Genomic DNA, 281,261 nt, shown 5'->3' with positions numbered 1-281,261 from the left:
TCCACTAGGGCGTATGAGTTGCGCCAATAGGTATTCGATCGGGAGTGCACTAAAATCTCAATATTTGTTTATATGCAGGTATTTTGTATCGACATAATGTTGTAACGCAATGTGACTAATTAAATGTTCTTATACATTTGTTATCTTCTTTCTTCTTTATTTGCAAATCCGTATTCGGATATTAGCGATCATACAATGTTAATTATTACAGAGTTATTTAATTACATATTATAAAGTTAAAACATTTCATTCAATTATAGCTAGTTCTCTGTTTCTTGCGGCGCTTAAAAAGCTTATTTCATCTTGGTGTCCTGTCCATTCCTGAATGTTTTTCATCCATGTTATTTCTCGTCTTCCTCTTGGTCTGCGACCTTCAATTTTGGTTCTTATAATAGCTTGGAGGGTATTATATTTTCTATTTTGCATGATGTGTCCCAAATAAGCAGTTTTTCTCGTCTTTATAGTTCTGATAATTTGATTTTCGGTATTCATTCGCCTCAGTACTTCATTATTTGAGATGTGATTTGTCCAGGATATCTTTAAGATCCGTCGGTATATCCAAATCTCAAACGAGTGCAGTCTTCTCTCGTCTGCTGCTTGTAGTGTCCATGTTTCTGCCGAGTATAATAGTACTGATCATATGTAGCATTTTACGAATAGTTTTTTTGTTTCCAGAGTTAAGTCATGGCTCGTTAATATTTTTCTAAATTTATGAAAAGAGTTTCTTGCCATTTCAATTCGACATTTTATTTCTTTTGATGGATCCCAGTTTTCATTAATTTGAACTCCGAGATATTTGAATGTTGAGACTCTATCTATTTGAGTACCATTGATGCTTAAAGGAGTGTTAGATTCGATGCCCCTTCTACTTATAATCATGAACTTTGTCTTTTTTATATTAATTTTTAAGGCATATGACGTACTGGCATGTTCAAGAGCATCTATTAGTTTTTGTAGTCCTGCGAGGCTGCTTGCAATTAGGCTGGTGTCGTCGGCATAACGTATATTGTTTATAATTGTGTTGTTTATTCTTATTCCGATGTTTTTCTCACATATTGAATCCTCAAATATTTTTTGGGAGTATAAATTAAACAGAAGAGGCGATAGTACGCAACCCTGCCTCACACCTTTCGAAATTGGAACATTTCCAGTAAGTTCACCATCTACTAGAATGTTCTGTCTGTTGCCAGTATAGGTTTTTGATGCATTTTATATCGCTATCCTCTAACCCAATTGAAATCAAAATTTCCATCAATTTGTCATGGTTGACCGTATCGAATGCTTTCACGTAGTCGACAAAACATATATATACATCCTTTTGTACATCGCGGCAATTTTGTATAAATACATTCAAGCTAAGTAGGGCCTCTCGAGTTCCCATGCTTTCCTTGAAGCCAAATTGCGATTTTCCCATGTGTGCTTCGCATAATGGGTATATGCGCCTATGTATTATCTTTAAAAATTTTTTAAGGGCATGTTTCGTAAGACTTATTAATCTATAATCTCCGCACGTCTTCGCATTATTTTTCTTGGGAATCATAATAAAAGTAGATTTCAGCCAATCTTGAGGGTATTGTCCTGTTTCATAAATTTGGTTGAATAATTTCAACAATAGTTGTTTATTTCTTCCATCTAGTAATTTAAATAATTCAGATGGGACTTCATCCGGCCCGGTAGCTGTGTTGTTTTTCATTGAATTTATGGCCACATCTAATTCGCTCCCTGTAATGCGTCTTCCTCTAAAATTGGCTCCTCTATCTGTGTTATGCATTTCTGTTCTTGTGGTATCTGTGAACAGACTTCTAATATATTTTTCCCAGTGTTTCTTCTTCTCTGAAGTTTCGTATATGGCTGTATTATTCTCGTCGAAAATAAATGCAGATGATCTTTTTGAATATATACCAGATGCCTCTTTTAACTTTTTGTGGAGATTGAAGTCGTCATGTAGGATTTGGAGTCTTTCAATTTCCTGGCACTGTTTATTTAATTGCTCATTTTTTGCGGCCCGAATTGCAACTTTTATTTCTTGGTTAATTTCCCAATATTTTTCATAATTTGAGTTCTTATATTGGCTCCTTTCTATGCGAAGTGCGCGTATCTCGTCCGTCATCCACGTGTCTTCTCTTTTAGCTGTTGTGGTTCCAATGATATTGTTGGTTATGATATTCACGGAGTTTTTTACATTGTTCCATAGATTTTCGACATCTTCTTCATCAATATTGCATAGTTCTGCATTAAGGTGATATTTCATGGATTGTTTAGTGGAAGAATCATTTAATTTTTGAATATTAATTCTTCGCTTTGGTGTTTTCTTTCGGATGGTAGTTAGCTTTATCTGTAGTTTGCACAACAGAAGATTATGGTCCGAGGGAACATCTGCTCCTGGGTACGTAGAGCATTTATTTAAGCAGGAGGAATATCGCGTATTTATTAAAATGTAGTCGATTTGGTTTCTAACAATATTTCTGTTATTGTCTTGCTGCGATTTCCAGGTGTAACGGTGTTCTTGACAAAATTGTATCAGTCGTTCTCCTCTTTCATTCCGATGTCCTAGGCCAAATTTTCCTGTGATTCCTGTTGTTTCTTCTTGCCCAACTTTAGCATTAAAATCTCCTTGGATTATGGTAATGTCGTGTGGTTTTGTCATCTTTAATAAATTTTCAACGTCGCAATAAAACTGTTCCAATTCGTCGTTATCGCTATCGCATGTTGGCGCATATACTTGAATTATGTTCATGTTTATAGGTTTTGCTGATATTTTTACCATCATCGCCCTATCACAAATTGGAACATATCCAGCAACACAGGCCGCTATGTTGCTTTTTACTATTATAGCGACACCCTTTCTGTGAATTCCTTCTCTGTTTCCGGAATGGTAAATTTTTGCGTTCTGGGAAACAAATTCCGCATCCTCCGTCCACCACGTTTCACTGATACCCAGGATGTCAATTTGTAGTCTTTCGATTTCGCTTATGGTGTTGTCTAGTTTCCCAAGCTCATAAAGGCTTCTCACATTCCAGGTTCCTATCTTAAGTTTGGTTTTACCTCCGGGGATTCTTAGCACCCTCTGATTGCCGGAGACTGAGGGCCGTAGGTTATTTTGTGTGTTCATTGTAATTGTATGATTTTCTAGGACTTATATACTTCAGTGGTTTGCCGGGGCCTTCTGAAGGGTTTAGAGTATTCCGTCTCCATATTCAGCCGCTCCTACTGGAGTTCAGACGCTGTTCGCTGCCGCCAATCCTTTGGTTAGACGCTGCCGTTTTCCATTTTTTTCTGTTGGTTCGCCCCGCATATTTTATTTCTGCGGCACCCGCCATATCTGATGAGCATTCACCTATCCACCACCTGGGGAGGCGTCCGATGGGAGAGGAAAAAAGGGAAAAATAATTCCGCACATTTGTTATAATAATATATAAATGTTCCAAAAACATCCCAGACGGGACAAGGGAGACTTCTCTCATAACAATGAGTGCACCCCGATTCATATTAGCTTATTTATATGGGACCTACTGTTTAAGTGACTCCAAACATTTTTCAAAACAGCTCATATTTGAAAACTTTAAAACATTTTTTTACGTGAGCTGTTTTTATCGAAACACTTTATAATTAAGATTTTATCTAATCTTAGTTAAAGGCTCATCAAAAATGATACAGGGATACGAGGTTGTAAAAAGTCAAAACCCTATTGCACATCTGCCTTGCACACTGAATTCGCTTCGATTCCCAGGCCAGACAGCATCGCATTTTCAACGGTGGGGTCAGCCATCTAAATCTTCTCTACAAATGGTGTCTTAAGACACACCGTTCGGACTAGGCGATACAATGAGCTAACATGAAGAAACTGGGTGCGCTCATATGAGAGAAGTCTCCTTGTCTCTTCTGGGATGTTTGTGGGAACTATTAAATTTAAAAGGGTATAACAAGGTCGCTGTTTGTCAACCACTTTTTAATATTTCGTGCGTTAGTTCTTTGCGAATAGATATGAAACAATGTATCTTGCTTTTTGTTTATTAGGCTTCTTTTATTTGAACTTTTTTGCTGAAGAAGATAAACATGGTCGTAAGTATAAACAAATATGTGCTCTGTACTATAAATGAACACACAAATGTGTATGTATGTGTGTGTGCTGCAGTAAGTTAAATGATACATCTCAGTATAAGAGTATCATAAAAAGCCTCAATGTGTATAAAGTACCCTGTTGCCAATAATAACTAAATGCTGGAAGGTATAAGGCAGTACTGAGAATGCCTGTATGATGGCACACAAGCAAGCTGAAGGGATTTTCTCTTTGTTAATTGAAACAATGAAAACCTCAACAATTATTAATTTATTTATTCATATTTTTTATTAATTTCTATTTTGGACAACATTTATGTTTGAAGAAACTGAAACAAGTAAAAAGAAGAAAAATGTAAATATAATTCTCACTTAAAAACTCTCTTTTATTATTTTGCTCAGCATTGGTATAAGGCGACTGGTTTTCTCACATCATCGACTGACTTGAAACGTAAAAGAGTGAGGAGAGGCAGGATATGCTTTCTATAATTGTATCTAGTGATGCCACAACCAAACAATAGGTTGCGGCCGTTTCGCTGGTGGTAATTTATCTCATTAAATAGGAGTGGCTAGATAAGCAATGAGTCTATCTTTAGACTGGTTCTCACAACCACAACAGATTTACAAAAAACATGGTTCCTGTTTTCGCTTTTTCCCGGCAAATTATTGGAAAGCAGTACCTCCTGTTAACTTGTTCTACCCTATTTTATTGTACCATGATTTACTCCGTTATTTTTTTTTTTTTGCTTAGTAACTTTACCAAATGGAACTTACATTGTTTTAACATTAAACAGGTGATTGGTTGTGTGATAGAAAAGTGTATATCCTTAACCTGTAGTTTATGTGTCGCATCTTCTTGACGATAGGTAGTATTTGTGATTTCTTCTTTTCTCAGAATTCAACATGCCTCGAGTGAGGCATACAAAGCACAACAACACACGCTCACATGTCGGAATAGCTATGTAAATATTTACGTCTGTGAGGCCATGTTGTGTCTGTTTATGTATTTAGTGTGAATAGCAGCAGCAGCTCTCCCTCAGCATAACCTTTGCAAATGACATTTGTAAGGTGATATGTTGACTTTGAAAATGGAGAATTTAAGGCATGATTTATATGCTCAAATATATGTAGCCCTCCTGTCTTCGTGTATGTGTGCATGTATGAAATTCACTAAGTTACTGTTAAAACAACAATGATTCCAAAGACTTAGTCATTGTATTAATAAAGCAAAAGAAATTCTAGTTATGTAACAGTAAAATATAAGGATAACAGTGAATAATTTGATAATAGGATGAAATAATTTTCATAATTTGTAAAATGTATTTCACATTTTTGGGATTACAATGGCAATGTTCAATAACCTCTACCAAAATTTTTCCAAATCCTGATTATTTAATTATCAAATTTTATTTGGTTTCTGATCAACGGAAAAATGGACCAACGTTTCATTATGAACCAGAAATGCCTTAATGAACCTTAACCATATGGTCGGTTGTGTTGGTCGTTTACAAATGCAGTTTGGATAAATAATTAAATGAAATAGTCATTATTTCATTTTAAAACCACAACAGCCATGACTTTCTACAAATGAAAATGTACGTCAATGATGATGATGATGCCTTCCTTTGCAGCAAGTGTTAATGTATTAGTGTTGACAGTTAGCTCGTATGAAATCCAAAATGAAATCAACCTTTTTGATCTGTTTTTGTTTTGTCTGTCCGCTTGTGCACAAAAAGTTAACTATTAGGTACTTATTCAAAGTCATTCGAACACAACGATACAAACAAACACTAAGCCAGTCAGCACACAATATATCTGCCCAAACAAACAACAAGAAACATTATTGTACAGAAAATGTATCATTCAGAAGTGCTATTAACTAATCATCATTCTCATTTTTATCATTTCGTTTCAGATGAATTTACCAACAGTGACCGGTGTACCGAGTTATTAAAGTGGGGTTCACAGAATCTGCGATTAAAGTCGGTGTGTGGAAGACTGTAGGATGAATGAAATGCTTTAATATAAATGTCAACTCCACAGGCTATGGAAAAATAATTCAGCGATAAGTTATAGAAGCTGAGACTAGAATTACCACAATTGAGCAGGGAATGTATAACGTCCTTATCGTAGAATGAGAAATTGCGGCCACAATCAAGCAAATCTGTTTTTTTTTTTTAAGAATTCAGCCAAATAAGGCGTAGATTTTTAATGAATTTTCCAAACAACTTCAGCCAAATAAAACGTGTATTTTTAAAGCCAACCGCAGCCAAATAATACGTAGATTTATAAAGAATTTTTCAAACAAACCTCAGCCCAATAAAACGTGGATTTTTTAAAGAATTTTTCAAACAAACCTCAGCCCAATAAAACGTGGATTTTTTAAAGAATTTTTCAAACAAACCTCGGCCCAATAAAACGCGGATTTTTTAAAGAATTTTTCAAACAAACCTCGGCCAAATAAAACGTGGAGTTTTTAAAGAATTTTTCAAACAAACCTCGGCCCAATAAAACGTGGATTTTTTAAAGAATTTTTCAAACAAACCTCAGCCCAATAAAACGTGGATTTTTTAAAGAATTTTTCAAACAAACATCGGCCCAATAAAACGTGGATTTTTTAAAGAATTTTTCAAACAAACCTCGGCCCAATAAAACGTTGATTTTTTAAAGAATTTTTCAAACAAACCTCGGCTCAATAAAACGTGGATTTTTTAAAGAATTTTTCGAACAAACCTCGGCCCAATAAAACGTGGATTTTTTAAAGAATTTTTCAAACAAACCTCGGCCCAATAAAACGAGGATTTTTTAAAGAATTTTTCAAACAAACCTCGGCCCAATAAAACGTGGATTTTTTAAAGAATTTTTCAAACAAACCTCGGCTCAATAAAACGTGGATTTTTTAAAGAATTTTTCAAACAAACCTCGGCCCAATAAAACGTGGATTTTTTAAAGAATTTTTCAAACAAACCTCGGCCCAATAAAACGAGGATTTTTTAAAGAATTTTTCAAACAAACCTCGGCCCAATAAAACGTGGATTTTTTAAAGAATTTTTCAAACAAACCTCGGCCCAATAAAACGTGGATTTTTCAAGGAATTTTTCAAACAAACCTCAGCCCAATAAAACGAGGATTTTTTAAAGAATTTTTCAAACAAACCTCGGCCCAATAAAACGTGGATTTTTTAAAGAATTTTTCAAACAAACCTCGGCCCAATAAAACGTGGATTTTTTAAAGAATTTTTCAAACAAACCTCGGCCCAATAAAACGTGGATTTTTTAAAGAATTTTTCAAACAAACCTCGGCCCAATAAAACGAGGATTTTTTAAAGAATTTTTCAAACAAACCTCGGCCCAATAAAACGTGGATTTTTTAAAGAATTTCTCAAACAAACCTCGGCCCAATAAAACGTGGATTTTTTAAAGAATTTTTTAAACAAACCTCGGCCCAATAAAACGTGGATTTTTTAAAGAATTTTTTAAACAAACCTCGGCCCAATAAAACGTGGATTTTTTAAAGAATTTTTCAAACAAACCTCGGCCCAATAAAACGTGGATTTTTTAAATAATTTTTTAAACAAACCTCGGCCCAATAAAACGTGGATTTTTTAAAGAATTTTTTAAACAAACCTCGGCCCAATAAAACGTGGATTTTTTAAAGAATTTTTTAAACAAACCTCGGCCCAATAAAACGTGGATTTTTTAAAGAATTTTTTAAACAAACCTCGGCCCAATAAAACGTGGATTTTTTAAAGAATTTTTTAAACAAACCTCGGCCCAATAAAACGTGGATTTTTTAAAGAATTTTTTAAACAAACCTCGGCCCAATAAAACGTGGATTTTTTAAAGAATTTTTTAAACAAACCTCGGCCCAATAAAACGTGGATTTTTTAAAGAATTTTTTAAACAAACCTCGGCCCAATAAAACGTAGATTTTTTAAAGAATTTTTTAAACAAACCTCGGCCCAATAAAATTTCTTCAACCAACCTCAGCCAAATAAAACGTGGACTTTTTTAAAGAATTTTTAAAGCCAACCGCAGCCAAAAAAGGCATAGATTTTTAAAGAATTTTCCAACCAACCTCAGCCAAATAAATCGTAGTTTTTTAAGAATTTTCCAACCAACGAATTTTTCACTTTTAAATCGGTTATTCCATTCGAGAGTTTTCGTGGCTTTCAGCCAAGACTTAAAATTTTCTGGAACAGTTTTCGTCCAGAAATATGTATTTGGGATCTAAAACCAATATTTCAATGAGAAAAAGGTTCATCCAAGTCCTTTATTCAAACAATAATTTTAAACATAACGACGACCCACATTAATACCCAAGAAGTTTGTGTTGAAGAATTGAATTTATTATACCCATTCTCTTTCAATCTCCTTTTCTCTTTCTTACACACACATACTGCTTTGTATATCCACATTACACACACACATTATTTGCCATTTGACCAAGGATAACACAATGGTCACTGAATATGCTGAGGAATATATCTTCATTTAGAGCTATAACCGGTAGTTTATTTTGTATGGTGGCTGTTGTGTTGTGTTGTGTGCGTGTGTCTGTGTGTATATGTATGAAATGGTAAGTGTCCATTTGAGCTTGTGTATTTACGTGTTAACTATATTTTCTGTTTGTTTTTGTCCATCACACTTTTGTCCCAGTTGATGGGTATGTCCTTTTCGTCAAGAATAGGTAGTTGTTTTTGTCATTGACTGATGTTTGCCATTTAAACATCAACAACAATATTCTTGTCATTGTCGACGTTTGTCGTCATCATCATCAACAGCAACGAGCTGCAGCAGAAGACGTAGCAGCAGTGGCAGTGTTGTTGATATCATCGTCCCCATCACCAGTAAATGATGACAAAACACGGTAGCATATTCTCAGCTACTTCACCAACACAATCATCATCACATGAACCCATCTCTTGTGTCGTCTCTATTCTCTTTGTTGCTGTCTAACTGGGATTTTTCAAATGAGTGTTTGTTTGTTCCATGACGTCCCAGTGACGTTACTCTGTATGAGAATGGTGATGAGAATGACTTTATCCCTTTTGCCATTCGATTTAAATCATATGTGTTTATTTGGCAAGTGTTGACATATTTTTATTACCAAATAATAAACGGATCACAGCATATTTTTCAAATCAAGTTATTGTTTGTCATTGCACACACAGTCTTATTGCATTTTGAAATTTGTTGCTAACATAATTTCTAATTTTATTCGTAGCGAACGAAATTGGTGGCGTTCATCGCCACAACGTGTAACAGAAAATAAATTGGAAATTTATCGTTGAATGTTTTGTAAGAATGAATTCTGATTTAACGGGGGGATGGAGAGAGTTATGAGCAGATTTATATTGTGTTAAATGTGATTTAAAGGAAATTGATATTTACAAATCTTGGACAATTTAACATATAGATAAGCATTCATATGGGACACGGGGATATTCGAAATATGTGTAAAATTGTGTAATGGAAATGCTTACTAAAATCCTCTTAAAGTTTTTCTATATGAACTCAAATGAAGGTTTCGAATTTAAATGTGTTCGAATTACGAAACTACTGTTATTGTGGAAATTTTGTTTTTGATTGAAAACACAAATAAAGCAATTATTTTTCAAATATTAGTAGTTCGAATGAATTTGAATTCGAATCGTTTTGTGAAACAGGCCCTTTGTATTTTCAGTGTCCTTCAAAAGGAAGCAGCTGGCTAAACATTAAGAAGCGCATAGATAATTGGTTCAATATTGTTATGTTTTTCTAAAGAAAATAATATTTTTTATATTTAATTTGTTATTTAAAAATTTTCTAATCTAAGAAACTGATGACCTGTTTCACTAAGACGATTCGAATAGAAATTCGTTCGAACTACTACCAAACATCTGGTTTTTGAAAAATGTTTGATTCATTTTCGTTTTCCATCGATCAAATATTTTCTTCAACAACAGGAGTTTGGTAGTAATTCGAACGAATTTGAATTCGAATCGTCTTAGAGAAACAGGCAATGAGTGTGGTATGAATTTAATGAAATTATGAATAAAACAAATAATAATACTAATAAAATATTGTAAAAACAAAGCTGTTGTGGTTTTATTTAAAACTAGCAGACCCGGGTCCGCATTGCTGGCTCATCGTATCAGTTTTTAATGACAACTTTTTATGGACTTTATTTAAAAATTTGTATTTTCCACTATTTTTCTTCGGGTCCATTGTCAATCGAGTTATTCATTGAGGATTTTAAATGTATCAACAGCTTTTGTCCGTAACCTTTCTTTTCTCTAAAGGGCCTTGTCGGATTTTTCGCCCAATGATGATGTTTAGGACTTATTAGGGTCCCTGTCCCCTATCTTTATCCTAACGCGATCTAAATATAAAAAAAATGGTAAAGTAGAATTATCCCGCGTGTAGGTTTTAATTTTTTCATGGCTGATATACCGTTGAATTCCGCCATTTAAGGCAATTTGTAAATATATCGTCTTTCTTAATAGGGCAAATACCGTACCACCTCCGAAATGTATGCCTACTTGTACCACGGCACATTCATGAAAATCGGTTAGTTAGTTTTGGAGATAAAACATACATAAAAAGTGGCCCATGGTCTAGACTTCGGCCCGAGGTAAGAACATTTGATTGCAACCACCGTTGTCTCGAAAATTAATTTGCAAGCCGATCCATTCATAAATTTAGTAAATATAGCGACTATAAAACAATAGGCCCCCGAAATCCACGAACAAATATATAGCATTTTGCACCAAGGGATATTCCTAAACATTTTCTGAAAATTTCATGAAATTAGGTTCAATAGTTTTGGAAAAATAACGAATTGAAATGAATGGGAGTGGTCATCAGTTTTCGAGATATAACATATTTAAAAAAGTTGGCTCCAAATATGTACCTAGGGTCGGAGACACAACCCCATTGTCTCCCAAAATGAATGTTGAAACGGATATGGTCATAAGTTTGGCATATACATAGAGCGTTTAAAAGAAGGGCGTGGAGGAAGTACCCCACCTCCTCCGAATTTCATAAAATATACATTACGACGGCAATAATATATCGTTTTTTTTTTAAAGGTACCCCTCCTCCTCCCAAAATAAACAAAATATGTAGCCTATGTTCACCCCGTATATTCCCCGAAATTTTCAGGAATATCGATTTTTTAGATATAACATATTTGAAAAATTGGGCGTGGTCAAGTCTTTGGGTCCAAATAAGTACGTAAGGCCGGAGAAACAATCACCATTGTTTCGCAAATCAATTTTCAAACTGATACATTTGTTATTATTACAAATATAGGTATAGGGGAGGTACCACGCTCCCTCTGAAATTAAACAAAGTATACAGCCTATTTTTGAAAATTTCAGGAAAATCAGTTTAGTAGGTTTGTAGATATAACATATTTAAAACAAGTAAAAAGTATCAGTCGGCTTTACCGACAGAGATATACCCTCAGCCTGTGTATATTGAAACAATTTTTTCCCAAAATACGTACATATGTATTTAGGGGGTTTTAAAAATTTTTGGGGCGTTTGAACCGACAAAGATGTTGTTTAGGATTAAAGATCAAAAGTTTTGCGGAGGAGATACTAAAAGGAATGCATCGACATTGACCGTTATGGAAGTGGATCTCCAGCCACAACATATCGTCGGTGTCATGCTTAAGTGTTCCATACGCCATTTGCTCGTTTTGAGAAAATCGCATTTTAATGTTTTGCATCACAACTGTTTGGAGCTGGCTAAAGCAAATATTTATATTTTTGACTTGAAATATTAATAGTAGCATAGAGAACATATTTGCAAAAATGTAGAGGAATATGTATTAGAATATAAAAGTTATAGAGATTTTTTTAAAAAAAGAATTTTTGTCGATTTGTTCCATATCCGCAATTATAACACAAGTGAGAAATATTGTAAATCACATGAAACAAAGTGACAAAAAATTTTCCATCTTTGCCTCAATAAATTAAATACTTCTAAATCGAAAATTAAAATTCTGATTTTTGAAATGTGTTTTTAAACTTGTAACTTTTTAAAATATTAATTTCATAACTGAAAAAAGTTTATGCTTTCCCGTCGAGGTATGGATATCTCGGAAACTAGAGCAGATAGGAGAAAGCCGACTAGAAATTCAGAGAGAGCATACCGGAAAACCCTAGAAACCACATGTATCTCAAAAAGTCAAAAATGGCGTATGGAACACTTAAGCATGACACCGACGATATGGTGCCATAAGGGGTTTTTACAATCTTCGGGCTGTTTGCTCAAGAAGTATGTACTTGCCCCTAAAAACACTTTTACCATTGTAGGTCCCAATTTACATTAGGCGAGTTTACTTGCGGCAATTGTCAGTTTGATGGAGAGAGAGGTGAGGCATATGGTAACCCTTTGCCTCTCAGCCCCCTCTCTCACCTACAAACTGACAATTGCCGCAAGTAAACTCGCCTAATGTAAATTGGGACTAATTGAGGCAGCGAATGCAAGTTGCTTCAACAAAAATCAAAGTGATTCGATTGCAGGTCTTAAAGTGAACTTATCCGAATTTTGGTGTGGGAGGTACCGGATGGAGTGGACAAGTATAGGCCATATTTGAACCTGATCTATATCTGGTAGAAATATTACGATGTGCAAAGTATACACCAATTCGGCCACTCCCTTCAAGAGTTACCGTACGAACAATTTTTCCGAACATTTTTGAACTTTTGTGGGGGAGGTACCTGAAGGAGTTGACCGCTATGGCTTATCTTCGAACTTAAACTATGTTTGGACAAAATATTACTAATGACAAATTTTGGACCGAATCGGCAGATCCGTTCTAGGGTTATCTTGAGCTCCAACCACCTCACACGGTGTCATAGAGGTTTTTTGCAACTTTCAGGCTATTTTCTCAGGGAGTATGGACTTGCCCCTAATGAAACTTGTACCGTCGTATGGAGAGCAGTGAATACAAGTTCCTAAATAAAATCAGAGCGATTCGAGAGCCCTAAACTGAACTTTTCCGAAATTTTTTGTGGGAGCTACCCGAAGGAGTGGACCGATTGAGTCCATATCGAAACTTTATCTAAGTCTGGTACACATTCCACGATGGGCAAAGTATGGACCAAATCGGTTACTCCCTTTAAGAGTTATCGTGCGCACAAATTTTCCGGACATTTTCGAACTTTTGTGGGGGAGGTACCGGAAGGAGTGGACCATCTTCGAACTTAAACTAAGTTTGGGTAAAATATTACGAAAGCCAAAATTTGAACCGAATCGGTTAATCCGTTCGAGAGTTATCGTGCGCTCCAGCCAGACAGACAGACAGACGGACGGACATTGCTCAATCGACTCCAAATTGTCTGAAACACATTTCGTCCAAACATACTTGGGGTCTAAAACCATTATTTCGATGAGGCACATTTTTCCCGTATGAAAGTGTATATACCCTTCATAGCATAAATGCTGAGGGTATAAAAAGTGGGCGTTGTCCATTTTTCTTTCCATATCCAAATCGGTCCAGGCGTTCTCAACTGATGCCATTACCAACGAAAGACATTTGGTTTTTATTTAAAAATATTTGGCAACATTTCTTTCGAACATATTATAGTTTAGTTTTAGTTTATTTTTTTTTTTATTTTATTAGTTTTTTGTTCAAATGGAGTTAAAAATAAATAACACGGTACAACAAAATCGAACTTTTTTTAAAATTACAAGAAACCCCGCACAGATTATGAAAGAGGGCCGAAAACAAGAAGACACGTGTATCGGCGTTTTGAAAGTTTACTTCGGGAAGTAACCTAAATAGGCGTGGCAAATTCCGCCCATTTCTACAGGTTTTGAAATATTCGACATCAGATTCCTTGGAATCCTTGCATTTTTGGTATAGAGTGTCTTTGGCAATATTACTGACAACAATTCGGGGTATCTTTTTATGAAAAAATTAACCCTCAAGCGAGTCACTAAAGGGGTCTTTTTGGTCCCTTTTTTCAAAAACGTTTAGAAACTACTGTAAAATATGATCGTATCAGATCAAAATATTCTACAAAATTATTTGTCATAAAATGTTATAGGTCCCTGAATACACCAAAACTCTAAATCGTACCTAAACGCCAGGAATCTAACATCCATGGTTTTGGCATGGTCCTAAATACTCTAATTATGGCAGCTATTTTATCAGAGCAGGAGTAGCTGCCATAATTAGAGTATTTAGGACCATGACAAAACCATGGATGTTAGGACTCGTGTGTCAGATATATATTCACTGGACAGTAGCCTTAGACTATCCCCGCATTTTAACATACAATATCAGGAACGTATGACATATCCTGATGACGTAATTTTAGTTTATATTACTAAAATACGTAATTTTTGAACGTCCGATCTGGGTTATCGATATTTTCCCTATATATATTCACCATAGATATTTCAAAAACAGTTTGGATCGAGCACACATAATCTTCTGAAATAATTTATTATCAAAAACTTCAATAAAGTATATTTTGTGACCGCAGATAACAAAAATGTGAATAAAAACGGTAGAATATGATCCTGAATCATATATAAAAATTATTATGTATGTTATATTATTATTATTATATTAATTAAAATAAATCTCCTTAATCCAAACCAACCATGTTTGTCGCTTAAGTCTGAACAACCAACCAAAATGTCATTTTCTGCAAAATCTAAAAAAAACCAGACGGCCAGAATTGACTAGACAGTGACCAGCATTTTGTTGCGCCGTAAAGTATGTTGTGGATTTTATCAAATAAATTTGTACATCTATGAAACACCCAGTAGTAAGGAAATAAATGTTATGAGACATGCTGTTGGTAAGTCACGACAACAACCACCCACATGAGTTAAACACATTCACTCTAAACAATGAGAGGAGTTTATTTTACTGTCTCTGATCATTTGTATAGAAATTAAAGAAAAACAGTTATTATGTTTTATAAAAAGTATAATTTAATATTTTAAATTATTCTTATTTCTAAATTAATTCGTAAATAAATACAAAAATATTCGATTAAAAATATAACACTAACATTTGTGTAGAGATGAAGCATTTCAATTGGTGACAAAGCAGCTATACCAATTGAGGCAGGCAGGGAGCTAAAAAAACCATTAGAATTTTATTAAATTAAGTTTCCTTAACAACATAAATCTTTCTCCACGCAATATGTACAAATGACATTGCTCCTTTAAAACCATTTTAAAATACATTCCCAAAAAAAAAACATGTTTCAAAGTTCAAACTGTGAACACACACTCTTGACCAAAATGTCCACATTTCTTTTCTATTGCCAAATCAACGACAAAATTTGACCAAAATAGAGACCATGAAATACCCAAGCGATGATAACGGCACTGGACATAGCACAAAATAAACTAAAAACCCAATATGAACACTCATAATCTGGACATGAGTAGAATGTGGCAAATTACGCTTAGTTTTGCCATACAAAACAACAACAACAAAAACAAGTTCACAAAAACCATACCAGACAAGACAAAAAGAACAGAACATGCAAATATTCTGTAATGGACATTTTGTACATAACAATGACATTTTGTGTGTTTGTGTGTGTGCGTATAGTTAGTATCCCATTTCTGAATGTCCTTCGGGCCAATGTTGTTGTGTGAATACTTTGACACAAAAACAAAAAGAGAAACACAGACAATAACGCTATGAATTGGCACGATAGGAAATGTTATTAAAATAGTGATTTTGGTATTTTTATACCCTCAGCCTTTACGCTATGAAGGGTATATACACTTTCATACGGGCAAAATGTGCCTCATCGAAATAATGGTTTTAGACCCCAAGTATGTTTGGACGAAATGTGTTTCAGACAATTTGGAGTCGATTGAGCAATGTCCGTCCGTCTGTCTGTCTGTCTGGCTGGAGCGCACGATAACACTCGAACGGATGAACCGATTCGGTTCAAATTTTGGCTTTCGTAATATTTTGCCCAAACTTAGTTTAAGTTCGAAGATGAGCTATATCGGTCCACTCCTTCCGGTACCTCCCCCACAAAAGTTCGGAAATGTTCGGAAAATTTGTGCGCACGATAACTCTTGAAGGGAGTAACCGATTTGGTCCATACTTTGCCTATCGTGGAGCGTGTACCAGGCTTAGATCAGGTTTTAATATGGACTCAATCGGTCCACTCCGTCGGGTACCTCCCACACAAAAATTTGGAAAAGTTCAGTTTAAGAACATCTCTCGAATCGCTTTGATTTTTGCTTTAGCTACTTGTATTCACTGCCCTCCATACGACGGTATAAGTTTCATCAGGGGCAAGTCCATACTTCCTGAGAAAATTGCCTGAAAGTTGCAAAAAACCCCTATGACACCGTGTGAGGAGGTTGGAGGGCAAAATAACTCTGGAACAGGTCTGCCGATTCGGTCCAAAGTTTGGCCTTAGTAATATTTTGTCCAAACATAGTTTAAGTTCGAAGATAAGCCATATCGGTCCACTCCTTCAGGTACCTCCCCCACAAAAGTTCAAAAATATTCGGAAAAATTGTGCGCACGATAACTCTTGAAGAGAGTGGCCGAATTGGACCATACTTTACACATCCTAATATATCTACCAGATATAGATCAGGTTCAAATATGGACTATATTTGTCCACTCCATCCGGTACCTCCCACACAAAATTTCGGATACATGTTCACTTTAAGACCTGCTTTCGAATCACTTTGATTTTTGTTGAAGCAACTTGCATTGGCTGCCTCAATTGCGATGGTAAAAGTTGTTTCAGGGGCAAGTCCATACTTCTTGAGCAAACAGCCCGAAGGGTGTAAAAACCCCCTATGGCACCATATGTAGTGGCTGGAGATCCACTTCCATAATGGTCAATGTCGATCCATTCCTTTTTGTATCTCCTCCGCAAAACGTTTGATCTTTAATCATAATCAACATTTTTGTCGGTTCAAACGCCCAAAATTTTTAAAACCCCCTTAATACATACGTTTTTTGGGAAAAAAAAGTTTCAATATATTCAGGGTGAGGGTATATCTCTGTCGACAAAGCCGACTGATACTTTTTTACTTGTTTTGCTTATAGGAATATTTAGATAAGAGATTACATTTGCGTATTAAGAGAGAATAAAAACTTCCATAACATTGTAATCGATGCAAAAATTGCAAAAAAAAAAATGCGCTAAAAATTGCAATAATATACGCCAAAAGCTCTTAAACTTCGTTCCCACCAACCATTTTAAATAAGCTTTCGCGTAAATGAAAGCTTTCGTGCAAAAAAATAGTTATATTCCGGTCCACAAGTACTACTTGCTACAATCTAAAAAAAGTCCTTAAACCGCTGTTAAAGGCACATTCTTGAACTATCATAGAGGATTTGCAAAAGGACAGAAACGAACTTTCTGTAGGGTACGAATTATTCTCTTTTAAGGAATTACCGTGGTCACCAGTTGTTGTTGTAACAGCATATGATATGTTTGTAAATTAATTTTTTTTGCTTAATCTGCACGGTGTGCCTTAACCAAATTTAAATCGAAGGTGCTTACACCTGGGAAGTTTTTGCACATTCTGAAACTACAAAGCTCATAGATGAGAAATATCAAGAAACAAAAAAAAAAAAAATCGCCGGAGGGATTTTCAAATAAATCGCGATTTAAGTTCACATTTTTAGGGGTTCTTTAGATTTTCAGGATTTTGCTTGGAAACCGCGAGTCCTATGTAAATGGGCCCCTAAAAATGTGAACTTAAATCGCGATTTATTTGAAAATCCCTCCGGCGATTTTTTTTTGCTTCGTGATATTTCTCATCTATTAGCATTGTAGTTTCAGAATCTGCAAAAACTTCCCAGGTGTAAGCACCTTCCATTTAAAATTAGTTAAGGCGCACCGTGCTGGCTTTAAATCAATCTCCAGTTCTAGGTATGTGGATGCTTCATAGCTTGTAGCCACAAAACTACTGAAGTTAGTTGAGTAGGTTTGGAAAGGTGATGTGTGTCGTGTGGGAATGTGTCACATACTGAGCAGATATTTTGCACGGTGTTATCAATCCTTAGCCTATAGGAATTTATACGGCTGGACCATCCCGAGAATAATTAAACCAAAACTACTCTGTTTTGCCGTGACAGCTGATGCTCCTAAGTTTCGATAGATACTCCAAGGACCGCATTCACCTCTCTCTTTCTAAGTCATGAAGATCCCATCTGATATGTCTTTGTCTTATCCACCATATGGTGATTAGGATGGCTCTAACTGAAACATCCGAACAAGTACTGCGACAAGAGTATGCCATTGCATTGCTGTACTGAAAAAATCTTGGTTTCCTCATGCAGATGGTCCATTGCAGAAAGGAGGAGGTATTTTGCTTCAGTTCTTACGGCGGTATTCTGACAAGTTTGTATATTTTTCTATCGCGTTTTTGTGTGTGGCGATTGTGTGGCGAAATATGGCGGTAAGATCAATCAAATAGGAGTTCAGCCTTCCACAAATGACCTTTGCTACGGGCGATAAAAACGAAATCAGTTGTAGTTGTTGTAGCAACATAGAAACCTACTTAGAAACATAGGTTTGATACTTGGTTGGCAGCCGCTGGCCGAAACACTATGGTTTCGGGTGAATCCGGTACTAAATAACCCGCTGCCGTAGGATTGCGAAATAGGTTTGTGTGCTTTGCTGGCATCCTTTTTCTAGGCTTCGGGCACGTTAAGGATGGCTAGCGACATGCTAAGAACTTTGGTGAGATACTCAACTAGCGGCTCATCCTGCACACAATTGATTTAGCGTTCCTATATGGTGGTTTCTCTTCGTCAGGAAGTGGTTTTGCTCATAAAATTGATTTGGGAGTTATGTCTCAGCACCCTTATTTTCGAATCCAAAAATATTTTTATATACAGCTGCATTTTAAACTTCAACTTAATACAAAACAAAATTTCCATAAATATAAAATTTTTAGCACATCTTTGTTAGTCACTTTTCTAATTCAGCAACAACTTTGAATTGTGTTCTCCCCCCCTAAAACACTTGGCTCGTCGAATGCATGTTAACTAAAGTTCAAAAATGTAAAAATCATGTCAAACTGCTGTCAGTTTTGTGTGCAGCATGTAATGGTAACTCCTGGCAAAACTTATACAGAGATGCAACAAAAACCAAAGGAAGTCATCATCAGCATTATTGTCGTGGTGTAGTCGTAGTGCCGGTGACATTTTATACGTAGGTAAGACAAAAATGTTTGGTCCCAGTCTGACATGTTTCAAGTTTGTTTTTTGTTTTGTTTTTGTTTTATTTACAGTTTCCGATTCATATTTTCCGACATTTTCGTTGAGGGACACGGAGGAGGCCACTAGGAACCATCAAGGCCGCTTATTTCTTTGTTTTCGGTTTTTTTGTTCGCACAGATGTTCTGTGCTGTTCCGTGTTGCCTCACTCACTCTTTTGGTTTTAGGAAAATAACACAATTTCCATTTACACACCAATGTGACCGTTCACTTGTTTGACTGCTTTGTAATTTGATGTTGTTGCAGAGCACACACACGCACACATCTAAACAAATCTTTATGAACACATTTGTTGTTGTTGTTGCTATTCTAACATGTTAGACATCAGGACATTGTGTTGTTTTTATTTTTCCTTTGTGGCACTTTTGGTAGACCACACAACGAACCGCATACAATTGTGGTTGTCAGCTTTGTCGTACTCCTGCTTCTCTTTCCCCCCGACATTCTTCATCAGTGATGCTGCTGCTGTTGCTCTTCTTGCATAAAAACAATTTTTGCATAAATCTCCCCACAGACATTATGTCGCATTGAATGAAGCGCAGAAAAAAAACTTAGAGCAGCCGTATTTTTTGTTTCTATTGATGCATTTACGCGAGATATTTTACGTGAGTTCCTGGTTTACAACAGGGCTTTTTATGATGTCGTGGTAAGAAAAAGAAGAAGAAGTTTACAACTGTCGTATTGAGAACAAATGATACAAATGAAAGGACGGTGTGTGCCTTAATCTCATTCATCTAGAGAATTAAAGTTTTGAAGATTACATAGGGGTGTTGGTAATTGTTCCTGTATTTGTCCCGCAAGGACTCGATAAACATGCAATTACCTACAACACAACTTCTAAAAGTGAAAGAACCTCTTGCAGTCTTTCAATATCAAAAGAGGTTTGGGACAATGTGAACTTCTAAACATCCTGTCCAAAATTAATCCAACACATTTTTCCTTGTCTCCACAAATTACATTCACTTAAGGGATGGAATGCTGGTCAGGCGGCTAATATATAAGCTTTATTCCACTACTTTTTATACCCTCAGCCTTTAGGCTATGAAGGGTATATACACTTTCATACGGGCAAAATGTGCCTCATCGAAATAATGGTTTTAGACCCCAAGTATGTTTGGACGAAATGTGTTTCAGACAATTTGGAGTCGATTGAGCAATGTCCGTCCGTCTGTCTGTCTGTCTGGCTGGCTGGAGCGCACGATAACTCTCGAAGGGATGAACCGATTCGGTTCAAATTTTGGCTTTCGTAATATTTTGTCCAAACTTAGTTTAAGTTCGAAGATGAGCTATATCGGTCCACTCCTTCCGGTACCTCCCCCACAAAAGTTCGAAAATGTTCGGAAAATTTGTACGCACGATAACTCTTGAAGGGTGTAACCGATTTGGTCCGTACTTTGCCCATCGCGGAGCGTGTACCAGACTTAGATCAGGTTTTAATATGGACTCAATCGGTCCACTCCGTCGGTTACCTCCCACACAAAATTTTGGAAAAGTTCAGTTTAGGAACATCTCTCGAATCGCTTTGATTTTTGCTTTAGCAACTTGTATTCACTGCCCTCCATACGACGGTATAAGTTTCATCAGGGGCAAGTCCATACTTCCTGAGAAAATAGCCTGAAAGTTGCAAAAAACCCCTATGACACCGTGTGAGGAGGTTGGAGGGCAAAATAACTCTCGAACAGGTCTGCCGATTCGGTCCAAAGTTTGGCCTTAGTAATATTTTGTCCAAACATAGTTTAAGTTCGAAGATAAGCCATATCGGTCCACTCCTTCAGGTACCTCCCCCACAAGAGTTCAAAAATGTTCGGAAAAATTGTGCCTACGATAACCCTTGAAGAGAGTGGCCGAATTGGTCCATACATTACACATCCTAATATATCTACCAGATATAGATCAGGTTCAAATATGGACTATATTTGTCCACTCCATCCGGTACCTCCCACTCAAAATTTCGAATACATGTTCACTTTAAGACCTGCTTTCGAATCACTTTGATTTTTGTTGAAGCAACTTGCATTGCTGCCTCAATTGCGATGGTAAAAGTTGTTTCAGGGGCAAGTTCATACTTCTTGAGCAAACATCCCTGAAGGTCTAAAAAACCCCTATGGTACCATATGTAGTGGATGGAGATCCATTCTTTTTAGTATCTCCTCCGCAAAACTTTTGATATTAAATCCTAATCAAAATTTTTGTCAGTTCAAACGCACAAAATTTTTAAAACTCCCTAAATACATGCGTTTTTTGGAAAAAAAATTGTTTCAATATACACAGGCTGAGGGTATATCTCTGTCGGCAAAGCCGACTGATACTTTTTTACTTGTTTAATGGTAAAAGTGGTAAAAGAGAAAAGCGTCAATATTTCTCAAAATTGCTACATATTTCATGAAAATTTTTACCAGAAAAGTAAAGGAACGGAAAGATCAATTTTCGTCTTTTATTTCACAGTTTTTAATTTAGTTTTGTCAGCGTTGGACTTTTTCTTCTGTTTTTCGTCCATTTTTGTTCTTCATTGTGAAATAATGGTCAAACAAAAGTCGAAAAATCAGTTCTACCATTATTTACCAGCAGAAATTTTGCTGGTAGCCTGTGGTAGAAGAGAAAGGTATATGTACTCTCTCTCTCACTCTCTTAAAAATTGCTGCCAGTTTTACCACTTTTTGGGGCTAAGGAACGCTTTGCAGGTTAAAAATGGTAACAAATGGTAAAAATGGTAACTTCAGGTAAGTAAAGGAACACAGCTATATAAAACCAAGTAGCTTAACACGATGTCTTAATACGCGATCCGCAGTTAAAATGGGAAAGAGACGTACTGAATCTTAATAGATTTCCGAAGAGGAGACATGTGATCTCGAAAGAGAAATTTAAGGGCAAAAGAGCATAAAGGAAAACGGAGTCATATACAGCTGTATATGCCGGAAATGACATAATCAAACATATACAATTGGAACTAGGTCAAGGTGTGAAAATAGATGAGGGTGCTCATTTCAATTCAAACGCGTTAATGGTTCACGCCGAAGGGGTGCATTCCCTTCGATGGAATGGGCAGCCGGAGAAACTCTCCTGTGTATACTGGTTTAATCCAGAATTCTATAGGACAAGGATTTTTTTGGGTAGGAAAATTAAACAAATGAGATGTACGTGATGTTTTGGGAACTTATTTAGGTTACTAGGACCGAATTAATGCAGAATTTCACGTTCAATGTCCGAAATTGAGGTAAGATGTTGATTTCGGACTTTATTACATCTTTAGCCGGTTTTTGATGCACAATTTTCGCAATTGACATTATGTTGAATGTTTTACGCGAAACTTGTTATCTGTTGTAGTAGCGTATTTGACTGAGGCCAATTTTGAGTCCAACTATAAGAGTAAAAGTTGTGTTAGCGTAAAATGGTAGTAAAAAAGTATCAAGGTATCTGCGGCTTTGTCGACAAAGATATTCCATAAGCCTGTGTAAATTTAAACTTTCATCTATGGACAGAATGCGAGCTACACAACCTAAATAATTTTCCACAAAAATTATGTATTTCGGAGGTTTTCAGAATTTATTGGCCTTTGGACTTATAGCTCAAAAGTGTTGTGGAGGAGGTACCTGAAAGAAAGGACAGATACGTAGTCCATATTGGAAGTGGATCTTATTTTGAGAGTCACTACTATCGACAGATATCGTGCTCATCAGTAATTTCAGTGGGTCACCATTAGAGTTTGGGAATCCCCGACTTTTTTCAATCCCGGGAATTCGGGAATGAAAAATCCTCATTACTGGGAACCCGGGAATTCTTGGGACTATGAGAAAACGAATTAGTGGTACATACACGTGACAGAGAGCAAACAAAAATTAAATACCTACTCCTTACATTTAAAGCTGTATCATTTGTTATCTCTCTGGAACAATATTAAAGTTTACATCGCAATAGGGTCAAATAACAATAGCAAACTACGTTGCTCCAAAGTACAAATAAATCATATATGCCAGCTGTTCTTGAATATCTATATAGTAGCAAAGTGCCCGCTACTTCGTATGCAAAAAGATATAAAAAAACAAATAAACAATATATAATATGGAAATTGCGAACACTGAAAATGTTGTTGCACTAACACCAATTTTAATCAATATTTATTTTTATTTTAATACTATTTAGTTCGATTTTCAAAAAGATCGGCAAATTCCCGTTAAACCAAATCCAAATTGTACCAAATTTTGAACAGTTTAGAACTATCGTACCTGTAAGTCCGAATTTTCAAAACATCCTCAATCCAACAGGCATACAATAATCATAATTTCAAATTACAGGATATCTGTTCACTTAAATCCAAATTGTACCAAATTTAGTCCATTTAGTACTTTTCGTACTTCAACAATAACCTTAATTCCAAATAACAGGAATTCATTGCTATCCATGCACTCAAATCCAAAGTACCATTTGGTACATTTCGAGCCCATAAGTACGAATTTCCAAAACTACCTCCATGTCTCAATCCTACACTACAACAGTAGTGTAGGATTCCAACTCTATCCATTCCCCCAAAATCCAAATTGTACCAAATGTTCTCCCACATAGTACTTTTCGTACCGATAACTATGAATTGCCAAAAAAAAAACTTAGCCCTACACTCCAACAGTAACATCAATTCCAAATTTCAGGATTCCAGCTATATCCGTTCACCCAAATCCAAATTGTACTAAATTTAGTACAATTTAGTACTTTTGGTACACTTATAGTTTCCAAAAACCCTTTGGTACATCTTTGTTACTCTTCGTCAGTGACCATCAGTCCAAATTGGAGGAATCAATCTTTATCCGTTTACCCAAATCCCCATCGTACCAAATTTTGTACCATTTAGTACCTCTCGTATCCATAAGTTCGAATTTTAAAAAAACATCCCCAATCTTACACTCCAACAGTAATATCAATTCCAAATTTCAAGATTCCAGCTCTATCCGTTCACCCAAATCACTATTGCACCAAATTTACTACCATTTAGTCCTTTTTGTACACATAATTACAAATTTCCCAGCCTTATCTGACACCTTCTGACCAAGACTGACCCTCACCCAAAATTTCAAGATTCTACCTTTAGCCGTTTATCCTGGGCGTTAATTATCAGTCAGTCAGTGAGTCAGTCAGTCATCTTTACTGAACTCTTTTATAATATTAGATATGCGGCCTGACTAAATTGCGGAGGTTATATAAAATGTCTGTTTCCCATCTTTGAAAAGGCTTCGTTCATATCAAAGATTGCTGTCCGATTTTTTTTTTGGTGAACGATATGGGCTTTCTTCTTATGGTTCGAAGGGCTCGTCGATCATAGAACAAATCCGTTGATAAAGAATTTTTACACGGTTGACCTTTTGTGTACAAGGCTTCACAATTGCACCACGGTGCACAGTGGAAAAAAATACCGATCTAGCGCTCCAAAAGTCAAAAAAATCACATACGCCAATTTAAAAATTATTATTGCAGTATTAATCTAAGGTGTCCACAGAATGCAACGGCTATTAAAATAATTTATTTTGCATCAGTCTAAGCGGAATAACGGTCCATTTTTGGTTGACATTTTTTGAACTAGCTTTCATAATATAGTTTAGTAGTAAATTTATGATCGTCGCATGCACTCTTCCTACAAAGTAATTTTAAAGCTTTACTGAATTTAACATTTCGTAAAGCAGGTGATTTAAAAAATGTTGAATATAAGATGTTATTTATTGCAGCAACTCGGATTTTACACTTAAAACATGTGACATCCCATTTTTTTCCAAATTGTGCACTTTGTTGAAGCTATTACTAAGGAGTGTCGAGGGATGGCGCGTAGATTTTTTATTTTATTTTTAGTACACATAGTTCTTAACCAATTTGTAAAATTATAGCTGCAACAAACTGCAACATTTTATTTTATTACTATTTGTATTAATAGTATTTTTTATGTAAAAATGCTAAAATTAAGGCGGCACCTTTCTATGGGGGCCATATCAATGCGTGTACCTGTGCCGAAAATTCTCGGTCGGAATATTTTATGCCACCAACGAAGACTAAATGTCAACTTTCAGCTATTTCAGTTGGATAATGTGGCTAAAACTTCAAAAATTACCGAAATCTGTGGTACCGGCCTATGGAGGCTATATGAAAAGGTGGACCTATACCGAAAATGTTTATAGGAGTGTATGCATAACCCCCACGGAGACTAAATACCAAATCCTAGCCGTTTCGGTTGGATAATGTGGTAGAAATCTTTAAAATACCGAAAATCGATAGGTACCATTCTACGGTAAAAATACAAATTTACCAAATAAATTAATAAATGAATAAATAAAATTGTCAATTTATAGCTGTTCATATCGAATTTATGGACAAACATGCAATAAAACATAGATTTTTACTTTTGGCGCGCTAAATCGGAACTTTTTTACACTGTGCGGTGGTACCAAGGATATAGAGGCGTACTTATGTGAACATAGGTATTACTGAATTCCAATCCTATTGTACCCGATTTGCCACTTGCACATTAAACAGTTTTTAAATATTGCATACAATAATTTTGAAGAAAACAACAGTTCGAATCGATCATAGCTTTTATATCTTAGGAAATTAATATCCTTCAAGAATTCCAACAATAAAAATTAAGACTAGAACAACAAGGAAATGGTTATAAAAAGTTCAGAATGTACTTATTCTTATTAAACAGACTTCGAATTCCAGAAAAACTTATTATAAAGAGGGCCAAAATGTGTGTACTTTATACAAATTATCAATTGACCTGCAGTATGTTACAATTACAAATCACGAATTATCGCTATTCCCCTATATATTCAACATTAAATAACTATAAGGCAAATAATATATGACTTATATATGAAAATACAAAAACCCGTATTACCGGGAATTTCAAAAAAATTTCCCGGGAAATCCCGTCCAAAAGATTTCGGGAATTCCCGTGAATTTTCGACCGCAAACTCTAGTCACCATACACTTTAGAGCTTATGAACCATTATGTCAGGAAGCATGAATCTGTCCATGAAAAACATAATATCGCTGGAAACAGAATGACAAGGAGTAGCTTCAATAAAAGTTTAAAAAGGATACCCAAACAGACCTTCAACTGCACTTAAGTGGCTATGGCCACTTATTGAGTACCAAAAAAGTAATTTTTCATAAATATTTTCAAGAAATCTACCAACCGTTTTATACGATTTTTTTTATTTGAAAGATCATACCTTGAGTTACCTTCGGAAATTTTCTGCTGGAAAATTTTGCATAGTTTTCTGACAAATGCCATCCTACAAAACACTGTTTTTAAAAAAGTTGTTTGCGGTATCCACTGTAGCCCGAAAACAAATAAACCGATCGGCATATATTTTTGTGAGATCATTAAGAACCTAATAATCTTGTCCTTAAGCGAATCGGAATTAAAAATATCCATTTAAAAAAATGCTGAATCGTCAAAGTCAACGCTCATATCTCAGCCAATTTTTGTCCGATCGAATTTTTGCAACATATTCTACACCATTTTCACATGTAATTCGAATAATTTCAGTTGTAACTTGATTATTTCATTTGAAATTCGAAACATTTCACTTGTAATTTGAGAATTCCAATTGAATTTCGAATTATTTCATTTGTAATTTGAATTTTTTCATTTGTAATTCGAACTTTTCCATTTGTAATTTGAATTTTTCTATTTGTAAATCGAATTTTTTCATTTGGAATTTCAAATGAAGAAAATTCAAATTACAAATGGAACAATTCGAATTACAAATGCAATAATTCGAATTACAAATGAAAAAATTCAAATTACTAATGAAATAATTCGAATTCCTAATGAAATTTTCAAATTACAAATAAAATAATTCGAAATTCACTTGGTATTCTCAAATTACAAGTGAAATGCTTCGAATTAAAACTGAAATTATTCGAATTACATGTGAAAATGGTGTATTCTACCTGTACATTAAAATGAACAGATAAAATAAATTTCAATTTTTTTAAAATTTGCAAGTGGCTATAACCCCTTAAACAAAAATCGGTTGCTGCGTTCATCATTTTAGTCGCGCGCATCATTTTAGTGAAAGTTTTGGAAGTTTTGTGGGGGAGGTACCGGAAGGACCGACATAGTCCATATTCGAACCTGATTTATCTTTTGTAAAAATATTGCGATGTGGAAAGTATAGAGCAAACCAGATACTCACTTCGAGTGTTATCTTTCGCATCATTTTTACGAAAAACTTTTGTGAGGGAGAAAACCCCAGGCAGTGGACGGATATGGCCATCTTTAAAGTTGATCTAAGTTTAGACAATATATTACGAGGGACAAATTTTGGACTAATCTGGTTGACAGACGGACGGACGGACATGGTTAAATTGACACTAAAATGTCTTAAACGGTATCAAGGCGCAAGACATTATTGAAAAGACCTTCGCATTAGATTAACTTTCTAAAAATAAAATAACTCTAGTTGTTTTCTATGTCTATATCTTGTCAACGGTCCTCATGCAATTCGAAAATCCGACTATATGTTTCTAAATCGTGCCAAACCAACCTGTATGTTTTTCATTTTTTGATATTTCGTGCATGACAGTTTTCATTCGTAACTAGAGGCAATTTGATGCGACTTAGTGAATGGATAAAATATATAAGATGTCCCTAATGCTTACCACCCAATCCTGTATTCTTTCCGAACTTCTGTCAATTTTTTACCTATTTTACCATTTCGTAAACTATAGAAAAGAAACGTTTTTCTCAAGAATTTGTTAAATGTTCTACCGCTCCTTTCCTCATTTTGAAAATCTTATTGCAAATGTGATAATTTATGTATTACCTTCCAGCAGCCACAAGGCTTGAAGTGATAATACCAAAAATATTTTCCGTTTTGATTTACATTTAAAAGTAATTTGCATCTATATTCGCATATTTTCTTAAAACTGCCTGCAGATCATATTTTATTTAATTCAAATTTTTTGAGGGTAAACCATAATTTCGTTATGAGAACAAAAAAAGGAATTTCTTATTTTGTATAATTTCACTTAATATAGTTTGCCACTGGTGGGGGGTGCAAACAATATTTTCGTCATGATATGATATGCTCCATGGTGTGTTTTGGTTGTCTTCTTTAAATGGACTTATACATGTATACGACGAGCATACGACTACTAGGGGGGAGGAGTAAAGATTTGTAGAAATGTATATTTTCTAGGAGAATGTAGACAGCTTGCCTTTGGCCATATTTTATATTTTGTAATTTTCTTATTTTTTCTGTTTCCTTGATGTTATTTTATTTTTTGGGGATATGCACACAGAGACAAATGTATGCAAATGTGTGAACACATGTGTTTGGTTTCATTTTTTGTTGTTCTTGTTTGTTAACATACTTCCCTCTTCATGGGGCATTCTTCCATTAGTAGTGCTTTGTGCATTTAAAGTAGCTTGTTTTATGCCCAAGGACTTTGCCATAAAGAAATGTGCTTTTTGTTTATGTGGATTTTTATACCGATTCCTGTTATTGTCTCAACTACACCCAGACACACACACACTCTCACACTAGTGGCAAGTGTGAAAAACAATTGTTGTGGGGAGTAGTTGCTCATAACGTCCCTAGGTTGGTATCAACTATTTATATTTAAAGAAAGAACTATGTTTGCATATCCATGTACAGGACGAGGTTTCCTGGTTGAGATGTTATTTGCCCAAAAATGCACTTGTTTTGTTTTTACTAATAATTCAAATAAATAAACTAAATACTAATATTTTCTACTTTAGAAGCCTGGAATAATTGAATACTGGGAAGAAGGTAAGTTTACACTTCCTTTATAGAAATGAAGGTAGGCTAACAATAAATAAAGACATGAATGATTCATTTCTGAGAATATGAATGCGAAAATTCAAAAATAAAGGGTCATTGCTTAAACACGATATTTAGGACAATTGCAGAAAATTTCATCTTACTAGTTTGGATCACGGAAATACTTATTACTACATACACATAACTACCTATTGAACACCACAAAGTTAACATAAATTGTGGACAGTAAAATATTATTTTGTTTAAATTATCTAAACACTCTTACAAAAGATGCCAAAGTCTATTAGTCTGCTTAAAATGAGCTGGGAATGTGGTTTTCCTAATTGTGGTAGGCATAACAACAACAATAAAATTCAAAGCGTATGAATGATACAATGATCGTCGGAGAACGTATACGCCCCAGTGGCCTCAAAAATAATTTGCAATTACATACAATTGGAATATTGTTTTAATAAAACTACAATTTGGATTCGACAAAAAGTCCCAATTTACATTGGGCGAGTTTACTTGCGGCAATTGTCATTTTGTAGGAGAGAGAGGTGAGGGATATGGTAACCCTTTGCCTCTCAGCACCCTCTCTCACCTACAAACTGACAATTGCCGCAAGTAAACTCGCCTAATGTAAATTGGGACAAAGTAAATTCACAAATGTATATAAGAATGGGCTTAGAAATAAATATTTAAATAAATAAAAAATAATTTTAATAAATTAAGTTTCAGTGTTTTATTTAGAAGTGCACTTAAAACTAAAAAATAATTTGTCGCTTAGCCTCAATATATACATTCTTTCTCATGATAGAATCTCTCAAATAAAACGCTTGCATTTAAATTATGAATGATGGCAAAATTAAACGGCAAGCGTTTTATTTGAGAGATTCTATCATGAGAAAGAATGTATATATTGAGGCTAAGCGACAAATTATTTTTTAGTTTTAAGTGCATTTCTAAATAAACAAGTAAAAAAGTATCAGTCGGCTTTGCCGACAGAGATATACCCTCAGCCTGTGTATATTGAAACAATTTTTTTTCCAAAAAACGCATGTATTTAGGGAGTTTTAAAAATGTTGTGCGTTTGAACTGACAAAAATGTTGATTAGGATTTAATATCAAAAGTTTTGCGGAGGAGATACTAAAAAGAATGGATCTCCATCCACTACATATGGTACTATAGGGGTTTTTTAGACCTTCAGGGATGTTTGCTCAAGAAGTATGAACTTGCCCCTGAAACAACTTTTACCATCGCAATTGAGGCAGCAATGCAAGTTGCTTCAACAAAAATCAAAGTGATTCGAAAGCAGGTCTTAAAGTGAACATGTATCCGAAATTTTGAGTGGGAGGTACCGGATGGAGCGGACAAATATAGTCCATATTTGAACCTGATCTATATCTGGTAGATATATTAGGATGCGTAAAGTATGGACCAATTCGGCCACTCTCTTCAAGGGTTATCGTACGCACAATTTTTCCGAACATTTTTGAACTTTTGTGGGGGAGGTACCTGAAGGAGTGGACCGATATGGCTTATCTTCGAACTTAAGCTATGTTTGGACAAAATATTACTAAGGCCAAACTTTGGACCGAATCGGCAGACCTGTTCGAGAGTTAGTTTGCCCTCCAACCTCCTCACACGGTGTCATAGGGTTTTTTTTGCAACTTTCAGGCTATTTTCTCAGGAAGTATGGACTTGCCCCTGATGAAACCTATACCGTCGTATGGAGGGCAGTGAATACAAGTTGCTAAAGCAAAAATCAAAGCGATTCGAGAGATGTTCCTAAACTGAACTTTTCCAAAATTTTGTGTGGGAGGTACCCGACGGAGTGGACCGATTGAGTCCATATTAAAACCTGATCTATGTCTGGTACACGCTCCACGATGGGCAAAGTATGGACCAAATCATTTACACCCTTCAAGAGTTATCGTGCGTACAAATTTTCCGAACATTTTCGAACTTTTGTGGAGGAGGTACCGGAAGGAGTGGACCGATATAGCTCATCTTCGAACTTAAACTAAGTTTGGACAAAATATTACGAAAGCCAAAATTTGAACCGAATCGGTTCATCCCTTCGAGAGTTATCGTGCGCTCCAGCCAGCCAGACAGACAGACAGACGGACGGACATTGCTGAATCGACTCCAAATTGTCTGAAACACATTTCGTCCAAACATACTTGGGGTCTAAAACCATTATTTCGATGAGGCACATTTTGCCCGTATGAAAGTGTATATACCCTTCATAGCCTAAAGGCTGAGGGTATAAACACTGAAACTTAATTGATTAAAATTATTTTTTATGGTGGACAATGGACTTTTTAGTAAATACATTTTTTTTGACCACTGAGAACCCTAAATGCCGAATTACAGTCCATTTTAGCAGAAAATGTAGATTAAAATGCTTGAAATTGGGTGGTACAGTTATATGGATGTTACATTAAACCTTGACCTACGTCCACAATTTTTAGTGGGAAAGTTCCTGGACTATTGAGAACTCCAAATGTCAAGTTACAGCAAATTCGGGCTAAAAATGAAGACAAAATCCACAAAATACCAAAAGTCGGGTGGTAACGTTATATGGAGGCTATAGGAAAAATGGACCCATATTGGTTTGGTTTCATATTCATGTATTGTCATCTAAATCTGAAAAATGTGCAAAGTGTTAGTTCGATTGGTCAGCTGCAACCGTGCTAAAAATCAGTTACCAGATTTTAAAAGGGGGTCATGTTAGACACCGTAAAAACACTGTAAGAATGGACGAATATTAGTTTTGTTTTCATATTCATGTATTGTCATAGTGTGCAAAGTTTAAGTACGATAGGTCACCTGCAACTGCGTGAAAAACGAGTTACCAGATTTGAAAAGCAAAATACCGGAAATCGGGTGGTACCGTTATATGGGGGCTATAGGAAACAATGGACCTATTTTTGTTTTGGTTTCATATTCATGTATTGTCACCTAAATCTGAAAAGTGTGCAAAGTTTTAGTTCGATTGGTCAACTGCAACCGTGTTAAAAATCAGTTACCAGATTTGAAAAGGGGGTCAAGTTAAACACCGTAAAAACACTGTAAGAATGGACCAATATTAGTTTTGATTTCATATTCATGTATTGTCATCCAAGTCTAAAAAGTGTGCAAATTTTAAGTTCGATTGGTAAACTGCAACTATGTGAAAAATGAGTTACCAGATTTGAAAAGCAAATTAGATAAAACACTGTAAAACAGTGCAAAAATGGACCAATATTTGTTTTGATTTCATATTCGTGTATTGTCATCCAAATCTGAGAAGTGTGCAAAGTTTTAGTTCGATTGGTCACCTGCAACCGTGTTAAAAATGAGTTACCAGATTTGAACTAAACACACATTAAGGCAAGTTAAATAAAACACTGTAAACACTGTAAAAATAAACAATTGTTCTTTACGTTTTCCTTATTAGGACGAAGGACATATTTTTATACCCTCAGCATTTATGCTAACGAGAGTATATGGGGATTTCTGAGTGAAATCAGACACTTTTTCAAGATGAGGTTTTTGATTTCATTTATTTTTTGCTGCGGTGATGCTGCTCATTAGCAAAACATTTTAGTATATTTTCAGATTTTTTTGGACTAACCGTTCCAGAGATATCGCGCCTTGAAAAAGTCAAATTCTGTAAAAACTACATGCAAAGAAATGCTCATAACTTCTTTAATATTGGTCCAATTTGAAAAAATCTTTTTTTGTATGTTTTGTTGTTTTATCAGCTGTTAAATAAAAAAATAGCAAGAAAATTTGCACAGTGGGCTTGGATGATATTTCCACGATTTATCTTTTAAAATCAATTTTTTAAGATGTTCGACCCCTTCGATTTTCTTAAAATTTTTTTGTATTAATGTAATGGGATTCGGACCATTACTATTTTTTCTGAATTTTTTAAGATTTGTCAGTACAAATTTTCCTTTATACCTTTGTCCAAAATTTGTATTTCCTGTATTTTTGAAGCTAAGAGTACATATTTATCATTATATATTATATATTTATCATAAAAAATAGAAAAAATGCACAGTGGGCTTTAATGGAATTTTCGCTGATGCATTTTCAAAATCGAAAAATGACGCTGTTTTTAAGATGTTTGAGATAAATTCATAAATATAAAATCAAAACAAATGTTTAAAAATGAACCTTTTAATTTTTTTAATAAATTAATAAATTTTGCACAAAGTTATAAAGGCAAAATTGAATTGACAAATTTTAAAAAATTCAGAAAAAATCCCATTACCACCACATATTACATAAAATTTTTCTAATTGAACGTAGTTTAATACAAAAAAAATTAAAGAAAATCGAAGGGGTCGAACATCTTTAAAAATTGATTTTAAATATTAAATCGCGGAAATAGCATCCAAGCCCACAGTGCAAATTTTTTTGCTATTATTATTTTATTTAACAGCTGATAAAACAACAAAACATACAAAAAAAGATTTTTTTCAAATTGGACCAATATTAAAGAAGTTATGAGTATTTCTTTGCATGTAGTTTTTATAGAATTTGACTTTTTCAAGGCGCGATATCTCTGGAACGGTTAGTCCAAAAAAATCTGAAAACATACTAAAATGTTTTGCTAATGAGCAGCATCACCGCAGCAAAAAAATAAAGGAAATCAAAAACCTCATCTTGAAAAAGTGTCCGATTTCACTCTGAAATCCCCATATACACTTTCATACGGGCAAAATGTGCCTCATCGAAATAATGGTTTTAGACCCCAAGTATGTTTGGACCAAATGTGTTTCAGACAATTTAGAGTCGATTGAGCAATGTCCGTCCGTCTGTCTGTCTGGCTGGCTGGAGCGCACGTTAACTCTCGAACGGATCTGCCGATTCGGTCCAAAATTTGGCATTCGTAATATTTTATCAAAACATATTTTAAATTCGAAGGTGGGCTATATCGGTCTACTCCTTCAGGTAGCTCCCCCACAAAAGTTCAAAAATGTTCGGAAAAATTGGGCGCACGATAACTCTTGATGGGAGTGACAGATTTGGTCCATACTTTACACATCCTAATATATCTACCAGATATAGATCACGTTCCAATATGGACTAAATTTGTCTACTCCTTCTGGTACCTCTCACACAAAATTTCGGGTAAGTTCACTTTAAGACCTGCTCTCGAATTACTTTGATTTTTGTTGAAGCGATTTGCATTCGCTACCTCCATTACGACGGTAAAAGTTTTTTCTGGGGTAAGTCCATATTTCTTGGGAAAACGGCCCGAAAGGTGTAAAAACCCCTATGGCACCATATGTGGCGGTAGGAGAGCACGATAGCTCCCGAACTGTTCAACCGATTTGGTCCAACGTTTGGTCTTCGTCATATTATATCCAAACATAGTCTCATGGGCAATACCGGTCCACAACTTTCGTTACATCTCCCCAATATTTAAAAAATGTCACTAAAATGCTAGGACGATATCACTTAAATGGGGCAACCAATTTGGTCCAAACTTTGAATCTCCTAATATTTTAGCAAAATTTAGTTTAACTTCTAAAATGGCCCATATCGGTCCTCCCTAAGGGTACCTGCCCTACAAAAGTTCAACATTTGTGTCTTAGTGAAGTTTATTCCTAATCCACATTTTTGTCGGCAAGTTCAAATGTCCAAAAGGGGCCACAAAATTCTGAAGAGACCTTAAATACATTTGATCTCTCCGGAGGTGAAAGTTTCGCTTCACACTGGCTGAGGCTATATATCTGTCGACAAAGCCGACTGACACTTTTTTTTACTTGTTTTTTACATATTTTTTCAATGATTGATTGGCCGCCGATGAATACAATGTCGATCTTGAGTTTTAGCATTCTGTCCTAGTCAATGAGCAGAGGGGTAAATTGATAAATCCACATTTTACATCGTGAACGAAGACGTTCCTACGATGATAAAAGCAGAAGGAGCACATGAAGGAGCACAGCAGACATCAAGATTGTGGCACCCGGTCTAATAAATGTTTTGACCGTCTTCCTATCATCGTCACCGTTAACAGACCATCCGACTTCATAACTTTGGATCGCCATACTTTTCTGAACCATGGAAAAGCTGACTGACAAGAGTTCACAAAATTTACCAAACACTGTTTCAGAAATCTGTCCGTTTCCTATGATCCTCTGGGATGATAATCACTGCAGCAGCCGCTCGCTGGTCGAATGTCCGAAATCGGATCAATTTTTTACCAAACGCGACGAGACTAACAAATGAGCGTGATGAACTTTGTCGCCGACCCTTTGAAACGTTACTCTTGAAGTCAACAGGCTAGTAGGCACAAATGAGCGGCAAAATTGGATAGACCACCTGAAGCAATGCAACATTGGTTCAGTGTTAAGTTAAATCACTATTCAATCCGGGAAAGAAGGATAATAGAACGGCTGTTACTTTCAACGGCGTGACAGTAAAAGATCTGAAGAGGGGAGCGTGTTATTTTAACCAGCAGTTTAGGGCGAAGAGGAGTGTGCAACGCCATATAAGAGCCCTCTCATCCGAGGAGTTACTACCACAATTTAAGATGAGCGATGTTGCAGATGTCATTCGAAACGCGAAGTCACCCAAAATAAACAAGACCCGTAGAGCGAAACAGAGAGTTCCCAACAGCCGGGGTGATATGTCCGGAACTGTTTAACCTCTACTAGGGATACGCAGTGAAATGCAATAATCGGTTTTTCGATTATACGGTTTTCGTGAAAAACTTAAAACTCGATTTTCGGTTAGTCGATTATTTGAGAGTGTACTAACGGTCGACTTTCGATTATTCGTTAACCGCCGAAAACCGATTATAATCGAATATAAACGACCATGATGTATATATGCATAAACAGTACGGTCCATTACGCGGTTTTAGAACACCCAATAGTCAACTACGACTAATAGTCGTCCACGATTAATAGTCGACAACGAATAATAATGGAATATGACTAATGCTCGACTACGAATAATAGTTGACTCCGTCTTTCGAAAGTCGATTAAGAATAATCGATTATCCGGTTTTCGCAGAGTCAATAGTCGACTACGACTTTTAGAAATTTTACGGCTAATAATCGATTAACCGAAATCGATTTTACGTATCCCTGACCTCTACCTTTTTAAAATTCATTTCCTTTTTGCAATAAGACCAGAAGTAGGAACAAAATTCTCAAGTCGCTGGCCCGCAGCAAAGCAATAGGCCGGTCTGTGGTAAGCTATGCGGCGCCCATGTAGTACGCAGATGTTAGCGCTACGCATATTCAATCCTGCCAGAATGCGGCCTTGAGGACTTCAAGACATCAGCAGACCATATTCATGAGGATAACGATTTTATCGGTGAAAGAGTCGGCGGCAAAAGGGAACTGATGAAGTTGTTTGGTGACAACTGAAACTATAGCCTTCCCAACCTCCGCCCGCAACTAATCAATTTCATATCCACTGTAAAACATTTTGTTGTTATTCAAATATTTGAATACAACAAAATATGGACTCGAGCTGAAATAAACACAAAGAGGTGAAACAGAACAATAAGAAGCAGTACCTTATTGGTTGTTACCGACGTGAGCATCCCCGCCACAATCTAATGGAAAGGCTTCCCCTCAGGAGAGATCTTCATGATCTAGACATCTCTCTGTCCAAGGTACCCAAGGTACATAAGAGAACCTTTATATCAACGAGCCAATCAGACAGGCTTGAATAGCATTCACACCGATGCAGTTGCAATGTGTTAATGTTACAGTGTTAATGTTAGAGTTGTGCCAATCGTACTAGATGGAGCGATCTAATCACTATGTACGTATTTCCAATCATCCACATCGTGTGCATGAAAAACAAAACATACGTTTTGGAACTAGGACAGTGAACTAGGAACTAGATTACCCAACTCTAGTGAATGCCGTACTGGGATTACACCCCCATTAATTGCAGTTGAAAACCAGCTGCCAATGCAAAGACCCAAAGAGAGAAGAGAATAAAACACCATGGTCTACAGCAGTGCAGGGCACCGATATAGGCAAAAACACTATTGTGTATACCCACGAACAGTTGAATATTATATCGATTGTGTATGTGAGGTGGGCATTATGTACGAGCAGGGGTGCCAAGTTGGCGGTCTCCCGCTACTTGTGGTGATTTTTGACGTACAAAAACAACTGTTTAAACAGGAATGTCAACTGTTTTAAGGTAAAAATCGCTACAGACCTATGGTGCGTATATGGCTGTAGCGATTTTTACCTCGGAACAGTTGACATCCCTGTGTACGAGTATGCACCTGTGTTGGTGACAGACACTGTTTCACACGCATAACCACCACACAGAGCAATTTCTAGACAACGGTATTGAATGTATATCTTATGGGTAGATTGATTAACATTTCTTCCTACTGTGGTTGAGGTAATGCGTTTTGACGGGTTGTTTATGTTTGGAACGATAGAGATTAATCTATTTCTCTCCACACACAACTAAACTAATTAAAAAAATCATGCGCTTACATAGTGGGAGCTGAAGCTTACTCGGATGCTTCAACACAATTAAACTACAAGGTCTCCAACCCATTTAAATCAAAACTGTTGCATGTCAGGTATTATTATCTTTAGCTGGTCAATAGTTAAAATAACAAAGAACCTTTCTCAGTCACTTAATAAAAACAAAAACAAATGTGACTGCTGAAGAGGTTCATCGAGATGCAAATATGAAAGAAATGATGGTCATCGATCTGCTGAAAGGAAAATGTCACATGTAAATAAAATTGTACCCGGCTAAAGAGGAATATAAAGATGTCGTAATGACCCTTGTTCAGCCATAATGGGAAGATCAGTAGAAGGTGTCGTCTTATCGTTATGATGATTTAAATTGCAGGAGCAGTGTCATAGATTGACGCGCTGGAAATAAAGCTTTATGATCAATAATGCATCTGAAAGAGGAAAGCCGACGACTCGAACCCACACACCACCCACCCACACAGTAAAAGTTAGAAGATAGCAACATTTTCAAAATAATAACTTTAATTAATCTTCCTACCCGATACGAAATGTTTTTGTAACACAACCCAATTGAATGTTCTTCAAAAAACAACAAAAACATGTATCCTTTTGATTAAATTTGGTCATGTGTTTAATTTGCCCACTTAAAATTCATATCCTCAAAACATGGTCGAACGCTCCGGAAAGAGTCAAATGGATTAAAATGCATTTAGTGTTTAATTGCGATAAATAAAAACGGCTCAACAACGGGATATGAAAGTAACAACAACAGAAACAACTTCAACAACAATCAAGCAACCCACCTACAAGGGTTTCAAACAAAAGCGAAACAAAACAATTTTGCCATTTTTGTTAACAAATTTGACGTTTTGTTTTTTTTTCGTTTACACCAGTTGGGAATTTTTTGTGGCATTTTTTTCGTACAGATGGGCAGGCAGAGGGGGAATACTTTTTTCTAGTCACTGCTGTTGTGGTAGCATCCTTTGTTTTACCACAAAATTTGCCTTAATTGCAAAAGTGCCCCAAGTTATGGCATCTGCCACAGTCGCCTGATTCTACTTGCCTGCCATGGGATGCCACCATGTAAATGTTGCTGTTGAAAAAAGAGGCGTTGAAAGAAACCACTCAAGCAGAGTTTGAGTCGCCAACAGCAGCAAAAACAACACATCTGTTGCAAGCGTAATTTCGGCCTGGGATTAAAGAGTATTTGCAGAGAACAAATGCCGGAAACTGATGAACTTAAGAGTTAAGTGATGTACGATAGTCAAGGCTGCCAAAGTAGTGGCTGGCTGACTAGTGTTTCTTATGGCAGCACATTAATGCACTTTTGGCTGAAGGGTTCTTTGCTTTTTTTTTTTGGAACTTCGTGGGTAGTTCATTTGCATGCATAAGATCAGAAAATTAATAAAATGGTATCTGAATAGATCGTTGTATGTTTTTGTGGGATATTATGGGATGGATATATACAAATGTAAAGTTGGATGTATTTGGGGGGCATATTTGATGCTATTGGTTAATAAGAAAAATTAAGGTTTTGTCGAACTAAAAAGTCTTGCTAAAAACAAAGAAAGGATTATAGTATTGAATTATTGCTATATTTATATTATAAATTTATTGTATGCGGTTAGGTCCCATAAGGCATACAGATGTTTTTCTTTGAAGCTATTTGTTTCTGATATATATTTCTATAAATTAATGAATATTAATTCATACTGACTTATTATTCCTTCATATACGAACTACCAAAGAGCAGCGAATATTAATCACTGACCACTAGAGTTTGGCAAATCTAGTTCCAAATTGTTCCAAATAGTCCCTATACCGGTACAAATTAACGTTCTTTTGTGTTTTTACGCGTTTGCAGTTCATACATTAAAAATCTAATTTTTTGGTAGAGGAACTAGGTAGTTATGGTACTACTCAACTTTACTGACCACTATAAAATATTAGACATTGTCATTTTAAAGCCTAATATCTGTTTGCTATCTACTTACCAATAATATCTGAAATAAGAGATAAATTCTTAAGCATTTGATTTAATACCGTGAAGTTTCTAGCGGAGAGTTACTGTTGTCTATATCTATACTTATAAAAGAGTTCAGTAATGATGACTCACTGACTGACTCATAATCAACGCCCAGACTAAACGGCTAAAGCTAGAATCTTGAAATTTTGGGTGAGAGCCACTCTTGGTCCGAACGTGTCAGATAAGGCTAGATTTTAGGAAATTCGAACTATAACTGTACTAAAAGTACTAGAAGGTACTAAATATGGTACCCTTTGTATTAGGCAAACGCGAAGAGCTAGAATTCTGAAATTTGGAATGAGGTTCACGGATGGAGAGTTAGAAAGGTGTACCAAATGGTTTTTGGAAATTCGAACTATAAGTGTACGAAAAGTTACTAAATTTAGTACTATTTGGTATTACGTGAACGGATAGAGCTAAAATCTTGAAATTTGGAATGAAAATCAAGGTTTAGAAGATGAGTTGATATAAGGAGGTGGTTTTGAAAATGTGTACTCATGTGTATGAATAGTACTAAATGGTACTAAATTTGGTACAATTTGAACTTGGGCGAACCGATAAAGTTGGAATTCTGAAATTTGGAATTACTGTTGGAGCGTAGGTTTGAGATATGGAGGTAGTTTTCGAAATTCGTACGTATGGGTACGAAAGGTACTAAATAGTACCAAATAAGGTACAATTTGGATTTGGGGGAACGGATGGAGCTGGAATCCTGAAATTTAGAATTAGGATTACAGTCGGGGTGTAGGATAGAGGTATTTTGGAAATTCGTACTTTTGGGTACGAAAAGTACTAAATGGTACCAAATTTGGTACAATATGAATTTAAGTGATCGGATAGAGCTGGAATAGTGAAATTTGGAATTAAGATTACTATTGGAGTGTGGGATTGGGATACTTTTGGAAATTCGTACTTATGGCAACGAAAAGTACTAAATGGTACCAAATTTGGTACAATTTGGATTTGGGTGATCAGATACATTTGGAATCCTGAAATTCGAAATTAAAATTACTTTTGGAGTGTTGGATAGAGGTAGGTTTGGAAATTCGGACCTATGAGAACAAACAGCACTAAATTGTACTAAATTTAGTACAATTTGGATTACGGTGGTCTGATGCAGCTGTAATTCTGAAATTTGGAATTAAGATTACTGTTGGCGTGTAGTATTGAGGTAGTTGTGGATATTCGTACTCTTGGGTACGAATAGTACTAAATAGTACCAAATTTGGTACATTTAGGATTTGTGTGAACGGATATAGCTGAAATTCCGAGATGTGGAATAAGGAGTACTATTGGAGTGTAGGATTGATAAAGTTTTGGAAATTTTTAGTTATGGGTAGGAAAAGTACTTTGGATACGAATAGTACAAAATGGTACCAAATTTGGATTTGAGTTATCGGATGTATCTGGAATTCTGAAATTCGGAATTAAGCTTATTGTTTGAACATAGCACTGAGGTAGTTTTGAAAATTTGTACTTATGTGTACGAAAAGTACTAAATGGTACTAAATTTGGTACAATTTGGATTTCGGTGATCTGATGTAGCTGCCATCCTCAAGTTTGGAATTAAAATACCTGTTGAATTGTAGGATTGATAAAATGTTGGAAATTTTTAGTTATGGGTAGGAAAAGTACTAAATAGTACTAAATTTGGTACAATTTGGATTTGAGCGAACGGATAGAGTTGGAATCAAGAAATGTGTAATTAAGACTGTTGGAGTGTAGGATTGAGATATGGAAGTAGTTTTTGAAATTCTTACTTATGAGTACGAAAAGTACTAAATTTGGTACAATTTGGATTTGAGCGAACGGCTAGAGCTGGAATCTTGAAGTTTGGAATTAAGATTACTGTTGGGGTGTAGGATTAAGGAAGTTTTGGAAATTCGTACGTATATGTACGAAAAGTACTAAACGGTACTAAATTTGGTACAACTTGGATTTGAGCGAACGGTTAGAGCTGGAATCTTGAATTTTCGAGTTAATATTACTGTTGGGGTTAGTTTTAGAAATGCGTACTTAGTTTTGAAAATGTGTACTTATGCTTACAAAAAGGACTACATTTTGTACAATTAGGATTTGGGCGAAATTATAGCGCTCGAATCGTAAAATGTGGAATTAGGTACACTTAGGGGTACGAAATGGTTCCATGTATGGTACAATTTTGTATTGGATGAACGGATAGATCAGGATTCGTGAGATTTGGAATTAAGATTACTGTTATCATTTGCTTATAACGTCCGATTTAAGAACTATGTGCCATAAATATACAAAAAGTAGTAAATGGCACAGGATTTGGTACAATTTGTTACTGTGTAAAGGGAATTTTGAAATAATGTTGGCGACTTTTCCTGAGTATTTCAGCCTTGAAAAACTTCTCCACAAGTGGTGTCTTATGACACGCCGTTCGGACTCGGCGATAAACAGTAGGTCCCATATCATTGAGCTAAATATGAATCCTGGTGCACTCATTGATATGCAGAGATAGTGTGTATGACGATTTTTTAGGTTTTCGACTGTAAGAAAGTTGTAAACGTCGAAAACGTCATATACCCGTAGAAAACGTATAAAAAGTAGTAAATGTCATAAACCTCAAAAAATTTATGTTACCATCATATTTTTCACTTAATAATAATTCTGCAAGCCTGTCTTTGTTATTGAAGAGGGTCCGTACCTTTTTTGAAAATAACAGCATATTTGTATTAATATTTTAATTTTTAAAATAAATGAAATAATTGAACAATAAATTGGATTACGCACTTAGTACGCCATCTACAATATATTCCGAACACTACCACTACTTTACGTAGATTCAAAGAATTTGCGGGTGAAGTAATAAACAAACATATGTATAATGCCCATATAATATAAAAATATATATAAAATGTACATTTTAGAGTGAAATCTTTTTATGCCTGTTTTGTAATAAAATAGGATCTCAAAAAAGTAATAATAAAATGAGTTTTATGATTATGGAAAACATCGATTTTTAGGATATAAAATTCGTTTGTTTATTCTGTCAAAAACCTTGTTTGTTTGGCTAGGTTTACGACGTTTCCGACGTATGTAATATACGTCAGAAATGTATGTAATATACGTCATCATTGTAGACAGACCATCTCTGTTGATATGAGAGAAGTCTCCCTTGTCCCGTATGGGATGTTGTGGAACAATGTTTTTTTTTTTTTTTTGTAAAGGGAATTTTGAAATTATAGGAAGAGGTTCGTATTTATGTATTTACATATAAAGTACTAAATAGTTCTATAATTGGTTTTGGGGGAACAGATAGAGCTGGAAATGAGGATGGCGGTTGATGGGTTAGGCCGTATTTGCGCTGAGAACCTCAATTAAAATACATATCTCAAAAAATGTGGATTGCTCTTGATGTGTAGGCGTGACGAAAATCGAACTAAAGTGGTACGTATTAGTACACAAAATGCTTCCACCATTCTATATTATATATTGTTCATTTGTTTTGTATATTTAACGCATACGAAGTAGCAGGCACTTTGCTAGTATTGTATATATTGTAGACACATTGTTCTGTATACCTACTAGTAGTTGTTGTAACTCATATGCTCTTACAAAATCCATTCATCATTTTCCTATAAATTTGATTAAATTTTATATTTTTATACCCTCAGCCTTTAGGCTAAAGAGGGTATTTACACTTTGATACGACCAAAAATGTGCCTCATCGAAATAATGGTTTTAGACCCCAAGTATGTTTGTACGATATCCGTTTCAGACAATTTTGAGTAGATCTAGCAATGTCCGTCCGTCTGTCTGTCTGTCTGTCTGTCTGTCTGTCTGTCGGTCTGTCTGGCTGGCTGGTGCGCACGATAGCTCTCGAACGGATCAATCGATTCGGTTCAAATTTTGGGTATCGAAATATTTTGTCCAGATTCGATTTAAGTTCGAAGATGGGCCATATAGGTCCACTCCTTCAGGTACCTCCCCCACAAATGTTCAAAAACTGTCGCAAAACTTGTGCACACGATAACTCTTGTAGGGAATAACCGATTTGGTCCATACTTTGCACATCGTGTAATTTCCACCAAACTTAGATTAGGTTCCAATATGGACACAATCGGTCCACTCCTTCGGGTACCTCCCACACAAAATTTCGGAAAAGTTCAGTTTAGGACCTGGCCTCGAATCGCTTTGATTTTTGTTTACGCAAGTTGTATTCGCTGTCCTCTATACGACGCTGTAAGTTTCATTAGGGGCAAGTCCATACTTCCTGAGAAAATAGCCTGAGAGTTACAAAAAACCCTATGACACCGTGTGTAGTGGTTAGAGCGCAAGATAACTCTCGAACGGATCTGCCGATTCGGTCCAAAATTTGGCTTTCGTAATATTTTGTCCAAACTTAGTTCAAGTTCAAAGATGGATTATATCGGTCCACTCCTTCCGGTACCTCCCCCACAGAAGTTCGAAAATGTTCGGGAAATTTGTGCGTACGATAACTCTTGAAGGGAGTAACCGATTTGGTCCATATTTTGCACATTATGAGATTTCTACCAGACTTAGATGAGGTTCCAACATGGACTCAATCGGTAAACTCCTTCGAGTACCTCCCACACAAAATTTCGGAAAAGTTCAGTTTAGGACCTGCTCTCGAATCGCCTTGGTTTTTGTTGTACCATCTTGTATTTACAGTCCCCTATACGAAAGTACAAGTTTCCTCAGGGGCAAGTCCATACTTCCTGAAAAAATAGCCTGAAAGTTGAAAAACAAACCCTATGACACCATGTTTATGGGTGGAAGCGCAAGATAATTCTCGAACGGAAATGTCGGTTCCAGCCAAAATTTGGCCTTCGTAATATTGTTTTCAAACTTAGTTTAAGTTCGTAGATAAGCCATATCGGTCCACTCCTTCAGGTACCTACCCCACAAAAGTTCAAAAATATTCGGAAAAATTGTGGGCACGATAACTCTTGATGGGAGTGACCGATTTGGTCCATACTTTACACATTCTCATAATATCTACCAGATATAGATCAGGTTCGAATATGGACTATATTTGTCCACTCCATCCCGTACCTCCCACACAAAATTTTGGATAAGTTCACTTTAAGACCTGCTATTGAATCACTTTGATTTTTGTTGAAGCAACTTACATTCGCTGCCTCAATTGCGATGGTAAAAGTTGTTTCAAGGGCAAGTCCATACTTCTTGAGAAAACAGCCCGAAGGGTGTAAAAACCCCCTATGGAACCCCCATGGTCTATGTCGGTCCATTCCTTTAAGTACCTTTTCAGCAAAATTTTTGAACTTTAATCCTAATTAACATTTTTGTCGGTTCATACGAGACCAAAATTTTGAAACCCCCTAAATACATAAGCTTTTTGTGAAAAAAGTGTTTCAATTTGCACAGGCTGAGGGTATATCTCTGTTGGCAAAGCCGACTGATACTTTTTTACTTGTTATTTAACAGTTTTCGATAACAACAAATTTGACCAAATTTAAAACCACAATTTCTTATTGGGAAATATAATTAATTGGTGAAATGTGTATTTGAGTATTTATTCTGCTTCAACGCCTATAACAAATGTACAATTTAATGTTAACATGCTGCCTGTCTGTCTGTATACATATGTATGTATGTATATCCTTTGATGGTTAATTTACTTGCACAATATTGAATTTGCCAACACTCAACCAAACAATAGGTCTAGGGACAACAACAAGTGTCTTTCTTCTTCTTGTTCCGAAATGAGAAATTTCAAAGAGTAATGTCATGTGGTTGACATATTAGATGTACTTGTGAATATGAATGAGACCTATTTAACATTCAATCATTAACAGAAATGCTCTGAAGTCCTTAGGATGTATAATAATACAATGGTAAGTAAATTGACACTAGTTAACAAAAATGTATAGGTGTTCTACGAAATCTAACGCAAATATATGTTAATTTCTAAACAGAATAAAAAATGTTGGATTGTTGATTTTAAAAATAATGGATTTCTTTCTAGGGCTTGTGGCGTATGATTGTTGTCATATTTTATACGCTATGTGGTACCAAAGATGAAATATCTGATACTCAAGCACAATTATACCTGTTTATATATTAAGACTATTTGCTCCAAATATACCAGTTATGATTAAAGGTCTACCTTTGTTTATATTCTTTAAATTTCTTAGTAAAATGGTGTAATTTACTATTAAGGGCCATTCAATTGTGGGTATAATAAATGTACTATATTCCATTTGAAGATCCTGTGAAACTACAAAATATATTTAGGAATATCAACTCCAATTAACCGCACATTTCATTTATAGGTTTTGGCTTCATCATACAAATTGACACGACAGCATAGTTTTGATGTTTAACATTTGCAATAAATGTCAATTTGCATGGCATGTCAAAAACATTCACCTGGTCATATCAACATTCGTTCATTCATGCATGTTTGTGTACATTTATTCGCATACAAACAGATGAGAGTTCATAACATAGCACCATCACATGGCTACCTCATACAATATGGGCCTAATTAAGAATGGCTGGGACATACAACATCGTTAGGTTATGTCAAAATATTGTTGACACATCAAAGCACCTCACAAAATGGAAATCATTAATCAAAAGTCAATGTCAGTTAGTGCTAGAGCTGAGGATGATATGGAAAATAGGATTTCATTTTGACTTAGAAACGTACGAACAATGTATAAGGATGGAGTGGGAAGTTGGTATTTGTATCAAAATTGTGCAAAAAGAAAGAAATTATAAAAGGTGGCATAAAATATTTATTCCAGAAGGGACAAGAAGAGAAGTACCCTCAGCAGGTGAATATAAATGCGCTAACAACGGATCCCTAGTTTTAAAAATTAAAAGCATTTTTGTAGGTGACAAAATAAGTTGGAAGTTTTCAGCGTAAATTTTTAGGCTTTTATGAGGTAGTCTAGCCTAATGCTCCCGATTTAATACTATCTACACAGAATACAATTTTAACTTTTAAGTTGGTCACCGTGGGATTTTCTTAGAACTTTTGGACTATTATGTCAGGTCATTATATCACTGCGAACAGGACTGCAAGAAGTACCTTCGTTACAAATTTTAAAAACTATCCTTGAACATCCCCAAAACCGCACTTGAGCTTGATATACTTTTAAGTTCCTTCTCACGGTGCTCTTGAAACAATTTTAAATGGAAGGTGCTTACACCTCGGAAGTTTTTGCGGATTCTGAAACTACAATGTTTATAGATGAAAAAAAACAAAAAAAATCGCCGGAGCGCTTTTTAAATAAATCGCGATTTAAGTTGACATTTTTAGGTGTTGTTTAGGTTTTCACGATTTTGCTTAGAAACCGCAAGTCCTATCAAAATGGGACTAAAGAAAATGTTGTAGCTTTGAAAATTCTCTACAAGATTGACCTTTATGGTATTCTCGTCGGTTTTACCGTTTTTGAGATATAGAAGTTCAAAATGTGACAATTCAAATTCAATTCAATTCTGTATCGCCCCCTTATAAAACAATGTGATGACTGCAAATTCCCAACTTAAAGTCATATATCTAAAAAACTGGTACAACTTAGGATAAGTTACTAAAGCCAGTCTTGTAGAGAATTTTCACAGCTTTAAGATTTTCTCAGGTCCCATATCGATAAGACTTACCGTATTCAAGCAAAATCGCGAAACCCTAACAAAAAAATCTAAAAATTTAAACTGAGCTTTTTTATCTCAAAAATGGTAAAGGCTGGAAACAAATAATAAACGTCAGTCCTCTAGAGAATTTTCACAGCTACAACATTTTCTTTAGATCCATTTCGATTGGACTTACGGTTTCCAAGCATGACATATGTATGTCATGGACGATAGGACGCGACGATCATACAATCATCCGCAGGCATTACCATGTCTATGTCGTCTGGAGGATGGAGGTTCAACAGTTCCGGAAATATTACTCCGCCTTGGGGACCTAGTTGTTTTATGTTACGGCTCTTCGACGTCTAATTACTGAACAGCATACTGATGTTGGGAAAAATTGCTTCTAATTGTAGGGATGAGTAGTGCCACTAGAATCTTTGCTACTGGCGACAAAAGGGAGATAGGACTGTACGATTCACTTCTGCTGGCATCCTTGCCTGACTTTAGTAGCGCGACCACCCTGCCATTTTTCCAGGCTTCTGGTACAATATAGTTGGCTAACATAGATTGAGAGCACTTGTTAAATACTCAACCCCGGGTTCATCCATTGAGACTCCGCGTGGGTCCAAGACTTGGGATGATTTCGCATTTCGGATGACATCTGCAACATTATCATCGTAAATTGTGGTGGCAACTCTCGGCTGGTATGGTTCTTATACGGTGTAGCACACTCCCCTTCACCCTATCATTGTCGGAGTGTTTAATAAGCTGCCGGTTAAAATAACAAGCGCACCTCTTCGGATCTGTCACTGCTGCGCCGTTGAAAGTAACTGCCGTTCTGCCATCCTTCTTGCCCGGATTCAAGAGTGACTTAACCGTTGTCCACAAATACTAACCTGTTGATTTCAAGAGTAAGTTCCCAACTTTTAAGGCCTGGGTACATAAGCTGCCTCGCCTGCTTGCTTTGCTTTCCTGCTTCATTTCTGACATAACAAAAATAAAAGAATAAAGAAGGCAGGGCAAATTTCGAACTATGTTTTTTATTCTTTTATCAGAAGCAAGCAAGGCAAGCAGGCAGCTTACGTACCCAGGCCTTTAGGTCTTCCGGGTTCGTACGACAAAGCTTATCACGCTCATTTCCTAGTACCGCCGCCTCTACTGGGAAATTTGGTCTGATTTCTGGTATTCGACCAGCAGGTATGTAGCGAGTGATAATGTCCCGAAAAATTCTCTCAGCTACAGTGTGTGATTGGTTAATTTTCTGATGCCTTGCCAATTAGCTTTTCCATGGTTCATAAAAGTTCGGCGGTAAGAGTTCATGAAATCAGAATGTCTGTTTAAGAAGACGATGATCGAAAGATTTTCTGAACCACGGAAAATAACGGGTTGCCATTTATCAAACCGGGTGCCGCAATGGTGATGTCTTCCGAGCTGTGACAATCTCCATTTATCCTCGAAGGAGCGTCTTCCCCGTACAAAAGGTGGAGCTATCAATTTGATCGGCCAGCACTGTACCCCTCTGGTCATTGCCTAGGACGGAATGCCAATGCTCATGGTGAGATTTGAAGTCCCCTAGCATTAGACGGTTATTGACCTCAACAGCGAACTATGGTCGGGCATATAACGCAGGACACAACTATTCACTAAATCGACGGCCACTCTGTTCACCACATGGACGGCGCAGTATAGAAGAGAGTTGAATATCAGGGTCGATGGTAACAGAATTCCGACCACAAACTTCCCCAAAACTCTAGGGGTCACATTCGACACCACTTTCACGTCGTCCGCGCATGCAACAGCTATCTGCGATAAACTGAAATGAAGGAACAAGGTCCTCAAGTCCCTAGCCGGCAGCACTTGGGGTGCAGATAAAGAAACCTTGTTGACCACGTATAAAGCGATAGGTCGGTCGGTGGTAAGCTATGCGGCGCCAGTTTGGTCCACGAATTTATGTGACACGCAGTGGGATAAGATTCAAATTTGTCAGAACGCCCCCCTGAGAACAGCAACAGGGTGCCTCCTCAAATCTACAGTGGACCATCTACATGAGGAGGCAAAGATTCTTCCAGTACGACAACATAATGAGATGCTATCGTTGCAGTACTTGCTCGGGTGTTACCGTGAGAGCCATCCCAATCACCATCTGCTGGCCACCGATACACCCAGGCATATCAAGAAGGATATTCATGCTCTAGAGACGACGGTCCAACAATATAGGAGAGAACCTCTAGATCAACAGGCATATCAGGCAGGTTTGAACAGCATTCACACGGACACAGTTGCTAAGACCATAAGCAATTATTGTGTGAATGCAGTCATCGGAGCACATCCCTCATCTATCGCAGCTGAAGAGCGTCAGCTGCCACGACAAATCAGAGTAGTTTTGGCTCAATTACGCTCAGGATATTGCAGTCGCCTAAATTCCTATTGGGCGGGAATCGATCGCGCCGTGCAAGACATTTGCCCAGTATGCGGCATGGGTCCGCACGATACTAAGCACCTATTCAACTGCCCCGCCAAGCCTACTCATCTGACTCCAGGAAGTAGCCAACTTCCTGGAACTGGAGATATACCCAGAGCCAGATTGAACAGGAGAACGAACATACAAACATAATAATAAAACACTGTTACAAAAACAACAACTATTCATCGGCGGTATGTACACAGTCATTGTAGTTGTAGCCGGCAGACTTTTTTGAGCTTTTGGGCATTGATTTCAGGAAGTATGGAATTTCCCCCAAAAAATTGTACTATTCAAATGGCCGCGAGGACAACCTGATGCAAAAAATTCCAAACAATCCAAGACATGTCCTGAAACTGCATTTGTTTGAAATGTTGTGAGAGAGGTAGCCGAAAGAGCAAACCAAACCAAATCGGTCCATTCTTTCTGGAAGGAGTAGATACCATGGAAGAGAATTCGAAAATCGCAGAACAACAATTGACTTAAGGCGACAAATAAATCTGACCCAAGGCGATTTCAAGCATATTCTCATTATCTGGCTTTTTTATGGCTTAATTCTCTATCTAGTTTCTGCAATAGTTGCTAAATGTTACTATTCAATACTATATGCATACAAACCGATTAATATTTTTTTTTTTTTTTTTTCAAATCATATACACAAAAATGTCACCATATTGACATCAACCGAATTCGACATCCCATTATGTTTCATCAATGTGAATAGACCAGAATAAATGAATGGGTTGGACAGATGAATGCCAAATTTGCTTGGTTGGTATGACAGTTATGCATGAATCATCATTGTGTTACCCTTTTAACCAAAACAAGCGTGACCAAAAAAAATCCTCTGGTAGCGCCAGCTACGGATATAAATTTGACCTGTCTTTAATTTGGCCAGTTTATCCGGTGGCCTGTTAGCAATGTCATTTGTTACTGTCGGCGGTATGTTAACTAACGACAGGCGCCGATGTTAATATTGTTTTGTTTTTGGTTTTTTGTCTCGCGCGAATTCAGTCGTAGTTCAAAGAAATAATAAGAAGTGTTAAAAAAGTGTTCTAAGCTCCTAACCATACCGTCCACCAAAACCGTGTATTTAAGACTCACATTGTATCAATCATTATAACTTGAATTTCTAATAAAAGACTTTAATAATCAAGAAATAATCAAGTTCGTGTGCGAGTGATTTCTTTTTCTTTTGGAATTCTTGGGCAAGCAGTAATAGCCAAGTGTGAAGATAACCGGCATTTTACTACCACCAATCCGACATTCTGGGAAGAGAGATACACAGTTGGTACAGAACATCCTCTTAAAAGCATATCTTTGACCATTGGGAAATCAGAGGAAAAAATAGAAGATGAAGAAGAATAGTGAAGCTGATACAAAATGTAAATCCCACTTATTGGTATTCAAATGCAAGTCGAACAAGTACAAATACGCTTAAAAATGGCAAAAATACTTTTTCGGCAACTTTGAGAGAACTTCCGTTTTTTTTTGCCAGTCAGGCAGTCACTGATTGTTTTGTTAGTTCATAGATCTCTTGTGTTTCGGGTTTAAGTCATAGTAGGATAAAATCAACAAAAAAGGACTTTATACCAAAACACATGAAAAATTGTGGAGATTCACAAAATTGAAAAGAAACAAAAATCCGCTCTTTATTGGCAGTGTTAATTTTATGTCTTGCAGTGTTTATTTGTTGTTTTGGGGTAAAAGTAAGTTTCAATTTTGTTTACAATTTGTTTGCAAAAAATGGAAAACATAATAAATTGGATTGATATGATTTTGACTATTTTAATATAGGGTATCTATAATAAGTATGACCACCTGTAAATGAAGATATTACTAATAATCTTCCCAATAACTACATTGTAGTGTTATATTTCAAATCACTCCTCCGGGAGGTGAGCCTTTTCCCCTGCCGTAAATACACAAGCCAACCATTACTTGCACTGCATTTGTATTTGAATTTGTATCGTTCATTCGTTCGTTCGTTTCTCGATTCTTTTGGCTTAGTAAGCAGCCTTCAAGGAGTTAGGTTATTTCTATCCGAATGTCATCTTATGCAAAGTCCATAGTTTGTTAGTTTTAAATGTGACTTTGTTTGCGTGCAACTTTGTGGCATTATGGAGGATTTTCAAAGGCTTGGTGGTGGCAAAGTGGCACGATACTCTTGTGTGTGTTAAACAAAATAATTGAATTGTAATAATTTGCATTGTCAGCAATATTTAAAATTTAAATATTTAATATAAAACGAACAGGGACTTCATGGAATGCATGAATGAATATCTCACAGGATGAGTCTAGATGAGCTTTAGATATGAAAATGAAAGGAAAACGGAATAATTTGAAACTGATTTTAATAAAGCTCAATTTTACCTAATAATGGATTGAAAAGGTCATTTGCGGTTTATAAATAATATCTGTGAGTTTGCTCTTTTTTCAAAATATTGTACTAAGGAATCACTTCAGCTGATCTGTATAGGGAATTTTGTGTTTCAAGTGAAATGATTGAACTGCTTCTCAACACAGGAATAAAAATTAAAACTTAAATTATTCTATACGCCTAACCATTTCTGTTCATGCGTTTACTATGCAATCATCTATCGTAGATTAAATGCTCTGTACATGCAACAGCATCAATATTTGATGTGACTTGGCCAACACACTAATAACCAGGCTATAAGAAATTGATTGCATTAAAACTCTGAATTCGTGTCGGAATCAATTGATCAATTGCACCACCATTGGATATAATTAGCAAGACATCGAATAGCGAATACACATACATTCGCAATGGACATTATTAGATTACAGTTATAAAGTTCATTAAGCGACTTACGGGATGTTAGAAGTCACAAGGCCAGGCAGGCAAAGTAATGCCTACATAGAATGTGTTCTTGTCAAGCTTAATAAACATTTACTTCACTGCGTGACAAAAATTCACTTTTATGCCAAAATATTTTACGCTTTCTTCGTTACTCTGCCAGTAAGAAAAGTAACCTTGAGGGAATCTCTTGGCAAGTATCATTTTATTTGGCAAAAATTATAGTAAAACAGAACAATGAATCCGAAGGATTTTTTTTAAATAAATAATTTAGAATTTACTTTAATTGAGTAGAGATTTAAAATTAATTGAATTTGAAATTTTAAAATATTGCCAGGTATCATGACATGACATGATGAGAACACACACACACACATAATCTCAACATGCACATCATTTCTTTTGACATGTTGTTGATTCCTGTTTAACGATGATATATGGTTTTCCATAAATCCATACATGATGTTGTGCGCAAACACACACACACAGTAACCATCATTGGCTGTCACAGCAATCAATATAGGTCAGCGGTAAATGTCAAAGGGAACAACTCAATGTAGTGGCGATAAACTGTATAGGAGAAGAATCAAAGGAACTTGCAAGCATTCCCTTTCAGCTAAGGCACGTATGAGAGTTAATTGTATTTTTTGCAAGCGAAAAGGCAATGGAAACATAGGGCAATACATTGAATGTGTAGGGAAACAAATAGGGTAAACCATTTTGGAAATACAAGTAGTGGATTAAATAAGGGTAACAAGCGATACACAGTGTTGCCGCTTCCTTAAAATAGTTAGCTTAAGTTAACAGGTGACGTAGGGGATGGAAGATACCAAGGAACGGTCCTGACCGGTTTTAACATGGCAAAGCCCAGGATTTATCTTGGTACCTCTTTCATCTCAAGTGGACACTGACCTCCCCGTGGTGTCACCTGGGGAACTGCCTTTAACACCCGTTAAAGGTAGTGAGCTAACATGTGCCGCGCGTTCACCGATAAGAACGTTGAAAACTTGGGTTTGGGCGTCGGATTAGTAACCCTGCCCTAGAAAAAACCGCCTACTATGAAAAAACGAAAGAAAAGAAAAACAAACCCCTCTAAAGTTGACGAACCCCGCAAACGTTTTAAGGACCATGATCTGCGAATCTGCACCTGGAATTTTCGCACCCTTTATAGAGAAGGTGCTGCCTTCGCATTGGCAGACGTACTTGAAAAGTACAAGGCCGATATTACTGCCATACAGGAAATACGATGGATTGGGAAAGGCGTCACAACAACACCTAAAGGTGACGCACTGTATTATAGCTGCCATGACGTAAAGCATGAGTTTGTTTGCGGATTCGTAGTTAGTCGGAGGCTAAAACATCTGGTATCAAGCTTCACCCCAGTGAATGAAAGACTTGCTGCAATTCGAATAAAAGCTAAATTCTTCAACATCAGCTTTATTTGCGCTCATGCTCGCACTAAAGAAAAGGACGAACATATGTCCGTTGCCCTGCCCATGACATTAAAATCATTCTAGGCGATTTTAATGCCAAAATTGGAAAGGAGAATATCTTTGGTCCAACAGGCGGGAAATTCAGTCTCCACAGTGAAACATCTGACAATGGTATGAGGCTGATAGACTTTGCAGCTGCAAAAAACATGGTAGTTAGCAGTACCAGATTTAATCATCTCGATATTCATAAGGGCACCTGGCTGTCTCCAGATCAGAAAACAAGAAATCAAATTGATCATGTTGTGATAGATGGAAGACATTCATCGAGCGTGTTGGATGTATGATCGTTCCGAGGCGCAAACATTGATTCGGACCACTACCTTGTTGCAGCAAAGGTACGCACCCGCTTAAACGTTGCAAACAAAGTACGAACAGACACAACAGGAAAGTTAGACATCGGTAAGATGCAATCACAACAGATAGCCACAGCATATTCCACTCAACTAGCCCAATTGCTTAATCAAAGTACTCCTCATTCCGATAAAATTTCAGCGCAATGGCAAAGCATTGCCCACTCCATGCAAACAGCCGCAAAATCCATACTTGGATACCAGAGACCTCCACCAAGGAATCCATGGTATGATCAGGAGTGTCGTGCTGCCACCGAAGAGAAAAATGCGGCATATAGGGCTACTTTACAATCCGTAGCAACGCGTAGCGCACGAGAGAGATACAGGGAGAAAAGGAGAGAGGAGAAACGTCTTTTCCGCAGGAAGAAGAGAGAGATGGAAAAGCGGGAGTGTGAAAAAATCGAGATGTACAGGAGCCAGAATGAAGTCCGAAAATTCTACCAAAGAGTCAAGCATCAAACTGATGGCTTTGGTACAGGCACATCCTCCTCTAGAGACCAGCAAGGTAATTTGGTAACTGATACAGAGAGTGTACTCAGGATATGGAAAGAACATTTTTCAAAACTGTTGGTATCCAATAGCAGCGAAGACGACGAAGATACCACAGACCCAATCCCAGAAGATGGTATTGAATGTATACCGCCCAGTCAAGATGAGGTAAAGACAGCAATAAATCCGCTGAAGAATAATAAGGCAGCAGGAGCCGATGGCTTACCAGCCGAGCTGTTCAAAACCGGAGTCGACACGCTGATAAGGTGTATTCATCAGCTAGTTAGCACCATCTGGCAGGAAGAACGAGTACCGAGACGATTGGAACCTGAGTATCCTGTGTCCCGTCCACAAGAAGTGAGATAAGACTGTATGCTCTAACTATAGGGGCATAAGTCTACTCCCTATTGCCAATAAGATCGTGTCAGGGATATTGTGCGAACGACTAAAGCCTATGGTCAACGAGATAATTGGACCATACCAATGCGGCTTTAGACCTGGCAAGTCCACCATTGACCAGATATTTACCCTGCGGCAAATCCAGGAGAAGACCCAAGAGATGCAGATCGACACCTACCACCTTTTTGTCGATTATAAAGCAGCCTTCGACAGCCCGCTGCGTTCAAAGGTATTCCAAGCCATGTCTGAATTTGGTATCCCCTCAAAGCTCATCCGGCTTTGTAAAATGACTTTAACTGACACGAGGTCCTCAGTTAAAATAGGAAAGAACCTCTCCGAAGAGTTTGGTACCAAAAGAGGTTTCAGACAAGGAGACAGCCTTTCGTGTGATCTCTTCAACATCCTCCTGGAAAAGGTTATACGAGAGGCAAACGTCAAAAGAAGTGGCACAATCTACACCAATAGTCACATGTTACTTGCTTATGCTGATGATATAGACATCATGGGCTATCAGTAAAAGAAGTAACTGATACCTTTATGAAGGTCGAAGGAGGATCTGCTAAAGTGGGTCTGGCGGTAAACGGTGAGAAGGCCAAGTTGATGGTGAGAGATCGGACCAACTGTTGAAGTTGGTTCCTATAATTTTGAGGTAGTAAAAGACTTCGTATACCTCGGCACCGCCGTAAACACAACAAACGACATCAACTGTGAAATAAAAAGAAGAATTGTATTGGCCAACAGATGTTACTTTGGCTTAAGTAAGCACTTCAAAAACAAAGCCACAACTCGTCAAACAAAAATAACAAAAATAACACTGATACTACCCGTGCTGATGTACGGTTCCGAAGCCTGGGTACTTGCACAAGCAGATAAGGCAGTGCTTGGCGTGTTTGAGGGAAAAATTCTTCGAAAGATCTACGGAGAAATTTGCGTTGACGGTGAATATCGACATCGCATGAACCATGAGCTGTATCTGCTATACAACGACATAAATATTGTTAAACGTATCGAGATTGCGATTGCGTTAGCTAGGCCATATCATAAGAATGAGCGATGATGAACCCGCTAAAACGGACCGCTTGGCGGTACACGCAGAATTGGCAGGCCAAAGAATAGATGGCGCAAACAAGTGGATGATGAGATGAAAAGGCGCGGTATTCCAGAGTGCGAAGGGCAAAACAGAGAGAATTGAAGATCTTTTCTTAGTTCGGTCTATGGAACAAATGTTCTGTAATGGGCCAGCTAAGTAAGTAAGTAAGTAATATTACTTACAGAAGTTGAAGTTGAATTTATTGAGCCTTTTTTTATAAACGTTATAATTATATAGAGTTGTAGTAATAATAATAAGCAAACTTAAGATTTTAATGTGTTATCTAAATTTACAATATTGGTAGAAATGTGAACAGCACCATGCTTTTACAGGAATACGAAGAACACAAATAATTACTTATAACAATGTTTAAAATTCCTTGCTCCCGAGAATACAATTTTTTCGAGCGTAAAAATCTCAAATTATCTTACAAACTAAAAAAAACTAAAAATAAAAACAAAGGGAAAATAAAATAAAACAACATGCACGTTAACCCCTGTGCGTACCTGACATAGTTTTTGTATAAAATGCATATCGTGTATTAACATTGATGTTAAAATTTGGAGGAACTTCATTTACATAGCCGATAGGAGATAAATAATTAGTATTCGTCAAACTATATGGTATCTGGGTGTCGTAAATCAATGATACATAACAATTTTGATGATCTCTAACTCGATTAACAAATTTTGAAATCAAGTCACAAACGTACAGCCCTATAGGAGTAACCTTGGACTCCTTATAAATTATCTTATTAGAATAACGCTTGCAATTTGATTCATAATATTTACCAATACAATGACGTAAAACCTTCCTTTCTAAAATTTCCATTTCCTTTATTACCACAGGAGACACACTGAACCATATGGGAAATGCGTACATAAATACTGGCCTTATACTTGTTTTATATAAAAGAAGTTTCGTGCTCACAGGAAGATTTTTATTTATTAAGATTCTAGAGAAAGAGCCAAGAATTCTGTATGCCTTTCCCAATACCTGTCTAGCATGTTTATTAAATTTTAAAAGATTATTAAACGTTATTCCTAAATAGTTTTAAAGTATTTTCTACAGGAATTTCAACTCCATTAAAAGATAACTTTAGATTTTTACTTTCAGGAACCACAAATTTTTTGCATTTTCCAGATGCGTTCCTAATACATATTGCTTCAGTTTTTGATGCATTTATTTTTATACCCCAATTACTGTAAAATTGTGCAATTTTCTCCAAATGATGTTTTACTTTACACAAAGCGATTTCTGGTGACTCATCATGAGCATAGAGAAGGGAATCGTCTGCATAAAGGAGACCGGTAGAATCCGTTTCAATGTGAGGAAAATCGTGCATAAATATGTTATATAGATGTGGTGACAAAATCGATCCTTGAGGGACTCCACAATTAACGTCTCCTGGATCAGATAAAATCTCATGAAATTCTACACAAAATTTCCTATTCGAGAAGAAACTGTGGAAAATCTTTATGGCAAGCGGATCAAAGTTAAGTTGAATCATTTTATATAAAATTCCTATATGGGACGCATGGTCAAATGCTTTCTCAACGTCGAGAGAAAGTGCTACAGTGCATTTTCGATCACGTAATTTGCAAATAATATCATTGTGGAATTTAAGAAGGGCATCAGAAGTTGAATGACCGTTTTTAAATCCGAACTGAAGATCAGGGATATACGGTGCTGTTATTCCATAATCCATCTTAATACGAATGACTCGTTCTAAAATCTTACCTAAGTTTGACAGCAATGAAATGGGCCTTAGATTGTTTATTTCTATGTTGTTGGCTTTTTTTAAAATAGGAACGATTTTAGATATTTTCCATTTGTTAGGGAAGTACGAATTATTTATACAGTTATTATAGATTATAGTTAAATATTCAAAGCCCTTAGCAGGAAGTTTTTTGATAATAAAGTTAGATATCCTATCCAATCCACAAGATTTTTTATTGTTAATTGTTTTGCATATATTTATAATTTCATCCAAAGTCGTAAGCCTGGGATTATCCATAGGATTAATAGAGGAGACAATATTATCGAAAATAAATAAACTGGAATCATTTGCGATAACTCCATCAATGAGATTTTCCATTTCATGCATGTTTTCGATTACTGGCACTTGCTGGTAAATATTACCAAAATATTCTTTTAATCTAGTGCATGCAATAGAATCACTGTCCAAAAGAATACCGTTCTCTGATAACTTATTAATGTTCGCTTTGCGTTTATAACCAATGATATTATAAACATGCCTATGAGCCCGAGGTCCAGGTTTAATCTTTCTCAGTTTTTCCGAAAAAATACGACACTGTTCAATTTCAACTTGCCTCTTAATTATAATGTTTAATAATTGAACTTGTTTTGATAACATACGATAATTTGGATCATGTTTATCACGACATCTATTAAAGATTCTTTTCAAATCCCTATTTCAACTTATAAAGGTTTTTAATTGAATCGGAAACTAAAATTTTTCTTCCTACATTAATGATTTTAGAATGCAAGGTCTGAATGTTATTTATGATATTTGTGAAATTGTCGATATAATAGTCAATTTCATCATTGGTAAGATTCCTATCAGAAACTGGAAAAGTTGCAAGCAATGCCTCTCTTGCATCACTTTTGAAGTCATTCCAATTTGTATCTTTATATGAAGTATAACATCTGGGAGAATTTAAAAGAATTAGGAAAGGCGATAATTTTAAATGCAAACTCAGTGGAAAATGGTCGGAAAATGTTGGTAATGTATTTACTCGAAAATTTGGCGAAATTAAATCAAACAAGTTTGTGCTTATAATAAAATGGTCAAGATATGAAGCTCCATTTGGAAAAGATGGAATAGTATCACAAATTCGAACAAAATCTATAGAAGTACGTTGCAGCCAAGAGAATAACACATTACCATTCATATTGTCCAGTCCGTCACCCCAAGATGAATGTCTTGAATTGAAATCACCCCCTAATATGATACCAAAGTAATTTTGAGAATAACTACACAAAACAGACAAGCTTTCTTCATATAGCATGCGATTAGCATTGCATGGTATATAAATTGATTCTATTAAAATCTGTTGTTCAATGCCATTCAAAACGAGACTAATACTTAAAAACACGCATGGAAATTTAAAATCAGGTATATGGACCCTACGGAATTTATATAAATTTCTTATGGCTATTGCTACGCCTTGTGAGCTGGTATCTCTAATGAAAGTATAATTTTCTAATACAACTCTATGCCTTTCTCTCAAGTGAGTTTCTTGAATGAATCCGAAATCAATTAGGTTGGAATTAAGTATATTAGACAGTTCAATTCTCCGGCTCACCTCTATGAGGGACCTAACATTGAAAGTGAGACATTTAAAAGAATCACGGACCACATTAAGATTTAATTTCCTCCAGAAGCTCTATACATTGCATTTTTGCCTGCTCTTTTGAAAGAGTTCTATAACGTCTAATAAAAAGTTCTATCCTATCCTCTAAGGAGGTTGCTTCAGGATGACAAATATTTTTTGCAATTTTTAGAAACTCTTCTATTAATACAGGTTTACGTCTGGCTTGGTTATGTTCTGGAAAACAACTGGCATATGTTCGACTGGCATCAAAAACGTTAAGGTTATTCATTGCCTTAGATACATTGTTGGTGGCTAAAATCTTTTTCTCTCTAGCTGCAGACTTTTTGTCGTTTATCTTTTTTAAATATTCCTTATAAACTGGGCAACCCCTATAATTTGAAGGATGTCCAATTTGTTTGCAATTTACGCAATACGGCTTGTTTTCTTCACTTGAGACAAATTTGCAGTCACCAGGGCCATGTTTTTGATCGCATTTAACACAAAGATGTGTTCTACTACAGTTTTTGGAAATATGGCCCCATTGTTGACAACGCCAGCATTGCACAACCTTCAAATTTGATTTAGGAATTTCCCAATATATTCTTTGGTCACAAATATATCTTTCAGTCTTAAGCTCACTATCTGTTTTACCAGGTAAGAGTGTGACTAGAAACAATCCTGTATCAATTTTGTTTCTCCTAGAAAATTCAGTCAAAAATTTCGTGACAGTATCTACTGTATTAGGAACCCTAGCATCAATGTATTTCTTGATATCATCTAAGTCAGTTCTATGATAAAGTCCCCTTAAAACTAATCTTGTACGCTTAAGTTCTTTAGGGGTATACGTGTATGATGGAATTTCTTTATCTTTTAGTAGCTCAATCATCTCGGAATGTACTGATGGATCTTTAATATACAATTTACACTTCTTTTGACCCTTATTTATAATCCTAAAAACTACATTTTTAGATTTCAAGGTTTGAATAAGATCTGTTACATTTACATTGAAAAGGAAAATGGGAGGACAAAATGCTTTAAGACTATTTACCGGTTTCGAAGAGATTTCATTTCTAGGAGCGGTTGTAGTTTCAATATTGGGATTGACTTCAGAATTGGGTTGAGAAGGTTGAGCTCTAGGAATAGATGGCTCCAAGAGGATATCAATATTCCCAAGCAAAGCAAAACGGTTCTGAGACTCCTGATTTGAGGCTGATGACTTTTGCGAGGATTCACACATTCTCGGCCGTTTGGTTTTTGATTGGCTGCAGTCGAAAGTAATCGTATTGGGAAATGTAGAAACTGGATTAGAATTTGTTTCAAAATTGGAAACAGAAGAAAATTCATTTTGACAAACGTCATCGCCGAATCTTCTCTCATCAATTGTTTTATTCTTATTCCGTGACTTGGTACCAATATGTTTAGCCTTCAAATTGCTAGGGACAATTTCAGAATTATCTAATGATTCTTCCATGCCAGAGCTTGGTGACGATTTTGTAATAATTCTCTTTGATTTCCTTGTATCCCCTGATTTGTCTGGGGGTACATTTTCAGATGGAGTCCATTCCTCCGCAGGTATTGGTTCATTCATATTAATATTATTAATTCTTGAGAATATGAGCAAAAATTTATTTTTTCAAAATTTTAGAAAATATATTTTATTTACAGACACAAAAAAATACGTCTATTCGATTCGAAAACTAAATCGAGAATCCATTACTTTCAGAATATGAACTAAATCGGTACCAACTTTCGGGTACCTCCCACACAAAATTTCGGAAAAGTGCATTTTAGGGCCTTCTCTCGAATCGCTTTGGTTTTTATTGCAATAACTTGTATTCGCTTCACGTCGCGAGTTCATATACAAATAGAAAGATTTGGCGTAGCTGGATGAATTTTGGTACAATTACTTATTGTTGGCTGACAATGTCGAGGGCAAAAAATTGAGATGATCGGTCTACGTAGCCCACATATAACGGTACTTCCCGATTTTCGGTATTTTGAAGTTTTTACCTAAGTTTCTCGAACAAATTGGCTGAATTTTTGCATTGAGGGTTCCCAGTGGACAAAAAAAACTTTTCTGATAAAAATTATATGGTTGGAGTTGGTCCACGGTACCTCCCGATTTTCGGTATATTTAATGTTTTAGTCACATTATCCATCCGAAATGATTGAAATTTGGCGTTCAATCTTCGTACATTTTTGTGGGCTTATAAATACATAAAAACTTAGTTTTAAAATAAGAGAATTTTCTATAAAAATGTTTTTTTTTACCAATAAATGGTCATTTTTGGAATGTTAACTATCAACTGCCATCAATATATTTGTACTCCGAGGTACTTGGTTTTGACCATTGGGTCTTGACACTGTGCACTGTACTTCCAGAGAAAATTGGCCTGCAAGTTGTAAAAAAACACACCCATGGCCACTATGTGGTGCTGGTGCGCAAGACCATATTTTGAGCCGTATACTGCGTTTGTCCAAACTTTGCATAGATTTATCTTCCTGTGAATCTTAGATAAAGAAGTCCACTTCCCACAAAAGTTAACAAATGTTCGGTAGAACGGAGCGACCAATTTGCTCCAAACATGAATCTCGTGTACTATTTTGTCCAAATTAAGTTTAAGTTCTAAAACGGTCCACTCCTTGGTGTACCTCTCTCCCAAAAGTTCAACATTTTTGTTTATGTGCAGTTTAAGGTCTGTTTGAGGATCCTTTCGAAATTTTTACAGAAGATACTCCTTGTGGTCCTGTTTACAGTGACACTATGCTGTTCGCGGGCAAGTTCATGTTTCCTGATTAATGGTCCAAGAGCTCTAAACTATACAATGACCAACTGAAATGCCTGAAATGAAATCACATAGTCCATTACTTCAGGTACCTCCTCCGCAAAACATTGTGTTGTCAATAAAATTAAAATAATTTTTATTTATTAAATAAAAATAAAATATAAAATAAAATAATTCGTTATTTATGAAAGTTTTAAATTAATTGAATTTAATCCATATAACGTGACTAAGGAGTTTCTATTGAAAATGTGATTCTAGCGAAGTCCCACACATCCACCCAATATGCTACGATCGTTTCGCTGGTGGTTATTAGCTCATCAGGCATATCGGATGTGAATGGCTAGAATAGATTAAAATCAATTAATTAAAAAAAAAAAACAAAAACAAAATAAAACCAAACAACTGTACAAAACTAACCAAACACATTATCGATTTTTGTCCACCGTGGCAACACTGTGCGATGTGCTGACAGATAAGTATTTAGAGAGAGAGAGAGAGAGAGAGAGAGTCCGTAATGGAATGATTTGCATTCCCGCCTTCACATTATTATAGGTATTAAGCGGTTGCGAAACCTTTCATGGTAGCGTTTGCTTATTTTTGGGTCTTTCGTTAAAATTTAATTTTGATCACTCCTCCATTAGCCCCTTTCACTCATGGCCGTGCTTCAAATCATTTAAAATGCAAAAATTAACAATCGCCAATAACTAAGCTACAAAAACTACCAATCACGGTATGGTTTCTTAAATAATGGCTTTTGTTTTTGTACATATATTTTCGGCATTTTTTGAGGACCTCCATTTAGTTTTATTTTATTATTTTGCACATGAGGGTATCTGACATAGGGCCTTTAAATGTTTAAACTGTCTGTAAAATTATTTCATTTCAAAAGGCCTACAACAGTTTAAAATTTTACTCTTGATTCCTTAGGAATAAATGTTGATTTGCTGTGTTCCGAGCTACACCATCATCTTCATTATTATAGTTATTAGTTGTTGATGATGATGACCAAAAAGACCAAAACCTCTTGTTTTTGTTAACCTCCGCCACCACTAACACCACCAGAATCAAGGTAAAAACCCCAAAAAATCAACAATCTTCCGCCACCAACAAGGTGCTCCTCGGCTGTATACATGGCAAGATACATCACAACGATTTGCAATTGCCGCGATTCATGATGACCAAAACAACAGTTTCATGTTTGACAGTTGTGCCGCTATTCATGCCAAGCAAAGGATGCTTCTTACTTGCTTGCCTCTCGTTTTTTTCTCTTCCCTCTTTTAAGGTTTGGCTTGGGATCCGCATGCGTATGTTTTGGCCGCGAAATATATTTGTGTGCTGTTTTCTTTTCTTGTGTTTAAATGTTTACTTTAAGGTCCACTTAGGTTTTGTTGTGTTTCATTTTTTATGGCGGAGTCAAAGCTTCTGGGTGGCGCTCTACATCACACTTCATCAAGTGGCATGATAATTATTGTGGTATTTTATGGCATACATTTTTTCAGCTCCTACAACATCGCAATTTTAAACATGTTTTGTTTTGCGTTTTTAATCAATCCTTCTGCAATATCATGAAATTGAAAGCAGTTAAGAAAATGATAAATTTCGAAGTTTCTTTGATAAAATCAATCAAAACTAAAAAATTATGTAGATTCCAAAGAGCTATCGAATAAAATAATTTTATGGAATATCATAAGTCAAATTTATCCCAAACCTAACCTAGTCCTATTTCAAATTAGTAAAGAAAATCCCACAATCAGCCTGTATATCAATTTTATTTGACTTAAGTCACTCAACTGACAACTATTTGCCACCGATCGTTGATAGATGTCCCAAATGGAAAACGACGGATGTTTCGAATCTGATTAATACTCGTATCAGTAGTATGTCATTGTCATGTCTTAACAACATGTGTACATTACCACCAGCAGCATAGGCCGGACCGATGATATGCCTGGAAGCAAGGCAAGCAGGCTGGACGGCTGGCTGGCTGGTTGGCTGGTTATTGGACAGACAATGTGGTGGCTTCTCGTTAAGACACGATGGGCGGCATGTTTAATGGAAAAATATCATTTATAATAAATGCCAACGTTTACGCACCACAACTTAACATAATCATTGAACACGATGGCAATAATTAACATTAAATTTTGCAAAAGGCATTCCCACCAACATGATGCATCATTCTGCATCGGTGGTCAGTCGTTGGCCAGTAGCAGCAGCAAGCAGGCAGTGCATGGTCTGTTGCAAAGCAACCTCCAATGCTTTGTTGGTAATAAGATCCAATGAAGAAGAAAGAAAATTCTCTTGAGACTATAGACAAAATGACGGCGACAAGTATGATGTCCAGGCATTTCTGCTTCAGATAAGCGAGCACACACATATATATATATAACCTGACATGAAGATCAAGACAGTTGGACAGACGTCTAAGAATCACTTATTTCGTGAGTAAAGACACAGAAAACAAAAATCAGAACACTGACTGTTGTAAGCAACATGTTCGTCATATGAGGTTTGATCATTTACTGCATTTTCATTCGATGTACTTATGTATGTAAACATATGTGTATGTTTACACACGTAATATCTAGATGTAACGAAGAAAAAGTCATGTCTAGTTTTGTGGGAAAATTAGGATAGCATCTATAGAAACGCAATCCTATTTAGGAAAATATGCTTGTATACAACAAATATGATTTCCTCCACAAATCCAATTGGCCGGAGGCAACAAATCCCTATCAATACTGTCTTCCGATACTGCCTCTAAAAATTATCAAAACAGACTCGAACGAATACCCTCACACAATGAAAATATTATGATAATTTTTGCGATTTTTCAGTTCCATTATATTTCAACTTTAACTTACATAGATTTGAATTTCATAAAAATCAACTATCGGGAGTATTTTTTTTTATTTACAGTCGAAATTGGTTTTGAACTTCTTAGAACCTTTTCTTATTTCTTTTAAAAAATAATAATAATTGTTCCACAAATATCCCATCAGGGACAAGGGAGACTTCTCCCATATCAATGTGTGCACCCCGATTCATATTAGCTCAGTTATATAGGACCTACTGTTTATCGCCGAGTCCGAACGGCGTGTCTTACGACACTACTGGTAGAGAAGTTTTACATTGCTGAAATACTCAGGAAATTTCGCCAACATTACTGAGGGGTATTTTACCACCGTTGAAAATTTGATGATGCCTGGCCTGGGAATCGAACCGCAGACCTTCCGAATGCAGGTTGGGTATGTATGTATACTGCACTACGGTGGCACCCAACCCTTTCTTATGTTAGGCAAATTTGCATTGTGACACATCATGTATTCGCAATTGCGTTTTAAACATGAATATAATTATGTACATATCAATGTGTGCAAAAAAGGTGAGTAATAACTAGTCATTATACAAATACAACTATTCTTCCGATAATATTCACATCTGATCCACCTCCTTCCAGTGTTGCGGCATTTACACGTAACCTTTAAATTACTGACTACTTTTTTCTTTGATTTAAAATCTTCTTGGCCATTACCGCAATTCAAAGGTGGTCCAAAGCAAAGTGCCTGGAATAGCAATAAATCTTTTACAGGCGTTAATCTTTCCGTCATCCACATGCTGAAGGGGCGTGCTCTTGAAACAATGTTTCGTACATTACATGGTCCGACCACCTAAATTACCAATGTCCACATAATTTGCCGAATGATGCGTTAATGGCCAAAACAAAAGAACATGAACCACCACCACGACAAAGCCCATACCGATACCATACCACAAAAATCTTTTTTTTTCGTTGAGAATCTGCAGTCAAAATAAAAGTAAGAAATTAATTGCCTGCAAATGATCTCAATAACAGAGTTGTTGGAAGGTCACATCGAAAGTGAAACGTGCCGCAATCTTAAAATTGCGATTAAAAGAATTCTTTTACACCTGTTGTTTCACCATTGCCTGTCATACTTTTCTTAAGAGGTGCCATAACCACATTCCGCAATTACGCAGGAAGCAATTGAATGCATTCCATTAATGGCGGTCAGTAGCGATCCTTATTGAGCGTTTCATCGCAATGCCAATAAGAATTTTATTCCATTGTCTTGCATCCCTCCGCCATCCATCCACTCATACAAAGATGTTCATCTCTTTGGCCGCATGTTGCTGCAGCTTCTGAAAGATGTTAATAATTTTCTTTGTTTCTCTTATAACTATTGTTAATGCCAACATGATAATGAATCCACAATTAGCTTGGGGGATGCACGATAAAGATAAAATAACACAAAAGGAAAACAGTTGTGAAATATGGAGAGAGACAAGTAAAATGGGAGTGAAGTAACGATGTTTTGTAAGGACCCTTTATTATTCTTTATAAGTCAAGAAAAAAAGGCCCTTTTGCTTTTAAATTATTGTTCCGACAAGAAATAAACAAATGTCAACTATGTACATACAGTGGCTCCAAGCGAAAGTCGTACACCTAATGAAATTTTTTTAATTGACTTATATCTCCGACACAGAAAGGTATATGAAGAAAGTATTTACGCAGTCTTTTAGTGCATTTAGTCGACAAATTAGAAACACGATATAATTAAATAATCAACCCGTTTACATTGTTGAAAAATTAAATTAGCTAAAATACTAAGAATTTTAGCACCAAGCGAAAGTCGTACAGCAATTATAAAGACAAGGTATTTGTTAATCTAATTAATTCTACTACATGTGCCTGTTTTTTGTTAAATCCTACGATCGATTTAGTGTAACATCAGTGCTTCTTTACAATTAAGAGGGTCAATTCTGGAAACTTGTATCAGATTAAATGATAAAGAGGCGTAAAAATGAAATAAAAATAGTTTTTATGAAACCACATGAGAAAATGATTTATTCAACTTTACAAAAACTTTTTTTTCGATTCAGCAGGTATCGAAAATTAAAACTGCAAAGCTATTCAATACTTTGATGTCTACTAATAAGAAAAAAACACATATGAAATATTTAAAATAACTCAAACATTAAATAAATAATATTTTCTTGTGGATAGTTTAATACACGAAGTGCAAAATGAGTTGATTTTGAGCGTCCCGACACTCTAATCTATTGAGAAAAATATTTGGAAGCTTATTTTTCCAATGTGCAGTCAAATTTTTACAACATAAATACCTTGTCAATTGGTGATAAAAAAGGCGTAAAAAAGCTATACACAAAATTTGTCCAAGAACGATGTTTAGAGTATCAAAACAATAGCGATAAATGCTTAAATTTTCTTAAAAGAGTGTAATTTTGATAGATGCAACAAGTTCTGTGCGAAACCTGACATTACATTGTGAAAAATCCCACAAATTGCTTCATGTCTAATACACGAATAATAGAACATAACGAATCAGTGTATCTGCGAGTGTGTGGGGCTTATCTTTCAGATCTGAGTCGTTGTTTTATAATTTTTTTGAAGTCATTGGGAATCGAACTATGAGATTTTATAATTAAAATGAGTTCTTACTACCTGGCGAATAATGTATTGGCCAAGGTAAGCGTTGTTCTTTCTGCAAAAACTCTGACTTCAAGCATAAAAGCTTATTATTTGCGACCACTGGTATTAAATAATTGCTTCAATAACATGGGTTGGCTAGACTGTAGTCCAAGCTTGAACAATAAATAGTCTATAGTGGTTCTATAAATGGAAAATGTCTCCAGACGCCTTATTCTTCCAGACATCCTTATAGGAGAGATTTTCAAAACAAGCGGTGACATATTTTACACTACAGTTGTACAGAACTGATCAAAAATATTCTAAATCGATTGCAGAATTCAACTGAAACCAGAAATATGCTGAAGGATTATTTATATTATAAAATATTTTCTCTTTATAATTGCTGTACGACTTTCGCTTGGTGCTAAAATTCTTAGTATTTTAGATATTTTAATTTAATAACAATGTAAACGGGTTGATTATTTTATTATATCGTGTTTCTAAATTGTTGACTAAATGCATTATAAAGCTGCGTAAATACTTTCTTCATATCCCTTTTTGTGTCGGAGATATAAGTAAATTAAAAAAGTTTCATTAGGTGTACGACTTTCGCTTGGAGCGACTGTATGTATTAATAATTACTCATCATATACATGCATATACCTATATGTAAGTAACTTAAAACTAATTCCGTTAACTGATTCTCGTTCAAACCACACAATCTCACTCACAAACACCCATAATATTCCAACACCATTGTTTGCTGTGTGTATGTGTGTGGGTGTGTCTGTTTCTATGTGGCACTTGATTAAATCGCTTTAAAACGCAATCAACATCATCTGACACAATCAATATCATCCGCTTTTCAATTAAATATTGGTCTTTGTGTTATTGTTCAATTGAATTTAGCCTTTTCAAATCAATCACCGTACAAAATGGACATGTGAAATTCGATTGAAACGGGATTTCGTTTAAATTCGAATAAATTATCATCTGCGATAGAAAATAATTACAAAATAAAGGCTTTAAAGATATTAAATATTCCGCAATGAAATTGCGCTTCAAAAAATGTAATACAAGTTTTTTTATGTTATGGCCTTGACGCCATGACTCTACTCTAGTGTAGTACCGATTGGCATTCTAATATTGAAAACCCCGTTACTTAGTATGTTTTTAGTAAAATCATCCTTAAATATCTTATGCGATGCGTATCTTTAAGGATTTTTTAAGGTATTGACCACCAAGTTGGTTGTAATTTGAGATTTTGTGTTTCTAGAGATAAACAACTTTTTCACAAAAAAACTGTCTATACACATAGGTCCACGTTTGGGTATAGCCCCTTATAACGGTACCACCCTATTTGTGGTATCTTTAAGTTTTTATGCTCACTTTCGGCCTTACTTGGCTCTTATTTGGCATTTATCTACAACAGCAATTGTGAACATAGCCCCACGTCTTGGTTAACCCCCATCATATATTGGTTAAACCCGATTGATAGTTGGTATTCCCACTGGTTAAAAACTTCTAAACCTAAAGTTGTGGTTATAGCGCATATACAACGGTACCAACCGATTGAAATTTAATTTCAAAAAGTTTATAGTGGAGAGTAGAAAATGTTCAGCCCGGCCGACCGTAACGTTTTTTTCTCGTTATTTTATCCTATGAATTTGTCGCTCAGTAGTGCGATTCTCCAACACATTTTAGTGTTACCGACAATACTCTGGCTATCGGTAGAACTTTACGACTGCTTTCTATTCGTAGCTAACTTACTGAAAAACATCGGTAAGTACCAAAATTATAAGCATTTTAATTTTACAGGCAATTGTCGGTAACTCAAAAAAATGAGTTAGAGAATCACACTACAGAAGTTTATTTCAAATCCCAAGTTTAGTTACCTTTCGTAATTGGATAGTTTAAATTTCGTTCAATACTGAACGATTCAGAGATTCAGTTACAGTAAAGTTCAAGTTCAAATTTAGTTTGAAGCACCTTCTACCCTAAATAGCTTTCGAAAGCAACTTGTAGTCAAACAAGTAAAAAAGTATCAGTCGGCGCTGCCCACAGAGATATACCCTCAACCTGTGTGAATTTAAACATTCATCTATTGACAATATCGAATGGATTACCAAATATTAGGAGATTCAAAGTTTGGACCAAATCGTTCAACAGATATAGCGCGTACCATTTTGGTGTCATTCCTTTACTTTTAGGAGGAGGAACCGGAAGGTGTGGACCGATATTGCCCATCTTCGAACTTAAACTAAGTTTGTATAAAATATTACGAAAGCCCAATCGGACTATCCGTGCGAGAGTTTTCGTGCGCTCCAGCCACAACACATGGTTCCATAGGGCCGATTTCTCAGAAATAATGGACTTGCCCCTGAATGCACTTATACCTTCACTAAGGGGGCAGCGAATAGAATATGTTGCAAAAAGAATAAAAACGATTCGCGAGCAGGTCTTAAACTCCACTATTCCGAAATTTTGAGTGGTAACCTCTTCTATGTCAGGTAGAACTATTACGATGTGCAAAGTACGGACCAAATCGGTTACTGTCTTCGAGAGTTATCGTGCACGATAGCGAACAGTTTTGAACTTTTGTCAGAAGGTACCCAAAGGAGTGGACTGTATGACCCATCTTCGACTTTAAACTAAGTACGGACAAAATATTACGAAAGCCAAATTTTGGACAGAATCGGTTGATCCGTTCGAGAGTTATCGTGGGCTCCAACCATTACACATGGTGCCATAGGGGGTTTTTAAAACGTTTGGGCTATTTTCTCAGAAAGTATGGACTTGCCCCTGATAAAACTTGTTTCGTCGTAATGGTGGCAGCTAATACAAGTTGTTCCAATAAAAATCAAAGCGATTGGAGGGCAATTCCTAAACTGAACTTTTCCGAAATTTTGTGTGGAAGCTCGTGTATGTTTGACAGAAATTTCACGATGTGCAAAGTATGGGTCAAATCGGTTACTCCCTTCAAGAGTTATCGTGCGCTCAATTTGTCCGAACATTTTCGAACTTTGTGGGGAAGGTACCTGAAGGAGTGGACCGATATGGCTCATCTTCGAACTTAAACTAAGTTTGGACAAAATATTACGAAGTGCAAAAGATGGTGGTTTGAATCGGTTGATCCGTTGAGAGTTATCGTGCGTTTCAGCCAGCCAGCCAGACAGACGGACGGACATTTCTAAATCGACTCCAAATTGTCTGAAACGGATTTCGTCCAAACATACTTGGGGTCTAAAACCATTATTTCGATGAGACACATTTTGCCCGTATGAAAGTGTATATTAGGGTTATGACTTTTTGAAATTTTTTCTCAAAAATGATTTCCTGTAGTGAGAATGAATGAACTTTTGCCTAATAATAACTAAAATAATATTCATTCCATTTTATTATAAAAAAGGTTACGCACAAACGACTTTGAAAAAAAAAATTGAAAAAATACTATGAAATGAAAAAAATCTCAAAAATGATTTCCTGTTACGAGAAGTAATGACCTCTTGTCTGTCTATTAATGACTAAAATGTTTGTTATTACATTTAAATATTGAAAAAGGTCCCGCACAAACCACTTTTAATTTTTATGATATATGAAATAAAGTTATATATAAAATGATATATATGTAATAATACGATGAAGAAATTAGTGAGAAACAAACGGTTATGTCATTTTGGTTAAGTCGCGTGCCCCAATAGCTTGTTTTCAGTAAAATATTTACTTACACATTGCCTTCAAAAAATTGTCAGAAGTTTTGAAAAATAAAAAAACTTTAAAAGCTTTTTGTGCAGAAGCTTTTTTATCGAATTACTTCATAATAAAGATTTCATTTAATCTTAGGTAAAAACTCATTAAAATATCATAAAGGGATACGAGGTTGTTAAAAAGTCATAACCCTAGTGTATACCCTCGTTAGCATAAATGTTGGGGTCCTAACCGAGAGTCAATTTTTCAGAAGTGACCTGCATTGGTTATCCTTATTTCGCGTATTCCATGTAATGACTAAATATGGCCAATGATATACACCTTTCCGAGCAAAAACCCGATAACCAATACAGTGTTTCCTTATACTTTCCAAGTGCAGCCACCAAAGATAAAGTATCACTTTCTCGGTGAAGAGCATGGATATTCTCAGATGGAGATCACTAAACACTTGTAAGATCCCCAATGTTAGAGTTTCGTTGGCTTTCTTCTTCTTTTCAATTTAAGAAAACTCTACATTAATTGTCTTCAAGCAGAGATCACTCTACAAAGAAGATGTAAGAGGAGGTAATATAGGTCCTGGAATTTGTCATGTAGAAGCCAATCGTCACCCAAATGCATGCACCCGCAACTTTATAAGAAAAGCATAACAGTTTATGCCATTCCATTGGAGAGCTTCCCCGAATTCAAAGTCTGGCCAATGTCCGCTCAAAAAGCAAAAAAATATTTCCAGTGAAAATATTTACAAACACACACCCACCCCCTACACAAGTTTCGCTGACATACATATGTACATACATATTTAAAAAGGCATAAACAAGTAATATAACCACTTCAAATAAAAGGTAATAATATACAACAAGAAATACAAAATACATTAGGGTGTGCAGGTAATTCATTAGAGGTATATTAAACCATTATGAAAGTATCAGTCGGTTTTACCAACAGAAATATATTCTTAGCCTATGATACCAAAATACAAATATATAAATTGTGCGTCGATTATTAATCAGAAAATAAGATTTCTTCGACTCCTGATACCGAGCAGATTTAGTTTCAAATTTTTTGATGTATCAATTTGGATTTTTTTGAAATTAAAAATTTAATATGTTACCGGACTTCTGTCGATCTTTGAACAGATTTAACACAGGCAATGCGGGCAACCAAAGGGTTTGTTAAAAAATCTATAAACAAAATCAAAGTTTTGATTTGGTCCGGAATTTTTCGGACCCCTTATCCCGATAAGTATGTACTCTGTATGGTGTTTGGGCCATCATCTCGGGAAATACAGACTTCAGAATTTCAGCTCTTTTCATACAATACCAAATTTAGTACCATTTAATACTTTCGTACATATTTCCGAACCGACTGATTATTTAAACCCTCCCCGCCAAAAGTGACATAAGCATAAAATGCCATATCCATCAGTACATCAAAATCGTGCCAAATTTAGTACTTTTCATACACATAGTTTCCATTTTCGAAACCACTGCTTATATACAGTGGTGGCCAATATATTTTCAACAAAAAATCACTTTTTATAAAAAAATTATTTAAAATATTTTTTGAACGCAAAGTTAGGAATATTTTTGCAATTATTTATACTCAAGGTTCAGCAATTTCAGAAGTAATGCAAATTTCTTAGTCTTTCAGTTTTCGATTTAATAAAATTCAGAGTTTAGAGTGCAGTTAAATCGCCTATTAGTAAAAGTCAGGGGTTTGGGGTCTCGAAAAACATATGAACCTAGTGATTGAGCCCTTATCAGAATGGTTAATACTGATCTAGTTAAGTTTTAACGGGCGGTGTCGTTGGAAATTCGGGATTCTATGAAATTGAAAAGTTCTAGAAAGCTGCTCAGAAATTTAGCATATCGTCACTTGAAATGCCCAAAAACGTAACCCTCAAAGGGTTACGTTGAGGGTTACATCTTTGGGCATTTCAGGTGACGATATAGACATTTCCGGGAAGGGTACAGGCTTAAAAAAAAAGAATGTTTCAACACAATTAGTCTTCGCAAGTTTCTAGTTCTATCCGTTAACATAACACCAAATGGTACCAAAATTAGTACATTTTTGTACTCTCGATAAGCGACCTTCATTCCAAATTTCAACTCCAGCTATACCCGTTTGCTCAATACAATAAAATAGGTACACTTTTTAGCAACTTATTTTTCTTATTTTTCCTCTACACCATTTTCAACTGTAATTCAGAAAATAGCAGTTGTACTTCAGAAATTTAATTTGAAATTCAGATATTTTATTTTTAATTCAAAAATTCCATTTGTAATTCAGAAATTCTATTTGAAATTCAGATATTTTTTTGTTATTCAGATAATTCATTTGAAATTCAGAAATTTCATTTGAAATTCAATGCTATTTTCTAAATTACAGTTGAAAATTGTGTAGTCTGAATTTTCAAAAACCCATATGAAGGGGTTACACCTAAAATTTCAAGATTCTTGCTTTAGCCACATCACCTGAGCGATATCACCCTTTTGTTGTTTTATATACATATAGATATCAAGAAATTTGTGTTTATATATTAGCCTAATTTCCCATTGTGTTTGGACAGATCTGTTAAACATTATTTTGGTTGGTTTTCCACCATTACTTCCAGGAAATTCATTTATCTACTGTTGCACTTCTGTCTGGCTGAGGGGTCCTCAAGAAGTGCAATGTTTCCGTATAAATGTCTACGAAAAATGAACACACCTAACTACACACCATAAAGCATGTTTGTACATAAATACATACATCCATATGTATATCTGCTTGTAGGTGATATGTTTAATAGGTATTCACAACATTGCTCAAGTATCGTATTATCATCCATGCTGCAAACATGCTTACTTACCTGGTATAAAAGGTATAAAATTGCTTAATTGAAAGTTTGGACAATTTCTACGACAACGACGTCTCTGTATCGACATGAATTTCGTCAAAGTATCACATTTCTGTTATGTCTGCCAAGCGATTTCAAATTGAGTAAATTGTTGCTATTTTTGGGTAATTCATTCATTAACACCCACACACGCACACACGGGCGAGAGGGTACTCACATAAAAGTTTTCATAGAAAAACTGAAGATAATTTTGTGTGCAGTAAAAAACACCCGACGCACATATGTACGTACACCTAACTTGGGAGTCAGGGAGGGATGAATGTACCCAGAATAATGCAAAAGACAAAAAGATATTCAATTACCTACCATACAGACGATGATGGTTGGCAACAGCAACGGCAATAAGAAGAACAACATTTATCCAAAAAAAAAAACGTATAAGATATGAGCTGATTTTACCTGAGATGACAGACAGGCAGGTGGACAGATGAATGGATTGATGGAGATGATTGTAATGGGATCCCATAAGTGTTGATAAAAAATATTATAAATGTAAGAACAATTAAGTTTACTTTTCCATTCAAAGACATTGAACTTGAAATATTGTTTGTAAAGGATTAATGGAGGGATATAATTCCGAAAATGTTTCACAGTTTCCCATTATCAAAATTGAGGAAACTGTGTATCCCCCACTGTATTACATCACCAATAAACTCTCACGAATGCTAGAACGAGTCCGGTTGCAGGATCTCTAGGCTTACTGGGCCGGTTATATCGAGTTGTAGAACTTCTTCCTTATTACTCCTTAACAAGACTAAAATCAAAATTGCTGTAGGGGCCATGGCGGGACACTGCAAAAATAAAACCATAAACCCTCCAAACGATTTGCCACAGGACATGTTTTGGTGTAACAAAATCTTCTGAAATCAATACGCATCAAAAAATTACTCTCATCCGTTATACTGGCTTTCCAAAATAGACATTTAATTAATTTGATAAAATATTTCGGTGTATATTCAACATTAGTTGAAGAAATTATGTAAAAGACCAACTTTGCTCTGGAACTTTTGTTAAGATTTTTTGGAAGGATCTGTGGAATTTAATCGAAGAGATATTCAAGACACCAAACTGTATTCCGCTCTTTTGTTCTTATTATTTGTATAAAGCATATAGAAAATAGTTCATAATAGAGCTTAGTACTGGCAATAGATTAAGGGCAGCACCCCAACGAATCTGTTCTTAAGGACTTAATCAGTCCGCTAATGTCAAAACAGTAATCATAACTTTGTGCAGCAACTTCATTGTGTTTCTCGCTCATTTTCAAGGACAAACATAACTTCACTTCTCTCTAATCTAATCCAATTAAATCAATGGGTACAAAAAGCTTTTATATGCTCGCCCATTAGAGCTTTGTCATTTGACAAAAGCTTTCATGTGGCCGTCAAAGATATCTTCTTTCCTGGTTGTCATTGTTGTCGACATCGTTACCATAAATATTTCTTTACGCTGGTGATGATTTCTAGCTGTTGTTGTCATCTATCCCCACCAGAAACAAGTCCATTTTCACTTCCTCGTATGCTGTGATGATGGTTTGCTTGCAACATCAAACATATCGCACTCGCAATGTTGGATGCGTGTGGTGGTTGGATGCCATGCCACTTTTTGCTTTCTGCTGATGTCTGGCATTGTTTTGTCCTCTGTCCTTCCATGTGTGTCTTTTGATTTGTTGCCATTGTTGTGTGTTTGTTGCTGCTGCTTCTGCTAAAATTGTTGGTTCGTTCGTTTAGTAGGCTGCTTGGTTGGTGGAGTCTTCCTGTCTTTCGGCACTTTGCTTAAAACATCATCCATGCATTTTGTATTTGTCATGGACAATGGAGATACAATGTTTGAACACACATGCACACACCACTAAGCTTTCGTTGACAAATGAGCTTTGTCACTGCTTCTCATTGTACAATAAATGTTTGCATCAATGTTTGAACACAAATACATTATTTTCAGTGTGTGTATGTGTGCGTGTGTGAGTGAGTGTTTAAAAGATAAATTTAAAGCACTATTCTGTAGCTGAAAGGCTTTCGTATAAATCCTTTGCCTATATAAAGTGTTATTGTTGTGATTCCTTTAAGGCCATGGCTTATAAGTTGAGAAGCATGTATGAGACATAGCAAATAAAATGTAACACTTTCCATTATTGCAATCATTTTTCAAATCGTAATTATAAAATTAAGTTTTAGGGATAAACGAATCAATAATCATAGTATAAAATATACTTGGACAAATCTTGCATTATCTCGCCTTCCAAATCAATAATAAAAAAATCGAAAACAAATTTAGATAAAGGACGAAGCCAATACGTTAAAGGACTCGAAGTAATGAAAACTTAAAAACAAATAAAACAGAAACTCCTATTTAATCATATATATCATGTGTCATAGTATGTAATCCACTTTATTTTATACGCTTGGAAATATTGTTCAACATTTCGCCAATTTCCACTACAATCGCCCATATGTTGTGTTCATGACATTACAGTGTCACCCAACCATTTGTCAAGACTACCCCAACATATGAAAAACTACAAGGAAATAAAACAACAAAACCAATAGCTATGCTATGCTATGCATGTTTGAAGCAACTCTCATTCATAAATGACGCAAAAAACAACAACAACAATAAAATGTCTTCAAGGCAACTTAAACACAAAAAAGCTTATTTACAAGCATCGTCTTCATGTGTGTGTGTGGCTTTGTTTGTTGTGAGACAACAAAATTCATTTTTAACAACATGGTATGTGCCACCATGTATCTATGCATCTGTGTGCGTGTGTGTAATGATGTTATTTCAAACATTTTATGTGTTTGCGACCATTCAAAACGGATAACAATAATGTAAAGAAGGATGTTTACAAAGGAAGGACATCATACATACACACATACTTTGCATGGAAGTGGCAAAAAGTGAGTATGCACACACATGCACAAATAAGTATCAATGCTTGTATGTGTGTGTTTGCCTGTGCGTATGCTAAATGTGCGTAAATAATTCCCTAATACTCATTCGTCATTTACGTATCGCGTACACCATATCGCTTAAATGGATTAGGAATCACTTCGACTTGATGGCTTGTAATTTGGTTTAATCATCGACGACGACGACGACTAAGTCCATGCCAATGCTGCTGGCTGGCAAAATGGTGCTGCGTGCGTAAGTTCGTTTGCATTGTTGACGCATTGCCGGTCTTGCCACATCAGCCACTGTCACTGTTCTGTTGTCTTTTGGGCTCTGCCTGCCTCATTGACGACGTTGTCATCGTTGTTTAGTCATTTTGTCTGTTTGCTGTTGGTGGCCGGTGGCTGGCATATAAGCGTGTGTACGTATGTGTGTTATTGTCGTATTTGTTAGTCGAAGTCGCCCCAAGCAAACGCCAATAATAATGGTATGAAAACACACACAAAAAGGAAAACACACAAAAACAGAAAACGAAACTGAAACAGAAAAAAAAAACATAACACAACGCCAACATTGCAGGGAAGCAAGCAGGCCGGGCCGGCAGCAGGCAGACGACAAGCAAAAGCACAATCAAACACTTTTAAGTCAACAACAGAAATCAAAAAGATTTCTTCGTTCCGTGAGCACAGATGCAACGTGCTACTCATAGCAACTGGTCGCACGTTCGTTTTCTCCCTTATGCGCTGCTGTTGAGATTTTGTGATACGAAAAAGCGAGCGAGCGGAAAAAACGGACAAACATAAAAAACAAACCAAAACAGCAACACGAAAAATCGGAAAATCATCATTGTTTCATTTTGCTCGGCCAGATCGTGATTCCGTTTGCGGCAGTCATACAAACATTGTTCGGTCTGTCGGTCGGTTAGTCAGTCAGTTGGTTGTAACGTAAATTGTTGTGACGGTCGTTACGCAGGAAATTGTCGTCTCGCCAATATTCAGTGAACACACAAAACAATCAAACCCAAGTGAAACAAAACAAAAAAACAGACGTCGGGATATTCTTCAAACAACCGTAACATTGTAGAGAGGGCTTCACGGCCAAACAACATTCATCAGGAGCAGCAGCAGCAGTTACAAGGGCCGTGTGAATTTGGGTTCATCAGAAAATGTTAATAAAATAAATACAAACATTTCTTACAACAAACCGGGAGAGACAGACCTTACGCACAGAGGAGACAACACCAACTCGTGTTTATTCTTCTGTCTGTTCTTCCTCTTATTCTGCAACATCAGCTATCAGCTACAACAGTCAAATTTATGCAAATACCTTTTGCAGGTGTGTGGGTAAATGTCTGAATGCCTAACTGAGTGAGTGAGTAAGTGTGCGAGTAGTGAGTGTGGCAAGTGGAAAATAAAAAACAACAACAACAGCAACGAGATACGACGATTCACACGTGCTTCAATTCGGTGTAACGGTAACGTGAGTAGCAAAACAAAAACAAACCATTTTTTTTTTGTTTTTGTTTTTTGTTGTATGTGTTCACAACCTGAGAACGGCATTGCGTTACTCAATTGCCGGTGGATTACATGGACTATAAGGTGTAATGGTAATTAACATTGTGGCCCCTCGGCCCTCTGTCCTATCATTATCGATCCCCTCAATAGTTTATCATCGCCAGGAGGTGGTGGCTGGCTAGCAGACACAAATAAGTGTTTTTAAAATGACTGAAAGTCTATAAAAAGACAGACAACGCATCGAAAAACAACTCGCGCCAGCAAATTAAAAAAGAAAGAAACAATTCTAAAACAACCAAGTGTAAACTATTACTAAAGAGTGGCTGTTTTGAAAATAGAAATACGACGAAATAATAACAATAATAAAAAACATAAAAAAAACATAAAACGTCGACAAGACATAAAAACTTACCTTCAAATTTACATTGCGAGTGTGTCATTATTACGCGTCAAACATTGAGATTTGTGTATTCCATTTACATGGGTGTCCGAGAAAAGTAGAACAAACATTGTTGCGGCGATATATTGACATTTTATTAGCCATTTAAAAATATTGAAGGTAAATCTGTAAGAACTGAAATTGGAGAAAAGGATATTGAAATTACATATGTATATGAAGTTATTGATTGAACGAATAACAAAGAATGGGAGAGATTTCCATGATAGATTTTCGATTTTTTTTAAGATTTTCAATTTAAACAAGTGTTGGTAATAAGTCAAACACATGGCCACCACACAATTTACCCACAATTTCCAAATAAATCTATGCAAAATATTTCCATGGAAAATGGGGTAAAAGTAAAATGAGGTTTTCTTAAAAGTATAATTTTGATATTTTTGGGAAGCCTTGGTGGAAGTAAAATGTCCACTGGGGCACGAAGTATACATCAAAGGGGAAACGATGCTCAATTTCAAATCAGGAGAAATACAGGCATTTGAAATTGGTTTCCATTACATACCTGAGAAAGATTCTTAAAAATATATGTCCCAGAAATTCTTATTTGTCCCCCTGCAAACGGTCAGGTCAGAAAAAAACCGCAAACAAAATGCTATGCAGTACAATTATGAGTTCAAATCTTTGCTTTTTTGAGTATTTTGTACATCATGAGTATAATTAAATTATAGCCTTTAGTCTATTGTGGCTATATACACTTTGATCAGAAAGTAAAAAAAGTATCAGCTTTGCCGACAAATATTTGGTAACATCTCTGGCCTGTGACATAATGAAAAAAGAAAAATTGTTGAGAACTACTAGAACTATCCGAAATAAAGTTCAAAATTAATTAGCGAACAGGACACAAACTGTTCTTAATCCACTTAGGACTGAGAATTTTTTTGCGAGAAAACTTAAAAATTTTTTGTGTGGGACTTACCGAAAAGAGTGCACCAATATAGTCCATATTCTCACATTATTTAAGTCTGAACTAAATATTACGATGAGCAAATGTCAGTCAGTCACTCCTTTCAATAGTAACATGTTCCATGAATGTCTTTATAAAACAACTCTTTCGAGTATCTCGACCACAAAAAATAAAAAAAATTTCCGCTTAAGTGCACATTAAGGGCTGTTCGAGGATCGTTTTGAAATCTACACGTAAGGTAGTCCTTGTGGTCCTGGTTACAACTATATGTCTTTCATGGCAAGTCCACATTTCCTAACGGAATGGCCGAAAGCTCTAAACTGCCTGATCGGCACGATAACTATCAATAGGAGTTAGCAATCAACTTAGCAATCAATCTTAGCACATGGCAATAATTTTTTCAACCTTAAGTCAAATTCCAAAATGGATTATATCCGACAATTCCTTCCAGTTCCTCCCCAAAAAAGTTTAAAATGTTTGCTAAAGTACAGTTTAAGGGCTTTTATCGCGAGCCAGTATATACTTCCTGCCATAATAATGACCCAGAAGCTCTAAAATTGTTGGTTACCATCTAAATTGTCAATTCGTACGGCTCAACCGATTCGGTCCAAAATTTGTCCCTCGTAATATTTTGTTCAAACTTAGATTTGAAGATGCTTCATATTGGTCCACTCCCTCGGGTACCTACCCCACAAATATTCGATATAATTGTGTGCACCATATCTCTCGAAGGAAGTAATCAATTTGGTCCAAACTTTAGAACTCGTAATATTTTGTCCAAACTTAGTTTAAGTGTGAAAATAAGCCATAACATTTTCTAAAAATGGTGGAAAAGTACTGGTTTATTTTTTTTAACCTGTCTGATTTTTTTCAACTGGTTGTTCTCGGGCCCCATTACAACGGTACAAGTTTTTTTCAGGGGCAAGTCCATACTTCCTCAGAAAATGGCCCGAATGCTGTAAAAACACCCCTACCCCTATGTGTGTGTGGCTGGTGCGCATGACAACTTTCAAACTGAATAATGGGTTGCTCCAAACTTTGCATATCATAATATTTCTGCGGAACTTAGATAAAGCTCGAAAATTGTACTTATCGGCCCACTCCTTCCTGCACCTCCCCCACAAAAGTTCAAACATTATACGTAAAATGGTACGCGCGATATCTCTTGAACTCCATTGTTCAGAATTTATGCTAACGAGGGTATATACACTTTCATAGGGGCAAAATGTTCCTCATCAAAAAAATGGTTTTAGACCCCAAGTATGTTTGGACGAAATCCATTTCAGACAATTTGGAGTCGATTTAGCAATGTCCGTCCGTCCGTCTGTCTGTCTGGCTGGTGCGCACGATAACTCTCGAACGGACCAACCGATTCGAACCAAACTCTGGGTATCGTAATATTTTGTCCAAACTTAGTTTAAGTTCGATGATGGGTTATATTGGTTCACTTTTTCCGGTACCTCCCTCACAAAACTTCGGAAATGTTCGGAAAATTTATGCGCACGATAATCGATTTGGTCCATTCTTTACACATCGTGGAATTTCTACCAGACATAGATGAGGTTCCAATATGGGCTCCATCGGCCCACTCCTTCGGGTACCTTCCACACAAAAATTCGCAAAAGTTCAGTTTAGGAGCTGCTCTCGTATAGATTTGATTTTTGCTGTAGCAACCTGCATTCACTGCCCCCTATTCGATGGTACAAGTTTCATAAGGGGCAAGTCCATACCTCCTGAAAAAATAGCCTGAAAGGTATAAAAAGCCCCTGTGACACCGTGTGTAGTGGTTGGAGCGCAAGATAACTCTCGAACGGATTTGCTGATTCGGTCCAAAATTTGGCCTTCGTGTTATTTTGTACGAACTTAGTTTATGTTCGATGGTAAGCCATATCGATCCACTCCTTTAGGTACCTCCCCCACAAAAGCTCAAAAATGTTCGGAAAAATTGTGCGCACGATAACTCTTGAAGGGAGTGGCCGAATTGGTCCATACTTTACACCTCCGAATATATGTAACAGATATATATCAGGTTTGAATATGGACTATATTTGTCCACTTCCTAGGGTACCTCCCACACAAAATTTGAGATAAGTTCACTATAAGACCTGCTCCTCGAATCATTTTGATTTTTGTTGCAGCAACTTGCATTCGCTGCCTCCATTACAACGGTAAAAGTTTTTTTTTCAAGGGCAAGTCCATACTTCTTGAGAAAACCTATGGAACCATATGTAGTAGATTGAGAGCACGACAACTCTCGATCTGATCAAGCGATTTGGTCCAAAAATTGGCCTTCGTCATATGTTGTCAACACTTAGTTTTATTTCGAAGATGGGCAATACCGGTCCACAACTTCCGGTACTTTGCCCCCAATATTTCAAAAATAATATTAAAATGGTATGCACGACATCTCTTGAACGGGGCAACCAATTTGGTCCAAACTTGGGATCTCCCAATATTTTGTTCAAATTTAAGTTACCTTCTAAAATGGCCCATATCGATTCTCTCCTTAGGGTACTTCCCCCCACAAGGTCCAGAAGTTATACAATGACCAGTGGGCGCGATATCTATCGAAAAGATACGACAAAAAAAGATTCACGTCCATAATAGACTATGTAGGTCCATTTCTTCAACACTTTGGAACTTTAATCCTAATCCACATTTTTGTCGGCAAGTTCAAATGTCCAAAAAGGGCCACAAAATTCTGAAAAGACCCCAAATACATTCGATCTGTATACGATCTGTATAGATGCAAGTTTCAGTTCACATAGGCTGAGGGTATATCTCTGTCGGCAAAGTCGACTGATACTTTTTTACTTGTTCATAGACAAGTCCTTGCTTCCTGATATAATGCTAAAAAAGCTCGAAATTATACGGTGACCAACTGAAATGACTGATGTGCGCGATATCTATCGAAAGGAATGACTTCCAAAGTAAGTTCCATTTTCAAAACGGACTATGATGGGCCGTTGTTTCATATACCTCATTCACAACACTTTTGAGATTTGACCCAAATCCATAATTTGGACGTCAACTTCAAATGAAATGATTCACACAGGCTTAGGGTATATCTCTGTCGGCAAAGTTGACTGATACTTTTTTACTTGTTTATAACTAGGTACCTGTAATCGGCATTCCAGTAGGACTTATGATAACACTTTCTATAGCATAAGACGTGATATTTTGCGAGGGTTCGAGGATTTTTTTTATGAGAAGGAAATTGTTTGAAAACCCCTTTTAACGGAAGTTTCGAGAAGAAAAGGTACATAAAAGGACTCTTTTGATAAGGACACTTTCTATATGAAAGGGCGCTTCTACGTAGCCTTTCTATAAGAAAGAGTGTCTCTAGGGATCCTTTCTCAAAAGGAGAACCACCCCTTTTTTATAAAAAGATTAATTGTAAGCACTTTTTCGAAGGTATAAGAAGTGGACCTATAGAGACCATCCTCGATATTTATTGCTTGTTAGAAATTGTGCGATCTGCAAAGTTTGGATAAATGGTGCGCATTTCTATCTTATTTACGTATTATACCCACGTTAACCATAAGGCTGAGGGTATAAAAACGCTTTTGGGTAAAAGTCAAGGTTATCCTGTCTTTCACATCAACTCTGCAGGGATATACAACAAACAAAACCTCCTAAGAGAATGCAGAAAATAACTTTGCTCTTCTTCTCATTTTCTTGGTCTCTAAAACCATATTTCACAACCAAGTTGAATTGTGGACTGTATAATTTATATTTTTAACAAATTTCTTTAGTCTCTTAGGTGCTTCTCCTTTTTAAATAAACACTTTGCTTTTTCCTTTTTTTTTCTTAACAATTTAAATTGTGACCAACACAAAAATGTCTATTCAGAAAATCAATTTATTTCAGGAAATTGCAAAAAAGCCAACGAAAACCCGAAAGAAATGTACAGACCAGCTGACGACGACCTTACATGTTCAACATATTGTCAAAAATGTAACACAAGACGACTTAACAGCCAACAACCATGGTTCAGGCACACTACTCTCCTCGCAGAACAAATAAAAGCAACAAAAAAAAACATCGAAATCAAATAGAAACCGTAGAACAACAAAGCAACAAAAAACCATTTGACAAATTTCTCACTGACATCCACCATTCAAATGAAACAAATGTTCTTTTAATTTCCACCCCTCTTTTGTCCGCTTTCGTCTTCTGTATCGGATGACATCAATTTTATTCCTGTCACTTTTAAGTGTTTGCATTGTCACTTAACATTCCTGAGCGCCCTTCTCGGACTGTCAGATGAAAACAAACAAAACAAAGATCTAAAGTTCTGCAACAATAAATAGGCAAATGTGAATCTCCTCCTCCCGCCTTTCCCCTCACAAAGTGCAAAATTTACTCATTATCTCTGACGAATTTGTTTGGCCATGCCGGCAACCGTTGTTTGGGAAGGGAAAAGCTAAAATCAACATTTCCGCACTGAATGCGTAGCTGGTGGCAATTGAGGTTAATTAGTGTGTGTTTTCGATGCCACAGGTGGATGTGGAGCTGATGGCCTGATGATGCCTCCTTGTTTGAATGACTCTTTGGCAGCCTGTTTATATTTTCTTCCCAAATAAGCATAATTGTGTTGTGTTTCAATTGTGGTGCATTCGTTAGGACTTAATAGGGAAAAAGTAGATTTGATATTCAATTGCACATGGGATTTTGTTGCAAGAAAAATAAATATTTTTGTTTACTTGAGATCATGTGAAAGCGTCAAAACGTTATCATTTTTATCCAGCTATTGTTGGAGATCATCTATTTTAATAAATGTCTCCTTGCAGTTGAGCTTTATTATCGAAGATTTTTGCAAGTGAAAAAGGAAAGTGTAAGAATCTTCGATCATAAAGCTTAACTCCAACTCCAACGAGGAATAATTAAAACTAATATTAAAATGATATTTTCCCTAACAGTATCATCTATTTTGATCTGAAAATGAAGAAACTTAGAAACTCCAATGAAAAATAACACTGTGCAACACTGAAAATGCAAACAACTTCTAATGGGCATTTTCTGAAAGTACATACTGAGCCTACAAAAACCCTAATTGGGTTTCGTGTTGTTAGATCGGGTTTGGATTTTATAGCCTCATCTAAGCCTGGCTAAAACGACACTTTTTTCGACATATCGGGGCTTTATCTCAGAATCTAAAAAGAATTTTACTTCGCGGTCTTTAGCAACATTATAGCCCTAAAGTAGAACTTATGTACGTGTCAAACGGAATAACTAGGAAAAACTGCATCTAGCGCATCAAAATCGAAGTTTACATAATTTTTGGAATTATGGTCAGTAGCAGCTAAACTATTGGTAGTTGAACCAAGTAACTTACTTACTTAGCTGGTCCATTACAGAACATTTGTTCCATAGACCGAACTAAGAAAAGATCTCCATTCCTTTCTGTTTTTAGCTTGGCTTTTAGGAATACCGCGCCTTTTCATTTCTTCATCCACTTGTATGCTCCATCGAAACTTAGGCCTGCCGATTCTGCGTACACCGCCATGTGGCATGTATTCATACGCCTTTTTAGCGGGTTCATCATCGCTCATTCTTATGATATAGCCTAGCCAACGCAATCGTTGAATCTCGATACGTTTAACTATATTCATGTCTTTGTATAGCTGATATAGCTCGTGGTTCATACGACGTCGATATTCACCGTCAACGCAAATCGGCCCGTAGATCTTTCGAAGAATTTTCCTCTCAAACACAACAAGCCCTGCCTTATCTGCTTGCGCAAGTACCCATACATTAGCACGGGTAGTATCAGCGTTTTGTATAGTGTTATTTTTGTTTGACGAGATGTGGCTTTGTTTATACCCTCAGCCTTTAGGCTAAAGAGGGTATTTACACTTTGATACGGCCAAAAATGTGCCTTATCGAAATAATGGTTTTAGACCCCAAGTATGTTTGTAGGATATCCGTTTCAGACAATTTTGAGTAGATCTAGCAATGTCCGTCCGTCTGTCTGTCTGTCTGTCTGTCTGGCTGGCTGGTGCGCACGATAACTCTCGAACGGGTCAATCGATTCGGTTAAAATTTTGGGTATCGAAATATTTTGTCCAGATTCGATTTAAGTTCGAAGATGGGCCATATAGGTCCACTCCTTCAGGTACCTCCCCCACAAATGTTCAAAAATTGTCGCAAAACTTGTGCGCACGATAACTCTTGTAGGGAATAACCGATTTGGTCCATACTTTGCACGTCGTGTAATTTCTACCAAACTTAGATGAGGTTCCAATATGGACTCAATCGGTCCACTCCTTCGGGTACCTCCCACACAAAATTTCTGAAAAGTTCAGTTTAGGACCTGGTCCCGAATCGCTTTGATTTTTGTTTACGCAAGTTGTATTCGCTGTCCTCTATACGACGTTGTAAGTTTCATTAGGGGCAAGTCCATACTTCCTGAGAAAATAGCCTGAAAGTTACAAAAAATCCTATGACGCCGTGTGTAGGGGTTGGAGCGCAAGATAACTCTCGAACGGATCTGCCGATTCGGTCCAAAATTTGGCTTTCGTCATATTTTGTCCAAACTTAGTTCAAGTTCAAAGATGGATTATATCGGTCCACTCCTTCCAATACCTCCCCCACAAAAGTTCGAAAATGTTCGGAAAATTTGTGCGTACGATAACTCTTGAAGGGAGTAACCGATTTGGTCCATACTGTGCACATTATGAAATTTCTACCAGACTTTGATGATGTTCCAATATGGACTCAATCGGTAAACTCCTTCGAGTACCTCCCACACAAAATTTCTGAAAAGTTCAGTTTAGGACCTGCTCTCGAATCGCCTTTGTTTTTGTTATAAGATATTGTATTCACTGTCCCCTATACGAAGGTACAAGTTTCCTCAGGGGCAAGTCCATACTTCCTGAAAAATAGCCTGAAAGTTGAAAAACAAACCCTATGACACCATGTTTATGGGTGGCAGCGCAAGATAATTCTCGAACGGAAATGGCGATTCCGGCCAAAATTTGGCCTTCGTAATATTGTTTCCAAACTTATTTTAAGTTCGTAGATAAGCCATATCGGTCCCACATTCAGGTACCTAACCCACAAAAGTTCAAAAATATTCGGAAAAATTGTGCGCACGATAACTCTTGATGGGAGTGACCGATTTGGTCCATACTTTACACATTCTCATAATATCAGCTTCGAATATGGACTATATTTGTTCACTCCATCCCGTACCTCCCACACAAAATTTTGGATAAGTTCACTTTAAGACCTGCTATTGAATCACTTTGATTTTTGTTGAAGCAACTTACATTCACTGCCTCAATTACGATGGTAAAAGTTGTTTCAGGGGCAAGTCCATACTTCTTAAGAAAACAGTCCGAAGGGTGTAAGAACCCCCTATGGCACCCCATGTTCTATGTCGGTCCATTCCTTTAGGTACCTTTTCCGCAACATTTTTGAACTTTAATCCCAATCAACATTATTGTCGGTTCATACGACCAAAATTTTGAAACCCCCTAAATACATAAGTTTTTTGTGAAAAAAGTGTTTCAATTTGCACAGGCTGAGGGTATATCTCTGTCGGCAAAGCCGACTGATACTTTTTTACTTGTTTTAAATTGCTTACTTAAACCATAGTAGCATCTGTCGGCCAATACAATTCTTCTTCTTATTTCACAACTGATGTTGTTTGTTGTGTTTATGGCAGTGCCGAAGTAGACGAAGTCTTTAACTACCTCAAAATTGTAGTTACCAACTTCCACAGTTGGTCCGAGCTCTATGGACGCTTTGCGCGTCGACAGCATCAATTTGGTCTTTTCGCCGTTTACCGCCAGACCCACTTTCGCAGATTCTGCTTCGACCTTCCTAAAGGTATCAGTTACTTCCTTTACTGATCATCCCATGATGTCTATGTCATCAGCATAAGCAAGTAACATGTGGCTATTGGTGTAAATTGTGCCATTTTTTCTGACATTTCCATCTCGTATTACCTTTTCCAGCAAAATGTTGAATGGGTCACACGAAAGGCTGTCTCCTTGTCTGAAACCTCTTTTTGTACAAAATTCTTCGGAGAGGTTCTTTCCAATTTTAACTGAGGACCTAGCATCAGTTAAAGTCATCTTACAAAGCCGGATAAGCTTTGCGGGGATACCAAATCTAGACATTGCATGGAATACCTTTGATCGGAGGGGACTGTCGAATGCTGCTTTATAATCGACAAAAGGTGATATGTGTCGATCTGCATCCCTTGGGTCTTCTCTAGGATTTGCCGCAGGGTAAATATCTGGTCAATGGTGGACTTGCCAGGTCTAAAGCCACATTGGTATGGTCCAATTATTTCGTTGACCATTGGCTTTAGTCGTTCGCACAATATCCCTGACACTATCTTATAGGCAATAGGGAGAAGACTTATGCCCCTATAGTTGGAGCATACAGTCTTATCAGGTTCCAATCGTCGGGTACGCGTTCTTCCTGCCAGATGGTGCTAACTAGCCGATGCATACACATCCGGTTTTAAACAGCTCGGCTGGTAAGCCATCGGCTCCTACTGCCTTATTATTCTTCAGCCGGTTGATTGCTGTTTTTACCTCATCTTGGCCGGGCGGTATACATTCTATACCATCTTCTGGGATTGGGTCTGTGGTATCATCGTTTTCGCTACTATTGGACCCCAGCAGATTGGAGAAATGTTCCTTCCATATCCTGAGCACGCTATCTGTATCTGTTACCAGATTACCTTGCTGGTCTCTACAGGATGATGTGCCTGTACCAAAGCCATCTGTTTGATGTTTCACTCTTTGGTAGAATTTTCGGACTTCATTCTGGCTCCTGTACATCTCGATTTTTTCACACTCCCGCTTTTCCATTTCTCACTTTTTCTTGCGGAAAGACGTTTCTTTTCTCTCCTTTTCTCCCGATATCTCTCTCGTGCGCTACGCCTTGCTACTGTTTGTAAAGTAGCTCTATATGCCGCATTTTTCTCTTCGGTAGCAGGACGACACTCCTGGTCATACCATGAATTCCTTTGTGGAGGTCTCTGGAATCCAAGTATGGATTTTGAGGCTGTTTGCATGGAGTGGGCAATATTTTGCCATTGTGTTGTTATGTTATCGGGACAAAGAGTGCTCGCGTTAAGCAATTGGGCTAGTTGAGTGGAATATGATGTGGCTATCTGTTGTGTCCAACTTCCGCGTTGTGTCTGTTCGTGCTTTATTTGCAACGTTTAGACGGGTACGTACCTTTGCTGCAACAAGGTAGTGGTCCGAATTAATGTTTGCGCCTCGGAACGATCGTACATCCAACACGCTCGATGAATGTCTTCCATCTATCACAACATGATCAATTTGATTTCTTGTTTTCTGATCTGGAGACAGCCAGGTGCCCTTATGAATGTCGAGATGATTAAATCTGGTACTGCTAACTACCATGTTTTTTTGCAGCTGCAAAGTCTATCAGCCTCATACCATTGTCATATGTTGTACTATGAAGACTGAATTTCCCGACTGTCGGGCCAAAGATATTTTCCTTTCCAATTTTGGCATTAAAATCGCCTAGAATGATTTTAATGTCATGGGCAGGGCAACGGTCATATGTTTCTTCTAAGCGCTCGTAAAATATATCTTTGGTCTGTTCGTCCTTTTCTTCAGTGGGAGCATAAGCGCAAATAAAGTTGATGTTGAAGAATTTAGCTTTTATTCGAATTGCAGCAAGTCTTTCATTCACTGGGGTGAAGCTGGATACCAGATGTTTTAGTCTCCGACTAACTACAAATCCACAACCAAACTCATGCAGCTATAATACAGTGCGTCACCTTTAGGTGTTCTTGTGACGCCTTTCCCAATCCATCGTATTTCCTGTATGGCAGTAATATCGGCCTTGTACTTTTCAATGACGTCTGCCAATGCGAAGACTGCACCTTCTCTATAAAGAGTGCGAACATTCCAGGTGCAGATTTGCAGATCATGGTCCTACGTTTGCGGGGTTCGTCAACTTTAGAGGGATTTGTTTTTCCTTTCTTTCGTTTTTTCATAGTAGGCTGTTTTTTCTAGGGGAGGGTTACTAACCCGACGCCCAAACCCAAGTTTTTAACGTTCTTATGGGTGAACGCGGGGCACATGTTAGCTGACTACCTTTACCGGGTGTTAAAGGCAGTTCCCCAGGTGACACCACGGGGAGGTCAGTGTCCACTTGAGATGAAAGAGTGACGAAGATAAATTCTGGGCTTTGCCATGTTAAAACCGGTCAGGACAGTTCCTTGGTATCTTCCATCCCCTACGTCACCCAACCAAGTAAACTTTCGCAAAAACGTTTAAAAAACAATGTGCTCAGCAATTCTTCGGAACATTCTAAAACTCTAAAATACTTATTTCATGTTGTTTAGGATGTATTTCATATTATACCGTCTACATGACATATTTCAAACAATGTTCACACCGGATGCTTAATTTCATATTTGGAATTTCAATGCATTGTTCATATATTTATCAAATTTCCTCTGAAAATGTCCCAGAAGTACTAGAGGCATTTAACAAGAATTGAATGTTCTAAAGAGCTGTGAACTACATTGCAGCGGATATTTCCTTCAAAGAACAGTTTAAAAGTTTTGGTGAAATGGTGCGAAATATACGAAATAAAAGAATTTGTAGATATATAGATAGATTGGGTCTGTAGTTTCATTAAATCCACAGTAGAAGTTGTTTGAATATGTTGCACAGTGTAATTAAAATAAATGAATACCCTTTTCATTGTTCCAACTTTACAAATCTTATGAAGCTCTACTTAAAACCGGCTTCAACGTAGATCTGAACTTCAACATATTTTATCCCTTATGATGTAAATCTAGGAAAATATATTTATATAACTGCAGTGTATAATGTTTCCTTATAAAACCATTTTGCCTGCTAATAAAGTTTTATAAAAAAGATCAACTACACCTCATAGTCTTTATTAGCCATTTCCTAATAGATTATTCCGTTGGCCATTTAACACAAATTCCACGCAATATTCAAAAGTTGCACTACCAGTTTAAAACTTTTCAAAAATATTGCCCAGCTAACCTTTAATGCAAAACTTATTAATGGAGGGCTAATAAAATTCTCCATTGCACCGGAAATGCTGAAAAACAATTTAGCGATAGACAAAAGAAGTAATCTCATTCTCATCCTCTCTTAATGGTCAAATAAAGAACCACATTTAAGTGTGTTTAACATTCATTGCTGGAAAAATGTTAACGGATATTGGTAATTCCCCTCTGAAAAAAAAGAAATGTTGGTTTTTTTTGTTTTTTTGTAACTTTTTGTTCACATTGTTTTCAACCAAAAAAATGCATGGCAACATTTTTTTTAGTCAAATAATAAAAAGGAAAACTTTTTAATGTTATTGTCTAGCTTTGTATGTGTGTATGTATGTTTGTTGCGTGTGTGTGAGTATGTGTGTGCGACGTATATATGATACAATATAATTCCTCCTTCCTAAAAAACGTAGATCCCATTATAAATGAAAGAATAAAAAATTATACCGTTACATCCGCTTTTAGCTTTTAACCATCATTCCGCCTTGTTACACAAATGTTGGTACATGTGTGAATGCGTGGATGGATATTGGGGTAGACTGAGATTGTACTTGAAAGATATTTTATATTTCAACATATGAGAGAAGAAGTCTCTTTACCAGAGATAGTTGCGTCAGCTCTCTATATAAGTGTTGAGAAAAATTTAATATCGGGAGCCATCTAGCAGTGGTAAGCACGTCCGCCGTGCACTCAATATGTCGGCGGTTCAATTAGCAAATACCCTAAGAACAATATTGGCTTTAATTTTTCCTGGGTATTTCAGACATGAAGAGCCTCAATGGCTGTCTAATTACACTGTGCAACAAAAAGGTGAAAGTCTGGGGAAGAGATAATTGCTTTTGGAGATGAAAGCCCTTGGTGAGTATATTAAGAATCCCAAAGTACAGATCCGTCGTTAGTCGAACTTCCGCGTTATGGCGTGATGAAGTTTTTTCTAGAGACCCTGTAAGCCATCAGGAATTAGCATTATATCTTTGTTCACTATTGTTTTAGCTTATTTTTGAGATGAGCAAACAGGAGTAAATGTCCAATATGACTATGAAAACGCGACAAAATCGATAGTTGTCAATGAGAGCCGTACCTAAAATTCTGGGCTACATTTTTGCAAAACATTTCGAAGCTGAAAAACGTCATCGTGTGGTACTTTTATAGCGGCTCTTAAAATAAAGGACGAAAAGGACATTGAAGGAAGCTAGTTAGAAGGTCGAAGTGCTCTACGTAAATAATCCTCATTTGATTTGACTGAAGATATGTTTCAAAAAGATATATTTCAAAAATAAACTAAAACAATAGAGAACAAAGATATAACGCTAATTCCTGATACCTTACAGGGCCTCTAACAAAAACTTTATCACGCCATAACGTGGAAGTTCGACTCACGGCGGATCTGTCCTTTGGGATTCTTAATATACTCACCAAGGGATTTCATCTCCAAAAGGAATTATCTCTTCCCCAAAATTTGTGATCACAGTGTTATAACTAGGATATCACATAATGACAGATTTGTCTAGATTGTGGGGAAGCAACGGAAGGAGTGGACCTATATGCTCTATATTCGAACTTTATATAATCTTTTTTCTCTTGTTCGAAATTTGTCGCTGCACTTGGTGGCCGTAGGGGATTTTGAAGCTTATTGGTCATTTTCTCAGGAAGTATGGTTTGCCCCTGAAAAAACTTGTACCATCATAATAGGGGCCCCGAGAACAATGTGTTGCAAAAAATTTCAAACTATCCTTTTCCTAAATTTTGTGTGGGAGATACCCGAAAGATATGTCCGATATAGTCCATATTCAAACATTATCTGTTTCTGGTAGAAATATTACTAAGTGGCGAATATTGACCAAATCTGTTACTCCCTTTCAAGAGTTATCGAGCTCACAACTTAAACTAAGTTTGGACAACATATTACGAAGCCCAAAGCATTCCAGCCAGACAGGTAGACAAACGGACCGACATGGCTAATTCGAACATGAAAGTGAATAGCCGTATGAAAGTTTTTAGCCTAATGGCTGAGGGTAAAATAATAATTACTAACTTTTTCCTAGAGTGTGAGAAAGTATACAATATATCGTCACCATAAATGCCCGAAGACGTAACCGACATGAAAATCGAAATTCGTTTTTTGACCTAATCTGATACATAAAGCTAAAATGCCTGCTCTGGCAAAATTTCAAGCTTCTACGTTCAAAAACAACGATCCTATTCAAGGAATGGCATTTCGGAAAATGGGATAATATTGCAGATTTTGTTGTAATGGAGGATCTCAAAACTAAGCAATTCAGCGGTTTCGGTTTCACTACTTATTCCCCTTCGTATATGATCGATAATATCCCATATACTCGCCTTCATAAGATTAATATTCCGTAAAACAGGTTTTAATTTTATAACGTTTTTTGCTTCTCCTGTAAAGTTTTGGTTTTGTGGGTTACGTCTTTGGGCATTTATGGTGACGATATGTGGTTGCATGATGAATGACAGAAAATAACGGCCACGCTAGCAAGCAACCGATTATTTGGGCTAAATGTCATTCAAAACTGACAATGTGTACCCAGCTTTAAAGCCGATTTCTTCGCATTGCAACGCCGTTATAGTACGTTTATATATAACCGGATTTAACAAACCCACTGGGTTTTAAATGTCAATTCCATTGCTTATATTTCAAATAAATCCTCAAAAAGAAGGTTAACCCTCTAAAAGGCTATAATATAAACATGACCTTAAATCGAAAACCTCGATAGTTCAAATGAATTACGAATTATCGCGATTCTACTGTACTGAACAAATGTCGCTGGCATATCACCAAGGGCATTTCCGACCACCGAACATTTGAATGTTCTGATCATATGTATATTGAAGCACAGATCTTCGGTGTACAAGTAGGGCATGCTTACCGCTACATAACGATAGCACACCTATATAGGATCGTCAAAATGTCATTGACAAAAACTTATATTAGTTAACAAAACACCCATTACAACCTAATATTTTCTGACAGTTGTTAACAAGCTTCATTCCATTTTCATTTTTGAGTGCGTACTCTCGTGTGTGTGTGTGTGTATGTGTGTGTTTAAGGGTATTCCTTGGAGATTTTTATGATGTGCATGTGGACTTGTTGTAATTGATAATGGAAATTACCACTGTTATTTAATGTGTCGTCGTTTTGTTTCCATTCTCGTTGTTTTTTTGTTAAAGGTCCTAACATTTTACACATTTGCTTCCTCTTTTGTTTGAATGGGAAAAGTTTTCAACTTTGATCTCCAAATTTTGCTTCTGTTTTTTTTTTTTCGGGAAAATGGATGGGATTTAATGTTAACTTTTATGTCTTGTCGTTAGCATCAATTTTCTATAGAATTTAAATATAAAACGGATTTTGGTAGCAGCTGATTTGGTTAGGCTAATGGAAAACAACGGAGACTATAATTTTACTAACTGATTTTCAATAAATTGTCACCAATTTGATATTGAATCCTAAAAGATGCAATATTCCATTAAAATCTTTAAGCACATTCTTTACCTATGAAACATTTCGTAATGCAGTATTTCCAAAACATCCCACCACCAATCTTCTTCAGGCTTATTTGTCAGCCGAGTAAGTATTGATGGAAACAGATAGTGTTTCCACCGCATCCCTCTGCCAATAAAAAAGGTTTCTATACATTTCTGCAGCAAAACTAGAAAAAAAGTTTCCCATCACAACCACTACTTGTTGTTGTTGCTGCTTGGTTATAAAAGGACGAACGTCTGCCAACATCCTAATGGCATCGGCAACTTTGAAATGCTTCGCGTTATATTTGCTCCAGCTATAGCAGTTCCGTTCTTTATTTGACATTAATTGTATTTGGTTCTATCTGATTTTCGCTTTAACATCCACGTCCCGCTAACCGAGAACGAACATCCATCCCCCTACCTGCGTGTGCGATGAAATTTTATTGGAGAAAAACTTTTCCGTCTTTTTTTATATGAGTTTGGAAATTGTTTGCCATGGCAAAGTGATTGATATTTACATTGATGCACTCAAACACTGCGCTCAAATTTATTTTGATGGTGTTCGAAAAATGGATGTCTGTCTAAACTTAGAAAGCCAATGAACAGTTTCGAAATATAATAAATTACATTATGCCGAGGGAAGTAGAATTTGCTAAGGACTACTTAGTGGCCAAAGTGGCTTAGGTATGAAGAAAAAAAACATATTGGATCTTAAATCAAATGTCCAGTGGTTGAAGGATCATCATACAGTGTTTATAAAACCCTGGCCATTCCCGTGGTTTATAATATGTCTTGTAGGATAGATATACATACCATCAAACTTATTGATACCTATTTCACTGATTTATAATTTTAATTAAGCAATCTATTGCTGAAATCAAGCAACAGTGTTACCCCTGCCCTATTGTTCTGCCAATCTGACAGATTAAATGATTGCCCCCAAAAAGTTTGTAACCCCTTGATATGCAGTCTGGCAGTAACAAATTTCTTCAAAATGTGAATTAATTTATTTTCGCCTAATCGAAAGCAACGAAAAATTGCTTTAAATAAATTTTCTTAGAATAATGTTTTTTTTATTCATGTTGCTGTATTCCTTTTTGGCAAAAGATTGAATGAACAGTGAACTGTCACACGCAGCCACACACACACTCCATACCGTGCACATGCAAAGCAGCAGCTAAAATTAACAGTTTCCTAAAACTCATTCCCATAAAAATGGGAACAAAAACAACAACAACAACAACAAAACTAGTAACAAAATTAATTGCCTAAAATAGAAGCAATTAATTGAAATGAAGAACTCCTCCTTCCCAAGCGGCAACTTGTTTGGACGCTTTTGTTTCTAAGGCCATTCAATTGACGTTCGAATGAATGGCGCTGTATGTGTGGACGGACAGACAATCATGGGGATAAACTGTCGAACAAGCAGACTTAACAAATGAAATACGAGAAACTCTATCGAAGTGTTGTAGTGATGTATTGTTGTTGTTCTTGTTCTTAGTGAATAGCACTTGCCGGCAATTTGCAATTTGAGGAGAGGCTAAATAACACCCTTTCAGCAATAGTCCACACAAAAAGAAAGAAAGAACCCTTTAACATGTTGCGGGGTTATGGTTGCATGGAAGTGTCTACCTTATTCTAATCCAAAAAATTTCCAGGAGTGGGGTGTATAAAATAATGACAAATAAATTCCTATAGGTGATAACATTTTTTAATCATGGATAGAATTATCCATAACGTGGAGAAATTTGTCCTTAACAAGGAGTATAAAATATCCAATTTCGAGGATGAAATTTTCCATTTCGTGGATATCGTGACCATTTAGGTCAATACAAGTAAAAAGTATATGGACATATACCCTCAACCTTTTTGAATATTGAGACAGGTCGAATACAGGCTGCACCACCGAAATCATGAACTTTTACTTAGGAGGTATCTGAAGAAGTTGGTCAAATTTTTGGAGTCATTCTCTTCGATAGATCACGACCACCAATCATTTCAGTTGATCACCGTATAATTTTGAGCTTTTGGACCATTATATCATCAGAACCACAAAGAGAACCTTCGGCAAAAAATTGTAAAGGATCCTTGAACACACCTTAAACTGCACATAAACAAAAATGTTCACCCTAAGGAGTGGAACGATATACCCGATTGAAGAACTTAAACTAAGTTTAGACAAAATATTACCAGAACCAAAGTTTGGACCAACTCGTTTGTCCGTTCCGCGAACCATTTTAGGGAAAATTGTTGAACTTTTTTGGTTTTGGTCCCGGAAGAAGTAAATCAATAAAATATTACAAAGTATGGACCAACGCAGTAACCGGTTCGAAAGTTGCTGTGTACAGTAGGTGGTTTTTAAAGCTTTCTGGCCATTTTCTCAGGAATTATGAACTTGTGGGTGAAAAAAAATGTCACCGTTGGAATAGAGGACCCGAGAACAACCTATCAATCAAAACGATTCGAAAGACTAAGACCTGTCTTACATTTCCGAAAATTGATGACATTTTGTGTGGAAAGTACCCGAGGGAGTGGACCAAAATAGTCCATATTCGAACCTATGTCTGGTAGAAATAATACCCAGTTACTCCCTTCGAGAGTTATGGTGCGCACCATTTTGAGCTTTTGTAGGAAAGACACCCAAGGGGTTGGACCGATATGGTCCATCTTGGAATTAGATCTAAGTTTGGAGAAAATACTACTAGGGTAAAATTTCGGATTAAATCGGCTGAACCGTTCCATAGTTGTTGCGCGCTCCATCCAGTCAGCCAGACAGACATGCGGACAGACATTGCTAAATGGATTCCAAATTGCCTGAAACGGATTTTGTCCAAACATACTTGGGGTCTAAAATCATTATTTCGATGAGGCACATTTACCTTATATTGGACAAAATTATGATCGCCCAGATCGCGATCGTAAGACCCATTAATTCTGGGGGTTGAGTCTGTTTTGAATAAAAAATTTACTAATGTAAGGGAAATTTTGAATGAATAGTCGACTTGAAGAGGTTAAATTCCTGCTAAACTTTATCGAAGTTGTTAATACTTACTTAGCTGGCCCATTACAGAACATTTGTTCAATAGACCGAACTAAGAAAAGATCTCCAATTCTCTCTGTTTTTCGCTTCGCTTTCTGGAATACAGTGCCGTTCCATTTCTTCATCCACTTGTATGCTCCATCGAAGCTTAGGCCTGCCGATTCTGCGTGCACCGCCATGTGGCATGTATTCATACGGCCCGTAGATCTTTCGAAGAATTTTCCTCTCAAATACACCAAGCACTGCCTTATCTGCTTGCGCAAGTACCCATGCTTCGGAGCCATACATTAGCACGGGTAGTATCAGCGTTTTGTATAGTGTTATTTTTGTTTGACGAGATGTGGCTTTGTTTTTAAATTGCTTACGTAAGCCATAGTAGCATCTGTTGGCCAATAGAATTCTCCTTCTTATTTCACAACTGATGTTGTTTGTTGTGTTTATGGCAGTGCCGAGGTAGACGAAGTCTTTAACTACCTCAAAATTATAGGTACCAACTTCCATAGTTGGTCCGAGCTCTATGGACGCTTTGCGCGTCGACACCATCAATTTGGTATTTTCGCCGTTTTCGCCGCCCGACCCACTTTCGCAGATTCTGCTTCGACCTTCCTAAAGGTATCAGTTACTTCCTTTACTGATCGTCCCATGATGTCTATGTCATCAGCATAAGCAAGTAACATGTGGCTATTGGTGTAAATTGTGCCATTTCTTTTGACATTTCCATCTCGTATTACCTTTTCCAGCAAAATGTTGAATAGGTCACACGAAAGGCTGTCTCCTTGTCTGAAACCTCTTTTTGTACTGAACTGTTCAGAGAGGTTCTTTCCAATTTTTACTGAGGACCTAGTATCAGTTAAAGTCATCTTACAAAGCCGGGGATACCAAATCCAGACATTGCATGGAATACCTTTGATCGGAGGCGACTGTCGAATGCTGCTTTATAATCGACAAAAAGGTGATATGTGTCGATCTGCATCTCTTGGGTCTTCTCCAGGATTTGCCGCAGGGTAAATATCTGGTCAATGGTGGACTTGCACAGGTCTAAAGCCGCATTAGTATGGTCCAATTATCTCGTTGACCATAGGCTTTAGTTGTTCGCACAATATCCCTGCCACTATATTATAGGCAATAGGGAGAAGACTTATGCCCCTATAGTTGGAGCATAAAGTCTTATCTCCTTTCTTGTGGACGGGGCACAGGATGCTCAGATTCCAATCGTCGGGTACGTGTTCTTCCTGCCAGATGGTGCTAAGTATCTGATGAATACACCTTATCAGCGCGTCGCCTCCGGTTTTAAACAGCTCGGCTGGTAAGCCATCGGCCCCTGCTGCCTTATTATTCTTCAGCCGGTTGATTGCTGTTTTTTTACCTCATCTTGGCCAGGCGGTATACATTCTATACCATCTTCTGGGATTGGGTCTGTGGTATCATCGTTTTCGCTACTATTGGACCCCAGCAGATGGGAGAAATGTTCCTTCCATATCCTAAGCACACTATCTGTATCTGTTACCAGATTACCTTGCTGGTCTCTACAGGAGGATGTGCCTGTACCAAAGCCACCTGTTTGATGTTTCACTCTTTTGTAGAATTTTCGGACTTCATTCTGGCTCCTGTACATCCCGATTTTTTCACACTCCCGCTTTTCTATTTCTCTCTTTTCTCCCGATATCTCTCTCGTGCGCTACGCGTTGCTACTGATTGTAAAGTAGCTCTATATGCCTCATTTTTCTCTTCGGAAGCAGCACGACACTCCTGGTCATACCATGGTTTCCTTTGTGGAGGTCTCTGGTATCCAAGTATGGATTTTGCGGCTGTTTGCATGGAGTGGGCAAGTTGTTAATACATATAATAAAATGGTGGATAAGGTTTTTTGAATTAAATTTTCTTAAATCAGTGATATTTCTAGAGTTAATTTTTCAACTGGGCGTGCCAAAGACTGTTCACAGCTGTATACAAACTCCATTCAAAAGCTATTAGATCGATTCAAATTAAGAATTCTTCTTATTTTTTTTGTCTTCCCTAATTCAGTCATCGAAATGTTAGCCTTTGACAACCCCTCAACTCTTCTTCACTCCCCTTCATGCCACCGCTTTGTTGTGTTTCAAACGACAAAAGGTTGGTTGGTTGGTACAAATGAAATAAAAGAAACACAAAAGACCAAAAACCGCACAACATCCAGCAATTAGTTAATCCAACAAAATTCTTGGAAATCTCTGCCCACATTCAAACAACCGACAAACGCAAACCGTAACAGACCGACCGACAGACAGACCGAAAAAAAATCTGACAACACAACCATAGTCACCCGATTGAAACATTGAACTAATCGAAGCTAAATTGATGGTTTCATCGGCCCACAAAGAAACAAAAAATGACACAACACAGCATAGGACAACACACAGTGAGGTCGACCAAGAGAGGTTGGTTCGGTTCGTTTGGTCCTTCCTGTTAATTTGTAAAGCCGGTATAAAAATAAAATCAAACAAACGATTTTAAGGGTCCCCAAAAATAAACATTACCATGACAGCAAATCATCATCGTCATCATAGTCGTCAATTGTGAATTGAAACGTTACGTGCAACTGAATTCAAAAGAAGTTGTCAAAATGTTGAGTGACAAGTTCAAATTGATTTGGCAATTGACAGGATTCAACAGAAATTTGCAATGATTATGTTCAAAATTGACTTTGTTAATGATTCTCATTGTTGACCAGAGATCAAAAATGATAAGTGAATGGCCGCCAATGAAAGACACAAAAGCGGCGCGTACATTAATCAAATACCACGATTTATGTGAATTAATAAGTGGCCTTTTAAAAACCTTTACCTTCAACTACAAAACCTTTTTTTATTCATTTCTATCAACAGAGTTCCAAATCGCATAGCCAGTCCTATTAAATCCACAAATTTTATTGACTACGACAATGTCGAGGCATTCAATGAATAACAAGGCAGCAGCATTATTAACCACAGCCACAAGGACCAGCTTGAAAAGAGAGTTAACAAAAGCTTCTGTGGCATCCAACAGCTGTGGCAGTAGTAGTAGTAGTAGCAACACAGGCAGTTCCTTTCGTTATCCGCGCAGCAGGAGCAGCTACCGAGGCTTCAGTATTAGCAGTAGTTTTTGTTATTTTTGGTCATCTTATCATTGTTGGCACTTTTTGCTATCCTGCTATTGCTGCCTTTTTGTTTGCATTGTGCAACATTGTGGCATTGAGGCGGAAATCGCTTCGGTTGGTGCTATTTCCGGTGGCGGAGCTGCTGGTATGGGTGCCATTGGTTTGGGTGTTATGGGCACCATGACGGCCGTGGGTGAAGGTGTTGTAAAAGGTGATAATGCAGCAGCTGCTAATGAAGATGACGATGGAGGCGGCGGTGTTGGTCGAGATGGAGACGGTGGAAAAGGTGCTGCTATTGGCATTGGTTCTATTCTATCCAATAATTTCGATAGTCAAGATTGTACTTCACGTAAATTCCAAAGCATGGCTAAGAATATTGATGACATCGAAGATTTGGAATTGGGCGTGCCGGTGAATATTGCATTTGACAATCGCCAAAGAAAAAGGTAAGTACATATTACTGCACACACAGACACATACAACTATAGATACTTAAGAGCAGAGTGTGGTCCCTCAGTATAATCGACATAGACAGACGTAAGGACAATGACTGAAATAATTGCACAATTCAAAGGTAATCAGAAAATCAATAAAATGTTCTATAGTTTTGGCATTGGTTAGTGGTACATTTAGAAAAGTTATTTTTTACACTGTTAGAAAATAAGTCAAGGAATTTAATGTAAGATAGAACATATATGTATAATGTATTTGAGTACATTTTTAATGACTTTATGTGAGCCGTCATGACAACATGACGAAAATTAGGGTTATATGGGCCGTCTCTGGTCAATTGCAAACTCTTGCAAGAACAAGTAAAAAATATCAGTCGGTTTCGTCGGCAGAGTCTGTGTGAATTGAGATAGATGCCTCCGATCGAATACCGGCTACGAAACCGATACCCTTTTCCCCTACATTTATTGTATGGATTTTGTGACCTTGTTTGAACAAAAATATCGAGACTTTTGGGTATGTATCATACCAATTTGATTTGAATTAAAGCGCAAAAGTGTTGAAATTTTGCAGAGTAGGTATCTTGAACACAGTCCATTTTGAAAGTGGATCTTTCGTTTTTTTATACCCTCAGCATTTATGCTAACGAGGGTATATACACTTTCATACAGGCAAAATGTGCCTCATCGAAATAATGGTTTTAGACCCCAAGTATGTTTGGACGAAATGTGTTTCAGACAATTTGGAGTCGATTGAGCAATGTCCGTCCGTCTGTCTGTCTGTCTGGCTGGAGCGCACGATAACTCTCGAACGGATCAACCGATTCGATCCAAAATTTGGCATCGTAATATTTTGTCCAAACTTAGTTTAAGTTCGAAGATGTTATATCGGTCCACTCCTTCCGGTACCTCCCAAACAAAAGTTCGAAAATGTTAGGAAAATTTGTGCGCACGATAACTTTTGAAGGTAGTAACCGATTTGGTCCATACTTTGCACATCCTGAAATGTGTATCAGACTTAGATAAGGTTTCAATATGGACTCAATCGGTCCGCTCCTTCGGGTACCTCTCACACAAAATTTCGGAAAAGTTCAGTTTAGGAACATCTCTCAAATCGCTTTGATTTTTGTTTTAGCAACTTGTATTCACTACCCCCCATACGACGGTTCAAGTTTCATTAGGGGAAAGCCCATACTTCCTGAGAAAATAGCATGAAAGTTGCAAAAAAAACCCCCCTATGACACCGTGTGAGGTGGTTGGTGCGCAAGATAACTCTAGAACGGATCTGCCGATTCGGTCCCAAACTTTGCCTTAGTAATATTTGGTCCAAACATAGTTTAAGTTCGAAAATATGCTATATCGGTAGACTCCTTCAGGTACCTCCCCCACAAAAGTTCAAAAATGTTCGGAAAATTGTTCGTACGGTAACTCTTGAAGGGAGTGGCCGAATTGGTCCAAACTTTGCCCATCGTGAAATGTGTACCAGACTTAGATAAGGTTTTAATATGGACTCAATCGGTACACTCCTTCAGGTACCTCCCCCACAAAAGTTCAAAAATGTTCGGAAAATTGTTCGTACGGTAACTCTTGAAGGGAGTGGCCGAATTGGTCCAAACTTTGCCCATCGTGAAATGTGTACCAGACTTAGATAAGGTTTCAATATGGACTCAATCGGTACACTCCTTCGGGTACCTCCCACACAAAATTTCGGAAAAGTTCAGTTTAGGGCCATCTCTCGAATCGCTTTGATTTTTGTTTTAGCAACTTGTATTCACTGCCCCCCCATATGACGGTACAAGTTTCATCAGGGGGGAAAATAGCCTGAAAGTTGCAAAAAAAACCCCTATGGCATCGTGTGAGGTGGTTGGGGCGCAAGATAACTCTCGAAAGGATCTGCCGATTAGGTCCAAAATTTAGCCTTAGTAGTATTTTGTCCAAACATAGTTTAAGTTCGAACATAAGCCATATCGGTCTACTGCTTCAGGTACCTCCCCCACAAAAGTTCAAAAATGTTCGGATAAATTGTTCGTACGGTAACTCTTGAAGGGAGCGGCCGAATTGGTCCGTACTTTACACATCCTAATATATCTACCAGATAAATATGGAATATATTTGTCCACTCCATCAGGTACCTCCCACACAAAATTTCGGATAAGTTCACTTTAAGACCTGACATCGAATCACTTTGATTTTTGTTGAAGCAACTTGCATTCGCTGCCTCAATTACGACGGTAAAAGATTTTTAGGGGCAAGTCCATACTTCTTGAGCAAACAGCCCGAAGGGTTACACCCTATGTAGTGGCTGTATCTACTTCCATAATGGTCAATGTCGATTCATTCCTTTTAGTATCTCCTCCGCAAAACTTCTGATCTTTAATCCTAAAAAAATTTTGAAACCCCCTAAATACATACGTTTTTTTGGAAAAAAATTGTTTCAATATACACAGGCTGAGGGTATATCTCTGTCGGCAAAGCCGACTGATACTTTTTTACTTTTTTAATTTTAAAACCACCCTAGTCAGGAAGCATGAAGTTGCCTACGAAAACATAATATCGCTTAAAATAGGATCATCAAAATTTCAAAGCTATGTTTATAAGGCACTTAAGCGAAATGTTGAACTTATGTACGGGAGGTATCCGAAGATGTTGTCCCATATACCCTCTGAAAGAATTACGTACATTTGGAATAAATTTTACGATGTGAAAAGTTTCGGTCATATCGGATAGTTATTTCATAATTTATGGTGCTCATCAGTCACTTTCATTGGTGCTGACCGGGTTTAAAACAGCTTTTGGCCCATTCCGTCCGTATTCTCGGACTTGTCCCCGAAAAAAAACTGAACCGTCGTAATAAGTAATTTTGTGTGCGAGGTGCCTGAAGGAGTGGACCGACGATAAAGTCCATATTTAATTCTGATCTATTTTCGAACAAATATTGCGATGCGCAAAGTTTGGACGAAATCGATTACTCCCTTCGACAGTTATCTTGTTTACCATTTTAGCGAACATTTTTTTAACTTTTGTGTCCGAAGGAGTGAACCCATATAGTCCATACTCGAACCTGATATTTGTTGAGGATCAACTGTTTGGCCAAATTGTTTACAGAGCGCACCATTTTAGCGAAAAAAAAATTGACTTTTGTGGGGGAGGTGCCGGAAGGAGTTGTCCGATTTTGGCCCAAACATCTAAAACAAGCATCCAGCATCTAAAACTTTTATTTGTATTAAACACATTTTTATCGTATCATATTAATGTCAAGGTTGGATTAATTTTTATTTCATCTTTCTAAGCCCCTGTACAACATTCTTAACGTTTGTTCATCTTTCTCTTTGGTTGGGCCATGTGACGTCTTTCCTGTTTTACAGCCCTAATATAGATTTCTAAGCAAATTTTCAATATACTGCAATCTTGTTTCTTGTAGCACGGTGGCTATAATACAGTTAGGCAACTTTAGGTGTTGTTGTGAGACCTCTTCCCTATCGGCTTTCCAGCAAGAACATTTACCAGTACCTAAATTAAATCTTCTATATAAGGATGCGGGAAACTCCAGAGGCAGATTTGCAGTTCATGGTCCATAAAATGTCTAGAGAAGTTTGTTAGCCTTCTTCTTCGCTTTTGTCATAGTATAATATTTAATGTTAATTTCTTTATTTACTTCTTTACCACCTTCCTATTTCACGAATTGAATGACAAAAGGAAGCGTTGTTTCTCCATATTCTCAAACCGTAAATGGAGGGCGATATAAGTATACCAACATTGTTTATAAACTAAATTAAAATGGGTAAATTTAATGCTCTAATAAGCAAATCAATTAGCAAAGTAACAGACACAACGCATTAGACAAAAAAGTTGTAATCTATTTTTACAAAAGCAACAACAAACACAACAAAAAAATGGAAACGCATTTTCTAATTCAAAATAAAACGCATTTTCGAAACGAAAATAAAACGAACAAAATACGATTACTGACTGACGTGTTGTTCCTTTAAACGTCTGAGAGAAGAGATCAATGCAGTCAATGGACGTTTTCTAATTTAAAACAAAAAACACGCAAAAAAGAAACAACAGTCACAAATGAAATGAGACCAAGAGTTACATTGGCCTAAATATTGGGCCTTTAACGTATCACGGCATAGATACGAGACAGATGGCCGAGTGTAGAATATTGATCTAAAAAGGCTTTATTTATTAAAATTTTCAATTTTCAATTATTTTATATGTTAATCTTACTTAAGGTGCAATAATAGCCAAGAGCCCGCTATTGCCACGGCCTTGTCATCTGAGCTCCTGTACATGTCGGGTTAGTTTTCAATGAATTTTGTTATATTCTTGTCTAAGTGTTTACTTTTTTCATTGTATTTGTTCCTTATTTTCTCTTTTTTATGATTGTTAAGAAGTCCGCAAAAGTTGCACTAAAAAGAAGACGCATCGCAGTATTTTTACTTGGCTATAAAATTTACTTGTGAAAAAAATCAATTGAGAGCAGAGACACACACAGAGACTAACTACATTCTTACTATAATACTAGCCATACATTAAGGACAGTGGATTCTAAAAATATCGAACGGAAAAAAATTCCAATAACTTCAGTCATAAAATTTATTATTAAAATTATTTCGAATCTGCATATTACCATCTTCTCTAAACCCCCACATCAATCATATTTATCTATTCAAGTACCCACTGTATTCTTACAACTACAACCGTTTTTTTTTATAAATGACTTGTGTTCACTGTATACTGACACATGTGTAATGGTTCGCACACACACACACACTCACCGCTAGTGCCAAAAAAAACGGTGTACCCAAAATTTGACGCCCGTCTGTCTAGTGAAGGCTAAATTTATTTAAAATGAACCCAGAAACATTATAGAGTCATTTTTAATGTGTGACCAACGTAATGACCGCTCATTATTCAAGTAGTCGTTTGAATTAGTGTGACATTCGGTTTTTTTCCTTTTCTGTTGTTGTTGTTAGTTATTTAGAAGGAAGATATAATAAAACAAAAAACCAACAGCATGATAAAATACATAAGCATTAAACATTTGTGGATTACACAAAGGTCAGAGGAATTTGATTTATTTTTTATCCAATATAATGGGTCTTGTTCGTGAGGGATGGTATACTTCAAGCAATGGATTTGATTTGTAAAGGACTGAAGAGGGCTCCTGGGTAGTGAGCTAAACTTAGAAAATATATCAAACAAAACACGCATATGTGCAAAATTGTAGATGTCTTGGATGCTAAAATATTTACAAAAGACGGATGACGGGCAGAATTTTGCCTAATCAAGTTTTAAGTGTCAATTTTTCGATATTTGGGGTCATATCATAAACATGCAAAAAATATGCAAAATATATGCAAAAAAGTGCATATATACAAAATATGCAAAAAAAAATATGCAGATTATGCAAAAAATATGCAAAATTTGCAAACAGTTTTTGGCTGAAAATCGTCATTAAAGTCGTAACATTGTCAATTAAAGTTGGAAAAATAATCAAAAATCTTCAAAGTGTTTTAAATTAATATTATTGTCTATTTAATGTTGATTTTTTAGCAGATTATTATGTTATTGAGACCTCTTACGACAGGGTGGTGTAGGGTATAAAAATATGGTATTGTAATACCATTTTTTTATTACACTGTGCGACACGAAAAAAATTAACCATATTCTGACACCACAGAGTGATAGAAGACAAAAAATGAGAAGACACGTGTACCGGCGTTTTTCCCTATCACTTCGAGTTTCGCGGTTACGGCCCCCCAAAGAGCTGAGGCCTTGATGTCAAAAGGACTTATTTTACTAGGCTCATATCTTCTAAACCGCTAAGAAATTTGGTTTACACCTCGAAGCAAAGTTGTAGCTCTAGTCTTAAAAAATAATAATTGTGAGCACATCAACTCAATTTAACCTCATCTTCTGGATCAATTTCAATTTTCCGTCATAACTTTTTTTCGGATTTTGGTCTTCAGTTATCAAACCGATCAAAATTGAAGCAAACAACCAACCACAAAAATGTCCCTTATATATCAATGAACAACTTTCTAGAATATGTCAACTCTGTAGAAACGGTTCTTAATGTCCAAGATAGTAAAACAAATGCCATTTTTATCCTCTTTTCTCCGATTCCGGTTCATAGCTACCAAACCGTTTAAAATTCAAGAACACAATCAACTACAATAATGCAACCAAGATATCAGTAAACAACTTTCTGGAACATACGAACTGTCTACGAACGGTTCTTAAAGGTGAAAATAGCAAAAAAAAACTTTTGAAAATATTGCATTTTTATACTTTTTTCTCCGACTTTGGTCCACAGATACCTAACCGCTCACAAATTACGTATACTTCCAACTACTAAAATCTACCTAAGATTTCAATAAACAACTTTCTAGAACATATAAACATTCTAGGAATGAATTGACTATTAATCTTTAAGACTAGAGCTACAACTTTGCTTCGACGTGTAAACCAAAATTCTTAGTGGTTTAGAAGATATGAGCCTGGTAAAATGAGCCCTTTTGACATCAAGGTCTCAGCTCTTTGGGGGCCCATAACCGCGAAACTCAAAGTGATAGGGAAAAACGCCGGGACACGTGTCTTCATATTTTTGGTCTTCTATCACGCTGCGGTGTCAGAATATGGTTAATTTTCCATGACTCAAAAAATTACACACAGGGTTATTAAACTATGCAAAAATATAAAATTTGATAAAATATCAAATATTTAATGTCAAATTCAATATTTTCTTTGTCTTCATTTGTAGCATAGGCTGGTTTTAACTCAAAGAGAACAAACCGATGTCGGATTTTTTAGGCGGGTGTGCCGCCTTATCCTTTTAGTTTTGTTAGATTTTTAGTTTGAGCACAATTCGTATATGTTAACACGTGTTACTGGGGCCTCAAAGTTATGAAAATCGCGATTTTTTGGCTACTTGACGACTTCGGCCATATCTGTGGAACGGTTAAAGCTATTTGCCCGTAATATGCTTTAAATTAAAGGTCATTCTGTCCCTTTTATGTGCAAAAATGGGGTCTAACCAGCTCCCCAGCTCGAGCAGATGTTAGGTCGAAAGCTCCTGTACCTGCATGCAGACTTATTGAAAGTATTCTTGAGAGGAATTTTCGACTGCAAGTTTGGAAGCACATCCGAACATCAACTTAAAAAAAAATTGAAGCGATTTCTATAAGAAAAGTCTGCGATTGACAAATCCAAGTTCGGTCAAGGCAAAATGTTTTAAAACTACTTCCCAAGAACAAGAGGCCGTATAAGCACAATGTGCCGGGCTTAAAGCCCCCAGAACAACTGAGTATTATAAATGAGAGTGTGGGTTCTTGATTGTACGAATCGTATAATGAACAAGATAATGTTTATATATAGTGTTGTGCATATCAAAAACAACAAATCCAGTATTCTGCATTAAATCTATTTGTCGATCCGTTGACCCTCCTTGTGGACGGGGCACAGGATACTCAGGTTCCAATCGTCGGGTACTCGTTCTTCCTGCCAGATGGTGCTAACTAACTGATGAATACACCTTTTCGCCTCCGGTTTTGAACAGCTCGGCTGGTAAGCCATCGGCTCCTGCTGCCTTATTATTCTTCAGCCGGTTTATTGCTGTATTTACTTCATCTTGGCTGGGCGGTATACATTCAATACCATCTTCTGGGATTGGATCTGTGGTATCTTCGTCGTCTTCGCTGGATACCAACAGGTTTGAAAAATGCTCTTTCCATACCCTGAGCACACTATCTGTATCAGTTACCAAATTACCTTGCTGGTCTCTACAGGAGGAGGTGCCTGTACCAAAGCCATCAGTTTGATGTTTGACTCTTTGGTAGAATTTTCGGACTTCATTCTGGCTCCTGTACATCTCGATTTTTTCACACTCCCGCCTTTCCATCTCTCTCTTTTTCCTGCGGAAAAGACGTTTCTCCTTTTCTCCCGATATCTCTCTCGTGCGCTACGCGTTGCTGCGGATTGTAAAGTAGCCCTATATGCCGCATTTTTTTCTTCGGTAGCAGCACGACACTCCTGATCATACAATGGATTCCTTGGTGGAGGTCTCTGGTATCCAAGTATGGATTTTGCGGCTGTTTGCATGGAGTGGGCAATACTTTGCCATTGCGCTGATATATTATCGGGATGAGGAGTGTTTTGATTAAGCAATTGGGCTAGTTGAGTGGAATATGGTGTGGCTATCTGTTGTGATTGCAGCTTACCGATGTCTAACTTTCGTGTTGTGTCTGTCCGTACTTTGTTTACTACGTTTAACCGGGTGCGTACCTTTGCTGCAACTAGGTAGTGGTCCGAATCAATGTTTGCGCCTCGGAACGTTCGTACATCCAACACGCTCGATGAATGTCTTTCATCTATCACCACGTGATCAACTTGATTTCTTGTTTTCTGATCTGGAGACAGCCAGGTGCCCTTATGAATATCGAGATGATTAAATCTGGTACTGCTAACTACCATGTTTTTTGCAGCTGCAAAGTCTATCAGCCTCATACCATTGCACGATGGGGCCGATGATATGTTTTTGAGTCAAAAAATCACAGGGGCAAGCTAAACCTTCAAAATTTCGTGCAGATGTTTATAATCGGCCTAGAAGCTAATCTGCCAAATTTGTTTGATATCGGTTCATATATAGATATAGCTCTCATATATATGTTCGCCCGATTTCGAGTAATTGATGGACCAAACACGAAAATTCTGTCCAATTATGATGATATTTGGAATATGTGGTGGAATTCGGACTGGAAATAAGTTTGCCAAGTTATTTTGAAATCGGTTCAGATTTGGATATAGCTCCCATATATATTTTCACCCGATTTTAGGTATTTGGTGCAACAAACACGCAAATTCTGTCCAATTTGGATGAAATTTAAAATGTGTGACGAAATTACGTCTAGAAAAAAGTATGCCAAATTATATCGAAATCGGTTCAGATTTGGATATAGCTCCCATATATATTTTCACCCGATTTTAGGTATTTCGTGCAGCAATCACGCTATATATGTCCAATTGTGATGAAATTTAAAGTGTGTAACGGAATTTGGTCTAGAAAACATTATTGAGACATCATATTGAAATCGGTTCAGATTTGGATATATCGTTCATGAATTTTCTCTGTCGAAGTTAATTGTTTTCTCAATTTAGTTGGTTGATACCGAACTTCCTTGAGAACATAGTTTAAATAATTTTCTTTTGACAAATTGGCCGAGTATACGCAAGTATACGCAAAAATTCTTTTACATATTTTTACGTGAATGCACCCTGAAGCCGAAAGTTCTACTCCAAAGAACACATGGACGATACCACAGCTTGGCATGTCGCCGTGGGTCGTTGCCAGATTGTATTTTTTTTTTTTTTTTGGTTTTGGAGGTTTGAAAGTGTTAAGTATATAATTCCGTTATTATTTGATTTTAATCGCTGACTTGAAAAAATGACTTTTTGCCTCAAAAACCTGCAATTGGCCACATCGTGCATTGTCAGATGTTTCACGGTGGAGATTGAATTTCCCGACTTTTGGGCCAAAGATATTCTCCTTTCCAATTTTGGCATTAAAATCACCTAGAATGATTTTAATGTCATGGGCAGGGCAACGGCCATTTGTTTCTTCTAAGCGCTCGTAAAATATATCTTTGGTCTGTTCGTTTTCTTAAGCGGTTATTGGTAAATTCTATGAACCTTTCTATGTTTCAAAAAAGTACGGCGGTTAGAAGTTATGGAGTCGGGTGGTCAGTTAACGGAAACGGTACACGGTACTTACTCTTCATGCACGATTCTTTCGCAAAACGTTGTAACCATGACAGCGTGGCAAGGCACGGTGAGCTTTGTTACCTAGGTTGCGGAGACAATGATGTTCCTTCGACTCATAAACTGACTCATTCACTGACTTTGTTGCGTAGACCGTTGATCGATCAATTTCTGGGGCACTAAACAACAACATGTGGTGTTAGACGCCGACGAAGTTGGAGCCACGCTAGAAGGTGTTCTGCGTAGCAGAAGGTGTTCGACATAGTCCTGGATGCGCCTAAGACCAGGGCAAACTCAGAAGTACACCTATTCCTTACATAAATTACCTTTCCCCTCTATCTCGGCATAATTGTCGAGGTGACGGCCCCTAGTCAAAGATTTCTCGGAGTGAATCCTGTACAAAGAATCTGCCGCCGTGGATTTGACAACATGGCTAATTGTCACTGTTTCCGAATGGTTTCCACTCTAGACTAGGGATAGGTAGGTAACTCGACTTTCGTTTAATCGACTTTTGGCAGTCAAAAGTCTAAAAATCTTAGTCGAATTTTGTCAGGAGGGAAAATCGCATAATCGATTATCAAGTGATCGATCTTCGAGTTTGCCCATAGATTGGCGACTTGGTGGTTTTACAGCTACAAAAGAAAACTCGAAAATCGACGAATAATCGATATACTGTGTGGAAAAGTCGAGTTTTAGGCCATCTGTAGTGGAATTCTGTAACTCATTTTTTGAGTTACCGACAAAAATCGGTAACATTAAAACGCAAAATTATGAATGAAAAGTATCAATAAAAGTTTACAGCACTGGATTTAGCAACAGCTTTATTGTGGTTGTTAACTTACCGAAAATGTTCGTTAGTTACCGAAATTATAAGCATTTACTTTTACCGATATTTGTCGCTTACTCGAAAAATGAGTTACAGAATTCCACTACTAATAGACCGAATAATCGCATTTTTAGTTTTAGACCAAAATCGAAAATCGAAAAATCGAGTATTGCTTTCCATTACTTATCCCTACTCTAGACCTAGAATAAGCAAAAATCGAGTATTGCTTTCCATTACTTATCCCTACTCTAGACCTAGAATAAGCAAAATGCATCGAGGGTAGGCTGGGTTGGTGGTAGAAAATTTTGGGATAAGGGTATGCTTATGTGTTCTTGCAATAGCCAAACTAAGAATATGAGTCAAACTTTTTTCATTCCAATTTTGAATACCATGCTTTTAGATATCACCTCTCGCTTGGACCTTTCATCAAAGCCTTGGTTTTCCACATTATAAAGGCTTTATGCCCTTCAAAGTGTTTATTTTCAATGTCACCCTGCTTTTGTACCCACTACAACCCATTAGTCAGCGATGTTCAAAGCCTGAATCGTTTGAAAAAGAAAAATAATAATAATAATAAACAATAAAACAAGCTGACTATTTTTTCAACGACCAACACACATAGCCGTTTTCGATGTTTCTACCACATTGTAAAGGATATTACGATATGAACATTTTTTTGGTGGTAGGATTATTTAAAAGTTTTCTACCACTTCCACCGAAAAAAAAAACAAATTTTAATGCAATGACTTTACGTGATCACATTTAAAACATATGTGTTCCAACCAAGTCTAGCAACGACGAAGTATCATTTTTATTGCCCTTGTTGTCCTTGCAGCTTTTTTAACGTTGGTTGTGTGTTTTTTCTTTAGTTTTGCTAGCTCAAGAAAACTTTCTTTCTCAAAATGCCGCATAGCCAGATTTTTTACATTTCAAGAGAACTTTTCTTATTGCAATAGGAGTAATAACAATAACATGCGATAAAAAAGCACAAGAAGCCAAACCACCAAAAGCGGCAAGGAAAGAAGTTGGCGTCAGGAATTTATGTATTATTTTGATAAATTATAGTTTTTTTCCTCTCGACTTTTTGGTCTGAATGTGCCTGCCACAAGACCTCACGCTCGACTTTTAGTATGATTGTTATTGTGGTTTGAAATGCAAGCAAACAACTTTCTTTTGTGCCCAAAAAACAAAAAATAGAAAAGTGGGAGAAAAAATTAAAAAGTTTTATTGCCCAACAACAAAGTGGGGCTGAGTAGAGACAATAAATATTTATTTTTTGGAGGACTTTGTATCCTTTGTATTTATGAGTTTTTGGTTTGAAATTTATAAGAAAGTGTTTTATGGAGATTTTTGTTTAATTTCGTAATAATGTGAATGAAGCTGCCTTAGGATTCAACGAACTACCTTACTTGGAGTTCTTTTCCTATTTACAATTTATTATTAAAGCCTGACATCCGGCAGCACTACTTTCATTGAACCTAACCATATTTCACAAATTACTTTAGTCTTGGCTTATTGTTTGTAAATTTCTTTCAATAAAATTGAATTCTATATGGCATTTATTGCAAACCCAACATTTTCTGGTACACACACACACAATATTTCCACTTTGCAAAAGATGCTGTGTCCAATGAAATACAAATTGTCTTGTATATTGCATTTCATATCGCATTGCAAGAACGAACACGAAGTTATTCGTCTGGAGAGATCATCATCAAAACTTGGCGCCAAAGTTTTCTTTTCTAAATAAGTTGGAAGTTTTTGTTTTATCAGAGATTTGCATCAACATGAAATCACCTCATTAGAATATGAAATTACTATTTGTTTATAACAACAAATAAATAAACATTAGATACATATTCAAATTACAACAATTTGATGGAGTGCAGCACTTTCAAAACGGGAAGCGCAGCAAGTGCATAGTGTTTCGTCAAAACCTTGTTTACATTAGCACAAAAAGAGAAACAAACTTCTCATTCAAAGTGGAAACCACCAAAAATACAATTTTAATTATCGTTGTAGTGGACCAGCAGAACATATTCCAACAATAACAGAAGCCAAAACAACAACAACGGCACATTGTTGTTTTGCTAATAACAACACGAACTTTAACCATAAAATAATTTTTATGGGCCTGTAGATTATTTATTTGTTTCGTTTTTTTTTCGCCATACAACGGCGACGACATCAATGACCATCACAGCAAATGCACAGCGTTGCCGTATTTCGTTATAATTCGCATCTAAAAAACAGAAAAAAGTGGATGTGCGGGAGTAAATTTAGTCAACAACATCGCATTAAACGGGTCGAAGTAATTAAAGCGATTGTTATTGCCACCAGCCGCAGTTGTAGCAGCCGCTGCAGCAGGCAGTAAATGTGGCTGCTGCAGTTTTGCAAACATGAATGAATGTCATTCGTTCGTGTTTTTGCGTTTCAACCGAAGAAAACGTAAACAACATAAAAAATCAAAACAAAATACGTTTTAACGCCACTACTAACACCAACGCTACCTACAATAACAACAATCTACATCAACGGGGAAACCAAACGACGCGATCCATAAGAGGACTCTTGAGTGATCATTGAAATGCAATAAACATCACGAGGTGCGTGTGAAAATTGTAGAGGATATCATGTCGGGAAAAAAGAAAGTATATTCATATAAGGGAATGAGGTGGAGGGTTTGCGGGTATAACAGCAAATTCATAAACGGTATAGCTGAAGATCACACTGTGGCATTCAGTACGTCTAATGGGAATTAAGCAACATTAGGCGCGGTGAACATTTGTTCTTGTGGTTGATTTCAATATGAATAAGTAAAAAGTCGTTAAGTTCGTCCGGGCCGAACGATAAAATGGGGCCTACATGGAATAAAATAGGCCTCTCTAACGTATGCCCCAAACATATTTTGCAGCAAACATATATTTGTTTGAAATCCGTCCCAAACATAACATATGTTTGGGTGCAAATAAATATATGTTTGGGTAAAAACAAATATATGTTTGGGTGCAAACAAATATTTGTTTAGATGAAATATAAATACAAACCCAAAATCCACAAAAGAACGTACACATACAGAGTAAGTGAGAGTAAATTTACCCTGAGAGTAAATTTACTTTCACTCACAACCTGTGAAGACTCTAACTGGTGGTGACCGAGAGTAAATTTACACTCACGGGAGACCCATTGTCGTACTACGACATAACACATTTATAAATGGTGGTGGTTTTTTTCTTGAAATGTATAGAAATACCAAACACAAAAGCAACAACAGACGCGTAGATACATACATAATTGCAAATAAACAAGTAAAAAAGTATCAGTCGGCTTTGCCGACAGAGATATACCCTCAGCCTGTGCAAATTGAAACACTTTTTTCACAAAAAAACGTATGTATTTAGGGGGGTTTCAAAATTTTGGTCATATGAACCGACAAAAATGGTGACTAGGAATGGGCCGACATAAACCATGGGGGTGCCATAGCGGGTTTTTACACCCTTCGGGCTGTTTTCGCAAGAAGTATGGACTTGTGTGGGGTAGGTACCTGAAGAAGTGGACCGATATGGCTTATCTACGAACTTAAAGTAGGTTTGGAAAGAATATTACGAAGGCCAAATTTTGGCCGGAATCGGCATTTCCGTTCGAGAATTATCTTGCGCTTCCACCCATAAACATGGTGTCATAGGGTTTGTTTTTCAACATTCAGGCTATATTTTCAGGAAGTATGGACTCTCCCCTGAGAAACTTGTACCTTCGTATAGGGGACAGTGAATACAAGATGTTACAACAAAAACCAAGGCGATTCGAGAGCAGGTCCTAAACTGAACTTTTCCGAAATTTTGTGTGTGAGGTACTCGAAGGAGTTTACCGATTGAGTCCATATTGGAACCTCATCTAAGTCTGGTAGAAACTTCATAATGTGCAAAGTATGAACCAAATCGGTTATTCCCTTCAAGAGTTATCGTACGCACAAATTTTCCGAACATTTTCGAACTTTTATGGGGGAGGTACCGGAAGGAGTGGACCGATATAATCCATCTTTGAACTTGAACTAAGTTTGGACAAAATATTACGAAAGCCAAAGTTTGGACCGAATCGGCAGATCCGTTCGAGAGTTATCTTGCGCTCCAACCACTACACACGGTATCATAGGGTTTTTTGTAACTTTCAGGCTATTTTCTCAGGAAGTATGGACTTGCCCCTAATGAAACTTACAGCGTCGTATAGAAGACAGCGAATACAACTTGCGTAAACAAAAATCAAAGCGATTCGAGACCAGACCCTAAACTGAACTTTTCCGAAATTTTGTGGGGGAGGTACCCGAAGGAGTGGACCGATTGAGTCCATTTTGGAACCTCATCTAAGTTTGGTAGAAATTACACGCTGTGCAAAGTATGGACCAAATCGGTTATTCCCTGCAAGAGTTATCGTGCGCACAAGTTTTGCGACAATTTTTGAACATTTGTTGGGGAGGTACCTGAAGGAGTGGACCTATATGGTCCATCTTCGAACTTAAATCAAATCTGGACAAAATATTTCGATACCCAAAATTTGAACCGAATCGATTGATCCGTTCGAGAGTTATCGTGCGCACCAGCCAGCCAGACAGACAGACAGACAGACGGACGGACATTGCTAGATCTACTCAAAATTGTCTGAAACGGATATTGTACAAACATACTTGGGGTCTAAAACCATTATTTCAATGAGGCACATTTTTGGTCGTATCAAAGTGTAAATACCCTCTTTAGCCTAAAGGCTGAGGGTATAAAGAAATGGTGTCACACTTTTAGAAAGAAAAACAAAAAAACTATTTTTTATTAATTTTCTCGTTAAGAGTTAAGCTTGATGATGAGGAAAGCCAAGGACTCGAACCCACATAGTCACCAAATTACGTTACCTGGTTTCATTGGTGGTAAAGCAAATCTTCGGACGTATGGACTACGTAATGGCTTCTCTGTCTTAGAACTTATCGTTTTTCAAATGCAAATGCGCCCGGCTGGGATTTGAACCCACGTTCAATTTACTAAAAAGCTAAAGAAATGGAGCTTTTTAGTAAATTAGAAAACACGAACACCGATTTATTCACTCACTTAAACGTCTTCACATAACGATTGTATTTAGAAAACTGAAAAAACACACGTGTTTGGCCGCATACACACCACCAAAGCACAAACAAACTTTTTTACCCTCGCTTCTTCGCTTCTGCGTCTTTTAAAACAGCATTCCGCAGCCGCGAGAGCCCTGTTGTTACTCTCTTCGACAAAAATCCTCTTTTTACCCATAAAAACTATGTTCTAACATAAAAATGTGTTGGTACACAAACAAATAAAATTGAGCTAGGTTACAAAATGTTGCAAACATATATTTGTTTGCAACCAGTCCCAAACATAAATTTGTTTGGATTCAAACATATTTCTAAAATATATTTTTCTGCGTGGATACCAAAAAGTGGAACTATATTGAAAAATTTTAGTGAGAACGTTTTGTGATTACTGTGAATCTAAAATGTCAAATTACGGTAGTTCCGCCAAAGAATGTAGCTAAAACCATGGAAATACAGAAAATCGGGTGGTACCGTTATATGGGGCCTTTTCAAAACATTGACCTATGTTGACAATTTTTGGTGAAGAAGTTTCGTGGCTGCAGGGAATCTCAAATGTTATTGGTTGTTCAGTTAAAATGTAGCTAAAATCCTCAAAATACCGAAAATCGGGAGGTACAATTATGTGGGGGCTATACCCAAACATGGACATATGTTGACAACTTTTGGTGGAGTAGTGTTGCAACCTCTAAGAACCTTAAATGTTAAATTACAACAAGTTCGGTTAAAAATTGCGGCTAAGACCTTTAAAATGCCTAATATCGGGAGATACCGTTATATGGGGGCTATACCTAACCATATTGATATGTTGACAGTGTATGGTGGAGTAGCGTTGTAACCCCTAATCTAACTAAACCTTAAATGCCGAATTACAGCTAGTGGGAACAGCATATGAAGAAAAATACAAATGGAAAACAGAACTCCTCGGTTGCACTCTGACAACTGCAGGTAGCTACCCAACTAAGTGCAATCAGCACTGGAAATCATTCAGACACAACCTGCTAACAAAAGAAGAAAAGTCCCTCCGACGTTCTGAAAGCCTTGTAACAAAAGGCAAAGTTCATTCTCAGCAAAATCTCCAAGAATGCTGCAAATGGTACAGAGCACGAAATTGTGAAGGATAACGGGAGAGCCAAAATCCTTCGAAACGACGATCGTCCATCTACATCCAAGCGAGAACGTTCCCGTACAAAGAACATAAAGCCACCTGAGAGGAAGAAACTAAAGCACAACTCAACTATCTCTTCAGCAATAGAACGTCCCTTCATCGAAGGCCAAACCTGATGGTTGGGTGGGTAGCAACAACCACAGCGGAATAAGGTAGAAACTAAGTTGTCCGAACAAGTTAGGGAACACATTTTCACTAACGAAGATTCTCCTGTACCCCATTTCGACTCTTACAGGGCCACCAACTGTATAGACGTGTTCTCAAAGAGATTTCTGGAAAAATGTATAGCTATGCGAAGTTTGGGATAACATTAGCCTAAAGCTGATCCTGGCCCAGATAATCCCAATTGGGTCCTCTTGCCAGAGTTTGGTTGCCTAGGAAAGAATGCTACGGCTCTAAGCTGCTGAAAATATGGAGAAGCTAAACAAGTATGTGCACGATTGTTCCGTCCACAACGGTAGCATGAGTTCTCTCGATAACAGAGGCTAGATAGGAGGCACTGGATAGACTGTAAAGCAAACTATTCTTTGTCATAAGGGAGGTCAAAGTTGAAATCCTACGACACATGGCTTGAATGGAGAAGACCACTTCTGATAACCTACAGATCCTTTTGGGTCTAGGAGGATCTAGACATAGACATCATACTAGAACACTACGCTTACGAAAACGAAAAGAAGGGTCTGGATAACAGAGTCTACAAACCCATATATGTACATGAAGCATAACGGTAAGCCTACATCGTGTCTTATATTTAAACAACCTTATAAACGCTTTCTCATGTTCCCAGACCTCACCACGGCCGACTTCATCGTGGCAAAAGTTAAACTGAAGAAAGGTAGGTTGTTACTTATGGTCCTTTGCAACATGGCCCACTCGAGAGAAGCACCACCAAGTGAGGTCTGGTCATTCAACACCACCATACTATACAATTCGTCTTGTCCTAATAATGTCATAATAATTTGGAAACAGAATCTATTTATGCCAACCTCATATCATTATAAACTGCAATCACATTTAGTACTCAAAAATATCGGTCTCTTATCAACACCAAATACGTTTTTTTGTTTGTTTTGTTATTGTTTGTGTTTTGCTCCACCACTATGAAATATAAAAATATACAATACCCGCGAACCACTTACTGTAAATCGGAATCGTAAGATCGTTTTAAATATGCTGTTCTCGTACAAAATACCGAATTAAGTCGTAAAATTGAAATTTACGATTTGTTTACATAGCCACACAATTTTGTAGTAGTTGGCAATATTATTGGTGCTGGAGAAGGAAGGCGAACCAGCGGACAATAACAATACAAATTTTCACATGAGTTGCTCAACTTCCACAAAAATGGCAATTTAATATTTGGCACAAGATTTTACTTTTTCTTTCAAAGATTCACACACTCAAGCAGGGAGTTGGTGTTTTTTTCTTGCCCTTCTTGCTATAAAGTATTTTTTGTGATTTTAAAGTGTTTTACATGATGTCCACCATGCAGCCAGTCGTTATTTCCCCTCCCGTTAATGTAATGCAATGTCGCAATTTTACGACTCTTCTCCCTTTCTTCCTTGTAATTCTCTTGTTGTTCTTGTTGTTGTCGAAAATGTACTTTCCTTGTAAGAACAACACACTCTGTGGTAGCACTATGAAATATCACGTTTCTCGGAATTGTTTACATCCAGTGAGTGATTTGAGTTTTATGAGCCAAACCAAAGTGGTCGCGCGCGCTATTCCACCTCCTCTAGGCTATGTACATAAATAAATATATGTACGTGCATGTGGAAAGTGGAAGACCAAAATAGAAAACATATGACCATTGGGACAAGCATTTTTTCCTCTTCGGTAATGACGGATAAATGAATTTGTTGGTAAAGCAATTTAGCGACACTTCATTACATGAACAAGTCGGTAGAAAGCGGAGATTATAGTCAAATTCGGAGGAGTGCAAATGCTTCCTACATCGCGTCTAAGTCGAAGATATAAGCTTTTGGATTTCAAAATTTTATAGTTTGAAATAAAACCGAAATATATACAATTGAGTGCCATCACAAACTAAGGGGCTTAATTTCTGACAAAAACATAACAATTTTTGGCGGTGGTAATTATAATTCTGCGAGGCTACATTTTACTACATATTTAAAAAACTATTTCCCACAAAGATCACAGAAGGGCCATGTTGTTAAACTAAAAGTAGAAAATGGCGTCGCACAGTGTTGCCGCTTCCATACAAAAGTGGACAAAAATAGAAGGCGTTGACCTAGGTTGATGAATTTTTGCACAAGTACTTATGTATGAGGCCACAGGTATGAAAAATATCAACTTTGGTCCATATCGGTTTAGATTTGGACATAGCCCCCATATATGGATGTATGTATATCTTATCCCGCTTTTGCTACAACCCGTTCGATTTTGATCGAATTTAATATGTGTTATTTTCTTAGGCCCCTGAATAGAAATCGGTTCAGATTTGGATATAGCTCCCATATATATTTCCCCGATTTTGCTATAAATCGCTCAATTTTTGATGAATAGCCTAAATGTTTCCTCAGGCTTCTGTTCAGTTTTACCGATTTTGATTTCGCAAAAATCGGTACAGATATGGATATAGCCTCCATATATGTATTTCACCGATTTTGCTGTAAATCGCTCAATTTTTGAAAAATAGCCTTCAAATTTAACATGGGTGGTTTTCTTAGGGCCTCTTTCAGTTTCACCGATTTTGATAAAAATCGGTTTCGATTTGGATAAAGCTCTCATATATTTTTTCGCCCCGATTTTATGTATTCGATGCACTACACACGCAATGTATGTTAGATATTGATTAAATTAGGAAAATGTGACGTAATTATTCGTAATTGAGTGACATCGGGATTTTTGCGAAAATCGGTGAAACTACACAGGAGCCTAAAAAAATATCGCATACTAAATTTGAGGGCTATTCGATTAAAATTGACCAAGTTATAGAAAATCGGGGAAAGATATATATGGGGGCTATATCCAAATCTGAACCGATTTCTGTATAAACCGGTGTAGCTACTCAAGGGGCTAAGAAAATAACACATACTAAATTTGAAGGCTATTCGATCAAAATTGAACGAGTTGTAGCAAAATCGGGAAAAGATATATATATGGGGGTAGGCCGGGGCGATTTGAAAACCTTAATGAGCCCTTCGCGTTTCTGATTCCTGGGATTGAACTGAGCAAAAAAGTCCACTGGACCATATATCTACCGCGAAAATCGAGCCTCCCGATTTTGACTTTAAGTTTTTTATTGACGTTTTTCGCATATTTTGGCATATAACAGCTTAACCATTGAGATTTTCGATCCAACACAAAGACAAAAATTGTAGCCAAGACATTAATTGAAAACTCTCTAATACATCGCGAAAGCATTGGAAAGCTCCTTCAGGCAGTTTTGGCCTTGAGAATGTGCAAACTTTCAGAAAAATGTCGATAAATGACACTGTGCTACAAAAGTTGACCAGAAAAATATTCAAGTGTTCTGATGCAAAATTATATCGTGTTGGGATCCATGGACAACGACAATGCCTTTAGTTCGTTGGGGTCACTTCGTTTTATTTTTTTATAACGGTAAAAGTAGTGCAAATCTGGGTTTCTTACATTTTCGAATTTAAACGGACTGAACTAAACTGAAACTGAATTTCTCATAATTTTCAAAACTATAATGTTTTTTATTTTGTTCAATAATTATTTTCAAAATTATGAGAAATTCAGTTATAGTTTTTTTGAGGGGGTTTTCAGATTTAAACCACTATAACTTAGCCATTTGTTAACCGATTAAAACAAATAATAACTTGTTCTAAAGATATTATTATTCATCCCTTTAAAAGGAAGAAGGATCACTAGAAATCTGTTGTGAAAATAAGAAGATATGTCCGTTTAAATTTGAAAATGTAAGAAACCCAGATTTTCAGTACTTTTAGTGTTATAAAAATATAAAACGGAGTTACCCAATCGAAATAAAGGCATTTTCGTTGTCCATGGATCCCAACACGATAGAATTTTGCATCAGAACGCTAGACTAATTTTCTGGTCAAATTTTGTAGCACAATGTCATTTATCGACATTTTCCGAAAAGTTTGCACATTCTTAAGGCCAAAACTGCCTGAAGGAGCGTTCCAATGCTTTTGCGATGTATTAGAGAGTTTTCAATTACTGTCTTGGCTACAATTTTTGTCTTTGTGTTGGATCGAAAATCTCAATGGTTAAGCTGTTATATGCCAAAATATCCGAAAAACGTCAATAAAAAACTTAAAGTCAAAATCGGGAGGCTCGATTTTCGCGGTAGATATATGGTCCAGTGGACTTTTTTGCTCAGTTCAATCCCAGGAATCAGAAACGCGAAGGGCTCATTAAGGTTTTTTTCCTTTCACACAAATCGCCCCACCCTAATATGGGGGCTATATAAAATCTGAACCGCTATACCTCAGAAGGTTGCAGGGATCAGCAGAATGTTTTTACACATTTCGCTTCGGAATAGATATACAATTAACGAAAATCAAGAGCCAAGGGCGAAAAGAAGTGTGGTACGCCGTATAAGGAGAGCTCTTCCAGCCGAGGAGGTACCACCACAATTTACGACGTGCGATGTTGCAGATGCCATCCGAAACGCTAAATCATCCAAAGCGTTGGGCCCGCAACGAATATCGATGGTAATGCTTAAGCAGCTGGATGAACCTGGAGTTGAGTATTTAACAAGTGTTCTCAACCTATCGTTAGCCACCCATGTTGTACCGGATGCCTGGAAAGTTGGCAGGGTGGTCCCGCTACTGAAGCCTGGCAAGGATGCCAGCAGAGGCCAGGCCGATTTCACTCCTGTCGCCAGTAGCAAACATCCTAGAGGCGCTACTCCTCCCCACGATGAGAAGGTGTTTTCCAGTTGCCCAACATCAACATGGATTTCGGAAAATGCATAGTACTACAACAGCATTAGACGCCATATCCACACATATCAGTAGAGGACTGAACCAGAAAAGGCCGTGCAACCGAACAGTCATGGTGGCTCTTGACCTATCGAAGGCCTTCGATACCGTCAACCATGCCAAGCTGTTCGAGGATATTTAGAAAACTAATCTCCAGCCATGTTTGAAACGTTGTGTAATCAACTATATGTGTGGACGCCAGTCGTTTGTAGAATTCAGAAACAAGAAGTCCAAAACCCGTAGAGTGAAACAGGGAGTTCCCCAAGGAGGGGTGATATCTCCGGAACTGTTTAACCTCTACCTTTCTGAAATTCCACACCCTCCAGACGGCGTAGAGATCGTGATGTATGCGGATGATTGTACGATCTTGGCGTCGGGTCCTATCGTCGATGACATATGTGATAGGTTAAATGTCTATATAGCTGACCTAGTGCAGTTCTTCCATCTGAGGAATATGAAAATATCCGCCGCTAAATCCACAGCCACGCTGTTCACCACATGGACGGCTGAGATGAGGCTCCTACTGAACATATTGGTCGATGGTGCACTGATTCCGATCACTAACTACCCTAAAATACTGGGTGTAACGTTCGATAGCATGTTGAAGTCGTCCGCGAATGACACAGCTATTTGCAATAAGATCAGAAGTAGGAACAAGGTTCTCAAGTCGCTGGCCGGCAGCACTTGGGGTGCTGATAAAGAAACCTTGTTGACCACCTACAATGCAATAGGCCGGTCTGTGGTAAGCTATGCGGCGTCAGCGTGGTCTGCAAAGGTTAGCGCATCGCAGTGGAAGAAGATTCAAACCTGCCAGAATGCCGCCCTGAGGACTGTAAAAGGGTGCCTCCTCATGACACCAGTGGACCGTCTTCATGAGGAGGCCAAGGTTTTACCGGTGCGTCAGCACAATAAGATGTTGTCGATGCAGTACCTGCTTGGGTGTTACCGCAGTGAGCACCCCTGTCACGATTTAATGGACATGCTCCCCCACCCAGGCACGTCAGGAGAGACCTTCATGATCTAGAGAGAGAGGTCCAAAGGTATAAAAGAGAACCGCTAGATCAACGTGCCTATCAGGCAGGCTTGAATCGCATTCACACCAACATGGTTGCGCAAGCAGTACGAAGATACAGTGTGAATGCCGTACTTGGAAACCATCCCCCATCCATTGCAGCAGAAGAACGCCAGCTGCCAAGGCAAACGCGAGTGGTTTTAGCTCAGTTAAGATCCGGACGATGCAGCCGCCTCAATTGGGCTAGACTTGACGCCACGATACCCAACATATGCCCAGCATGTGGACTGGGACCACACGATACTCTGCATTTAATCAACTGCCCAGCTAACCCCACTCACCTGTCTCCTCATTCTTTATGGACACAACCAGTCCAGGTTGCAGAATTCTTGAGTCTGGATACAGAGGAACTTGATAACTGAAATAATACACGAACGAACATATATGCGTTGCTACAACAATAACAACAAGAGCCAAGGTGGCAACAGGTGGCAATCAAAAGATATACTCTTCGAAATATTAAGCATTTATAGTTTTTATCAAATTTAAATTTTTAATTATTGATAAGGGTACTTTGCCCATGTCCAGTTGATGTCAACTTATTGTAATAAAATTTTATATTTATAGCCCACCACCCACCAAATCCCCATCCAAAACTTTTAATATTAACAACAAAATTTTCAGAAATAATTATTTTAGTGGTCGTCTAACTTTCACATGATTATCTCTTTAGATTACCTGGGAAATATTTCTCATATTTAAAGAGCTATAACTTCGTTATGGATGCACATATCTACAAAATTCTTTCAGATTCGTCGTATCTGATGTGTTTACTGTAAGAAAAAAAAACTTAAACATATATAAATAACAACACATTTTTCGATTTTTGTCCACTGCGGCAACACAGTGTGTCGTCCATTATCCCCTTTAGGATGATCCTGAAAAAAAGTGTTTTGCTTTTGTTCTCAATTGTCATTTTCAAGAATAAATTTTCAATATAAACGTTTTATTTAGAATATTAAATTATAATATTGAGGTTATCACATTGTTCTCCTTTTATTCCTTCATTTGTTTTTTTACAATTCTTCTCTTGAGCGGAGTTAAACGCACATCCTTTTGTGCATATATTTCATTCCAATATATAACGATTTCCTCCTTTGATTTGTTACGTTTTCGTTTTCTTCCATTCGCGCGCTTTCTTTGACGTTTCTTCGGCGGTGATTTTGTCCACCAAGGTACACAAATATAGAATGCCAACAGCTCCCCCAAAAACAGGCCAATACTTACAAAAATACCAACAGTTAAAATGGAAAATGCTCCCTGTAAATGGTCCATCCTTAAGACAATCACCTTTTCTGTAAAAATAAGATAAGATTTTAGCCAAAGTACAAATGCTGAGCACACCCCCATAAATACCTTTAAAATCCGGTCTCATTTTATCGATACGATTCAAATATGTATTGTTGTAGACAAAATCTCGATGAATTTTATTCAAGAACCCAAAATCACGCATATAGCGTATCATCATATTGAAATCGTAGAGAAAGGGAAATCCTGCCTTCATTATCATTTGCATGGGACTGGAGAAGACATTGTATTTAAATGCGAAGATATTGTCAGCCAAGGCACTTTGCATAATGTACATTCTTCGACTTAAGATTACACGTTCCCCCCGCTCAACAGATATAAGGTTTATAGAAAGAGGTTCAAAATCAGCCGAATCATTGTATTTATCAAAGACCCAGTAATCCTCATCATTGTCAAACCAATCACGATTTTCTTCATTGCCTCCTGAGGAGAGAGGAGTTATAATTTTTTAGTTTTTTTTTTTCTACTCACAAATTTCACCTACCAAATGGTATACCAGCTTCCACCACTTCTGCGAGCGTGTCAATTTGATGCAAATAACCAGGATTGGAGAATACCGATATTAATTTCGAAGTATAGGTCGATGTAACATTCAGTCCATACAATGCCAAGGATATAAAGAAAAATCTGGAAGCCACACACAATGGTCTTTCGTTGACCGAAACACAAATCGACACTGCCATACTGTTGATTCCCGTCAGAGACCATTCCCTTGATTCCGGTGGTTCGGGTAAAAAATACACCAACACAAACCACGTCAACCAGGTAATTAACAACATGACAATGAATGCCGCCCATGTCAAATCTTGAAATATTGAATAGAGAGCCATCCAGGCGGGTCGTGGATCAGCCAACTTAACATACCATGTATAAGAATCCTCTAAGTATGTATCGGAAACCCAAAAGTTGGTTATTATTTCATTGTCAGGATAAAAACCACCCATAATAAAATCACACGACTTTTCATTGAGGCGTCCCAAAAGACCAGTCCAATTGCCTGACTCTTCTTGAATGCCGCGACTTTCATGTTCACAGTTTTGAATGATCTAAAAGGCAACATTCAAATTACTAATATGTACGTAGCAGTATATACCCAAGGTAGCTTTTTTGTGTGGAAGTGTGGAAGAGGATTTTTTTTTAATAAAATGCGGTGTCAACTTTTCAAAGATATTTTCGCTCAAGAGAAGAATTGAGAGAATTTAACAAAAATAACATACAACTGACCTTATTTAGTGGTTCTGATGTACCAATACGGTTTTGCTGGAGTTCATGGAGAAGGGAAATACCTTTGGTATTTCTAGGTTACTTCATTTTTATACCATCCACCATAATATGGAGGGTATATTAAATATATTCTTTTGTTTGTAACGCATTGAAATAATCATTTGCGACCCTATAAAGTACGTATATTCCTCATCAGGATAAAATTCTGAGTAGATATAGCCATGACCGAATGTTGTAATCACTCTAGTGTCCACATTAATTGAGCTAGAACGCTATATTTTTGCAGCCTAGTGCAGGGACGTACGCAGGATTTCATTTCGGGGGGGGCACAACTTGACCAAAAATCACGAAAAATTCAAATGTTGTGTAGCCTTACGTAAAGCTATTTTAAGGGGTTATGGCCACTTATAAGCATGAGAAAAACCATTTTCATGCATTTTTTATAAAAAAATCTATTGAACCTTAAGTTACCTTCTATTTTTTTTTTTTTTTTTTTTTTGAAAAACCTTACATTCAAATTCCCGCTTAAAAAACACTGTTTTTACTAAAGCAGTTTGTGGTACCCACTGTAGTTTGAAAAAGAATAAACCGATCAGCATATATTTTTGTGGGATCATTACGAACCTAATAATCTTGTCCATTATCGAAAAGGAATTAAAAAAATCAATTTTTAAAAATTTTGAACAGTTAAAATCAAAATTTCGATTTTAACAAAAACAAAACACTGTACAAAATTGATATTTTTTCTGACTCCTTCAGCAGTTTTTTTTTTAAGACTCTCTCGGTTAAGCACATGATTTATGTGTACAATAGTCCCACAAAAACATATAAAGTGACACTTCGAGGAAAAGACGTTTTTAGTTTCTATGCTACATAAAAAACACAATAAATGTTTCCCTTCAAAAGCTCATATCTCGGTAAATGTTTGTCCGATGGACTGGAAATTTTGGCACGTATTTTATTCTATATTCTATTTTATATGAAATAATGGTACAAAGTATATAAATTCAATAGAAAGAATTCATAATATTTAGTCCCAATTTACATTAGGCGAGTTTACTTGCGGCAAGTCTCAGTTTGTAGGAGAGACACGTAAGGGGTATTTTCAGGCAATTCCTTTTATATTTTTCGTTTTTGACATTATTTTCATTGTTTTGAAAACAAAACTTGCAGAAACAGAATTGCCTGTATAAACGCAAGAGGCAAGTTTAAAAGAGAACGAGAAAAATTGCCGCAAGAAAAATCGTTTAATGTAAATTGGGACTAAGGATACAATTTTAAATATTTACAGAGTAGGATATTTAGAATTGAAAATAGACAATATCGGGCCACGTTCGGTAATGTCGCCATGTAAAATTTATTGAAGTATATTGAAGTTTTTAATCATACAGGTCCACGTTATGGTTTATCGAAGAATTTTACAACCACAAAGAATTGCCGTTGTCTTTGCTATAGCAAAATTTTCACTATTTCGATGATCTTAGCCTAATTTTTAAGAATATCGGCTGTCGTTGTCGTTGATATGTTTCCAAATGAAAACATTAAGAAAAATTTAACAGTTTTGGAGATATGGTGCGAAATGTATACAAATTATGGAATTTTTAGATATATTATAAAATTTATTTTTTTTTTTTTTAATTTCTCCAAATATTTTATTTTGGCCCTTATCTACAAATTTGCTGCAAAGGTCAGAAGAAGATTTGCATTGGTTTCAGAGATATAGCCCCGAGTTGTTTAAAAAGTCGATATTTAACAATGTTTAGATGGGGCCATAAAATCCAAGCTGTATCTGACTCAACAAAACGGAACTAGGGCTTTTGTACTTTGGGTCTGTACTTTCAAAAAATCCTCACTTCAAATTATTTGCACAAGATTACCTTAAAAATGTTGCACAGTGTTATTTACCGAAAGAGATAGATTCTGATACCAGGATTATTATACCCTACACCACTATGTGGTAAGGGGTATTATGTGTTAGTGCATTTGTATGTAACATACAAAAGGAAGCGAGATAGACCCATAGTTCCTTCTAGGGATATACATAGAATCACTTTATGAGTCGATTTATGCATGTCCGTCCGTCCGTCCGTTCGCAACATACAGGTCGCATTTGTTGACCGATTTCGCTGAAAATTAAGGAATACCATTTTTTTAGCCGTCAGAAGATCAAGTTCGAAGATGGGCTATATCGGTCCAAGTTTTGGTATAGCCCCCATATATATTTTCGGCCGATTTCACGTATTTTCTGTAACACACACGCTATATATGTCCGATTTCGATGAAATTTGGAATGTGTGACTGAATTTGGTCTAAAAATAAATGTGCCAAATTATATCGAAATCGGTTCAGATTTGGATATAGCTCCCATATATATGTTCGCCCGATTTCACGTATGCGATGTACCAATCACGCTATATACGTCCGATTTTAATGAAATTTGGAATGTTTGACTGAATTTGGTATAGAAATAAGTGTGCCAAATTATATAGAAATCGGTTCAGATTTGGATATAGCTCCCATATATATTTTCGGCCGATTTCACGTATTTGCTGCTCCAAACACGCTATATAAGTCGGATTTCAATGATATTTGGAATGTGTGACTGACTTCGGTCTGGAAATAAATGTGCCAAATTATATCAAAATCGGTTTAGATCTGGATATAGCTCCGATTTATATTTTACATATTCACAGTGGTGTAGGGTATCATATAGTCGGCCCCGCCCGACTTTGATCCTTTCCTTACTGGTTTTTACTTTTAATATTATGTTACAAAAGAAGCGTTATAATTTGTTTTCTTAATTGTACGATTAGAAGTTTTTGGACTCGATGACAAACACTTTGATGGACTTAGTTCTATATAGTTACCGCGCCCATAAGCTTTTTAGTTGGCCACCGTAGTATTTAGAGCTTTGTCAGGAAGCATAAACTTGTCCACAAAAAGTAGGATATCGCTGTAAACAAGACTACAAAATGTCCAAAGAATCATCGAACAGTCTTTAAACTGCAGTTATGTTAGACTTGTATAAGAGACCTGAAGATGTTGTCCAAACATATTCTCTTGGACCTTCATGTACTTTTGGAAGTAATCTTGCGAACCATATTAGGTTCGATTTTAGACCGAATCGGTTAGTTCCTTCGACCATTTTAATGAACATTTTTGAATTTTTATGGCGGAGGTACCGATATGACTTAAATCTAATTTGGACAAAACATTACGAGATCCATAACATGGACCGAGAGTTATCATGAGTTCCAACCTGCCAGACAAACAGAGATACAGACGGACGGACGGTGGTAAGTACTTTCATCTTGGCTGAAAAGAATACCGTCCAAACATATTTGAAGTCTTAAATCATTATTTTGATGAAATCTATACGATACAATCCTAGTGTATATAATCTCGTAATCTAAAGTCTGAGGTTACAATTATACTTCGGTGATGATAAGTAAAAACCAAGTGACGCACAAAAATTCATTTGTCTTCATTATTTTCTCATACTGTTTAGCAGCAAATTTGTCTAAAACAGAATAACAAAATTTTGGCGATGGCAGTAAAACAAATTTCTAATTGGCTTTCAATATGTAGTCCACGAAGGAGCGACCCTTCATACATTTTATTCAATAGTTTTTTTTTTATATATTTCCATTCCCACAATACTGAACTCGTTATTTTTGTAATAACCGGATGAGTTTTAAGCCTCGAGAGCTCTATACAGTTCGAATAAATAATAGACATGGGGTATATTCATTAAGGAGTTAGCATTTGATAGTGGTATGATACGACATGAAGAAGTAATTCAGATTTCATTGGAAGTTTCTCTCAAAAACAGCTTACAAACAAAAATTTTTAAAATATTTTCTTACAAAACTTGTTAATGATGTACATTTTCTGTTCAGAAACTTAAGAAAATATAAGTTTTAATTTGAAATCTTCAAATATACAAACATTTTTATGAGAAAAAAATATAATAACTAGTTACAATAGCTTAAAAAATTTTGTTCGACCAAACCATTTCGGGGGGGGGCCCGGGCCCCCCGTGCCCCCCCCCCCCCCCCTGCGTACGTCCCTGGCCTAGTGTATTTTTTCCATAGGCAGGTATATCGTCCGACGTTTTGGTTTCCCCAATATAACTGTAGCTCCAGATTTTCGGTATTTTGAGTGTTTTTGCCAAACTTTTTTAATCAAACTAGCTCTAATTTGACATGTGAGGTTCCCAGAGGTCGCAACAATTCTCCACTAAAAATGTTCAATATAGGTCCATATAACGAACGGTACCTCCCGATTTTCAGAATTTTAGGAATTTTAGCTAAATTTTTTGACCGAACTACCTGTAATTTCACGAAAATCACGAAACTTCTCCTTACCAAAAATTGTCGACATTACCGATTTTCGGTATTTTGAATTTTAGCTACATTTTTTCACCGACATTTGATATTTTCCAGTGGTCACAGAACTTCTCGGCCAAAAAATGTCAGCATAGGTTCACACATTGATATAGTTCCCATATAAAGCCACCGCCCGATTGAAGACATTTTTAGATACATTTTCTGACCTAATTTGTGCATTTGGGTGGTCCAAAAACTTCTCCACCTAAAATTGTGGACAGGAAACCAAAGTTTCCATTTGAATTCAGAATATTTTATGGTGTCGGCCCGGCCGAAGTTAACGTTATTTTACTTGTTTGATTTTACAATGGTAGATGTAGAGAGAGGTGGGGTGCTTTAGATTTTCAACATTGCTTTAAACGGGAATAACTTCGATTTTAATAATTCTCTTTATCACTACGAAAAGGTTATTAAGTAACCTTTCAAAGAAACTTTTTTAAAGTGACTAAAAACCACAATGTCACCGTTTAACCTCCTCCACACTTTTAGAACCTTCTTGTCGATTGAATTTACTTCCAAACAACCTTCCAAACTTACATTAAAATTCAAACGCGTCTTTATAAATCCAATTATCCGCATTTCCAACCCCAAAACACAATCAGACTCGACAAATGGCGCCGAAATGGAAGCACACATAAAAAATGTGCAATTGGTTAGACTTTCACTGCTCAGGAAACGTTCCAGACTACGTTGAAGAGCTGCAAGATTTTTTGTCACCACTTTACCATCTTGACATTCGGCAAACTGTTTAACCTTAATCTGCCGGCATGAGGAGCTACTGAAATAATCCAACACCATAAAGACATAGCGAGTATCCGAGGTGGCATACAGCAACCCAACCCGATGGATATAGAAATGTTCCAGCATTACTTTAAATATTGTTGTAGCAGTTTCATCGGCACTATTGCGATTCGTTGCATTATTGTAGAGTATCAAGAAACGAGCACCCGGATTCCAGGACAACATATGGCTAACATAGTTCAGCAAAAGGTTATCCAATCGAAGCAGAGAATCGGTCACAATTATATAATAATCGGCCAACACCAATTCACGTTGATTAATTTTATATTTAAAATAGCGTTGTCCGTCGGAAACGATACGCATCTGATAACGTTTGTGCACGGGCTGTAACTCACTGACAGCGTCCATCATTACCTTAAGAAATGCCTCCTGTATTTGTGCTGCGGGAGTGGACATATTCTTGGCAATGGTCATAACGATGTTTGGTGAACGCGTTAGATTTTCGCGTTTTCGAAAGAATATACGGGTTATTTGATCCAAACAATTGACTCCGGCCAACCAAGTTCGTGGACCCACACTACTGGGTTTCTGAAGATATATGACCATGTTGGCCGATTCATTATTGGGATTCACAATGCTGTAACTCCAGTGCAAGAAAATCAAAAGTAAGGCGGCGATATTTAGACAATGCGACATTACTTTGCTTTCGTTTGGCTATTCAACCTGTAATCTCAGCTTTAGGAATGCAACTGCAAAGGTCTTTTGTTTGTTGTGGAATTTTATAACATTATTTGGTCTCTTCGCTGGACTTCCTTCAGGGTGAAAAATATCAACGTGCCTGGCATGTTTCATTGTTGACTTAACTTTGTGATTCACAGCAACTGAAATCCAGTGTTTGGTAGCAGAGGAGGCTTGTTAACGCTGCTATTTTGTTTACTCTTTTGTCCCGCAACAGAAACAAAAACGACTACTCCTCTATTTACTTTGGCAGATAATTAAAGTTGTTCGTTCGGTCCTGTTGCAACAAACAGAGGACTGAATAAAGAATTGAGAATGTTGCACAACGGACATGCCATTGCAGGGTGGAGGTCAACTGGCCGTGTCAATGTTCTCTGTTTCGTTGTGGGTTACACTGAAATCAAAACAAAGGAGGAAGAAGAGAAGGGGGACAAGTAAAAAGTCTGATCTGAGGTTGTCATGCATTTGGTGGCATTTTGTGAAAATAGTAAGCAGAAGAAAATAATTTTGTTTAATAAAAAGTGCATTGAAAGTGGATAACAAGAGTGTCCTGGCATCTGCAATCATAGGCGTAGAACAGCGTTTCCTAGAAATTGTACTTTACGCAATGTTAACTTTATCCTTAATATATTCCAGTACCTCCATCACTGAACCCTCCCTTACTCCAAAGGAAAAAGGTTACCATTTAATTTCCGTTACAAAATTAAATCTTAAAAACAATAATCTAAAACAAAATCTGTTCTGTAAATTATTGCAATGATGTTTTTGCAAAGCAAATCTAAGTAAGGATGTTTGTTGTCCTGCTGCTTACCGACACAAGATAAAATCATAAAATTGAAAATCTGTTTGCAAAAGTACCAGTGCACTGTGGTTCCGCCCGTGGACAAAAATCGAAAAAATTATGTCGACAAATTTGATTGCGATTGAAATATATATTCTCTAAACACATTAAATTTTTATTATCCAGTGTTATTTGTTCCAATTTACAGCGGTAATATGCCAAGTTAAGTCGAAGAAGTTGAGATTTGTATTTGGTATCTTAAAAACGAAAAAAAGATCCGCAAAGCATTCGTAGCTTATGAGTGAAATTATAAAAAAATAAGAGGTAAATGTACAATTTCCAAAATGAAGCTTATAGTTGATGGTATTCACAATATTCTTACGAAAAAACAAATTCAAAATTAGTTTTCTAAGTCCCTTAAAAATAAATTGTTTGTAAATGACTTTTTGTGCTATTTTTAATATCATTGCTATAAATTTATGTTGAGTTTTACTAATGTTGGCCCCGTAAGGGCAAGTCCATATTTTTATTAAAATACAGGGGAAAGTCTCTAGTTCACAATAAAAAGAAATCCAGCTGCCACCATCTGCCACCCTGTAAGTTATTCCCCTTATACCACGCCTGTAAAATCACCAAAATTCCGAAAATCAGGAGGTACGTTTATATGGGAGCTATACCGAAAGGTGCACCTATATTGAACATTTTTTGCAAGGCGGTATGGTGTTCCCTCCGAACTTAAAATGCAAAATTACAGCCAAATCGGTTGGAAAATGTGGCTAAAATCGTCAAAATACCGAATATCGGGAGGTACGTTTATATGGGAGCTATACCTAAACTTGGACCTATATTGAACATTTTTTTGGACGGACGTATGATCTGCCCTCCGAAGTCAAAATACAAAATTACAGCCAACTCGGTTAGAAAATCTAGCTAAAATAGTCAAAATACCGAATATAGGAAGGTACGTTTATATGGGAGCTATACCTAAATGTGGACCTATATTGAACATTTCTTGCAAGGTGGTATGTTGTTCCCTCAGAACACAAAATGCAAAATTACAGGCAAATCGACTGAAAAATTTGGCTAATATCGTCAAAATATAAAAAATCCGGGTGTACCTTTATATGGGGGCTACACCAAAATGTGGACCTACATCCATTACATTTGTTTGTCTCCCTTTTGGGCTCGTTATAAAACTATGTTTAAAATTTCGAGGCGTTAACTCGATTAGAACTATTTTTGGCACTCCTTTCCATACAAGTGGGACCACTGTGCAGTGAAAGGGTAACTGAAATCTAAAAGGAAGGATAATTTAAAAGTTATAATTGAACTAGCGGTGGAATGAAGCGGAAAATGGATGAGGTACAAAAACACAAATAAAACCATTTTATCGACTGCAGTTATGCAGAATGATTTGGTGAAATTTTATAAAAATTCATGGAAGTTATGAACCTTTTGGAAGACATGCTTGAGAATGGTTATCACACATCCGACCCACAATATATGGTGTCGAAATATTCAAATTGTTAAGCTTCGATATATGTATGTATCAACGTACCTTCTATTTACATACATAATATTCCAAATATTCCCTTAAATTACACAAATTTAAATAAATTGTTTCGGTTCGAGGAGTTCCATCATCAACGTTTTTATATTTCTTCAAGGATGAGATTATCGCCTAATTCCGCTTGCAAGTAGCATATCCTAAATATTGATTTTGCGAACAGTCTCAATGAAAAAATCGATATATTCTTTAAAACAGCGCCGACCATAGGAATACAAACAAAAGGAATGCATGTGTGAATGTATGAGTGAAAAAAGCAACAACCAAATGATGTTTTTTGTTTGTTTTTGTTCACGCATAGTGTACGTGAGGGATGAAAAGCAAATGCAAAGACAACTCAGTGGGATCGTGAGTATACTGTCTTTGCCAAGAAGCGCAGCTCTGCTTTAAAAAATACCAAAATATGGACACCGGAACAGGGTGTGGTAGATTGCGTTTCAATCATAAAACACACAATTTTAAAATACTATAAGAGCATCCTCTTCTACCCAACATTTTTTTTCTCCCAACCCACAACCTTTTTGATTTATTTTATCTGGTGACCATAAAAACAAACATATTTCTCAGAACATAACCTCAAACAAGGAATCAACATTTGGATGCCAACAACAACGAAGCCAAGGGATTCTAAAGAAATTATTTGCTATAAATGCAAATATCGTTAGGAATGTCAGTTAATTTTCCATACAAAGGCGAGTGGGCAGTAAGAAATTTTCAGGACACGAAGTGGGTTTTAAATCTATGGCTGTGGAAATTATTTTGCTACTGGCTAAAAAAACCCATCATAAAGCTTTGTTGTTGAACTCATGCTGGTGAAATCTAGCCGGTGTAGGTGTTTAGATGATGACATTGTGGTTGTGTTAACGTGCTGATTACTTTGTTAAGCTTATTGGAGATTTGTGGCAGAATTCATCTGCTACTGCGTTTTGTGGAAAATTTAATTTCATTATGGAGGAATTTTTACCATAAGCCAGCTGTGAAAATGAATTTATAATTTTTGCGTTGGTGTTATAAATGTGATAATATTTTTCTTATTGGAGTTTTGTTTACTTTTTTTATAAAAATAAACAGTAAAGTGACATAAAAAGGTTGTTCTATATAAGAAATAATAAAAGTTACATCGTTGACAAGATTTTGTGAGATGGAATATTACTTTTTGCGATAAAAGCCTATATACACTTTCATCCGTTCAAAATGTGCCTCATCGAAATAATGGTTTTAGACCCCAAGTATCTTTGGACAAAATCCCCTTTAGATAATTTGGAGGATTAACCGATTCGGTTCAAAAGTTGACCCTCTCAATATTTTGTCACTGGTGGCCCTATCGCACAGTGGTCGCACTTGTATGGAAAGGAGTATCAAAAGTAGTTATACTCGAGCTACCGCCTCGAAATTTTAAACATAGTTTTATAACGAGCCCAAAAGAGAGAAAAACAATTTTAATGAATGTAGGTCCACATTTGAGTGTAGCCCCCATATAAGAGTGCGACCCCTTTTTTATATTTTGACGATTTTAGCCAAATTTTCCAATCGATTTGACTGTAATTTTGCATTTTGTGTTCTGAGGGAACAACATACCTTCTTGCAACAAATGTTCGTTATAAGTCCATGTTTAGATATAGGTCCCATATAAAGGTACCTCCCGATATTCGATATTTTGGCGATTTTAGCCAAGTTTTCTAACCGAGTTGGCTGTAATTTTGTATTTTGACTTCGGAGGGAACACCATACCTCCGTGCAAAAAATGATCAATATAGGTCCACGTTCAGGTATAGCTCCCCTATAAACATACCTCCCGATATTCGGTATTTTGACGATTTTAGCCAAATTTTAAAACCGATTTGGCTGTAATTTTGCATATAGAGTTCTGAGTGAACAACATACCTCCCTGCAAATTGATCAATATAGGTCAACGTTTAGGTATAGCTGCCATATAAACGTACCTCCCGATTTTCGGAATTTTGGCGATTTTACAGGCGTGGTATAAGGGGAATAACTTACAGGGTGGCAGCTGGGGGCAGCTGGATCTTGTTTTATCGTAAAATATAGACTTTCCCCTGTATTCTAAAAAATATATGGACTTGCCCTTACGGGGCCAACACTAGTAAAACTGAACATAAATATATAGTAATGATATTAAAAATAGCACAAAACGTCATTTACAAAGAATTTATTTTTAAGGAAATTATTAAACGAATTTTCAGTATGTTTCTTCGTAAAAACATATTCAATGCCATCAACTATAAGTTTCATTTTGAAAATTGTCCATTTACCTCTTCAATTTTTTTATAATTTCACTCATAAGCTACGAATGCTTTGCGGATCTATTTTTCGTTTTTAAGGCACCGCATACAAATCTCAAATTCTTCGACTTAACTTGACATATTACCGCTGAAAATTGGCAAAAATAATATTGGATATTAAAAATTTAATATGTTTAGAGAATATTTCTTTCAATTGCAATCAAATTTGTCGCCATAAATTTTTCGATTTTTGTCCACGGGCGGAACCACAGTGTATCGATCCCCTCTCTCCACTTCACGCAGAAGTGATGCGCATAATACTCGTATTATTTCTACCAGACATAGATCAGGTTCATATATGAGGATCCACTTTTTGGGGTACATTCCACACAATATTTCAGAAAAGTGTACTTTTTGCCACTTTGAATTTCTAAATAAAAACTCCTACGGCCACGTTGTTTAGGGGCTGGGATACACAACAACTTTCGAATCGCATACTGCGTTGGTTCAAATTGTGCATATCGTAATATTTCTCTCCTGTCCCTTCGGGGATGTTGTGGTAACATATATACATATGTATGTATGTAATATTTCTGCGAATTCTACATAAAGTTGGAATATGGTTCGTATGGGTTCACTCCCTCCAGTAACTCCACCACAAAAGTTTACAAATTGTTTGTTAACGGAACCACCGATTTGGTCCAATTTAATATTTAATTCAATTAACGTATTTTGTCCAAACTTAGTTTAAGTTCGAAAGTGGGTAATTTTGGCCCACCTCCCTCACAAAAATTCAAAATTTTTGGTTAAATGCAGTTAAGGTCTTTTCGAGGATACTTTGGAATTTTTACCGAAGGTACTCCTTGTGGTCCTGTTTACAACAATAAAATGTTTTTCGTGGGCAAGTCCATGGTGCAAAAGCTCTAAATTATACGGGGACCAACTGAAATAAAGGAATAACTCCCCAAATAAGGCCTTGGAAGTGGGTGTTATTCCATTGGGAGAGTTATTCCATTATTTCAGTTGGATAATGTCGGTCCATTTCTCAGATACCTCCTCTGCAATACTTCAGCCATTCAATTAGCTTTCTATGGACTTAAGGTTAGTTGGTTTATTAAAACCTACTCAAGAATCGTGAATATGCAGTTGACTTTCAGTATTAACGAGTTCGGACTATGGCAAATACTTCCGATGGCGAAAAAATCCTCCTTCGGTAATTTTCTAAATGATACGAAATTAAAGAAACGGCCGCACAGTTTCTTCAATTTTCAGGCCATTCTCTACGGAGGTGGTAACATAAGGAGCGAACTTCATCTAAGTTTGCGAGAGATCCTTCGAGATATATTGTGCGACTAAAAATGTGGGTCTTTAACCATTATTGCATCAATTGATCAATATCATAGTGTATATTCCCATTCAATGTTCATAATGCTGAGGATGTGAAAATCCTGATGACCTTGAATGCACTCATATCTGTTTTGCCCATTACTTTTTTTTGCATGTTATTGACCCATGAAACATTTAAAGCACATATATTAGTACTTTTAATATACGAAAGTTTCAATACACGCCAATCTAACGCACTCCCCCGGTATGTGTCGATGAACGAACTTTTGAAACACCACAACAACAACAAAAAGTGATTCATTCACAGCGTATGTATTTTGTTCGACAGTTTGTATTCTTCTTCTTCTTCTTGTGCCTTCACTTATCGCAACCTATTAAATTACTTACGCCTTCTTCTTGGCAGAGAGATCATCTCCGATACTTTAGCATTGTGTTTTAGCATTGTTCAAACAGAAAAACAACAACAAAGAACAAAAACTGTCGCCGGGTATATAGAACGCAAAACAATTTGTGCAACAATGTTGCAACAAATTAAAAATATATTTTTTTGCGTACCGAAGCACGTGTTTCTTCTACGGCCTAAGTTCCCCCTGTTGGCCGTTGTTGCTTTAGCTGATTTGGTTTCGGCATTATTCTCTGACATATGTACACATGTACATATGTGTGTGCGTGTGTGTGAAAATGTATGCGGTGAATGTCGGCTGACACTTAAGAAAAAAGTGTCAAAATATTGAATGACAGCTGGGGCAGCCAACCAACCGTGACAAAACCGAGAAAAGGGAACAAAACGCCAACTTGGCACAGCAAAATAAAAATAAAAAATTTAAGTCAAATTTGTGTTATGCGACAGTTTGAAAATTTAGGTTGAAAATAATTAAAACAACAACAAACGACATCCCATCTACGTAGATTTACCTTTTTTATTTCACTTTCCCCAAATTATTATTTATTTACCCAACAGATCATACCACACCCCTTGTTTCAGAGGCCTTTTGTTAAATACGATATTAAGAGTTCACACAGTAATCCAACAACAAGAAAAAGAAATATTTCAATTAATTTTTCTCAACATTTGCTCAACAGATACCCGCACACTATCACACACACTGTGAGACTAGAGTCGTTGCTTCTTTTGTGGATAAATCCTTATCCTTATTTAATTTCAATTTATTTAAATAGGTATTTAATTAAAACAAAAGCAAAGAGCATAAAATTACTTTGAATTAAAATCTGGAAAATGGAAAGCAGACATATATCCTGATTACCGTACGACAACAACAGCTTCATCTCACACAGAGAAAAAAGGTCAGAATTTATATTCATTTTGGTTTTTAATTGTATCCTTCTTACCTTGTTGTCTACAAAGAAGGACGACGAGTAACACCAGCGGCTATTCCCACACAGTGAAAGAAGGTGGAAAAGGCAATCCAATTGAGTAAGCCAAATCCGCATATTTGGTTTTGGAATAAAATGGCGCCCAGCTGAATAGTTGTTTTCCTATAGAAAATATTATTCAGCCCAGCTGAATAGATGTTTTTCTATAAAAAATATTATTCAGCCCATCTGAACAGATGTTTTCCTATAGAAAACATTATTCAGCCCATCTGAATAGATGTTATCCTATAGAAAACGTTATTCAGCTCAGCTGAATACATATTATCCTATAGATAACATTATTTAGCCCAGCTGAATAGATGTTATCCTATAGAAAATATTATTCAGCACAGCTGAATAGATGTTTTCCTATAGAGAACATTATTCAGCTCAGCTGAATAGATGTTATCCTATAGAAAACATTATTCAGCCCAGCTGAATAGATGTTTTCCTATAGAAAACATTATTCAGCCCAGCTGAATAGTTGCTTTCCTATAGAAAACATTATTCAGCCCAGCTGAATAGATGTTTTCCTATAGAAAACATTATTCAGCCCAGCTGAATAGATGTTTTCCTATAGAAAACATTATTCAGCCCAGCTGAATAGATGTTTTCCTATAGAAAACATTATTCAGCCCAGCTGAATAGATGTTTTCCTATAGAAAACATTATTCAGCCCAGCTGAATAGATGTTTTCCTATAGAAAACATTATTCAGCCCAGCTGAATAGATGTTTTCCTATAGAAAACATTATTCAGGCCAGCTGAATAAATGTTTTCTTATAGAAAACATTATTCAGCCCAGCTGAATATATGTTTTCCTATAGGAAACATTATTCAGCCCAGCTGAATAGATATTATCCTATAGAAAACATTATTCAGCCCATCTGAATAGATGTTTTCCTACAGAAAACATTTTTCAGCTCAGCTGAATAGATGTTATCCTATAGAAAACATTCAGCCCAGCTGAATAGATGTTTTCCTATAGAAAACATTATTCAGCCCAGCTGAATAGATGTTTTCCTATAGAAAACATTATTCAGCCCAGCTGAATAGATGTTTTTCTATAGAAAACATTATTCAGACCAGCTGAATAGATGTTTTCCTATAGAAAACATTATTCAGCCCAGCTGAATAAATGTTTTCCCAGCTGAATAGATTTTTTACTATAGAAAATATTATTCAGCCCCAAAACGTCGACATCTATATACCAAATAAATTATAAGGCAACTATTGTCACCCACTGTGGGAGTAGAAACGTACAGAAGAACATTTAGTCCAAATGGCGACCAACATCCTTGCACATCTTTGGTAGCCTATGGCAACAATTTAATTAAATCCATTTAGGTTTTACACTTTCTACACCCTTTTGCTCTTCTACAGTACAAAAAGGACTTAAAATCAAGTTTTTATCGTGCTTTTTGTTTTGTGTTTTTCTAGAGACCTTCACCACAATTGTGGTAATGATCCGCCGCATTTATTTTATGAACAAAAAAATGAATAAATACAATGAAGAATAACAGCTATGCGGATTTGATATGGAAATTATAATCCTCTGTTTAGATACTAAAACATAGTCTCACTTAAGTGGGCATTTTTTATGCGATGGCATTTTGGGGTAGTGAAAGAGTTAAATTTTAACTTTTGAGATGGTTTCAGGGCGAAATGTTAAAATGATGATGTAAAGAAAACAGTTTGTGTTTACAATACTCTACACCAAAATGTCCTTAAGAGTTTGTAATTCATCGAAATAATGGTTGACAAGCAATTTTTTTAACGAACGTCTCGCATCAAGCCCTATTTTTAAACTGACATACCTTTTGTCTCAGAATATACCAAATGTACGGTGAAAGGTATACTAATCAAATGTTGTACATTTTCTGGTCACATCTTCATATTCAGTTTGCATCACTTTGGTAGTATTGAAACCTTTGTCCGGTCTATAAACATCGCTGTTACATATATCTAAGTCCCCCTCATAAGTTCCTCTTCCAGAGACCTACAACTTCCAAATTTCTCAACCAATTCGTCTGGAGTTTGTTACCATTATCACTGCTGATCCTGTCCTTATTACACATCCTTTTCACATTCCGCCAGTTTATCTGCGAAATGACTTTAGTCGCTTTATTTTATTTTGGCAGACACTTTGGCCATTATTGCAGGCATTATCGTTAGAAAGCCATAATTCAGTTCTTGGCTTATAAATCAGCTCATTAAATGGATGGACATGATTCCTATGTCTGTAAATAAATGTGACTGTGCTTTGCCAGGACATTATAACGATTGCAATGTAGAGCGTTAAATGCGTCTGGCAATTTTGTCACTGTCACTGACTGGCCAGCCACCATTCCTACCACGAAGAAGAGAAATGCAACCATAAATTGACTTTTTCCCCGAAAGGAGTGGAATCGCTGATATTTGTCTGGGAAAAGAAAACACAAGAGAAGCCCTCCTCCTACTGCAAAAGAAAAAATGTCGTAACTGAGTCATTTTTAAAACTGTTACCAGGATATCTTTGGGATTTATGCATGTGTGTACGTTTGTTGGTCTGCTGTGTAAGTTGTTATGTAAGCACAATAAACAATCCAATGTTGTCGTCGTCGTTGTTGGTTTTTGGACCTTTTTGTAACTGGTAGTTCTTCACTGTTGTGTCATTTACGGTGGTGATGGCGTTGTTGTTGCTGCTGGTATTTTATTGTAATTGTAAAGTGTCGCCCGTCATCTTAGTAGATAATTTTTATGGCTGACTATTTCCGTTTTGTAACGTCTTTATTTTGTTGCTCTGCAAATGCTCATCCTGCCACTAATACATCACACCACGCATTGTATCTTTGCCTACACAAATGCCCCTTTGATATGTTGTTATGTGAACAATTGCAGCAAAGTGTGGTGAGATGTTCTCGATAATCGTATTATGTTTTTGTTCGTCTCTCTCCCCCTCTCTATCGCTCGTCGTAATTTTGTAATATTTATGTTATTTGTCGGGAATTGTTATTCCATGACATTTTTTGCGTTGGTGTTTGTTTTATTATGCATTGATTGTGCAGAAAACAATTATACGCACACACACACATACACAACAATTTCAATTTATTTGCTGATAGCTGTCGCTCAGTTCCGCACAGATTGCAATTATGACAATAATGGTTTTAGCAATAGAAACGAACCATGGACAACTGAGCATGATTATGGTGGTTATTGTTCCAAAACGCTTTAAATCATCTATCATAAAGAGGGTGCGTATGTATGTATGTATAAATGTGGTTGTAGCTTCCAATTGCATTACAAATGATTCCAAACGAATGTCATTAAATTTTATGTAAACATCAAATCGATAAATGACGTCGACTCGAAAATTTGTTGTTTTGTGCGACTTTAAAAAAAAAAACATGGTTACTGCGAACAGAAGAGATGTAGCGGCTTCGGTGGCGTATTGATATTTTGTTTATTTATAAAAATAATAGTCCGTATACGAACTCAGATACCATAGCTTCATAAAATAACATTACATAATTATTTTTTTTATTATTTTCAATGTTGTTTTTTTAATTCTTGGGTGATAAGGTGTTCAAAAACATATCTTGTTTTCACGGTGCTCTTGAACCAACTTTAAATGAAAGGTGCCTACACCTGACAAGTTTTTGCGGATTCTGAAACTACAATGTTCATAGATGAGAAAAATCAAAAAACAAAAACAATCGCCGGAGCGCTTTTTAAATAAATCGCGGTCAAAGTTCACATTTTTAGAGTTTTTTTTAGGTTTTCACGATTTTGCTTGGAAACGGCCAATCGTATCGAACTAGGATTAGAGAAAATATTGTAGCTGTGAAAATACTCTACAAGATTGACCTTTATCATATTTTCGTAGGTTTTGCAATTTTTGAGATATAGAAGTTCAAACTGGGACAATTCACTAGAACAATGTCGTGATTGCAATTTCCCAACTTAAACTTATATATCTCAAAAATGACACAACCTAGGAAAAAATTGCGAAAGCTACTCTTGTAGAGAATTTTAACAGCTATAAGATTTGCTTTACTCCCATTTCGATGAGAATTACCGTTTCCAAGCAAATCTTGCAAACATAACAAAAAAACCTAAAAATGTGACCCGAACTTCTATATCTCAAAAATGGTAAAACCTAGGAACGAATCATAACAGTCGATCCTCTAGAGAATTTTCACAGCTACAAAATGTTCCTTAGCTCCATTTCCATAGGACTTGCGGTTTCCAAGCAAAATCACAAAAGCCTAAAATAAACCTAAAAATATGAACATTGACTGTGATTTATTTAAAAATCCCTCCAGCGATTATTTCTTGTTTTTGGATTTTTTTCTCATCTATGAACATTGCTGTTTCAGAATCCGAAAAAACTTCCCAGGTGTATGCGGTTTTTATATAAACTTAGCTAAGGCGCACCGTACATGACATTTTTTTATAAGGAGGCGACACAGTCAGTGCATTGTCTCAATTTGAACTTCTATATCTCAAAAATGGTAAAACCTACGAAAATATCATAAAGATCGATCTTGTAAAGAATGTTTAGAGCTACAACACGATTTTGCTTGGAAACCTAAAAAACCCATAAAAATGTGAACTTTGAACGCGATTTATTTAAAAAAGCGCTCCGGTTTTTTTCTCATCTATGAACATTGTAGTTTCAGAATCCACAAAAACTTCCCTCGTGTAAGCTCATTTCATTTAAAGTTGGCTCAAGAGCATCGTGTTCTGCGATTGATCTCGAGATTATACAGACTTGAGTGTCATTTATTATGTGAGGATCTTTATCGATAAGATTTTATCTAATCTTAAACAAAAACTCATCAATATATGATACATGGATACAAGGCTATAAAATATATTCTCCCTAGTGTAGACAGTGGCAATTGCATCTTCTACACAAACTGATCCAAGCACATTCACAGGTGTTCTGAATTTCTGAAAACAAAATCACTTCATGTGGTCGTAACATTTAGTCCACAAAAGAATTTTTGTTGTTGAAATATATTGCATAGTTTTGTGGTAAATGGTTACCTGCGAAACCCTTTTTTGTAAAAGCGTTTTGCAGTGTCAGCGATAGCGCGAAAACGAATGGGCCGATCTTCGTATATTTTTGTGGGTATTTTAAGAACCTAAAAGTATTATCTTTAAGCTAAACAGAATTGTTTTTTTTTTTTTATACCCTCAGCCTTTAGGCTAAAGAGGGTATTTACACTTTGATACGACCAAAAATGTACCTCATCGAAATAATGGTTTTAGACCCCAAGTATGTTTGTACGATATCCGTTTCAGACAATTTTGAGTAGATCTAGCAATGTCCGTCCGTCTGTCTGTCTGTCTGTCTGTCTGTCGGTCTGTCTGGCTGGTGCGCACGATAACTCTCGAACGGATCAATCGATTCGGTTCAAATTTTGGGTATCGAAATATTTTGTCCAGATTCGATTTAAGTTCGAAGATGGGCCATATAGGTCCACTCCTTCGGGTACCTCCCCCACAAATGTTCAAAAATTGTCGCAAAACTTGTGCGCACGATAACTCTTGTAGGGAATAACCGATTTGGTCCATACTTTGCACATAGTGTAATTTCTACCAAACTTAGATGAGGTTCCAATATGCACTCAATCGGTCCACTCCTTCGGGTACCTCCCACACAAAATTTCGGAAAAGTTCAGGTTAGGACCTGGTCTCGAATCGCTTTGATTTTTGTTTACGCAAGTTGTATTCGCTGTCCTCTATACGACGCTGTAAGTTTCATTAGGGGCAAGTCCATACTTCCTGAGAAAATAGCCTGAAAGTTACAAAAAACCCTATGACACCGTGTGTAGTGGTTGGAGCGCAAGATAACTCTCGAACGGATCTGCCGATTCGGTCCAAAATTTGGCTTTCGTAATATTTTGTCCAAAATTAGTTCAAGTTCAAAGATGGATTATATCGGTCCACTCCTTCCGGGACCTCCCCCACAGAAGTTCGAAAATGTTCGGAAAATTTGTACGTACAATAACTCTTGAAGGGAGTAACCGATTTGGTTCATACTTTGCACATTATGAAATTTCTACCAGACTTAGATGAGGTTCCAATATGGACTCCTTCGAGTACCTCCCACACAAAATTTCGGAAAAGTTCAGTTTAGGACCTGTTCACGAATCGCCTTGGTTTTTGTTGTAACATCTTGTATTCACTGTCCCCTATACGAAGGTACAAGTTTCATCAGATAATAATTCTCGAACGGAAATGCCGATTCCGGCCAAAATTTGGCCTTCGTAATATTGTTTCCAAACTTACTTTAAGTTCGTAGATAAGCCATATCGGTCCACTCCTTCAGGTACCTACCCCACAAAAGTTCAAAAATATTCGGAAAAATTGTGCGCACGATAACTCTTGATGGGAGTGACCGATTTGGTCCATACTTTACACATTCTCATAATATCTACCAGATATAGATCAGGTTCGAATATGTACTATATTTGTCCACTCCATCCCGTACCTCCCACACAAAATTTTGGATAAGTTCACTTTAAGGCCTGCTATTGAATCACTTTGATTTTTGTTGAAGCAAATTACATTCGCTGCCTCAATTACGATGGTAAAAGTTGTTGCAGAGGCAAATCCATACTTCTTGAGAAAACAGCCCGAAGGGTGTAAAAACCCCCTATGGTACCCCCATGGTCTATGTCGGTCCATTCCTTTAAGTACCTTTTCCGCAACATTTTTGAGCTTTAATCCTAATCAACATTTTTGTCGGTTCATACGACCAAAATTTTGAAACCCCCTAAATACATAAGTTTTTTTGGGAAAAAAGTGTTTCAATTTGCACAGGCTGAGGGTATATCTCTGTCGGCAAAGCCGACTAATACTTTTTTACTTGTTTTTATATAACTTTATTTCATATATCAAAAGAATTAAAAGTGGTTTGTGCGGAACCTTTTTCAATATTTAAATGGAATAAAAGTTATTTTAGTCATTAATAGGCAGGCATTCCCTCGTGTAGCAGGATTACGATTTTTTTCATTTCATTGTATTTAAAATAAAATCAAAGTGGTTTGAGCGCACCCTTTTTTTATAATAAAATGGAATGAATATTATTTTAGGTATTATTTGGCAAAATTTCCTTCATTCTGCCTACAGGAAATCATTTCTGAGAAAAAAAATGTCAAAAAGTCATAACCCTACTCTACACACAAAACACAACGGGTTCTTCACCTTAAACAGTCATATCTCAGCCAATTTTGCTCCGATTGATTTGAAATTTGTTTTGTTACCTGTACTTCAAAATAAGCCAATATTTTTTTTTAGATTTTTTGAAACTGACTAGTAGTAGTTAAGTAGTACTACGTGGCGTATGATTTTCATTTAACAATAATTGTTAATACTTATACGCTATATTTTAAATATATACACAATTATTTCTTTAAATCAATATATGTATGTTTATCATCATTTACCTCCACAAAATTATAGAAAAGGCCATAATATTTTCTCCATAACCAAAGCATTTATTTTAATAAAACTGACCTCTCTTCTTGGCTCTTTCTTTCTTTCTTTATACTCAACCTAATTAAAAATGCCATTTGTTAGTTCCCAAAAAATGTGAATTAAAATCCATGGTTGATGTTAACCAAGGACCATGAGAAAGCGAAAGAGAGCGAGAAGGAGAGAAAAAATCTTAAAGTTAATTGGGTTTAATTTCAGCTAGAATAAATACATTCTAGAGCAGAAAGCCAGAAAAATATTTTCGTTTTGTGTTTTTTGCTGGCACTTGTTTGTTTTTTTGCCTCTGTAGCTTGTTGGGCATTTGGATTTTTATTTCATAAAGTAAATTCTGACCACTGAACCAAAAGCAAAGGACGTACTTTTGACAAGCATAATTTCCAGTTGGAAAGCATTTTCTTGTTTTTTTGTTTCTCCTTCTTCTTCATTACAGCCAATTTCCCCCTTAGTTTATTTATTTGACTGCAATTCAATTTTATAAATCTTGTTTTTATTTTTGTATTTTGCAGATTTGTATTGCATTTGAACACATCGACACCCTTAAATATAAATTTCTCACAAATTGTGGCACGCAAAATCTACTTTAATCAGACGAGTAAGTACGGAATGGTGTTCTCGTTTCTTGAATTAAGTTTAGAATACATTCTTTCATTCTCCACATTTTTAGTAAACTTATTACGCTCCAGCAAAAACGCTCAGCATTCAATAACCCTTACATGTGCCCTACGCGGACAATATGATATTTTTGTCCAGGCCCGTCACAGAGGTTCTGTAAAAATTGAGGCTATTGGTTTGCATCCACAAGCCAATTGGCCTCTCTTGAATCGGACACATAGCATAACTATACGAAGTCAAAATCGAATACGAAAACGTCAAATGATTGTCAAATGGGATAAAAGGTATGAACCAGTGTATGAGAATTTTTGTGAAAAGTAAAAACCAACAAGCGGTTTCCCTAGCTATGCATTTGAATTATGGGGTTTGAAAAGGCTTCTACAAGTTTTATTGCAAAAAAAATATATTTTTTTTTTTTAATTATTAAACCTATTTTTATACCTTTCCTTAGTAAATTTGATTTTCATGCAGTCCAGTATTGCCTGGTGGTCAGCACAAGAAGTGCTCACAAAGATTTCTGTCAAGCTGTGGATGAATTTTTAACATCACCATCGGCAAATCGTAGAAATTCACCAGGTGTTTGTCAGCAACCCTTAACCATTGAATCAATCTTGTCCAGACCAGCCGAAAGAGCCAAGAAAATAGGTAAGAAACCACCATGATAAGACTTACCCTGACACCCACATTAATAACTTGAAATTTCTTCCTCAGATCCCCACACCATAAATGTCATATGTACGGGAAGTCGCACTCAGCAACTGATACGAGGATTGGCCCCAAATTATGAATACTTTTTGGATGTATTTGGAATTCATACCAAACGTCAAAATCTCACCTTTCACATAGCCTCATCCACCATTCATTTCAATCGGACCCATCCGGCCTTATTGAAGGCCAATTCCTTAAGTATTGTAAAAATTTCAGGTTTACATGGAGTGCAAGTGTTTAGTTTTAAGGTACGTTTTAAAAATTCCATATACAAAGATTCCACATGACTCATATCATCTTTACATTTCTCTTTTAAGGTTCCTCCCCTTCCCACACCAGATTCCCAGACCTCACTGCGATATTTGATATTACCTTGTGATGGCAGTGAAGTTGATGCCAAAATTTTGAAACAACGAAAAGTCATAGGGAATATCAGTAACATATACCGACCTACTTATATCGATTTGACGTCAATACGAGAAGCAGGACGCTATATGATACGCTTTAAACCTAGCAATGATGATGAAGTCCTGAGAGCCAATAAAATTGGGGTAAGTAAACTATTATGAAAAAGAAATACTCAAAAATGGAGATTGTAATTTTCGAATATGTACTTATCTAAAATATATGAAAAATGTTTGAACTGGCTAGGATAGCTTCTTCGGAAGCCCACACTCGAGGCCGAAAAATTGCTTTGGCAAGTGAGATGTCAAAAATGGATTTTTTAACTAAATTGGCCTTAGCTTGGTTATGAATGAGATCCAAACGGTAACAAAGTATCAGTCAGCTGTGCCAACAGAGATATACCCTCAGTCTCGGATCTAAAGAAAAGAAATAAACAGAATACTTCTGACGTCTATATGAGTTTTTTGAGTTCTTGGGCCAATTTCTCAGGAATTGTGGAACTGCCCCTGATAAAAATGTACCCTCGTAACTAGGGTCACATACACAGCATGTTGCCAACAACTTTAAAACGATCCCAAACGAGTCCTAAAACTGAAATCTTTACAAACTTTGTGTGGATATAGTCAATATTATGACTTAATCCGAGTCTGTAAAAAATAATAAAATGCAGAACGTTTGGACCAAATCGGTTTCTCCTTTCGAGGGTTATCTTACGTTCAACCCAGTTTAGTTGGTACCGACAGGCTTTCTGGAGCATTGGGTCATTATCTCAGGAAGTATATACTTCTCCCTGAAAAAAAAATCAAAACGATCAGAGACTAGCTGTACTTTTTCCAAATTTTGTGTGGGAGATACACGGAGGAGTATACCTATCACGTATATATTCAAACCTGATCTGTGTCTGGTAGTAATATTACCATATGCAATTCGAGAGTTATCGTGCGTACGATTTCAGGGCAACTTTTTAAACTATTGTGGGGGAGATGCCGGAAAGAGTGGACCGATCCGTTCGAGAGTAATCGTGAGCATCAGAGCCAGAGCGACAGACGAGCGGACATGGCTAAATCAACCTAAAATTATCTAAAACGGATTTCGTTGAAACATATTTGGTGATGAGGCACAATTTAAGTCGTATCAAAATGTATTTACCGCCTTTCATCTAAAGGCTGAGGGTATAAACGGCAAACAGATATTAACTTTTCGATAGTCCTATACGGACAATAATAAAAATTTAATCCATAAGGTTTTTATATTCCCCATTTCACAGACCCAACAATATGTCAGTCAGTTATTTAAGGCTTCTATTAGTCAATTTCTGCTGAATAGGTTGTATAATTGAATTTCTATATAAACGATTAAAAAAGCTCATAACAAAATATGCCTGGACATCAAAGTGATTCATCGCATCTCCCATGTATTGTAAAACCCTGTTTGTTTTGTAAAAATAATTATTATATTTTTTTCATTTTCCCCCCTTGCAGCTAGCCGTAACCACGAATCGCGTTTTCAGCCAACTACCCGAGTTGCCCGAAAACATAACTGTTTTTGAGGTTCGAACAAAATGTCACTCTACGAAAATTGCTTGGTATAGTTCACCGGAAATTCGTACACTCAGGTAAACAAACAAACAAAAAAACAATTTCGCTTAAATCAATTTTTTCTCTGTTTTCCACAAATTTATGTTGGCGACAGAGTTTTTATAACAAAGCAAACAAAATCAACGTTAAATCAAATAAACAAATATTGAATTGTTGTTGTTTTTTCGTTATTGTTTCATTATTGAAAACCCATGGAAAATAACCTGCTGACCCTATTGGAACTTGTTCGACAACGCTGTTGCATGACAAACATACACGCACACCTACACAAAATCGCAACATGAAATTTATGAAAATTGGATGATGTCCTTCTTATTACACGCTCCCTTCCTTCTTGGGTACTAAACAATGGTGAAAATGAATGGGGGCTCTGACTGGGCTTTGTGCAACATCTCTATTCAAATGTGTACTTGTGTGGGTGCTGCAATGTATCCTGGCGGCAATGACGGCGGTGGTGGTGATGATGATGGTCGTGTTGGCGTTGTGTTCTGTGTGTTTTGTGCCGCTTCACTTAAGCAGTTACTGCATAATTGTGTTCAATTTGCCGCAACGCAATCGCAGCTCCATCGATTCTACAAATTATTGCATGGATTTTGGCAAGCGTGTAATGCAACATCAGCAATTTCATTCAATAAAATGCCCAAAAAAGGCTAAAAAGTGAGTAGAAAATACACATCTACATTCATACATATGTATATGTGTATTTACACAACTATAGTGGAAGATAAAAACAAATGTTTGACCACAGATAATCTGAATTGTTGCAAGGCAAAAAGTTCAAATTTTGTTGGCCAAATTGTGACAAAAACAAGCACCGCATTAGATAGCCAAAGACTAGACATTTTTATAGCCACGTTTACTGGGTTATGATCATTTCACACATACACACAAATTGTGTTGCAAACATAATTAACCCCATTTTTTATTTTTTTTTTCACGATTTTACAGTCCACCACTTTTGGAAACCGATACCATTTTCAATCTAACACCGGGTGAATCCTATTTAATCTATGTAACCGCCAATCTAAGTGAGGGCAAGCCCCTGCCCTATCAATCTCTCAAAGTGAAAATGCATCACCAGTGTCCCGAGGAAGTGCTGGGCATAGAATCAAGAGATCAATCAACCTACTATTTAAATTAAGTTTCAGTTATTAAGCAAACACAAAAAGAATTCCAAAAACAAAACAAGCTATGATAAACTACATATAAACTAAATTACAACTACAAACAAGAAAAACACACAAACAAAATCAAAGCTTTTTCCTAAAGAAAAACAAAAGCCACAAAAATACATTTTGACAAATAAGCAACGAATTAAAAAAAATATTTTTATAACAAATAATTTTAATAATTCTTATTAAGCGTGTTTTTTTTTTCTTTTGTAATGCTTTAGATTTATTCAAACTAAGTAGCTTTTAATTTTTTTATTTACATAAGGTTTGTTCATAGCATTATAATAATAATAATAATTAAAAAATGCCTTTGATTTCTAGATTCGTAGGAAATACTGCAGTTTTCAACTTTAATGTTTAGATTTCGTAAAAATGTGTAAATTTTAATTTTTATTGTCTAATCACTTATATTTGTAAATATTTAAGAGTAGAATTTTTCAATTCAAGTTGATAAAGTTAAATATTCCACCAAAAAGGGAGTGAACTCGAATTAATTTCATATTTATGCAGGTTTGAAGGAATTAAAGTGGACGATGACCCACGATGTGGGTTTATGTTCAGAGTGGCTAGAAAACCATTTTGTGAAACGTATTCAAAAGAGATCCCCGTTTAATTTTTAAGGTAACTATAACTTTGTTGTTGCATGCGAACTCAGGCAAGGCTACGAAATGCTTAACTCTTCTGTCCAAGTGGTAAAATATTCAAGATATTCTCCTTCACTTGTGTGAGCAACATGACCTAAGCTGCGTAATCGATTTTGGAGTTTGACCCATACCTATGTCGTCGTAAAATTCTACTTGCAGTCAATCACATTCTCCAGTCAGAATATGCAATAATGATAGCTGCCATCCCGATCAATCAATTATTTCCCGCAAAAATCCGTCGTCTTTTCTACTTGTGGAACGGGTCAGCCGACCAAATCTTCGTGCTTCTATCGAAATGAAAAATGTTGAATTCAGGCCTAAATTGTCACATACATATCGGTTCGGAACGCTCACAAGGTATATGAAGGAAAGAAGAGACAGCATGCCAAAGAAACAATGAGGATTTTTTCTGAATGAAAACTCCCCGTGAATTTTGTCACTCTGCCGTTTCAACTTAACGTAGAAAGTGAGAAAACTCACAAGGGAGTTTTCATTTAAAATAACCCCCAATAATAATATGGTAACAGGAGCTGATGAGTTACAATCAATGATTCTCAATATGAGACTTTACACGCTGATAAGGTACATGCATCTGTTGGTTAGCATTATTATAACAAATATAAAGGATATCCGATGGTTGGAACCTAAATGCTCTATGTCTTATACACAAAACAGTAGAGAAGTCAGTGTGTTTCCAATTGCAGAGGGTAGTAGTAGACCGGCTACTTCCAATGGCATGCGAGGAAAGAGTGCAAAGTGCTCTTGAATCAAATTTAAACGGAAGGTGCTTACACCTGGGAAGTTTCTGCGGATTCTGAAAACTACAATGTTCATAGAGAAAAATCAAAAAACCAAAAAAATCTCCGGAGCGCTTTTTAAATAAATCAAGTTGACATTTTTAGGGGTTGTTTAGGTTTTTGCGATTTTGCTTGGAAACCGCAAGTCCTATCAAAATGGGAATAAAGAAAATGTTGTAGCTATGAAAATTCTCTACAAGATTGACCATAATGATATTTTCGTAGGTTTTACAACTTTTGAGATATAGAAGTTGAAATTGGGACAATTCAAATTCAATTCTGTGTCGTCTCCTTATAAAACAATGTGATGACTGCAATTTTCCAACTTAAACTTATATATCTAAAAAAATGGTACAACCTAGGAAAAATTACATAAGCCAGTCTTGTAGAGAATTTTCACAGCTATAAGATTTTCTCAGGTCCCATGCCGATAAGACTTGCCGTATTGAAGCAAAATCGCGAAACCCTAACAAAAAAAACTAAAAATGTAAACTGAGCTTCTTTATCTCAAAAATGGTACAGCCTGAGAACAACTTGAATCGCGATTTATTTAAAAAGCGCTCCGGCGATTTTTTTTTGTTTTTTTATTTTTCTCATCTATATACATTGTAGTTTCAGAATCCGCAAAAACTTCCCAGGTGTAAGCACCTTCCATTTAAATTTGATTCAAGAGCACCGTGTGTACTGTAAGACCAACTAGAGTCTGTTGTGAATTAAATATTTGGAACATTTCAATGTGACTTTAGATCTGCAAATCCACTATCAGCCAGTGCTCAAAGGGTCATCCTGGGCTAGATGTTTTGAAGCAGTGAAGGTCCCTTGGTCAGTATCCCCAAACCTTTAGCACATTTGTAGCTTCAATCCGCTAACTAGTTTAGAAGATCGCTTCTGAAACGTCTGACTTTATATAATTGGTTTCTTACTGCCCGAACATTTGGAACATTTGAATGTGACTTTAGATCTGCAAATCCACTATCAGCCAGAGATCAAAGGGTCAGCAAGATGGGCTAAATGTTTTGAAGCAGTGAAGGTCCCTTGGTCAGTATTCCCCAAACCTTTAGCACATTTGTAGCTTCAATCCGCTAACTAGTTTAGAAGACCGCTTCTGGAACGTCTGATATAATTGGTTTCTTACTGGCCGAAAACAAAAGGACAGGAAGTGTATTCATCTATTGTTTCACCTTGGACAGGGGGTCGAATCCGTGATGGTGACTGTGCTACCCTTCGAGATTGTGTATTCTCCTCACTGTTTTAGATTGCGAACTAGCTTTATTTCTCTTCAGTTATATATGCCTACCCACAGGCATACCATGAGTGCACTCGAAGATTGTACGTTGGTTGTTGAATGCTTTATCTGGAATACTTCTACTCCCAATAACATCATGCTTAGAAAGGCAGAACCGTATTGCACAGACGAACAAACAGACGGCTTCTTACTGCCAGAAGACAAACGGACGGGAAATCTATTGATCTATAATTTTGTCTTGAATAGGGGGTGGTGGCCATGGTGGTTGTGGTTTTTTGTGCTACTGCACAAAGTAGCTTTACTCCTCTTTAGTTTCGTATGCCTACCTACATACATACACTGCCCGTTCAGTTGTTTATCTGTTGACACGCTTTAATGTTGTGGGTGAGTAATCGGATGTTTCATCTGGCAGATTAAACATAGGAAGGCAGGACCGAACGGCACAGATTCGTAAACAGTCGCCCTGATAATTTGGCGGTCTGAACTCATGGGGGAAGTGTTTCACCACAAAGTCCGTTACTGAACCATAGATGAATAGAAGAAATTACACCGCCGGGATAATAATATCTTGCGGAGCCACTTTAATGTGCCCATCTGAATGTTTCCTCTGCCCTCCTTTTAATTGAAAATGTTTTTTATTTATGGTGGACAGCATGAAGGGTCTGACATGACTGTTTTACTTCTCACGGTGCGCCTTACCTAATTTTAAATGGAAGGTGCTTACACCTGGGAAGTTTTTGCAGATTTTGAAACTACAATGCTCATAGATAAGAAATATCAAGAAACAAAAAAAAAATCGCAGGAGGGATTTTCAAATAAATCGCGATTCAAATTCACATTTTTAGGGGTTCTTAAGGTTTTCACGATTTTGCTTGGAAACCGCTAGTCCTATGTAAATGGGCCGTGAAAATTCTCCACAAGATTGACCTTTATGACATTTTCGTAGGTTTTACCGTTTTTGAGATATAGAAGTTCAAATTTTAGACAATACCCATTAACATAGGAATCGCGGTTTCCAAGCAAAACCGTGAAAAACTGAAGAACCCCTAAAAATGTGAAATTAAATCGCGATTTATTTCAAAATCCCTCCGGCGATTTTTTTCTTGTTTCTTGATATTTCTCATCTCTGAGCATTGTAGTTTCAGAATCTGCAAAAACTTCCCAGGTGTAAGCACCTTCCATTTAAAATTTGTTAAGGCGCACCGTGTCCCTTTTTACATTTTTATTGAAATATTTAACTTTGTCATTTGTTTTTCTTATGTAAATTATAATTTTTAATTAGCTTTTATCTTTGGTTTTTTTCTACACTCGCATATTATATAAGTAATGATGTTGTTGTTTTAGCCACAACAGCAAATAAAAAAAGAACAGAAACCCAACTAGCCTACCTACCTACCGTAACTTCAATGGATGAAAGGAAGTGGAGATATAAAAAAACACAAAAACTTTAATATTTATAATTCATAAAAAAATAAACAACAACAAATAAATAAAATATGACAATAAACATGAAGCTTGATAATTTTTGTTTTTTGTTCTCCTAAAGAAAGGAATATTAAAAATTAATAATATATAAATATTTGCTAATGACTAAAATTAATTAAAAAGAATAAAACTCATTAAATTATATACAAATATACATACAAACATATATACAACTTCATATATGAATCAAACGGATTTAAACTATAAATGAAATTGAATTAATTTTTTTTTGTGGACAGGTGGATTTTTTCTCAATATTTTATACCCTGCATGGGGAGGGTTGTGTTAAGGTTTAAAAGTAAAACAAAAAAAAAAAAAGAAAACAGACTAATAGTTGGCTAAACTCCCTTCAACAAACTTGGTTGTTGTATTCAAATCGAAATTTTCCTGTTACATAAATATCTTTCTTTACACTCAAGGAATCAGCTTCGACTCCCTGAGAACTGATCAATGCATTTTTTAACTGTAACCACAAAATTCCGATATTGTCATTACTTTAAATTAATTGTACAAGAATCAAATTAAATATACATAAGTGGATCCACATAAAATGGTGTTTGAAATATTTCAAATTCCTAAGACAACGATTTCAGTGGTAGAGTACATGCATAACTGCACAATTGCTGAATAATAGCTTATTTTTCAGGAAAGTGTTTTATGGGATTTAACAGGATTGCTACTATAACCACTAAAACATTCAGTTCTAAAAAGAGTGTTTGTTAAATTACAGCTCCGAATTTCCGAATTTTAGCGAGAAAGGTAAATATCTACGAACGGTAACGAAGTCGTCATTATCAATATTATATAAAATAAAATTATAAACACACACATAGGGTCTGTTCCAGAACTGCAAGAATCTACCAATTTTTACTATTTTTTTCGATAACATAAAGGAAAAAATGTTATCGTAGTAAAAAATAGTAGCTTCTTGCAGGTTCTGGAACAGAGCTATATATTTATATCCAACTGTCCAATTTAGCTAGTATTCTATGTAATGTACACCATGGTAAACATCGTTGTATACAAATACAAATATATACAAAATATTATATAAAAAGTAAAAAAAGATATATATTTCATTAAAGAAAATAATAATAAAAAACTATAAAGAAATATATACGACTATAAAAACAGTGTTCTCATTCATGAATGGTAATAAATGGAAGTGAAAATACTTGTAGAGATTTTAGATTTTTAATTTAATTATATACAATTACAAGATACCTATATAGCTTTGTAGATTTTACAACAAATAGTTGACTTACAAATATTCTCTAACCGCTTAGAAAATATTTAATACCATGTTCAGTAATTATTTGCACATTTATCAAGCCGAATGACAGACGACAGTTACAATTTAAACGAATTAAATAAAATAGCCCGATGTTGTTTTACTCTTCGCGGTCAAACACCTAACCACTGTGGAAACGGCAACATGAAGCTGTTGTTGATTAATGAGAAATGAATTTGTCTCGTTTGTTGCAACAAACAAATTCAAATGTGCAAAACTCTGACAAATGCTTCTTTCCCATACACACACACCAATACACGTGCACAACAATGAAGAGTTCAACATTACATACTCGCACTCAAACACTCACATTAGTTGTAACTATCAAATTCACCTAAAACTCCTTTATACCGAATGACAGGTTTAAAAAGCCAAACAGATATTAAAAACTAAACCCGTTGTACCCGTTGTTCTTGCTTCACTGATGCCGCTTGTTGAAATGATGGTAATTGTGATTACCATAGACAACATTCAACTGAACCGAACGACCGGCCAGTCACAATAACTGATAGTCCTAAACGAGCCAAAACAAATGTCCTTTTTGTGCATACATATTTTTAGGTGTTTATGTGTATGTTTTGAAATACGAGTTCAGTAAGACAATTTATGGGGACTAGGATGTTCTATATAGGGAACTTATAATACTTTTTTCTATGAAAATGACTTAGAAATCCCACGAAACGAAGTGCACAGAGGGAAAAAGTAAATTTAAAATCAGCACCGTATGGTGTCAACATAAGCACAGGCGTGTTCATTTCTTTTTTACCACGGCTATTGTAATTTTTTGAATCTGATCACTAATGTTACCAATAAGAACACATGCGTGCTCAATTTTCTACACAAACGTGCTCAAACGGTACGTTACGTTGTCAATTCTCAAAACCTTTGACACTTTATCGTTGTCAAATTGACAACAGCGTGCTCATTTCGACAACAAACAGTGTTGACACACTGTCGCCAACGGATGTGGTCAAAATGACCACGAATGGTTTCACTAAAAAGACACCACTTAAAGAAAAAGTATTCTCTCATATCAATGAGTACAATCCAATTCTTTATTCAGCTCATTTTTATCGCCAAGTCGAAGATGACTCAAGGAGAAGGTGAGCAGATTTGCGACAAATCTCTCCTTCACGGTATCCAACTTTGATGTCCAATGATCTCCACACCTCCCTGATCCATAAAACTGTAAATTAAATAAAATAAATTTCTTGCAGATGGGTGCCACCGTGGTGCAATAGTATGCACACCCGCCTTGCACGCTAAAGGTCGTGGATTCGATTCCCCGGCCAGTCAACATCAAACGGTGGCAAAATACCCCTCAGTAATGTTGGCGACCTTTCCTGAGTATTTCAGCCATGTAAAACTTCTCTACAAGTGGTGTCTTAAGACACGCCGTTCGGACTCGGCAATAAACAGTAGGTCTCATATCATTGAGCTAATATGAATCGGGGTGCACTCATTGATATGAGAGAAGTCTGCCTTGCCCCGTATGGGATGTTTGTAGAACAATTATTATAATTTCTTGCAGATAAGTTGAGAGCGTATTTAAGTATGTGTTAATTCTTTCCTCCAGTGCATTGATGCCCATACCTGTCGCAAGTATCGTGCAGTCATCAGTGTATGATACCAGCTTGATGCCTTCTGGGGGAGCAGGAAAGTTAGGGACGTAAAACTTAAACAGGAGAGGAGAAATAACTCATCCCTGCTGTACACCCAATTTCATTTTATGACTCTTTGACTCTAATCTCCACGTGTGACAGCCTGTCATTGGCGTAATTGCACAACCATCTTTTGACCGTGTGTGGCAAAGTGGAGCTGATGATGTCTTAAGTAAAACGGTGTGGTCGATAGTGGAAAAAGCTTAGGACAAATCGAGAGCTACAATTTTCCTTTCGGCAGGTCTTGTCTTGCTCAGACTTGTCAGGTGTTAGGAGTGGGATAATCCTGGCCATTTTCCACACCTCTAGGATCGCGGGCGAGTTGATGGATAAATTCCGAAAGTCTGCTAAATATTTTTTAGCAGTTGGACTCATATTTTTGAGCATGACCATTGAGATGCCATCGGGACATATAACTTTGAATGGTTTGGCTCTGGCGCTAACATTCTCCAACGTCAGTACGAGTGGAAACTTAAAGTTGGTTCTTCTTTTTTTTTTTTGCTCTCATTAGGATAGATCTATTTGTCCTGTCCTGATCAGTTGGGAGTAGGATAAACTGCTGAAAGAATTTAACGCGAATTTCGTGAAAGCTGTAATATTAGCACCACCAAAATTTAAAGTTATGTTACCCTTATTAACTCCAGTTGGGTTCTTGATTGTGTTACATATGCGAACTAGCTTCGCAATTTTTCAGGTGACTCAGCCATTTGTCTCTGTGGTGTTGGTAACAAAGCTGTTTATTCTTTTTTCGTCAGACGTTGGATCCATCGGTCGTCCGCTGTAGATTGTCGCAATTGGTTGGGTTCTTCTGCTACGAGCGCAGCCGGTGTTGGGTAATTGGGGCCCCTGCAGGAATGAAACGTTTGGCCGCCCGGAAAATTGATATCCTTAAATTCTGCTCAGTCTGCTCAGGGGGACGGCTGTTGACTGATGTTGTTGTCAATTTCGTTAAGAAAGCCATATCTATTCGCCTTCTTGTAATTTATGGGCGAACGTTTATGAGGCTCCACAAAGTCGCTCGACTTCTCCACCGTAATGACAATCGGAATAGGGTCCGATGGCAGAGAGACACGGGTTTGTCAGGTCGTAAAAGACAGGAGGGACAGCGCTGATGTCAGGGGAGTTGGTGCAGTTTGTCGTGCTCCTGGTGGGGAAGTCATTGGACAGGCTGTAGCATACATATCGGTCTATAATTAAAGCTACACCCCGTCATTTCTTCTCTATATCCTTAATGTTGGTTCTTTTTTGTTTTTGCTCTCCTTAGGACAGATCCTTTTGCCCTGTCCATATCTGTTCGCCTTCTTGTAGTTTATGGACGAACGTTTATCAGGCTCCACAAAGTTGCTCGGCTACTCCACCGTAATGACAATTGGAATAGGGTCCGATGACAAACATGGGTTTGTCAGGTCGTAAAAGGGAGAAGGGACAGCGCTGATGTCAGGGGAGATGGTGCCGTTTGTCGTGATCCTGGTGGGGAAGCAATTGGACAGGCTGTAGCATACATCTCAGTCTATGAGGAAAGCTCAACCCCATCATAACTTCTCTATATCCTTTCTAACAATGACTCACCAACCTGGACTCTGAAACAAGCTTTGTTTCCTGAACTGCTGCTATAAGATTTCTATTTCTAAATAAAAAAAAACAGCAATTTCCACAAATTTATTCCGGAGCCCATTACAATTAAGTTGCAGGATCCTGAATGATTGTTGTGAATGATGATGTATAACAGAACATCATCATAGTTCTCTGAAGAAGTGGCTTTCCAATGTTATCTCATAGGTGATGAAATCGGACGAGGATTACAATTTCCGAGACCTAGGGGTGCCGACTCTAATATGCACAGATCTATCCTGTTACAAACATTGATTATCTTTCCTGAGCTACCTGTAGTTATAAGTCATTAAGTCTAAAAAATTTCCAAGAGTTCACGTCCAAAGCAAATTGCTTTACCGAAGTTTAAAAAATCCGTCAATATATAGCTCTGTTCCTTTACGTGCAAGAATCTTCAAGTTTTACCACTTTTTACTCGAAAAGCATTCCTTTACTTCAGACACCATACAATTCATATGGGAGCAGTTTACAACTTTTGCTACTTTTGCCGGTTTTACCACTTTCAAAAGTAAAGGAACAGACCATATATCTCCAACCGAACTCAACACACAAGACACAAAATAAAATTTTCATTAGGTTTTTTTTCCTCGAAAAAGATATTTCCCTTTCGAATTGAGCTATTATGACCTGAGAAGTACATTAAATCCAACCACTAATGGTTAGTGCGACCATCAGGCATATTAGATGCTATTTTAGTGGGTAGACAAAGGCAAAAATTGGAAACTACCATTTCTACGTACATATTTCGATAATAGAACATTGGTGGCGTCGTTTTTTATTAGGATAGCTAATACAAAGTTTTTTTTAAATAGTCTGGCTTAATCCCATTGTTGTTGTTTTATTATTTTAAAACAACTGGATCTCATCAGTTCTCTTGTTTCTTGTTTGTGGATATTTTACACCGAAGTTATTTTTCAGTAATTTCTTCAACCAAGAAACTTGTTATACCCAAACATCAGTCGTCAGCTCGAAGTATAAAGGCTTGGGTACATAAGCTGCCTCGCCTGATTGCCTTGCTTTCCTGCTTCATTTCTGACATAACAAACATAGAAGAATAGAGAAGGCCGAGCCAATTCCGAACTAGGTTGCCCTTTTCTTTTTTATTCTTTTATCAGAAGGAAGAAAGGCAAGCAGGCAAGGCAGCTTATGTACCCAGACCTTAAAGGTGTACAAAGAAAAAACTTCAATGAGAAGTTTTTTTTGGCAACCTCAAACAACCCCGACGAAAGTGTTTGCAAAACAAACCAAACCTTTTCCACTGTTATGTGTTGTTGAATTTCAACGAAGGCACATAACAAAATGTTGTTGGTAGCTTGTCGCAGCCATAACCAACCATACAGTGTTTCTCAAATAGAACATAGTTCCATAGTACGGAAATTTTTGACAAGCTGAATGTGGCACTTTCATTTTTCTCTATTCCGAACAATTGTTAATTTGATTTGCAACTATACGTTTGTTTGTATGTTATTTGAAACTATCTGCTTACCATAAAATTGTATTCGATGGAATATTTCCCTCGTGTGCCTCGTATAGTTGCAGTCATTTGCGTCATAGCCCACACAAATGACATATTTATATACGTAACAATCGTTTTACAATTTTTGTTTTTGGAAATTCTTTGTAATAATTTGGTGTACATCATCCAACATTTTAAATTAACAATTTCGTGTTAGATAAAATTAGTTTTTTGTTGTGTATTTGTAACACACAAAAACAGACGCCGCAAATGGCTGAAATGCCTTTTATTGCCTAAAAATAGGCTGATGTTTTTTCCAATCGTCAAATAATAGACAATGAGTTGAATCAACAAACATATTACACACACACATGCATGCATGCATGCATACATATATCTGGCATTCGAGTAATCGACAGAATAATTAAGCCTTCGTAATGCCCTAATAAGCCAATTAAAACCGAATTGCCATTTTAGCTGCTGCAACAATTAAACAATGAAATGTATCAGCGCCTGTAATTATGCTATGAATTGTTGGCAAATGACTCTTTGGCTTAATTTCAATTAAATGGAAGTCGCAATGAAATATTTCATTGGAAATCTGTAATACGCAAATCCCATCACCAGTACATGGGCAAATATTCAATTATCCATGCGCCATAACGTATGTGCCACACAACAGTCGAGATAAGCAACCTGACTACTCCATGGAAGGAATCAAAAGTCCATTCGTTCATCTAATCATTTGTACGCTGTAGAAACTTATTAACCAGAGTGTTAAATGTCTAATAAATCATTCGCAAACAGATCAGAAACAATTACTGACATGATTGCTATGCGCACTTCGGTGGCTTCCAAAACTTGCAAACAAACATGGTGAACGAGCAAAAAATTATTAAACACTGATAAGCCGGCCACTCTGACATAAAACACAAAATAAAAATTGCCACTGTAAATAACGCAATGACGTTTGAACACTTAAGGCATACACATGTAGGTACATAAATGACAGGATGTGAAAAAACACACCCAAGCGATTGGGTGGGAAGTGTTTCTAACTGATCAGGCCAAGGGATAAATTTAAATGTTGCTGTCTTTGCGGGAACTCTAATAGTTTTCAGCGTAAGAAACTCTAACATTTGATATGTTTCTTTGAAGTAAAGTCTTAGTGTTCACGTAGGAACAGGCTAATTTTGTAGTAAAGGTAGTGAATGTATTGGTGAGGGTTGCATGTGTAGAGCAAGGTCGTGCTTTGATATTGTTAAAGTTACGAAGTTTTTCGGCAATTCACACACACACGACCCGAACGCAACGAAAGAGCACACAAATGTTTTGATTTGTTTTTGTTTTGCAGCATGCGTGCATACAACGTTACTAACACACTGTCAAAAGTTGCAAATATTGAGAATTTTGTGTGCCCTCTTCTTGGTCGGCTGTGGTGTAGAGGAAAGAGATATTTTGTTAAACGAGGATCTATTTTTAATATACATTCCGCAGCCCCTTACTCGCGAGCAAGCAAAGAGAGCTTCTCTCTCCATTAACGCATTGAAAAACCATGCACTCACAAAAAACGTTTGCTCAATATTTTGTTGTTGTGTGCCGATTGCTGACTTAAAGAGATAAGTGTGTGGTGGGGCTCTTTCACCAAGAATAGACAAAAATGAGATAAGACTTTCCGTTGCTACATGTGGCATGTCTGAGATAGATTACTTAATGTACACATAAGTATGGCAGATGCGTTCATACACATACGTGCACTCTCGTTTTCTCTTCTACACACTAGTCTACATTAAGTAAAGTCATATTTTACTATTTATTTGGTAAGAATATTTTTAGATTAAATAAATCAGTGCATATAAAGCATTCGAACTAGAGAGACGTTGTTTCTCTTAGGAATCTAGATCCCGATTTAACACTGAGGCTATGATACCTACGGAATAATAACATGGTAGGCATTTCTTCCCCTGTTGTTTGTTTGCTCTTTTCTCCGAAGAAAGAACCCTATCAGTTTACATTCCCATTTTCAATAATAAAGGACTTTTAATTGTCAATAAATGAATTAATGTTCTCAATCACTCAAGCCGCATTATTAATTATTTAATGACATGTCCACACTCACACACATGGAAAGACCCACACACACACACATTCAACTGCATAATTGACTAAACATTTCGGAAATGACGCATTATCTCCACAGATACCAATCAATGAACTGATAACATGATAAAGACCACCTCTGGCGCATCGATGACAAGCCGATTGGATGAATGCCAAAGCTAACAGGTTAATGGAATTGTTGCTTCCTCAGTGCAGAAATTCACTTGTGATTCAGTTTACAAGTGGCGGCAGTTAGATAAACATCGATAAACGGTAATAATTCGACTCAAATTAAGCACAATTTTTGCAATCGAAAAATAAAATGGGAAATATTGTTCTGTGAAGTGGTGTATACTTATAGGAGTGTGTAGAATATTCGTAGTATTAAACATATGTTAAGGACGGATGAAAATTTCCAAAACCGATTTTTTTATATTCACCGTTATACGTATTTAAATTGAAAAAAAACCAGCCAAAAATCGATGCCTTGGTCTCTTAATTACAATATTCGCAGTTACAATTAAAATTCGAAGCATTTCCAAGCAAACCACTACCTACAGCAACCGATATGTCCGAAGAGCTGCGTAACTAACAGCGAAACCGTTAGCATAATTTGGTAGTTGTGTGGAAATCTTTTCGGTTTTCCTTTTCCATATGCAAAACAATATTCGATTATTTAGCTCAACTACAACGAGAAATAAAAACCCCAAAAAAATTACTTGGACTTAAATTGTGTGTAGAAGTGTAGTATAATTTTAGTGCTTGCTTTAGCAATTATTCAGTTTTGAAAGGAATATAATCGGACTTGAACATTTTTGCCACAACCTTCTCTAACGTATTTATAGCCTGCATATGACTTATTTCTTTACATCCCCTAGGTGCTTAGAAACAACATTCAATCCCAACGAAACCTCCAATCTTGATGGCCTTTTCCGGCATCTATTTAACTGAAATACAAACAGTACTACGCAATTGCAGCGAATACAACAACAACACACTTGACGACAATGGATTCCAATATCTCTATAACTCTGGTATAATTACACCACAAGAGGAAACCACTGCCACTAATGGAGGAGGAGACCTCCTCTCTGGCAATGTTGGCAGCAGTGACGAGAGTAGCGAACAAACGGATGACCACAGCCATGAGTACATTCAATCGCAATATCCTGGCATATTGGATAGTGATTTGACTTCATTGACCAGTGCACAAAAAAAGTTCTTCATTGTTACCGTGAGCATACTGTGCGTCATATCTATCTTTGGCAATGTCAGCACTCTGGTGGTTAACTTTCGACGTAAAATTAGGCCGTTCTTTCGTGCCTGCCTTATATCATTAGCGTTGAGTGACTTGATGAACACGGTGTTCCTAAGCACAGCCTATTTGTCACAGTTTACGGTAGAATACGTTCAGATATGGGTGAGTTGTCGGTCGGTTGGTTGCTGTTGCATCAGCAGCCACAAAATTGGTGAGGATAACGTTGAAACAATTAAATGCTTGTCGTTGCAGAGTTTGGGTCCACTTATGTGTAACTTTGTGCCCTTTGCCACAACGGCTGCCATTTTAGCCAGTAGCATGACTCTGGTGGGCATTGCAGTCGACCGCTACTATGCGGTCATGAGAGCTGTAATCGGGTTCTGGCAGCCCAGTGTAATTGCCTGTATCGTCTGCATGCTCTGTATTTGGTTGGCATCGATTGGTATTGCCTGTCCCGTGTTCAACATCTATGATATAATGCCAGTTTATATTTTAACGGAGGAACAGCAAAATGGTGGGGAGGTAACAGAAGGACAAACATCTAAATTTCCCTTTAGTACCGCATATGAGGACACAACGAATGCAATGACAACAACAGACACAAAATCACCCTGGGAAATGGAGGCCTCTCAAGAAAACCTTTCCTATACTTTGGTGCGGGAACAAAAACTTGTTGATATGTGTGTATCCGACCAGGTAAGTTCGTAAACGCCAAACTTCTGTTCCGCTTTAAACATCATTACTCTCTTCATCCTGTTACAGGAGGATGTTACCTTGTACTATGTAATGGTATTTGTTATCATCTTCATACCCTGCATTGGAGCATTCTTTTGGTTTAATACGATTATAGCTCGCAAGTTATGGAAACGTCGACACAGTGTTAGCATTACAAAACACCAGCCAAAGCGTTCCAAATCGAAACGTAAAACATCCACCAGGCAACAACCCATGGAAATGCAGAATCCTCCTCAAACTGCAACATCTGCTTATTCCGCCAACAGTTTGCAACCACAATGTCAAAACTGCAGTTGTAAACTTGGACATAGTTCCAGTACAATGCCAAGCAGCTTGACGGGAGCATTAGGTGGCACAACTCCAGCGGCAACCAATTTTACACCTCCCACCAACATCAATGCCACACGCAACTCCAGAGAAGCCCGACACTTAAGAATGTTCACCATTATCCTGTTGATGATGGCGGTTTTTGTTTTCTTGCGTCTACCGGCCTGGATCTTTTTACTGATGCGTATGTATGGCTCCTATGGAAAGCCTAGAGATTGGATAATCTATTTTGTATTTGGCATACTGAACTTGGCCAGTTCCGTCTTGAATCCCATATTCTATACCTTTCTCACGGAGACCATACAATATGTTTTGCGCTTTAAGGCAAAAGTCTCAGCCTTGTTGTGTTCGGACTGTTCATGGCTCGGATGTTGTTGTTGCTGTTTTCAACGCAAAGGAAAGGAGGCAACCAGTGCTGCGGAAAGTGCAACAACAACTAATATTAAAGAACCTCATTTAGCTCTGAGTTGTTGTGAGAACTTTTGTGGTTGTACGGGTTTCCTACGCGCCACCTGGCAATGTCAACAGCCTCAGATTACAGTACAACAAAGGCAACAGCATCAACAGCGACAACATCAGCAACTTACCTACCCTTTACAAATGGCAAATAAAGGCTACAACAACAAACATATTAACACCCAGGATCAGGTGGGCGCCACAGCAGCTGTATATTGCTATGACAAAGATGAGGGTGTTGATTGCAGTGACGAGTTGGATGGCGAAGAGGAGGATAATGTCGGCGATATTCATTGTTACAATCGTCGAATTTATACAATATATCCAGCATCATTGGTCTCAACATCATCGCAATGAAGAGAATGGGGCGAAACATGGAAATGTATTTGGAATCCAATGAAATAGTCCAACAATTTCAATAAATAATATGACTCCAAAGATTTTGTTGGGAAATAAATCAAGTTGGAATTTTCATTCATCCTAGAAGGAAACAAAAGTCTTATGCCAAACTTAGACTTTAAGAAGATCTCAAGGATAACTTTAGGAAATGTTAAAGAGATGTTATTCTTCATTATTACTCTGCAATGACTTCTATAGTGACCTCAAATCGGGCATCTACAAATGCAATGGGAGACTTCTATTCACAAAAGACCTCAGTGATGCCCTTAATCTATTGAAGAAAGATTTCTATTTATTAAAATAGAAATTAAAAGTTTTGAAGACATCAAGGAAAGCTATAGAAAACCTATAGAAGCAACCTTTGTTTCAGAAAGGGTGTATAGAAGCACCCTTTGTTTCAGAAAGGGTGTATAGAAGCACCATTTGTTTCAGAAAGGGTGTATAGAAGCACCCTTTGTTTCAGAAAGGGTGTATAGAAGCACCCTTTGTTTCAGAAAGGGTGTATAGAAGCACCATTTGTTTCAGAAAGGGTGTATAGAAGCACCCTTTGTTTCAGAAAGGGTGTATAGAAGCACCCTTTGTTTCAGAAAGGGTGTATAGAAGCACCATTTGTTTCAGAAAGGGTGTATAGAAGCACCCTTTGTTTCAGAAAGGGTGTATAGAAGCACCCTTTGTTTCAGAAAGGGTGTATAGAAGCACCATTTGTTTCAGAAAGGGTGTATAGAAGCACCCTTTGTTTCAGAAAGGGTGTATAGAAGCACCCTTTGTTTCAGAAAGGGTGTATAGAAGCACCATTTGTTTCAGAAAGGGTGTATAGAAGCACCCTTTGTTTCAGAAAGGGTGTATAGAAGCACCCTTTGTTTCAGAAAGGGTGTATAGAAGCACCATTTGTTTCAGAAAGGGTGTATAGAAGCACCCCTTGTTTCAGAAAGGGTGTATAGAAGCACCCTTTGTTTCAGAAAGGGTGTATAGAAGCACCCTTTGTTTCAGAAAGGGTGTATAGAAGCACCCTTTGTTTCAGAAAGGGTCTATAGAAGCACCCTTTGTTTCAGAAAGGGTCTATAGAAGCACCCTTTGTTTCAGAAAGGGTCTATAGAAGCACCCTTTGTTTCAGAAAGGGTCTATGGAAGCACCCTTTGTTTTAGAAAGGGTCTATAGAAGCACCCTTTGTTTCAGAAAGGGCATATAGAAGCACCCTTTGTTCCAGAAAGGGCCTATGGAAGCACCCTTTGTTTCAGAAAGGGTCTATAGAAGCACCCTTTGTTTCTGAAAGGGTCTACAGAAGCACCCTTTGTTTCTGAAAGGGTCTACAGAAGCACCCTTTGTTTCAGAAAGGGTCTATAGAAGCACCCTTTGTTTCAGAAAGGGTCTATAGAAGCACCCTTTGTTTCAGAAAGGGTCTATAGAAGCACCCTTTGTTTCAGAAAGGGTCTATAGAAGCACCCTTTGTTTCAGAAAGGGTCTATAGAAGCACCCTTTGTTTCAGAAAGGGTCTATAGAAGCACCCTTTGTTTCAGAAAGGGTCTATAGAAGCACCCTTTGTTTCAGAAATGGTCTATAGAAGCACCCTTTGTTTCAGAAAGGGTCTATAGAAGCACCCTATGTTTCCGAAAGGGTCTATAGAAGCACCCTTTGTTTCAGAAAGGGTGTATAGAAGCACCCTTTGTTTCAGAATGGGTGTATAGAAGCACCCTTTGTTTCAGAAAGGGTGTATAGAAGCACCATTTGTTTCAGAAAGGGTGTATAGAAGCACCCTTTGTTTCAGAAAGGGTGTATAGAAGCACCCTTTGTTTCAGAAAGGGTGTATAGAAGCACCATTTGTTTCAGAAAGGGTGTATAGAAGCACCCTTTGTTTCAGAAAGGGTGTATAGAAGCACCCTTTGTTTCAGAAAGGGTGTATAGAAGCACCATTTGTTTCAGAAAGGGTGTATAGAAGCACCATTTGTTTCAGAAAGGGTGTATAGAAGCACCATTTGTTTCAGAAAGGGTGTATAGAAGCACCCTTTGTTTCAGAAAGGGTGTATAGAAGCACCCTTTGTTTCAGAAAGGGTCTATAGAAGCACCCTTTGTTTCAGAAAGGGTCTATAGAAGCACCCTTTGTTTCAGAAAGGGTCTATAGAAGCACCCTTTGTTTCAGAAAGGGTCTATAAAAACACTCCTTCGTTCAAAAAGGGTCTATAGAAGCACCCTTTGTTTCAGAAAGGGCCTATAGAAGCACCCTTTGTTTCAGAAAGGGTCTATAGAAGCACACTTTCTTTCAGAAAGGGTCTATAAAAACACTCTTTCGTTCAGAAAGGGTCTATAGAAGCACCCTTTCATTCAGAAAGGGTCTATAGAAGCACCCTTTGCTTCAGAAAGGGTCTATAGAAGCACCCTTTGTTTCAGAAAGGGTCTATAGAAACACCCTTTGTTTCAGAAAGGGTCTATAGAAGAACCCTTTGTTTCAGAAAGGGTCTATAGAGGCACCTTTTCCCTCAGAAAAGATCTATAAAAACATCCTTTCCTTCAGAAAGGGTCTATGGAAGCAGCTTTTCTTTCAGAAAGAGTCTATGGAAGCACCCTTTCTTCCGGAAAGGGTCTATAGAAGCACCCTTTCCCTCAGAAAAGGTCTATAAAAGCATCCTTTGTTTCAGAAAGGCTCTATAAAACCACTCTTTCCTGCTGAAAGGGTCTATAGAAACACCCTTTTTTCAGACGTATGTTCTAATGGACTTCTTTGCTAAGTACATTTCCAAGAATCAGAAACGCGAAGCGCCCCTAAGATGTTCAAATCGCCCCAACCTAGTGCGTATGTTTTGCTTGTTTTCGAGCGTAAATAAAATACCCTCGAAGTCGAGCAGATTCCATTCTTGCCGAGTTTCTTTCAGTTTTTGTCATATCATTGTTTTATTTGTAAATGTGGGTATTTTCCACAGCTGCAAACGAAAGAAAGACAAATACGTTGAAGATCAATGTCGCCAATCTGACCAACAAAGTATAACCGTTTCCTGCTACACACATATACGAACACATAAATTGGCAAAACTAAATTTATTTTCCACTCGATTTCACTCTTGCTCTATCTTGTAGAACTCGTACTCTTCGAATACTCCCACTCTCAAGTAACATGCCTGAAGTAATCAGGAAAAATCGTCTACATTGCGCTGAAGAGTTTTCTGTAAGAACGATTTTTCATAAAAACCGAAACAAATCATGGAAAAATAACTGTCTAGAAAAACAAACTACTAATAAAATCTATATAATAATACAAAATCTCTTTTTACGTCACAACTGTCTGGATTTTAGCCTGAGTATTTATGTTGCCCGGACAAAAAACCGTTGTATTAATTATACAATCAATCATTGCTATCTCATAAATATAACCAGAAATCATTAAATGTGCGATTAACTTTTATCAATGTAATTGTATTCCCATTATAATTTAATCAATATTCAATCATTATCACCACCACAAACCAAAAACAACAAAAGAAAAAAATGAGGATATCATAACTGACAACTAAAATAGAAAAACAAAAACCTATCAGGATTGTTATTATAGTCTAGGAGATATCTTAAACTGTATGTTTTGGACTTCGACACACAATAAAAAGCAGTCCAAAAATATGCAAACTCAGCAGTCAGCAGAGACAAACTTTAATAAACAATTTTATAGCAATCAAGTGATGTAACAAGTCGAGTTGCTGCTATAAATTCGGATTTGTTCTTTTATTATTATTTACAATCTTTCTTTGTTGCTGTCATACCAAAACATGTAAATAAAGAGGATTTTTTTGTCTTGTCTCCCTCTGTTGACTTTATTGCTAGGTGTTTGTACACTGAGAAAAAAAAAACTAATAAAATATTTTATTTTAAAACTAAGATGATTGTTGTAAAAGGTCGAATAAAACCAAAAATAAAAAAAAAATATTTTAAACATTGTAAGGTGAATGAAGACGCTGAAAATGTCCGCCAAAAGTGTTATACACTACAGTGTATTATTCCTCCACACATGCATGACACAATTGTTTAACGTAATTAGAAAAAAATATTTCCAAAAAAACTCTGTTTACATTTTTAATTGACAATACTAAACGTTTAATTTTTCTCAGTGTACATATCGCCAACAAATGTATTATCTTTTCTATGTTAGATTTTCTCCCCATTTGACACTTGTGGCAACGTATTTATAAAACAGTTCTGCTTGTAGTTTTCGCTGTGACATTTTAGTAGTTTTTCTGGGTACTAGCAAGTCTTTATAGTACAACACTACTTGTTTTCTTTTTCTCCTATTTTATGTTGTAAATTCATATTTTATTATCTTGAATCACAAAAACAACAAACAACCAACAGCTGTAAATGGAATGAAAAATGGAGATTGTTTTTTCTACAATCTGCACTGGAAAATATATGACAAATCTATAGCATATTTTTCGGCAGCAGACACTTAACAATTGTAAAAGTAAGCAATGCTCCTCTGCTCAGTGTCTGGTGGCAACATTGTTGCTACACTCTCTCGCATATATGACCAAACACACACACACTCCCTTGCACAGAATATTTCATCGTTTTCGGTGTGGTTCTTATCTCCTTCAATCGATGTACGAGTATCTATCTGCATGCATATGTAAATGTTTATGAGTGTTTGTAAATATGAATATATTTTTTCAACAACACACTTGTCAGTAAATATTGTTGTTTCTGTTCACAATCTCTGGTTAACTTCCACAAGGCATTTGAACGCACACACACACATACATACGATGGCCAATTCAAATGCATATTTTGCAGCTATTATAAAAAAAATATGAATTGCTGACAAATTGTTTGCGATTTTTTGCACTTGTCTTATTCCTTTTTAAATGCAAAAGTTTTAAATAAAATTATCTAAAACAAACATTTAAATAACATGGTTTTCTTTTAGAATGTAGACAAATCGTAGAATTATCTTATATGTATTTTCCATAGATATACACAGTCGAGATAATTTTGACTACTATAGAGAAACAAATTATAGGATGGGTTAAATCTAGGGATATGAAACAACAGCGGTTGTAGTTACGGGGATATTTGGGTTAATCGCGTGCATACTGAAATTAGTAGGGACAGTTAGGAATTTGCATAGACCAGATTTCATTATTATGTCAATGACTCTATCCCGATTTGTTTGCCAGATGCTTTCCTATATTTTACGTGAAATAAATAAAACTGGATAATTCACTTTATCGTATAAGGTTAAGTTCAGTCGGACCCACAGTGCACAGTGGCCAATTTTACGAAAAAACTAGCTAAAACTCTAAAAATTAATGGATTTAGACAAAAACTTGGGTTCATATGTTTTTCGGGTCGCTGGTTTTACTTTTCATATTTTTTAACCCTCAGACGGTCATTAGAAGTCTTTTTGGTCCCTTCTACTATAAAATGTGATCGTATCAGATCAAAATAGTATACAAATTTGTTCGCCATCAATACACCAAACTGTATATCTTACCTAAACTCCAGAAATATGAACCTAATTCATAAAACAATAAATACTGGTTTGTTTTTTGAATGAAACATAAACATGGAATATATGTATATATTTTTTGCTAAATATGAACCAATTCATTAATTTCAAAATAATCTTCTTTAAAGCAAAAAAAACTCAAAAACTCTTTTTATTTTTTTCCTAAATTTATTTTTTCTATACAAATTTTGTTTTTTTTTTTTATTTTATTTTATTTTGTTTGTTTTTTTATTTAATTTTGTAATTTCTTGCTCTGTAAACGATTCTCTTCTAATTGATTTTTCCTAATTAATTATGTATCTTGTAAATCAGAACAATGTGAACCATATGTACATACATATTGAGTCCACCAGCACTAGCTTGAATTTTTAGATGTTGCATTTATATTAAAGAAATTCAAAAATTGTATTTGCGAATTAATGCTATTGATATGGTGAGTGTTTCCGACAACAAACGAAATCTATACGTGTTGGGTTTGTTAGTGTTGTGGGTGTGATTTGTTAGTGTGGTAGGTTTGATTTATTAGTGGTGGTTGTTTAGGCTGTGGTGCTTTGTTGACACGTAGTCAATGTGCGTGTAGAAATGATGGAGGGGAGGAAAGACAACAACAATAAAAGCAAATCCACCACATCTTTATAGGCAAAGCACAAAAACCGATTTTGCCAGAAAAAATAGTGGTTAATGTAGGGGAAACTAAGAAATTTATTTTTGTATTTTAGAAAAGCATTCATACTTTTGCAAAAATAGTATTGCGTGCATGAATACAAAAATTTTTCCATTCACTTTAAAAGAGGTGCATTCAAATTATGGACAAAAAAATATGAACGGAATTAGTAAAAAAATCATACTTTTGTTTTTTTCTGTGTATGGATTTTGGCAAAATTGTCATACAAAGCATCATTTTAGAAGAATGACGTCAAAGACAAAAATGTTCTCTGCTAAATTTCACTATAAGTCACCAAAGAAATGAAATCTGTATTTGCCTTACATACCAATGAAATATCGGTATAAATTTTGCCAAAATAACAAGAAACTTAAGCTGGGTGGTCCCGCTATTGAAGTCAGGCAAGGACGCCAGCAAAGGTGAGTCGCCCGTGGCAAAGACCATTAAGGCTTTAATTTTTCTTAGCGTCGGAAGTAGTTATCCAGTTGCCGATCAACAGCGCTGCACACCATCCCCATACATATTAGTAGAGCAAACCGTGCAATAGGACATTGGCGTTGAAACAATGGTGGCGCTCTATTTATCAAAAGCCTTTAATACTGTCAAGCACTCCACGCTGTTGTAGGACATCGAGCAACCTACCCTCCAGTCAAGTTTGAAATGTTGGATAAACATTTATATGTGAGGACGCCAGGAACAAATAGTCAAAGACCCGTAGTTGGGGTGATATGTCCGGAATTGTTTTACCTCTACCTTTCCTGAATTGCAACCCCTCCAGACGGCATTGAGATCATAACGTATGCGGCTGATTGTACGATTTTGGCGTCTAGTACCTTTCCTGATGACATTTTTGAAAGGCTGAACACCTATTTGTCTAATCTTACCACCTTTTTCCACGCGAAGAATATGCAAATATCCGCCACTAAATCAACGGCCACTCAGTTCACCACAGAGCTGACAACAGATTTGAATTTCATGGTCGATGGTAGCAGAATTCGGATCACCAGCTACCCCAAAATTCACATTCAACAGACAGCGGGTTTACCGGATTGACCCGAAACCATTGTGTTTCGGCCAGCGCACAGTGGTCCCACTTGTATGGGAAGGTGCGACAAAAATATTTATAATCGTCGGATCAATCTGATTTTTCCAGTATATGCTAAAAATAAGTAAAAAATACTTTAGCCAAAAAATCATAAATATGGGTCCGGTTTTTCCTATAGCCCCCATGTAGCGGTACAACCCGATTTCAGGTATTTTGAGGCTTTTATTTACATTTTGGGCCCAAATTGACTGTGGTTTGGTATTTGGGGTTCCCAATGGTCAAAAACCTTCTGCGCCAAAAATTGTGGCCTTGGGTCCAGGTTTCGGCATAGCTCTCATATTACGATACCTCCCGATTGAAGATTTTATCAACATTTTCGGCACGAATTGATTGTAATTTGCCATTTAGAGTTCCCAGTGATCAAAAACCTTCTGCACCAAAAATCGTGGTCTTAGGTCCAGGTTTCGGTATAGGTCTCATATTACGGTACCTCCCTATTTCAGTTATTTTGAGGTTATTATCTACATTTTCGCTTCGAATTGGTTGTAATTTGCTATTAGGAGTTCTTAGTGGTCAAAAAACGTCTCCGACTGGTATCGTGGACAGGCAAGGAAACAAATTATTCCATATGAGGTCAGAATATTTCATGGTAGGGGATATAATAAAGTTCTGTGTGACCGTTATATGTAGAATTCATGTGTGCATGTTATATGTAGAATTCATACATATATCAAAAATAAACAAATGTAAAAAATACACTCATAAGTAGATCCCAAAACAAAAATGTCTAAATCTTTAGAGAACAAAACCAAAACAAACAATTAAAACACAAAACAAAGAAGAAACTGAGAATACAGTAATACGGCATATTCACTGAAACGACCAGTATTTTTAATGTCACACACGAAAATGCAAATATATGCAGCTGGAACCAAATTTTTTGTAAACTTGACACTATTTTGAACATTCTTCAAAAAATTTGGAGAGTGGCGAAGGATGGCGAAGTTAGTAAAACTCAACCTCAATTTTTAGGACTTGAAAAAAATCACAAAAAAGTATTTAAAAAGAATGTGATTTCCAGCACATTTTAGCGAATAACATGTACAAATTTTTAATTTTTAAGTAATTAGAAAACCTTGTACTAAAACTTCCATATCGAAAAAAAATAATTTTATCCTTTCAATTTTGAGTTACTTGCCATGTAAGAAGTCAAACCTTACTGATGTTTTTAAAGTTTTTAGATATCATACGTAAATGTCAACTTCTTCTGTTCTGTTTTGTTAAATACCGTTATAAATTACAAAAACAGTGCTGGAATATTAAAATATGAACAACTTATTGTGGGCATTTTCTGAAAGTACATACCGGGCTAAAACGACACTTTTTTCCATTGATCCGGGCTGTATCTTAGAAACTAATAAGAATTTTGCTTTGCGGTCTTCAGTAACATTGTAGTCCTAGAATAGTAGAACTTAAGTGTCAGATAGACGAACTAGGAAAATACGCACCTAGCGCATAAAAAATGATAAAATATATGAAAGTTTACATAATTTCTGGAATTATGTGCAGTTACAGCCAAACAGCCAAACTATTATACTATTATACAAAGTTCACACAGGCTGTTTATTCTCATGTTTGAAATTTCAATGTATTGTTGATATATTTTTCAAATTGTCGTTGAAAAATATGCTAGAAATAACGCGATAGAGGCATTTAACAACAATGATATGTTCTGAAGAGTTGTTTATTACATTTCAGGAAATATTTTTGCCAAATAAAATACAAAGAAAAATTTTACCGTTTTGAAGATACGCTGGGAAATATATACAAATTACGGAATTTTTAGTCATATTAAACAATTTGAGGCAATAAATGAAGTTATTCGTGTTCATTATTTTTCCAAAAACCTTCTCCTTGTGCTTATATACATGGAAACATTCGTTTAGATAGGTCATGTTTAGATAGGGTCATAAAATCTGAACCCGATCTAACAAAACAAAATCCAAAAAGGGTTTTTGTCTATTGTGTCTGTACTATCATAAAAACCGCATTAGAAGTTGTTTCCACAAAATTACCTTGAAAATGTTGCACAGTGTAATACAATATAAAATTTAATGTTGATAATAATTAACAGATATATGATGTGGTATGCATGTAAATGATAATGATAATTTTAACATAACATGCTTTCGTTGCAGTACTTGATCGGGTGTTACCGTGAGAGCCATCATAGGCATTTCACAAGGGATCTTCAGAAAGAGAGGTCCAACGTTACAAGAGAACCTCTAAATCTACAAGCCTGTCAAGCAAGGTCAAGGTTTAAATAGCATTCACATGTATGTAGACGCAGATGCATAAACAACCATCGTTTGAATGCGGTCCTCAGAGAAAATCCCCCATCTATCAGCTGAGGAGCGTCAGCTCCCACGACAAACCAGAGTAGTTTTCGCTCAACTACGTTCGAAATCGTACAGCCGTCTAAATTCTTATAGGACAAGTATTGGTAACACCGTGCAAAACATATGTCCATCAGGCGGCACAGGCCCGCACACTATACTGCAACTTTTCAACGGCCCTGCCAAACCTACTCAGTTAACTCCAGTAGATTTTTGGTTACATCTCATCGAAACAGGCACATACCTAGAAATGGAGATACAGAGTCAGATTGAGCAGAAAAACGAACATACAACCATACAAAATACTGTTACAACAAAATATGCAATTTTGGTTGTAAACTTTTTGATAATAATTAAATTATGGTTATTTCATGAATTCTTTTGAAATAATAAATAAGGTTAACCCGGCAAAAAAGCTCTAGTGCATACGTTGTTCAACTTACTTTTAAAAAATGTTTTGGATATGCTTAAAAAAATGTGTAATTATTTTTCTCTAAGCGATCTCAAGCTAGAAAATAAATAATATAGTCAAAATAATCAGTGTGTATGTTTTTTTTACTGATTACTTCAATTTTTTATAATTTACATTTACATTTACGTATGTACTGCCCCAGCGCCATAGAGGCCTTTTGGGGCGTATCATGTATGAATATCATTCTGTTAATTATTTTTATGAACAATTTATACAAATATACGCTTTAATTTTGGGTGTTAAGGCCTCGGCACATAAGAAGCATAGCATTCTTGCTTAAGTCATATCTGATAAAAGACTAAATACCAAGTTCGACCTAATACAAAGATTTCAGAATCACATTTGAATTAGGTCGAACTTGGTCTTTAGTCATTTACCAAATATGGCTCAAGCAAGAATGTCATGATTCTTATGTGTCGAGGCCTTTACTTTAAATTTAAATTTACATCAGAAGTATTTCAATATTAGCTTACAAAAATGTTTTAATTTCTCTTTTAAAAGATGAAACTCTGGTAAGAGTCTTCAAGAAATTGGGAATATTATGGAATTCTATACAAGCACTGTGTATATATCGCCGTTTAGTGAATTCCAAGCGGCACCTTATTACTATTCAATTTGAATTGTTCTTTGTAATAACAGAAGTTTGATTATTGTTATTAAACTGTATTGAACTTGGTCCAATGTTATGAATGCTTTCGAGGCAAATTAAAAATAAGAGCTTTGTTGCGTCCTTTGTAAAGATTTCAAACAAATAGTATTTTTGTGTGCATATATCATAGCCATATAATTAAAGTGGTTTTGGATTAGGGCGTTGTACAACGTTTGTTATGCCAATCTATGCTGATTTTACTAAAAATATAAACAAATTATGCTTTTACAAATTCGCACTCTCAATTTTTCCTCTTTCAAAACAAAGGAGTTTAAGAGATATGTGATCTCTTTCACATAAACTAAGCTTACCTACGTTCAAGCTTATGGTGATTTACCCACAGTAGTCAAGCTTTCACCTCACCATATTTTGAGGTGAGTACTGGTCAATGAACAAGTGCATTATGTTGTTTACATGATCGTGTCTCTCAAACAGTCGACGATCAGTTGTGTGCGGTTACTCTATCAAGGCAGACGTTCTTTGTGAGGAAACGGAAAACGGCAAACACTCGTAAAGAAGCGAAAACAAAGTGTAAACATAGCGGTAAAGTGAAAATTTAGGTCTTTGTTGCCTGCCTGCCCGTTCGTCATATGTGAAAACAAACAAAACGTCGGTTTTAAGATGATAAAGAGTGCCTAATATCTGCTGCCGATATCGCTGTCATGTCAGGCAAGCAAATATGAATTTTGATTTAATAAATATTTGAATTGGAAAAAAGAGCCACACCATAACACATAATAAAAGTGAATTAAGCCACACCAACAACAACAACAAAAGCAAATATTCAATCATAAATGTATTAAAGCAAAGAAAGATAAAGTGATTTCGAAAAGAAGCTGCTTGCCTGCGGACACTGGAAATAAAATCATAAAACACACACACGCATGCCCCGACTTACCAGATGCAGGCAGACGGCCAGTAGTTGTTGAGTTTTTATTATTTATTTCTTTCTAAGTACATAAACGGCAGAGATTATAAAAGTGCAATAGCATCAGCAGACATACAGACGCAGCCAAAGATAAAAAGCAGAGGCAAGAAGTGCCGACCGCCGACTGCCACACCGCAACAGAGGAGGTAAACAACAAATTATTTCTTTATTCGGTTTAAATAATCGTAATATAAATAGTGAAATTTATTATACACCGCCGCTCTTTTACATACACTCAAACTATACACTACATACATAAATGTCTACGTACGTGTTATATTTGGATTTTGAAACTAACATGTGAGTAGCTGCTGAAGAGTCTTGAAGCCCTCCCGCCCCCCTTACATGGCACAGCAAACTGCCATCACCACATTTTCTTACATTCACATGGCAAAAATTTACTCTCTCTCAAAGAAGGCAAGTCAAGTTGTAGTTTTCACTCTTGTTTTAGTTTTGGATTTGGGCGCCATACTACACCTGTTAGAAGTTTTGGCAGCAGAAGAAAAAGATACAATAACAAGTGAATATTACAAAGGTTTTTTGAAACGTGTATGCAAATATATTCATGGCGGTTTTTATTTTCACTTTTATTAAAATATCTAAATTTTTACAAGTTGGAACTATTTTCTGTTTTTTTCTGGATGTTACTGAAGAGATAGCCAGTGAGTATAAATTTTACTTATATGTAAAGTTGTTTGTCGACTCCAAAGAAGTTTATGGAGAAAAATTAACAAACAGCTGTTTTGGTTTATATGTAACACACAGACGGAATTTAACCAAAGATCATCGAAATGGAAAGCCATGTATTTTTTATAAAGCTGTGCAAAATAGTTTTATGAAAAATTCCAGAGAGGACATGGGAAGATTTATCTCATATAAAAGAGTGTCCATAGATTATATTTCTACTTCTTGGCGTATATCACATAGTACCACATAACTTCTATATATGATGTATGTATATTTTTTGATTGAAATACTCAGTGTATATACCCAACTATAGCCGGCAATAACCACTGTATAATACAGTCTTGAAGAAGTTTCCGATCAATGTATTTTTTATGTGCATGTATGGGCCTCATATTTTATTCTAGTTATATGCTAATTATTGTTAGGTTTTGAATACAAATCTAGGTAGAAGAACTGTTCGTCAAATATTTTCTAAAATTCCTGGAATTCTAAATGTCAACTTTAGTAATATAGAAAATTTCAATACATTTAATTTAACTGACGAAACTTGGTGATCTATTTTCTTAACTATCTTATTAACTTTGTATTTACTACTAGTTAATGTATAAAATAAATAATCCACAAAATTTACAAATACATAATTATATGTGTTGCTTTAACCCACTAAAAGCCACTGGTCGTTTAAACGCCACCAAAAATGGTTGCACAAATTAACGTAAAACTTGGACATTTTCGCACATTTTTGTGAGTTTTTTTAGCATTTTCTTATAGTATTATCCGTTATCTGTCATTTCATGCTCATAAATCTTTATTTGGCCTATGCATCTCCACGCAATTGGCCTAAAACGCAAGCAATTCAACAAAAATCGACTTTTTTGTAATTTTTTGATTTTTTATGAAAAATTTAAATATGCGATAAAAATTTAATCATGAATGTTACATTCATATAAAGTCAAGGATATGTCAGGAGTATAGTAAGAGTATTTTCTCAATCAAAAACCAAGGGATTAGCATTGAAGAATACACCTATATTACCCTTAAAAGTTTTCGGGACTTTAAAAAGAAGGCCCGATTGCTGGAAAACTATACGTTTTAGAGAAAAATGCTTAAAAAATCTCAAAAATATTATTTTCGTATAAAATTTTAAGTTTTCTCACAAAAAAACTCTCGACGCTAAGTGGGTTAATTTACACATTTTGTTTATAATTTACAGTGTCTTTTAGATCCATGCAGTTAGCATGCCTTCCTTTAAATGTTCATTTTAAAAACATGTAAAAAAGTATCAGTCGTATCAGAGATATACCCTCAGCCTATGTGAATTGAAACTTTCATCTACGGACAGATCGAATACAGGCTACACAACCAACATAATTTTCCCCAAATATTATGTATTTGGGATGTTGGCAGAATTTGGTTGGTCCTTTTTGAACATTTGAACTTACCGACAAAAATGTGGATTAAAGGATTAAAGCTTAAAAGAAGATACTTGAAGGAATGGATCGATATAGTGCATTTTAGAAGCGGATCTTATTTTGACAGTCATTTCTTTTTGATAAATAATGCTCTGTCCAGTCAGTTGGTCACCGAATAACTTATAAGTTTTGGACCACTATGGCCAGCATGGGCTTGCCGAGGAAAATCGTAATATCGCTGTAAACAGGAGTAACATCGGTATACATTTTCAAAGGATCTTCAAACAGACCCTAAACTGCACTTAAACAAAACTGTTTAACCTAAGGGGAAAACCGATATGGACCATTTTAGAAGTTAAACTTAATTTGGACAAAATATTAGGAGATCCAAAGTTTGGACCAAATTGATATCGCGTGTACCATTTTCGTGTCCTTCCTTCAACTTTTGGGGGAGGAACCGTAAGTTGTGGACCTATTGCCCATCTTCGAACTAAAACTGAGTTTTTACTAAGACCAAATCGGTTGTTCAGTTCGAGAGTTATCGTGCGCTCCGGCTACTGTTGTCATGGAATTGGCCCTAAACAAGTTGCTACAACGAAAATCAATGCGATTCAAGAGCAGGGGCTCAATTCTGTTTCTATGAAAATGTTAAATGAAAACTTTTATAAAGGAGAAAACGGTCAAATAAAAAAATTATAAAGGAAATATTTTTCATTTCAAATTTTCATAGAACAAGAATCCAGCCCCATGTATTTTATTGAACTTTTCCGAAATTTTGTGAAGGAGTTACCCGAAGAAGTGGACCGATAGAGTCCATATTGAAACCTCATCTATGCTCAGTAGACATTTTACGCTGTGCAAAGTATGGCCCAAATCCGTTACTCCCTTCAAGTGTCATCGTGCGCACAATTTTCCGAAATTTTTATGAATTTTGTGGAAAAGTTACTTGAAGGAGTGGATCGATATGACTCATCTTCGAACTTAAACTTGGAGAAAATATTAAGGCCAAATTTTGGACCAAATCGGTTTATCCTTTCGAGAGTTATCGTGCGCTCCAGCCAGTTAGACGGACGGACATTGCCAAATCGACTGCAAATCGTCTGAAACGGATTTCGTCCAAATATGTATACTTGGGGTCTAAACCCATTATTTCGATAAGGCACATTTTGCCCGTATGAAAGTGTTTACACCTCCATTAGTCTAAAGGCTGAGGGTATAATTATTTTTTAACTAAAAACAACTTCTGTCTATTTCACAGAAGTATTGAGAAAATTGCCACAGACCTTTGCAACATCAACATGTTTTTTTTTTTCCTTTTCATACCTCCAGTCCCTTCCGTCTTTACCAAATACAAAACTGTCATTTATTGGATTTAAAACTTTAATTTCATTTTGACCAATATTTTCACATCTGAGTTAACTCTTACTGGGATACCAATAACATCCAACATCATCTTGACTAATACAACAACTTTGTGTAGGGATGTTGATATCTTCAACATGCATGTGTGTGCGCGTGTGACTGTAATTTCATTTAACAAACATTGACAATCTATCAAAATTGATTTAATTTGCAATAGCAACTACACCAACAACAGAATCAACAATTTCAACATCAAAAACACTGATAATAACAAGGACTACAGGGTGATGACAGGACAACACCTCTCCAACTCCCCTCCAACCTTTGGGCAAAGCTTTCTTTTTCCCAGTGTTCAAGTTTACATAGGCTAAAATGCAATTTGCGGCAATGACACGTATTCAATACGACCGACTGACTACAACATGATCATCATCGTCATAATGCAACATGTTGAAATATTGTTGTATGACACAGACACACACATACTTACACGAATTACAAGTGTTGGTTGCTTGTTAAAGTGCCGCATTTATGTCCCTTTTCTCCTTGCGGGAAGCAGTTCCTAGTTACTGTTGGGCGAAGGAACAAAGTTATATTTATCTCCAGCCATTGATTTTGTGTGTGTGTTTCGAACCCTGGCATCACATCATGTCGCAAAACAGTCTGACACTATCATTGTTACAACATCATGTCGCAAAAGAACAAACTAGAGAGAGAGAGAAAAAGGCAAAAAATGGATGACTGCAAAAGCAAAATCGTTTAGAGTTTAGTTTTGGGGAAATGTGCAAAAAGCAATGGCAGTGATGTTTGACTGGACTGACTGGTCGGAGGTGATAGAGTGGTGCCTCTGCTTTGCCGCTCTTTTGTTGGGATATGTGCATAAATTGTGGTGTGGATCTAACAAACACTTACAATATTACTTGTCGGCGTTTGTGAGAACAAAGGTGTATAGGGTTGAGGGAGGATTTGGAGGTCACAAGACACTGTCTATTCCCCTCCCTCCACTTTTGTACAATATTGATTTTGACAAATAACCAAGGACTGATGGACTGATGAAGATGGATAAAATGAAAATTCCGTTGCCAATAATGACGTTTCACTGGATGATGACACAATGATGCTTTCACCCTCCTGTGCATAATTGAAAGTTGAATAATACTGCTGTTGTTGCATGCCGGTGCTTGTTACGCCATAATGGCTTGAACAAGGCAACCACAATACAGCGCCTTCATTTCATGTTGGCTGCTGGTGATATGTGGCAAAATATGATGATGTCACTGTCAATGCGGTGCATAAATATTGCACTGTGTGTTTCTGGTGGCATCAAATAGGTTACGAAGCATTTCATTGTGCTTACCAAATCATTTTTGTGACAAATCGAACAGTTCGATTTTTTTTTTTTTCAAAAAATTAGAAAGTCGTCCAATTTAAACATCAGAAAATATCTCAAATTCTTAAATTCGAAACAAATTTTTTGATCAAAAATCGTTAGAAATGAGGAAAACTACCCCATCCTGAAAATGTTCGGTGATTACTGATTTTCGCTGATCAAGGCGAAACTACTAAACCTTGAATTTTGTCGATTTTTAAGAGTGTCGCTATTGGTGAAAAAATAAGACCTGATGTTGAAAATTCTTTATTGAAGCGTATGAACAATTAAAAAAAGATCCTTCATAATGAATATATGTTATAGCGACATCTATATTTAAGATTTAAGATTTTTAGTGGACAATTTAATTTTTTTCCTTTTTTCAGTTATCCACAATTGTGGTTATTTGAAGTGTTTAATAAGAAAATTAAATAGCAAGTTGGGGTTATGAGGGGAAAATCAGAAAATCTAAAATTTTTTATAGGCTAATTTTAAAGTATAAGTAGCATAAAATATTTGGTAAAATTTAAAAGTTGATCGGAACAATAGTGCCTGAGACATGAGAAGAAAAAATTTATTGTGCTCTGTATGCAGGATAGAAACTAAAAAAACGTTTTCCATCGATCGATTTTATTAAAAAATGTTGCCTGTTTATGACCAAACAATTATAGTTTTTTTAACCCCTATTTATCATTTTCAAAAAATCGTAAAAAATATTTACTTATTTTGAAGTACAGGTAGTACAGAGTATGCAGCAGTTGATCGGAGCAAAATTGGCCGAGATATGAAGGTTGAAAGAAAAGAACCCATTGTGTTTTGTGTGTAGAGGCGCAACTTACAACGCGTTTTTCTCAATGGTATTTTTGAAGTCGGTACAAACGATAGCTTGAAAACGAATGGACCGATCTTCACATATTTTGTTGAACTTACGCATAAAAAGCTTGTCTTTAAGCGAGACAGATTAAAAAATTGCCCAATTTTTGGACTAAAACGGGTCAATTTATACCGTCAAAAAAAAATTTTTAAAAATTTTTACTTTGAATATTCACAATTTTTTAATTTTTTTAAATTATGAAAATTGGACCATTCATTTTCAAGTTATCGTTGGCACCGCAAAGCGGTTTTACAAAAAAAGGGTTTCACAGGTAGCCATTTACAACAAAACTATGCAATATTTTGCAACAACAAAAAATTTAAATGTAATTTTAGATGTGCTCTATGAAAAACGCATTGTTTACGGTCTCACGCATACGACGCTGTCCACAAACAGCGTGTGCGTTAATACATTGCTAAAATTAACAAGTAACAAGTAACAAAAGCGTTAAGTTCGGTCGGGCCGAACTTTTTATACCCTCCACCACAAATTTCAGCCATTTCGGTGGATTAATGTGGCCACTACCTTCAAAATTCCGAAATTCGGAAGGTACCGTTCTATGGGGGCTATATGATGGCGTGGACCTATACCTACAAATTTCTGGGGGAAATTTTTATACGCCTAAAGAAGACTAAATACCAAATATCAGCCATATCGGTGTGATAATGAGGCTAAAACGTTCAAAATATCGAAAATCGGGAGATATTGTATTATGGAGGCTATATCAACACGTGGACCTATATAAACATTTTATGGTAGAAATGTTTCTTAGCCTCTGGAAACACAAAATACAAAGTTACAACCGATTCTTTGGTCAAATGGGTCTAATACATTCAAAATCTATTAAAATGACGCGTACTTTATATGGGGTTATATGGGGGCTATACCAAAACGTGGACCTATATAACCCAACTTTGGTAGGAATATTTTGTGGCCTCTGGAGACACAAAATACAAAGTTACAACCAATTCTGTGGTCAAATGGGTCTAATACATTAAAAATATATTAAAATGACGCGTACTTTATATGGGGCCTTATATGGGGGCTATACCAAAACGTGGACCTATATAACCCAACTTTGGTAGGAATATTTTTTGGCCTCTGGAGACACAAAGTACCAAATTACAACCAATTCGGTGGTAAAATGGGTCAAATATCTTAAAAATTCCTTAAAACGGCGACGCGTCACGCGTCATTTTGTATGGGGGCTATACGAAAGCGTGGACCTACATAGCCCGCTTTCAATACCAAAAGTCCTACGTAAATATAACATATTTTCCCAAAATTTCATCAACCTACGTCAATCCGTTCGGACTAATCAAGAATATATATACTTTGTGGGGTCTACAGTGATTATTTCGAGTAGTTACAAACGTAGTGACAAACTTAATATACCCCCATCCTATGGTGGAGGGTATAAAAAGTCGTTAAGTTCGGCCGGGCCGAACTTTTTATACCCTCCACCATAAAATAGTCTTAATTAAAATGGAATAATTAGTGTCCTTTCACAATTTTAGGTGGAAAAAATGTCGACCATGGATATATACACCAATTGTCTTAATTATCAAATCTAATCTAAAAAATGTGTTCAGCCAGGTGAAAGGTACCACCTACGGGACTATATCAAAATGTCAACCTATCTTTATAATTTTTGGTGGAAAAGTTTTGTAACTGCAGAGAACCTCAAAAATGAAATTAAATTGAGGGTAGTTCCATCAAACAATGAAGACCCTCAAAATGCCGAAAATCGGGAGGTAACTTTATATAGGAGCTATACGAAAAGATGGACCTATGTTGACGAATTTTAGTGAAGAAGTTTCGTGATCACTGAAAATTCAAATGTCAAATTATAGCTAGTTCGATTAAAAATGTTTGCTAAAATTCTCAAAATGTCGAAAATCGGGAAGTATCGTTATATGGGGGCTTTACCAAACCATGGACCTATGTTGACGATGTTCGGTGGAGAAGTTTGATGACCACTGAGAACCTCAAATGTCAATATACAGCTAGTTCGGGTGAAGATTGTAGCTAAAATTCTCAAAATACCGAAAATCGGGAGGTACCGTTATATGGGGGCTATACCAAACCATGGACCGGTGTTGGCTATATTCGGTGGAGAAGTTTGATGACCACTGAGAACCTCAAATGTCAATTTACAGCTAGTTCGGGTGAAAATTGTAGCTAAAATTCTTAAAATACCGAAAACCGGGAGGTACCGTTATATGGGGGCTATACCAAGCCATGGACCTATGTTGACGATGTTCGGTGGAGAAGTTTGATGGCCACTGATAACCTCAAATGTCAATAGGTCGGGTGAAAATTGTAGCTAAAATTCTCAAAATACCGAAAATCGGGAGGTACGGTTATGTGGGGGCTATACCAAAACATGGACCTATGCCCATATCCTTTGGAATATAAGTTTTTTGATCACTTGGAACCCTAAATGTCAAATTATAACTAATTCAGTTTGAAAATGTGACTAAAAACTTCAAAATACCTCAAATCGAGAGCTACCGTTATATGGGTGCTATACCAAAACGTGGACCGATATAGCCCATCATCGAACTTGACCTGCCTGCAAACAAAAGACGCATCTTCCCAAAATTTCAGCGTCCTATCTCCATTTTAGTGGATGCTAGAGTGTGAGACCACAGACGGACGGACGGACATGCACAGATAGACTCAGATCAAGAATATATATACTTTATAGGGTCGCAAATGATTATTTCAATGCGTTACAAACGGAAAAACAAACTTAATATACCCTCCATACTATGGTGGAGGGTATAAAATCATTGAAACAAGCGACAGCAGAACCTTCTTCGCTGACTTCTGAAGGAAGACTGAATGGTGGTTGTTCTCTTGTTATTCTCATCAAGGGCACGTGTGCCCCTTTTTGCCGGATACTGTTCTATGAGCTTATGACCTTTTTACAAACTCGTATCCCTGTATAATAGCGTGATGAGCTTCTACATAAAGTTACATAAAATCTTAATTACAGGAAATAATTTTTGAGAAAAATGCCGAAAAGTCATATAAGAAAAAACGACCCATAATTTTATTTAAAAAAATTATGAGAGATGATTTTTTTTTTTGGGTCTGCACAACTAGGGGTAACCCCTTAAGACAAAAATTGAAATTTTGACTTCTTCTGCCAACATTTCCGTAAAACCTAATATTTTTTTTAACGATCGATGAAGGACTAGTTTTCTTTTTCAAATAAGCCTACAAAAATATATGACGATCAGTTCATTTCGAGCAAGAGTCGGTACCGCAAAACGCTTTAATGAAAACAGGGTTTCCTAGATGGCCATTTACTACAAATCTATGTAATATTTTTTAACAAAATATTCAGAAAATTCAGATGCAAAAAAATTACCAAAAAAGTTTTGTAGTTTTCTTGAAAAAAAAAATAATGGAAAATGGCTTTTATTGGGCTTTTCAACTGGGGATCAACACTTAAAATTCCTTCACAAGTGTCTTATTAGCTAAACAGGTCTCACACTTCTTGTTTTTCAAATGATTCATAAAACTTGAAACATAAATGTGAAAGTAAAATATTCTGTAATCGCTATCGACAAAAAAACATGCGCCACATGCGATTTAAGTTTTAGAATGTAAAACTAACTAACCGAGTTGCGAACAAAGAAAAGAATCTACTATAAATAAATTACGTCAAACTTTGCACAGATCTTTGAGATTGCTTGGTAGTCAAGTCTCATTCATTTAGCACTTTTTTCAAGGTTGAATAATAAATTCCAATCAATAACTATTTAGAAAAGATTTATAATCCACTGAGCTAAATAAATCAAATGGAAAATAGAATATTAACAAACAAAGAATTGATTTCAGAGTCATTTGAAAATAAACAAAAATTAAGTATTTTTATTTTGGCTCTTTAAAAATTGAAAAAAAAAAATTAACAAATTTCTTTAAAAATCATCAAGTTAGAGGACAATATTATATATATTTGTAGTTAGTTTAAGACCCAATATATCCAAGAACCGCTGCAAAAAAGTTAGTTATTATCGGAACATTTTAATTATAGAATGGAGCAACATTACAATAAAAAGGAGTTTTATGGCCTGTTTCACTAAGACGATTCGAATTCAAATTTCTTTCGACTTACTGTCAAACTTCTGTTTTTGAAAAATATTTGATTCATTGTGTTTTCAATCAAATATTTTTTTCTACGATAATAGGAGTTTGGTAGCAATTCGAACGAATTTGAATTCGAATTGTCTTAGAGAAACAGGCCATTATTACCGTACATGCCCCAAAATGTAAATTTAAAACAAACTTGTATGCATTTTTTTCTTTAAAAATAATTGTCCATTCAAAATATGTTGTCTTTCTGAACCAAAACAGGACTTTGATGCCATCCAAATCTTCTCAACTGACCATGGCTAAGTCTCCTCCATGGCATGCAGGTCATCTGAAACACACATAATACCCACGTGATAATGTGTAACCGATAACAGCAGCAAAGGGACAATGTTCAAATCGAGTGCATGACAGTATCTCGGGCATTGCCAAAAGGATTGTTTTTCTCGGCAACCTTTTGACTTTTCTTCTCCTCTCGTCCTTGTATGCTAGGAAACCTACAGTTGCTATTTAAGTGGAAAATTACATTTTCAAAATAATCTCTGTTTGTGAGTACGAGAGTATGTGTGTGTAGCATACAACTTCCTTCCTTCCCTTTGGAACATCCGTTATTTTGTTGGTGTTTTTTTCTGCAGCACAGTAGATTTGCTGAAACAAAATATCAATCTATAGATACAATAGCATCCTGTGTCCATTTCACAGCACAGTTTAGAAACCCCCATAACATTCCAGTATTGAACTGGCATCATAATTGCATTTGCTTTTCAAAATAGTACCCATACATCTATGTACATATGTATGTATGAATGCATGTTTATTTGTATGATAGAACGAACAGCCCCTCTATGTTATATGTATGTCCAACTTATAGATATGTATGTTGGATGTGATGAAGTACTGCTGTTGTGCTATTGTTGTTATTTTCGTTACTTGTTGTTGTTGTTGTTTGCTAAACTTAATTGAGTTCGATGACGATGATAATATCATAACGTCAGGAGAGAGAGCTTCGTCGAATTGAGACTGAATGTAAACAAAAATTGTATCAAATAACCAATTTGTTTACAAGATTCAATAAAAAAAGACGCTACAAAATAAACGGATTAATTTAAGCTAAACTAATGACAATACAACAACTGAGTCAATGGAAAACCAATAAGTGACAGAGAAGATATAAAAAATGACAAAAAGGGGTTGAGAAAACGTTCAAAGGTTGCGATAAGTTGTGGGAGATGTTTTGTTTGAAAATTAGGTAACAGATACAGATAACGTGATAAGGTTTTTGGAAAGACAACTCCAGTGAAAATGGAATTAAATTCATACCATTTAGCCAGCATGAGGAGAAGATAGCAAGCTAAGGACTGGCGACATGTTTTCCCAACGCTGGTCGCAGTAGGTCTTCATAAGCTCGGATTCATAACCAAACGAGCTGTTATAGCGATTAGAAACAGACAAGGAAAACGGAAATATGACAACTGTCTTGTTGACGATTTTTTTAGCTAAATTTTTTCATTTGACCCCTCGAAATAGTGTCGAGATATATCTCAGTCTTTGTCCCTGATTTTGTCGATTCACCAAACATTTAAATGCCTTATATACACCACTTTTTTGGTGCCAACGTGGTGCAATGGTATGCACACCCGCCTTGCACACACAAGGTCGTGGGTTCGATTCCCCGGCCAGGCAACATCAAAAACACTTTTTAACGGTGGCAAAATACCCCTCAGTAATGTTGGCGACATTTCCTGATTATTTCAGCCATGTAAAACTTCTCTTCAAGTGGTGTCTTAGGACACGCCATTCGGACTCGGCGATAAACTGTAGGTCCCATATCGTTGAGCTAATATGAATCTGGGTGCACTCATGGATATGAGAGAAGTCTCCCTTGTCCCTTCCGGGATGTTTGTGGAACAATTATATAGATACACCACTTTCGTTTCTGTTGTGACGTAAACGGAATCTGTATTCAAACTATTTAAAACAAGTAAGAAAGTATCAGTCAGCTGTGCCGACAGAGATATACCCTCAGCCTCTGAGCTAAAAAAACACAATACTTCTGATGTCTATAGGGTTTTTTTTTTTTTTTTTTTGTTTTTGGGCCAATTTCTCAGGAAGTGTGGATTTGCCCCCGAAAAAATGTATCGTTTTAACTAGGGTCACATACACATGTTGGCAAATATTTAAAATCGATCCCAGACGAGTCATTAAAATGTACTCTTTCCAAACTTTGTTTGGGAGATACCCGAAAGAGTTCTTCGGACAATATTCGGACATAATTCGGGAATGTAAGAAACACTACGATGTACAACGTTTGAACTAAATCGGTTTCTCCCTTCGAGGATTACCTTACGTCCAACCCAGTTTAATAGGTGCCGGCAGGATTTTTAGACGTTTTGGGTCATTATCTCAGGAAGTATGGACTTGACCCCGAAGAAAATTGCGGAGTCATAACAGGGTCCGCAAAAAAAGTTTTTGGAAAAAAATTCAAAACGTTCAGGGACAAGCTGTTAAACTGCACTTTTTCCAAATGTTGTGTGGGAGGTACCCGAAGGACTGGGCCGATATAATCCATATTCCAACTTGATACATGACTAGATGAAATAATACGATATGCAAAGTTTGGACCAATAAAAAACTCCCTGCTAGAGTTATCTTGCGCATTTACATTTTAGTTGGTGCCGTCAAGGTTTCTTGTAGCTTTTGTTCCATTATCTTAGGAAGTATGAACTTTTCCTCAAAACAGAATTGTCCCGCCGTAAAGGAGGCTGCAAGGACAACCTGCTGCAAAAAATTTCAAAACGATCCGAGAGGAGCTCTTATACTGCACTTTTTCCGAATTTTGTAAGGGAGGTACCCGAAAGAGTGGACCGATATAGTCCTTCGAGCGTTATCGTGCGCATCATTTTAGCGAAAAAATTTGAACTATTGTGGGGGAGGTACCAGAAGGAGTGGACTGATATGGCCCATCTTCGAATTTAAACTAAGTTTGGACAAAATGTTAAGAATCCCAAATTTTGGACCTGTTTCGTTCGAGAGTTATCGTACGCACCAGTCAGACAAACAGACAGACGGACGGACGGACATGGTAAAATCAACTCCGAATTGTCTGAAACAGATTTCGTCCAAGCATACGTGGGGTCTAATACCATTATTTCGATAAGGCACATTTTTGTTCCTATCAAACTGAAGGTTGAGGGTATAAAATACCAAAAATGAATATTTGTTTTTCTGTAGAAAAGCTTCTGCAAGCTAAAACAGACGACATATGTTTGTACGTACATTAGGGTTATGATTTTTCGACATTTTTTCTCAAAAATTGATTTCCTGTAACACGGATGAATGAACTTGATTTTTTTTTTTTTTTTTTTTTTAAAATGTAAAAAATTATATCTTTGAAAAAGGCGTTTACAACATTTTTTGATTCTCAGAATTCAAGAAAACTAGTGACAAAGAAATGTTATGTCAGCATTTATGCTTACTTTCATACGGGCAAAATATGCCTCATGGAAATAATGGTTTTAGACCCCAAGTATGTTTGGACGAAATGTGTTTTAGACAATTTGGAGTCGATTGAGCAATGTCCGTACGTCTGTCTGTCTGGCTGGTGCGCACGATAACTCTCGAATGGATCAACTGATTCGGTCCAAAATTTGGCTTTCGTAATATTTTGCCCAAACTTTAAGTTCGAAGATGGGCTATATCGGTCCACTCCTTCCGGTACCTCCCCCACAAAAGTTCGGAAAATTTGTGCGCACGATAACTCTTGAAGGAAGTAACTGATTTGATCCATACTTTGCACATCGTGAAATTTCTATCAGACTTAGATGAGGTTCTAATATGGACTCAATCGGTCCACTCCTTCGGGTACCTTCCACACAAAATTTCGGATAAGTTCAGATTAGGACCTCCTCCCGAATCGCTTTGATTTTTGTTGCAGCAACTTGTATTCACTGCCCCCCATACCACGGTGCAAGTTTCATCAGGGGCAACTCCATACTTCCTGAGAAAATAACCTGAAAGATGCAAAAAGCCCCTATGACACCGTGTGTAGTGGTTAGAGCGCAAGATAACTCTCGAACGGATCTGCCTATTCGGTCCAAAATTTGGCTTTCGTAATATTTTGTCCAAACATAGTTTAAGTTCGAAGATAAGCCATATCGGTCCACTCCTTCAGATACCTCCCCCACAAAAGTTCAAAAATGTTCGGAAAAATTGTGCGGACCATAACTCTTGAAGGGAGTGACTGATGAAATCCATACTTTGCACATCCTAATATATCTACCAGATTAAGATCAGGTTTGAATATGGACTATATTTGTCTACTCCTTCGGGTACCTCCCACACAAAATTTCGTTTAAGTTCATCTTAAGACCTGCTATAGAATCACTTTGATTTTTGTTGAAGCGGTTTGCATTCGCTACCTCCACTACGATGGTAAAAGTTTTTTCGGGGCAAGTCCATATTTCTTGGGAAAACAGCCCAAAATGTGTAAAAACCCCTATGTCACCTTATGTGGCGGTCGGAGAGCACGATAACTCTCGAACTGTTCAATCGATTTGGTCTTCGTCATATTATATCCAAACTTAGTTTCATGGGGCAATACCGGTCCACAACTTCCTGTACTTCTCCCCAATATTTAAAAATATCACTAAAATTCTAGGACGATATTACTTGAATAGGGCAACCACTTTGGTGCAAACTTTGGATCTCCTAATATTTTGTCAAAATTTAGGTTAACTTCTAAAATGGCCCATATCGGTCCTCCCTAATGGTGCCTCCCCCACAAAAGTTCAACAGTTGTGTTTTAGTGCAGTTAATTTCTAATCCACATTTTTGTCGGCAAGTTCTAATGTCTAAAAAGGGCCACAAAATTCTGAAAAAACCCTAAATACATTCGATCTTTCCGTAGGTGAAAGTTTTACTTCACATTGGCTGAGGGTATATATCTGTCGGCAAAGCCGAGTGACACTTTTTTACTTGTTTTATCTCATGTGGCTCTAAAATTTATTTTCAATTATATATCTGCTCACAGTGACTTCAAAAATTGCCCATAATTCTGATAAATTCAAATTTTAAAATCATTTTCATCGAATCACCTTATAATTAAGATTTTATGTAATCTTATGTAGAAACTCATCACGCTGTAATACAGGATATGTGGTTGTAAAAAAGTCATAACCCTAATGTACATATAACCGTAACTCCCCTACATATAACAAGTGAAGTCATCAGACTGAAACAAATTATTCCACGCCTGCCATGGTATAAATAAACCTTTAAATATTTTAAGAACGTTTCATAGAAAATAATTTTCCAAATATTGGACAATCAAAATAAGTCAATGACCCCATTACGAATTCTCCTAACAGTGTCATCCACTGTTTCTTCACAACACTCTTGCAGCAGGATGTATTGAATATGTTTTTAAATAAATTCGAAATTTCTAATTTTTCTTTCCAAAAAAAAATAATTTCCAACATCGATCTTATAAAAAAACAATAAAATAAGAAAATAATTGTTAACCTTTTTTACGTGTCTGAATTTTTTAATTTGACAACAACAAAGAACAACAACCATTCATTCGCCAGCAAGTTGGCCAGCCATAATTAGTTGGGGCTTGTCAATATTGTGTTAGAGTCTTTTGAATTCATTCGTTCGTGTCATCAATGGCCTAAATGTGACATTCTCATAGCTTTACTCACGTACATTTACATTTGTGTCGCACTGTACGAATATTGTAAATACTGAGACAAAAAGAGAAGTGACTTACCTTCCGCACGCCAAACCTTACTACTGGCTGAATGTAATCGAATCGAAACCATTTTTGGGCTAAACATAAAAAATTGTCAAACAAACAAAACGTAACCGTGCAAAATACTTTCTTTTTTTTCTTTATTTCGTCGACTTACACAAAAAAATATAACCAAATATGTATGTTATGTTCGAATGTTATTCAATTCAATTGAAAGTAAATTTTATATTTTAAATTTCAATTGTGTTTTTATAAATCGTAAATGAATCAACAAAGACCCTCTTTGTACTGAGAAGAGATAAGGAATTCATATTTGAAGACTCGTTTTGGTCAGAGGCCATAGATCATTGATCGCATAAAAATTTCGAAATCAAATTATATTTGACTATACAGGGAGTGATAAGTTAGCAGATTTCATTATATTCGGGAGGATAGAACAAAAAATTGAAAATCTATACATATGTATGTCAGATTGGACAAGACATCATAGTTCCCTTAAAGTCGATATTGAATATATAAACAGGCGTTTTATGTTTATTAGATCAAGTTATTCAAATTGTTAGAATTGCAGTCGAACATGTGGTCTTACATTATTATGCTGAATCTGGTATTTGGAAATTTGAAGGGTGCTAGATAAATCGGAGTTCTAAGAAAATTTGTTTATAAATAAATGTAAAGGGGAGTACACACTAACAGTCAAAACTGACAGTCAACGTACTTTAAGGACAATTTTCCGGCAAATAACAACTTTTATTTAGCTAAAAACGTTTGAAATACAATATTTACGGTATTATTGAGAGATTATAAAAGAAATTTTTCAATTAGGCTTTGGTATTCACGAAATAGACCTCGATGACTGTCAGTTTTGCTTGTCAATGTGTACTGTACTTAAGATTTTTATCATTGTAAATAGTAAATACAAAAAAATAATTATGTAATATTTATAGCCATTAAACATATACGAATATGTTCATCTTTAACGTAGTTAAGCCATGTTTACATTAGAGCTCTTTGCCATTTCCATCATGAGAATTTATTTGACGTATTTGCAATGGAATTGCATTTCTACTCTTCTTAATCCAGTGCAATGTAAACCTACTATTAGAGACTTCGTAGCATGACTTTGTTTTTGTCATACACGCCATTGCGGCCACTTTTTTCTTCTTTATTTGTTTTAGTCTGGCCCATTTCTCAATTGTAAACATAATTTGCATAATAACATCACATTTTAATTGTGTTTGGTATTCGCATTACCGTGTTTTCCTGGTCTATGATGAAGTAACAATAGAAATGTTAATATTGAATTAAATAGAACAACACACAACCGAACCAACAACCAGTAATTCAGCTCATTGAATCGCAAAAATGCAAATTAACACTTCTTAAAACAAAGGCAACAGAAAATGGTCTTTGGCCAGGCAACCAGCCAGCCAGTCAGTCAGGCAGTAAGCCAAGCCAATCAACCAACCGGACTCCACCTAACAATTGCATTCGTACTGTTTGTTTGTTGTTTTTGTTTTATTTGCATATTTGTTAAATTCGTATAAAAAATAACAAATGAATGTCATGATTCACGTTGATATTATCCGCCACACATCGCATTCACACACATGTCCCCGGTAGACGATTTATCCCAACAAATTTTATGGACATATCTTTTTTGATTTTTATTCATGGTCCGCCGTGTTTGAGTACACATTGATTGCTATATGATGGTGGACAGACGACTGACATCAGAGACGTACAAATAAACACAGACAACAACAAACAGATTGAAATTTGCACAACAAAAAGCTCATCAACATACACAGAGCCATTTACGTGCATACATACATATCTACATATGTAAATACAAAGTAAAAAGTAAATAAATGAAATTGTAGTAACATTGGCATAATTGGCAAATTGACGCTACTGTTTCAATGAATTTGTACCAATTACAAGCTGAAGATATAAACTATTAGAAACAACAACAACAACAACAATAAATTAAACAAACTTCATTTAAATTTGTGGCCGTGTTTGAGGTAATTGATAAAGAGGAAACTAAATTTTTAAATTTTAGGTAGTTCAGAATTTAATTCAAAGGCAGGTAGTTATTGTTCGTACATACACACAGAAAAAAGGCCTGTCTGACATATGTCCCAAACATATTTTGCAGCAAACATATATTTGTTTCCAAGCAGTCCCAAGCATAACATATGTTTGGGTCCTGCAAACAAATATATGTTTGGGTGCAAACAAATAAAAACCCAAAAGCCACAAAAAAAAAAAACAAACACATGCACCAGTGGGCGGTTACTGTGAGCAAGGGAGCGAAAATCTATATATATAAAAGAGCTTAGTGATAAGTGAGTGAGTGAGTGAGTGAGTGACTGACAGATCATCGCCCAGACGAAACGGCTGAAGCTAGAAGCTTGAAATTTGGAGTGTAAGTTGCTGTTGGTATGTAGGCATGGGATAAGGCTCGGTTTTTGGATATTCGAACTGGAAGGGTACGAAAAGTACTAAAAGGTACTAAATATGGTACCCTTTGTATTAGGCAAACGGGAAGAGCTAGAATTCTGAAATTTGGTATAAGGGTAACTGATGGAGAGTTAGAAAGATGTACAAAAGGGTTTTTGGAAATTCGACCTATAAGTGTACGAAAAGTTACTAAATTTGGTACCAATTGTATATTTTGAGCAGATATAGCTACAATCTTCATATGTGGTATGGGAATCAAGGTTGGGAAGTGGTGTTGATATAAGGAAATGATTTTGGAAGTTCGTACTTATCTGTACGAGTAGTACTAAATGGTACTAAATTTGGTACAATTTGGATTTGGGTGAACGGATAGAGCTGAAAACCTGAAATTTGGAATTTAGATTACCATTGAAGTGTACAATTGAGATATGTGGGTAGTTTTGGAAATTCATACTTATGTGTACGAAAAGTACTAAATGGTACCAAATGTGGTACAATTTGGATTTAGATTGGCAAGGAAACCTGAAATTTGGGATTAAGATTACTGATGGAGTGAAGGATTGAGGTAGTTTTGAAAATTCTTACTTATGGGTACGAAGAGTAATAAACGGTACTAAATTTGGTACAAATTGGATTTGGGTGAACGAATAGAGCTGGAATCCTGAAATTTGGAATTTAATTACGTTTGGAGCGTAGGATTGAGTTAGTCTTGGAAATTCATACTTTTGGGTACGGAAAGTACTAAATGGTACTAAATTTGGTACAATTTAAATTTAGTTGAACGGATAGAGTTGGAATCCTGAAATTTCGAATGAAGGTTACTGATGGAGTGTAGGAATGAGGTAGTTTTGGAAATTCATACTTATGGGTACGGAAAGTACTAAATGTACTAAATTTGGTACAATTTGCGTTTGGGTGAACGGATAGAGCTGGAATCCTGAAAATTGGAATTTAATTACTTTTGGAGTGTAGGATTGAGTTAGTCTTGGAAATTCGTACTTATGGGTACGGAAAGTACTAAATTTGGTACAATTTAAATTTAGTTGAGCGGATAGAGTTAGAATCCTAAAAATTCGAATTAAGGTTACTGATGGAGTGTAAGATTGAGGTAGTTTTGAAAATTCATACTTATGGGTACGGAAAGTACAAAATGTACTAAATTTGGTACAATTTACATATATTTGGGTGAACGGGTAGGGTTGGAATCATGAAATTTGGATTGACTTAGTCTTGGAAATTCGGAAAGTACTAAATGGTACTAAATATGGTACAATTAAATTTAGGTGGACGGATAGAGCTGGAATTCTGAAATTTGGAATTATGATTACTTATGGAGTGTAGGATTGAGGTAGTTTCGGAAATTCGTACTTATGGATACGGAAAGTACTAAATGATACTAAGTTTGGTACATTTTGGATTTGGGTGTACAGATAGAGCTGAAATCGTGAAATTTATAATTAAGATTACTTATGGAGTGTTGCATTGAGGTAGCTTTGGAAATTCGTACTTATGGGTACGAAAATTAATTATTGGTACTTAATTTGGTAAAATTTTGATTTGAGTGGACGGATAAAGGTGGAATCCTGAAATTCGCAATTACTGTTGGAGATAGTTATTGAAATTTGTACTTTGATACGAAAAGTATTAATGGTATTATGAATAGAAGTGGAATTCGGAAATTTTGTATTATTGCCGCTGTTGGTGTTTAGGGTTGAGATATGGATGTGGTTGTGGATATACAAACAATAAGTGTACGAAAATTACTAAATGGCACAGAATTTGGTCCAAATTGTTATTGTATAAAGGGGTAGAGCTGAAATTGTGAAATTGGGTATTAGTATAGCAGTTGACGTTTAGAGTGGTGATAGAGAGGAAGTTTTGCAAATTCGTACTAATGTATACGAAAAATGCTAAATCGCGGTTTGGATATAGTTTTGGATAAAAGGAAGTAATTTTTGGAACTTATACATACTATAAGTACTAAATTTGGTACCAGTTTGGTGTTGCATGATGGGATATAGGTGGAATTTCGAATTGTTGTATGAGGGATTCTGTTGGTGTTTAGATACGGATTTTTTGAAATGCATACAAATCCTAAAATTAGGCTGAGGGCTGGTTGATTTATTGAGAAATACGAAATGTACTAAATTCTATTAAATTTGACGTTGGGTGTAGCAATGAAGATGCAACTATTTCATTAGTGCGTGAAAAGTACAAAATTGCAATAAATTTGGTATAGAAGTGAAATTCTGATATATTATTGATTTGTCAGGTTCATTGTTAGAGGTGGTCGTACAAAAAGTGAACTAGAAGTATTAAATAATACTAAATATTGAAGCACTGGTACTGTGTGAATCGATAAATGAAATTTGTTATGAGTATAACTGTTGAGATTGGATCAGAATGTTTATTCAAATCCGCCTTTAAATGTATGAAAGGTATCTACATGTAATACCATTGACATTGGGAGAACATGTTTGAGGTAAGGTCCTGGATTTTAAAAATTGTACTGAATAATGTACTACTGTTCCTAGGTTAACACGAATTCGGTTTCTAAATAATGTACTGAAATCAAAAAGTCAAACGTACCTTTTCAACAAAATTGTTTTTATCTTTGTTGTCTATTCTAAACGTTATAGTAAGTTCATTTGAAAAGGTAGATCTATGCGGCTAATATTTTACAAGAAAATTTTTACATCCTGAGAAAAAAAGCTTAAAAAAATGTCTCAAAAATTAACTGTTATATAGGGTAACATCTTTCTACATTTTGATATCACAAATTCCAAAATTTGGTTGGAAAATGTGGATAAAATTTTCAAAATACCCACACCGTTCTAATAAAACATGGACTTGAATTTGAAATGAAGGCCGCTGTTGAAGTTTAGAGGTCTTTTTTTGGAATTCGAACAAAACGTATAAATTCAAATAAGTATTAGTACATCAAAATTTTCAGTGTTCTCCATATTGAATATTGTTTATTTGTATATTATTCCTTTTCCGCTTACGAAGTGGCGGGCATTTTGCTAGTTTCATTGTAAAACACATTGAAATGTATGCTCACTTGCTCTCAGTAAGCGTTCACTGTCTATTTCTAAAATATACACACATTTATAAATGGTGGTTGTTTATTGAAAGGCAAAGCAAAACAGACACATAATAATATATAATAATAATAATTGTTCCACAAACATCCCATAAGGGACAAGGGAGACTTCTCTCATATCAGTGCAAACCGATTCAAATTAGCTCAATGATATGGGACCCACAATTTATCGCCGAGTCCGAACGGTGTGTCTTAGACACTAGTTTTGTAGAGAAGTTTACAGGGCTGAAATACTCAGGAAATGTCGCCAACATTACTGAGGGGTATTTTGCTCCCGTTGAAAAGTGTGTGCGTGCATACCATTGCACCACGGTGGAACCCAAAAATAAAAACATACACATAGTTAAATATAAAATTCGAAAGAAATACATAACACACTTTAATAATAGAAAAACTGAATGAAATAACTTATAAAAAGTCGCACTTTTAAAAAGAATAATATATATAGAAACATCGTTGAACACGCTTCTCCTTAGTCGTGAAATAAAACACTCCTCCTCAAAGTTGAAATCATCAGCGGGGAATCGGCATCTGGAATCAAATGATTATGTAATGTATTAAATATGGATGTACCATATTTCAAATATACATATGTATGTATGTAATTACCAATATTAAATGCGATTTCTTCTTTGTCCAATAAAATATTTCCGTTCACCTTTTCGATTTAATTATAAAATGTGTTGGGCATTTAATTTACTAAAAAGCGCAATTTCTTTAAGGTTAGGTTAGGTTGAAAAGTGGGGCGAATATAAGAATCGCCACATGCCCGTATGGGACATACACTTAAGCCAGTATAGGCCTGTTGTGCGCTCTAATTGCGGAAGCCTAAGGGGAATACATTTTGTATTGCTTAATTTATTAAAAGAAAATAAATTTATCAGTTAAGAAATTCTGTGCCATTGACATAGTCTCTTAAGTTTTTGAACTCGCTTGCCCTAATTTGGTGGAGTTCTGGTATAGTTTTATTTCCTAGAAATTGGATTCTTAGCGTCGCGAAGGCTGGGCAATGACAGAGATAGTGTTCCAACGTTTCGTCGTCCTCCCCGCATGCTCTGCATTCGCTGCTTTCTGCACAACCAATTGTGTGCAGGTGTGCTTGTAGCCCTAGGTGTCCTGTAAGGATGCCTGTCAGTCTACTAATGTCTTTTTCACTCATTTGAAGGAGTTCCTTTGTTTTATCCTCGTCTGGCTTTCCCCAGAGGATTTTTGTATTTTTCCCTTTCTCTTCAGTATTCCAGAGGGATGTATGGGCGTTTTCTGCCCATGCTTTTAACTCTAGACGCGCCGCTTTTAAAGGCTTAGCATTATCTAGGCTTATCGTAGTTTGCTCTCTGGCTTGCCTTGTCAAGGAGTTGGCTATCTCGTTACCCCTAATCCCTTTATGTCCCTTCTACAGAGTACATTTGGATTCTTTCCCCTAAGAAGTATTATAACGTCGTCTGCATAGCAGATGGGTTCAAATCCTTCGTAGGTTAAGATCCTTAGTAGACTATTTATGGTGGTAACCCATAGGAGAGGTGATAGTATTCCTCCCTGTGGGGTCCCCTGACCAACTTTGTCTCTTTTTGTTACGTCTTGTAGCGCGCAGCTTATCCATCTATTCCTTAGCATGTGGTCTATCCAGTGCCTCAAGGCCCGGTTTACCTGAAACTCGTCTAAGGAGTGGATTAGCGTTTCGGTGCTGACGTTGTTGAACACTCCTTCGATGTCGATGCAAACTGCGAGAGTATACAACTTCATCTCGAAGGTTCTCTCTATATGGAGTAGTACCTCATGTAATGCGGTTTCCACTGATCTACCTTTTACGTATGCATGTTGTTTGTACTTGAGCATATCGTTAGAGATGTTACTCTTTATCATGGTGTCGACCGTCCGTTCCATTGTTTGGAGTAAGAATGAAGTTAAACTTATCGGACGATAAGATTTTGGTATTGCATAACTTGACTTGCCGGGCTTGGGAATGAATACTGCCCTTGCCTCTTGCCAGGCCAATAGAGTATACGCAAAGTTTAATCAAGCATTGAAGATCTCGACCAGATTGGACGAAATATAGTACACTTCCCTTTGAAGTAAGGCTGGGAAAATCTGGTCTGGTCCCGCTGCTTTGTATGGTGAGAAGCTCATTATTGCTTCTTTAATCATCAAGTTGTCGATTTTTGGTGCTTCTTCTGATGCATAAGCTATCTCCATCGGTGACACTGTGTGTGCCGTAGTACTCGACGGGAAGTGCGTTCTCATCAGAAGGCTAAGAGTTTCCTCGGTTGTTTCCATCTTTTTACCCGTCTCATCAACCATAAGCTCGGGTTGTGAGTGAGTTTTAGATAGAAACTTTTTAATTTTAGAGACGTCATTTACGCTATCTACCTGTTCACAAAAAAGCTTCCAGGAGTTCCGTTTGGCGTTTCTTGTCATTTTGTTGTATTCTTTTTGTTTTGTTTGGTAGTTGTCCCAGAATACAGCTGCTTTTTTACGTTTTGCCCTATTGTAAAGTCTTCGGACCTCTTTGCCTTTTTTACGAATTTCCCCTGTCATCCAGGGGTTTTCATAGGCAGATTTCCTCTCTCGAAGTGGACAACTTTCTTCGAAAGACCTTACTAGAGCCTCTGTTAGTTTATTGACATTTCTATCTATATCTTCTTTGCTTAGGCAAACCTCAACTTCTTGCCCTAGTCAATTTTTAACTTGTTTTCCGAATTTAGCCCAATTAGTTTTGGATTTATTTCGGAAAGTTATCGGATTCGGCGGTGGCCTTGATATTTTAAACCTAATATACCTATGGTCAGAGAAGGAGTGTTCCTTTGAAACCCTCCACTCACGTACCTCGTTTATTAGATTTTCTGAACATATTGTTACATCTAATACTTCCTCCCTAACTCTGTTACCAAAGGTTGGTGTATTTCCTATGTTAAGGGTTATTAGGTCGTTAGTATTCAAAAATTCTATAAGGGCTTGACCCCTCTTATTAGTATTAGTACTACCCCACGGAATGTGGTGAGAGTTAGCATCGCTACCTACTAGTACTTCGTTACCTGTTTGCTTAATTTTCCTCATCAGTTGCAGCATCTCCGACGAAGGTGGTAATGTCGGCGAGTCGAACGGCAGGTAAATTGATGGTAGGTATACATTACCATTCCCTTGCTTCAACACTGTGGCGTCCGAGGTTGACAACTCTGGGGAGAAAAGAAAGCATAAGTTTTTATGGCATATAATACAGTTCCTCGGTTGGTTTCCTGTATTAGCATAAAAGAGTTGGTAATTAATGTGGTTTAGTCCGGAAACCTTGTTCTTTACGGTCCAAGGTTCCTGGATTAAACCGATGTTTATATTACCTTTGTTTATTTTATCCATCAGGGCTTGAGTTGCCGTTTCGCTCCGATGGAGGTTTATCTGGATGACCTCAATCTTTGTAATGCATTTTTCCAAGAATTCATTTAATTACCCGATAACCACGATGAACCTCGCTACAGTCGAAATGCGGCACAGGAGAATCTTTGTTTGTGAAAGCATGTTCCATAACTTGTTCAGACAACTTAGTTTCTACCATGTTGCATTCCGCAAAGGTGATAGTGGACAGTTTTCCCGTATTGTCGTTAGCCGCGGGAACCAAAAGGCTGCTTAACGACTTCATTTAAGAGACGTTTGTTATTTTTTAGTTTTTTTCCTCTTAGCGGGCTTACTGTCCTCTGTCCGGGAGCGTTCTTGAAGGAAGGTTTTTAAAGGTTTTGGCTTCCTCATATTCCTCCACGATTTCCGTAAGGGGGTTTAAGAACTGTCGGGCCATTTTTAGGAAGTGTGGACTTGACTCTGAAAACTTGTACCATCTTAATAGGGGCCCGAGAACAAGCCGTTGCAAAATTAAAACAATTCGAGAGCAGGTCTTAAAGTGCACTTTTTCTGGCAGAAATATTACGATGGGTAAAGTATGGACCAAATCGGTTACTCTTTTTGAAGTTATAGTGCGCATCATTTTTGAAAAAAAAATTGACTTTTGTGGGTAAGGTAACTGAGAATGTGGAGCGATATGGACCAAATATTACAAGGGCCGAATTTTGCATAGAATCGGTTGATTCGTTCAAGAGTTATAGTGCGCTGCAGTCAACAAGACAGATGAACGGACATGACTATATCGACTGAAAATTGTCTGAAACGGATTTCGTCCAAACATACTTGGGGTCTAAACCTATTATTTCGATAAGGCACATTTTGCTCGTGTGAATGTGTATATAACCTCTTGTGCCTAAAGGCTGAGGGTATAAACATTTATCTGGATTATATTTCATTTCTTCCCTAGCCAAATTACTTGATCGACATAACAACATCCAATTTTAAAACAAACAACAAAAAACGGCTTATTTCTTTCTCTCCATCGTCATTCGTGCCACTTTTTATTAGGGCAAATAAATACTTGAGGTGAAATTCTCAAACGTAAATGGCAAAAGACCCTAATTACAATTTCATAACTGTCATGACACGCTACTACGGCTTTGTTATTACATAATAAGGCCATTAGCAAGCTTTGGCCAGAGACAAGAGCAAAACAGTTGCATCTCTTTTTGGTTCATGATATTTTGGGTATTTTTCTTCATGCTATGGCATTATTTAACACCTTTTTCCCCAGGTAATCATCACAAGTGGGATTTTCAGTGTCATTGCTATCGATAACACGCAGACAAACAGACAGACATCGTATCCATTCATATATCCGTACACAACCCATACTTACACCTGTGTGTTGATGGAGGCTCAGCAAAAGATCGGCATAAAAACGACAGCAGCAACAACAACAAAACGACAAAAAGAAAACGAAAGTGAAAGTATTGAATGAAACATACAAAATATTGCGGTTCAGTTTGGTGCTGCGGCGGTTGGGTTTGTTTTGGTTGATTTGTTTTCTGTTTCAGTTACGGATAGTACGGATTGTTTGTGGTGGTAGTGACCTGTTCGTTTCCCATTCCCATTCATTGTACTTTGTGGTTGCTCTTGTTGTTTTTGTTGCTGTATTTTGTTGCATTATCCGAAGAGCACCCGACAACCAACCAAAACTGGTTTTGTTGTAACATTTTCATTAAGTTAATGCATAAAATATTACATGATTCATATGTTGGCCTTTTGATTTCGAACAGAGTTTCCACCTGTTGTGATTGTCTCATAGCACGTGCCTACTACGCTGCTTTCTTGGGAATAATTAAAACAAATTTGTCTTGGATTTGGGTACGAATATGATGATATCATAATTAGAATCACATTAGAAAGTTTAAAAAGCTCCTCGCCATCGATCGATGTGCCTAAGGGTTCCATTGACAAATTTGAGGCATTGAATAAGGTTTGGGCGTAACGAATCAAAAAGTATTTATAATAAGTAGAAAAATATATTAAGGGGTGTTGTTCGGTTAAAGTTTTCTCAATACATTAACATGAATTACCATTGCATGAATTTTTATACCGTTAGCCTTTCTGCTAAAGAGGTTATATGGGAAATGTTGCCAATTCTTTCATATTCCATTTTCAAAAAAAATAAATTTTTCTTTTCGCGCTACATCAACGATTTTTGTGTACATGCATAGGTTAAGAAAAAATTCTCCAGTAGAAAATCCGCTCGCGAGCAAATTTTTGGTTGTTGCGGACAAAAGTTATGGCGGTTTTACTTCTGCTTTTAAGAATAAATAATTATAAAAATGCTAATTATTTTAATAAGCTCAATTGGATTGCATAATATTTGAATATGTTACACAGTATTCGCGGAATTTACAAAACAAAATTACAAAATTTTAAATGTAATCCGACGTTTTTTTTTCAAAATGTAGGCTCATTTACCCGCCAAAAATTACAAAAAAAAACAAGTAAAAAAGTATCAGTCGGCGTTGCCGACAGAGATATACCCTCAGCCAGTGTGGATTGAAGTACTTTTTTTCAAAAGAGTTATGTATTTTGGGGGATTTTAAAAAATTTTGGGCGTATGAAGCGACAAATGTATTAATAGGATTAAAGCTCAAACATTTGCGGTGATATCGATAGATAGGGCTTTTTTATGACAGGGCCACTAGGATAAACTTTGGTAAAAATGTCCCTTAACTACACAAAAATGTTGAACATTTATGTGGGTCGTACCACAAGGATTGGACAGATAGGGCCCAAATTTGAACGTAAACTAAGTTTTGACAATATTTAGAGATTTAAAGTTTGGACCAAATCGGTTGCAAAGTCTATGAGACATCGTGCGTACCATTTTAGCTAATATTTTCGAACTTTTGTGGGGGAGGTACATGAAGGAGTAGACCTATTAGCACCACCTTCGAAATTCATATAATATTCAAAGAAATATTACAATATTCAAAGTATGAACGAACGCAGTATTCGATTCGAGCTCTCCAGACACTACATATGATGCCATAGGGGTTTTTTACAACTTTCGGGCTATATTCTCAAGAAGTATGGACTTGCCCAAAAAAAATTTTACTATAGTAATTGTGGCCACGAATGCAAGTTGCTGCAACAAAAATCGAAGTGATTCGAGAGCAGTTCTTAAAGTGAATTTATCCAAAATTTTGTGTGGGAGGTATCCGAAGGAGTGAGCAAATATAGTCCATATTCGAAACTGATCTATACCTGGTAGATTTATTAAGATGTGTAAACTATGGACCAAATTGGTCACTCCCATCAAGAGTTATCGTGCGCACAATTTTTCCGAACATTTTTGAACTTTTGTGGGGGAGGTACCTGAAGGAGTGGACCGATATGGCTTATTTGCGAACATAAGCTAAGTTTGCACAAAATATTACGAAGGCCACATTTTGGACCGAACTTGTAGATCCGTTCGAGAGTTATTGCGCTCCAACCACTACACCCGGTGTCATAGAAGTTATTTGTACCTTTCAGGCTATTTTCGCAGGAAACTTGTACCGTCGTATGGGGGGCGGGGAATACAAGTTGCTACAACAAAAACCAAAGCGATGCGAGAGCAGGTCCTAAACTGAACTTTTCCGAAATTTTGTGTGGGAGGTACCCGAAGGAGTGGACCGATTGAGTCCGTATTGGAACCTTATCTAAGTCTGGTAGAAATTTCACGATGTGCAAAGTATGGACCAAATCGGTTACTTCCTTCAAGAGTTATCGTGCGCACAAATTTTCCAAACATTTTCGAACTTTTGTGGGGTAGGTACCGGAAGGAGTGGACCGATATGGCCCATCTTCGAACTTAAACTAAGTTTAGGCAAAACATTGCAAGAGTCAAATTTTGGTCCAAATCGGTTCATACGTTCGCGAGTTATCGTGCGCACTAGCCAGCCATACAGACGGACAGACAGACGGATGGACATTGCTAAATCGACTCCAAATTTGGGGTCGAAACCATTATTTCGATGAGGCACATTTTGCCCGTATGAAAGTGTATATACCCTCGTTAGCATAAATGCTGAGGGTATAAAAATAGACTTTTTGCCTCAGAAACCTGCCATTGGGCCTATAGTGCGACGGTACAATTTTTTGAGAAATTGGACCAAAAACGTCAGAAGTATTGTGTTTACTTCTTCTTTGAGGCTGAGGGTTTATCTCTGTCGGCACAGCTGACTGATACTTCCTTTCTTGGTTTATGTTTATTTAAAAGTGAGCCAAAGTTTTCAAGAGAATATTAAAGTTTTCCCAGTTGATTTCCCAAAGCAAAAACAACTTCTTTTGTTAGTTTTAGTCTCTTGGAATGTTTAAGCATTTCATGTGGTTTCGGAAATTAAGTTCCACCTTGATTCTTACACCAAGTCTTTGTCTTTGAATGAGTTATTGTGCAGGTATTTGTTGATCGTCGTAACTACCAGACAATCCTTCATACAAGTTTATGTGGAAATTGCCATGTGATATGGTTGTTGTTGCTTATCCAAGTGCTAATGGATGGTTGTTTACATTTACGCACAGTCCAAGAGGTTTGTCAAAGAGAATGAAACAAAAGACAGTGCAGAGCTTTTCAAACAAGGCAACCATGCAAAAAACCAGTTTTTTTGGAAAAGTTACAAAGCCAATCATATGGCTGCCCACACATACATACATAGATACAAACATACATACCCTGTAGGAAATGTCAATAGTGAATCTATACTGACTTACTACTGACATTGTCAACAGTACTACTGACAAACTGTAGACAACTAATGTAATTTCCTATAGACATTTTGTATGAACGTGTCATTCGAAAGTCAGTACTGACAATGGAACTAGTATGTCAATAGTAAGTCAGTAGTTCCTGAGGAACCATGTGTTGACATTGGAGGTAGTGAGTCAGTATAGACAATGGAGGTAGTGAGTCAGTATAGACATTGGAGGTAGTGGGTCAATAGTACCAGATTTTCAATACTAAATTTTTTACCTTATTTGGAACTTTTCATAGATAAAACAGTTATATAGTACGTTTAATAAGAAGATGAGGCTACACAATTGTTTAAATACTATATTTCATTAATGAATAAAACAAATAATATTGAAAATGCTAAAAATTTACAAATTGCGTAATTTGCTAAGTTTACATTTACGAAATCCACTCGATTTCAACTGTCAATTCCATAGCTCAAACGTCAAATGAAATCTCATCTGGATTTCATTTGACGTTTAACCTATGGATTTGACAGTTGAAATCGAGTGGATTTCGTAAATGTAAACCAAGCATTACAGAATTTTTATATTTTTAAATGGCTAAGCCAAAGATTCCACATAAGTAAAAATTAGTAAATAAAGACAATGTTTTCATTTTAACATATCATTAATAAAAAACGTTTTCGTTTTATTTTCTTGGCCAAGTCGCACCAATGACTTGTCTGCTTAAAATAGTTCTTCTTCTGTTGCACTTAACGTTTTATCAGGCGATTGGCTGTGTAGGCTGAATGTTGATATAACATCTAGGAATTGAAAAGAATAAACATGTATAAATAAACATAAATAAAAAATATGTCCTTAAATTTGCTTGCCTATTACAGCTGTATATCATTGGAAAAATCTCACAATTGATTTTTGCCAAATAATTCTTCAACATTGTAATTCATTATTATGTTTAGTTGCATTCAGCATTTCCAGCGAGACGGGACAATATATACATCAGGCTCCACAATCTTCTCTAAAGGTTCCACATAATGTCTAATTGGCGAAATTTCACCACAAATGTTAGTCGCCTCAGAATTCTTACTTTGCTGTAGAATTGTTTATTTTCCACATGTCTTTTATATTTTCTTTTGCTCCTACTTGTTATTGAAATTATATGCTTTAAGTTTTCACGATATTTTATTGATTTTTACGAAAACATTTTTTCACCAACCGTAAAAATTATTTTACGCCAAACAATTAAGAAAATTAAAAAAAGATGCTTCGTTGGGCTATCATCTGTCAATATACACAATGCTTCTTCTTATTAAGGAAAAGGTATCAATAGTTGACAACCTGGTGAAAAAGTGTTGACTTTGTCACCATATTAGTAGACAAAGTGGCGACATGTCAACACATGACCCCACACTTCCTACAGGGTATGTACACATGTATGTATGTAAGTCTGCCTGTAAAAGAAAGGGCTAACCGGCCAAATCATCGAACGTTGACTGCGGCGGCAGCATAAAAACGTCATTGTTTTGAAAAGTGAAACCATTTTTACACAAAACAACAAAAGACACTTGAAGTCGCAATTAATTGCCATTAAAAAAAGACAAAAAACAATACAAAAAGAAAATGTGGAGACTTTGGCGTGTTTATAAATTCACATTTCCAGATATTATTCCATGGCAGTAATTTGTAACTGATACCTATCTATCAGCGGAAATTTTTAGTGGGAGCTTCAACAACATTTTCAATGTTATTGTTCGTTTTTTATTCATTTCTCTCTCATCCATTGGCCCACCCGGCCTGTCTTAAGAGAAATTTGTTGAAATTATTGTTTTACAATAACATTTCATAATATTTCGTGCGTTTTGTAGTAATACGTATCTGTATTATATAAGCATAAATGGATTGTAAAACGAGAATAGCATAATCACGATTCATTTCTATGGCTGGTTTTAAGGGACTAACACCCTTTTTGAATAAAGAAATTTTAAAATATTGAAATATGATTATGGACATTTATTAAGTCTTCTTTGAAATGAGGTCTGTGTGCAACAATGCATTCCAATCAGGAATACTTAATTACAAATCAAATAAATTTATCACTTACCTACGGATCAACTTGTATTAACATTCTGAGCTAAATCATGTCGTAGCCCCAAGCGTATTATAAAATTATGTATGTATGTAAAAATTGAAATATTATTAATGATTTCTAAAACAATGTCAGTTACCATATCTTCCTGGGAAAAAGAACAAAGACCTAAGCCAACGATTACTTGTTTAGAATAATAATTAAATCCGCAAGAGAGTTCATTAGCTCAGACGTACATACGTAGAAAATAGTAAATAGGAAGTTGATTTATGACAACTGTTGTTGCAAAACAGAATATTTTGCTACAAACATTACGTTACGTCAATCTTCTTAGTTTTCCATTCTGGAAGAATTACTGAGCAAGAATGGTGTCGGAAGATAAAGGCAAAATATCGAATATGACCAATGAATAAATTAATCGACTATTCAGTTCAGTTTGAACAAGTAAAAAAAGGTATCAGTCAGCTTTACTGACAGCGATATACACTAAGCCTGTGACTGTACAATAGGAGGAGCGGTGAACATACACTCCCGCTCATCTGAATAGGTTTGACATTGTTTCTTTGAATATGTTAAGGTCTCTTAAGCTGTGTTTGGATTACAGGTCCATACTATATAGTTTTTGAGAGTCCTATACTATGCCAACATTCAGAAGAAAAATCATAACGATGTTGCCATATTGTCGGAAAATATCCTTTTAAAAATAGTGGCCCATTCGATTACGTTTATTCGTGTTTCTTTATGACTTGAGTATGTACATAAAAACACTCTTTGACCTGACTTCGCAGGTACTATAGCAGTATAAAAGCTGGGGATATCTACCCCTTTATGTTAAACCTGAATTTCAGTTTTCTTCCTCGCCGATTTTCGAGCATTAGTTATACATGTGGTCAATTGTGATGGAGTTATGATCATTATATCACTCAAATTTATACTGCAAGTTTAGTTAAATAATGAAACTTGAGCCAAAACACCAAATATTTTCCATGAGCTTTGTACTTTATCGACCCTAACACTATGGCTTACACTTATGGCCTGTTTCACTAAGACGATTCGAATAAAAATTCGTTCGAACTACTACCAAATTTCTGTTTTTTGAAAAATATTTAAATTGTTTTTATTTTCAATCAAACAAATGTAACCTACAAAAACAGGGGTTTGGTAGTAATCCGAACGAATTTGAATTCGAATCGTCTTAGAGAAACAGGTCATTAGTATTTGCTCTCAGATAATTTTAGAAGACGAAATCAAAAAGTCATTTAAATCAGGGTTATAAAAACTTTTTGTTGGAATATTTCTTGATTTTATATGAAAGGTCATGGTAACATTTCCAGGTTGAGATTTGAAACCACGTACCTAATAAAGTGAGTCAAACTTTTTGTAGCATTTACCAGAATATTCCATTCAAATTAAAGCAAAAAACTGGGCAAAATTTGCATAGGTAGTACCTTTTTTCAATTTTATTTTATTCAAACCTATTCAGATGAGCCAAACAATTTAGTACTTTTTTGGTACATTTTTCATATAACAGGGATGGATATTTTCCGAAAATATGGCAACATTGTTATGATTTTTCTTGTGAATTCGAATTATTCCATTTGTAATTCGAATTATTCCATTTGTAATTAGAATTATTCTATTTGTAATTCGAATTATTCCATTTGTAATTACAAATGGAATTGTAATTCTAGTTATTTCATTTGTAATTCGAATTATTTTATTTGAAATTCGAATTATTCCATTTGTAATTCGAAACAAAAAAATACAAAATATTTTTTTATTGATTTTATTTCTGAATTACAAATAAAATGATTCGAATTACAAATGGAATAATTCTAATTTCAAATAAAATTATTGGCATTACAAATGGAATAATTCGAATTACAAATGAAATAATTCGAGTTACAAATGGAATTATTCGAATTACAAATGGAATAATTCGAATTACAAATAGAATTATTCGAATTACAAATAGAATAATTCCAATTACAAATGGAATAATTCGAATTACATATGTAATAATTCGAATAACAAATGGAATAATTTGAACTACGAGTGTAATAATTCGAATTACATATGGAATTCTCGAATTACAAATGAAATGTTACGAATTATAATTAAAATAATTCGAATTACTTCTGAAAAAGGTGTAGTAGTTTATCTGAAGAAACAGTCTACCATTTGCTTTAAAGTTCTTCTTCCATGAACAACTTTCGTTGGATTTGGCTCGCCTTCGAAGACTCCCACGTTCGATTGCTGTTTTGTTTAGAGCTCATACGCATAGATCCAATATTGGTCGCGTATGAAGATCTTAAAAACGTCGTTTGAAGCACCGCAATCGTATTTATTCAAAATTTGTTTGAGCCCCCATTTTTGCGGCAATATCAAATGTTAGGTGATGGATGAAATGCCTCTATCTCGCGGTATATAATTTTTACTATACTATACTACGACGACCTCAATTAAATTCATTAAACCTGTTTTTCATAGTGCAATAGATCGATGCGCTCTTGCTGTGATTATCTACGTCGAAAGTTGTGAAAAATGATCGGACGAAAATGTTCACAAGTAAATTCCATTTTTTGTATAACTATTTTTTGGAATTTTTTAGAGCTTTTGGGCCATTAACAAAAGACATGGACTTGCCCACCAACAAAAATATATCGTTGTAATCAGAATCGCATCGATGAAAATATAAACTGAACTTACGCAAAGTTTTGATCTATTGTGAGGAAGGTGTACCAACCAGAAAGTGTTGTCAGATCTTCTTGGAACTTAATGTACGTTTAACAGAAATATATGCAAAGGATGGACCAATGTCAGTATCGTGACCAGCAGCCGTATATGGTGGTCACCGTAGGAATTTTTAGAGCTGTTGGACCATTATATCTGGAAGCAGGGACATTATATCGATGTAAACAGGACCACAAGGTGTACCTTCAGTAATGCGAAATCTTTGAACTTTGTTGAGGGAGGTATCCGAAGGTGCTATCCAACATAAACCTTCTTGCAACTTAATGTACATTTGTAGGTAATTTTACGATGTGGAAAGTACCGATGCTACATAAAAGTTCAAAACAATTCAAGACATTTCCCTAAACTGCACATTATAAATTTTGTGTGGGGGTTACCCGAAGGAGTGCACCGATTAAGTCTATTTTCGAACTTGATCAATGTCTGGAAGAAATATTCCGAAAAACTAATTTTGGATCAAATTGATTGATCCATTCGAGAGTTATCGTGCACACCATTTTAGCGAAAAAATGTTGATCTTTTGTGTGGGGGAGGTACCCTATGTAGTGGACCGATATGGCCCATCTTTCGACATTTATCTAAGTTTGGAGAAAATATTACGAGAACCAATTTTTTAACAAATCTGTTAATCCGTTCGAGAGTTATCGATGGATCCATACGTAAATCGGGCGTAAAATCGAAACAAATTGTTCGAAACAGATTTCGTCCAAATATACTTGGAGTACCTTGGGGTATAAAATAATAAGGCACACTTTTATTGTATCTAATTGTTAGCCTAAAAGCCGAGGGTATAAAAACGTCGTTAAGTTCGGCATTCTCCACCATAAATTACATTCTAACCAATTTCGGTTAAATAATGTGGGTATAACCTAACAAATTCTATGGAGGCTATATACAAATTTTGACCTCCATCGACAATTCTTTGCGATAAAGTTGTATACCTTCAATGGGGACTAGATTCCAAAGTTTAGTCATTTCGGTTATATACGGAATATATGGTGTTACCGTTTTGGGGAGGCTATATCAAAACATGGACATGTACCGACAAATTTCCTGGGAAACTTGTGCAGCACTTTTGTGCGCGTAGCCGACTTTTACACCTGTCCATAGGACAAAATCTTAACTCCCCGAACAAAAGCAAGTTACTTAAAATAACTTTCTATTTAAAATAAAGTTTTCTTTGCTTAGCCAACTCTGCACCGTAATAGAAAAAAAGTTATTGACCGCATTAGATAGTAGTCTCTCTGAGCTTTAAACCGATACCTACATTGCAATAATGGTGATAGAAGTAAAACAAGGTCTAGACCACACCTCGGGAAGTGTAGATTTTCCCCGAAAATCTATTAGGGCAATCATAAATAAAAATTCCGTGCGGAATTTGTTCCCTTTCCCCAATTTCAGAATTTTGTATTTCCGTACTTATGTTCAAAAAAGGAATATTCTTGTCAATTAGGCGAGAATATTCCATAATTAAGTGATCCTTGTAGTTTGTGCGTTTAAAAATATTGTTTTTAAAATAATATCACATTTTTAAATTATTTACGGTGCGGAAAAATTCCGAGGGAAATATTCATGATTGTGGGTTATATATCATTGTGATCAACACGGATTAGCTATGATAAGAATTTTAAGCTTTTCCAAGAGGTACCACCCCTCGGCAGTATGTTAACGTCGACTGAAGGCTCTGACGAAGATATAAATAGACGTAGTACAAAAATACGACTATTCAATTCAAATGTAAAATCACACCTTTTGTAAGGATGCGAAACATAGAACATGTCCTCAAGAATAGCGAATTCACTCCAGGCATTCGTCAATAGATGCTGAAGAAGAATTTTAAGAATACATTGGCCTAATGTGTTTACGAACCAATCCCTTTATGAAAGGTGCAACCAAAACCTAATAGTCAGGGAAATCAAACTCAGGAAATGCGATGAATTGGCCATACACTGAGGAAACAAGACGGAAATATTGCCAAAGAAGCCCTTGAGTGCAGCCGCAAGGTAGCCGCCGTAGGGGTAGACCTGTGCTAACGCGGAGACGGCAAGTTGTAGAAGAACTGAGGAAGGCGAATAAATCATAGAATGAAATTAAAACTGTAGCTTTAAATCGAAATAATTGGACAAATTTTGCTGTGGCCCTATGTTCCACCTAGGAACCTGGATATTAATAATAATAATAATAATAATAATAATAATAATAATAATAATAATAATAATAGTAATAATAATAATAAGAGGTACTCCTAAACAACGTAATCATGACAAAGTGAAACATGTCTGAAAAAGTCAAGACCCATACCTCGGAAAGTTTGGACTTCCCCTCTGAAAATTGTATATGGCTGTGATCATGTTATCAAGAACTAATATGGTAAAAATGTAAACCCGATCCGAGAGGTGACACTTGTTCCAAATAAATCTATTCATCCTGTATTTCAATGAAAATTCCATGGTAGAGGATTGTCGAAAATATCTTGTAAAATGGTTTGTGTAGATGCGACGCCAAATGATTGGTAAAGATGACATTCCATTTGCTAAAATAATAGGGAAAATTCCGAATATTTAATGCCAAATCACTTGCACCCACGCCTTAATGGAATCGTTCTCTCATTCTGAATGTATTCGGGGGTTGTGTGTTTCTGGCATTGACACACCTAAGTTAATAACTCAATTCTGTTCCAATCAGATCGTCACAACAGAGTTTCTCTCTGTTTCTTTAAGGAATTTTATGAAAATAAATTTCTAGTAGAATTCCAAATGCGCCGGCCTTTTACGCAGATTCTCCAATTAGGAACTCTTTTTTTATAGATGTCACCGTCAACTTGCTATTTTCATGGTAGCTTTGGTCTTCCCCTTCTACGTCCAACGTCATTAGACTCGGCAGGGGTACTGGCTTCATTCATAAACGTTTGACGATTTTAACAGAATAATGTCAGGAGGGATCTATTACTGGATTTGCAAAAGGAATCATAAGCTTAACATATGTACTTTCCGTCCCATTTAAGGTAAAACCACTGTTAGGAATGCTCACTCAGAACACAAAGTGGGAAACAACATCCGCATTCGTTCTGTTACTTGAAACAGTTCCGATCCAATGAAGTCAAATTGAGTAGCTCAAATACGTTTTATTAATCTCATTTTGTTATCTCCCTAATTGGGAAAACATTTTAAAATAACAACAACAACAACAATGACAGATGTGATGACAATGCATTACACGGAACCTGATAAGCTTCACATTTGATCTCAACACGAAATAATTCAAATGTTGTTTTTTTTTCAGTTTATTCGTAGATTAATTAAATCAATTCCAAATGCAATTATTTCATTAACATTTCAGAGCCATGATTCGAATGACTTTTCTTTGTTTTTTTTTTTTTCAAAATAAAACTGTCGATATACATATAGAAACACAGGAAAACATAGCACTCAATACTACGAAGAGAACCGACGACAGTTATATTTGATGTGATACAACAAAACATTGCGGGACATATTTTCGTAAGTAGAACTTCGTTAAAATACCGGACGTTATCGTAAAATGCGTATATCACTAAACATTTCCCACCCAGGATAATTTGTTATTATTCAATATCATAATGTTAGTTTGATTTCCTTAAAATTATAAACAAACATATAAACTCATTTTTATAGAAGAAATGTGATTTGTTAATTTCATAATTAAATTGTTCACACACAATAGCAATGTAACGAGCATTTCATCATGACACCATCTAAAGGCATTGACAAGTAATTGATGGTAATACGAGGCATTTCGCATACAGTGTAATCAGTTTCTAATACCTTCATTGATGTAATGGATGAATGACCTAATGAATATGGTGACACTTGCAGGTGTCTATGCATGTATGTGTGGATGTAATTATGCATTTATTCGATCAAACCAGAAAGGAACATTACTTTGTATAATTTATCAGGTATGGAAAATCACATATTTTCAAAATGTCCATATACTTTAGTGGCAATTCTAGTTTCAGCTTTCGACATGCTCCACAATAAATTTTCAAGTTTATTCCAAACTGCTTTCCATGGTTGAGAAGAAGTTTTGATAACATTAAACTGTCCTTCTCTCCTTTCTCATTACTGAAAAGTAACACTAGAACTCAAGTGTGAAAATGAGATCTGGCTATAAGTATGCATTTCCCATTGAAAATAAATTTCAATAGCTTTCGAATGACCCAAAAAATGAATATTCCCCCCTCCGACACTAAATAAAAACTAGGTCAATGGGTTTCCATTTCTTTCATTATTGGGTTTTAACAACTCCCAGCTTTACCTGCTTCTAAGAGTTTGTGCAATTCACTCCTGAAATACTTTCGTCGAATCACATACTCAAGCCAACATCATTTGGTTGGTCGGTCTATTGTTGCAGTGTCAGGTCATTTTAATTTTTTTTGTTTAATTTCTTTCGAAAACAACATTGGACAAATCTCAAGAGGTTTATGCAACTCTTTTCCATTTGCTGCATGGTGCCCTAATGCCTTAAGCATAATGCAATTGAAAGTAAAAGAAAAACGCTTAGAACTGTGTTATTTTGCCAGTAACCCACAAGGAATTTTCGAATTTTCAACATGTTTGCCACTCACTCAATTTGGGCGGCAAAGAACTTTTGACTTGTAATTAAACTTTTGTAATTTGTGTTGGCGGTTGGTTGGTGGCTTTGTCCACCCTTCCGAAAATAAATCAAAATCTTCTAATAGCTTTTCTTTTGTTTCAGTTTTGGTTGCAGAAATTGAATGGTGCCAAGGAGAATAACTGTAGAGTATTAAACGAGGTGGTACTTGCCAAAGATTTATAATATGACAATACCTACGGCCATCTATGGATGGATGGTCCTTGTGGCATTAGTGGGTGTACAAGGTAAGTATTTGAAAGGACATCTAAAGAATTGCCTTAAAGCACATTTCTTTTCACAGCCTTTCCAACATATCATTCACATCGGCAATCAATAAATTGGACACAACCCGAAGATGATTGGGAAATTGTTTCGATTCCACGCAGCATCGTACCCCATGTGGAATTAAAATACTTTGAGAACCGAACAAATGCCGAGGCCTCGATCAGCGATGAAGAATTCCTGGAACGTTTGCATAAAATCAAGAACAACACCTCCAAGTCGCGCATGCTGTGGTATGACAACACTCCCGATGGTTTGGCCTATCCGCCATTCGTGGACAAAGCCCTCAAGCTATTCAATTTAAAACAGGTATCCTATGAGATAGAGCATAGCCTGTTGTCCAAGGTCTCGTGTACAGCATGCAAGGCAGGAGCCGGTCTTTTGTTGCACTACATCCACACGGGCAAGTCAGAGGGGGAAATAATCAAAATGATCTATCAATTCTGTTCGAATTTAAAAATTCAAAGTCCGCGAGTTTGTGAAGGCGTGGCAAACCTCTTTGGCGTTGAGGTGGTATATGTGTTGCAGAGAACACCACTGGGACCTAATGAAATTTGTAGTTTTGTGATTGGCGACGGTTGTGAGGATGTCTACAATCCCTACCACGAATGGGAGGTTGTTTTTCCACCGGTACCAAAACCTCCAGTACTGGAAGTACCTGTACCCAAAGAGGGAGCACCGTTTTTTAAGGTTCTACAAATCTCCGACACCCACTATGATCCCCACTATGTGGAGGGCTCAAATGCCGACTGTAATGAGCCACTTTGCTGCCGCCTGAGTAGTGGCAGACCGGCAAATCCCAATGCTGCAGCAGGAAAATGGGGCGACTATCGCAAATGTGATACACCCAAACGTACCGTAGACAATATGTTGTCGCACATTGCAGAGACCCACAGTGACATTGACTATATATTATGGACTGGAGATTTGCCACCGCATGATGTGTGGAATCAAACTAAACTGGAGAATTTGGAAATCATTAAAGAGACGGTGCGGCAAATGACAGAGAAATTCCCTGGGGTACCAATTTTCCCAGCTCTGGGAAATCACGAAAGTGCTCCGGTCAATAGTTTCCCACCACCCTATGTCAATCAAGTGGAGAATTCAATAGCCTGGCTTTATGATGAACTCGATGTACAATGGCGTCGCTGGTTGCCGCAAAGTGTTTCGCACACCGTTAGGCGTGGTGCCTTCTATTCGGTGCTTGTCAGGCCTGGTTTCCGCATTATTTCGCTGAACATGAACTATTGCAACAACAAAAATTGGTGAGCATGACAATTACAATTGCATTTGAATACAGATTACCGAAATTCTTTCATTTTATAGGTGGCTACTCCTGAACTCAACCGATCCGGCGACAGAACTGCAATGGTTTATATACGAATTACAAAGCGCAGAATTTTCCAATGAAAAGGTCCATGTCATTGGTCACATACCTCCCGGCCATTCAGATTGTCTCAAGGTGTGGTCTCGCAATTTCTACAAAATCATTTCACGTTACGAGAATACAATTATGGCGCAATTTTACGGTCACACGCATTTCGATGAATTTGAAATGTTTTACGATCCTGCGGATTTAAGTAAGTTTTTCCAGCAAAAAGTCGATGAAAACCCTGATGCTAAACGATCATTTTGTCGACAGGTCATCCAAATAATATTGCCTATATTGGACCCTCCGTTTCACCCTACTACGATTTGAATCCTGGATACCGTATCTATTATGTGGATGGCGATCATGACACAACGACCCGTTTGGTCATCGATCACGAGTCATGGATTATGAATTTGAAGGAGGCCAACCATTATGACTATCCCATTTGGTATAAACTTTACACGGCCAGATCAGCATACAACATGAAGGCACTGCGTCCAGTTGACTGGGACAATCTTATAAGTGAACTAACACATAATCAAGAATTATTTGATTTGTATTATAAGTGAGTATATGGGGAAATAGAAAAGTAAAGAATCGAAAGCAGATTTCTGGGCTTTAAGGAGATAAGGGAAATTATTCATTCATTTCGATTTTTACCCATTTTTTATTTCGTATATTTGTTTAGAAACTATTGGAAAAACTCACCAGTAAGACCCACATGTGATGCAGAATGTCGGAAACGTATACTCTGCGATGCCAAGAGTGGGCGTTCTCATGATCGACGACACTTCTGTTCAGAATTGGAAGCCAAGGTTGACGATGAATCTGGCAAATCGTGGAAATCTTGGATATATCGTGGTCTCAGCAATTCGTATGTACTCTTTACATAATCTCCTCCGTCATACAACAACATCACACACACACACATACACATAAATTACTAAATTGACTTTTACATTGGAAAAAAAGGAAGAAAAGTGAAATTGGTGTCCTGTCGTAAAAATTTTCAAATTCACAATTGCATTTCACTAACCATGGCTTATTTGTGTGTTTGGCCAAATTAAAAATTATGTATTTGCAAACTATATGTATAATGTTTCTCTTGCAGACTCGATATTTCCATGAGTGCAGTGCAACAAGTTCTATAACAGCATTTCATTATTGCTAATCTAAACTCATATCTTAAACCACCATCATACACACACACAAGCTACAGCTGTTCGTGGGCAAAGTGGAAAGCATAACACATCCGTACCCATTTTGTCGATGATAGGCTGTGTATGTTTGTTTTTTGTAACACCTGGCAAAGGCCCACTAACCTCTCATTAACACTCGAATTGGTATTAACACAAACTCCCAAATCTTCCCAATGAATCAACAGTGATGACAATGGCCTCGATTCTAACGATGGAACAGGTGCAGCGGAAGATGCTACCTCAACTACAACGGAATGGCAGATTCCTGATGTTATTATATCTTTTGTTTAATATCTCGATGGCTTTGGGTAGTAACTCTGGAAAATGGATTTAGAATAAGTGAAACGGTTGTGGCTTAACTTTTTTTTATTATAAAACACTTGTAAATATTCAACAATTTAATAACATTCAATCGGCTAATAAAAGATACACAAAAAGATCAGCTGAAAATTTATTAATTTTTCATTCCCCATTCGAATATAGCTACAGTCTTTTGACTTCTATTGTTTATTTGCCAAAATATCTGATGGGTTTTGGCTGATATCCCTCGAGTTGCATGTGTTCAAATGGAGTTCAACTGCGAGAATGGCGCTGCCTCAATATCTTACCACTCCCCGACCTGCGAGTGGTGGACCTGGAACAAAGACTTTTTCGGTTGTATTAACGATGATGTGTTTACATACAAGTACATATATCAACGAGCAATGTATTTTAGTCTATCTAGTTTAAGTACAAATCTTTTTCTTTCTTTTTTACAAACACAAACATCAAAAAACTTTAATTACAAAAAATGCGGTTAGAAACAGTGTTTCATTCATTTCATTGTAATTGAAGTTCTTTTAGTTCTCTTAATAACAAAAACACTTATCAGGTTTAATTATATTAATTATGTGATAACTTTCTTTACGTACTTACTTCAGAAACTGAGTACCCCATCAATACGTAAGTACGTAGAATACATTTAAACATATAAGAACGCCTCTTTGTTTTAAGTTAATTTTAAGAAAAAAGCCAAAATAACGATTGCATTATCTTCAATATCCGCTAATACACCATGTTGTTGTTAAGACAAAACTTTTAAATATTATTTATTGCTAGAAAAGTCATTATTCATAAGTCTAACACTTAATAAGTTTTACAAAATATTGTTGAATTCGAAGCGAAAAACAATCAATAAATAGAACAATTTTACAATAATTCCAATCGTGTTCTTATATCATTTATCTCCAGATTTATTTTACCTGATTTACAAATGATGAATTTTATAAAAAAAAAAAAACTTTATTTACTATTCTTTCGAGATTCATCTGTTTAAATGAAATCTGTGCCTGTTTACTTGCTATTTTTGCAAATTGTGGTAAGTTTTCAGTAAGAAACTGTCAACCTTTTTGTATGGACATTTAGAACAATTGTTACTAAATATTGAATAACCAAACCATACTGAAATTCTGCAGTTATGGTGCTTGTCTTCACTATAGAAAACTCTTATTGTGAATTGATGTGTGAGAAACAATTGGTAATTCAATAATCTTTTGTCAAATTAAAAGGTTGGCAACATTTGTGTTATATAGTCTAGTATAAACTACCCAGCAAAAATTTTGTATCCACGGATGCAACTAAGGCCGTCATCAGACCATCTGCTTTTTCACATGTATGACATCAGCTATTCTGTATATTAGTATACCCAAAGTGACAACATACATGTGAAAAAGCAGATGGTCTGATGGCCGCCTAAATCACTCCATTTTCCTTCCCAGCACGCAGCAATGAAGCACTCCATTTTGCTTGCCAGAACACAGCTAGGAAGCACTCCATTTTGAATCCAAAGATGCAATAAAAATGCAAGCCATTGTGAAATATCCCAGAATAAATAAAATGCGTTTATTATATGTATTTGAAAAACAAGAATATTAAGAACTTTATTATATAAACACAAATGATAACAATGTATCCATTAATTTTAATTGAAACTCAATCTACTTCCTCCTTCTCCTATGCATTTTATACAACCGCCACTGACTTTGCTTTATCATCGAAAAGGTTTTTTATCTTGCCTTCACATCCCTAGTTCAGCTTTCGACATAGACTCCAACTCCACTCCATTAAGAATTTCCGTCTCTTGAATTATCGCAAAAAAATTAGCAACTTTAGTTTGAATTTTTTATTTTATAACAAATTCTTCTAAAGGGCTGTTTACACCATCTATCAATGTCATATGAGCTGCCATTTCTTTCACCCATTCGACATTCTCTATGTTTGTCAAAATTGACGTCATCCATACAACTTTCAATTTGTGCGTCCATACCTGCAAGTGTTATTTTCGTATGACATAACCTAAAAATATAAAAACAGCTGTTTTTGTCATTATTTACATTTATTGTTGAGTTGCAATTTTGCGCAAATTTTAATTTTGGTTGAAGGAAACTGAATTGGTAGAATTGGTGTTTGGAGTTATAGAGACATTCATGTTTTTGCCACCAAACAATAATTTCAAAGACTGATTCTTTCGACCAATCGATCTGAAAATAACATTATAAACGCCATTTATTTACTTTACTGAATATTTAAATAAACATACCTTTCCATTTTCTTTTTTAAAAGATTTTGTTTTTCATTTTTTGTTTGAGAATGTCAGAAAACAGCTGATAAATTTATGTTTACATACGAGAATGCCGTATCAAATAGAGCGCTCCCTAAATGAAAAATGTACATATGAGTTGCCAAATCATTTTGATAGATGCAAATTTTCATAGTGGTTACACTATGTGTACAACATTCGCAGGTAGAAAATTTGGCATCTCATACGACATTGATAGATGGTGTAAACAACCCTTAAATGTATACACTCTTGTTTGTATTTTGAAGAAATGTGTCGATGCTTATAGGGATCAACCAACTGTTTTTTTTTTAGTGTTCTCTACAGCAGCTGCTTATAAAATGTATCGGAGAGCATTTATCATAACTCCGTGTGAACTGCATCGAAGGATGTTGTGAAATCATAACTCTACATTGCACCATTTCCAATTGTTTTTGCTGAGACATTAGCTTCGTTCCCGTACTTTTTAATGGTAAAACTCGTAAAAGAGAGAACTGCAAAAAATTTGTTGTCACACACAAATTTTTTGAAATAGTTCGGGAACGGAAGAATGGAAAATACGTCAAAATAACTGGAACAAATGTCAAAGTCGGCGTATCAGCCAATCAGACGCCGGCAACCATGTTATTATTTTTTTACTCGCCCAAATTTGTCGTGTAAAAAGTTTTTAAAGAGAGCATCATTCAGCGCCATTTTTGTTTAAAGAGAAGTGATCATTTTACACCTTTTTTGTGTATGGGAACGCTTTTTCGAGTAAAATGTGTAAAAGTCGTAAAAATTGTAAAAACTTTTTAGTTCTGGAACACAGCTATTATTTGTTCGATTATAGACGTAAGGAGTTTAAACCATATCTTTATGTACAAATGTTATGTATGTTTTATGTAAGGACTATTAATTAAAAAATAGCCTTCTGTTTGCAAAATAATTTCGATTTTTTTGACACAAAATGCATGAAAGCAATATCCGAATATAATGGTGGGTTTACATTTACGAAATCCACTCGATGTCAACTGTCAAATCCATTGCTTAAACGTCAACTGAAATCCAATGGATTTCAGAAGAGATTACATTTGACGTATACGCAAAGGAATTGACAGTTGAAATCGAGTGAATTTCGTAAATGTAAACGTACTATAACATCAAAAAGGCAAAATTATAAAATAAGTAGTGAGCACAAATGTTTTTTTCCTACCTAGGCGTTTACACTAGACAGTTTGTCTTCAAATACAACTCTAATTTACTAATAGCCTTTTTAGATTAGCACATTTTTGGTCTGCAACTTTTCTTAAAAAATGGTAAAAGTAGCAAAAGTTGTGAACTTCTCTCATATCAATTGTATACTTACATCGATTAAAGGAACACTTTTTGAGTAAAAAATAGTAAAACTTTAAGATTCTCGCATGTAAAGGAACAGAGCTTATATGAAATCCTAGAAATAAATGAAGGCTATTTACATTTGCTTTTTGCGTCATTTGTTTACATATACGCACGCACGCAATAACCCAGCAAAAAGTTTGCATCCGCGGATGCAGTTGAATCACTACAAGTGTACAGTACATTTGCCGTTGGAGTACATCTTTTCCTATGAATTCACTTGTGAATTTTACAAGAGAGCGCGCAGCTAGGATGCACTCCAATTTGCTTCCACAGCACACAGCTAGGATGCACTCCGTTTTCGATCCAAATCACAACTTTTTATGTAGTATTTTGGATTGAATTTAAAGGCACTCTTCGGATTGTGTTTTAATCGATCCTAAGATGCAGTAAAAATGCAAACTATTGCGAAATATCCTAGAATAAATAAAATGCATTTATTATTTGTGTAAAACAAGAATGCAAAGAACTTTATTAAACGCAAATTAAAAAAAATTCCATTAAATTCAACGACATTTGATTTTACTTTCTCCATCATCATACTAAAGGTTTTTTATGTTGACTTCCCATCACTAGTTCTGCTTTCGACATGGACTCAAACTGCACTTCACTCCATTAACAATTTCCGTCTCGTGAATTACAGCAAAAATGTTCGCAACTTCAGTTTTTATTTTTTTATTTTATAACAAACTCTCCCCACTTCGTGAGGATTTATTGCTTAATCTGGTCAAATCTGATCATCAACCTACGTCAATCCGTTCGGACGCTAGAGTGATTTCCACAGACGGACAGACAGACGGACGGACATGGCTATATCGATGTAGAATTGCACGCTGATCAAGAATATATATACTTTGTGGGGTCTACAATGATTATTTCGAGTAGTTACAAACGTAGTGACAAACTTAATATACCCCCATCTTATGGTGGAGGGTATAAAAATGTATCCCTGTGTGTAAAATATACCAATATAAGCAAAGAGGGAACGATATCTCATATGAGAAATTGTAAAAGTGTAAAACACGACTTTATTAGTTATTTTGAATGTATACGTAAACAAACATCAGCTGAAAGTTTATATCCTCGAAAAGCTAAGTGTAACCAGCAAAGATTAACCCACTGGATCTATTAAACCCAGCGGGTTAACCTTCAATAGTGTAACCGGGGTATTAATTCAAAAACAAAAAACATAATTTTTTTTAACCATTTTTTCACTTTTGTTATTAGCTTTGTTCGATTACTTTTTTTTAATGGTAAAAGTGGTAAAAGAGAAAAGTGTCAATACATTACAATACAAGTGTCCAATACATTTTAGCTCTGTTCCTTTACGTGCAAGAATCTTCAAGTTTTACCACTTTTTACTCGAAAAGCGTTCCTTTACTTCAGAGGCCATTCAATTCATATGGGTGCAGTTTACAACTTGTAATACTTTTGCCGGTTTTACCATTTTTAAAAGTAAAGGAACAGACCATTTATAATTGTAAATAAACACAGAGTGAAAAATTGTACATGTTGCGCTCGCACATTGTGGACAAATTGTAAATGTGTAATCACTGATGTGCCGACGTTGATGAAGTACGAACGAAAAAATGAGAACAATCGGAGAACAAATTTGGTTTATTTTTGCTATGCGTGTTGATGCCTGATAGTGTTTAAGGATCATTCATAGTGAACTGTTGTGTAGTAGTCTTTACAAGGATGTATATTTTACTTGTTTTTCATATTTATTGTTATTATTATTCCTTATTTGAAGTTGTTATTTACATTTGTTTGTTACCCAGTCTTATATACACTACTTTGAATATTATTATATGTGAGTTAGCCTACTATAATTTATTTCAATGTGTACATTCTAAAATATGTCAATAGAAAACAAATAAAGATTCAGTTTTGAAATATTTTTGAAAGAAAACAGACGTGTTCTAATTATTTCAGCCGACTACAATTTTCAGAAGTGGGATCGAATTGTTTTTTTTTTTTTCTTAAAAATTTTTGTGTTCGTTTGCAATGGAGAATATTATTGCAAAACCTGTGGCGGACGAAGCGGAAAATGTTTGTGAGGATGAACGTAATGAGGTTGCAGAGGATTGTGGAAAAGGCAAGAAGGAATCAATTGAAACGGTTGAATATGAGGCTGGTTTTCAGTTGTGTAGGGGCGGCATCAAATGTGTGTCATTGGTTTAATAGTCGTTATGAGATGATAGCCAATGAGAGATCAGGAGCTCTCTCGGTCAGAGTGGCCGAATTGTAGTAGTCTTTACAAGGATGTATGTATATTTTACTTGTTTTTCGTATTTATTGTTATTATTCCTTATTTGAAGTTGTTATTTACATTTGTTTGTTACCCAGTCTTATATACACTACTTTGAATATTATTATATGTGAGTTAGCCTACTATAATTTATTTCAATGTATAGTCCCAATTTACATTAGGCGAGTTTACTTGCGGCAATTGTCAGTTTGTAGGTGAGAGAGGGTGCTGAGAGGCAAAGGGTTACCATATGCCTCACCTCTCTCTCCTACAAAATGACAATTGCCGCAAGTAAACTCGCCCAATGTAAATTGGGACAAACATTCTAAAATATGTCAATAGAAAACAAATAAAGATTCAGTTTCGAAATATTTGTGAAAGAAAACAGACGTGTTCTAGTTATTTCGGCCGACTACAATTTTATACATATTTGTTTATTTTTACGAAATTAATGAAAGTAAAGATTTTCTTCGTCAAACTCCAATACTATTCCGTGGAAAGTCACATGTTTTATATATGTATATTGCCAAAGTTAAGTTTCTTATTACTTGTATTTTGTCATATTGTTTAGGTGATCACTCAAAATAGGCCGTAGATATTAGTTGTTTGTGGAGAGTGCACAAATACAAACCCGTGCAAACCGATAAATAAACAGAAAAATAAAAACACAAGTTTGTAGTGTGTATAAAATAATAAGGGTAAATAGGTGATTTATTTAGGCGGAAAGTACTGATGACTTTACCTGGTGTGGGTGAGACGCGTTACAATTCGCGAGTAAACCGAGAAGTACTTCCGTACTGGTGAAGGGATGACTAATAAGTGATTTATGTATAAAAACCGAAAGTGAATCAAGGCTGAGGCAATCACTGCTTATTGGAAAGTTCTCACTACGATCCGAACTGAGCGAATACAGTTCCAGGGAGCAATTGCAGAGAAATTCCACTACCAAGAGAGTACTCTCTACGATCCGCGCTGAGCGAACATAGTCTCTGAGAAGATTTGTAGGGCAATGATTGGAAATATATTGAGGCACTTTAAACTGGTAGGTTTTGCACTCAGTTCAATATTTATTTTAAATCGTAGAATGCCTTGTATTTTGTTTTATAATATTGTCTTTGTTATGAAAATTTTTTCTTCATTCTAAAATAAAACTCAATACTTAACAACTCAATAAATACATATAATAAATTCAAGAGGTTATGGGCGACCAAAGAAAGGTAGTTCCTCATGGAATAGTTCAATTTAATGGAACAAATTATGAAAACTGGAGTTTTCGTGTAAAGATGTATTTGGATTCAGTTGATGTGTTGGAAGTAATTGAATCAAACTTGAGAGACGATGCTCCTAATGCGGAAAAAATAAAACATCGTGAAATGGATAAGAAAGCTAAATGTATTATAGTCAGTTGTATCCATGACGATTATTTGGATTATGTAAGAGATAAAACTTCTGCAAAGCAAATGTGGGATGATTTAAAGAACGTGTTTACGGTGAGATCTTCTACAAATCAGACAATATTAAGGAAGCAGCTAGCAAAATTGAAGTTATCAGAAGATACAAAAATGATGGATCATTTCTTGGAATTCGACAGTCTGGTACGCCAATTAAAGTCAGCTGGAGCAAAATTAGATGAGCGCGATTTGGTATCGCAACTGTTTGTAAGTCTGCCGGAAAGTTATGACCCCCTAATAACAGCTTTGGAAAATATGAAAGAGGACGAGTTAACATTATCGGTAGTAAAACAACGTTTACTAGCTGAAGAGAGAAAAAGGGGTGATCGAATTGGAGATTATGATGTTGAAAAATCAGGAGCAGTATTTATTGCTCGCAAGAGTAATAAATTAAAATTCAACGGAAAATGCCACAATTGCGGAAAAATGGGGCATATGAAAATGAATTGCCGCTTTAAAAAAGAAGCAAATTTATCGATGAACCATCAAAAAGCCAAGGTTCATAGTTCTGATGATCAAAGTGAAGATGAATTAGTGTGCTTTATGGTAAATGAAAATAGGAGTAACGCTACCAACATGAATTTCATTTTGGATTCAGGATCAAGCGACCATATTTCAAACAATCGAAGTCTTTTTCATGAACTGAGAACGATGAAGATACCTTTAACAATAAGTATTGCCATAGATGGTGAGCTGCTGACTGCAAATGAAATGGGTGATATACATGGACACACATCTACTGGTCAACGTATTATACTTAAAAATGTTCTTTATGTACCAAATTTGAGAGAAAATTTGCTATCAAGATAACACAAGCAGGATAACACAAGCAGGGTTAGAGGTAGTTTTCAAGAGAAATAATGCAGCAATTTTAAACAATGGTAAAGAATTAGCCATAGCCGAACCTAGAGGTAATGTTTTTGAACTTAAATTCATTAAATGTATAAATTGTTCTTATTTGTGTTCTGATGATGAGGGAAGGCTTTGGCATTGTAGATTAGGCCATATAAATCAAAAAAGCCTTGAGTCAATGAGTCGAAGTGAAATGGTGACTGGTATGGGAAATGTAAGATTTTTCGGAATGTGTGAGATATGCTTGAAAGGTAAACAGAGTCGAGAACCCTTCAATGGTGTGCACATCCGCAGTTCTCGTGCCTTAGAAAGAATACACAGCGATGTATGTGGGCCCATTTCTCCAAAAACTCACGATGGTTACAAATATTATGTATCATTCATTGATGATTTTACACATTTTGGTGTTATCTATTTAATTAAAAACAAGTCCGAAGTATTCGATAAGTTTAAGGAATACGAAGCTTTTGTAAGTGCAAAATTTTCAACTAAAATATCTATTTTGCGCTGCGATCAGGGTACAGAATATCGGTCAAAGGAACAATTGAAATACTATAAAATGAAAAGAATACAACTTGAGGAAACTATAGCATATAGTCCGCAACAAAATGGTGTAGCTGAGCGGTTTAACAGAACTATAGTTGAGAAGGTTCGAACAATGTTGATTGGATCAAATGCTCCAAAAGAAATGTGGGGAGAAGCAGCCTTGGCTGCAGTATACTTGTTAAATCGGAGTCCAACCAGAAGTGTTGATAGTTCAGTTACACCAGCCGAACTGTGGTATGGAAATAAACCAGATATTAAGAAGTTAAGAATTTTTGGTTGTAAAGCCCATGTTTGGATACCGGACCAAAAGAGGAGGAAGTTAGATCCAAAGAGCATTGAAGGAATTATGATCGGCTACACAAACAACGGCTATAGAATCTGGAATATGACAACCAGAAAAGTAGTGACAGCACGTGATGTTAAGTTTAATGAAACAGTATTTCCGTTTAAAAATGATACTTTGAAAAGTCAATATAATATAGTACCAATATATAGCAATTAGCAAGAGAGGGGTGCAGAAAATATCTTGGAAAGTCGATGTGATATACCAATTCGCAGCAATGAACAAGAGAGGGATGAAGAAAATGTTATAACTGCGAATGTGGATGTTTCAACCAGCGACAGTAACGAAACGATTACGAATGAGGAAGAGACAAATGATGACGGGCTTAACACAGATAGTGTACAAGAAACAGGAGACATTGATCAAGAAAATGTGTTCAACACACAAGAAGATGATTCACCAGCTTTAAGGAGAAGTGCTCGCGGTCTTATACCGAAAGTTTTCAAAGATTATTTTACAAGCTACAATGCAGATATTGTTGATATCAACGGTGAAGACCCAGAAACATATGCAGATATTTTATCAAGAGAAGACAGAAATAAATGGCTTAAAGCTATAGATGAAGAAGTACAATCAATGAACGACAACAATGTTTGGACCATAGTTAAAAAACCTGAAAATATAAAACCTCTGAAATCAAAGTGGGTATTTCGTGTTAAGAAGGATGAAAATGGAGATGTTTCAAGATACAAGGCGAGATTGGTGGCTAAAGGGTTTTTACAAAAACATGGCATAGATTATGAAGAAAACTTTGCACCAGTAGCTAAACTTACAACTATGAGAGTAATTTTAGCAGTTGGAGTTCAACGCGGGTATTTTTTCCACCAAATGGATGTCAAAACCGCTTTCCTACATGGAGAATTAAAAGAACAAATATTCATGGAAGCCCCAGATGGTATTGCTCTTAACAAGAATGAGATTTTCCGTCTTAATAAGTCTATATATGGTTTAAAACAAAGTCCACGTTGCTGGAATGAGAAAATAAATACATTCCTTGTAAAAATTAGATTTGTGCGATCGAAGCATGATTACTGTCTGTATGTCAAACATGAAAATTCAAAGACAACATACATACTTTTATATGTTGATGATTTATTAATTGCATGTTGCGACGAAGTCGAGATTGAAATTCTGAAAAATGAACTATGCAAGGAGTTCAGCATGTTGGATAGTGGACATCTGAAATACTTTTTGGGCATTAAAATAGATTATAATAAAAAGGACGGAGTTATGAAATTATCACAGGAAAGTAATATAAATAGAATCTTGGAAAAGTTTCAAATGATGGATTGCAATTCAGTTGTAACTCCGATGGAAAAATTAAAGGAAATTCCAAAATCAGAGCCAACAACACAACCATACCGACAACTTTTGGGAAGCCTTATGTATGTAATGTTGTGTACTAGACCTGATATTTGTTTCCACATCGGATATATGGCTCGTTTTCAAGAAACTCCAACAGAAATCCATTGGAAAATGTTGAAGAGAATTTTAAGATATATTAAGGGTACAAAGCAATTGAAATTGGTTATAAAACGAAATCAAGGTTGTGAATCATTAATCGGATATGCTGACGCTGATTGGGCTTCCGATCTTATAGACAGAGAGTCAGTGAGTGGATTTGTCTTCCAAATTTTTGGAAATACAATTTCGTGGTCAAGCAAAAAGCAAGCTACAGTTGCAACTTCCTCTTCCGAAGCAGAGTACATAGCGTTAAGTGCTGCTACAGCAGAAGCAATATGGATAAAAGGGATTCTGGAAGATATGTATATTGTTGAAGAGAAATATACTGTACCTTTGTATGAAGACAATCAAGGGTGTATATTTATGGCAAAGAATACAGAATGTAAAAGATCGAAACATATTGATATCAGACATCATTTCATTAGAGATCATTTAGCTCAAGGTACTATTGATGTTAGGTATATTAAAACATCTGATCAAATTGCTGACATTTGTACCAAAATATTAGGTAATATAAATTTTAAAATGTTTAGATTTAAATTAAATTTGATAGAGTGAGAGAGGGTATTGAGGCACTTTAAACTGGTACGTTTTGCACTCAGTTCAATATTTATTTTAAATCGTAGAATGCCTTGTATTTTGTTTTATAATATTGTCTTTGTTATGAAAATTTTTTCTTCATTCTAAAATAAAACTTTCAATACTTAACAACTCAATAAATACATATAATAAATTCAAGAAAATATCACCCTACGGTCCGCCGTAAGCGAACATAGTTTCTCAGAGGGTTTGTAGAGAACACTTAAGGAAGGGAGGCCTCTCTGTGATCCGAACAAGGCGAACAAAGGCTCCCTGGAGATTTGTAGTGAAAATACCAATTGAGAGTTTCTAACTTAAACACATATATTAATAAAAATTGTTTTACATATTTCACAGATCCTGTTGATGAATTTGTTGTTCTCCACTGTTGGTTTTTTTTTCTACATACCTATAAAGTAGCGCACGAACATATAACAGCCTGAGAGGATATTAAAACCTTTAATATGTTTTGTAGATGAACAAACATTTAAATGCTAAGATTTTAATTTTTCATGAATTAATTGCGTAGTTTTAAAAATTTTAAATATTCTTTTCGAATGCTTGTAAATAAATCACAAATTCATACGATAGTTCGTCAGACTTCTGACCGAATTCGGTCCGAAAGACGTCCAAAACTTCCGAATTTCATAAGATTTTACATCCGAATTCGGACCGATATCTGTCCGAACGTTGTTTAATAAGTCAGAAATTCATACGATAGTTCATCAGAATTCGGTTCGAAAGTCTGCAAAAACTTCCGATTTTCATCCGAATTTCGGTCAGAGAACACGTCAACCACGCCATATGACCTTCGGTTAGAGTTCGGACCAAAATCGGATGTTTCATCCGACTTTCGGACCGAATTCGGTCCGAACTCGGATGTATTTTCCCATATTGGTTTGCTGGGTATGGACTAAGATAAATATGGACTTAGTTCAGTATACTAGAATGAACTATATGGAGTGACCTAGTTCATTCGCCCTTTTCAACGAATCGTTTAATTGAACTACTTCGTTCGTGATAAACACAGAGTTTTTTATTAAGGACTACGAAAAATATGAAAAACTAATTTTATAACACGGGAAACAAGTAACACCAATTGGAAATCAGTAGCAAAATGCCCGAGGAATCCAAGGAGAGTAAAGCCAAAAAGTTGGCAGCTGCACGTAAAAAGGTATACAAGAATTACATGGAAAACAAATGACTTTGACACGTCACTGTGTTGTTGGTTGTTTGCCAATGGTCCGGTTGGGGAAACAAGAACCAGAACTCTTGCCAATCAAAAGCTGCTGATCTTTTCATTACAGATTATGCATATATTTACATACATTTGCGTTTATTTCAGCTGCGAGAATATCAGCAACGTGGTAATGGTAATGCAGATACAACCGTTCCTCAAAATGTTGATTCAGTCAGCAATAATAACAGTGGTCATGTTAGCAGTAATATCTCAGAACGATCCGAATCTGACCTCCAGTTGAATGGCACCAATGTTGACGTTGGCAATCAATTAAATAAGACTCCAAATATAGATGATGTTATGAGTACCTCATCCGATTTGGAAACGGTCAATTATTTTACAAATCCACCTCCATCAGTACCAGCAGTAGTACAACAACAAGAATTAATTTCAAAATCATCGCCTCTATCATTGCCTTCTAGCCAAGCCGAAGAACACACATTGGCAGATAGCACTCAAAACATAAACGCCATACAAATCCTAATAAGTGAAAAGGCCCAACTGACGTCTGAGTTAAATAAATATCGAACAACATGTCGAGAAAAGGACTTAGAATTGGAAGAGTTGAGAGTACAGTACAGCAACGTAACCAGACGTGTAGATGACTTGCAAGCGCATTTGAAAGATACCCAAAAGCAAATGGAGCAACACCGGCTGCAAAATGCCGAACTGCAGCACAAACTTTCCCAAACTAGAGCTCTTAACGAGGACCAATCATCTCATTTGCTAGAACTGCAGCAACAAATGCAATTACGCGATGAACGTCTCAAAGTTGTGGACAATCAATACAAGGAAAAGTGCAATGAATTGGAACTGGCTCAGCTTAAAATACGTCAACTATCTGATGAAAGCAACATTACCAAGGATAATCGTGTGGAAACCTTAACACAAACTCAATTTATGTACGAACAGCAAATACGGGACCTACAGGCAATGGTACAACAATTGACACAGGACAAGGAACAGGCCAATACCCAATACCAGACATATGTTCAGCAACTGAACGCCCAAGTAAATCAATTGAACGAACGCAACAGTGAACTAGTGGAAGAGTCTTCTAAACTGCGGGAGAGGGAAAAGCAAATGGTGGATCATGTGCAGCAATTGGAAAGGGAAATTCAGAAAAATATAACGCGGCAATCAGAAATTCAGGAAGAAAAGCAAACGGTATATTCTCGTCAATTTGTTTTCTTAATATATGTTAAGATTTTCATATTCTCATTTACAGAAATCCTCAGAAACAGTAGTGAGCAATCAGCAAATACAAGAATTGCACGATCGTCTGCAGGAATTTGAAACTGAGCGTTACGAGTTCCAGTTAAAAATTAAATCCCAAGAAGATCGCTTAATTACACTACAGAATGAATACGAGCAAAAGAAACAAGAAGTTGACGAATTGAGAGAACATTTGGAAAATGTTACATCTGAACAACCGGATAAAACAAAGTTGTTAGCAGCCATGGAATCAGATAAGATAGCAGCTTCTCGTGCCCTGTCACAAAATGTAGAACTGAAAAAACAACTAGACGAATTAGAAATTCGATTTGTTCAACTGACGAACGACAAAGCCGACCTCATGAATCGTCTTGATGCCGAACAGTACTCCAATCGTGAAATGCGTTCCAATTATAGCACTATGGAACAACGGCTACACGAAATAGATGAACGTTTTAAATTCAAAGATGAGGAAATGATACGACTTTCTCATGAAAATGAAGAGCTGAAAAAGAAATTAGGTCTCAGCGATGAGGTAAAGTGTATCCTTTAAATATATTTATAGATCGGCATTCTCGAGTAACAATTGTTTTCTTCCTGTTTTTCTATAGACTGGCAGAAGAAGTCGTGGCAGTGATCACGAAAACAATCATGAAGGTGTTAGCCACCACGAACACGGTCATGATGATGATAATCACCATCATCATGAAGGCGGACATCACCACGACCATGACCATCATCATGAAGACGGACATCACCACGACCACGACCATCATCATGAAGACGGACATCACCACGACCATCATCATCACGAAAACAAGCATCAAAGTTCAATTACGGAGGGTAATTTAGAAGTGGATGCTTGTCTAGAAGCTACTGAAGTTGTGAAAACCCCAGTATCTCGGAAAACTAGCTCTGTAACACGTTCTAACACTCCACATATTGCTACAGAAGAAGCTGTCGAGAAATTGCAAATAAGGTTCACACAGCTAATGGGTCAAGTTGCCGATCTAACAGAAGAAAAACAACGTTTGGAACATTTAGTTATGCAACTGCAATCCGAAACAGAAACAATAGGAGAATACATAGCTTTGTATCAAACTCAAAGGCGTATTTTAAAACAAAGGGAATATGAAAAGGCGGCACAAACAGCTCTACTGCAAGAAGAACGCCAACAAATGAGAGAGCGTCTTACCATGCTAAATAACTTGGTCAATAGTTTGGGCATGGAAATCCCACTAACCCAACAACATCATCAGTTACATCAACAACTAAATGATGCATTGGCGCAGCAAAGTATAACAAAGGATGTTACACTTGAAGATGGTTCAAAACCTGTAGATCGATTATTGCCTTCAACCAACCAAATCATGGCTACCGGACCATCGAACAACGCCAATATATCATCTCCGGCAACGCATACCAATAATTTAAATTCCCTAGAATCACAACAGATTCTACATAAAATTCAAGACATAATAACAGAAATTAAGGAGAACACCAAAGAGTTGCCTACTCTTCAGCATTCGGCGGATCACCTAAACTGTTGTTCTGGCAAGTTTGAAGTGGTCTAAATAATATAATCGCCATCGTAAAGAGTTAGCTTATGTAAATACAAAATATGTAATGGCTTCTTGTTGGCTTTGTGTAAATTTATAATATTTAAAAATAAATATTCCTTATACATATTGATTTCAGAAAATATGTATCAGCGCCAATATCCAATCCAAATAAAACAGAAATACAACACCACGTCATGAGTATACATACTGTGCTGTGATGTATTAGCTTCAACGGTAATATGATGCGACAATGTTCAACAGATGTATTGTTAATTGCCTTTATTCGCTTTCTCATAAAGTTATGAAAAATAAAAACCTTTATTTCTATGTCAGACGAAATCTAAAATTTGATTTTTTTTAATATCACTCGAATTGTTTCAATTTTAAAAAAACATTTTTATTTTTTTCGTTGAATAATTACACAAATTACCCTAGAAAATGAAGACAGCACTTGAATCTTGTTTCGAACCCAAAGTAATTTTGGCCAAGGGAAATTCTGAAGAAAATAATAGTGATTACATTATCGTTGGAGGATACAAATTCAAAAGGACATTAAATCAAGTTGAAGAAATGATCTTCTGTCAAGAATTTCAAAGGCCGGATACTACGCATGATTCCGACGTTATACTCATACAGGATATTAAAAATCTTGTACTTTTCCTGGCACCAACTGAAATGACCACCAAGAATTTTGTCAACTTTTTGAACACTGAATCCGTGCATTCATTGTTTAAAGCTTTAATCATTTATTTCGAATATTTTATAAAAATATTGGAGTTCACATTGATCCGGAGAGAAGAAATGGTGGGCGAAAGGGCACAAATGCAAAATCAAGATAGTATTGAAATCAAACGCATATTTTCAGCACATTTGTCGCAGTATCGTTTGTTGCTGGCAAGGGAATATAGTCGTATTCTATTGGGCAATGGTGATATGAACAAATTTTATCACATGAAACCCGTGGTTAACATTTCACTATCAATGAAAGATCAACAGTTTCACGAATGTTTTCTTGCTTTTTGCACAGTTCTGGTATGGATTGCCATGCATAGGAAAAGTTTCCCGGTCATAGACTTGGAAATGAATCGTCTATTCAGATCCGAACACTTTACATTGGTCCAATCAAGGTTAGGTCTATCACAGGTAGAAGCCAGTTTGTTATATGGCAAAAATTACAAACGCTGTAACTATCGCGCTCAAAACTCCCCATTAATTCAAGAGCTTTACAATGTGGAAAAGGAAAATCTTCCACTACTTTGGATTGGAGAAAGGAAGTATCGTGGCAACGATTTACGTATTGCGAAAATCGAATTGGAATATATTGTGCCATCTTCCCAGCTATGCTTAATTGATGTAAGCCATGGGATTATGGGTCGACCAAAAAAACTATACGACACCATGTTAAATATTAAGTGGCCCTCTGTGCGCAATGAAAACTTCAATGAATGCTATGATCCCTACCGTATTATACGGCAAGCTTTTTTGAATATTCCCCAGCAAGATGACGAAAAAAGACGAACCTCTTGCCAAACATACGAAACATATTATCAATTGAAACATTCTAATGAACTTTGGAAACAAAATATGATTGAAAAATGGATAAAACGAAATACGGTTACAAAGTACTATGAAACGGAAGGAATGCTGACTGATATTTGGATGAAGTGCAAAAAAGAATTGGAAGACTCCTCTTACGGTCGAAGTGTAGACGAGATTATAAAGGACTTTTTGGTACGAAAAGAAAAGTTAAGAAAGAAATAAAACATAGATACTTCATGATCGGTGTGAATTTTAATGAATATTAATTACAATTGATAATTTTTTTGTTTAAATTGGAATTCGCTGAGGTGATGCGCTCCTGAATCGATGCAATAACACATCACTCCCTTAATGTTAGAAAACAACAGAATACAACTTACCACTTAAAGAATTGTCCATTTAAAAATGTTATGTCCTTATTTCGTATTTTTGCTGCACAGAGCTATTACAAATGACAAGATCACTAATTCGCTAATAACTTGGCGATTACACAACGAGAAACTCAAAAACTCCTTTCTCACTTCCTATGCCATGTTTACATCAAACTATTAGTTTAATTTAGAATTTATCAACAAATTACCAGTAAAGAGTATTAAGAAGTTAGTATTATCCTTTTTCTGCCCAATTCTGTTTGCAAAATTCGCGATGATTGTAACGTATTTTTGGCAGTTAATCAATAACCAATCCAATGAAGTAACCGAATATCGGAACAATCGTTTAATATAAGCTCTGTTCCTTTACGTGCAGCAATCTTCAAGTTTTACCACTTTTTACTCGAAAAGCGTTCCTTTACTTAAGATTCCATACAATTCATATGGGATCAGTTTACAACTTTTACTAGTTTTGCCGGTTTTACCATTTTCAAAAATAAAGAAACAGAGCAATAAATGCTTGTTTACACATTAAAATTTTGTTGCACGCAAATTCATTTTTTGTAATTGTAAAGCGGCATACACACGATCAGTTTTGACTGTCAATTCCTTTGCGTATACGTCAAATGAAAACTAATATGAAATCAATTGGATTTCATTTGACGTTTGAGCAAAGGAATTGACAGTTTGAAATCCACTCGATTTCGCGATGTAAACCAGCTATTAGTTTTGCTCAAATAATCGGTTGCTTGCCAGTGTGGCCGTTCATTTTTGTCAGTCATCAGGCAACCACAAAATATTTTATGGTTGCTGGACAGTTTGACATTTATCGATATTTCCGAAAAATTGACAGTCAAAACTGATCGTGTGTACCCCACTTTAAGAGCAGTACACATTAGCTTTGTTCCAGAACTAAAAAGTTTTTTTTTAATTTTTACCACTTTTACATATTTTACCCGAAAAAGCGTTCAAAATATTTAATCAAATGTGAAAAATTATTAGTTTTTTTAAATTCCAATAATTTATAGACATTTCCTTATTTTGTTTACATGTACGTTGACACTAACGTTTACAAACAAAAACAAATTTCTATGTGGTTGTTGGTGAGTTGTATTTGGGGTAGTATTTACTTTACCTGGTTTCTTCTACCATTGTATGAAGTAGTGAAACCCATGTACATGGTTTTCTGTGTTTGTTGTGTTGCCTCTTCTTGTTATTCGTTGCTGTTTTTTATTCCGGTTTCTTTCATTTTATTTTCTCAAGCAAACGATTAACAACAAAACAAGCATGGATAGACGAAGAAGTAGAAAATAACTTTTATGATACGTTTATATTTACGATATCCACTCAATTTCAACTGTCAAATCCATTGCTTAAACGTCAAATGAAATCCAATTGATTTCAGATGAGTTTTCATTTGACGTATACGCAAGGAATTGACAGTTGAAATCGTGTGGATTTCGTAAATGTAAACAAAGCATTAAATTTAATAAAAAAAATTGATTGATGATGATGATGATTTGCTCTTTTTTGTTTTGTTTTGTTTTTTTTTTTTTTTTTGTACTTATTGGCGAATCTTTAAATGAGAAACACAACAAATTATATTTTATTTTTAACTTTTTAGTAAACAAATCTTTTGACCACTGAGAAGTCCATAACCAAATTACAGTCAATTTAGGCAGAAAATGTAGATACAAACATGGTATAAGTAAAGAGGTAGATTTAAATGAAAAAAATCTATAGAACCCTTGTTTTTCTTGAATTCCTAAAATTCGATTGAATTCGATTGTTTTTAAAATTGTTTGGCATATTATTCAAACAGCACACACACATACACAGTTTGTTTATATTGTTTTGAAGTTTTAGGCATACTCGTATAAAAAAAATTAAATTGACACAAAGCTTTGGCTAACCTTTATTATTAAACCATGGATACAAACTTTAATTTCCTGAAATCGAGTGTTACCGTTATATGGGAGCTACACCAAAATCTGACCCATGTGCACAATTTTTGGTGGGGAAGTTTCTGTACAATTGGTAACTCCAAATGCCAAGTTACAGCCAACCAATTCGGACATGGTAGAATAAGAAAAGGTAGCAGCAATACACAGCTGACTGAACTGGGTTGTAACGTTAGTGTCAAATTTCATATGACATTTTATACATTTATTTCTATTTCGATGTACATTAGGGACATATATTTTTTGAGAAAAAAATATATCATTCGAAAAAAAAACATTTCCCAGAAAGACTTCTTCATATCAATGATATGTAAACCTCCTCCAAGTTCGAACGATAAGCCGCGCAGTAAATCCCCGCGTGTAGAGGCGATACAACGTTTGTTAATATGTGAGGTATTTTGTTAAAATTTAAAAAAATAAAGCCCTAATAAACATGTGCTTCTTTGATTTCTAAAACAAAACACTGAAACAGCTTCTCCTTTTTCTATGAATTTTCAGCGACCCCAAACTTTTCTGCAAGAATTCTACTTTCTGCGAGAATTTATGCATTTAGTGGAATGATATGGAAACATAAAAATTGAAAATGTAACGAATTTTCATTCATGTTTTCCAAAATATTGAACCAAATGTGAAAAATTATTAGTTTTTTAAATTCCAATAATTTATAGACATTTCCTTGTTTTGTTTACAAATACAACTGGCAGTAACGTTACAAACAAAAACAAATTCCTTTGTGGTTGTTGTTCGAGTTGTATTTGTTGTAGTATTAACTTTACCTTGTATTTGTTCTACCATGCAATTCGGACTAAAAATGAAGACAAATCCTCAAAACACCTGAAACAAAGACATAAAATATAACAAGATGGGACATTTCCATTGCTACTATACATCGGCAGATGGCACTGGAGGTCTAACATAATGTTATGTTCCAATATGGTGACATGAATTTATGTTATACTTGTTTTTGTTGCCGTCGTATTCTGTTATGGGTACTTTACACGATGTGTATTTTACATATGGGTTGTCACTTTTTATATACAAAATGTATACGCAAAGTGACAACCCATATGTAAAATACATATCGTGTAAAGTACCCATTAGTTGTCTGTTATACACAGACACCCTCTATGGTTTAATAGTAAAATTGAACTGCATTATGCACTATGTCCAATCTTTACGGTTCTATGTCTTTGCCTGAAATCGGGTGGTACCGCTATATGAGGGCTAAAGGAAAAATGGTCCCATATTGGTTTTGGTTTCATATTCATGTATTGTCATCCAAATCAGAGAAGTGTGCAAAGTTTCAGTTCGATTGGTCAATTGCGACTATAGCGGGATACACACAATAAGTCTTGACTGTCGATTTCTCAGGATTATCGATTACTGTCAAACAATCCAGCAAAAATGAGCGGCCACACTGCAAGCAACCGATTATTTGAGTAAAACTGATCGTGTGTACCTCTCTTATGTTACAAATGAGTTACTAGATTTGAACTAAATCGGGTGGTACCGCTATATGGGGGCTATAGTAAAAAATGGACCCATATTGGTTTTGGTTTCATATTCATGTATTGTCATCCAAATCTGAAAAGTGTGCAAAGTTTTAGTTCGATTGGCCAACTGCAACTGTGTGGAAAATGATTTGAACTAAACGAACACCAAAGCAAGTTAAATGAAACACTTGGGGCCATTATTATAGGTGTGTTCGTTTACTCAACAACTTGTACAAATTTGTACAAGTCCAGTAACTTCTTGTAATCAACTAAGGTCTTTTGCATTGTACTGTAGAGTAAACGAACAACATCCAGTAACAATTTGTACAAATTTTGAGTAAACGAATACACATAATATGTGTCCTTTAACTATCTGATGGATTTGAAAATGCAAAATAAACAAATTTGTAGGCATTAAAAATATATTTTTTACATTAAAATCTAATGCCAAAAAGTCCCTTCTTGAAATTCAATCATCACTTTTCACTTTAATTTAATCGGAACGCTATAAAGCTGTTCGGTAAATCCAAACTATTACAAACGAAGACTTATAATAATGGGGGTTGGTCTGTTCCAGTACTGCAAAAATCTACTAATTTTTACTATTTTTTTCGATAACATAAAGGAAAATATGTTATCGTAGTAAAAAGTAGTAGCTTCTTGCAAGTTCTGGAACAGGCAACTGTAAAGTACCTTTGCATACAACCGAATCTAATCACTGGGGTTCAAATGTCAATTCCATTGTATATACGTCAAATAAATTTTCATAAAGAGGGTTAACCCGGCAAAAAGCTGTAATATAAACCGGCTATAAGTTGTCTTTTCAAAAATTGCATACAAAAAATCGTGAATCGATTTTCACTTTGACGTAAAGTCGTCTTCGTTTTCTTTTCAAACAAAAAGTCGACTAATCGATTAATCGAAAGTCGGCTTGCATATCCCTAATTAATAGTTGACTTGTTATCCCTACAAATCATTTTTCATTTTCGGTTGAGCAAAACATATACGCGCAAATTTTCGCGTTTTTATTTAGATACACTTATTTTTGTAATATTAAGTCCAATAAATAATCTTATCGATAAAACGGAGCGCACCAACGAGATAAATAGTTAACATTTAACAAAATTAAGAAGTGTCAAACGAAGAATACGAATCCAAAGTGAGAGTGTGTGTGTGGGAGAAAAGAAAGAAAAAAATGCCAAAAAATTGGAATAAAATACTATTTATTTATTAATCCAAACCCCCGAAATGCTTTAAAAATCCATGATTGTACAAAAATTAAGCAACGATAATACAAGTTAAATAAGCATGATTCAGATACTGTCCAGCGAATAATTTTCATTTTGGTGAATTCTTGTTATCTTTGTTGCCTTATTTCCTCTTCACGTCTATTTGCTCCTCCATAAACGAAAACATAAGTCATAATATTTTTCACTTAAATCAACATCAAATGCGAATAGAAACTTTCTAGACAGATTTTTGCGACTTCTACAAAAATTAACTGCAAGAAGTCTAACGTCACACATTTATCATCACTTGGCCAAATAAACTCTCAGGGTAAGTAAATTTTTCACTTTGCTACGACGATTATTATACCAATTCATCACATTTTAACCTAACCTGTGCAGGTGCAATACATGAAAGCGAATGGAGTTTCTTTGAACGATACTCATATACTAAATGTTAACTAATAAAGGAAATAAAGAACCAAAGGTTTGGGGCATATCTTTCCTTTACCGAAAGTATTCGGAAAAATATGAAATAATTACCACAGATAGTGCTTTTTATGCTGATTCCAACGCAGTATAGTTTATGTTGGGGAAATGTATACTTCCCGAGATATGGGCTCCTGAAGTTGCGAAAATTTCCTTGTAAGGGCCGGCTACTTGGTGAGAAATTTACTATTTAAAAAATATTTTATTCCCGTGCCCGAAATTAGCTCCTGTCCATAGGAGAAAGTCTATTAAAGGCTATTAAAAGAAACTTAAGATTTTTGGGAAAAAAAAATTTGCAAACTGTCGGTAAAGGAAATTTGTTCCAGGTTTGGTTAGTCTTCAACAAGGGAGCAGGTGCTTTGTTCCAGAACTGCAAGAATCTACTAAATTTTACTATTTTCTTCGATAACATAAAGGGTTCTTATCGTAGTAAAAATTGGTAGATTATTGCAGGTTCTGGAACAGACCACTTGATAATTTGGCCTAAGACGAGTTTACCCACTAAGCTCGGATCGAAATGAAATTTTTTTCACACGTAGATCTCGTCACTCTGATTACAAACATATATAACATTTGTTGCGGAAGTCCATACTTCCCGAGATATGGGCCTCTGAAGTTGCGAACATTTCCTTGTTAAGGCCGGCTACATGGTGAGAAATTTACAATTTAAATAATATTTTGTTCCCGTGCCCGAAATTAGCTCCTGTCCATTACAGAAAGTCTTAAATCCCCGGCCGAAGGCCTCCTATTTAAGAAAAATTTAAATTTTTTAAAGTAATTTTGGTTCGCGTGGTGCGTAAACTCGACTTGTTCCCTTTTTTGAGCTTTGAGGACCTAATATTTGGTCTGTTCCAGAACTGCAAGAATCTACTAATTTTTGAAACTTTTTTCGTTATCATAAAGGATTGTTATCGTAGTAAAAATTTGTAGATTCTTACAGGTTCATAATTTATATTTTCGCAATTTTCTTGAACCGAGATAATATTTTATTAATATTTACAAGCGACAATGATGGTGAAGCAAGACTATCGTAGCTTTAAGTTAACTAAAACTTATTTGATTTTGCTTATTTCCCCGGAGGATGCAATTCAAGAAAATTGTGAAATATTAGAAATTATGAATAAACAACATTAAAACATCTAACCAAGGTAAATTTATATAAGGTATATGCAAGAATTACAACAACTAACCAATTTACAAAAACATCATTGTTGTTATTGAAAATTAATTGTCAAAGAAAATATTGAATAATAGGGTCGTTCCAAAAATTTTTCTCAGGGAAAACATAGATACATTGTGAAAATCATCTAAAATAGAACAAATTTGAATCAAAATGTAAATATATAGCATTCAGAACTGTGGTGGGTCCTTTTTATTACACGTTTGAAATGAAAGGAAGTATTTTATGGTAGTCCCAATTTACATTAGGCGAGTTTACTTGTCAGTTTGTGGGTGAGAGAGGGCGTTGAGAGGCAAAGGGTTACCATATACCTCACCTCTCTCTCCATCAAACTGACAATTGCCACAAGTAAACTCGCCTAATGTAAATTGGGACGTAGCAAATTTCGAAGTTTCAATTTTCATCAGTAGACTCTATTACATTTTGAAAACTAATTTTACAAAAAAGTTAGAATACAGCTGATTGTCACTCCTACTTTATATAAATATGCCTCGCATCTAACATATTTTATAAACCATGCGTCGTTAAAGTTGTCAATTCCATAAAATATCTGTCAAGTAAACGACGCAAATTCCCAAAACACATGTTTTAAATGCAAGTGTAAAATGCGTTTTAAGCTCAAACAACATTTTTTATTGTTATTTGTTAGACATTCAGCAATAACGTTTATAAAAAATAATAGGAAATGAGATACCTACAGTAGTTGTGGTATTATATCAAGACAATATAGTAAAATTTAAAACGAACTATATCAGTGTTTGGAGGATGGTTACCTATGGATATATGGTATTGGGGTATTTCTCGTATCGGGCTGAAAATTTTACATATATATATATATATATATATATATATATATATATATATATATATATACTTTTCTGGGGTAAGTCCATACTTTCCGAGATATGGGTCTTGGCATTTTCAATCATTTCGCTCTCTATCGTGTCGGGGCTGAAACCATATCTCGGGAAGTATGGATTTCCCCCGGATTGCAATTTATAGTTGTGATCCAAGAGATTCAAGTGAAAAAACATATGTATGTATATATCGTTGTGGTCAGGGTCCAAAGGATTACCGTGCCCCTGAACGACACTTGTTACTTGTAATTGCTTTATTGTTATTTATGGTAATTGTTTAATGAGTTATGGATAGGACACTGATGTTAAAGTCCATGTGACATAAGCGCATTTTAATCAGTCTATTATATCTGGTGCATTATTAAGTTATCACTGGCCGCCTTATATTCTATTTGACTTTGCCAAAGCAATATGCTCTCCTTACTTTTACATTAAAAATACCTTGCTCGAAAATCAACAAACTCCTCCCTACATACTCGCACACATTGATTCACATGTAACTGAAACAAAATAGGAAATATCACATTTCCTACAATTTACACGTAACAACGAGAATTTGTTTAAATTCCTATTTAATCTTATTTCTGAATTCATTGACATCGAAATGGTTTTTAACGTTCACGATTCTCCATCATGTAAACATAAGTTTTATGCAGTGTTGGTGTTAGACGAGTGTGTGTGTGGTTGTTTGGCTTGTTACTCTTTCAAATGACCCACATTAAGTTTATTTACTTTGGTCTATAAGAGGCCACACCACGGCAATAAGATTGACTCTGCATGAGGTTGTTGTTTGGGGTATTTGTTATTGTTTTTGGTGTCATCAGCAACACATCTGTTCCGTAAAGCACCGACTACCACAAAGAGATTAAATGCCTATGTATGAAGAAAATGCAACAATTAGTTTATATCATTCCACTGTCGCCGACCTATGCTAATGCCAAACATTCAACAACCCCAACATAAAGAAAAACAAGAAAAACTATAAATAATTATTCACTTATGTTGGTCACACGCACATCCATGGTGTGTAGTTGTTTTGATCACAATACAAACCTTTCTCTATGTTATTTTCTGTGGGGAATAATTTTACTGTTTTAAATTCACATTCGAAAAAAACACTTTTTATGAATGAGCAAATTTCAATGTCGTACCTTCCGCTCAGAGCGACAAATGTTCATACCTCTATTGTTGGGATAGGTTGAACAATAATAATTTACGGTACACATTGCATTATATCTGCCATGAACAATCAATGATAATCAAGCCTAGAGATTATTTTGAAAATCAGCTCTGCATAAACAAGCTGCCATCCAGTACATTAATTGACTGTGATCTATTTTCTCCTTTTGCATTAGAACTGTTTAGCAGCAGTGTTTAACAACAGTCGACATAATTATTATTGTTGTTTTAAGTGAGTCATTTGCAATTAAACGCCTCATGTGATATATACCGAGGAATTGTAATGTAGTAATGTCCATTAAACAGCAAACACACAATTCGCTATATCATAAAAGTACAAATACAAATTATTATTTGTTTTGTTGCAAAAAGATATCGCAATTTGCATATCCACACCACACAAACCTCTAATTTGGTATACATTTCAGTTGATCTTTATATTTTATAAGCGGATGGAAATAAATGAACAACAACGAGAGACACATACACATATTCAAACAGCCAACCATGTGTTCATTAAGAATATACAGATGTACATCTCCATTGTACTTTAGATGAGTTTCTAGAATCTAGATTATTTAGATTTTATATTATCTTAGTAGGAGGTTATGTTATGGTTTGGTTGATTAAACTGCAGAATATCTCATTTCAATATGAAGGGGCCAAAAGGGAATGTTCAAACCCCTTTTCAACGGGGGTTTTTCGGGTTTTCCTTTTTCATAATAGAAACATTTGTATCTGGTGTCACTACTCTATCGCGCAACTACTCATTCACTTCCATTCTAATCAATTTGCAGCTATCTTATCTTCCTTGAAAACAGTCTGTATATTTTTATAAAATACAAATTGCTGAGACCTAAAACTCATTGGATAAGATACCAGTAAACTAACACGCTAACAAAGGTGAATAATGCGAAAATTGTATACAAATAATAATCAAATGCTATCAACAAATACATTTGCAGAAATAAAGAAACCCCAACAGATTAATACTATATATTAGATGACAAAAGAATATATATAGGAAAACAAAGAGATATTAGCATTTTAAGTAAGATATTGTGGTAAACATATGAACTCCTTTCGAATGGGGGCACTAACCTTTGAATAAATACAAACAGTAAAAAAAAACATAGAAACCAGATCGTTTGCAATTATTATTATTTTTAAACAAGATCACAGTAAATGTTTAATCTAATGAAAAAGTATATATCTAATATAGCAACAATCAAAGAATACTCTAGTGTTAGGGTCTAGAGAGCCAGATATTGACAAATTTCGATTTTACTAGGAAATATATTAATTTATTTCATTCTATACAATTTTCAGCCTATTGACACATAACAGTTCAATTGCATTTTGAGTGACATCTTAAAAATAAAAACTAATGAAAAGGTATGATTAATTCTTATATGTCATGAATCTTACACTTTCTGGGGTAACTTTTTGGCTTTGTATTATGTATGAACATTGAAATAAATACCAGATTGCAACACTCTCTGTATTGTTTTTGATAGATTGATTATACAATTGTTTTATAATAGCTAAAGAAATAATTTTATAGATTTGTTTAATTTCTTACTTGTGACACAGTCTTTAAGCAATGTATGAGTCACATTTTGGAAATCCGAATGACTGCCTCCTTCATGAATAAATTAAGCATTTTACATTTTTAAGTTAGAAAAATATATAAATGACTAGAAACTGCGTTTTTGCTTTTGTGGATACAAAATTTATCACATTGATCATGTCAGATTATGTTTAAAATCTCTCCATCACAAAAACCAACAAAATTATCAAATCAATTTGTAGTAATACATATTGTACTAAAAAAAACATCATACTCCCTTCATTGTACATGTTTCGCTTGCAGAATAATGTCGAAAATAATGACAACGTTGATGATGATTATTTGGTCCAATGATGAGGACGGTATATGCATGCAACATGTGTTTCTCTCATTGTTGTAGGAAAGCTTCATTACAGAATATTAAACAAATGAAAGAAGAAATAAAAAAAACTGTTATGAGTCACAGATTTCTTTGTAGTTGATCGCTCATAGCTGTGGCTTACTACGGTTCTGTCTCAAGCTGGCGTTACAACTGTGATTGCATAAAGATATGAATCAGTTGTCATGTCTTATTATTTTGTTTTATTTACTTTGCTTTAATATAACAGTTTTTATGGCAAATGTTGTTGCCTTTTTGTGGGAGAATAAATGGAACATGGAACAACATACTCGGAATGTGCGTCATACCGTGATTTGTCTGACAGAATGCCATTTTTCGTCAATTGTTTTTCTATAGTTTTTTTTTTTTGTTTGGTTTGTTCATTTCATGTTTTGTTATTTTATTAATTGATTTTTCGTTGACAAAAAGAACTCCACCTTGGTCAATACATTAAATAGATAGGTGCACTTTTCCATTAATGCCCATAAATAAGGTGTGCCCTTTTTAGATCATCTCCCCACAAAAGCTTGTTAGTTTAATTTGTTGGCAATAATGACTGTTAGCTCTGATTACACTTTATTAAAACAAGATTTTTTTTATTATGGGATGTGGCCATTGTTTATTAGAGTAGGTTGCTACAATTGTTGATCCTTCTTAATCATTGACAAGGAAAAAAAAAGCAAAAAGATATAGTATATGAGAAATAAAATTGTAACGAATTTAAGTAGCATTAGACTAGGAGTAAGGATGTAGTGGATTCATCTTTCGAGAAAAAGGTTTTTGGATCTTCATTTTGGGACAATATCATCTCAAGTTATAATATTACACCGATCTGGAATAAAGCACAATATCATGTATGATTTCATGTCGTAGCATCATACAATCCAGTAGCATAGTAGTTCTCAGAAGTTCGATTTGTAGTTATATCGCTTGTGAACTTCTTTGTGCCTTGGATTTCTTTCCGTGCTCTTGCAGGAGTACAGTCCTGTTGTAGTTCTGGTCCCCTTCTTTTTTTGAGATAAAATTAAACTTCCACAAACGCATCTATCGAATCAAAATTTTTAACGCTATTTAAAAAAAAATTATATTATTCAATATCAAATGAAAATACCTTTTCTCAAGCAAATTCCTATCGTTTTTCGTTATTAGATAAGTAAAAAATACGATTCATTTTAAAATGAGGATGGACTTGATAAATATGGTGGATGGATTGATAAATATACACATTTTAATCAGAATGAATCATAAGAAATTTTATTATTTAATGACCAAAGTTGAATTAACAAATCACTACACTATAATATTTCCATTAATTCGATCAGAGTAAAACAAAAGAAAATTTACTTCTATTTTGGCGACGCCCTTTCAAAACAAGGGTTTGTTTTATTTACAAATCTAATGAATTTGGTATACGATGATGGGGCAAAAATAAATAAACGTTATGGACGAAGGTATTGGTAATAGTTTATGTATCATTTTTTGCTATTGAACAATTTAATACGTAATCATTTGCCACTGGATATTTATGGTTAACAAAAAGTTTGTGTGGATTCTCCTCCATTCAATTCAAGTGAGTAGAATACAAATTGAATGTATTAGGGTGTGCTGTTGTGTTATGAACAAAACTAATTCTTCTTTTTCTATTAAAAGTCACAAAATAGTAAATCAATGTGTATGTATGAAAACAAAATGCACAAATTTTAAATGTGACATGGGCGTACTTTAAATGTAAATGTTAATATTTTAGGTGAAGACGGCGTTCATGTGTGTCAATAGACGGTGACAAGGTACTGACAGCTTTAGGTAGGTAATAATAACGACAATAATGATGTTGCTAATAGAGAATAATGGAGATGGCGAAATGTGAACACAAAAATATTGAATTTCATACAGAATAGCAACAACACACCATTACATTTAAATTGTGGTTTGGAATACTTGAATTTCTTATAGCTTAGAAATAATTGCGTTGTTAATAAACTTATTCCATAAAACATATAGAATTTCATTGTAGCAAAATTGCGCTAAATGGAAGCAATTATAAGTATAGCTAATGGAAAATTGAGTGCCACCGTGGTGCAATGGTATGCCCACCCGCCTTGCGCGCTGAAGGTCGTGGGTTCGGTTGCCCGGCCAGTCAACAACAAAATTTTCAACGGTGGCAAAATACCCCTCAGTAATGTTGGCGACATTTCCTGAGTATTTCAACCATGTAAAACTTCTCTACAAAGTGTTGTCTTAAGACAAGCCGCTCGGACTCGGCGATAAACAGTAGTATCATTGAGCTAATATGAATCGGGGTGCACTCATTGATATGAGAGAAGTCTCCCTTGTCCCGTATGGGATGTTTGTGGAACAATTATTATATTATAATGGAAAATTCAGAAAATGATTGTAAGCAGAAAAGCAATGGACAATTGTGGTATTTTAAGGGCAAATAACGTAGCTTTACTTTAACCAAAACCAAACGTAAACAATAAAAAAATTAATGATATGGACAATATATATTTTGTGAGTTTTGTATGATATAAGTTTTTACGCAACGCATTTAAAATGAAGCATGAAATCGATAAAACTCCATATTCACAAATTAGGGAACTTCTGTCCTGATTTCTTCATTCTTCTGAGCATTTTATTAATGTGCATACTTAACAGTAAAATCCGTAATCTACATTGATCTATATTATCAATTTCATCCTGAACTATCCTCTACAAAGTAACCGGTATGAATCAAGTAAATTTGTACTTACATATATTGCGCCTCAAAATTTTCCATTTTACACGGGTTTTTGTAAAAAATTTATTATTTTTACACGAATTGTCAAATATTGTAGATCGATTTACTCGCGCTGATTTTTAAATGATGAATTCTTAACGATATATGGAACGGGAGCAAAGATTAATTATACTCTTTCTTCGATTGAGCAATGGATGGGCCTTAACAAACTATCGGTTAACCCTTCCAAAATGCTCTTTTCCTTGATACAATACAAGGGTATATCAATTGATTTTGTAGACAGATTGGACTGTCTCGGTGTCATTTTGGACTTCATTTATCACATTGATCGAGTAGTCTCACGTACTAACTTTGCTTTATGCCAACTTTACAATTGCGACTTGGGTTAACCTCGTGACATTAAAAAGACCTTAATTCACGCTTCAGTCGTGCCTAACATACTATATTGTTTCGAGCTGTATTCCGGAACTACCGTATCCAGACTGAAACCTGTTAAAAAGCCTTCAACAATGCTATGCGTTATCTATATTCCACCAAACGCTTTTCAAACATAACACCTTTCGCAATAGATTTTTTTGGGATGGATATTTGATGATCTGATTAACCTTCGGTGCCTCCTTTTTTTATAAGATTTGTAAATTCCAGTATCCTTGTTTCCTTGTGACTTCCTTTACATTTTAGGTAGTAGGAACTTTTCTTATGAATATTGTAAAACTTATTCGCCGGCCTTGAGGTTTACTTTATAAAATGTTTCAATAAATCAATAAATACGAAAAAATAAGTATGTATGTCTTCTGGGGGCTGAGCTATGGATGTCGAAATTATTAGGAATATATACAAACGAAAAAAAAAAAACAAGTAAAAAAATATCAGTCAGCTTTGCCGACCTCAGCCTGTGTATATTGAAACAATTTTTTTCCCCAAAAACGTATGCATTTAGGTAGGGGGTTTTAAAAATTTTGGGTGTATGAACCGACAAAAATGTTGATTAGGACTATAGATCAAAAGTTTTGCGGAGGATATACTTAAAGGAATGGATCGACATTGACCATTATGGAAGTGGATCTCCAGCCTCTACATATGGTGCCATAGGGGGTTTTTGCACCCTTCGGGCAGTTTGCTTAAGAAGTATGGACTTGCCCCTGAAACAAATTTTACCATCGTAATTGAGGCAGCGAATGCAATTTGCTTCAACAAAAATCAAAGTGATTCGATTGCAGGTCTTAAAGTGAACTTATCCGAAATTTTGTGTGGGAGGCACCGGATGGAGTGGACAAATATAGTCCATATTTAAACCTGATCTATATCTGGTAGATATATTAGGATGTGTAAAGTATGGACCAATTCGGCCACTCCTTTCAAGAGTTACCGTACGAACAATTTTTCCGAGCATTTTTGAACTTTTGTGGGGAGGTACCTGAAGGAGTGGACCGATATGGCTTATCTTCGAACTTAAACTATGTTTGGACAAAATATTACTAAGGCCAAATTTTGGACCGAATCGGCAGATCCTTTCGAGAGTTATCTTACGCTCCAACCACCTCACACGGTGTCATAGGGTTTTTTTCAACTTTTAGGCTATTTTCTCAGGAAGTGTGAACATGGCCCTGATGAACATGCCCAGTGAATACAAGTTGCTGAAACAAAAATCAAAGCGATTCGCGAACAGGTCCTAAACTGAACTTATCCCAAATTTTGTGTGAGAGGTACCCGAAGGAGTGGACCGATTGAGTCCATATTTGAACCTCATCTAAGTCTGGTAGACATTTCACGATTTGCATAACATGGACCAAATCGGTTACTCCCTTCAAGAGTTATCGTACATACAAAATTTCCGAACATTTTCGAACTTTTGTGGGGGAAGGTACCGGAAGGAGTGGACCGATATAACCCATCTTCGAACTTAAACTAAGTTTGGACAAAATATTACGAAAGCCAAATTTTGGATCGAATCGGTTGATCCGTTCGAGAGTTATCGTGCGCTCCAGCCAGACAGACGGACGGACATTGCTCAATCGACTCCAAATTGTCTGCAACACATTTCGTCCAAACATACTTGGGGTCTAAAACCATTATTTCAATGAGGCACATTTTGCCCGTATGAAAGCGTATATACCCTTTCTAGCCTAAATGCTGAGGGTATAAATAGTTACAATAACAGGGGGTTAGTCACATAGGTTTGAGTCACCTAAAATGATTTAACACTCTATCTTATAGAGAATTTATCTGAATATAAATTACATTTACTTACTGCATCATGAGGCTATAATGATTTATCTACCTGCTGTCCATTGCTAGTTTAAGAATCAATAAAAAGACCAAAGATCATTGCTATCATCCAATGACGTCAACTGCACACAGGCCCTTGTCAGCATGATGTGGACTAAAAAGAAAACTATCTACAGTCTTGCCTACTAGATGTGAACATGATTTGGACACAAATCACATTGCAACCATAAATAATTTGCACTGTTTCTTTCTTTTGCTGCTGCCGCTGTGTTTTTTTTTTCGTGGAGATTAATGCATCAAAAATGCAATACGCGACCTCCACAATGCCATTCATTACATGAATTATATGAGCAGCAATGGTGTATAAAGCGGCCACATACAAACAAAATGAATATTTACACTTGTACTTATTGATGATGGTAACAATCCTCTGGCCCTCCCCCCTACACCGCCATTCAAGGAACAGCAGTGTTTTATTTTCTCTCTCCCGCTATGTAAAATGACTCATGTTTATACTTTATTCAATAGTTTCAGCGCCGATTTAGCTCTCTTACTGTGAAATATTCCACGAGTGTGGATCGTTTAGTAAAGTCATCGCCATCGTCTCTTTGCGTTTTGAACTCTTCGTTCGTAGCGTTTGTTGTCCGTTTCGTTTCTTATCTCCTCAGCTGGCTGGCGGTAATCGCATGCGCAACTCAATTGTTTGTATTTATTATTGAACTGAGAAGGTGCAATTGCTTGCGTTATCGGTGGGTGTGTTTGTAACAGCAACATTATTTCCAATATCGTTTTGCATTGCAAACAATAAACAGAGCCAATTACTGGCGAGCCAGCTAACAGAATTGTTGTTGAGTGTGTTGCAAATGAACGTGCGTGTTTGGATTTTAAGCAAAAATTTTCATTAAATATTTGCATTTTATTCGCTTATTAATGCAAGTAAACGTTTTAATAAAATCGGAAAACATATACAATTGAATGAAAATACAATAAGAAGAAAGTTAATGCAAGTTTAGACAAACAAAAACAAACAAAAATATAGACTGTCGAATTTGAATTCAAGCGACGAGTGCTGATACATTTCTAATTTTGTTTGAGAGCGGCAAAGAAAGGCAAAAACACCTTCATTGTTGATTATTTCTAAAAGGTAATTATTGTGTTTTTTTGTTTTCATTCTTTCAAATCGAAATGAAAGAGGCGATTATACCTATTTTGTTTTTCTTCTTTATTACTTTATCTTGCTCACCGTTGTCCCAATGATTCATTAAGTTTTTGTGAATTGTTTTTATCAAGTTTATTATTTTATTCTAGTGGTTGTTTGATTCGTCGTTGTTGTTGCATTTGTCGTTTTGCCCATAAACAAAGTCTTGACAAATAAATAAAAAACATGCCTCATATAGACCAGCCTCAGTCATCAGGCCTTACAACGTGTTTAGAATCTTAATTAAAGATTATTCAAGATTTTATGCATAAATTGTTTAACGTTTTATTTTGTCTTTGTCGTCGTTTTTTTCAATGTGTATTTTCATTTTATTCATTGTCAGAAAAAAGGTTAGTTTCCGCATTCATTGTGACAAGAAGTTTTCATTCAAAATTCAACTTTGTAAATATTATGTGGAGTGTGATATATTTATGAAAGGACGCTATCGAAATTTTGGAAGCAAAATCATTTTAAACGACAATAATAGGTATAAAGAAATAGGTGAAATGTATTAAAATCTAAAACTCAGCTTTTTCAAAAAAAAAAAAAAAAAAAACAAGCGATAAAGACATATGCCACCGAATTGTAATGTTATTCAACGATTGTAATAAACATATAAATAAATACCAATTTGAAACACCATAGTTTTGCATCAGAAGGTTTTCTGATATGAATGCGTAGGTATTTGATTCAATTCTATTTCAATATGTATGCCTACTTGTTTCTTTTTGGCAACCAATGAATGAATGACCACCATAATTTATTTGATAAGCCCGTAGGATGAAAATACTCGAATTTCGAAATATTTGTGTGTGTGGCCACTAAAACCACAGTATTTTTAAACTAAATATTTTTATAAAATAAATGGCAAAAGATATTTGTAATGTTTGCCCGCTTATTTCTCTCTTATCCAAAATGTTTGAAACTATGATATTTTGAGATCCAGATGAATAATAGATCAATCGCATTTTTCCATTTCCGAAGATTGACATAATGAAATAGTACGACGTCAACATTTTATGCTAGGTTTATCAACCAGCAGGGCCAATCTGGTTTTTATCTTCCACTTTTTTTCTGTTCAGATAAAGGTTACATTTGTAATATGTTTTACTACTAGTCTTTTGACTTGGACTTAAATACCAACCAATATGTCACGTTTACTGGCGTTATTCAATTTTATCGTAGTAGTTATTCGTCATATATGTAGATGTTATAGCAGTAGTAACATATTTAAATATCTAGTGTAAACCATTATTTCGTGCTGGATTTGAATTAGGTCTCAGCATGTTGAGAAATTGGAAATATTTGCACTTTGTACTTCGTTCATTTTAGAACCACAGAAAGAAACATTTGCTATTTTATCGGGGTTACACCAAATCACAAAATAGGTCAGGAATTTGCAATTATTCTCACGTTTAAATTATAAATTTATTATGTAAACAATTCATGAACGTGTGAACTGACATTGGTTATAAAAGTGCAATCAAGAAATGTTTAAACTTTTCCATAAGTTCAAATTTAGCGCGATTTTGTACACTGTGCAAGACAACACACACGTTTTTTGATGTTACAATCCATCTCCAAATAATGCGTGGGTTCCTAGTAACCTGAAGACAATATTTAATAGAATCAAATTTTTTGTTATGAATTTGTGAACAGCATTAACAAATAAGAAATCAGTTTGCACTATTAAACAGAAAAAGTACGAGACAAATTCTTTTCTCGGCAATAATTTGCTAGAAATGCGCCTTTTTAGTAGGAAATTTCAGGAGAAACGAGTACATTAACACTAAATTGAAGATTTCTTTAGTTTATTAACATGTTCCTTATATCTTTTAATTTTACAGATGGCTATTCCCCCACCACCAGGTCCACCGCCACCACCTGGCCCTCCTCCTCCTCCCGCCATGGGTGGTTTAAAGTTAGGGGGCGGTGGTGCATCTGGTGATCAAGCTCGATCAGCACTATTGCAGTCTATACAGAAAGGCAAAGCCTTGAGGCCAACAGTTACTGTGGACAAAAGTGCACCTGCGTTGTCTGGTAAGATTTGTGGCAATACATCCCCAAATTCTGGCACACCAAAACGGCAAGTAATTGGTGGAGCCAGCAACAACAACGGTGGTAACAGCATTGGTAATGGTGGGCCAAAATTGGGTGGTTTGTTTGAAGGGCTGACATCAATGCCAAAATTAAAGCCTGTCAATGGTAGTAGAGGTAAGCCTTGCATTATACATACATACATACTTTGAACGGAAGCGAATAAAAAAAGAGAATTTTTTATTTTATAGCTACTCCTGCCACATCTTCTTCCACTGCAAATGGACGCAGTAATAGTCCTCCACCAGCAGCACCACCTTCAAATGCAGCATTAAATAGTGGTCCCATGGATTTTAATGCAGAATTGACAAAACATTTGACACTTAAGCGACAAAAACAACAACAACAAACCTCGGGCTCCACACCACATATCAATGCCACAGAAGCAAATTTCAAAACGAATCGTGGACCACCACCTCAGCCGCCATCACAGCCACCCAAAAATTTATCAACGGTAAGTTAAAGTGTTACTGTGGTGGAATTAGTGTAAATGTCTTCCACTTAAAATTGTTTTGGGAACTAAACTTCCTCATCCAAGACAAAAATGCGTTTTTTTTTCTGGTGTTAAACTTCTTAGCGTAATGTTGGTTTTACAACTAGGTATTTAGCCCAAGCGCGTGTAATACTTTGAAAAAATTATATATCTTCCCTTTTAGTTTAGTAACTTTTGTATTTTTAAGAACTGTTCGTCCTCGTAAACGTTTTACTGTTTACATTATTTGCTTTCATGCAGACATTTACGTATTTTTTTTTTTTAATTTCAGAGTACTTCCGATTCCGTTTTAGAAAAGAGTAAGAATAATGTCACACGTTCAACAATTTTACCGAACAACGATACATCGAAACCGTCTGTTCCCTCCCCAGCATCAGAAATCAATAGTAAATTGTTAAAACAAATTAACACGGGAGGAAGTGTAAGGAGTAAAGCCGCCAACTTGAAGTACGTATCATTGAAAATGTTCAAACACTTACATATATGTATTTATACGTATTTATTATTAGTATCACAGAGTGATCATTCTATGCATTGTTATAAGAATGCGGACAGAAATATAACAATGATTTGCACTTGTATTTTTTGATGATTGTTATGGATAATTTAAATTTTTCATTCGTCACTTGGTTTTTCTCTTTGGTTTTGTTATTATATTTGTTACTATTTAATCACACATAATTTTATACCAACACAACTGTCAAGTGATATGACAAATTGGGATAAATAATATAGATATTTATATTCTGATCATAACCACATTATATGTGTGTTGGTTAAAGAGTCACTTTATTCTACATTTGTATGTATTCATAACGAGGACTTGTAATACGTTGCCCTTGTGCTTATACATATGTCTAGTAGGTGATAAATTGAGCATGTTTCTGAATGGGATATTTTCTAACAGGAATCGCACTATCTAATTTGTATTTGTTGCCTTGTTCGATTATTTATTTATTTTATTTTTATTGTTTACCACATTTTGTTTATTTGTACTTATTATTTATTTATTTTGTAAATTTCTTTTACACCACTTTCTTTTATTTTTGGTTTTCACAGCTTGACTTTAGGGAATAATAATGTATTTGTAAATAATAATAACAACAATGACAATAATACAAAAACATCATCCCTAAATAATACCACAACAACAAACTATTCAAACAACAACAACAGCCACACAAATAGTTCATCGTCATTGGTAGTATCATCGGCAACATCAGGATCATTGCGTAATCTAGCACCAAATAAATCAACTTTGTTTAGTAGCAATGCAGGCGGCAATGGTGGCACCAATGGCACTGCTAGCAGTAGTCCATCGGCATCTGCATCGCCATCTCCGCCAACAAAATCACCATTGCTGTCTTCTATGAAACCGAACCATGGCAAACCGAATTTTGCCCCAAAACCACCAGGTCTGCAGCAATTGGCTGGTCAAAGACCAGCCGTGGCGCGTCATCATAGTATGAAGTCACCCAGGTACAAAACAATAAAAATGCTTCTTTCTTGAATTAACAAACTTTGCTAAAACGGCTCATCTTCATAGCTCACACTTTTTCAAAAAACAATACGCTCTTAAATTTCATCACTTTCTACACTGCTAAAATGATCATTTAATCATAAGTAATGCTTGCTTAAACAATTCGTCTTTTGTGTAATACTCAATTGGGTTTAAATGGCTTTAATTAACAATGTATTAATACCATCATCCGAAATTAAAAAAAAAAAATGTTTTCTATCCTGTAGGTCACCGCCAATAACAACTTCTGGTGGAGGTCCAGTATTCCCTACGCAACAACAATTTGGAACAATGCGCACACCTTTGGCGCAATCACATGAGGCCATTAATTCAGGCTTACGATCGGCACCTCAGCCTCCCATTGGTAATATTGAAAAGGCGTCTTTGATAACTTTTTATTTATGTAACATTGCGTTTTGTATGTTTGTATAATAATAGGTCGCCCCACTGTGGCACCGCCCAAACCCCCAAGTGTAAAGCCCCCACCACCCCCAACCCCAGCACGCAGTACATCGAATTCGAACCTAAATCTTTACTCGAGCGTCAACTCCAATTCTTCGTCATCTGCTGCACCTGTTGCGGCCATTAATACTGCACTTATATCATCAGCTACAAGTGTAAACTCGTCGCCGCCGTCTACTCAACCACCGTCGAACTCTTCTTCCACAAACAGCGTATCGGCCTTGCGAGATCAATTCCGAACAGGTGCAAACTCAACGCCACCACCTCCACCACCACCATCTACAACCGCCATGTCTCCCCCAGCGAAGTCTTCGAGTAGTCCATTAAGTAGTAAATCTCCGAAGCCAATTATTCTCAATGGAGGTCCAATTAATGCACCTCCATTACCACCGCACAGAACTTGTCCAGCGCCACCACCACCGCAAAGACAATCTAGCAGTAATAACGTAAACGTAAGTAGTACCTACTGCTAATGTATTTTCAAAATAAAAATTTCCCCAAAAGATATAGAGTATAAAAAAAAAATTTAGCCACGATTAGATGAGTCATAAAACCCTAACGCATTCTAAGTGTTGCATAGTGTAAACACACTCTTATTTGCACTTCTGTATGACATTTCGCGATGTCTCTCTTTAGGTTACCTTTATGGCGCCAATATGTCTTATGTAGAATAGCACATCAGTCAGTTTGCAATTTTGTTTTCAGTCTATTTATGTATTTGTGGGACGAATACAAAATACGTATTCCAAGTGGGGTGAGAAAAAAAAATTCATTCATACAAATTTGACATTTTTCTCTTCAACCCCTAAATGTAGGCAATAATTCTCTACACATTTTAAACTAAGAGATGTGCAACGAACCCTCCTCAACATAGGCAATGTTGTGCAAAAACTTTTTTTCATTCTTCTATATACAATCTTCACTCTCTTTTCATGGACAAATACTAAAAGCGTGAAATAAAAACAACACGACGAATCATTGTTGTCATACCTTTACCGTTTGCTCGTTTATTGGTCAATTCTCTTTTTTCATCATTACTTGTGGCGGAAAGTTGTTGCTTGTTCTATTTGTGTTATAGCAACAATAGAATACATACCCTCTCATCTCAGTTTGCATATCTTTTCATTGCATTCGGAAAACGGCCATCAATACTACGATTGTTATGGAAAAATCGTTATAGAAAAAGAAATGCGTGAAATTTACTGACAAACCTTAGAATCAATTAAAAATAATTTCACCGTTTAAGTGAAACGTATCGAAAGAAAAGGATTGAAGAAAACTGGTTCAAGTGTTGTTCATTTTGAAAGTGACCAAACAAATTATGATTAATTACAGAAATCGGGTAAAGTTTTGCTAACACATAATGACAATGAAAAAAATTGGCATTCGTCCAACTATTTTAATAGGAAAGGGAACACTTTATTGTCAATGTTATATTTTTTTTGGGAAATTAAATAAGAAATCCTTGAGAATTACTTTTTGCGTTCAAATAAAATTCCTAATCTAAGGAGGACAGATTTTATTATTCTCATTATTATTGTACAATTTTTGTTCTAGTCAAGTGGAGCTCCACCAGTACCACCTCAACGGCATTCTTCCATACGAGCCAATGCTCCATTAACACCACCAGCTGGCATCAATACAGCTCCTGCATTTGGCAATGCAAACGCTGTTAGTCGTTTAGTCACCGATTTGGAATCAAAGTTCGGCAAACGTTTCCACAATGTAACCGAATTCCCCAAACCTCCACCATTTGTAAATATTCAAAAAGTGTATCCTCGTCGAACCGTCAAAGCAACAAATGGTATGTAGAATGTAAAGAATCCAACCATCCTTATATTGCCCATATATAAATATAGATACGGCAACTATTACATGATGGTGAAATGAAATCGGAATGCATTTCATTTTCCTTTTAAATGTTATGTTAATTCTAATTAAGTATCACTTAAGTTTTAAAATTATTCTTTTTCCGTTTTTTTTTTATTAAATATAATTGTTTACAGCATCTTCTTAGAAAGAACACTGCACGTGAGAGATATTCGAAAATGTAATGAACTTTTCTTAACAAAACACCTATACATATATGTTATCTATGTATTATTTTAAGCGATTTTGAAGCAAAGCATTATACACAACTCCCCCCACATTCTGTAATATTTTGTATATTGAAATTTTATTATTTTTTACACACATAATATACATACATATATATTTTTAATTTTATTTTTTAATGTTATCTAATCATTAAATTAATTTTGTTTAATTATGAACTATGCAAAACAGAACCCTTGTTGAAGTCAAAACTCTTTGCAAATTAATGAATTATAGCTTTATATTGAATTTTATGTGTTTGTCATTAGATAGCATACACTTCTAATGTTTGGTTTTAGCAAAAAAAAAAAAAATGTTGTAATATTATATTGCGTTTGTTATTGAAAATATCGACACTCAAAATTTTAGCCCCCCATACACCCTTTAGTTAGAAACAGCAAATATGTATTGTATAATCCTAAATCAAACATCTATAGGTTCGATCGGCCTTTTCGTATTCTAATACTGTCTATAATGTTATATGTTATAGCGCGCATGCCACTCATCATTTTTATCTACATTTATAAAATATTGTTTTCGTTTGAATTATGATTACAATTTTAGTAAAACCACAAGTCACATTTACACATACATTCTTACTTCTACATACAAACATCTCTTGTATTATTATCTATTACCATGTGTGAAATAAAATATCAAAAATAAAAGAACCCAGTAGAAAGTGTCTTTAAGACAACATTGATGAATCGTGCACGACATTTCCAATTCGTTCACGACTCTTTGCAGACAGCCCTTTGGGATCGTTGACGACTTTTTCACACAAGTGTCCCAGTATTCATGCACGACAACTTGGGCGACAGGGTAAGCGAAGCTGTCGTCGACGACGACTTCGAAGACAAAAACCCTACTTTTCGTTAACGATCTTCTTGAAGACAATGTCTTGTAGTTTGTCACCAACGACACTCCTTGCGCTAATTTTATTTACATACATGAATATGTTTTTAACATTTTTTTATTAACATACAAAATACAACATTTATGTACATATAAAAATTTACCACATAATATAAAAGCATTTTCGCGGCAGTGTGGTCTATAATCCAGAAAGGCCCAGGACCCCATTTAACAACAACTCCTACGACAGCAAGACTTTTTAGGCAAAATCTGCAAATAATAAAACATTATGCGCAATCTTGTGATGTATACATTTATGTATGTCATTTATATACTTAACTTTAATTGTTTCCACGATCGCGTTCCACTATAATAGACTCCAAATAAAGAATTCAAATTCTATGTTGATTGCTTCATCCTATGTTAAAGAAACAAAGAAAATCATTATTTTAAGGTTCATATGTATGTCAGTCATTCTATTTCTCACTTACCTCCAGCTGTTTAGAAAAATGTCGCGAATTTTTAATTCAAACTGCAATGTTTGACCGATTTCAGTCATGTTGAAATATTAACAATTCCTAGATATGTGTACAATTATTTCATAGCATATTTTGTTTGATTATTTTTTGTTTTTTTTTTCTGGTGACACATTGCAAGAAATTGTCATGCATGGTGTCGTGCACGACAATTTCGGAAATTTCATCAACGATTCGTCGACGAAAATGTCATCGAAGACTCGATTTTCTATTGGGAAATAACCACATATAAAATCATTTGTTTGTTATTTATTTATTTTTTTTTTTTTTTTGTTCTTTTGTAAGAAAATATGATTTGTATATTCCCTGATGGTATAGGTATTCCCGGTTTAAAGCTTATAATTTGTTTTTAATTTCAGAGAGAAACTGTAGCTTATATAACTTTGAGCCAGTGGGTAAAGAAAGGGACTGCTTAGACATAGGATATTTTGTATAAAAGTTTTTGAGACACCGATTTCCAAAAAGTTTCAATTGCAATAGGTCTCTTAAAAAAGGGGGTAATTAATATTCACATTTCAGCTAAATTCCATGTGATACTCATTTTCAGTGATTTGAAAAACCGTAAAATGTGGATATGAGATTGAAGCAAGGACGACTATTGTTCCGGATGTCATCAATTGTTTAAGGGGAACGTTTTCTTTATTTTCTATCGTTTTTTATAACATTTTTTATTTCTCATTCACGTATGGCATGGTAATTTTACTCAGCCTTATCCTGATTTTGTATCAAATGCTGTGTACTATTTTCTATAATATTAGCATATATTGTAATAAAATATCGTATTTTGCAGCTGTTACAACAAACAACAACAATAATATTACCACAGATAACAATAACACTAATCCATTAGTGACATCAAACACCACTTCAAGTTCAATGACGAAGACAACAAAACCAATGCAACCCGCCGGTTATCAACCATTCAAAAAACATAGAGCGCCAGCACCGCCACCACCTCCGCAAGCAGGTGTTGCTGCCGCGACTGTTTCGGTTATACGGCAATCTAGTTTCCTCTATGGCTCTGCTGGCATTGGACCCCAACAAAGCCATTAGTTGTGGAGTCTATAAAAAATGAAACAAATGGAATGCAAAGAACCGGGGTCATTTTTGTTGATCGCATCACACCAATTGTTGGTATTAAAATATTATTCTTTAGAGGCGTTGCAAACAATGCAAAAACCACTGTAAACATGTAAATCAAATGAATTGTTAAAGACTTTTTTTAATATTGGTGTAATAATAATCATCTATTCTAATTATATAAATATATTGAAAATATGCTATGATAATACAATAACATATACTCTTAAACATCAAATGCCTTCATAATTAATAGTCGTGTATTTTATATGTAAAACTTTCATATATGTACTTTTTCTATATATCAATATGTATGTAATTATTATTCCATGAACATTATAATATACATCTATAGGTAATATAGACATATTATTATTTATTCGTAACATTTTTTAAACAATGATGTTGATAAAAAAAGTATTCGAAACATTATTTAAAACGAGTAATTAAATATAGCACAAGTAGCCAATGCAAGATTCCAAGATTATTAGCACAAAACTAATCTCTCATCGAAGGAAGAAATAGTGCAATTTACATTCCATAAGTATAGCAAAAGTATTAAGATGCATTAAAGCAATACTAGTTACAACAACAATATACTCCAAGTAAATAAATAAAGAGATATATAAATTAAAATAACACCAACTGTTTTAAAAATGTAACATATTATGAATTTCAGTTTAGTCATTCGGCATTTAGTACATACTTACTTGATATTTCGCTTTCTAAATTGTTGGCAATTCTTTCCTATATATCCTAGTTTTCAAAATATCCACTTATGAACTTAATGTTGGTTTTGCTGACATTTTATAACATACAAAATTATGAACACATCTATAAAACGTCAGAAAATTGCGTTTCGAATTCTTTTATTCGAACATGGCAAAAATGATTTGTCATTGTACTTGTACCTGCTAATTTCTTATACAGGGCAATCGTGAATTAAAAATCCGTGCGGAATTGGTTCCCTTTTCCCAATGTCACAATTTTTTATTTCAATACTTGCAGATTCAGGGCGTTGCTGGCCCATCGTAATGAGTTTTATGGACTTTATGATTGACAATTGAAAAGTAGGTATTTTCTACCTCACTTCTTCGGTCCAGGAGGAGGATTTTAAATTTATCAGCAGATTTTGTCTTTAATCTTTTCTTTTCTTTTACGGACTTTGTCGCATTTTTTTCGCCCATTGATGCTGCTGTTAAAGATTTATTATCGTCTATGTCCAATTATAAAAAATTTAAAAAATGGTTTAGTCGAATTCTCCCGCTTATTGAGACTTATATGTTTTAGTTTTTCATGGCTGATGGATCGTTGAACTTCACCGTTTAAGGAAATTTGTAAATATATCGTCTTAGTCTACAAATATATAGCATTTATGTACAGTACTTTTGGGAAATTAGGAAATTGGTCTCAAATCACCGGAACTTCCATCCTGCAACTGTCCACTGCCAACACTGACTCTCCGCAATGGGTCTCTGGGTGGCGGTGGTAGAGGCAAGGGTTTACTTTGCATTCTACCATTGACATTTTGCAAATGGATGTGACTGTCATAACTGATGCTACGTTTGGCCTCGTTTACATAATTTTGCATGTTCCTGGAAGGTTGTTGTTGGTGGGGATTCCATTGGACATAGGGAGCCATAGACTGTAGACTGCTGGTATTACGAAGCTTGGAGATTGAGACATTCAAATATGTGATGGAAACCGATTCGACACGATTTCGCATAATTCGAAATCGTATATTTCAAATTTTGGTGAATATTTTATTGAAATTGTGATTGGGTTTTAAAAATATTATTTAAATAAGGGAGTTTTGCGAAGAAAATATTGTTACGAATGTAACTGATAGGTTTAAGTTAGTTTAGTTTAATTTCCGTTAATTTAAAAATTTGAATTGTAACGTAAAGTTTTATTACGCAGTTACTTTATTTAAGCAACAACAATTATCATGTAGAATTATCTTCATTATTCTAGATGTTCTTTACCTTTCATTAATGTGCTTTTATTTTGTTTGCCATAGTCATGTAATTATTGTTTAGTTTGTCACTTCTTTTCTTACATTTATTTGTTGTTGTAATTACGCCATTGATCATCCCCCATGTATGTATCAGAGGTCCGCAAAATGCATATAAAAGGCACACTCTATTGCCTTTTCCCAAAAGCGAATAGTGCAGTGCCTTGCATATAAAAAATATGAATGTGCAAAAAGCAGATTCACCCCAAAAAATGATTCACTGCTTTAGTGCATGCTTGCTTGCTTTTACATTTGTATTCACACGATTCGCAAATGCAGTATGCACAATACTGCATACCACCACACAGTATCGTACCATCTTCTGTTTGAATAAATGAATACATTTGCCAAAATTTCGCTTTTTCTTTGAGTTTCTTTAATAATAGGATAAACTAAACTAGTAATTGTTTTTATTGTCTCAACATTAATTTTTTTATGTTTATTAACATGAAAATTTGACCAGAAATATCTACTGCTATTTGTAATGCAACGTGCTTTTTCGAAGGCAGCGTGCAAAAAAAAGGCAACGAGCTCTTGTAGTGTGTTGTGTGTGTGCAATTGGCACACACTCATGAAAGTAAAGGCAAAGCAAGCAATAGCATTAAACAGAGATGGCAATAGCAAGCAATGAAAAAAGCACGAAATTGCGAATATGCATTAAAAGCGAGTGGCATTTTGCGGACCTCTGGTATGTATGTGAGTATGGTTGTTCGCTTAGTGCGAATGTGCGTCTGTGTGTTCGTTGTACAGATTCGAGGTGTTGCCATATGCTCTAGATATTTCTCGAACAGGGAGACTTTGGGATATAAATGCAGGGGAACTGGCAATGACGAGTAGTTGTGTTTTAAGCGTTGAACTGAACATATCGGTAAAAGAGTAGCTGCGTGCTAACCAGAGACTTGCTGTGTGCTTAGTAATTAAAGTCGGTTCTGAATAAGTGTAATAAAGTAAATAAAGCATTGTAGAAACGTAATCTAAAACGAACCCTGTTTTATTTGGTACAAATCGTATCGGGGAATAAAACAACGTCTACACGGACATTAGTTAAATCTAATTCCGTAACAATATATATTCATCATCAAAGACAACCCAAATATATTCAATTTCGATTCTGCAAATCGAGTCGAATCGGTTTTCATCACATACCCCATTTTCTACCGAGGACCTTAGCTGCTGAGGTTCAGGTTGTTGCCTATTATTGGCTGGGGCTTGATAGATGGACAGTGCGCCGGTTGGGTTTTTCATCTCTGGGTGGGTTGCTGGGCCATCAAAACCGGCATTTGACCATGACTAACCTCGCCCTCACGTGACAGACGTTTGTAGTAACGTTCATTCTCATGACCCATGCTCTCATCGCTGCGATACTTCGAAAAGCTGGAGGAATTTAGTGATATTAGTTCCTCCTCACTTGAACAGCAAACGACTTGAGGGCTGTGACCAGTGGCTTTGGAAGATAAAGGTTGTTTCGCCCGGGATGCCGGCGATTCAGAGAATGTGCTGATTTGCTCAGCAATTGTTGTTGCGTTTGTGGTCCATGTGACAGGTACTGCAGTGAGTAATGCAAACGCTGAGTTTGGTTTTGGTACAAAGATTCCTGCGAACCCATTGGTGATATCGTATCTACGGGTAAAAAGAATTCATTGTCTATGTGTCCACCAACCACAGGTGATGTGACAGTAGACGAAGAATTTCCCAATATGGGACTGACTACAATGTGATCGAAACATAGGGGATGAAAGATACCAAGGAACGGTTCTGACCCGCTTTAACATGGCAAAATCCAGGATTTATCTTGGTCCCTCTCTCATTTCAAGGGGACACTGACCTCCACGTGGTGTCACCTGGGGAACTGCCTTTAACACCCGTTAAAGGTAGTGAGCTAACATGTGCCGCGCGTTCACCCATAAGAACGTTAAAAACTGCGCTCATGCTCCAACCGAAGACAAGGACGAACAGACCAAAGATATATTCTACGAGCGCTTAGAAGAAACATATGACCGTTGTCCTGCCCATGACATTAAAATTGTTCTAGGCGATTTTAATGCCAAAATTGGAAAGGAGAATATCTTTGGCCCAAAAGTCGGGAAATTCAGTCTCCACAGTGAAACATCTGACAATGGTATGAGGCTGATAGACTTTGCAGCTGCAAAAAACATGGTAGTTAGCAGTACCAGATTTAATCATCTCGATATTCATAAGGGCACCTGGCTGTCTCCAGATCAAAGAATCAAAGAAAAAGATGTAGTGCAGCAGCACTTGTTCTACTGATTCTACTGCATCTATGGATGCAAACATTGTACTGGGTAAATGATTAATGTTATTGGAAATTTATTTCCAGCAACCTCAATCAAATTTTAATTACACAACTGCATTAAAAACAGAACCTGTAAGAATAATCTATAAATTTTTACTACGATAACAATTTTAGGGTGACATAGGGGATGGAAGATACCAAGGAACGGTCCTGACCGGTTTTAACAAGGCAAAACACAGGATTTATCTTGGTCCCTCTTACATCTCAAGTGGACACTGACCTCCCCGTGGTGTCACCTGGGGAACTGCCTTTAACATCCGTTAAAGTTAGTGAGCTGAAATGTGCCGTGCGTTCACCCATAAGAACGTTAAAAACTTGGGTTTGGGCGCCGGGTTAGTAACACTTCCCTAGAAAAAAATGCAGCCTACTATGAAAAAACAAAAGAAAAGAAAAACAAATCCCTTTAAAGTTTACGACCTCTGCAAACGTTTTAAGGACCATTATCTGCGAATCTGCACCTGGAATGTTCGCACTCTTTATAGAGAAGGTGCAGTTTTCGCATTGGCAAATGTACTTGAATTGTACAAGGCCGACATTACTGCCATACAGGAAATACGATGGAATGGGAAAAGCGTCAAAACAACACCTAAAGGGACACACTGTATTATAGCTGCCATGACACAAATCATGAGTTTGGTTGCGGATTTGTAGTTGGTCGGAGGTTAAAACATCTGGTCTCCAGCTTCACACCAGAGAATGAAAGACTTGCCACAATACTGATAAAGGCAAAATTCTTCAACGTTAGCCTTTTCTGCGCTCATGCCCCAACCGATGACAAGGACGAACAGACCAAAAATATATTCTACGAGCCCTTAGAAGAAACATATGACCGTTGTCCTGCCCATGACGTTAAAATTATTCTAGGCGATTTTAATGCCAAAATTGGAAAGGAGAATATCTTTGGCCCAACAGTCGGGAAATTCTGTCTCCACAGTGAAACATCTGACAATGGTATGAGGCTGATAGACTTCGCAGCGGCAAAAAACATGGTAGTTAGCAGTACCAGATTTAATCATCTCGATATTCATAAGGGCCAGATCAAAGAACAAGAAATCAAATTGATCACGTTGTGATAGATGGAAGACATGCATCAAGCGTGTTGGATGTACGACCGTTCCGAGGTGCAAACATAGACTCGGACCACTACCTTCTTGTTGCAGCAAAGGTACGTACCAGATTAAACGTAGCAAACAAAGTGCGAACAGACACAACACGGAAGTTGAACATCGGTAAGCTGCTTACGTTTCAATTTTTCGTTTTTATTCGCTTGTAAAAATGCACGGCGACAGCTAATTTGTTGTTACCGGAAAACGAACCTTACGGCGACAAAATTTGACGAAGCTAGGCGAATATTGCCATACGTAATGGAAAAATTGCATCGCAATACGGAATCGACCATTGAACTCAGCTGTGTGTTTGCTTCTTCCACAAGTAAAATATCGATTTTACGCCAGATATGCTGATTTTCTTTCGAACTAAGAATATTATATCACACAATGCCCGCAAAAATACGACATAACTTGAAAAAAACGGCACCAAAAAATAATTGGAGTGATTCTATGAAACTCGTCTAAGGGGTAGTATTGTTTGGGCTTGAATGGCAACAATGGGTGTTGAAATTTTTGTTTTTATAAGGTCAAAACTTAAAACTTTGCGTGTTGTATGTGCGTTCAAAAATACAAAAACAAAATACATGTATTTCTTACTTTGGAAAATAACTACAAAAACAAGAATTTTCTAGCCAAATTGCCTACAAAGAGACAATTGGTCTGTTCCTTTACTTTTGAAAATGGTAAAAACGGCAAAAGTAGTAAAAGTTGTAAACTGCTCCCATATGAATTGTATTGTGTCTGAGGTAAAGGAACGCTTTTCGAGTTAAAAGTGGTAAAAATTCAAGATTCTTGCACGTAAAGGAACAGAGCTAATAATTACAATCATGCCAAAATTACGTCAGGAACATCATTTTTTCTATCGAAATCAATGACAAAACAACTGAAAATGAAGGAGAACTTATTACTCCACCGTTCTGACTTCTAAAATGGCATAAAAAACCAAAAATTTGGAAATCAATAATCGATTATAGTGGTGCATCATTTTAAATGCTCAATTTAAAAGTGTCCATTTTTGTTTTTCCGTAAAATTTTAGTATAACGATACTGTAAACGGAATATTTTTGTATGTTATCTTAAAGAATTGTTAAAAATCTCAACTCGTTTCGAAGTTATCAACGTTTACATTTATTAGTTTAGATTGCATCATTTTCAGTGACAGTTACTGTATAAAGGTTTTTGCCCAAAAAGGGAATATTTTCGTCGATTCGGCGATAATTTTCCATAATTAAGTAATAATAGTTTTCAAAGTTTTAAAATATGTGTTTTAAAAGAATTTAACTTTTTAAAATTGACATCAAACATCATGACTTCAAACGTGAAAGTAAACTCCCCGTGAGTTTTCTCTTTGTCTTATGCCAGACTATGAACATTTTCAGCTCTGTTCCTTTACGTGCAAGAATCTTAAAGTTGTATTACTTTTTGCTCGAAAAGCGTTCCTTTACTTCTGACACCATACAATTCATATGGGGGCAGTTCACAACTTTTACTACTTTTGCCGGTTTTACCATTTTCAAAAGTAAAGGAACAGAACATTCATTAGAAAATTCTTTGTTATTCTCTGGCATAAGACCTAAATGAGAACGCGCAATATTTGCGGAAAATTGAGTTTTTATTCCTTATCCTCAACTATAAATCCAGTACAAATCTCATTGCCAGTGTGACCAGATTTGAAAAAGTGTTGCAGCTAAATTACCATTAAAATAATGCTAAAAAATGCTAAAATAAATATTAAAATGCCAAATGCTAAATTTAAAAACGTTATTTTTTAATAAAATATATCCTCCACCACAGTATAGAAGTTATATAAAGCCAAGTTTACACTTGCGCTCCAAAATCCACTGGATTTCACGAAAACCTGAAATACACCCCGGTGTTTACACTTATTTTTTGTTGATTTCAAACATATCACAATGATCAAGGTAGATGCATAGGCGCAGCTGATCAAACATGAATTTTCAAAACAAGTTGTTGTAAATTGAATTAATCATCAAAAATATACGACAATATAGAAAGTTACAACTTTATTTGGAAAATTATCGTAAAATTATCTATATATCGTATTAATTGTGTATAGTACTAACAAATGAAAAAATAAAAAAAAAATGATTTTATCGTTGAGACTTCGTTATAATAAATTTTGATAGATAAAAGTTGTGCTCAGAACCTGCAAAATATTACTACTTGTAGTAGTTTTCCCACCGTGGTGCAATGGTTAGCACGTCCGCCTTGCACTCAGAAGGTCTGCGGTTCGAATCCCAGGCCAAGCAACATCAAATTCTCAACGGTGGCAAAATTCCCCCTCAGTAATGCTGGCGACATTTCCTGAGTATTTAAGCCATGAAAAACTTCTCTACAAGTGGTGTCGTAAGACACGCCGTTCGGACTCGGCAATAAAAAGTAGGTCCCATATCATTGAGCCAATATGAATCGGCGTGCACTCATTGATATGAGAGAAGAGTCCCTTGTCCCATCTGGGATGTTTGTGGAACAATTATTAGTAGTTTTCCCGTTTAGTGTTAAAAATGCGTTCCCTTGCTCCGAAATCTAGCAAGACTTCCACTTCTCATTAAACAAAAATAGCGCCGAGTAACGCCCTCTTCTCTTGTTTTCTGCCATACAATTTTGGCCTAGTAGAAAATAGCAGCAAGCATGTTCATTGGCATCTAATACGATAGCTATAACGTTGATTTTGACATTTATGCTGGAGTTTTTGCAATTTCCGTCATTTTTCCATTCCCGTATTCTTTAAGAAATTTGTATGGGGAAGCAATTTTTGACAATTCGCTCTTTTTTCTAACATTACCATTAAAAAAGTACGGGAACACAATGAAAAATAGCATTGTAACAAAGTAATTTAATATTTTTTCATATTGTTTACAAATTTTGATACTAAAATTTTTTGTTGCAGCAATTGACCATCTACCTTGTTTATTGTGATACGTGAAAAGTGTTGCAACTTTTGGTACTTTTTTAGGCAAAAACTGGGTTGTATATCATGTGTACTGTGATTTCGATGTTGATTTCGCCGAAATCACGAAATGAGATGATTTCATTTTTGTATGCAAAATCATGATAATTTTGCTTGATTCCGCGCGAAATCACGAAACGCCTTCGAAATCACGAAATGACGCCAAATGTAAACTAAGCATAAGGTTGTTTTTTCCGTTTGTAGTGCATTGAACTAATCATAAAGTATATATTCATGATAAAATTCTCATTCGATCTATGCATGTCTGTCCGTCTGTCGTAATCACTCTAACATCCACAAAAATTGAGATAGGGCACTGAATTTTTGAAAAATGCGTCTTTTGTTTGCAGTCGTGTCAAAGATGGACTAGAGCGGTGCATGTTTTATTTATATATTTTATTTACATTAACTAGTAGTAAATACATAGTTAATAAGAAGGTAGCATTGGCTACTAAGGCCATCAGCTATCGCTTTTATAACAGTAATTACAAATTAAAAATGAAGGAGGTGTGGATGTGTGGCCCATACGAAGTCTGGAAAACATCCGTGTTTTTCTTTTTTCTACGTTTGTAGGATAAATAGGGATAATGCGATTGCGATCGATGTTCCTATAATGGAAATGATTGAAGAGCGTGCTGTTTTGCTTGGCGGTCCATGTTTTGATACAGCCCCTATAAAGCGGTTACATTTTATTAGCTATGATTTGGTATTTAAGCTTCCAAAAACCTTCTCCACCAAAAAATGTGGACATAGAGTGCAGGTTTTTGAATAGGTCCCATGGAAAGATACTGGCTAATTAAAGTTATTTTGGGTTCAAAGTAGTTAAACAACTTCTTCACCATAAATCAAGGAGACATGCTCATATAACGGCACCATAAGTTTTAGTTTTTTTTTTTTATTTTTTATTTACATCTTCGTGCAAAATTGGATATCATTTGCTACTTAAAGTTCGCGGTAGTTAAAAACTTCTCAATCGAAAATTGACTACATGGAGTCAAGTTTTGCTATAGCCCCATATAACGGCACCGCCCGATTTCAGGTGGTTTCAAGTCCTTAGATGACTGAATTATTAAGTATTTGGGGTTCCCAGTGTTCAAAAAACTTCTCCACCTAAAATAGTGGCATTGGCATTTTCGTAGCAAAAAGAAAAACGGACTATTCCATATCAGTTCTGAATATTTCGTGTGGAGGGTATAACAAGTTCAACCTGGGCAATCTTAAAGTTTTTTACATGTTTTATTTCATTTGCTTATTAACTTATCAGATTTTTTAATAAAAAATGGTACTAAAATATCTCAGATTTCGTGGATATAATAATGCTAAATTGATAATGGAAAATGCTAAGAAAAATGCTAAATGCCAAATGGAAATTTTGCGGCTAAATACAAAAAAATAATGCTAAATTTAGCTGCGAAAATGCTAAAATGGCCACACTGCTCATTGCATTTAGATATACTTTTGCAGGATTTAAATGGCACTCAGCTGATTTTGTTCATAGCACAATTACTAGGGTAGATGCATCAGCCTATCTGTAGTGGGATTCTGTAACTCATTTTTGCTGTTACCGACAAAAATCGGTAAAATTAAATCGCAAAATTATGACTAAAAACATAAAGAAAAGTTGGCATCACTGTTTGTGACGGTAGAGGCTACCGACTACTTTTTATTCATCGTTAACTTACCGAAAAATTTCGTTAATTATCGAAATTATAAACATTTTAATTTTACCGACAATTATCGATAACAGCAAAAATGAGTTACAGAATCCCACTACTGATCGAATTTGAAACGTCAAAAGAAATTGTTGTAAATTGAATTCGTCTCAAAAAACATACATATGTCCATGGTACAATTACTTAGGTAGAAACATCGGCGAATTGCTACAACAAAGCAACTTTTTTTGTAATGTAAACTGTCAAAATTTTCGCCAAATGGTTTCTTGTTGTCTCTTTTTATCGCTTGTGTTTGTACAGTGAATCATATGGTTTTTTGTTTTGATTTTTCATAGCGAATTCCTAGTTTTTTGACGTTTTAGTTTCGATCAGCTGGGCTGAGGCAACTACCATTATGCTAGGTTTACATTTACGAAATCCACTCGATTTCAACTGTCAATTCCATTGCTTAAACGTCAAATGAAATCCAATGGATTTTGGATGAGTTTTCATTTGACGTATACGCAAAGCATTAGTCTTGGTTGATTTAAATCAACTTTATATATCAAAGCAAATTTAATTTTTTTGGCCTTTTTTACAAATGTTGACATTTTAAATTATTTTTTTTGTAGCAATTCGCTGATGTATCTATCTTGTTTCTTGTGCCAGCTTGAAACTTTTTGTATTTCCTAGCAACATGTTGCAAAAAACAGGATTTATGCCGGATTTAAAACAAATCCACTCAATACGAGGATTTATTTTTGTATGGCAAATCTGGTAGATTTTGGACGGATTTAGCAAATAAAAGCTGATAATGCGCTAAATCCGGTTAATTATGTCATGTGACGTGTGACTACTGAATAATTGACAACGAAATTCCCTTGCCTAATTTTAGCACTATTCACTTTGGTATGATATCGCATTTTTTGATCTACTAAACCCTACATGGTCTCGTTTGTTTTGTTTATCATTTTCATCATTCAATTCATTGTATTCTCATATTCAATCCATCTGATCTCCATTGTTACTGTGTGAAAGTACACGAAAAATAAAAAATATCTTTAATCCCATAAAAGAAGTACAACATGTTGAGTTCAATGGCAAAAGAACATCAAGCTAAACAAGCTAAGAGAAAACAGGAACAAGGTTTGTATGAGATAACGATAACCATTTTTTTTACTTTGCAACTTACCATTCTCCCACTCCATACCGTTTAGAAATCAAACGAAAGGAAGCCATAGAAGCTTCAAATGAACTAACAAAGGCATTGGTGGAGCATCTGAACGTAGGGTCAGTATTTCTTAGATTTGCGAATATGTATTCGACATCATACCTTTCCGTAATTTCGTTACAGAGTCGCTCAGGCATACTTAAACCAAAAGAAATTAGATGCTGAAGCAAAACAGTTACATGTCGGTGCTACAAACTTTGCCAAGCAAACCCAGCAATGGTTACAACTTATTGATAATTTCAGTTCCGCCTTAAAGGAACTGGGAGATGTTGAGAATTGGGCTCGTAGCATAGAGAACGATATGCACATTATACAAAATACATTGGAAATAGCTTATAAAACATCTAGGCAAATTCAACAGAATCCATCATAAGACATTATTTGTTTTAATTCACAGTTTATTATTGTAGTCCTTTTTTTTACAAAAATCCTTATGAACTAAAGAAATTAGAATTATTGTGGGTGACAATTTCTGACAAAAACAAATAATTATGGAAATGCAGAAATTCCATTCAATAAAAATTACCTATCTTAAAATAATTGGGATAATAGAAATGTAGCACATGAATTAATATCTGGAATTGATACTTTATAATATTGCGTTTCTCAATGGTGTGTATGATACTAGCAGAAAAAAATTGAAACAAAATCCTGACATTTTCATAAGGAAAGTACAAATTTTACCTTTCGATATAGAGAATAAAATAGCAAACAAACTGAAAAACAAATTTACATACTTGTTAAATCGATGAAAGTAGGATGAATCAAAATTGTTAATAAAGTTTGGTTTGATACAAAGTGGGCAAAATTAAAATTGGACATCTTGTAAATAAATCAGTAGCGATGGCGACCTAAAATCAGAATTGAAAATTTGAGTCTGTGAACATTACTTTAGTCTAGGTTGGTACATACGTGTACGAGAACGACTACGACTTCGTTCATAACGGTCACGATGGCTACGACTGTAAGGTGATGGAGAGCGATTACGTTGCGAGCGATTACGTTGGGATAGACTTCTGCAATTAAAAATATTTAAGGTTTTTGTTTTAGAGAAATACGGAGCTATGTTGCATCTACCTTGTGGAACGGCCCCTGTAAACTCCTGGGGTTGGAGAATGAGGTCTCTCGGTAATAGAATAAGCGACACGTATACGCCTACCATCAACTTCAAGCCCGCAGCATTGGTCTCTAGCAACTTCGGCGTCGGCTAAATGTTTGTAATATATGAAGCAGAAGCCACGAGATCGGCCAGTCTTAAGTGGAGAGATCAGAATTAAAAATAGTTCTATAGAAAAAGCTAAGTGTGTGTTTTGTGTATCAGACAAGCCTTTAGCTTTGTTCATAATATTCTTGAATCAACGCTCATTATTACTGAACATTTATATAGCCCTTTATGTTATACACAGTAATATCTTTACTGTATATAATGATCATAATAATGGGGCATTCGTAATCCACTTAATGTATAAGTTTTACTTACCTGGGCGTCTATTACAACTTGTATTCGTTCAATAGGTCCGAATTTACTAAATATATCTCTAATCTGTTGTTGTGTAGTATGAACACTCAACCCAAAAACTCCAAGACATCGACACGGAGAAGGCTTTTCCTAATATTTTTACAATTGCTGAATATTATTGTGAAACATTTATACTTATGTTAACTCACCCTGTTGTGTCGATAGTTTCTGTCGTATGGAGAGCGAGGCCTTGGCGGCTTTGACCTGTCACCATGACTACTATAATTGCGGCGGTTATATCGTGGAGATTCAGATCTTGTAAAAAGGAAAATTATATTAAATTAATGCATTCATCATTCATATGAGTTGTGTGTACACAATTTGTTCATGTATCTATTTTCAGTTGTTAAAAGATTGGCGTTTGAGTGTTGTTGTTGAAACATGTCTTTTAAAATTACTTGACTGCTTGCGACAAATTTTTCTAACTTCTCTGTAAACAAAGCCCGAGATAGTACATAACTTAAAATCTAATTGAAATGTTCACATAACCTCAATGTTTTTGGAACGCCAACTTACCTAGAATAGCTTCGTCTTCCTGGCGGCAATGGAGGTGGAGACGGTGGGTGACGGGTCTTGGAAGCTGGAGGCGAATATCTGTCGCGACTGTACGAGCGTCTATGCCAAAGAAATAACATTAAAAATCATCCTTCATACAACGTCATACATTCTACTTACCGGCGTCCTCGTCTGTCTTCTGGGGAATATGAACGGGATCGACTACGCGATCGTGGACCCTACGGATAAACAAATGAAAGTATGTATTTAAAATCTCCTTAAAAGCCATAAAAAGGATGATTCATATCTAATTCTAGGTTTTTTAAATTAAGCTCAAAACATGCTCCTCATTCCTGAGCATAGAACCAGCGATGTGTTTTGTTTTTCTTACCATTGCTAATTTAACAAATTCCAACAAATCGTTCGTTTATTCAGTTTATTAAACTGTTTCAAACAAATAACATACAACAAACTAAAATCCGTATCGGTTTCTCAGCCTCCTATGATGATTTTTGTGATTTTATTGGCACAAAAACATTAAACGCAAGTTAGACGCCGAACAACATGCTGTGCTAAAGAATTCAAAAGCGATCCGACAATGTTACCATATTTTTTCAAAACATATTGTCACCATGGCACAGCGAATAGCTAATTTTACATGTCAACATTTGTAAACAAGGCGAACAAATTAAATTCACTTTGTTATACAAAGAGAATTTTAATCAATTGAAATTAATATTTATGATGTCTAAACACTAAATGCCTAATTTTATATAATTTTCAACACATAAAAAACAAGTTTTAATTTACCGATTGCTTTTTGCAACGAATTCAACTTGTTTACAGTTTGTTTTGACAGTTCAAAGTTCGATCAGCTAGGCTAATAATTACCAAGGCAGATTAGAGCTGGCAAAAATCGATGGCACTATCGATAATATCGATTTTTTTAAAGCTGGGTACACATTGTCAGTTTTTAATGACAGCTTTGTTGTTGCTTGCTAGTGTGGCCGTTCATTTTTGACATTCATCATGCAACCACAAAATATTTTGTGGTTGCTGGACGGTTGGACAGTTGTCGATAATTAATGTATCGACTTTTTCAAAACCAATTCCATTTCTTTTTGATACTATAATGTCTTTTTTTTTTCTTGATTTCACTCTCTTATGTTTTTTTTACCAATATTGTATCTCATATTTCCAATTAAGTGGCTGTGCCACTGTAAATGCATTAATTGTTTCATATTGAAATCGCTTGTTTTGAATTTTTCAACATGATATGTATAGTTCATTTAAATTCGACCCCCCAAACATATGAATATTGTATAAAAATTGATGACTCATAACCTAAATCTTGGTCCTGTAGGCACTGATAATCAAATAATAAAAAGATTAACATCGACTTTTTCCAGAAATCTGAATATTGGCCATGTAAATGCCCAAAGTCTATGTCCGTCTAATGCCCGTAATTTCATCGTCTAGGTAACCGGGTAGGTAGCTACCTATTAGTTATCTTTACCTACGCGTTTGGTAATTTCTAGGTGCCATTTACCGAGGGGTGTAATTTTTGAAATCATGTGGTAACATTGGTGATTTTCATTCATGATTTTGCAAAATCATTGCCACATAAAAGTGTTTTACATCTGTTAACACATTGGCAACGATCAACCAAGTAAAATCATTGGTGTAAGTAACACGACCGTTTTTGGCCCGGTAACGTTACCTATGAGTTGAAAATATAAAATTTTGCTTACACTAGAGATATCTATGAACTCATAGATAACTACGCGTAGAAATTACGGGCATAACTCTAACATGAAATTGGAAGAATTTAAAAACACTTTTAATGATTCCGGCCTAGACATAATTGGAATTTCTGAAACATGGTTTAAACCACACATGTTCTCTAGTTCTCTATCAACTCCCAATTATAATCTGGTTAGAAATGTCGTCCTTCTCGTAGAGGTGGCGGTGTCTGTTTATACACTGCAAAGCATTTAAAGTATAAGGTGGTTTTCAGGGGAACTCGGTATGGTACTTGCGAATCGTTATTTATTGAGATATTTGGAAATAATACTTCGTTCATTGTAGGTGTTGTGTATCTACCAACTGGTGCAATTGATGTTTTCGAAGATCTACATATGGACATATTTGATCGTTACTCTAATATTGTTGTCATGGGTGACTTCAATTACAACCTATTTGAACTGGCCAAGTCATATAATTTTCGTACTGTTACTGATAGATGTGGTCTTCACTGTTTGCATAATTCTCTCCCAACTCATTTATGCCTTCGTACGGGAAACAGCTCATTACTTGATTATTTTTTAATCTCTTTTAGTGCTCACCATTGTCAATTGCAATATCCGTTCTTTTCCTCTTATCACAGCTTCATATTCTTGTCTGTTGAGTTTTCATACCAGTCGAGACAAAATTGGATTGAGTTTAAAGACTACAATAGATTTAGAATTGAAAACTTTATACATCTCATTGAAGATACTGAGTTGCTTTCTATATTTGATACCAACGATGTTGATCACCAGTTATCTATAGTAAATCACGTCATTAACTTACTCCACACACAAGTTCCTTTAATTAGATGTAATCGTGTTTCTAATGATCATGCTTGGATTAACTCTCCGGAAATAATTCAAGCCAGGAGGCTAAGAGATAGAAGTTACAGTACTTATCTTCGCAATCCTACTGAAGAAAACTGGAAGAATTATACCCGCTTAAGAAATAAGACAAAGTCAAGAATAAGAAAAGCCAGGTTTAAATACGGAAGTGGACTTTTCTCCAATGTGAGTGGTTCCCAGATGTGGTCTAAATTACGGCAGTTGGGCTGTACCAGCAAAGAAAATTCAGCTTGTGAAGAAACTGATGTTGAAAATATTGCAATTGATTTCCTGGACAACATGCGGCCTGCTGACGATATTTCCTTCAATTTTGATGAAGTTGTGGATCGTTCTGACTCTTTTTCATTTCGCTCTGTATCAGAGTGTGAGGTATCTATTGCTCTGAATTCTATAAAATCAAATGCTTTAGGCTGTGACTTGGTTCCTATAAAATTCATTAAACTGATTTTTCCATTTGTCTCTTCTGTTTTGCTACATTTGATCAACACGATTCTTACTACTTCTAAATTTCCTTCTGCTTGGAAGTTGGCTCGGGTGGTACCAATTCCTAAGGATGATCGTGATTCTGCTAATACATTTAGACCAATTTCGGTACTACCGTCCATGTCCAAGATTGTAGAGAAAATTATGAAAGACCAAATACTAGAGCATTACCAACGCCACTCATTTTTCAGTCCGTTTCAGTTTGCTTTTCGCAAACATCATAACACTACCTCGGCTGTACTTGCTATTACAGATTCTGTCAGGCAGCAGTTAGATGTGCATCATAGCTGTACGCTGGTTTCTCTAGATCTTTCAAAGGCATTCGATCGCATTAGCCATGTTATTTTGTTAAAAAAAATTCGTTATCATTTCAACTTCTCAAAAACTGCATGTAAATTGATTTAAGGCCTGCGTACATAAGCTGCTTTGCCTGATTGCCTTGCTTACCTGCTTCATTTCTGACGTAATAAAAATAATAGAATAAAGACGAAATTTCGAACTGGGTTGCCATCAGTTGGAAATTGGGTCGGCCTTCTTTGTTCTTTTATTTTTTTATTGTAGCAGCAAAGCAAGGCAATCAGGCAAAGCAGCTTATGTACGCAGGCCTTTATTCCTACCTCTTAGATAGAAGACAATATGTCTCAATAAAAGGTGTAAACTCGAGTGTGGGTTTTGTGACTTCCGGTGTTCCGCAGGGATCTATTTTGGGACCTATTCTGTTTCTTTCCTACATAAATGATGTTGTTTCTGCTATGAATAGCCCCGTTTGTCAGCCCTACGTTTTTGCGGATGATATATATTTATTATTCAAATCATATTCTTCTGTGGAGTCTATAAATGCCCACCTCCTATTCGTCTCTGACCTATTCTCACTAAGCAAGTTAGAAATAAATCCGGTAAAAACTAAAGCAATGTATTTTCATCCTCGAAATAATACCTCATACCCTAACATAATGGTCTGTGGACAGTCTATTGAGTTTGTTGATTCTCTAAAATGTCTCGGTATATTGGTTGATGTTGATCTAAATTTCAATGACCACATAAATGGAATTTCGAAAAAGATTTGTCTTATTTTGAGAAGACTTTACAATTTAAAAGCTTATACCCCAAGGAACATAAGAAGACATCTAGCTTTTTCTTTATTGATGCCCTTAATCAATTACGGTCTTGAAATTTATACTGGGACTTGGTCCTATAACATAGACTTAGTTGAGAAAATAGTGCGTAAGATTGTCCGGTATGTTTTTCAACTGAGAGTACATGACCATGTTCGAGTAATTGAGCT

General features: G+C 36.0%; 9 protein-coding genes across 33 annotated transcripts; 7 read left to right on the top strand and 2 right to left on the bottom strand.

The window, feature by feature from the left end:
* The first annotated feature begins 77,904 nt into the window (after positions 1-77,904).
* nord (neuron derived neurotrophic factor nord) lies at positions 77,905-151,913 on the top strand. Of its 7 annotated transcripts, XM_073991797.1 has the most exons (11): positions 96,348-96,481; positions 97,207-97,771; positions 99,602-101,332; positions 147,912-147,997; positions 148,070-148,301; positions 148,469-148,662; positions 148,729-148,973; positions 149,043-149,276; positions 150,612-150,745; positions 151,248-151,385; positions 151,677-151,913. In XM_073991797.1, the coding sequence occupies exons 3-11, from the start codon at positions 100,692-100,694 to the stop codon at positions 151,867-151,869; spliced, it is 2,097 nt and encodes a 698-aa protein (XP_073847898.1). In that variant the 5' UTR covers positions 96,348-96,481; positions 97,207-97,771; positions 99,602-100,691; the 3' UTR covers positions 151,870-151,913. The 7 variants fall into 7 exon arrangements, with proteins under 7 accessions (XP_073847892.1, XP_073847893.1, XP_073847897.1 ...); XM_073991791.1 differs by lacking the exons at positions 96,348-96,481; positions 97,207-97,771 and adding an exon at positions 77,905-78,814 and having other exon boundaries at positions 100,636-101,332; XM_073991792.1 differs by lacking the exons at positions 96,348-96,481; positions 97,207-97,771 and adding an exon at positions 77,989-78,670 and having other exon boundaries at positions 100,636-101,332.
* Positions 125,168-157,849, bottom strand: Ir60a (Ionotropic receptor 60a). Its single transcript, XM_073991790.1, has 5 exons — positions 157,338-157,849; positions 131,662-132,997; positions 125,997-126,558; positions 125,561-125,935; positions 125,168-125,499 (listed from the first exon to the last, which is right to left on the bottom strand). Exons 2-5 carry the CDS (start codon positions 132,559-132,561, stop codon positions 125,201-125,203), a joined length of 2,136 nt encoding a protein of 711 aa, XP_073847891.1. The 5' UTR covers positions 132,562-132,997; positions 157,338-157,849; the 3' UTR covers positions 125,168-125,200.
* A 6,587-nt stretch (positions 157,850-164,436) lies between these two features.
* Positions 164,437-167,428, top strand: LOC141406226 (uncharacterized). The gene is made up of 4 exons (XM_073991426.1): positions 164,437-164,464; positions 165,070-165,611; positions 165,702-166,145; positions 166,212-167,428. Exons 2-4 carry the CDS (start codon positions 165,114-165,116, stop codon positions 167,322-167,324), a joined length of 2,055 nt encoding a protein of 684 aa, XP_073847527.1. The 5' UTR covers positions 164,437-164,464; positions 165,070-165,113; the 3' UTR covers positions 167,325-167,428.
* Positions 167,429-178,446: 11,018 nt separating this feature from the next.
* LOC141406421 (sphingomyelin phosphodiesterase) lies at positions 178,447-221,735 on the top strand. Of its 9 annotated transcripts, none has more exons than XM_073991786.1 (9): positions 178,518-179,151; positions 216,333-216,390; positions 216,466-216,550; positions 217,788-217,930; positions 217,987-219,232; positions 219,294-219,547; positions 219,610-219,904; positions 220,028-220,213; positions 221,022-221,735. In XM_073991786.1, exons 4-9 carry the CDS (start codon positions 217,870-217,872, stop codon positions 221,077-221,079), a joined length of 2,100 nt encoding a protein of 699 aa, XP_073847887.1. In that variant the 5' UTR covers positions 178,518-179,151; positions 216,333-216,390; positions 216,466-216,550; positions 217,788-217,869; the 3' UTR covers positions 221,080-221,735. The 9 variants fall into 9 exon arrangements, with proteins under 9 accessions (XP_073847885.1, XP_073847882.1, XP_073847888.1 ...); XM_073991789.1 differs by having other exon boundaries at positions 178,522-179,151; positions 220,451-221,735; XM_073991783.1 differs by lacking the exon at positions 221,022-221,735 and adding an exon at positions 220,724-220,988 and having other exon boundaries at positions 178,522-179,151.
* An 11,196-nt stretch (positions 221,736-232,931) lies between these two features.
* LOC141406420 (Golgi matrix protein 130 kD) lies at positions 232,932-236,357 on the top strand. The gene is made up of 4 exons (XM_073991780.1): positions 232,932-233,168; positions 233,340-234,401; positions 234,463-234,984; positions 235,061-236,357. Exons 1-4 carry the CDS (start codon positions 233,112-233,114, stop codon positions 236,021-236,023), a joined length of 2,604 nt encoding a protein of 867 aa, XP_073847881.1. The 5' UTR covers positions 232,932-233,111; the 3' UTR covers positions 236,024-236,357.
* Positions 236,358-236,407: 50 nt separating this feature from the next.
* LOC141386937 (protein phosphatase 1 regulatory subunit 36-like) lies at positions 236,408-237,772 on the top strand. Its single transcript, XM_073955837.1, has one exon. The coding sequence runs from the start codon at positions 236,450-236,452 to the stop codon at positions 237,770-237,772; it is 1,323 nt and encodes a 440-aa protein (XP_073811938.1). The 5' UTR covers positions 236,408-236,449.
* A 4,546-nt stretch (positions 237,773-242,318) lies between these two features.
* Positions 242,319-264,191, top strand: Vrp1 (Verprolin 1). Of its 11 annotated transcripts, none has more exons than XM_073956862.1 (9): positions 242,319-242,932; positions 256,267-256,633; positions 256,708-256,970; positions 257,281-257,456; positions 258,186-258,488; positions 258,756-258,892; positions 258,967-259,442; positions 260,548-260,794; positions 263,266-264,191. In XM_073956862.1, exons 2-9 carry the CDS (start codon positions 256,267-256,269, stop codon positions 263,526-263,528), a joined length of 2,232 nt encoding a protein of 743 aa, XP_073812963.1. In that variant the 5' UTR covers positions 242,319-242,932; the 3' UTR covers positions 263,529-264,191. The 11 variants fall into 11 exon arrangements, with proteins under 11 accessions (XP_073812963.1, XP_073812967.1, XP_073812969.1 ...); XM_073956859.1 differs by having other exon boundaries at positions 242,326-242,932; positions 258,069-258,488; XM_073956863.1 differs by lacking the exon at positions 263,266-264,191 and adding an exon at positions 260,997-261,759 and having other exon boundaries at positions 242,326-242,932; positions 258,069-258,488.
* Positions 264,192-274,589: 10,398 nt separating this feature from the next.
* Positions 274,590-275,405, top strand: Blos1 (biogenesis of lysosome-related organelles complex 1 subunit 1). The gene is made up of 3 exons (XM_073989849.1): positions 274,590-274,761; positions 274,833-274,905; positions 274,970-275,405. Exons 1-3 carry the CDS (start codon positions 274,701-274,703, stop codon positions 275,217-275,219), a joined length of 384 nt encoding a protein of 127 aa, XP_073845950.1. The 5' UTR covers positions 274,590-274,700; the 3' UTR covers positions 275,220-275,405.
* Positions 275,227-277,481, bottom strand: tra2 (transformer 2). Its single transcript, XM_073989848.1, has 8 exons — positions 277,252-277,481; positions 277,041-277,099; positions 276,882-276,980; positions 276,515-276,620; positions 276,327-276,455; positions 275,924-276,099; positions 275,759-275,862; positions 275,227-275,697 (listed from the first exon to the last, which is right to left on the bottom strand). The coding sequence occupies exons 1-8, from the start codon at positions 277,252-277,254 to the stop codon at positions 275,681-275,683; spliced, it is 693 nt and encodes a 230-aa protein (XP_073845949.1). The 5' UTR covers positions 277,255-277,481; the 3' UTR covers positions 275,227-275,680.
* Between the last annotated feature and the right edge of the window lie 3,780 nt (positions 277,482-281,261).

Source organism: Musca autumnalis, unplaced genomic scaffold, assembly GCF_047663935.1.
Source record: "Musca autumnalis isolate F117 unplaced genomic scaffold, ASM4766393v1 scaffold_5, whole genome shotgun sequence".
NCBI lineage: Eukaryota > Metazoa > Arthropoda > Insecta > Diptera > Muscidae > Musca > Musca autumnalis.
The sequence above is the reverse complement of the archived record's forward strand: the minus strand, read 5'-3'. Positions and strand labels throughout refer to the sequence as shown.

Bases quoted from the DNA above. Each gene is read 5' to 3' on its own strand.
- nord (XM_073991791.1), top strand. From the start codon at position 100,692: ATGTCGAGGCATTCAATGAATAACAAGGCAGCAGCATTATTAACCACA. The intron at 101,333-147,911 runs GTAAGTACATAT...TGTATTTTGCAG, and splicing joins GACAATCGCCAAAGAAAAAG to ATTTGTATTGCATTTGAACA. The intron at 147,998-148,069 runs GTAAGTACGGAA...CCACATTTTTAG, and splicing joins AATCTACTTTAATCAGACGA to TAAACTTATTACGCTCCAGC.
- Ir60a (XM_073991790.1), bottom strand. From the start codon at position 132,561: ATGTCGCATTGTCTAAATATCGCCGCCTTACTTTTGATTTTCTTGCAC. The intron at 126,559-131,661 runs GTAAGTTTGGAA...GTTGCCTTTTAG, and splicing joins AGACGCGTTTGAATTTTAAT to ATCATTCAAAACTGTGAACA. The intron at 125,936-125,996 runs GTAGGTGAAATT...CTCTCTCCTCAG, and splicing joins GGAAGCTGGTATACCATTTG to GAGGCAATGAAGAAAATCGT.
- LOC141406226 (XM_073991426.1), top strand. From the start codon at position 165,114: ATGGCCTTTTCCGGCATCTATTTAACTGAAATACAAACAGTACTACGC. The intron at 165,612-165,701 runs GTGAGTTGTCGG...TTGTCGTTGCAG, and splicing joins TAGAATACGTTCAGATATGG to AGTTTGGGTCCACTTATGTG. The intron at 166,146-166,211 runs GTAAGTTCGTAA...ATCCTGTTACAG, and splicing joins ATATGTGTGTATCCGACCAG to GAGGATGTTACCTTGTACTA.
- LOC141406421 (XM_073991781.1), top strand. From the start codon at position 217,870: ATGACAATACCTACGGCCATCTATGGATGGATGGTCCTTGTGGCATTA. The intron at 217,931-217,986 runs GTAAGTATTTGA...TTCTTTTCACAG, and splicing joins GGCATTAGTGGGTGTACAAG to CCTTTCCAACATATCATTCA. The intron at 219,548-219,609 runs GTAAGTTTTTCC...TTTTGTCGACAG, and splicing joins TTACGATCCTGCGGATTTAA to GTCATCCAAATAATATTGCC.
- LOC141406420 (XM_073991780.1), top strand. From the start codon at position 233,112: ATGCCCGAGGAATCCAAGGAGAGTAAAGCCAAAAAGTTGGCAGCTGCA. The intron at 233,169-233,339 runs GTATACAAGAAT...CGTTTATTTCAG, and splicing joins TGGCAGCTGCACGTAAAAAG to CTGCGAGAATATCAGCAACG. The intron at 234,985-235,060 runs GTAAAGTGTATC...GTTTTTCTATAG, and splicing joins AATTAGGTCTCAGCGATGAG to ACTGGCAGAAGAAGTCGTGG.
- LOC141386937 (XM_073955837.1), top strand. From the start codon at position 236,450: ATGAAGACAGCACTTGAATCTTGTTTCGAACCCAAAGTAATTTTGGCC.
- Vrp1 (XM_073956859.1), top strand. From the start codon at position 256,267: ATGGCTATTCCCCCACCACCAGGTCCACCGCCACCACCTGGCCCTCCT. The intron at 256,971-257,280 runs GTAAGTTAAAGT...TTTTAATTTCAG, and splicing joins CACCCAAAAATTTATCAACG to AGTACTTCCGATTCCGTTTT. The intron at 258,893-258,966 runs GTAATATTGAAA...GTATAATAATAG, and splicing joins GGCACCTCAGCCTCCCATTG to GTCGCCCCACTGTGGCACCG.
- Blos1 (XM_073989849.1), top strand. From the start codon at position 274,701: ATGTTGAGTTCAATGGCAAAAGAACATCAAGCTAAACAAGCTAAGAGA. The intron at 274,762-274,832 runs GTTTGTATGAGA...CATACCGTTTAG, and splicing joins TAAGAGAAAACAGGAACAAG to AAATCAAACGAAAGGAAGCC. The intron at 274,906-274,969 runs GTCAGTATTTCT...ATTTCGTTACAG, and splicing joins GTGGAGCATCTGAACGTAGG to AGTCGCTCAGGCATACTTAA.
- tra2 (XM_073989848.1), bottom strand. The intron at 276,621-276,881 runs GTAAGTTGGCGT...CCTTTTTACAAG, and splicing joins GGAAGACGAAGCTATTCTAG to ATCTGAATCTCCACGATATA. The intron at 276,100-276,326 runs GTAAGTAAAACT...TCTCCACTTAAG, and splicing joins AAGTTGTAATAGACGCCCAG to ACTGGCCGATCTCGTGGCTT.